The 288358-nt window shown below is 41.1% G+C and overlaps 1 protein-coding gene across 1 annotated transcript; it reads right to left on the bottom strand.

The window, feature by feature from the left end:
- Positions 1-72181: 72181 nt before the first annotated feature.
- NTRK2 (neurotrophic receptor tyrosine kinase 2) lies at positions 72182-275382 on the bottom strand (the record flags this gene model as incomplete). The annotated part of the gene is made up of 18 exons (XM_082013507.1): positions 273932-275382; positions 256926-257000; positions 256611-256682; positions 249544-249612; positions 245299-245453; positions 232103-232239; positions 228599-228731; positions 226756-227059; positions 221207-221235; positions 216086-216186; positions 214824-214923; positions 192241-192312; positions 154822-155010; positions 121580-121710; positions 115098-115270; positions 111237-111471; positions 73228-73386; positions 72182-72367 (listed from the first exon to the last, which is right to left on the bottom strand). Exons 1-18 carry the CDS (start codon positions 274138-274140, stop codon positions 72182-72184), a joined length of 2529 nt encoding a protein of 842 aa, XP_081869633.1. The 5' UTR covers positions 274141-275382.
- Positions 275383-288358: the final 12976 nt, after the last annotated feature.

Genomic DNA, 288358 nt, shown 5'->3' with positions numbered 1-288358 from the left:
AAGACTTTAGGCAGATGTGATTCACTCACTCTTGTAAGAATGTGACATTTTCTGGTAGTCCCTGTTAAAAACTTTCTGGGAGATGTAGCTGTGTTTTAGTGCCAGTGAAGTGATTTGCGTTAGCGTCAGTCTTGAGAAAGGTAGGACACACAACAGAAAATACAGGTGTTGTCTGCATGTCCTTATTCCCAACTAGAAAAAAAACGGGGCAGGACTACAACCTAGCTTTGGAGCAGACGTCATTTACGTAAGCCCCTGGATTGTGTTTCGCATAAACCCTTTCTCTTTTCCTACCTTTTCCCTTAAACGAACATGACCAAATTAACAAAATCTGTGTGGGAGCTTGCATTTCAGCCAGGATCCTCAGGCACTGCTCATCTTGGCTCTGCTTATGCAGGAGGCAGATGTGTTCCCCTTGTCTCTAAACTCTGTCCTAGAAAATGCAAATGAGACCCCAAATCAGGAGTCCGTGCCCATCTGCTCGGTTTTTGCCTCTGACTACTGCTTTTCTAAATTAAACTTTCAGTCCCGAGGCAGAAATGTTCTATCAAAGAAACAGCAGAGGGTCTGAGTGCAGGGAGTGGAGGGAGCAGTTGGGCCAAGGCCAGGGGACGAAGACCCTCCTCGGGGGACCACACTTCTTCCCACACACAGGGTTGCAGGCTCTGACCCTGCACAGTAGAACGGTAAGCAGAGGGACACCCTTACAAAATCATAGCCCTTGCTCAGCAGCAGAAGCAAAAGGCAAACTATGTGGGAGGCAGTTTGCAAAGGCCAGTTTCAGATATGACTGAAATGCTCAACCACTGAACCATGTTCTCTGGATCATGGTGCCTTCAGCTTAGCTCATCATCCTCACGCTGGTGATTAGGGCCAATGTCCTGACTGGTCATATTTTTCTCTCTATATTGCTGCAGAGAAGAGTTCAGATAAAGTTGCATTTTCCAGTGCAGGGCCTTCTGAACCTGTCGTTTCAGTCACTCTCCCAACCAGTATGTGGGAGAGCTGCTGCAATGGCCTTTATTCTGCCCCTATTGCATGAGTTACCCTATTCACTCAATCAAGAAAACACATGTAAATTGTGAGGGCATGACTACTAAATTACAAGGGCTGTGATGCCCCAGTTAAGACAATTTCTTGCTTTTCCTATCCCTCTGCCACATTGTGTTAATTACATACCCCCCATGCCATTTCCCACATACAAGTTCCTACCGCATTACTTCTGTTGCGACCACAGGAAGTTAACATATGCCAACAAAAAATACTAGCCAATTTTCTTCTTTCAGAAGCAACTCTTCTCTGGTCTGCTCAGCATTGCTCTCCACAGACAATGGGAGGTTACAAAGAAAAATGGAGCGAGTCTTCTCAAAGATGCATGGTGAAATGGCAAGAGGCGAAAGACTCAAGGTAGAAGATGGGATATTCTGCTTTGATATAAGGAAAACCTTATTCACCATACAGCTAGTCAAACACAGGACCAGGTGCCGAGAAAGGCTGTGGAGTCTCCATCCTTTGGAGCCAAGAAAGTCTAAACTCAGCTGGACATAGCTGTGAGCAACCTGCTCTAACTGGACTTGTTTCAAGGTGTAATGTTAGACTGGATCACCTCTGCAAGTCCCATTCAAACTAAATTATTCTACAATTCTACCATTCTGCCTTTTTTCGCAAGTTTCTTTGTCAGTCCGTGTACACCTCAACATGGATTTCAGACATGAGTTTCAGCAGATTTAGCTGTTATACTACAGTAAAGAATGTGCACAGATAATATTGTTCCCTTCTTAAAGGCGATTTATTTCCATTTCACTTAATCGGAAAAAGATAAGTGTTCAAATTAAATGAAATGTCTTTGAGCTGAAATGCACATACACACAAGGATTTGTAGTGGTTTAGTTTTATAAATACACAGACTTCCAGATACACATCCTGACTGAACTCGCAGCCATCGCTATTTTGGTGCATAATAATGAAAAAGTTTTGGTATCTCCTGTAATCTTCCTAGGGCATCCTGTAGGTTTTGTAACTTTTAATCTTTCAGCTTTTTTTACAGGGATGTGTTTCATGGCCTTGTCATTTGGACTTTATAGGAATGACCCTAGCTGTAGCTACAGAAAACAGCCAACTCTCCAATGTCTGTGAGGTGAATTGTATTTGCAGACCTGGTGTCTTCCAGGCCCAGGTTCCTATTCTGAAATAAAAAAAGACACCTGTTTTCAATTTTGCTTATATCTGTTACAAACTGCAAACAAATAACAGATTGACATAAAATGAATCAATAGAGGACGTTTTCAGCCCACAATGTGACCACACTTTTATAGTCTATTGTAAAGTAATTTTTTCTGGGCATGTTTGTGGTAGAACCTCTGGCTAAATTGCTGCAATGGGGCAAAATATTGCACTTTTTTAAAAGCCTCAGGTGAAACTGTATTGGGCAAGGAAGGTGGAGAAAGCTGTGGAATTACAAGAGCTTTCAAAAACCTGAAACCCTGGTATTCTCCTTTCATGCCTCAGAATAGGAACACTAAGATATATTACAGCTAAAAGAAGGATTTTTATGCAAACATGTCTAAGAAAACACAGAAAGAGGTCTGTGTCACTCAGTTGTATGTTACAGCAGCAACAAGAAAAATGGAAATAGTTCCAATTATTAGATGATTACCCATACACCTAACGTTTTATTGACTTATAACACTAATAAAGCACTGTGCAACATGGAACCTTCATTGCTTTAATAGCATGTTTAAGTTGTTCCACTCAGCTGATATTTGAGCAGCTGTGGTAATCAAGATGATTTTCGGAAGAATTTATTGACATTTGGGGATAACATTCCTGTTCAGATAATGGGGCATCTTAGGCAGCTGAAATTTAGCTAATAGAGATTTCAGAGTAAAAGTGTCCAGATCAAATGCCAAATAGTATCTGTATCTGAGGACTTAAACACTGACATTATTTTCAGGCTTGTTGTGTGTGTGTCTGTGTTTTCTGTTGCAGAAGCTCCTGTTTCCCAGTAAAGCTGAAAATCATATGTAGGTGGCTATATATGCCTTTAGGTATTAGATTTGAATAATTCTCGTTGAAAAGTAAGTGTCACAGAACTATAGTAAGGTATCTGAAAGTAGGCTTGCGATGTTACGTAATTCTTGGGGGACATTGTTGTAAATAAGTCCAATATTTTTATAAGAAGATGTTTGCCCATTGCAAAAAGCTTTTCTTAAGAACAAGCACTGGCTAAGAAGCCATTTAGATTGTGAAAGGCCTTCTCCTTTAGCAAATGCACAAAGTGACCTCCACTCGGAGGCCTGATTTAATGCAGCGGTTCAGTACATACCTTGCCCTAAACACAGCAATCCCACTTAAGTCAGAGTGACCAGACTATGTGCTTAAAAGTAGGTAGTACATTGTATGCACAAAAGTACATTGCGGGAGCCCGAAAGCCTTCAGCTGCTGGAGAATTACATTGGAGAGATGTAATCATTTAAGGCACAAGTCCCAGGGCACTGGGAGGCCATTTATAAATAAACTTCTCCTGACTATATTTTAAGTTATTTTGCTATTCCTCTTAAATCATTTGTACTATTAGAAAATAACTTCTACTTATTCAAAGCAGAGGTCAGCTGGAAAGGCTTTTTTTGGCATGAATATTCAGAGAGCAACTGTTTTCTTATCTTTTCATAAATATAGAGGAAATAGTTCAAAATATTGTTTTATAAATTTTTGCCTTGCAAGGTAATGAACCCTTGAAATAAATTTGCCAATAGATATCTCACACAGAAAATAATGAGTCCTGTCCTGGGAGGACAGAGTCAGGAATTAACGTCAGGGTTCAACTCTACTTCGTTAGTGGTCAGCCAGGCACTAGGGCAACGTTACGAAAAAAGCACAAATTGCAGAGTAAATGCAACAGGGTGTGGTTTGTAAAAGAGCTGCTGCTTCTGCTGAGTTTAAAAAGCAGTGGAGAGCTTTGTAGAACAGTGTGTGAATTTTTGTGGTATCACAAAAATCCTGATTCTTTACCAACTTCTCTGTTTCTCCTTCCACCTCCTCCTCCTCCTCCTAGCCTTTCAGCTCCGCTGCTGTGTAGGCTTTAGGTGAGTGATCTTTGAGGGAAATGAGACACCAGGCTGGAAACAAAAGGTCCATGGCAATCTGATGTGCTCTTGACCTTCTGTTAAGATTGTTTAAATAGGTGCCATAAATAAGCGAAGAGTTCAGGGTAAGGCTTTTCAGCCGAAAAAGGTTTTGAAATGGATCTGCAGGGAAACAAACGGTTCTCTCTGTACCCATTGCCTTTCCTTCTTTCTCATTCACTTGCATCTCATTTTCTTCCTTGCGCTTTTGGGACCGGCACCCGGTTGACACCCATGCCTGCCCGTGGGGCTGGCTGAAAGGACATGTTCCCGCGTCCGCCCGGCTCTTCCCCACTGGAGCTTTGCCACTCGTGACTTCAGGGGCTGTTCCCCACTCCAAAACTGCTGACCCTCTGCAGAGGATCCTCCTGGTTGGTTTGGATCAGTGTGTTAAAGAGAGACTGCGTCACAAGTGTAAATTAAAATGTTTTTGCTGCTGAAAGGAGCCACGTAAATCTTGCTTCCTTTCCCTGCTTTCCTCTATGCTGAATGAAATCTGACTTTACCGAGGAGGGATACAATTTTTCCTTGGAAGTCCTGCCTGCTACTCATACAGCCTTCACTGTACAGAGTGGGAATGATTGTAAAGTGAAAAAAAAACCCCAGAACAAAGCAATGGATGGCTAGAAATCTATCTGCTGCCACAGTGAGCGAGATTATAAACGCAGTTGCTTTAGAGATATCGTTGTGAAATGTGAGACCCTCCAAATGTGCTGATTATAATCTGTAATACATTACTATGCAGTTTCTATCATTTGTTCACTTTATGAACTGCTTGGCGTTTCAAGGATAGTTTGTCCTTGTGGTAGAAAGGCATAAACAATGTGATATATGATCAGCAATGCAAGAGGCAGTAACATTTGTTTCCTTTTTCATAGCTAAGAATACAACCTAAAAGTCAAATAGCTGTTGCCAATCTGGGTAGCTGTAGCAGCCCTTGCAGTTTTCTGAGGGCTGGGGAGGAGATGCGATTTTTAACTGGGGCTGTCTACCAGCTTCCAGAATCCTCCACATGCAGATTTCCAAATCTGGTCATCTGTCCCTGTGAGGGTTGGGATGGTGGCTGAGGGTGGATGTAGTTACTCTCACGGAGGGACACACACTCCAAAATTTTGCTCTTGGGTAATTTTTTGGTTGACAGTTCTTCTGGCAGAAGAACACAATTCCTAACTGCAGAAAACAACATTAAGCTAAGGTGAGGAATAAAATTGCACCTCCTCTGAAAGTTCTGTTATGACTTAAGAACACGGAAAACTTTCAAACAGACATGCTACAAGTGTGAGGTTTATAGAAGAGCAGAAGTGCCTTCTAGCACAATTCTGGTAGCTGGGACGACATAGCAGAAATATAAGTCCCTGTTTGCCATCACAAGCTCTTCAGGGAATACAGAAGTGGCTTTCACAGAATCCTTTACCCCGACAGCCAGGTCCAACCTCTCTGAGCACTGCTGACGTTCAGCTTCAACCTCCTTTATCAACCAAGACAACCCAGCACTTTTTGCTGAAGTCTGTGACTGATAATATCAACAGGAGCTCCTCGGGCTCCCTGATCTGGGAGCTACCTCTTTGCTCTTGGCCATGCCAGCAGGCAAGACTTTCACTGGTTCTCTCTAGCACCAGCTCATTCCAGAGAAAGTTGTAAGATTAACACCTCCCTGGTCATCCTCTTGTTACTGGCATTTCTGTAGTTCTTGCCTGAGGAGATGTCAAGATGTATAAATAGTAAAAGGTCTATCCAGTCTTACTGTGAATCACAGGATAATTTACTTCTTAGTGCTCAGAGGTCTGAGAGATGATGATAATAGCAGGGTCCCAGCTTTTCAAATTGTTTTGAGACCCAGCCAAGGTGTACAGAAAGAGCCACTGTTTATTTTTAAAATCTCACAGATTTTAAACAAATCTCATGATATTTAGAAGACTCTGGAGCTTCCTCATTTTTAAGTGCATTTGGTTGGCTGGGCTCTTCCACTTTATTTCTTCCTTCTAGCTTGGGTTTTTTCCCCTTCAATTTGTAATTGAAGTAATTTCACTCAAGGCTGTCTTTTTTTCTTTGTATAAGAAGCTCTAACGGAAAATACACACTTGCTAGTGGTGATCTTATTTTAATTTTGGAGGCAGATACTGCAATGGCTCGGTATACACACTGTACACATAGCAGTTAAGGAACAGCCCTTGTGGGAGACATATGCCTGGGAAACACACAGCTTATGGTGAAATGTACAGTTGACTGTTAACAAGTCAGTTAAAAGGTCCTCGACCTTCACATTTGTATCCTGAGCTGAAGGCTGACAAATATGGATTTATTTTCCATTGGAATTTCCATGATTGCAATTTGCTAGGGGAATGTAACTTAACAGAATGAACTTAATCAAATCCAGATTCATAGCGAACTTTTCCTCCTTCTGAAACTCCCCAGCCCTCCTCTGCCTGTGGGCTGAGTGCAGGTGAGGTGATGGGCTGCACAGCGCCGTGGCAAGCAGTCCTGTGCGTCATTGCAGGAGTCTCCAGGCGGGGATTTCAGACTGTCCTGCTGTGTGAAGGCCCCACCTGTGTGTACATGTGTGCTGGTTAACATCCTGGACGGCAGGATAGGCATTTCCCCCTGCAGAACTCACCAAACCACAAGTGATTTTAAGTAGTCAGTAGAACCTGGTTCTGCAGGTGCAGGAGCAGTCATGTAGGACAGTCTTTTGTTCATAATTAAGAGAATTAGGATATGCTTTTTATGTAGTTTAAGATAATCAACAACAAGGAACCCCTTGCTCAGGTGGGACTGGTGCTCAGCTGAAGTACAAAAATTCATAGCCCCGTCCAGGACCTTTGTAATGGAGACTCCTATCACCCTCCAGACACTGACTGACCACCCTGCTCAAGAGCTTCAATTCCTCGTGGGAGCATTATCCTATGCAACAGATCTGGGTTCCCAGTGTGTATACAGTTTTACCAAGGAAGCCAATGCTGTGTACGTAAAGAGACAAGTCCTTCTGTGCGGTATTTAATACTCTGTGTCTCAGTTATGATGGTCCCAAGTTATGTATTTTATGTTATATATGCCTATTATACAAGCACTTTTCTCATTATCTCATTATTGTGGATGGCATTAAATGTAATTTGTGTTTTTTTCCCCCTAGATTCACTTCACTGTACTAAGTGAAGCACTAGTGTTACAAAAAGAAAAGTTAAACAAGTTTACACAATCAGCAAGAATTTGTTTCTGCAAGACCTGCTAAAATGTTCATCTCAGTATTTCTGTAGCTCTGTAGATTACCTGCATCTCATAAAGTCTTCCAGACAAGACTGCAAAGATCAAATAAGTTCTGAGAGTCTATAGTCTTGTTCTGTCTGATGTTTCCCTCTTTCGTCTCCTCATGGAAGGACTCTGACTTCAATGTGCTAAAGAGCAGAGCCAGACCGTTTTCTGCCTGGCAGTACTTGAATTGCGTAGGCAATTTGCCTAAGTTGTTTACCCTTATGATAATGTATTTTCACACAGAGACTGAAATGAGAGGGCTTGAGAAGCATGCTACACATCCAATGCAGAAAGGCAAAGCCATTTTTCTCTGTGTGACAGAGTGTTCCCTGATTATGGGGAGTCTGTATTAAAAACACGTTAAAGAAATAACTTCTGTCTGGCTAGTGAACATTACAGAATTGTGAAACATTTCTAGGGATTTGTTTTATTAATTTTTATTGGCAGAAACATGAGAAAATTAAATTAGTTATATTGCTTTCAAACTTGCTTTCACAGACTTTACCCACTATTGGTTATTTTAGAGATACTCAAACCTAAATAAAATTAGAGTGTGAATTATGTCATGCTGTCAAAAACAGGGCATCTTTCCCTATTTTGAAAATGTCCCTATGAACCTGCCATGGCTTACAGATCTTTTAGTGGGCTAACATACAAGAATTACACTATATGGAAAAGTTAACCCAAATGTGTACATGGGGAATAAAAGTTATGCAATTAACTATTGATACGTATGTCAACCAAGAAGGTTCTTAGCTGTCAACCATTTTATTAGCCATGCTAAACACCTGCAACTTCAAATCTGGGATACTTGCTAGTTTAAATATTATCAGCTTGCTTTCATGGAGGTGCTTAAATGTATATATGGATGCTTAAAAATCAGGAGTCACATCTGAAAACATGACCCTGTTGAAGAGGGTAAAATAGAGCACAGTGACTTCTGCCCTCTGAGGAACAGCACATAAAAGAACCACAGCCTTGTTCCTCAGCCATAGCCTCTTGATTTTGCTTTTTCTTGAGATATTCTTGATAACACGGTAACTTTCCAAACCATATATACAGTCTAAGTCATTGTTTCAGAAAGTGTTGCCCATGGCCCACTTAAGTGAAGTGCAGTGTTAACTAGGCAGGGAGATGGATGCCTGACACTATGACTGATCAGAAAGACCAGGTGGAAATAGCCCTTCTCTAGGAGCTGGAGACCTAAATATCTCCAACTTTTGCTACTCTGTCCATCTGAAAGAGACGGGAATTGGAGAGTTACTGATAAAGTTAAATTAGGACTGTCCCAACTTTCTCCCTGCATTTGTCTATCCACAGCTTTCAAATACTAGTTTGGCTGCAAATTATTGCTGTTATTTTTAAAACATGTGAACAGCTAAAACATTTCCAAACCGGCATGCAATCTGTTCACCAGTGGCTGATGCGCTATAGAGGGCGATGTGGAAAGGACACTGTTCTGATTTTTAAAAATTATGTTTCAGCAAATAGTCCTTCATAAGACCCAGTCCTACATATCTAAGGGACAAAATAGGACTTCCAGTCTGGGAGGAGATGCCAGATCCATCTCTTGTCTCTGCGGGATTTCTGATATGCCTTTCAAGCTGCTCAGTCTAAGACTGGCTTTTATTTGCTGTCTATAGGTGGCAATGCCATGCTGTTGACAGTGTTATCACTAGTGATCAAGTCTTTGATACAAATAGTCTTGCAACTCTCCAATTGAGTGCAATGGGACTGAAATACAATATGTAACAGAGACTTTTTTTTTCTAAGTACTTGGCTCTTTTCTTAAAATCAAGGGCACATCCTTGGATACCCTTCTGTAATTCTGCACTACACAGCAGCAGTGATGCACAATCCTGTCCTACAAAAGTAGCTTGTACAATCACCTTTCCTGCTAGTAGAGAGATGCTTAACAGATTAGTGCTGCCTTGTGTTTCAGCTTTCCACACAAGGGCCAATTCTGGAGGATACAGAAAGCAGCCAGTATGCATCAGGCTTTTCTGTTGGCATGGCTCCTTGAAGCCACACTACTGTCACCACTGGAGACTTGAAGGACTGAAGAGCACGCAACCATCTTATGTACCTCCAAATGCCTTTGCGGGGAGCTTTGAAGAGCCTTCAAGCCAGATTTCATTACCCCGTCCCTGGGTTTTGTTCTAACACACAGAAACATGTTGCCCAAAAACATGTCACCATCCTTTCACATTTATATTTTCAAATTTCCAAGTTGGGCACAAAATGGAGAACAGCATAAACAGAACATGCATCATCTCCCATTTCCTACAGCATCGCAACACCGTATGGGATTACATACCATACACATTGCATACTGCAATTCTGTCTGCACCAAAGGGTCTCACTATACACTGAGATAGCCAGTGATATGACAGGCTGAGCAGGCTACCTCATTACAAGTCCTTAGATAAAAAAATGACACTAGGATAAGTTAAGTGGGCTGTTTAAGAGTGTTTGTCTAACATCACACTGATGTGTTTGCATGTTAGAATAAACTTCCTATGTGGTTGTGACTCTTGGTGACCCTGTTGCAGCTCAGGAGTCAAGTGTTTGCCCCTTAATTCTACAGCCCTCAGGTTGCACAAATATTTTAGAGTCTGAGTTATAGACAAATTGCACTCAAAATACCTGAGGAGTGACCTCAAAAACATTTTGACCAAAGTCAATGCCGTGGAAATTACTATGGGTTAAGATTATGAATTACCCAGCTTGTTCTAGCCTGTTGACCACAGTGAGATAGACCTTTCCGGTGCCAGCCTAAATTACAAAAGGGCCAAAACAGTTAAAACCAAGCAGTCACAGGGGGCTATCTGATGAAACTGATCTTGAAATGTAGTCATAGTTTGGAGTGGTTGCAGATTTCTTACTAATTTCTTCCCAGGCTGACATGTCACAATGTGAGCCTCCCAAGTCTGCTTTCTGAAAAGTTTTATTAGCAAGTGCACTGATTTTTTGTAGTACTGTGTTTCCTGTGCACTCTTTAGAGACTATTCAAACTTATAAATGAGAATGATCTCTTCCCTTTGAAAGGATTTGGAAGAACATTACATAACTGGCCATCAAAAGAGAACTCTGTATTCTTATTTTGAGGGAGCAGTAATAAATATTTCCATAGCAGAGCCTTTCCTCAATTTTGATTTGATGTCAATATATCAGAAATTATTTATCTAGTGGTTATCTCTCAAATAGATTGATGCTGTCCCCTAGAAAGCATGTAGATTTCTCCAGGGTATCATAGCATCATTTTACATATTATGTAACACTATGCACAAATCTCCTTTAAGGCAAATATTTATCCTAACCCCTACTCAGTTTCTTCTTGAAAGACTTAATTTTGTAGTCCACAAGAAAAAGCTCTATGTGTTGACTGACAAACAACAAAATGCATTTTGGGAAACTCTGCCATGAGTAACAAATGGAACCATTAGAAATGCACAGTCTCTAAAAAGAGAAACCTGTCTGACAGTATCAAAATTTTGTTTTTAAATTCTTCATGTCTCTCATGGGCAGAGAAGATGGAGCTCTAATGGCATTCCAGCACTGCTGAAAGCTTCTGTAATTCCAGTATGAATTCTTCATGTCATTCTGGACTGTGATCTTGGGTCATCGTGTCTGTTTTGTGTGGATAAGACAAGGCAAAAAATAATCTCTCTTGTACTCTCTTTCCTTAGGTTGTAGATCTCTAAATACAACTCTCAACCATCCACGGCCTGATGATGGTAGCTCTTTTCTGAAGTACACTGAGTACTTCTTGGGAGTGAAAGACCCCCTAAACAAACAAAAAAAACCCCCACAGAACATAAAAACTGAGGTGGCTGCGATCAATCTGAAATGGAATGAAAAGGAGACAGAGGAATCAACACTCCAAGTAACCTTAACCTGGGAAAAATACTGGCAGTTCAATGTGTTTTTTGACACAACTCTTTTTTTCTTCACAGAAGAAAAATGCAAGGAAGGAAATGAAATGGCCTGCTGTTTCTTTTGTCTCACTCTGCGCCTGCACCTTCCCTGGAGGACGTTTACCAGGGGGGACACAGTTTGGAAGTGGATGTGGAGGAGATGCTCTGAAGGAGGAAATGAGGTTCCTGGCAAATGTGAAGATGTCGCCCTGTTAACTGACAGCCGCCACTGAAACTGCTCTGTGCTGCGAGTCTGCGTCCCTGCGTCTGACATCGCTGACTCCCTTGCAGCGGAAAATTGCTGAGGCTGTAGTTTGTATCTTCAGCCCCTCTGAAGAATTGACAGAAAAGGTGTGTAGGGCGAGCCTGCATCCGTGCTGTACCACCAGCTGTGTGTGTTTACCCCATGCACTTATGTACTACAGTTCTCGCAAAAGGCGTAAATATAATGAAAGACCAAATAATGCACTCTGATTCACCATGCTTCATCCTGACTGAATCAGAGCAAGAATGTGCAGTTGCTTCTATCCTCAAGTTACATGTTTTGAGCTTTGACAGCAACCTTTACGAGGCCGAAACTGCCACTTAGACCTTCATTGAACAAATGTGCCTAATTAATGCCAGTATCAGTAGCAATGAGAACAAAGCTGAAGGAAATATGACTGAGAAGTCCATCTAGGAATGACGCCTGGCCACCACAGGCCCCGGAGCCATGGGAGTGGAACGAGACGGGACTCCGCGTTCCCCTTCTGCTCTCCCTGTGTGGGCGCAGAGATGGTTTTCTGCCTGAGAAAACCAGGCATTCTGCCTTGCAGCGTCCCTGTGCAGTCCTTCAAGCCCAAAGCTTGTAACGTACTGAACATTGCACTCGTTACTAAGTCTGGTCAAAGACTCGAGGCAGATCAGGAAGTTTTTTGTGTCTTAGATGGCTGTTTCAAAGTGGTATTTATCAATAGCAGATGCTGAACATTAACACTTGCATCTGCATTACAGAATAAGGAACCCCTTCAAAAGCTGTAAAAATGCTAAGTGAGTTTGAATTTTCACTGTCATTATCTAAAAAAATTTTGGTGTAGATATGTTACATATCGTTTAAGAAAACTTGTCTGTTTGGAGGACATGAGTACTGAGAGGACTTGTAGCCATGGTAAAGTTATTGCAAGTACTGACAAGTCAAAGAAAATAGTCTTGTACTTTGATTTATTTAAATCTTAAGTAATGTCTAAATGACAGTCGCAAATTATTTCCCCATTTCTTTTGTTTTTAAATCCCAAACTTAGCAGAGTGCCATTCACATAAGCAAACAATAAAATCTCTCTAGGATGAATACAAGCTGTGTGTTAAGAGACAGACAGCTGTTACCAGCGATTTATCATCAGTCTGTAAGGTTGCATTGAATGAGGTACCAGAGAGAATTTGCCCTAGATGATGGATTTGCAATTAATGACCAACGTGCCGGAACAGAAAGCATGTCTGCAAACAACCAATGTGAAAGCAAACTGGGAGGCACTGCCACCAACTGGGAGGACAGGATAAGAATAAAAAACAAACTGGAGAAATTAAAGAAATTAGTTCTGAAAAAAAGAGGGCATGGAGTATAGAAGAGTGCAAGGCAGCTTCACAAACACATGAGGAGGATGGAACAGCTACGTAGTGTAGCAGAAATGGTATGGGAGTTATGATGGATGGTAAAGCAAAACATGAGACAGTAGTGTTGTGCTATCGTGAATGAGGTAGACACCACAGAAAGGAGTTTTAGTAGAATTATGGCAAGACATGTGAAATAATGCTTCCACTCTGCACAGCCTTGATCAGGGTACTGTGTCTCATTTGCACATAGCACTTACAGAAAGCTGTGGACTAATTAGAGTGAGGCAAGAAGAGAACAACAAAAATGTTCAGAGCTTTAGAAAAAAAAGTGATATGCAATAACTTGTAGGAGAATTTTATCTTCAAAAGAGATAACATGAATGCAGGGTCATGACAAGTCTTAAAACATGCTAAACAGTCCCAGAAAGCAGAAGCAAATTGTTTTTCTCTGTTTGAGGACAGTAACAGAGTGGAATCAACTGTTTGAAAAGGTTGTGTTGCCTCTGCCCAATGGTGGTTTTAAGAATAGAGCAGACAAATACCTCTCACGAACAAGAAAAGAGTGCTGATCCTGCTTTGGGTCGAGTGTACGGACAAGATGACCTGTTGAGAGCTTCTTCAGGTCTATTTTCCAACATTCACAGTTTGTAGTGTGTAATTGTGATCTCATGGAAACAGAGAGAAGCTACTTGCTTGTCTTCTTTGCACTTGGAGCTGGGGGTACAGTTCTTTTGGATTCCTTTCACATTCCAGACTTTTTGTTTTGGTGATTTCAATTACCACTAGGCAAGAAAAAGGAATTATTTTTGTACCCTCGCTAGAATTTGTCAGATTGGAATGGGGGGAAAAAAGTACAATGTAGGTCATAGAAAACTTTCATTATTCTGTGAAAGAGCATGTTTTAAGGTTACCAGCATATGAGTTCAGGGCATTATAACAGGAGTACAGATTAGGCTTCTGCTGAGTGCTCTTTTTAGAATGGCTAGACTAAAAATCATTGATCCTAGAAAATAAAGGACTAACAGAGAAGAGGAAAAACTTGAGGAATGTTTTGTGATATTGTGCTTTATGTTAATTCTATGTAAATTTATATAAAAGAAGAGCATTAATACAGATACAGATTTACCAAGGCAAGGTAAGAAGACTAGCAAGGGTGTGTGCATTGAATGTAACCCTCTGTCCCATGACTCACTGAGATGTAATTCCCTGTTTTATTAAGAGCTTGTAGCTAGACATGTACCATACAACCTCAGTTACTCCTCTCCCTCACCTGCCATTTTTCTTCCTTCCTCTCAGTAAGCTGTTCTCATGTCTGTCTCACAGTCAATCTGGTATCCCCTTTAGACACAGGAGCTTGCCAAGGTAATGAGGAGAGAGGGTGAAGAAATGTTCTAGTGCTGCTTCTTTCCAGAGCCTGCCACATCCATGTTTTGTTTGTCTTCAGGTCAGAGGGTTGTTTGGAGCAGGGTGTCGTGAAGTCACCACAGCACAAGGATGAACCAGCTCCTTTGTGTTTCTGTTTCTGTGTTTCTGAGGTAGCAAGACCACCAAAAGGGAAAGCACACCACTCAAATTGCAGAGCCGCATAGTACAGCTCTGTTTTCCCTGCATTGTGTGTACTGAGCCATCCTTTTCCCTTGGAAAAGACAGGTACCTTTCCAGGGTCCTTTACTCTCTGAAATGAACCCACTGAAGGTGAATGAGCTATTGATGAAGCCAGGGCTCGTGTCACATAAGAACACCTCGAGGATAAAGGCTGTAGTGAACTAAGGTATGACAAGGTATGACAATTTACTTGTGGCTTTTGAAGCCTCTGCTTTCTGGAGTGGTCAGCCCAGACCACCTAATGTTCCTTAAACAATGCACTGTCTTTGCTGTATTTTTGCTAAAACTCTGTAACTCAATTAAAATTAATTATTTTTTTCAGATGTTCTCAAGTGGGGTCAGTGATGCCAAGGCAGTGCCATGTAAAAGATACTTGTTTGATGTGATTCAGTTAAAGGCAAGATGTGAGTAACATCCTTAGTGATACTTTACAGACACCATTGCCTTAATTGCTGTGAGAAGAGCTTTCGACAGCCTAGTCTATCAGGGAATACCACAAGCAAATCAATGGTATTTATGTTTTCTGTCTTGTAAATATAAGAACATCTCTGCATGTACCATCATAGTTTCCTAATGAAGGATGAGTATTGGGTCCCCATCCATTATGTAACTGTTGCTATTAATATTCTTGCTAACACGAGGTTGGAAATGTTTATAGTCATTTAGGGTATGTATACATGCTTCCAGTAGCATCACTGATGTCAGTGTTCATTATGTTTCATAGCTCTTTGCTCTGTCAATAGTTCCTGAATCAATGTTTCTATTGCACACAAAATCATGTGCTTGCCCTGGACCCACTGCACCAAAACCATGAAGGTTTCAGTAAGGAATCTCAGTGCTACATTGATTTAGGTTTGCTTGCTGCCTGGCTCCTTCAGGCTTTGGTGAGGTCCTCATCCCACAGGGAATGCCCAAGCTTCATCCCAAACTGCAGGAAGAAATCTTCCATGTGTGAGCAGCGGGCTGCTATCAAGGTCCACAGACTGTGCTGAGTTATACAACTCTTCAGGCTAAATGCAACCACTCTCATGTAGATGCAAATCCCTATCTGAAACCACAACTCTTAGCAAATTTCATTAGTAGGTCTTGTAGACTCTATCCTCCTCATCTGGCTTCTACTGGTTCCCCATCTCCAGCTAAACCTCAGCAGCTTCTACATGGCTCCTGTTTGCCTATTTTCCTGGTTTTTTCTACTTTTCCTATGAAGGCACCAACCAAATTCAACCATGAGATTAGAGCACTAGGAGGCATGATTTGATAGTTAAGACAAGCCCAAAATGTAGATCCAGGGTCCCTGGCAGATTTTTTCAGACCACAGTGTGTTGTGCAAAGCCAGGCCCATGGAAATAAGCAATTGCTCAGACCTGTGCTGCAAAGGTACTCTTGAATCACAGGGCGTATGTATGTCAAGACTACGAAGGGAGAGTGTGATATTCAGAAAGTGGTTCATCAGCTTGCTCTCCACAGTGGTATAGAGCAGAGCTCCCCTCCAAATCCATTGTGGCTCTTGCCTTTACTTACACGAGAAATGAACTGACCATCCCCCACACCGAGGACATTCCTAAAACACCTAGAACTCTTGAAAAGATCCCTTTTTTTCCAGACTTCCTTTCCTTGATTCGTCAACCATCCCTCCGTTCCCTCTGGGGACACACTTTTCACTCCAGTCTGTGCTTTAGAAAGAGATTTTATTTCCTGTGAGCCTTCATGCCATCCATCCACCACAGCCTGTATACACAGGCAAGGTAATTGCTAACAGAAGGCTACATCTGTGATGGGTGCTACATTGACAAAGGTGGGGCCTTGATTTCCATTCCCTTTCTTAATTATCAGTGTTTGGTAACTACAGAAATTAATGCTGCCATCCAAAAGGTGCTCTTGGGACTGCTCTGGGCAGACTCGGGCTGTCTTACCTCTCAAAGATCTTTCATTACTTAGCTTTGGAGCAGTTGTCTCCCAGCATTGATTTTTTCTTGTGCCCCACTAAATGTAATTTCAGCTAAATTACAGGATTTTAATGAAGGTATAATGGGACCTTGTTCTTTCATTCCTATGTCTGCATATATGTCCATGGAAGCAACAGAGAAAGATGGAATGGGAGAGAGCAACTGTGAAGCTTGTGTCAGCAAAAAAAATTACATAAAAATCACTGCTGCTACTTTCAGGAACCAAGTGCATGGATGAGGAAACACACAGCTCTCTGCCCTCCTCGTAGCTGCACCAGAACTCAGACTAGTATTCAGTTTGGCTCAGACCTTCAGCCCAGCAACATGGCAGGGACCAAAAGCAGCAATGGTACAGACAGCTATACCCCAAAAGGGTAAGGTGCTCTGGTTTTACTTTAGTCTTTTTCCAAGTCAGAAAATGGCTATATACTAGATACGCTCTTCTGAAACACCAGTCAGTGACACTCATGTGATAACCCACTGTATGGTGCAGGCATCTGCAGACTGTCCTCAGCCCTTAAACAAAGATGCAACAGCTGAAGTTTGATATCAGCTACTTCTACATAAAAAGAAAAAGCAAACACTTTTACATTCAGTCTGTCAGATTTTAGAACAAAGCAAGATGAAGGGTCTTAAATGCATCTTCCAGGCCAGATGGGACTCTTACCATCTCTTCCACCTGAAGCGGTGGGGAAGCCCTCAAGAGTTGTCTTGGGGAAAGACCTGGTGCTTGTAAATGCAGACTCCATCACTTGCTCTTGCCTATTGAGCAGTGGGCTGGAAGCATCTGCACTAGAAAGGAGAACACTACATCCTCACCCTTTGACACCTACACTCCATCCCATAAAAGCCTATTATTTAGGATTTATGTGAGTGAAGTGAAATTCACCCCATGTGGAACATTAGCCAAATCCTCATTGCTTTCTCTCCAAGTTTTACAAAAATCCAAATGTTCTGATGCGCTGAGAAGGATAGGCTCAATCTGTTTGTAGAGCACGTATGTGTCCCCTCTTTATCTCTTTGAAACTTCAGAGGTAAGACTGGATTTTAGACTAACATGATATGGATCTGTGCAGAGGTAAGGGCATGCAAGAAATGCTGCTTTCCTCTTCCATTTTGCTGTTGGCTTATCCGAGCAACCTGCCTCGCATTGTCAGAACACCCAGACTCCTCTTTGGAGGTCTGGCTCCTTGGGAAGCTCTACAGGCGCTGCAGCTCAACCATTGGACAGTCCTGAAACCATATTACAATGTGGCTTAGACTGCAGAGGAGAAGAGGAAATCTGTTTTTGACTTTTAGGTAAGCACATAGATTACATTCATTAAAGCCTGATGAGGCAACTTAGATGAAATGCCTCGGAGGTCAGTGCAGACTGCTCTCTCTGTCTGTTGTGTTGTGACTAAAAGTGGATTACACCATTTCCTACTGAGCCAAAAGGGACAGAAATAATGGTGGGATAATCAGAGCAATTCGGTTTTAGCAGAGTCAGAACCTTAGTCAGATGTGAAAGATTACAACAAGGCAAGAAAATGCCTCTATGGGAGTTCAGTCTCCCAGTGGTGTCTGTCAAAATCATGGCACTGACTGCCTGTCCTTCCGACCATGCTCCCTGTTTTAGATGCTGTGCCGCTGACCATGGAGGTCACACTGTACCTTCCAGGCAGCCCTGTAACGTGTCTGCACAGCTGAGGACACCTCACAAAGCTCGACTTCAAGGCTGGTCTCAGTCTACATGGACCAGAATGATAGGAGACCAAAGATAAATTTTTTTATCCCGATCCTTGAAAATTTGAAATTTGGAATGGGATCCAGACTGTAAAGTATGAGCCTTGTTGCCTATTTTCTGTGTGCCCTGTCAGAGTGAAACAGGGATGTGGTTGTGCAGAAGTAAATATAAGACTAAGGAATCATTTTAGGTTTTGCCTGTTCTTGCCTGTCACAAGTCTGTTCTTCCTAAGGGTTTGTGGATTTTTCACTATTCCCTTTCATCTCAAGTCAGTCCATCAAACTCCCTCACTATACTAAAACATTAATGATGAAAATATCATCAAACGTGCACAGGTTTTTTTGTGCTTCACAGGTAAAGGTTTCATAAAGGCATTTATGAAGACCCCGCCTGCAGTACTGTGTCCAGCTCTGGAGCCCTCAGCACAGGAAAGACATGGACCTGTTGGAGCGGAGCCAGAAGAGGGACACAAAAATGCTGAGAGGGCTGGAACACCTCTCCTGTGAGGACAGGCTGAGAGAGTTGGGGTTGTTCAGCCTGGAGAAGAGCAGGCTCTGGGGAGACCTTATTGCAGCCTTCCAGTACTTAAAGGGGGCCTATAAGAAAGATGGGGAGAGACCTTTTAGCAGGGCCTGTTGCGATAGGACAAGGGGCAATGGTTTTAAACTAAGAAAAGGCAGATTTCAACTAGATATAAGAAAGAAATTTTTGACAATGAGGGTGGTGAAACACTGGCACAGGTTGCCCAGCAAGGTGGCAGATGCCCCAACCCTGGAAACATTCCAGGTCAGGTTGGACGTTGCTCTGAGCAACTTGATCTAATTGAGGATGTCCCTGCTCATTGCAGGAGGTGTTGGACTAGACGACCTTTAAAGGTCCCTTCCAACCCAAACTATTCTATGATTCTGTGATTATAATCATGCCTCAAATGCAGACTACTGACTGAAGTACATCCAAGTGCTTTGGAAACATCCTAACCCTTGAACAAGGATGCTAGAAATCTCTGTAATCAAACCAAGACCTCTGGATTATATTCTCAGAATACATGGGAAAGAATATGATTTAGATTTGGATCCTATAGTTTCAGAGTGTCTTTCTCCAGGGGGTAAGTCATAGTCAGCAACATTTACACAGTAACACATTTATTCATAGGCTGAATGAAGTTCTTCGAATCACCTCTGTATAAGAATTACCTTTGGCAAATCACACTGTCTCTCAAAAGAAGGCCATTAATGAGTTCTTCCATGGTTACTCAGGGTTTGTCCTGATGAGTCTTAACGCAATTAAGCACAATTTAGCTGTTTTGTGTATGTGTATCTCAAACATTTTCATAACAATCTCCATCTAAGGAGTAGTTGCATGGGGATAATTGCCACATAATTTTCCCTGATCTGGATTTCTTTATTCTCTATTAAAAAACAAAATGTTGCTCTTGGCTGGTCCTCCTTTAATCTGTCCTCACTAACACCCCTACTCCAAAAGCATCACCGTGACTGCTGGGACTGCTGTACCCCAGGGGACAAGGCTTGGCCTCTTGGTCACAGCTGACAGCTCCAGTCTGCTTTAAGCCCACCGCTCAAGGACTGGACACTCTCAGCTGGGCTCAGGCATCCAGAAAGATGCAGCAGAGGTTTGTCACACAGGTTTCTTTATCCAGGGTGCCAACGTAGTTTCAGGCATGTACCAGCAACTGTGTCATCCACTCCCCCAAAAGGCTGAAGACAGAGAGTCCAAACTGCACTCTCCCTTAAAATGTAGTTAACTGGTTCCTTAGACATAATATTGCACGTTCTCCTATTACTTATAATCTCACATTAGGCATCTTTCATGAACTTTTAAACTGATTAGTTACTTTATTCCTATCCTAAGCTCACATTAAAATGTCAGCTATTATTGGCAGCAGGTGTCCAGTTCTTGCTGACACCTTAGTCTATGCACCCTCCTGCGGTATCACAAGCCTTGCATCACCCTGGTTAATCCTTTGATGGATTACAGACATCCTGTTCATTAGTCTATTCTCAGTTAAACTCTCACGCTACTCATGACTGTGGTTGCCCAGGTACAAGAATGAAATTTCATGTTTTTCAGGCTTTTGTAGCACTGCTTCAACTTACCATTGTAATGAAATTTGTGGAGCAGGGGACAAGAGACAGAGAGAAAATGAGCTGTTTTCTCTGTAAATGATACCGTTAGCTGCCCTCCTGGTAGTTGGAAGGAGTAGAGATAAGTGCTCCAATGCTTTTTAAAGCTTTTAGTGTCTTGGGCAGAACTTCATCTACCTTTAACACTGTCACATGGCTTACTAGAAAGTTTTGCTTTTTGTGATCTGTAAAGCAAAATAGCTTATGTGTTTGAAAGTTCAACTGCAATACCTCTGTTTTAACCACATTAATATCTGTATAATATAATAACAGTGGGAAAAATTTACCAACTATGCAAGAATAACAATAGTCTGTTTCTGAGCAATTTCAGATGCTGTTTGTGAATTGTTATGAAAGCCATAAGGACATGACAATGACAGCTTAAATGCTGAGCTCTTTATACCCTTTTCTGTCCCTTCAAAGTTAAATAAAAATTAAACTATACAAATAAATCTTGGAAATCAGCAACATAAAAGCTGATACTTCTCATCTCTTGGACTGACTTCTCAAATTAGTCCATTAGTCCCAGGCAGCAGATAATATGTTCTGCCTAAGTACATGTGAGTGAGCAAATATTTTGGTTTTAAAATAATTTTATTTTCAGACACATGATTTTTAGGAAAAAAAAAATCCTTGTTCCCACAAACTGTCTTTGACCAGCTCTGTTGAGGGAGAAGACAATGCAAGCAGTCAAACTATGTCTTGTCTCCAAGCAGAACCCAGGGACATGATTATTCTTAAGCAAGTCCATGATTGAAAGAGCTCTCCGGCCTAGCTGATGCAATTATGTAAGTTTAATTTCACCTCACTTGGTTGTGTGAAGTCCTTAAGTGACAATTGTGTATGAGAACTCCTCTCATTATATTCTGTACAGAGATTGGTGTTTCTGAACATGAAACAATGTTTGAGGATAAATCACTGCAAAAGATCCCATTACTCTTTGGAACAGTATGAACGAGAGGCTGATATCTGTGCTCTAATGTCATCAGTATAGATTTCTCACAGTTATATTATCATCAAGGGAGCAGTTTCGAGACTATTTTCCCAATCAAAAGGAAAATTTTAAATTGTGAAAATATTATAGCCCGTTAAATAAGGATGATAAGGATGTGAATGTCACTTTAACATAACCAAACTTGGTTCATTTTGAAGCCACAGTTGTCATTTGGTATACAATGCTCTCAAAATGTAATACTATATGACAAGAAGTAGTAAAAACATTTTGAAAGCCCCTTATCAATGCCTTTCATCTCTCAATCCTGCAAGTGAACCATTACAAGTACATGCCATGCTTATATATACGCAAATAAAGAAGGTACCAATAGATGGCACTTGATAAAAGTTGGCATCATTTTTGTGTTTTCTAAGACCAATGCATATAGCAGCTGTGCACAACAAATGGCATCTTCCAGCTGCTCTTTGCATTAACATTTAACAGTATACTCCAATTTTTGGCTCCAGTCCTGCAGATTGCTGCATATACGTGTAGAGTATGTGTGTGTGTTCCTTTGTGCTTACTTTTACACAAGTCCATCAGACCTAAACTGGAAGATGTCTATCCAGTGCTATCAAATTTAGAAAGTGAATGTGGTTGCACGGTTCTTACCTGAAACAAACAACAGCATAAATTTAAACCAAAGGACCTCTGCCACTAATATTGCTTTGCACCAGTCTATGTCTTTTTATTCAGAGGATCAAAATAATTTTTCAAATATAATAAATTAGTGGCTGTTTTGCATGGCGCCTTGTGTACGTAGCTATGACATACCAAAGAGACTCAAAAAAGAAAAGTGCCTCAATAACTTGCTGTATACATACAGAAAATCAGGCAATCTTAATAATTGTCTTGAACAGCCCTCTTCATTTGGGAATAAACCTCCATTTGCTAAGATGGGAAACTTATCATAGACAAGTCCTTTCCTACCACAAATCTTAGGGATTTTCTTGCGGTTTAATTATCCACCACCCCCATGCTAACTAGGTTTCTGCTAGTCGCTTGCCAATTGTTACTGTCTTGCTTTGTTATCCGGTGTTTCCTCTCATATATTCAACCCTTATTCTCCACAGAGCATGGGTTGTGGTATACATTCCAAGACGTGCAGTTATAGAGCATTCGCAGAAAAAAACCCAAACTCTTCAAATGGACATTTTAGCCCTTACCAGACTGCCTGGCACACCTACCTAATCAGAGCACTCTCCTTTTCTCAGTGGAGGTACTAATGTCTCACTGGTTGGAACTAGAAGTATAAACACACCTGTAGCCAAGTTATTCATGTCTATGATACACTATAACTATACATTTATATACTAAAAATACTTATGTTTAATCAATATGCATTTATTCTATATGTTTATATTTATTTCTGTTTTATGTTTGTCCTAAATATGCATATATTTGCAAGATATTTACACAAGATTTTTCTTTCTTCTCATGCAGTTAGATCTGCTCCCTTGATAAACACTTAGTATTGTTCCCAGTTTTGACCACTGGTAGTAAGGATTACTGGAACTGGCAGAACTATTTGGTCATAATATTTGATACAATGAGTAAGGAAGAAGCAGGGTCATTTCTTCTGGATTGTTAGAACAAGCTGCACCCTCAATTTCACAGCAATTTTTAACTTCAGCCTCTTTCCCTTCATTTTGCTGCCTTTAATTCCTGTTCCTCCCTGCTGCATGACTGGTAAGCCGACGCCTGCGATTCTGCCGCAGAGCCCATCCTATTGCATGCTTATCTTTCAGGAAGAGCAGATGTTCCCATATGTGCCCTATCTTTATCCTCTGGTGCTTTTGCTTTGCAAACAGAAGATTGTATTTCCATTGCCCTCTGTGTCTGGAGAAAAAGATACAGCACTGAGGAGTTTTTCTGTGTTGCTAATCAATGAGGTTTGCAGGCAACCAGGCTGATCCCTTTCCTACCTTGTCCCCATTACTACTATTCCCAGGTATTTTCCCTTAGCATTTTTTCTTTATCTCCTCTCCTCTTCATTCCCCCTGGTGTTTCCTTCCAGCTTCTCAGTCTGATGAAGTGACAAGAACTTGCAAAGGGGCACAAAGGATATGACCCCATTTTGTTGGGTTTTCCCCCACCTTTCCGGCACTGCCTCCTGCTAACGCATGCTGCTGCAGGAAAGCACCGGGCAGCACCTTGAGGATAAGCCACAGGTGCCATATGGGATTCACTCCCGCCTGATCTCCACACAGGCAGATTGTGGCTGGGTGTGTGTGGGAGGGCCTGCCACCATTTTTTGGAGATGACTACAAGCACGACTCCTTTGGGAGGCATCTGCAGTCAAGGTGTGAGTCTGCAGTCACTGCAGGCAGTGTTTGGTGGTCCAGTGCTCCCTGTACCCAAAAACAGTCCCTGTCCCCCTTTGCGTTCCCCAAAACCATTCCCAGCATTTCTCTGCACCAATGCCTTGTCGGCAGAAATACAGACTTTGTTCCTGAGCCAGCTCAGATTAAACCTTTACTTCCACATCCCAGGCATCTCTTCTCCTTCAGCACATGGGGGCTAAGCACTGGAACGTCTATCTCTGTGACAGCACATTTCGTCATCTGTCAGTAGGGACAGTGTTGAGAGACTTATTAATGTGAGTAAAGTTGATCATAATTGTACGGGGTGCTTTGGGCCTTTGGTTCAGCTACTTGAATGCACTGGCCAGCAGGCCATAGGAAGAAGTGCAGCACAACAGAACCTGCAGAGCAATCCGTGGGGTGCAGAGGACCTGAAGTCCACGCTACATACATTGCAGGGGCTTTATTTCATACTAGTTGTAGTCTGGGGTTGTGGGCTGGACACCCAGTACTGGTTGAGGTTGATCTTCTTGCTCTGTTTGCTTGGTAAGAGAGCCTTGCCCTGAGAATCAAACTGCGGTAAATAGGGGCAAACAGGAAACTTGCTTCAAAGTGCACACCCCAGCTGAAATATTGTAAGAATATAGATTCATTTACCAAACTATAGCAACCAAAGTTTTCTCTTGGACTATATGGGAGTTTGCAAATCTATCCTTAGCTGCTGTTTCTCACTGCCATTATTTACCACAGAATCCTTTTGTTCTGGTGTTTGTTCCAAGAAGCATTTCCAGATACAGCTGGCATCAGGAATGCTGCACAAAATGAAGTCATATTGGAGATTTATTTCATAAATACAACATAAACCCAATATTATTCCTGCCTAGGCTATTATGAAAAGTTAGGCCTTTTATGAAATTTCCATAACATAACAGCTTAAACTGACTTATGCTCTTTGTGTTGTGGTGGGGAACACGCATAGATGGCAGGGCCTCATCTGGTTTTCAACTACTGCACCCAGCACCTCTTCCCACAAAGGATATTGCAGAACTAGACAGGGGTCAGAGCAGGGCACTGAAAATTATTAAGTACATGAGAAAACTGTTTAGGAAGATAGACTAAAAAGACTGGGATTGTTTATTTGTGAAAGGCTGTGAATAAGATGAGACATGATAAGAGCACACAAAATAATGAATGTTACAGAGAAAGCAGAGCAGAAATTTCTATCCTTCCTGTCTCATAACACGCGTGACAATGAAGCATTCAAATAAATCAAAAGGTGGCAAATTCAGACCTCATAAAAGGAAATATTATCCCATACAAAACGTAATTAGACTGTGGAAGTCATTACCACTGACTGCCCTCCTGGACAAGAATGTAGTTCAAAGTTAAAGTTCAAAAAGAGAAGAGAATGTGTTCATTGTATAATAAGCTGTATAATAGTAATGCAAAAGGGGAAAAAAAAAGGTGTCGGAAAATCTCAAGTATTTCAGAGATGCAAACCACTCACTAACTAATAGGACTAGGATGAGACAGGCTACGCTGTTTCCTATCTGCTTTTCACTGGGTTTTGTTAACTCTCCTGAAAGCACATGGATTGGCCTCTCTGACAGTGCATCCATCTGGCATCACATATGGAAAACAAAGAGCAGGGCACCTGAAATGAATACGTCAGGCTGTGAACTTCAGTGCTAAGGAACCTGTGGTTACTACCGTCTTTCCCCGCTTAGCCACAGTGAGGGTAACTGCCAGCACGCCGAGTGCAGCGTCTTAAATTGCCTTGGCTTGATTTACCACAGCTTATCTGGATGCGCTCTGAGACAATATGAAGCAAAATGCTGTCATACTTAGCTGGTTGTTACTTCATGCATCTTTCATAGTCACAGAAGAGGTCTTTTTTGCTCTTCCTGCTGATATCAGTTGGAGGAGAAACAGATCTGTTTTTTACAGCTTGAGATCCTTCACTACAAGGATCCCTTGTAACAGCCCTCCAACATCAGGTCCGTAGCCTTCCACATCTTGTGGACATGCAACAGTGGTTACAAGTAAGAAAAAAAGGCCCTAAAGCTATAGCAGAAGATAAACATTGCAGTCATTTTGGCATGGAACTTAAAGATTTTTATCAATTCAGAATCCTAAAGGCAGGGTGTTAGAATTTAGCTATCCCCATAGTTTGCTTTGCACACAGGAATTTGCTCCATTACCAACTTAAATAAAACTTTTATTTAATAGCATGCAACACTGGTGCTCTTTCAACCCTTCCAAAGTTTCCCTGGTTCTGTTCTTCACTGGTTGCCTGATTTCTAGGCAAAGAAACAGCCTCAGTAGAAGATGGAGAAAGCAACAAATGCGCCTTGGGAGGAGGGAGGAAAACTTCCATGGTTTAGAAAAGAAAGAGTAAGAATGAGAGCAAGTGACATATGAGGTCAACTCATTTCTTTGGGAAGGTTGCCCATTGTTGAGATGAAGACTCCTGTTTGGGCAAGGTGAATATAGGCTTCTATACAAACAGGAATCACACATTTCTCATATGTATGAAAAAGGCATTTATGATCTGGACTGTGGGTTTTGGATGAGACAGAAATTCAATGGTGATCTCGATGCAGTGCTTTGGGAGAAGGTGGGGAGGTAAGAAATGACTTGCATCTGCACAATGTACATTAAAAGAAGAGTTAGACGGACTCTCTCTATCAAACAATTTTATTAATTAGCATGCAGATTTCCTGATGACCACAGTGCAATTAAATAGGAGTCTGAGAACAGAGAAGCAAAATAAGGTAAATAATCCTTTGTTTCTTCCAGCGTGGATGCGTGAAACAGCTTGAGACAACTCAAGCTACTTGAGACTACTGAGTCTTTCCCTCAGTCGTTGTTGAGGGATTATTCATTTTAGAAAAATACACTGGAAGCCCTTGACATATTTTAGATCATTCCATACATTGTATTTATGTACATGTTATGAATTAGTGATTACTTCAGTGCAACTTATTTTGATCTGCATCAGAATAACTAAGAGTTACTGAACTACTTAAAGTTTTTTCTAAATATGGTTCAGTTTTTTTAACCTGCTTCTCAATTTGGAGTGACTTTTTGGTGATTATTAAGTATAGGTTTTGTTAATGAAAACTACATGAAGTCATTTTGCTTTTATAATAGAAATCAGCATGTATTTTTAAAATCATGACATAAACAAAATGAACACTATTTGATTTACAATATTTAGGAATAGTTGTTTTCAACTCCAATTTTAACTGGAATTTTCTTTTTCATGCCAGAAACAAAAAAGCCACTTTAATCTTTTGACTGGCTCTGAATGAAAGACAAGTAGACCAGGGAAAATTGGTTTCAATCAACCATATGGTACAGTTGAAATAGAGTAATTTTCCAAATCAGCCTAAGGATCTTGGGCTGAAATTCAGGAGTTGTTGAAGTACAGGATCAAATGAGAATGAGAATTAACATGTTAGACAAATACTTCTTAAAATCCCAGCTCCTCCTTTTTAGTATAGAATAGAATACAATAGAATACAATAGAATACAATACAATACAGTATAGTATTTCAGATGGAAAGAGGACCTACAGTGATCATCTAATCCAACTGCCTGACCAGTTCAGTGCTGACCAAGTTAAACTATGGTATTAAGGCCATCATCCAAATGCCTCTTAAACCCTGACAGGCATGGAGCATTGACAACTATCTAGGAAGTCTGTTCCAGTGTCTCACCACACTATTGGTAAAGAAATGTTTCACAATGTCCAGTCTGAACCTCCCCTGGTGCAGCTTTGAATCATTCCCACGGGTCCTATCACTGGATCCCAGGGAGAAGAGCCCAGCACCTCCCTCTCCACCTCCCCTCCTCTGGAAGCTGTAGAGAGCAATGAGGTCATTCCTCAGCCACCTTCTCTCCAAACTAGACAAACCCAGAGTCCTCAGCCGCTCCTCACAGGACATGCCTTCCAGCCCTTCCACCGGCTTTGTTGCCCTCCTCTGGCAACTTCCTTCTTAATTTGTTGGGCCCTCACGTCTTTGGACCGGGTGTTATGCTGTTTTTGATGGTTACGCTGTGTTTGATGCACCTCAGGATGGGGTTTGCCCTCCTGGCTGCCAGGACACGCTGCGGACTCACACTGAGCCTGCTGTCACTCAGCACCCCCAGACCTCTTTCCGCACGGCTGCTCTCCAGACATTTGTCTCCCAATTTATACTTGTGCCTGGCGTTACTCCGTCCCAGGTGCAGAATTTGACATTTGTTCTTGTTAAATTTCATGCCATTGATGATTGCACAATGGTCCAATCTGTCTAGATCCCTGTGCAAGGCCTCTTGTCCCTCAAAAGGGTCAACAGCACTTCCCAGTTTGGTATCACCAGCAAATTTGCTAATGGTCCATTCAGTTCCTGAATTCAGATAGTTAATAAATGAATTGAGCTGAACTAGGCCTAGAATTGAACCCTCATGATCACAGCTGGTGACTGGTCACCAGCCAAATGTAGACCATTCACTACAACACTTTGAGCTCTGCCCTTCAGCCAGTTCTTCACCCATTGCACCATAAACCCACTCATCCCACAGTTGGACGGAAGGATGTTGTGAGGGGCAGTATCAAAAGCCTTACTAAAATCCAGAAAAACTACAACTGCTGCCCCCCCTTCATCCACTAGGCAGGTGACCTTACCATAGGAGGATATCAAATTAGTTAAATGGGACTTTCCCTTTGTGAGCCCATGCTGACTGTGCCAGGTGCTTGCACTATTCTTTAAACCATATTCTCCATAAATTTTCCAGGAACTGAGGTTAGAATAACAGGTAATAGTTTATTTTTTTAAAGTTCAAATAAGTGAGAATGTACTTACAGTCTGTCATTTATGATAAACAGATATCACAGGCTGTTTCCAAGAGTAGCATTGACATGTTTTCTTACCAGTGAATGATAAATTCTACAGGAGTGGAGTCCACGTAATGTTGCTGAAAAAAACCTAAACGGTGGTTGCTCATTTTAAACGAATCAGAGAAGGCTCCTGCATGTTGTGTGTCGGGTAATCGGCTCCGCCGTTCCACCTGAATGAAACTGTACTCCACCATCCCCATCCAGGTTATTAGTATTTGTCATAATTAATGAGTAGACATAGTATATGGGTTTATTTTTTCCCCTGATTCAGGGAAAGTCTCATTTTCCTAGAATACTATAGCTCGTATAAATGAACACAATGATATTCTGTTCTTCACGGACAATACTTTATCTCTTGAAAGAAGAGAGAGACTGAGAGAGGGAGAATTCTCACTCACAGCAGTTTTTCTCACACTCAGTTCTTTCTAAAACAAAATCAAATTGTTGATCTCAAGCCACCTGGTAATATCCTTTAAAGAAATCTTCCCAGTATATTTTCATACCCACCCAGAGAGATGGAGTTCCTGGAACATTTTATCAGTTCAGTGGGAACTGGGAGGCTAAGGAATATAAAAGACACAGTGTTCTTTCAGCCAAATTCTTCCTGTTTTGATAACACCATCTTTTATGAAAATAAAAGGTCTTCAGTTTCTGCTGATGCAGGGTCTTGGACTAGCTGTGTAATTCAGACTCTAGTTTGAAAGAGACTTCTCCATCTTTCTTGGGAAGAGAGTCTGCTTCTTATATATTGTGTAAACATTTTGATAACTTTAGGGAAAGTTAGTCTTGAATTAAGTCAGGAAGTGACATGAAAAGCAGCTCAGACTTTGTTATATTTCTCTGATTTAGTTATATATGTGGTTGCCAAAGCTATTAAAATAATGTCAAGTAATGATAAGCTTTAATGAGATATCTCTGACAATGGAATAGCACCTAAAACAATGAAATATCATGGTTAAGTGCATTATGTGCTATAATGCGCCGTTAAGAGCCGTTACATGCCAGCTACACAGAGAAGGAGATGCTATGGATTATCAATGAAACGCTTTCAAACACTCAAGGGACTGCTTCGCCTTAGACTTGTACCAGTCAGCCACTTCACAGACAGCCAGGCATTTTCATCAAACCAGACGATTACCTCTTGGGGCTATGGATAAGGGATGTGAGTAAACTCTTGTTATGTGAAAATTTCACCTGGAAATGTGGCTTTTTCCTTACAGATCTGGCTTGGGATTCTATTTATATATTTTTTTTCATGTAGCAAGCACTGAAGTTTTCTGAAGCAGCTGGAAACTTTCACTTTATTGCATAGTAAGATTTCAGTACCATTGAAACAAGAGTGCATATATCTTTACTGCATATCTGAAATCTGTGACTTACAAGTTTTTTTTTTAATATACTAGGTTTAGCACGCCATCAGAAAAAAGCACAAACCCAGAGTCCATTCTTATATGGCTCTCACTTCCAGCTTCCTGATGAAATGCTTCAATCTTTCACAGAGAAATGTACACGTATGTGTACACATACATATATAAAATATTAATTATCCCATGTCAGATCTATGCCTTAGGAAAAAAAAAAGAATTAAACCTTATTTTTAAGTCTTTAGATGCTTTTAAAATTACCTGAGATAGCAAAAAATACTGCAAATATGAATCCTACAATCAGAACATCACGTTTTCAATTTAGCTTAAGAAGGATTAAAAGTGTTGATAGAATCATAGAATGTTTTGTGTTGGGAGGGACCTTAAAGATCATCTAGTTCCAAACTCCATATAATTAATTCCTTATCACAAAATTCAAACGTGGGATTACAATGTTGAGGCACTATACACCTTTTGCTGATTGATTTGCATTTGGAAATTAAATGAAGCTGGGCATCCCCCACAGCAAGTTTCCTCCTCCTCCTCTCCAAAGCCTCCAGAAGTCTGCCCTTTCCACATGTGAGGTGTTGTCCCTGCCCAAATCCTTTCCCACGCCAGAGCTGACATCCCTATTTTGTCACCTGAAGGTTCCTGAGACCTGTCTGCTCTGGTGCCTCACATCCAGCACTGCTTCATCACCGAGGGGGTCCCTGATCTCAGCTCCTACATGGCGTTCCGTACGCCCCTTCTCCATCACTGGAGAGACCCACCTATGAGGGAAGAAGATTGCTGGCACTGTGCAATACTGAAAATTTTGCACACATACCTATAAGCAGAAACAGTCTGTATGCAGCGGATTGCAACCTTCCTTCCCTCCTGTGGCAGCATTTATTTCCCACAGCTTTGCAAAGTGCTTGGCACAGCAAGCTCCCATCCTTCGGGGTGGCTGTAAATTCAAAGGGAGTTTTGGGGTAAATTCTCATAAGAATTTAGCATTGGGTTCACTAGTCTGTAATGAAGATAAGGGCAAACTCTCATATTCATGTCTGATTTTACTGCACCATTTTTTCCTGCCCATGCCTGATCTCCGGTGAAGGCAGAGGCCATTTCCAGACCGCACAATGCTCTCTGGGTTCAGGGTGCTGCTGTAGCTCATGCGGGAGTAAGACCAACATTGGCAAGGAAGTGTACTCAAGAAAGCCATTGGGGTTCTTCTGTTACTTGCTTTGAAAGATCATTTGGCTGACTGACCTCCCAGCACTAGAGAGATTTAATTTGCTTCACATACAATTCCAGTATTTCTATTTCCCGTACACAGTGTGGTTCAAGTGCCAGTATAGTTAGTGCTATCTCCTAGAAGATGATGATATGCACAGGAGTAGGCAGATTAAATCCTTTGAGGGCAACTGTGGTAAACACAGCCAGGGTTTATGAATGAAACAAGTCTAGGGTTTAGCATAGTCTCATTAAAGGAGCAGTCACATCTGAGAAACATCTCTTGGAATGGGCTGCAGTCTCTAATCATGAAAGCCCAAGGGAAAGAATATTGAAAAAAACTGAAAGAATCAGAGAAATTGGGCAGTAGAAATTGCCCAGCATCTGGTCTCATTCTAGCTAGCTTTGTCAGTCCCTGACAACCCATAGAAGCAGCAAAGCTAAACTTAAATTTTGAACTAACAGTGTTTTGTAAGAGAAAAAAAAAAGCCATATAGGACTTAACAACTATTCAAATCAACAGTGTTAAGTACATTTTCTCCAAATGTGGCCAAATAGCAAAGCAGTGACATTTGCTAATAGAAACTAATCACTCTTTAAAACATGTTCGCTCTACAAAGAATATAAATAATCCCAAGGGCAAATCTACCACAAATTACATACTACAGTCACACAGTAAGCGAGCCTTTGAACAACAGGCTATTAACTTTTTGGTCTAAAGAAGTGTATCCCAGATTTGCTTGAAGGCAAGGTACGGGATATGTCATGTAATTTGTTTTTCTAAAGTCCTTGATCTTATCAAACAGGAGGCATTTTGCACTCCTATTGTCTTATAATGTGCTTTTGTGCTTTGGTAACCATCATGTGAAATATAAGAACATAAGCTTCAGAAACCAGCCTGTTTTAAATAAAGATCAAGGCAAGAACAGACAGTTGATCTGAAAGTTTTCATTTCATCCTAAATATGCAATCTGAAGAGTTCAAGCTTCATTTGATTACTTTTTTGTTTCACTGTAGCTCATTCAGTGCTGCTACATTAAGTAGTTCAATCTATCGTGACATAACACTAGCAATAAATGGCAGCTAAAAAGGAAAATTTGTGTTACTCTTCCCTTGTGGAAGCAAAGGTGCTCACAGAAGAAATGAGCATGAAAAATTATGTCTGCAGACATTCCTGTTTCTGAGGCCAGATTTGCAAAAGGTCTTCCCAGCACTTTAAAAAGCCTCAGCACTGTTTTTATGGCGAGGCATTGGATCATCCCAATGTAAAACAATAATGTCAGGGATTTGGCATAAAACTTACTGCAGTTCTTTCCCGCCTGCAGCTTCTATGTTATTGTCACAAAAACTGTCCAGATTTCCCCCCAGCTTTTCCTTAAGGCAATGAAAATTTCCCCAACTGCGTAACTCTGTGATTGTCAGGGGACCAGCTACCTGCCCATTGCCTGCAGGAGTAGCATCATGGAATTTAACTGGTATTTTAAGGAAAAAGGATTGTGAATTGAACAAGGAGTTTTCCTTGACCCAAAACAAGATGTTTATCTCAATTCTGGGTATTTGAACGCTTTTCAAGTATCATTGCTATATAAGTTTTGAAACAAAATGTTGTTCTAGAGTGAAAAAATGAAACGTCTCACTTTGAAAATGTCAAAACACTGTGTTCCAGGAAAGATCTCTTTTCTTTCAGCTTGAGCTACTTGACAAACTAGACACAAATTCAAGAATAATTTTGGACATTCCAAACCTTCATTTTTTGGCAGACCTAGTTCCAACCCTAATATTTCCCATAACCAGCGACAGAAGTATAAGCACAGTAACACTTGAGTTTACATTTTGTGAGCTCCCCTGAGTGCCCCTCAAATTTTGGGGCCAGCTTTTCTGATGCCAATAGACATATTTAAATTATCTTTTCTTTTTTTTTTTCCTCATTGGACAAGTGAAAGAATATAAGACAATGTAATTTGAATGTCGATTAATGTACGCAGGCTGGAAATTGCTTCATGTCTTCAACAATTAGATTAAATAGCTATTGCCAGCACTATGAAGGAAGCGCTTTCTTGTTCTAAATACAGCTCAGTGAAAACTGCTAGAAGTAAAAGTTCCCAGCCTAAACCTTTCGCTTTCCCTCGCCAAGCACACTTGCGTTTCTCCGAAGAGGAACAAAACCCCCCAATGAAACAGTCCCAAACAGCCGATATCCTGACGGTACCTTTGGATACAGCAGCTAACCGACCGCTGCAGTGCTCATATGGGCAGCAGGAACTTTTCACACTTGTTCACAGCACTGGCGGTTTCCTCAGGATGCCTCCAGCAGCACAACCTAATCACCTCCCTGCATGTGCAAGACAGTCAAAGAATACAGCGTGGATCCCACAAAGTCTAATGCATCTGATTGAATCCTTTCAGGAGAAAACTCCAATTCACCAGTAATTAACTTTTTGGAAGCCATCAGAAGCACTCTGAGGACATGTATTCTTAATGACTGTTTCAATAATTAATTTGCTAAAATCATCCATGAAATACCAAAGTTCTGCTACTTCCAGGCATGAGTTCTTGTTAGACACTTGTTTTAGGCTTGCAGAAGACTGATGTAAAAATCTTGCCTTCTATAAATCGTGTATTTCTTTAGAAATTATTCCTCTTCTAAGTTGTCAGAGCTGAAGGCTTATATGTGTTCTTGATTTTGCAATTCATCAAGCCCATTGAAACTGAGGGGCATAGAAGTAAACTCGGGCAACTCTTTGGAGGATGAAGGCATGCAGAAAGAAAACACAGTCCAGTAGCTCAGGTCTTAACTGAGATTCAGAAAGACCCATTTTCAACGTTCTGTTCCTTTGAGGACTTTCCCTTTGGCCAAGGAGAAGTCATTACAGCCCACACCCTGACAGTATTGGCCTGTGTCTTTTTTCTGGTAGCTATGTCTTTGAATGAAATGACAGCAATAATAACAATTTACAAGGATTTTTTGAAGGTGGGTAGATGAAAATTTGTAAAATGCTCCAACACTAAAACAGAGAGAATTACACAAAAACCTAAGATGGGTGGCTGTGCAGGTCTGGCAGATTTGCATGACTTCTACCAGCCGCAGCCTGCTTCAGCAGCTACACTTACTCCTATGACTTGTGTGAGTCTGGCAGATGTGCAAGTTTTTACAACCTCACTGGAACATGCAGAGAAATCTGAACAACGATGACGCTTACAGAGGCCCTTGCATATGTGTTTTGCTTCCCTCTGACATTAAGGACTGATTTAATAAATGTGAAATATTGCACTGATTTTAGTTTTCAGGTCTCCTAACGCCACAGAAGCTATCAAAACTATTTAGTGGGAATTTTATTCTTGGATCAGTTTACAAGGTGGTTTTGTGTTATTTCTGTCAATTCAGAAATACCTTCATGCCTTAGTTGTTTCTTACTCATAGCTGACATTAGTTAAGTGTAGAGTTACAATCCATTTAATGAATAATATCAAATAGGATATGAGAAATACACTCATTGATGCTGATATTATTCCAGATATGTGCACTGCAGCCAGGAGGCACAGCTTGCACTTAGTCTTCATGCTTCGCAGCGAGTGAAGAAACTCATTCTATATCTTTGTCTTTTGGAACAGAAATTTGTGTGAAAAGCCATTATTTTCCTTTCAGGGCACAGAGAAGTTATAGAGTTGGTGCGAGTGAAGCCGGGACTTTCAAAAATCACACAGAGGGAAGGTAGTTTCAGCCAATATGTCAGATAATTCTCTAGAAAGGACAGCAGCTTTTCTGCTGTCTTTTGTGTAAACCATTGAAGATATTTAACTACAAGCATATGGTCAATGCAGTTACATACATATATATATGTTCACACCACACACACCTAAATGCTTCTGCTTTTACATGTTGGAACATATCTACTTCACTTTACTAATAACTCTGCGATCACAACCTTAATATTTAATTTCTGAGAAGAGATTACGGGCCATTGCAATGATACTGGTCGCCTTCTGAAGTGCATTGTTGTGTCCCCTTCAAAATAATTAGGACTTTGACAAGCCTTTGCAGCAGTCGGCTAAAACCCCCGCAGCTTGTTAGGATGCCAAACACAGTTAGACACGGTTAGATTTTCTCTGGAGGTGATAGGGGTCTACCTAGTACTGGGGATAGGAAAAATATTAATTAAGCTCCATGAAGCCAATTGCTTTGCTTATAAGCAATGAGTTTTTATGCTGGGTGGGCAGGCTGATCTGCTTCATCACTTGTTGCTTTTATTGTAGTGATATGTCAGTATTTGCCTGACATGGTAATCCTTGTCAGGACCAATGCTCATATGGAAGTTGCGGCTTTGATTAGAGCAGAAGCCACGTAGTTCTGTCTACACTAATCCACATAATTGTGCATAATGCATTTTCCTATCACTCTCTGTCCTTTCTTCTCCTCCTGCCCCCCATTCCTGTCTTTTCCTTTGCTTCCCCTCCCCTCTCCATTATGTACACAAAATAACAATAATTCCTGTATACAGGAGAGTCCTGGATGCTCTATGTATAACATATATAGGTAGTGAAGTAAAAGCAAAATAGCTTATAAGCATTTTGCAGTTTCTTAGTACATGGGTGAATTTTCAGACTTTAGCGACTTCTTCCGTAGCTCAAGACCAGCCAAAAATAGTCACCCAGACTGTTTTTTATGACAGATATTTTCTCTGATCCTGGCACAGCTTCCTCCTCCTGCTACCACAATTCATGAAAATCCCCTTTTCCCTCGCTTCAGAGCCCAGTCCAAAGCCACACTGGGTCCTGACGCAGCAAATGTAGTTAATCACTGGTCAGACTTTGAACATGAGTAACCTCACTGAAATCAGTGAGACTGCTCACATACCAGAGGTGGGCACATAAATCAGTGCGATGCCTTGGGCCACTGCAACCATATTTTGTGTCAGGCAACTGAATACAGCAATGTACCACTCTAAGACAGTTCTGTGCTAACCACCTCAGAAATACAGGCTTCATGTCAGGGCGGTAAAGCTGGCAGTTTCAGGGAAGCCCTGTAATAGGTAATTTGTTCAAAATTTATTTTCAAGGTCTAGTTGATAACTGTACTTTAGAAGAAAACACAGATGGGTTTCTTTCCTGATTCAAAATACTATATACCTTTAATCCTAGAAATACAGTTGACTAGAACAGATAATATCAAGACTGAAATTAAATTGAATTCTCTCCTCCCATTTTGGTCCATTTGCTCAATATATCCCAGGTATGGGTTTCAGTGTAGCTGAAAGACATATTTTTCGAAGACAAAATGTACTCCTTCCTGCAATGACATGGAGTACTTTTTGACTAAAGTAAAGAAGTGGGAAGGAAGGTCTCATGCCACACTGTCCTTGTTTTATTTAGGAACTATTTACTGAATATTTGTTCACATTTTTAGAGAGGCAATCTTCCTCCCATGCTTATTATATAACATTGCTTTAGTAATACAGTGATAGAATGAGATAGATGCTAGGTTGCTATGCTCTTCGACACTGCGATCAACTGTGTAATGGCAATATCAGGGTACCCTTAGAACATTAACATTCACTGTTATATTCAGGTTATAACTTGAAGACCATTTGTTTTCCTCAAGCGGAAAATTTCTGGTAGAAAAACTGTTTTTAAATTGCTATCAATGTGGAAAAAAAAAAGAAATGGTTTCGCACTGGTTTAAGAATTGTCAGAAACTCACTAGGATAACATACAGGTGCTCTTTATAGTGTATTACATATGTGTGTGTATGTATGTTTATAAATATGTACATAAAATACATAACATGAAAATGTTAAAATATATAGATACATGCATATGTGTGTGTATAGATATATATACATAGAATAAATGAGAATGTCTACTGACAGATGTTGTATAAGGAGGTGCTGTACTGCAAGTTGTGCAGTACAGTTGGTACTGCAGTTGGCACTTAGGATTTGTTGGGTGTCTATGCATCCCAGCCCGAGATTTTCAAAAGTTCATCTAGGCTAGGACATTATAAACTTATACACAAGATGACTAGGTTTAATTTCCATACTGGACAGAAACACAACAAATTGGGACTTAAAATGGGTGGCATCACAATCTGAGGGTGACCTGCTTCTCTCTTGATAAAAGGAAGCCAGCTCAGAGAGACCAGTCTCTCTCCACAGGAATTTTTAGACTCACAGACCCATGGAATGAAGCTGATGGAAGGGACCGCAGGAGACTATCTGGACCCAAGTGGTTGAGGACCCAGGGTTTTGCTCATTCACTAATAAGAAGAAGGTCTTAAGGGATCTTATCAATGGGGATTTCACCCTCCAAAGTTGCGTGCCTCTTCCAATTCCCCTGAAGATGACAATGTTTCTGGAATGTATTTTAACATTTTCGGATACGGTTGCACACAGACATATGCATGCATATGTTAAGACAAAGTGTTCCTCTGGGGCTCATAACTTTGGTATTAGACATATAGAAAAAGGTCATGAACTAGCTAGAGATTGTGAATTTACCCAAAAAATTAGGTATGAAAGTGCCAGCATGTCATGCACCAAAATGATCTGGAAATGTCCCTGTCTTTGCTGATAAGTTACAATATTTGTCTCGGGAAACAAATAGCATGAGAAAGCACTTGAAATGGAAAGTATATCCTACATTACACAAAAAAACCCCATCTTTATAACACAGAGAGATGTAAAACTGGCAGTTCCCCAGAATATTCCTCTTTAAGCTAAAATAATTAACTGAATATTAATGTGCCATTTGAAAGATTCTTTGAAACGAGCAAACTATCAAATCAGTAAAACATATCTAATTTATTAACAGAAGTGGGAATCATTGTATTTAACAAACCTGAGTGATCTGAATGTATCCTGTTTGCTACTTTTCCACAGACAATGGAAAGCACTTAGCAAGGAGTCTCTTAACAACTCACCAGGTGTTGCATGCAAAAAGAGGAGGCAGTAGCTGCAATGTCTGACAACAAACTCTACTACTGTCTCCTCTGCTCAAAAGCCCTATGTCTGGGAGGAAAGCCTGAAGCTCAGTCTCTTAAGAGGTTTAGACACCTGGAGACCCAGTCAGGTGCCTAAGAATAGGTGCTGAATCCCATCTGAGATGCCTGTGGGAATCACATCTGACCTCCAGAACCCACCCCAGCAGGAAGGAGATCTGCTGTGCCTTTTACACTGATACACAATGTTTGGAGTACAGGCGAGAGCTGGATTCTGTCATTCTCCCAGGTACCATAGGATCCAAGTTCTTTATTTGGATTTTGCCCTACATATATCGGCACCATGCTGGTTCATGACCCAGGTTACCATTAATTTTTGTTTGCTTTATTGTTGGTAATTGGGCCAAATGTCATAGATTTGCTTTTACATGTTATAGGTGGCCAAAATTGTAATTTCTTATTATTGTTCCCTGTGTTACGTACATCAGAGATATTATCACATCTTGGTTGGACTACCGTATAACTTCTAGAAATTCATCTCAACACTACTTTAGCTTACCAGTAATCAAGAACCTACTGCAGCCTTTCACAGATTCTTTCAATGTTGTGAATAACATTCAGTGCTCTAATTTATGTTTTCATTTTTAATGTTGGTTTGGCCAGTTCTAGCTTCCAGGCATCAAGACATATATTTTTCTCCAAAAACCCAAACATATCAAATGTACATTCCCTGTGTAGGCAGTCAGAGGTTTTGTAGCCCATCAATCCTTACGTTTCTTTTCAATCCAGTAAACAGATGATAGTCCTCAAGGTATTTTTGCAAAGCATGTTTCTGCTGTCTTTGATCACACCCTTATCTCATCTCTGACCTTTTCCAGAGCTGGACATAGTATTCCAGGACTTTATGGGAGTCAAACACAAAGGCTGAACCATTTGTCTACTGTGGCTGCTGAAACCTTTCCACAGATTCCCCTGATCTGCCCCTATCTGTGGGCACAGGCTGAGTTTGGCTCTATGACTATGAATTTGGCTCTGTTAAAATGCTTTTGTTTGGACAGACAAGTTTACCGAGGGATTGAGGTCACTCCCTCTCAGTGACTTGTCTTCAACACTGTTTAGCTCTCCCCAATATTTGTGTCATCTGCTGCCTCTGGTGGTAAAGATTTTCATCCTTCTTCCAAGTCATTAGTAAATAGTATAGCCAGCTTTTAATTCACTTAATGTGGGCCATGTTGATTTTGTATTGTTTTAATTTCTTAATCAAAATGTCATGTGGTATTAGACCAAACGTTTTGCAGAAATCTAAATACATTACATTAACACTATTACCTTTAACAGCCAAACCTGTAACCCCAGCAGAAAAGATATTAAGCTAGTTTTACATGTATTATTTTAAATAAGCGTATGTTGATTGTACTACAGGCCCCTGCTCCTCTGGATACCCATACCAACGATTTCCACATGTATAAGTGACCCTGAACAATGTAATTGATTTTTTGCTAGCATACAAAAGGGAAACTGAGAAAAATGTATTTCCTACAGATATAATTCCACTCAGTGCATTTACCTCTTCCCCACATTAGTTGCTCTATTGCATAAGGTTTTAAGAAGCATATTTTTTAACGGACTGCAGTTTAGCCTGCAGGGATTTGGGGATGGGGAGTGGAGTGGGCTTATGGATAGAATAGCCAGAGATCTATGTGCTAACATTTATATTTACAAATTAATGTACTTTCAGTATTAGAGGTGTTTTAAAAATAAATAAAATCTAGAATTCAATCCTTTTTTTGAGCACAAGACAGGTTGGATAGATTTTTTGATATCTACATAAATTTGGAGGCTGATCTTTACATATTCACAAAGAAGATAAGTGTGGCAGGGTAACTTTGTCCCATTGTAGGACAGCAGAACATTCTCCACACAAGAAGAGGGTATTTTCATAGCAACATGATGCATAGGCTACCACAACCAGGGAACAATCAACTATTTGTAATCAAAGGAAGTTAAAGGTTTGTAGTTTTCCATACTATCTTTCCTGAAGGAATCATATTAAGAACGTAACACTTACAAACAAGGGCACAGTTAAGACATTCATTATAAGTTGTGAATAGGATTCATTTTAATGATAATTCCACTTGCCTACACAGTGTTCTTAGATGTGAAAAAAAGCCATGGGATTAGGCCAAATATTGTCATGGTAACAGAAAGAAAGGGAAATCAGTCTAAAAGGGTTTCCAATAAGCAAGAGCAGCTAGCATTCAGCAAGTAGCCTTCAATAGAAGTTGACATCTGTTATTCATTTGTTGTTTCTAGGTTTGAAGAAAAGCAGGATAATTGGAAATAGTACAGTGTTCTGGGAACATATTGAGTGAAAGGGCTCTCAGTGCTTTTTAAATATTGGTCTATTTATCCTTAAAAACATTTAGTATGTACCTTCTTTGTCCATTTATAAATTGGACAAACTAGTTGGACGGTTGTCTAGACTCAATTATGCTTAAGCAATGGAAGATCAAAGCAAGCTTCTTGCTTTTAATAAGAGGAACTACCATTTCAGCTGAGCAGGGAACACCTATTTTTGGAAATTGAGGAGAAAATGAGAATCACTAAATTGTATAAAGTTATGTGTTTATCTCGAATTGAGGATAGATTAGGAGACATATTAACTGCATAAGAAACATGCACCAGTACTGGTGCTTTCCAGTTTTCAAGTGGTCAAGCACACCACTCTTACATGCCAGTGTAAGACAATCCTCATGACTGGTAAGAAAGAAACAGATCAAAATCCAGTTGTGGAACTTGAAGGAAAAAACCACAAACCAAAAATCAGTCATGTTTTTAACACCGAGGGTGGTTACCAGTGAAACAGTGTACCATTGGGTTTTCCCACACATGGAGTTTTTAAGACACTCTTTGCAACATTCTAAGAGGTTGATTATGGGGTGTTGAACATGCTCTGCCCACTTTAGAAACCTTGTGTACTCACTCAGACTAGACAATGCACCAAAAAAAGCCCTTTTGACCTGTAAATCCATGAGACATTTTTACACCACCTTTCTAGGGAAGTGGTTAATTTGAAGCTTTTGCAGTAGGAGCTTGTTTATGGTTAAAAGCCTTGCAAGCGAGTTTATGGTTAAAAGCCTAGACATTTGGTAGTGAGTGAAAGATAGACAAGCAGCAATAATTTTACTTTATTTATCCTGAATACTATTTCCTTATCTCTTCAAAACAATGAAGAGGAAAAAAAATTAAGGAGAGAATAATATAAGCTTAAAGTTTACCTGGTGCTACCTAAATCAGAAGTCTGGAAGGATACTGCTGTACAAAATATTTGTTGACATGCTCTTAGAGAAATACGATCTAGCTGAATTTTGTATAGTTCTGTCTATATTAGAAGTATTTCTGAGCTTTAAATTCAAGTAAAAATACTTCTGTGGAACAAAGCAATTAATAAGCACTTTGGTAATGGCTTTGCAACCTGATATTTTAATAATTTGATGTTAAGATTACCTTTTCTGTCCTTAGGGGTAGATATTGTACAAACACAAAAGAAAACACATGGAGAGACCTGTAAAACGTACATAAGTGTCCATGGAAGCACCCTGGCACTCAGTGGAGTTGTCAGAAAGGCTTTTGGTACCCACCAGAATGGCTAATTTCTTAATTATCTTGACATTATGGCCAAAAGTTCCTTCTGTAAAGAACCTAAAAATCAGTACTGACAGAATGAACTTTTGTTATTTTGATTCTTTTTACAGCTTGCAAACAATCATAAATTTGCCTGGCAAAATGAAAATGTTCCTTACTGTCTCACAAACTAGTGCCACTAAATTAGCCCTGAAGGCAAACAATAAAAGGTGCCAATAAATGTATGTAACTACCTGACCAAACATCTATTATTCATCCTTTTTCATGCTTTCTACACAGTGTGCAGGGGGTCTCAGAGGTCCAAGGTCAATAAACATTCCAACACAAAAATATGCTCTGTCATATGATGGAGTGATGGATCTGTACAGAAGACATCAGATTGTTTGGATTTTTGTTTTTTAATTTGGCTGGCTTCGCTAATAAAATCAACAAGTGCCTGTGACAACCAATAAACCAGACAATGTGTGCTTGCAAAATAGCTCCAACAGATTGCTGTATGTGAGAGTGTGCATATACACACACAGAGTTGTACTCCCACACACCCCCTGAAAAGCCCCAAACCAGACAAGTAAGTGTATAGTGGCCATATAAAATAAGATGCAAACATAGAAAGGTAGTGAAGTTCTGCTTCAATGTTACATGTATTTTCTTCAATCTGTGTTCAGAGGAATAGGTCTCTGACTCAGGGGTGCAACATGCTGTTTGCCCTGAAGCTCTGATCATTTCTGCAACATCCTGACACATCGCATTTCAGGGTCTGTTAAGGATCAGTATGATGGGTGTCACTTCACTTGTTTGTAATTTTCCTTAAGAAGGCAACAGCATATAAAACACTCAAGTCAAGAACCAGCAAAAAGCCATAAATAAACAACTTTCAGTTTGTAAGGTTAAAACAAACCAAAACAAAAAACCTTAACCCTGCCCACTAACCAAGCACCAAGAAAAAAAACACACAGATAACTCCAGCATGGTCCCAGTTTCACCTGCAATGTGCCACTCATACCCTTTTTCTCTCCAGACTGGCAAAAATACGTCTATAAATTATTGTCTACATCAACTCTCCCAGTCCTACACGTTCAGGCAACCTCTGGGGCAACGCTAAGATGACCAATAACTATAGAAAATGTGCTAGATGCAATTTCCAATTTCAAAGCAGGCTGTTGGAGCACTTTTCCAAAAAGGGCCTGGGTTTCAAAGCCATTTCATTTCAAGCTGCACTCTGTATATGCAATTATATGTAGACATTGCCTTATGCACGCTTTGGCACTTGATCTCCGTGTTGCAGTAATGCACCCCGCTATCTTTGACCCAGCCTCTAGCGGGACTGTGCGCGACACGGCTCACGTCTTTTGCATTCCCTGCCCCAAGATCAGGCTACCTGCGTGTGTAATTCATGCTGTGCCCAGACCTGCTCCGGCCAGGGATGGTGGGGAAGCTCTGTGCGCTCAGCCCGGACTCACTGTCCTGCCCGGCTGCTGAGGAGCCTGCATGTTAACAGCTACATTTATCAGCTTTTCGGTAGCTGGGAAATTCTTAGTGTTAGGGCAGTTTGGGTACAGTCATATCATATTTGTGTGCACAAGAACAAAAACAAAACCCAAAACATAAAAATGATTGAGTGTGGGGGTCTTTGTTTATAGAGACATTTTGAAAATACGGCTCCTACTTATTCTTGTGACTATTTGTCACAGCAAGGCCAGCCTTCATTTTCTTTTTTTTTTTTTTTAATTTGATTTTGACTTGTCTGCCAGTTGTAGGCATTACCATCTTCTTCAGCATTTACCTGCGTAGCAACTTCATACACTGGAAAGACTGTTATCAAGCAGTGACTATCACTGATGAGGGGCAAGCCCTGACGAATTTCACTCTTGCTGATTATCTCTCAGGGACACAGTGGTTTTGCTGCCTCACGCTGATGTCAGAATCCATGAGTCTGACCCACCCGGCTGAGAGCAGGTGGGAATTAGTCGGGACGGGGCAGCCTGCATGTGGGCCAGGTTCCTGAGGGAATCCTCCCTCCGCCCCACTTGCCCTGTTGCAGCTCCCACCACCCATCACTGGAGCAACCACATTGGTACTCCAGGGGTCAAAAATGAGCATGGGAAAGGCAGATGGACTTTTCAAGCTTCAGCTCCCACGGCTGCTGGTGCTGGGTTTGCTGGGGAAAGGAGGGGCAGGGGTTCAGAGAGAAGAAGCCACTGTTGTTGCAGTAGTCTTTACTGCTGTGTTGAAGAGATTACCAACTTCAGTACGTAGCCAGGGGTAATCATCATATTCTGCCAGCTGTGGAAATCACTCCAGATAGCTGGAGATTATATAATAGGGCTGGAAATGAAATAGGAAACTGATTTATTCTCATTGTCCATTATTGCAATTCAGTGCAATTTATTTAAGGCCACTATCTCTCACTCTAAGGGAAAATGCAAACATTAATCTTCATAGACTGTATCTTGGATACCAGTGGTCTGGATAATTAGTTTGTTACCCTCTGTGCATGTACAGCCGTTTCATGTTCGGCAAGAAAGATAGAAGCCTAATCAGCTGCGGTGTACATGTGGGCTTGTGTACACATCACAGTTCAAGCAAACAGGAGAGGGTTGTTATCTTCAAATTAGTGATGCCCTCGGTTTTCTTTTAGAGCCAGTTTTTATTTCTTTTGAACAATACTTACCTTCTTACATCTAAAACCTCAATGGTTCTACAGAAACCTCATTTCTCTTGCTTGGGTTGTCCAGAAGTCTTTGTGGCAGGAGTAAGACGGTGTTCTTACTCCTTACTACTCATTCGCGACAGATGGACATGAGTACAGGCCATGGTTTGAGTGTTTGCCTTGGTTTTAGGACAGATTTTTCTGTCCCTGTTAACAGTGCATCCCTAGCTTACCTGTCCCATGCAGCTCCTTTCTGGTGCATTTCAAGGTACAGTTACATCTTGACTATGGTGTGCATGTACCATGATCCTGAAGACCTAACCATTGCTTTATGAAGATATATACATTCAACAAGCAGGAGCCCTTCCTACTTTACATGGAGCTGAAATAAACACCACCAGTGGGCAAATATTCAGAGACAGTGAGGTAAGCAAAAATCACTGACTTCTGATTTCCTTTTGTCCCTGTGAAAATATACATCCTCCTAAGTAATATTGGCAGGGAGTCAACCTATGCAAACTCTCCCACTGTCAAAGACAAAGCTATGAGAAGAGAAGACGTCCTGCAATACAGAGAAAGACGGAAAGCTTGGCTTTTGACAGTTCTGCTGAAACCAAAGGAAGTCACCAATATTTTCAACTGGTTGGACTGTGACTTTTTATCCACTTTACATTATTCACGGTTCCCTCCCTGACTGCGTTAGGCAGTTGCTTTTGGTCTGCTGGAGGTGGTGTAATGGGAAAGGGAAATCAAGCCACCGAAGCACAGAGACTTTACTCAGATAGGATAAGGACACCAGCATCTTAGTGATGTTACATGCTAACTCCTGCTTTCCCAGACAGCTGCCAAATGACCACATGATGCTTCAAGAGCATCAGTGAATAAAATTTAAGATAAACGAAAGAGAAAAATCAGATATAGGTGGTAGAAAAGTGCACCAGTTAACGGCACATTTGCTGAACAGGTCTTCATATGCTGCTCAAAAAGAGCCATACCCTGGAAAAATTCTTATTCCATGGTGAATTTCATATCAAAGACTAAAGTTAATTAATTTGCATCATATGCATCAGGAGCAGACCCTCTACAGTCTAATCAGGGCTGACCCAACAATGAAGTCACCAGTGAATCTTTCTGAAGGCCCCTTGCCCAAGCCTGGTCGGACTGATTCCTTGAGTCCCCCTGCAGCCAAGTGGGCTGGGGGGATTTGCAAGATCAGATCTTCCCTGCAGGTCACTTTTCACTTTCTAACCTTGGTCCTTCTGCTGAGCCGGGAGGGGTTGCAGGGATCACAGCTCACTGCTCTTCATTTGAGCCCTGCAGCCATGGTTTCACACTGAGATGTGACAGACAGACCCCCTTCTCAATGCTTCATCCCTCCCTGCTGGCTGTTACCGTGCGGTTTGTGGTTTATTCTCTAAATGTCTATGAGAAGATTAATAGTTTTACTGCTAATGGGCTCCTGATTACAACCAAAGATCCGCAAAGGCTCAGGGCCAGATTTTCTCATACCCACTTGCGCAATCCAGAGGTGCTGGAGAGGGGAGAGGGGGAGCTGGGGAGGCAGCCCCCTTCCCCGAGCTGCCTGTGTCCCTCCGCCTGCATCCACACGCTCACACACATGCACAAGTCATGGCTGCCCCAGGTCCTTCTACCAGCCTGTTTGTCTCCTTGCCTTTAAAGCTCTCCAGCCTTGTACAAAATGAGACCTGATCACACCAATGGTGTCAGAGGAGGGCCACCCGTGAGCAGCCGGCATTCGTAACAACACAGAGTAAACTACTCCCAGTCATTACAAGCAACATCTTTATGTGTATTCCTTACCCAAATATTTATAAAGGGATGAATTTTGAGGAAGCTTTTGTAAGTGTAAGTGAAACTGTCATGTAGACAGCGATGGCCCCAGACTTATATAGATTGGGACCGTTGGAGAATCCCAGGAGACCCTGACAGCTGCAGTAAGAAACATGCAGCTTGGATCAATTTGGGATTTAATCTCTGTCCTTTCTTAACATTTAAGTATAGCCAGGAAAAAGAGCTCACACTTTTGGACGACAGAAGTGAAAGTATGTGCCTGGTCTGCCTCTACATTTTCCCTACTACTCCCGTTACTCCCTCCAGAGCTACTACCCACAAAAAAAAGTAAATCTGGGACCATGTTTGTTTTGTCTCATGGTACCCACTCGGCATGTGCATATAGGACCAGGGAAATAGCAGGAACCACACCATAAAGCTGATGTCTACCTCCATTGGTTATTAACTTCAATGGAGGGTCAGTGATTGATACCAACTGGAGATCTGGCCACTGGTCTGCTTCATGTAGCACTGCATAGATTAAATTTTGGATCAGATAAATGACTTGTTAAGTTAGGTCTATTTTTTTGAGCAGTTCTGGCTGAAGAAAAAGAAAATAAAGAAACATTTCTGGAAGCTCTAACATGCTTTGTTTTGGGTTTGGACTTAAAAATCACAAGAACACACAGTGTCTGCATGTAGTGAGAATTTTATAGGCTTTACACTTGTCTCTAATCCAAGCTCTGAATGTTGTTAAGACAGGACTTCAGGCCAGGTCTCCTGCATCCAAGCATGCTATTTAATCCCTGGCTCAGCAGGAGGAGACCACCAGTGCTTTCTCCTCACCATCTTTGTGAGTGGAAGCTGAAAACACAAGAGAAATGTCATTCTGTGCTAGTTAACAGGACTTGCCTGCCCTTTTATGTTTTGGCTTTGGGGTTTTTTTTTGATAAATCAAAGAAGGCAAGCAGGATGATCCGGAAGGATAATTACTTATTCAGGTAGCATAGCATTTCATTTAAACTGGCACCGATAGGGAGGCACTGGGAGGTGCAAGAACAAGCTGCCAAGCAACAAACGCGGTGAAAGACTGCAGGGAACCAGGAGGAGGTCCGAGGGCAACACCGTTCCCTTGCACCCTGCTCCCGCACCCTTCCAGGTACTTCTCTGTGGCAGGGAATCAGATGGTATCAGCCCTCACGTGCACTGTCCAGATGTGGTTCCCTGTCACAGCACTTTTCTTAAGTTGTTCACCAAACATATCTTTGTTATGGGTGAGGGGCAGAGATTTCCTTCTTGCACATGTAAAGATTTTTTCAGCTTTCTTGGATGATAAAACCTTGAGAGAACAACCTGTCTGGAGTAGGTGTGCATAAGCATGGGGTATTCAGAGGAACGAACATTGGAAGTAGTGTTTTTGAACCCAAAGTACAAGGGTACATCTACTCAGCTGACAGCCTATGCCTCAATCACTCTTACTCCATCCCTTGGTCTGGCATCATGAGTTTCTCTGGTGATGTGTTCTGGGAGCAATACACTGAGGAACGCAACCATCGTCACAGAATAAAGCTGTTCTGCTGCTGCTGCTTCACCAAGGCAGATGGGGTAGAAAGCAGGCTGCCCCTGTACCTGCACCTCCATCCCAGGCCCATCACCTAGATAGGTGAGAGAAACGTGGTGGGAGAGGGGTAAAGATATGTCTCTTGAGCAGGAGGAGTGAAAGAACCCAGGAAATGCTACCTTGCTGTCTGTTAGCTAAACATCAAGATTTATTATGAAGTAAGTAGCCCTAAGAGAAACACTGAAGATTGTGAGGAGATGACAATTATTTGGGTGCGTGTCAATGAATTTGTTGCTTTGCAGACTGAAGGCTGGTGAGCCTACAACCTGGGAAGATATGTAAGGCACAGACTAATCTCTCCAACACCCACATTAGAAAGCAAAGCAAAACCATGACCTCTGTGAAGTCAATGGGAGTTTTTCCACTGACTTCAATGGAGCCAGGATTTCATCCTGTGTTTTCCATAGCGAAGGCCAGATTGTCCCCTTGATTTATGAAGCACCGGATTTTTCCAGCATCAATGCGCAGTCTCTTGTTTTCCAGCAAGGCACTCAAAAGCTGAAGTACACGTCTGTGAAACAAAGGGGGATACACAAATTTAGATAAAATAAGCTTTATAGCAATGGGGCATGACGTTAGTCGACTGAGTTTGCTAATTCCACTTTATGACCAATATAAATGCGAGCCACAACATCCCTTGTTTTCACGGGAGTGAAGTCTTAGAAAAGGAGGATCATGGCATTTCTCTTATTTTCACAGGAGAGTGGCGTAGTCTTAGAAAAGGAGGATCATGGCATTGACCTTATGTTCAGAATGAACAAACTGACATGAACAAAGAAATCCCATGGTGCCTATCTCCAGTTAACTGTTTGTTTACCATGTTGGCCTTGCTAAATTTACTTGAGAAAATAGTAGCCTTTAAGAGAAAGCATTTCAGTAACTTTTTGCAGTTTTGCTGATTTCTGCGAGTCCATCAAGGTCTCCAATTCAATAGGGTAGTAGTTTTTAAGATCTTACATTCCAATTTGAATAAGCAAGTGTCTTCTTCTTCTTCTTCACATGTCTTCAGATTTAATGGAGAGAGCATGGAAAATAGGATCTCAGAGATATGGAAGATTCAAAACTAAGAATGGTAATAACACACAAGATCTTAATTTTTGTCTTAAGCTGTTGAGCTGGAGATGCTTGAGGTCATCAAGACCAAGCACAAACAGGCCTTGAATTCAGAGACCTCAGAGATACTTTGCAGTGCATTAGCACTTTCATTTCTAATGTGATCATCAGGTGGCAGGAGGCATTCCATTTATGCGAGGGTCCTACAGTGTTTGATAACTTGCTCACCACAGAAAGGAGTGAAGTGATAAAAAAATAAAAATCCATACAGCAGGGCCCTGGGACTGTTAAGCAAAATGTATCCTAAGTGCTAGATTTTCTGCTTAGCAGAAAAGAAGGCAGGCAGTCCTGAGAGTAGTGGAAACATATCCTTGTGCTCAATGGCTCTGAATGGGCATTAGGGGACACAATGCAAAAAGCAATACCACATGAGAAATTCCACTGATGTGATAACAAAGTTAATAAGAGCACTGAGTGTATGAACAAGGAAGAAGTGAATAGGAGAGAAGATGAAGGTAATTTTACCTCTCTGTACAGTACAAAGCTGACTACTAGGAGAATCCTGCACAATTGTAAAATGATGCTGAAAGAAACACAAAACTGATACTAGGGCTGAAACAAGTAGAGCATTGTCCAGACAGAAACGTAATAAATTTGTCTTATCAGAAAACAAATGAAGTGAATAAACAAGAAATAATCTGATGATGGAAGGAAAATAGGCAATGCTCACAGGATCTTTAATTTACTGCAGAAAGGCACAACAAAACCAGCATGTGCAACAAGGTCTGATATATTTAGGTGAAAACTGAGGACACACCTTTCTTTACTTGATCCAAGAGGGACCAGCCGTTAGACACACTTCCAAGGGAAGTGACAAGTATCCACCTCTCCCTATCCCAACTTTAAGTCTAGCTGCCTTACAGGAAAGCACACATAAAACAAAGTTAATGGAGCACAATACAGCCATAACTAGATGAAATGCAATGGCTTGTGATGTACAGAAGGTCAAACTAGATGATCTAATGGTCCCTTCTGGCCTTAAACGTCATAAATCATTTCTCGCAAGACGCCCTAATGAGCTAGCTCCCTGTTTAGACTGGAGCTGGCTCTGAGTTTCCCACTCCAGTTTCACTGCGATGGCAGCATCCAGGACAATTTCAGGGCCAGGAGCACTGCAAGTGGCTGGGAAGAGGTTCATACCTGGCATCCCCCACATGTCAGGAGCTGCACAATGCAGCAATGCATAGGGCTTGGCTTGCAGGCTTTTTGTTTGTTTGCTTCTGGAGATAGTCTTTGAGATTTCAGTGTCCTGGCTAGCTCATCCCCTAAAAAGTGCAACTGTCAAAGAATCTTATTTTCCAAACTCATTGTTAGGAAAGCCCGTGAGCTGGTAACCACATCTGTGAGACCACACATGCACCTGAGCGTGGCATTGCTCCAGCTCCTTGCTGAATAGGCCACAAGTCCCTATTGAACCCCTATGGAACAACACCCTAAAAATTCCTTAGGTAGAATGACACTCTGCCTTAAGGCTGTTTGTCTCATTTGAAAAACAATCTCATTTTTTCGTTCATCAGGCAGCTACTCCTTGCTTCAGGGGCTTTGTGTACTGCAGAATATGCTGTTCTTCTTCATTCTGCCAAGCTCTGCTGTATATTAGCATTTCTGTGTAGAGTTGATTGACTTGTTAAGAGATTCAATTTCTGTAGGCATCACAACAAAGACAGACGTCCATCAAGCTTGTTAGAAATTAGCGATCCCCTTTCATTCAAATTTAATCACAAGTGAAGTTTAACTTGCATTTGTGAAGGATGAGGCATTCTGATATGGCTTTATGGTTACAAAGAACATATAATGATTTTGATACTGGAGCCAAAAGGACATCATCAGACAGGAAGAAAATTGTCTCCTTGGTAATATTTAAAATACTTTCAAAACCAAGTGCCTTGAATTGATGCTTTCCCAGCTCTTGAAGGGCATACTAAATTCTCTAATGTATTGGAAATTATATCTAAATGTAATCAGCAAAAGCACTAGTACAATTTATTTCCAGATGAGACCTTGAAATTCTGCCCTATTGTTCAGATATCTTTATTACACTTTCATCCTGTTAATTAATTATTTAACACAATTATCCCTTCATGCTCTCCATGTGAGTAAGTAGGTGACTTAGTTATATTCAAAATCACAGTCCGATGCAGTTTGCTGACCACAAAAGTCACTGCTAGCTTGTTCTGTTTATATGTGTAGAAATGCATACATGCTGACATATTTGCTTATATAACATAGTTGATAAATTATCTTTCACATAAAAAAAATTAACTGGGTACTTCATCCTTCACATGCCATTACACTACATGCATGCTGGATGCAACAAGGAGCAGAAAAATTTAAATAGTACATGTGAATTTACATATGTGTGTGTGTATACGTGTATGTGGTTTTGTGCTGGTATAAAATGTATTTTTTTTTTTTTAAATTGCCAAAATTTACTGCAATTAAAAATTTAAAGTATTAAAAGTAAACAAAAGTAAAATAATAGTTTTTTCCTCTCATAAATGGCTGGAAAAATATTTAGTTCTAAATTTACGCGACATAACATTTATACGTATAAAATATAAGGACAAAATCATCCTTAAATAACTTTTATTCTTATTTAAATTTCTTATTTGATTTGAGGCTTGACTTCAGGCCAGTCAGCTAATTGCAAATACTCCTACGGACTTCCCTGGTCTTTGGACAAATTAAGACACTTCCATGCAAGAAAGAAAGGTCTTGGGCTTTGGGACACACTCTGCACCTTACCAGAGTGGGACAACAGACCTGTCTAGTTTTGTTCTGTTTTCTTCTCTCTACAGTATGAAAGCATGTATGAAGGAAAATCAGACTGTGTTAGTTGTCTCCAAGTTTCTGGGAGCACTTTGAATGGTGTGCAGTAACAATTGAATTGCACCTGAAAATGTCAATGAGCTTTTCACTAAAACAGAATCTTCCTTAAATGTATTCTTGGCCATCAACAAAGTACAATTTTTTAAAATCTGATCAGGGAAATCATAGAATTATAGAATCTTAGGGTTGGAAGGGACCTTTAAAGGTCATCTAGTTCAACACCTCCTGCAATGAGCAGGGACATCCTCAATTAGATCAGGTTGCTCAGAGCCTCATCCAACCTGACCTTGAATGTTTCCAGGGATGGGGCATCTACCACCTCTCTGGGCAACCTGTGCCAGGGTTTCATCACCCTCATTGTAAAAAATTTCTTCCTTATATCTAGTCTAAATCTGCCCTCTTTTACTTGAAAACTGTTACCCCATGTCCTATCTCAACAGTCCCTGCTAAGAAGTCTGTCCCTGTCTTCTTAGAAATCCCCTTTAAGTACTGGAAGGCTGCAATAAGGTCTCCCCGGAGCCTTCTCTTCTCCAGGCTGAACAACCCCAACTCTCTCAGCCTGTCCTCACAGGAGAGGTGTTCCAGCCCTCTGGTCATTTCTGTGGCCTCCTCCGGACCTGCTCCAACAGGTCCATGTCTTTCCTGTGCTGAGGGCCCCAGAGCTGGACGCAGTACTCCAGGTGGGGTCTCACCAGGGTGGAGTAGAGGGGCAAAATGACCTCCCTTGACCTGCTGGCCACTCTGCTTTGGATGCAACTCAAGATACAGTTGGTCTGCTGGACTGTGAGCGTGCATTGTTGGCTCATGTGCAGCTTTTCATCCATCAGTACCCCCAAGTCCTTCTCGGCAGGGCTGCTCTCTGTCCCTTCATCCCCCAGCCTGTATTGATACCGGGGGTTGCCCCAACCCAGCTGCAGGACCCTGCACTTGGCCTTGTTGAACCTCATGGGGTTCATGTGGGCCCATTCCTCAAACTTGTCCAGGTCCCTCTGGATGGCATCCTGTCCCTCAAGCATGTCAGCTGCACCACTCAGCTTGGTGTCACCTGCAAACTTGCTGAGGGTGCACTCGATCCCACTGTCTGTGTCATTGATGAAGATATTAAACAGTACTGGTCCCGATACAGACCCCTAATGCACCACATTTTGCCATTTTTCTTAAGCCAGTATCTTCCATTAGCCATGTTCCTTTCCCTCTGCTCTGTACAGAGACATTTCTGACTGACATAAAGCAGATGAACTTAGCAGGCTGTTCCTACATACCTAGGAGCAAACAAAAACAAAAGGCCAAAGCAGAAAAAAAAAAAATTCAAGCTGTCTTAAAACAAAATGAAGCACTTGGGAAGAATTTATGCAGTGTGTCTAGTGAAGAACTCTCAAGATTACCAATCAAACCTTGCTGCTTCTGCTAATCTAGTATTAACCTTTGTCTTTTTCGTGAGATTTTTTTCAGATTCTGTGAACAAAGCATTGAGATTTTAATGAGGGCCACTGTCCTCTTGAAGGTGATTTCACAGACTGCTACAGCCTTTGTGTTAATTAGTTAAAGCTAACAGATAGAGACTGTAACAAAATTACTACTTGGGAAAATGCAGTTTTCTCAGTGTACCAGATTTTTGGTAGGAAATTTTCAATTGCTGCAGCTACAACTGATCACAGAATCACAGAATCATTAAGGTTGGAAAAGACCTTTAAGATCATCAAGTCCAACCATTAACCTAACACCACCATGCCCACTGAACCATGTCCTGAAAATGTTTTATTTTCAGTTCAGTTTTCATTTCATTTTCTTTTACAGTGTTCTAGACTATTATTTTCATGACAGTTACATGCTATCTAAGAAAAATTATTTAGCACTACAACATTTTAAAATGCACTTTATTTTTTCACCTCCATTCTCCCCATTTATTTGGCCAAAGCAATGTTTGAAACCCTAGGCCACTTCTGGGCTGAGAAAAAGACAAGACTGGCAGGAAAGGTTGTAGACAGCTTTGTGATCACTTTGACAAAAGATGCTCCAAAAGATGCAGTACTATTTGGGTGTCAATGTGCTGACTGGTTCCAGATGTTTGCATTGCATTGCTTTCTAAGAATGGGTGTGCAGCTCTGCATCATATCCCTGTTGCCCTGCTCCTACTGGTGTCATTCTGCCTCTACATCAAGTTGTCCTTATTTTCTGATGATAGCTAGGAGAGACGAATCAACGCATACAGCAGAACAAATGATAGTATACAAAACACAGGAATAGGTACATAAGGGTTTAAAGGAAGAGTTAGTTTAAATTAGTATGTGAAGGTAACGGTGAGCTGTCCTGCTCATAGCTTCAGAGGCGTGTCACCATTTTTTCTGTTTTAGATACTGTGGATACAGGCATTTAGAAAAGCTGTTAATTCCAGTTATTAAGTAATTTCTCTTTCACACCTTTGCCATTCAGTAAACAGGGTTATTGCTCAGTATGAATGACAAAGGCATCTGGATATGCTTGAATTTGTAATGTCAGTGCAGTCCTGAACTCTAGTACCATCTCACTGTACTAAAAAAAGCACAGTGCCTGTGTGAAAGTTTCTAGGGATGGACTCTGAAGGTTATCGGCTGGTTACTTCTTAGTGATTGCTATGGCCAATATCCTGTCCCACAGCATTTCTGCGTGGAGCTCTGCTTATGGGAAGCGGAGTCAATGCTCACGTGCTTGGGATGGATTATAGCTTCCCAGGCTCATGTGGGAATGAATTATTTGCCTGCCACATACGATGCAGGTGGCATCTAAAGTATATGTAGTGCAGAACATAAGGAAACTCTTAGCACAATTATCTCCCCATTCAGAGTATTATCACTGTACAAATAGCTTAACAGGGTGAACGGTGGCTTTTTTAAATAGGGAACACATGAGCTGCTTGTCTTACGCCTGTGTCAGACTGCGTCTGTTACTGCTCTCTGCAAACACTCCTGGTCCCTTGCTGCCTTGGACCCAAGTGAGCTGCACAGTGTGGAACATCCTGCAACTTCCCAGACACCAAAGACAACCAAGTGCTTCTTCGCAGAAACCCTATTTCTGGTATTACTGATAGTTTTTCCCAGGCTGCTAAGGTTTCTTACCCTTTCTGCCTGATTCACCCTTGTACATCCTGCTAAACCAGCCTGCACCATCTGCAATCCTCTGCATTTACATCCTCCGGTTCTTCTAAATCTTCGTGCGCTCTTGCACACGCTTTTTTGTTTATTTACCTCCCCAACCTCAGGGCTCAACACAAGTGAACAGAGAAGCAAAAGGGCAGATTAGAAGAACAGAAGACCACAAAAGCATCAAGAATAAGCAATGCTCTTGCTCAGCAGTGTTTCTGAAGAGAAATAAACGCCAGTCTACGTGAACATCAGACTCCATCTTCCATAGAAATATGCTACACGTTTTGCAGACAGAACTAGTGGGATTTACGTTTGTGTCAACCCAACCCTTTAAATGATTTCTTGTAAATAGGTGGTTTTAAAATGTAAAGGCTCACTTGCCCTCACTCTCTTCTGCTACTTATTAATTACATTATCCCAAATAATCATTCTAGGATCCACTACAGACTAAAATCTTTGCTCATTTATATGTTTGTTTCTGTCTGATGCAGAGGTGAACACCATTCCCATCAGAGGAGGAGCAATCCTCAATGTTAACCTCTGCTTGAAGCTCTCATCCAAAGAACATCTTCAGAAACATCAGTAAAGTGGCTGTTATTTATTATTTGGGGTTTTTTTAGTTTTATTTTCATTTTTAAAGATAATTATGAGTATTCTGTTTACTCACTGTGGCTTGTACTGCATGGCAGAAACACCCAGCCAAGACATAGCAGCAGGTTTTGTGGGTTTTTTTAGGTTTTGCTCCTTTCCTTACTTACGTCTATAAAACATTAATTATTTAATAATTTGGAAGATAATTTTACTTTGGAATTAACATCTTAAATATATTTCTTTCTACCCCAGACTTACCAGTTTTCAGGAAAAGACAGCATTTTTTTTGTTTTGGTTTAGAGATAAACATACAGTGGCATACAAAACATATGAATAAACACATTAAGAGTTTAAAAGAAGCCTTGGTTTTAGTTAAAATGTCAAAAGTGAAGATAATGGTGACCTGTCCTGCTCATTGCTTCAGAGGAATGTCACCGTCTTCCCATTTTTCATGCTATGGAGATGGGTATTTTATAAAAGCATATATGATTTATTAGGAACCAGCTCCCCACAGATCTACAGTTTTGAAAGCTCTGGGATGCGATCAGCTCACTGTAAAAGCAGCCTGGGATGGTACTGACAGTACCACCTGGAGCAGAGACTCCTGCTCCCTTCGGGGAACCACAGCCAAGCAGCACAGGGATCTGAACAGGGACCGTAAAATGTACAGCCTTTTTTTCCTGACTTTTAAGAGGGGAACTATTCACTTAATGCCACCTCCATCTGAGGGCTTTAACCTGTCATTGGTACAACAAAACACCTGGCAGAGATTTTTTTTAAGTCACCTAGGGGATAAGAGTTGAGCATCTGAGTAATCTCAGGGAAAATGGCTAGATGATAACGGAAAAGTGTATGAGCACAAATTTTTCTCTTCCACCACTTTGTTTCCTTTGTGTACACTTGTTGGTAATTTGCACGTTGCTACAGTCACTTTCAGTACAGATTCCCGTTACTCCTAAGCACCTTTCACATGAGAAAAACAAGAAAATAGGAAAACAGCTATATAAAAATCATTAAAAATGTAAAGAATGCTCATGAGTGAGAGAAAGAAGTAAAAATATGGACTCCATTTTAATGAAGTTGCAGACTTACCATGTCTGAGGACGTTTCAAGATTGAGTTTGCTTGAATACAGGGCCACTGTTTTCTAATTATTCAACCTGAAATTTCATTGTTTGTTCTCTTTGGTTCACCACCAAAAATACACCTTTAAAAGAAATAAAAAATCTAATTCCACTTCTGAAACAGTATTGTCAGATATCAATGATGTTAAAGAATATTGTTAGTATTGCAACTAATACTTCATAATTCATATGAAACTCCTGTTGTCAGAAATTGTACTGCTGAGAGCCACAGCTGCAGTCACCCCAAGCTCTCTTTCTTAGGAATAAACAGGTGAGAGTGGTTGCACCCTGACAGATTAAAGGTCTCCCCGTCCCAGGAGTCGCTTGTGGCAGGTGCCTGGAGAAGGATGCCAGGACAGGAGGAACACCCCATAACCAGAATGTTTTCCCAGCCTCATGTGGGCTGTAAACCCATCGCTGTGGGGCCTCCCCAGTCGGAGGTGATGTATTTATTTTTAAAATTTTTTCCTAGATTTTTCTTCCAATTAATATGTAGAGCAACCTTTGAACCCACTTTCATTCTTGGTGACCACAAGAAGTTTTGGCCATGTTACGCAACTAAACTGCAGATGTAGAGTATCTTCTCTTGTTGCCTCAGAACATCTCCTAATTCTTTTTGATGGCTCACAACACCTGTATCTGAAAAAATGATGAATAATCATGCTGTACTCACCTTCACCATTCCACTCAGGAGTTGACGATTCTTCACTGTAACCTCCTGAAGTCTGAAGACTTAGGACTGTATTTAGGATGCTACTGAGGCATTTCTTGCATGATAGCTGCTGCCATAACCTGGATTTTCTTTGTGGCCCTTCTTTGAATTGCCTCCAGTTCTACAGTCCTGTTTCAGATGTGTGCAGCATTTAAGAAGTAAAGAGTTACTTAGGGACACAAAGATATTTTCTGTTCCTTCTCCACTGCTTTCGTACTAATCCCTACCTACGTTGGTGTTAGCATGGCTGATGAACTGAGCAACAAAATGGTCATTATCTCAGATTTAGAGAGATACATACTTTTACGTCCAGAGTGTCTCAGTATTTCTCCTTGCTGGAAGCCTCCTGTCTATATATCTATATATCTTCTATCTATATATCTTATACCCTATATCTTTTCTTGAAGTCTAAGCACACACTATAAACCTTCGCTGTTAGAATAAACACAGCTATACCACAACTAAACAGCTATGCAGGCAGTTTTTCATTTTGAATAGCAAATTCTCTCTCATCCTGTGCTGTCTTCATCAAGTCAATGGCCAAAGTAGAGTGGAAAAGCCAGTCAAGTCCATGTGGTATTTTGTCTTTTATGAACATGATGAAACCAGTATCTCAAACTTTTTTTTTAAATTTATGAAAGTGTAAAGATTTCATGCAATTATACTTTTCTGTGTATTTCATTTTCCCACCTCCCTTCTTCTCTCTCCCATCCTTTCCTGGCCTTGCTTGGTTTTTTTTTCATAGAACTACTGGATGGCACCTATTGCAGCTCTATCTGTACTTCTCACAGTGTTCACTCAGCCCAAGTCCCCAGAAGTGTCTGCTGCTTGGAGCTTTCTACCATGCCTTTCCTATCTCCACTATCAAAGCTTTTCCAGAATTCAGGAAGATTTGAAAAAGTACAGAATGGAAGCTAGAAAAAATATGATTAAAAAAAATTTTTTTTAATGTATGCATGTGTATATACCCATATATACAGAAAGAGAGAGAAACTAAAGTAACAATTACACTTTTAAAAGAGATTTCTTGTAGAGATATACATATGTTTTTAGGAACATTAGTTCTGAAGGAAGTCTGTATCTCAACAGAGAAATGTTAATGAACAGCTAGCCAGCTTTGATTCTGGTCTATGACTGGTTTCTTGTATGTGGAATTTACCAGAAACATATTTTAGTTGTTAAAAAAAAATTAAATTACCCTTAAGAGCTGGACGGTCTGTAATAAAGAACGAGAAAGAGTCTGACATTAGTAAGTTCAAATCATGTTATGAAATGCTATAAATGCAACATGGTTTCTTCTATATCCACTTTTTTGTGCATACATTTGAAACAATTCACTTGTGTTTTGTTGAACCTTGTTTTGACTGTTCCTAGAGTATGCGTGTATTTTGCTATATTTCATAGAGCTTCTATTTTTTGCTGTTATACAACTGTGTGGAAGTGACTTAATTTTTCTCTGAAATAATGCATTTTTTAACACCAGCAAGAAAAAGGCAGTATTGTCTTGATGTTGAGATGCAGTTTAACAGCATCACTGATACTTTTTTTACATATTAATTGATTTAAAATAATCTTTATAATTCATTGGTTTTTTAACTGAATATCATTACTATGCTGCAGCAGGTGAAAAATGTAACTACCAGACTCCATTCCTAACTGCGTGAACTGTTATAATAATGGGAGCAATAAGCACACGAGAAGACAACCTTTTCCTGAGCGTACTGCTGTGGTAGGTATCGGTGCAGATGCAAGAGGCAGAGGTCCTTATGGTACGTCCTCGCAGACCTCATTCAGCAGCGCCGTATGCAACAGTAAATGTTATTCACTGCGAATGCAACAGTAAGAATTGAGTTCAAAAGTACTGCCAGGAAAACTGACCTGTCTTCAGCATGACAAGTTTATATGGGTGTGTTAGCATCAGTGTAACAGTTACTTAAGGAAAGAATGAGGAAATTTGTTGAACAACACCCCCACGCTCATTCAACAAAATCATTCATTCTGGCATCGGAGCGTCTGAACATAAATTCACCTCTTGCAAGTCTCACTCATTGCACCAAAGGAAGTTTTACCACTTATTTCTGCAGGAAGGGAAAAGGTTTCCTCATAGACAATCATTACAGACCTTCCACTGCTCACAGTCAACTAGAGCAGCAAACCACTGACGCAGAAAACCAGTTAGTTTATCAGGATTTCTAAAAGTACCGAAGCATGATATACAAAGTCTTCCTTAAAAAAAACCAAAAAATTTATAACAGTCAGGTAAGCAAAGTAATATAACAGCTTAGTCTAGACTGGCTTGGGAAGAACACTTTTAATGAGAACACCTTGGGGTGTCGGAGGCAATCGAATGGGGCACAAGGGCTTCCCAGCATGGAGCAACAAGGCTGGAAGATCCCACACTGGGTCATGTACTCCAGTCTGAGGCACCTGTGCAGAACAGTTATTCTCTTGCTCTATGAGATATCTGAAGATGGAAGTTTTCCATGAGCTTTTCCTGGTGGCCTGGCACAGCTGTGACATGAGCAGCTCAGACCAGGAAGACCCACACCTTGGTGGGAAATGCATCACATCACAGCCTTGGTCTCACACCTGCATAAGTATAGCTGCTTTTCTCATTGTCTTTGAAGGCCTCTCATCTCAGGGAAGGGAACCTGGCTGAACTCCCTCTGCCTGGCTTACGGCCATCTGTCCTGACCTGGGGAGATCTTTGCCCTGGCCTGCAGTGACCGGGAATACCAACCACGATCCCCTGCAAAATAAAACGCAGCCTTATTAAAACCCCTTAAAAGCCTGCGCTTCTCTGAGAGCATGGGCCTGATCCAGCACCCAGTATGGTAAGGGGGAGATATATCAGCCTTTCCGTGAAGAGCAACCTCGTTAGCAGCTCTAATTTAGCAAGCGGAGCTCTGTCTTTTTAATCTCTCGGTGGTTCTGCTCTGTTCCTTCCAAAGCACAGAACATTTCCGATTTGAAGAATTGCTTTCCCATAATTAAATGAAAAAAGAATTAGTTGCAGCCCTCTGCACAAATTACTACCCAGTGAATGCAGAATCATGCATTATAAGTAGTACTTTATTGTATTTATTGTACAGGTATTGATGTGTGTTGGATTCGTTCTATTTTAGAGGCACTGCCATGGTAACTCGCCCCTCTTGACAAAGGCTTTATGTCAGAGCAGAAGTGGAAGACGCAGAAACCGAACTTCGGGTAGCCAGTGAGACAAAGGCTGCTGGCATTAACCTCACCAAAGCATCACGAGAAAACGAGCTGGTGTGTCTGTCTGTCGTCGAGTGTCCCGCTCACCAGGGAATCGCTGACTGTGGGGTGAGGACGGAAGCAAAACAGCAGCCAGCAGTGTCTTTTTAAGGTAAAACGCAACAAATCTGTGCTGCCTTAATTTCTGAGATGCTGGCTGCCCACATAGATTTAATCACTGGCGTTTTTTAAAGACAAAATAACAGCATGGAAGGGTTACCTTGATCTGACAGTGTTATTCAGTGCCACCACTAATACAGCAGGTAACCAAACAGCCGGAAAGATGGATGTAACGCCAGGCACACTTGGCTGCCTGTCGCTAGTACTGTTCCCACTTTGCATGTAGTAACTGCTACCATTTCAAGGTAGTCCTTTCTCATCACACCCGCTCTCCTGGGCACCCCAGGATTTGACCTCTGAAAAGCAAAACAACAGGAGGGTTTGATCCCAGGAGACATCCCCCTCGCTCACGCCGCAGCCCACGCTCTCCGCTGGGTTGGGTTTTACAGTCCCCGCCACCACCAGCTCTGCAGTTGTACGCTGCTGATAGTGGTGAGACCTGGCTTGGGCAGGTTGGTGCCACAGACTTGAGATCAAGAACTTTCGTGTCCATTGGTTGTATTTCTGGCTTTCTAAAAAAATGCTGAGTTTGTCCAAAAAGAGCTGGCAGCTGAATTTGCCTCACGTACCGTTGTGGCTTGGGAGAGCCATCTTAGAACCCTGCCCTGAGTTACACTCGCAAGTAGATGTTTAGCAGCAAACCTAGTCTGAAAATAACTGCTGAGCAACATGTATGATGGTGCGATAGGATTTTGCACACCTTGGGAAAACAGTGTGACCTGCAACATCAGATTGATGTTGCAAACTTCACAAATCCCTGCCCAGTTACCTGGCATGGAAGTCAGTGAGGTTGTACAACACAAGGCGAGCCAAAAGAGCACCAGAACAGCTTGCAGAGCGCCTAGATCTTGCCAGAGTGATTAGTCCCCCATTGGTAAAAAAAACCCCAAGAACATTTATTGCCAGTAGGTGTTATTTTAACCAAGCAAAGTGCATATTTATTTAGTGGCCTCTGTGGTATCAGAGGCACCATGTTTGCTCTCCATCTGCTTTCCCTCATCCAAGCCTCTTTAGATTCTGTGTTGCTAAAAATGACTGGTGCCAATGACATTTGTCAACATAATTCCCCAAATCACAAAGCAGTGCAAAAAAACATAAGCGGCAAGAGGTGACCCGACTTTACAATGGATTGTTTGCAGAGACTTTCTTTCTTGTGTAACAGCTTGGGAGAACTGGAAGACAAACAGGCTCTGTGCCAAAACCCCCGTGTTCAGGGACGAGGAGGGAGAGAGGAGCAGGGGATATGAGATCCATATGTTCGTCTTATTTTGTCTCCTAAAGACTTGTTGTTGCCGGACGTAATTTTTCTTGAAACGTTAATTATAGGAGCTGGGGATGTCAGCAGTGCTGGGGGAAAAAAAAAAAAAAAAAAATCACCCAGTGGATAAAAAGGCAGCTTTAGGAATGGCGATCAGCGGCAGCAAAAAGCAAAATGCACCAGTGGTTTGCGAGAGGAGCGCAGGACCGTGCCTCTGCCCACCCCACGCTGCGCTGGCCGGGGCACCCACCAGTGGGTTTGTCCACGGGCCTGTGTGCTGGCTCCCAAAACTGACCTCAGCAAGAGCGGTGGGGCCGAGGAGGGTGCGCCAGAGCCAGCAGCGGCGAGGCACGTGGGTGTGAATTCGGCGTGTGCCATCCTGGGGGTGAGCTGGACAAGACAAACGAGTGAAAGGTGATGTGACGGTGTGCGCCTCCGAGGGCTGTTTACACAGCCTCTGGGACAAGGGATATTGGCTCTCCCTTTGTGAGCAGATTTAATTGGTGCAATAAAACCAGGACAGGTATTTTGGTGTTCCAATCTCAAGATCATTAAAGCTACAGAGCTACGCCACCGGTGATTTATCAGCTGCTGTGCCAGGGACAAGGTAGACAGTGCCTTGCGCGGAGAGAAGGTGAGGGGCTGGAACCCAGCCGGTTCTCTGCTACCAGACCCCTGGCTGGGGGCAAGGCAAGCAGCTGCACAAGGCACCCCGAAAATGCCCAACCCCAAGCTACAGGGCCAAGCCCAGTCGCCAGCCCTCTGCATGGCAAACGACACAGGGCTGCCCGGGTGGCAGTGGGTGGCAGGTCCACCCAGAACAGACGGCGTACGCCTGAGGAGAGGCGCCACGGTCACGGGCGCCAGCCCGGGCCAAGAGGGGCAGCTCTGCAGCCCTCGCAGCCACCCCACTTGCTGGCTGGGTGCTCTGAGGCCACAGCCACAGGTGAAGACGGGGGCGCAGCAGCTGTGTGCGGGGCGTTTGTGATGAACGTGATGACAGGTGATTCCCGTCGCAGTGATTAACAGCTTTTCCCACTCGCCCAAGCCCAAGATGGGCACACGCTCAGCCCTTGGCCTGCTTCAGTGAAAGCGTGCTCCCTCTCTCCTCCTCACTAGTGTCCGCCCTGGGGTGCTCCGAAGGCCGCAGGAGAGAGTCGAGGAGGATTACAGGCTGCGGGCTGCCCGCAGCCCCACGCACCCTGCTCACGCCGGCGACATGCCACGCCACCTCTGCGCGCATCCCGCGGGCCTGCACCGGCTCACCTGCAACAGCTGAACATGGCGGCTTGTTGTCAGCATTGGACCCAGCGTTTGCCAGCAAAGGGGAGCCGTGCCCGTCGCCGTTATCAGGATGTGGACGCGCAGAAACGCCGTCAGTAGCATTCGGCGACAGGGACTTCGCGGTTGCCAGGACTGTCCTCAAAAGCCACAAGAGCCTGAGGGCCAAGGCTGTGCTCTCCCCTGTGGGAACCACATGCTGCGGCTGCCCTATCCCTCCCGTACTGCAGGGTATGAGACATCTGTGCTGGGGGGTGAGACACGAGCACACTGAGAAGACACCTTCCCATGTTGCTCCTCAGTAGATACCACAGGCCTCTTGGCACTGCTTGGGGGCTGGAGACCACAAGTTCAGCTTCGCAGGCTGGAGTGGTTCCCACTCACATGTTTTTTTCTCCTGTCTATTTCCATGAACAATAAACACTGTTCGTCTCCCCTCACACGTATTGAGAGCATCTGCTGTCTCAGCGGTATCAGGGCACAGAAATTAAAGGACACTTAGAGGTGCAAAAACCAACTAGCAAGGAACCGTCTGCTTTGAGGATGAAGTTGATCCCCTCTGCCAAATCTGAAGGCTCTGCCCTGGTAAAGCATGCTGGGGGAGAAAAATAATTTCAATTTAAATGTTAGCCAGGAGCTAGGCTGGTAGCACTGGCTAGAAGGGCACACAGAACGGTGCTCTAGAGAAGAGATTTTTTTCCCTGTGATCACCTATCACAAACCAGTTGTAAATTGGTTTCAGACTGTGAACAAAGGTGCTAAAAGCCTTGCCATTCCTCTTGCAGCACCAACCTTCCAGACTTGGGTTACCCAGAGCAGGAGCCTGCCCTGGGAGTTACCTGTGTCAATATGCCCACTCTCTGGTAATCATCAATAAACTATGTATTCATTCCCAATAGTTTCTAACTGAGCTGGCTGGCAAACCCAGCTTAATCAACGCTGGAGCTAGCTCTGCCCATGCTGTGACCCACTGAACAGGAGTATCAATATTTACTTATTTAAATGAACTGTTTCAGAAAAAAAATATGCAGAAATCATGATGATAGTGTGGCAGATCTGCACCTTCCATGAGACTAGCAGTGATTGTATCATAACAAAGCACTGCTAGGCCTAGAAACATCTTCTTCTGTATTGGAAGTGCTCAAAATATGTGTAAATTTGTCAAGTGTCTGTTTTATTTGTCTTTAAGGCCAGACACTGGGACAGCAAAACTACAACTCTAATATTTACAACACATTTTCAACAAGGGCTTGCTCACTTACTCAGTGATCTTCACCCATCTGTCTCTACTTTCCTTGCATACTATAATATAGACCCCAGCCAGAAAGAGTACAAGCTCCTCTGTTCTGAGCATCCTTATTAATCCCTGGTTTAGGTTGAGTTTTAATTCAAATTGTGATAATTTGTGGTAGTACATATTTTTGCATGATGAGACTATCAGCTCAAGAAAGTGAAGCAATTGTTTTTCCACACCTCTCTTGTTCTGCTTGTGGTCTTTTTCAGTCTTATTCTTCATTGCATCACTGATAATAAAATAGACCCAAGCCTTAACATCTTCAGCTTTCAAAAGGTAGGAGTTGCTGAAGGAAACCTGTGCATGTTGTGCAGATCAAACCATCCTCAAGAAGTCGGAGAACAGGGCTCTTAGCATAGAAAAGAGTTGGATGATTCTTTAGGTGATTAATTCAAATATTTTTCTTTCTTGCATGAGTCCTGCCTGTCAGAACCTATGGTTTATGATAAATATTAATAAGCTGCTTTGGTAAGCTAACCTGTGAGCTGATTTCATAGAGTCTGCCTGAGCCTGTTCTAATGACATCCAAGATTATTTTGGTTTTGTCTTTTCTAAGGCCATTCTTCTTTGTAACACAAATCTTCTCACTGATTTAGAAATAAATTGTTATAGCCATTAAAAAATACTAATGGGAGTAATCAATAGGCACTGGGAGTCACTCTTAAAATAATACAGTGATCAAGATGATTGATTTTCCAGTTATATGAGGCATTTAGCACAAAGATGACTTCATCATGAAATCAATTGTGGAAGTTTGTTGAGCCTTAGCAGAAACAGGCGCAGGACTGGTGTTGCATATCCCCCTCCTGGCTTCTTAGGTATTTCACAGCGCTCTGTGGGGTTTATGCAGAAGGCAGGCCCAGGATGAGCTGACGGGTCTTTGGCTGCTGCGAGGCTGTGTAAGGCTGTCGCTGAGCAGCACAGGAGGGTGCTCGGCTGGTTGTGCACCTCGTGGCAGACACCAGGGACCTGAAACAAGCTACCGAGTCTGACAAGTTTTGGAGCATCGGGAAGCTCGTCAGCCTCATTAAAGGGTCTTCTGCAAGCCCCTTGGGCAGCCTGAACTAACACCTTCAGCCTTACAGCTGCAGCGAACAGAAGGCAATACAAATGGCACTTGTCATTACTTTTAAGTTGAGCCTCTGCTCTGCAACATGGTGCACGCTGCGGGGCCACGCGCACCTAGGCAGGAAAGCCAGGAAAACGCGCAGAACTCTTCCTCCCTCAACCAGAGCTGAGCAAGGGTACCGATGCATCAACACCTCCTGCCTGCCCATGGGCCCATCTGGGAAGGCTGGGGTGAGCTGGGAAGGAGCTACGGGGCACTGGGGGTAGGCGGGAGGGCTGCAAGGGAGAGCAAGCCCAGGCTGTAACCTCGAGGCGGCTGGGCTGTACAGGGAAGGAGCCGCCAACCTGCCCTGTTGCAACGCTGCAGAAACACGGGGCGTGCTGCTGAGGCTGCCCACGGGCACCGCTGGCTCACCGGGCTTCGCGTCTTGTGACGCAGAGCAGCCACGAGGAGCGGCAGCGCCCAGTCCCCACCGCTGCTACGTGCCCCGGGCCTTAAAGTTCACTGGGGAAAGGGAAGGGTGGGGAGGGTGTGCGGGCTGCCATGCCCCTTCTGCTGGGGCTGCAGGGCGATGCCTGCGCAGGCTCGGCGCTGGGAGTTTCTGCAGCTCTCGCTGCTGCCACACAGACTTCACTGCAACCAGTCTTCTGCAGCAAGGCTTTTCATTTCGGGATGGCAACATAGGAAAGCATCTGGATTTTACCATGAAAGCAGGTAAGGCAGTCCTAAGTCACTGAATGAACACAAATTGCCAACAAATATTTTCAGTGTGCTTCAAGAATAGCTTCACAGCTTTGGACAAACTTTATCCTGAGGCTTCTTCTCAGTGGATGATTCTCCTTTGACCTTGTGAATGCTTGTAGCCAGCTCGTCTAATCTGAGAGAGGTCTCTTGGCAGAGGGAAGGAGATGCAGCCATAAAGCGGCTTTCACATTGTTTTACTCTAACCTTGAAGGGCTTGGTTTAGATCAATAGCTTGTGGAGGGATCTTTAATCAAGTTGCTGAACCTTCCTTTGGATGTCTAAGCACTCTGCATTCTGAATCTTAATTACATTCTTCAAGGACTTGGATTTAATGCCATGTTTGTTCACAATATATTCATCCTAGACCAACATGAGTTAAAAAGAAAAAAATACATTTTTAACAGGGTGCGGCGTGAAGGACACTTTTACCAAAAAGCCAGAAAATATCTGAAGCCCTGTTTCTGCTAGAAGATAAACTAAAGCATTTGCTAAGCCATCTCCCCAAATGAACTAGCATTCAAATAAGATCTTCATTTGGAAAACAAAGAACAACAAAAAAGAGTCTGTCATCACATTCAGATTGGATATACCTTTGCCCTATTACTATGGGTCTCCTCTTTCATCAACTACGAGTTCAGTGACCTGTTTTTTATTCAGAGTTTTAGAGCGCAAATATGTCACGTTTGTAAACATACCAAACTGTTCCTTCATCTCATCATTTTCAAAAAGAATGGATGTAAACAAAGGCATTCAAACAAAAGAAAATAGCACACAACACTGAAATTTTTAGTTTTTTGAAAGTGATGATTTTATCTTTCTTTTGGATGATGTTGTTTATTGTAAGACATCATTTTTATTAAATACACTGTAATACAAGAGACTTTCCATGTCATGTTGAGAGAAGCTGGTCACATGATTCACAAACAAAACTTTTAACACTGATACCTAGGCATCACTTTGAAATCAGCCAAGATGCAATGAAAGTTTTAAAGCAATGACTTGTTATAACAAACTGCAAAACAAGAACCACTAAATATTTCCACGGAGACATCACATTAAAAAAAGGAAAGGAGAAAAGTAGCTCTACACACCAGGTCACAGTTTGGTGACAATATAGAGATTTATATTTATATGTAGATATCTTCCTCTTTACCTTAAGTGACAAAGAGAGCGATATCTAGAAATATATATATATACATAAAGTATAGGTGGAGAGCAGGGCTGGGACAAATATTTCATAATTAATTTATTCTCTCTCTATTGGTGATTCAATTAAACATCAATGTTGAATTAAATTACTTGTATATAAAACATTCTTAGCTGCTTTTCTTTAAGTTACAGAAAGATACATATAAGCTGCAAGATATAGGCCTCTGGAAAGATTTTATTTGATCTCTGTTTTCTTACATATTCCAATCAAATGGCCTCACTACTAGCAGCTTCTATTATCATTGCCCAAAGTATTCAGTGTTTATAAAATACCAGCTGGTCATCACTCAGAACCTTCTACAAGCAAACAAAAAAACCCCACAGACCTGGTCTAGAATGCATAGACGGAAAATAACACACCCATCATTTCCCATTTCTTCTCCTGAGACATATGTTTAAAAGATGGCAAAATAGTCACTTGGTTGCTATTGTCAAATTCACAGTGTTTTCCCTGCAACATGTAGACTTTTTTTTTTTTGCTTCATATTTGTGATGAATGTAGCACCCCCACCCCCCTACCCCCCAAATAAAGGTGTTTTAACTAAGGCTCTAAAGAACCTCTTGATTCAAAGCAGCAGTGGTTCATCCCAGCCCTCACAACAAGAAAATACAACTTCCTGTGCTTTCAAAACCTTTGTCTTTGATTAGAAACCCTGATCTGTTCCCCAGCCCCTCCCCACTCCCCTCCCTCACATTTTATAGCAGTATTTGAAATTCAGTTACAGGCTGCAACAACCCAGACACAGACTTGATCTAACACATTTACATTGTACCTTAGTCATCCAGTGACCTAATAATTTTATTGGGTTATTTAATTTCTTTTTGAAGTGTTTTGTAAAAGTCTACATCAACCACAATGAAAACGATCTCTCAGAAAGGTGGGGAGGGGTACAGAGAGAGAGAGAAAGAGAAGAGAGAAAAGAAAAGAAGGAGGAAAGAAGGAGAAAAGGAAAGAAAGGGAAAGAGAAAGAAGGAAAGTGATAAATAAATAGCAAGAAAAGATGAAAAAGAAAGAAAAAGAGAAAAAATGGGCAGTTACTTATTAAACTCTAGACAATATACAGATATATTGTTTTACAAATCAAAATGAACGCAGTCCTTTTGAAAAGGGTACACTCCATCATGCATCATGGGGTGCTGTTGCTTTACAAGTATCTGTTCTCCATGGCCAGTTCTGAGTTCTACGGATCTATTGAGAGTGAAGGACAGAGTGTGGCGAATGCTGCTATTATTACTGCTGAATTTTGGCATTCTCATTGTCCTACAAGTCGTGTTGCAGTCTGAATAGTCCAGCTCATTCTTGGAATTATTTCGTTACTGCAGACGAGTATAAAATGCTAATGGAGCCACACTGTTATTCTAGGACAATAAGACAACAATAGCACAAACCCAGAAATCACAGTAAAACAAACTCTGGTTTCCGAGCTTGGAAGCTTGTCTGTTCATTTCATTGTGAGAAATCAACAAGTGAGATGGGAATGGAAGAAATGTTTTCATGCAATCATCTGGGGAAGAAAAGTGCTTGTTGTTATACCTCTGGCATTCTAGCACTGCCTCTGCTGCACACCAGTTAAAAAGTTGAGTCTTACAAACATAGAAAAAGAAATATCAAAAGAAAAAAAAATTTGATTGCTCATCAGACTTCATCAATTTATTAATAGCATTCTAACCATCATTTATAATAATGTAGGTGTATGTAAATTTATACATATACACACAGCCCATACATAATGTGCATGCATGTCTGCACATAATATAAATAAAATACAACAGACATAGGCATACATGTATATGCTATGTGTGTGTATATATATATGCCATACGCAAACACACATATATAATATATATTATATATATGATCAGTTCGTAGCACAGTCCAGAAAGACTTTTTAAATGAGCCTGATTGTCATATTTATTCAGTGTACACGAGTTAGCTGACAGTGCAAGCATCATGAATATGCACATATACTCACCCTTCTTTATGATTTGAACATATTTCTTCCTCTTCTCTGCTCATTCTGCTACACTTACCCACCTTTTCATGAACAAACACAAACTATGTATAGCTACAGTTTATAGCTTGACTACTGTGATTATACATTTTATGCACTATCAAGAACATTAATGATATAGGTCAAGGTTATCCATACCAGTGGCTCTGTAGAACATTTGGTCCTTTAGAAGTTTAATGTACTGCTATGTTATTGCACAATGCATTGTAACACTATTTACTCTCAGAAATGACTCTAATGGTCTCACTAGTAAATCAAAAAGAAGATGCCACTAAGTACATTTTCAGGGTTTTGTGGTTATTTTTGGTATACATTCTATCAGTGCTTGCAAAACCCACCTGCTTGCTTTCAGGCTGGAGCCTGTTTTCCAATAGAAGCAGCATCTCAGATGCTTTTTTCTTCAGCTCATAAGAAACTAAGACAGAATACAGCAGGTAGAAACTTAGCACACCCCTCCACCAGCCGCAGCCTGCTCCCACTGCACAGCAAGAGCGGACTCTGACACCCTTCTTTGCCACCACTATTATTTTGAAAATCAATTCAAATTCCTTTAAAACACAACATTCAGATTCTCAAGAGATTGGGTTTCACTGGATGCTCAGTCTTTACCTAGCTTTCTGTGTGAACTTCCAAGACAGTCTAGATAAAATCTTAAGGCCCATCTTGTAGGAATCTTCCTCCAGCTTTTTGTGTGTTTCCAGTTCAATAGTGGTTAAGAAATAACATCTAGTTTATTAAAGAAATACTGAATATGGCTTTATAGTCACATTGTCATGTTTATTTGTAATGCTGCCTTTTCAATGACATTGAGAAGGGTGAAACTTCATCAGTGTCCAGTGAACTGTTTTCTTTTGAAAAAGTTCAGAATCTTTATGAGCTAACTCTAAAAGCTTCTGAAGGAAAAACCTAAAGTGCCTCAATAAATGATATATGCAAGCAAATTATATATTAAATGTGCTATGGGAACAGTTACAAAAATAAAACGCTTAATTTATTAAATAAAATATCCCCAACACAAATATGAAGGACTATTTTGATCTGGCTCATATCAAGAAGAAATAACAAAAAGAGAAAACAGAAAGAAAGATCTTTTTTTTGCAGTAACGCCCCCTCACAGAGGGAGGCAAAAGTCTTGAGGAACAGGTAAGGTAGGTTTTCATTTGTAAGAATTCATATTAAAAATAATCCTAACTCTAAATTTGAAATAGTCAACTTCCGGTTTGAAAAATAACAAGTATGCCCATGCAGCTGTCATCAACACAGTGGCCATGCAAATGTTGTACACATACAAAGCCAATCCAACAAAAAATAAATTATTTAAGAAAGAGTGGATGTTGGTAATGACAGCACTAGTAACAATACAAACATGGTGCTGAGCTCAGGGCCTTTGTACTCTGAATAGTAAGACATAACCTCAGAGTAATTTGTTTTCTCTAGAAATCTCTATCCCCTGCCATGGCTCAAACACAACCAGTGATCCCCATGCTTTAGATTATTCATGTTATATCAGCCTATTGTATCTGTAACATTGTAAAGGCATTTTAACACGGCTAATGTCCTCCATTAGCCCCTTCTAATGAAATATAAGTTATATCGCTATGAGTTTGCTATGCCTACTAGGATGTACTACAAGATGAGTGATAGTTTCTGCACAAAGGGCATTAATCGACAAAGACCATGCACAGTTTTGCTTGCACGGTTAAAAAAAAGAAAAAGGACTGAGGAAGGAAGGGATATGCTGCTGGACAAGCACAGTATAAGATACACCTGCCTCAGCATCTACAGCTTGTCCTATCTTATCAAAATCCTTAGTTTCAACATGTGATCCTGAAACTAATACTGTACATTAATAAGCCTAGCTTCATCCTTTATTAAAAAAGACTAGCTGGAGAACATTTTTATACCAGTGGCATGACAATACCCTACTAGAAGACAAAATAAGGGCATGTGTTTAGTTTATCATGTTGTAACATAATTGAGTGCAGTGCAGGCAGCTTCTTTTTCCCTTTTACTTGTATCTGGCAATGAAAGGTGCTGGCAGAGCACTTCCTTGAACAATTCCTTTAGTCCTCAGAAAGACTCTTCAGGGAAAGTGCTAAACGCCCTCTTGCCTTCCATCAAATCATTTCGGTGTTCTTTTTTGTGGGGTTGGATGCCATCTGATCCCCTAGTTCCTCCAGATAGTGTATCACACAAGACTGTCTTCTTTCCATCTGGCTTTATCTCTGCAAGGAACATGCTTCATGTAGCATTTTTTCCACCCACATGCCGAAGCAAAAAAAATTGAGGTGAATCCATAGAAACTCCCAGTAGCTGTACAGCAGAAATCACAAAGTTTGAGTCAAATATATTTTTCCCTTTTTTTCATCCACATCAAAGGCATGATTACAACAAGGCATTGTTAGTTGTGGTGGGCAAACTGAAGAGTCTGCTGATATAACAGAACAGGTTTTTAAGGCCTTTGTCTATGCAGAGTTACAGTAATGCAGAAGCCAAATCGATTAGAAAGACAGGAGAGAACAAAAAAATGATAGAAACTGAAGAGAGAGAGAGAGGAGATACACCTCAGTAATGTCTAAAAAGTCAATACTGTGTCTACAGATGGAGAAGTGCACATTGCTTGCCCTTTGAAAGCTTCTCCGCAACTTTGTCATTAATACTGTCAAAGTTAAGAACACATTTTAATGGAGTTCAGCGGCAGTTGAACACATTCATTCCCGCAGCCCATGAGAAGAAATGCTAGGAGACGTTAGCCTAAAATATCCAAGTAGACTGGAGATGCCTTGGCCAAGTTCTGGAGGAGGGAATGGATTTCTTTGATGTTGAGCCTCATGTGAGGTTCCCGTTGCCAACAGCCCAGCATCAAGTCATACACTTCCTTGGGGCACGTACGAGGTCGCTGCAGGACTCGGCCCTGAGTGATGCACTCAATCACCTACGAGAAATCACAGGGAAAGATTAGCACAGCTGTTGCAACTACATGGGGGTCATCCAAGGAAGAGTTAACTGCTCATCGCCACAGCAGTCTCACTGGTGCCAGTCACTCAGCCAACTCTGCCAAGGGCTGTGTTTCCAGGTAGACGCATGAGCAACAGGACGCGATCTGGAAAAATCACTGTAATGTAAGTTATCAAGGAGCAGTAACTTCACTGCCGTTAAGTTCACCCACGGTGGCCATTCTACACATGAGGAAATGATATCCAGGAAGTAATCTGATACCTCCTCCCTCTACCCATCTATCAACCTCACCTCATCTCAGAAGGAGGCTAAAATTTCACACTGCTCACACAGAGCATCCATGCCTCTCCCTCCCTTCCTCCCTGAACTTCTGAGTACCACTGTGGCTAATCTCTGGAAAAGGGTTACTCGTGACTGTTTGGAAATCAAGAGTTCTCCAAATTACTACAATTCAAGAATGGTTTGGACAACCACTCTGCAACAATGACATGTAGGATATGGAATTGAAATCACCCAAAGCCCATTCAGGAGACAGCTGAACTCTTTTTCATTGCCTCATGCTTCTTCTCAATACCCAGAGCAGACTCTATCCCATACAAAGGAAAAAGCTAAATTCCAATTGGTACAGTTCTGCTTGGGCAACTTCCATCCACCCTGGGGAGAAAAGGGTGAAAAGAAAGAAATTCAACCACAAAGTTCATGCAATACCATAAATATCTGGTATCAGGGGTTTTCCCTTTACTAAATAAATCTGTTGCTCTCCCTTCTCCAGAGAAGCTACACCAACAGTTAACGTGCCAGCCTTCCCAATGCAGTTTGAGAATATATTACACACACCTCGTTGTTTGAGAGCTGATACCATGGCTGTTTGCCATAGGTAAAGATTTCCCATAATACAACTCCCAGGCTCCAGACATCACTTTCTGTGGTGAACTTCCTGTACATGATACTCTCTGGAGGCATCCAGCGAATGGGCAGCATGGTGTGACCCCCAACCTGAGGAAAACAAATGAAACAGTCAGAAATAATTCCTCCAGATCCCCACAAGGAAGAGTATGAAGACGTTGAATAAGGAGAATCCATGGTTTCTTTTTTTCCCATCTGATACCATTCACTTCGAGGATCTTCTAGTAACTAGGGATTCATGGTCCAAACTGCTCTCCCCACCACCAACAATCACTACCACGATAGGTTTCTCAACCAAATCTTCAAAGACATTCTTTCTGAAGTGCAAACTCATCTTTAACATTTACTTGGCACACCCTACCTAAGCAACAGGAAGTTCTATAAAATTCTTAATTAATTCAGCCTACGAACCCACTTTAAATTAGGCCAGTTTTACTCCCAATTTTAACACTCAGGAAACTAAAAAAGATTCATGAAATGAAATATGCACTGATGATTATTCTAGAAACTCAGGGATATCAACTGAAATTCATGAAGACACAGTGGTCTGACTGCACGACACAGTAAGATCAGGATCTGTATGGTTTAATATCCTAATTTTGAGTGAATTAAAGCAATGCTATTTTCTATTGATAATTTCCAAAGTTAATGCATCAACTTACTTTGTTTCACATTAACTACCCAGTCCTACACAACTTTAAGAAAAAATTCAGTCCTTTGGATATATTTTCTTGATAATAAACAACTTATAAGACATGGACTCCTATCCCAAATTGACTCATGTTGAATGGGATCTTTCATAGAATGAATGCCATTCTGAAAATCTCTTAGAACATTTTTCATTTCCCCCAGAATCCTATACTTCCTTAAAAATAGGCTTCATAAGCTGAATTTAAATTTTTAAAAATCTCTTCTTTCCTGTTTCTAAACAATTTATTGTTCCTGATATGTCCCATTCTGATTGGATCACATCAATGAAGAAATCCACTCAAGTACTTTTAAAATAGTGTAACTGCTGAGATACTGTGATATAGGTATATAGATATTCTGATTACCTTTGCATCAAGACAGCTGCAAATATTTCCAAGTGAGTCAAAAAAAAAAAAGAAAGCTTTTTCAAAGACATCTAACTTTTGATTAACTGTCATTTTCCTGTCTGAAAATGTATTTAGCTATGAAACCCCAACTGCACTTTCAAGATTCTGTCAATTCGAAACATCATTTCTCCTTGTGAGACTTTACATTTGTTGTTATAAATAATGCCCTCCTTGTTCTCATGTTGAAACAGCAAATGGAAGGAAAACCCAACAGAAGTTCAGTCAGGGCTCACATTATTTCTAAATCACATAGAACATCCATTTCAAGCTATTTGCCAGTCATTCAGCATTAGCACAGCATACCAAAACCACAGCTACGGCTGTGAAAGCTCAACCCTGTTCCATGCAGTGCCGCAAGTCAACACTCGCTACTGACTCCATAAAAACAGAAAGTCATGCTAAGACTTTCATAGACTTGGTCTGTTAGTAGGCTCTTCTTCTCCTCCCCCTTCAAGAGATGCCACGCGAGTGATGGAGGAGTACTTTTTGTCAAGATGTGAATGAAAGGCAGGGCTCACAACTTCAGTTCCTGGCTAGCTTGTGGATCTGCTTCTGATTCAATGCAGATTGCTGTGCAGAGCAATTCACACAGAACTGCTGTGCACAGAGCCATTCAAAAGGGGACCCAATTCCTGCAGCTTTCCACCTAACTTAAACACATACACGTAAGCTCTCCACTGACAGAGAATGGATTCACATTTTTAAGCGCTTCACTGAATTCAGCCCATTCACTTCTGTGTTACAGTTTACCCCTCTGGCAGGCAGAATGGCTGTAAGGCTCTTGGGCATCAGTATTTTTAATCATCTTTGAAAAGTCACTCGATGTGGAGAGTTTGAAGTAACACACTAACACACTGAAATGCAAACATAGCTTCAGTTTCCTACCTTATCATAATCTAAACTGACAGGGCAACCAAACAGCTCCAAACCACCACTTTTACCCCCATCTTGAGAGGTATTTCATTAGAAAGTCAGAAAAGTTGCATCAAATATTAAAATGACTCTTAGATCTGCTCGTCATATAGCCTCTGCTACTTTTTTCAACAATTTCTTTGATTCTTTCCTTAAAAACTAATAAAACCTATCAACAATAAAATATGTGTATTTGTTTTTCCTTATTTGTCACATCTTTCATTGAGAGATTTTGAAAAAAACAATTAAAATAAAAACTACTCTCCAAATCTTCTTTTCCCATGGTTCCTTGCTACAGAACCAAGTGTATTTGTGGTAGGACTCTACACTTGGTTTCCAATGTCATTCAGTAAAATGAATGACACACCTCTAGAGTGATGATGATAAATTGCCACCAAATGACTGCTCTGCGATGAACTGATCTGTAACATCACAGACCTAGTTGTCTCTTTTTGCAGTCATAGCAAGACTGACTCATTAGTATTCACCTCACCATCTCACCAAGAATTTGATTTACAGATAAGCACGAGCCACAGGGCTCTTTGGTGTTCTTCCCACATCATCTTGCCTGAAGCTGTGTCCATTTCGGAAGACTTCACTGGGCAGAGTACTTGTCCAGAACTGAGAAGTCCTCTCTATCAGATCTCTATCTCCATCTCTATCATTGTCAGTATCAAGCATTTTAGGCAAAGTTACTTCCAATGCCTCAGCATCTTTGTGAAGATAATATTTAATGCCTTGTGCGTATGCTTTAATAACAAATGCAAGTATTACACAGCTCTCACATATCATCAGCATTCTGTAGGATAAAGACCCTGCTATGCACACTGTAATTGCAGTGCTGCTTGATACACATAATTTTAAAACGGTTGTGTGCTAAGCAGACTACAGTTGCAGGTAAATAACACTTTTATATTCAGTCTGACTAAGGTTATGACAGGTTTAAAAACATTACAGTTTTAACTCAATATGCTATCATTTTAAAATCCATACTGTAGCTGTAAAAATGACCATTTTATGTATACAAATTAGGGTATATTTTCTTGATGCTTACCTGAAAGCAGCTGCATTATGATGGTTCATTTTTATTTAGAATTGCACTTCTACAGGTCTTTTCTGGGACTTAAGTACGTGCTTCTGAATGTCAGTTTATGAGAGCAAGCACTCCCTAGCCCAGCTGTAGCCTTGTATTACGTTCACTAGCTGCTTTTACTAGCAATATTGGGCTAGAATCTAAACCAGAAAGCCTGATGAATTAGCTTCTGCAATGTGCAAAGTATCCACAAGGAGGAGACTGCTATGCCACGTCAGTGAACCATGATGTTCTCCAAAGCAGCAGTTCCAAGGGGAAACCGCCACACTGTTCCAGGTATGAAATGCTGCACTTTCAAAAATACAATGTCATTTCACTTATCGCCACTTTCAGCACTCATCTTTTACATGAATTTAGAACTTTGAAAGGTGCCAGATAAGCCAACCTTGAACATAGCTGTCATCTATTTGCAAACATCAAGCTTCAAGGATTGCTGTAGAAGACCATGTCTTAGCGTTCAAGCAGGGCATCTAGTTCTATGCTAAAGTTTGTTCACTTCTTGGCTTCATATGTTCCGTAACCTGCTTCACAGGTACTAGGAAATGGTGAGGCTTGTCTAATGAAGGAATCTCGGTTTTAAGAAGGAAACAAGGCCTATAGTATGAAATTCTATGGAAGTTGATTTCTGTTGCCCAAGTGCTGCACATATCCATCCATCCATCCATCCATCCATCCATCCATCCATCCATCCATCCATCCATCCAATGTAAACCCAGCTTTCCCGCACATTAATATTACTGCTACAGAGGAAAACCCTCAGCTGATTGACATACAGCTAAGGCATATAATCACTGCAATTTCCCTATGCCAATTAAAAATGCATCTGTTGATACCCTGCCCTCGCCACTGTTTCAATTTCTACTGGCCAACGGCCATGGGAACCCAAAGCCCTGTGCTCAAAGGTTGTGAGCAAATGGGTATGCTCTCTTACAAAAAACAAGCAAATGAAGCCTTGTGCTCCTGCTGGCAACAGGAGGCTGTGGGTGGAGGTGGGGGAAGCCAACCTACAGAGATATGGAAGAAACAGGATGTATGTGGGGCTGCACAGATAAGATGCAAGCCACGGGCTGGGGAAGGCAGAAGAGATAATGTTGCTAAGATGACCACTCAATCAATTCACACCAGGTTTACGCCTTACTCATTTCTACCATGAGAGGGAGGGCTGGATGGATTGGCCGCATTTTTGCAATGAATGCCAGCTGCAACCTGGTCGTACCACAGCAGCACTGGGGGCTGTGGTGCTGAGGGTACAATAGAGGGCTTTGGGGCTCCGGGGCCATGCAGTAGGGTGCAGCAGCGGCTGACCAAAGGACAGGACAGGGACTAGCCAGAACAGGGAATAGTCTCGCTTCCTGCTAAATGCTGGTGGTCTTATTTGGAGGGGCTCCAGCACTCCTGGAGAGGACGTCAAACCCAATCCCCAGCTTTTGCAGGCATTGTATTACATAACCCTTTCCCCATTTTTTTTTTTTTTCCAACTTCTGGCTTTAAGTAGTTTGATTACTCTGAATTCATGCAGTAAAAAGCACAGCAACCAACTGCATAGCCTTGGAAAACAGACTTCCTCATTTACGTTCAGCGTTCCCAGGTTCCCACGATTCCCAAAGAGTGACATTGCAATAATGTGTCACAGCGCTTTGTATATTCTCTAAAGACTAGTGATGCTTTTTCTGCCAACAGGATAAAAGTAATCTTTTTACTTTGTGAGCCCAATGAACCTGAATGACTAACCCATGGGTTTCAGCCCTGATCCTGCTCAATGCCCTGTTTGGCTTGACTGCTGCATCTCTCCAGAGCCTTGCCGATCTCAGACCTTTTCCAATTTCAAGGTAGTCTTGAAAGCAGCAACACAGTTCAGCATATGCTTAAATTTACTGTCATGTGACAAGCATATACTCAGTCTCCTTAATGCAACAGGATCTTAGTTTGTCAAACCAGAACCAAGCTGTATGTTTTGATTCATTTGTTCACCCTCTCCTAATAAAGCATCCTCTGTAGCTGTGGGATTACAGAATTGTAGGGTAGCTTTCGCTATTTATGTTTTGGTCTTCTGACTTGTTTCCCCATCTCAGAATGATATAACTGCAAAGAAATGTTCTCTGCAAAAATTATCATGTCTTATGGCTAAAACTGAAAAATGTCTCCTCTCTTAGTGAACATCTGCTCTTTCCCCCTCATAAAATGCTGGCAAATTTTTCTCTCAGCACAAGAAAAAAATCAATAGTTGTTATTTTCATTTCTGCCATGCCCTGGCCTTGCAGATGAAGTCAATGTCTCCTCTTAAAATATCATCAGTCCTGCCATGTCCACTTGCAGAAAAGCAATATATTATTTTCACAGTCATAACAAGCCATACTACTCCAGCACATGAGGTTTCTGAATTATGAAATAAAGCAGATTATTAGCCAATAGTTAAAGATGTGTCTTTTCCTTTTCACTTTTAACCCTACTTTAGTTCATCTGTATTCAAAAGGGGCTTATGTCTAAAGTTCTTAATTAATTCTACCAGTGTTCTTGTCAGAAAACTGAAACAATGTCTAGAACAACATTTATTACACTGTAAATTCTCTCTTCAGTTGTGCAACATCGGTTCAATACTGTGTGTCAACTTTGTGTTGCTGGAGATAAAAATCTTCTCACTAGCCTCTATGAAACCATGGGCAGTATGGAGAAGATGAAGAAACACTCAGAGTTTCAAATAATGCAAGAACCAGAAGACAACAAATTAAATTTTTAAATGGCAGGTTCATATCAAACAAAAAGAAGCATCCTGTCACATAACGTACGTTGCCTGTGGAACTCATTCCCACAAGATACTGCCAACCCCCAAGGCTTATCTGGGATCAAAAAGTGATTAAACATGCTCATGGAGGATAAAATCTGACAAGGGCTATGAAACACAAAGATAGCATCTCTGGCCCAGGAAACACCTGAGCTGCAGAGGGCTGGAGGCTAAGAGAGTATATGAAGGAAATATTAATATTAATATATGCTTAATCAGTTTGAAACAGTTTTCATACTGTTCTGCAGGCACTGGTTACTCACAGTGACAGGTTCCTGATGGATCTCGATCCTTGATGGATCGAGAACTGGATAAGCAATAGAGCTCAAAGGGTTGTGGTCAGCAGCACAGAGTCCAGTTGGAGGCCTGTGGCTAGTGGTGTTCCCCAGGGATCAGTACGGGGTCTGGTTTTGTTCAATATCTTCATCAATGACCTAGATGAAGGGTTGGAACGTTCCCTCAGCAAGTTTGCTGATGATACAGAACTGGGAGGAGTGGCTGATACACCAGGTGGCTGTGCTGCCATTCAGCGGGATCTGGACAGACTGGAGTGTTGGGCAGAGGGGAAGCTCATGACATTTAACAAGGACAAGTGTAGAGTTCTGCACCTGGGGAGGAACAACCCCATGCACCAGTATAGGTTAGGGGTTGAGCTGCTGGAAAGCAGCTCCATGGAGAAGGACCCTGGAGTCCTGGTAAACAATCAGTTATCCATGGGACACAAATGTGCCCTGGTGGCCAAGAGAGCCAATGGTGTCCTGGGGTGCATTAAGAAAAGTGTGAGCAGCAGGTCGAGCGAGGTTATCCTCCCCCTCTACTCTGTGCTGATGAGGCCTCATCTGGAGTATTGTGTCCAGTTCTGGGCTCCCCCATTCAAGAGAGAGAGGGAACTTTTGGAGAGAGTCCAACGGAGGACTACGAGGATGATTAAGGAACTGGAACATCTCATATCAGGAAAGGCTGAGAGACCTGGAGCTGTTTATTCTGGAGAAGAGAAGGCTGCGAGGGGACCTTATCAATGTCTATAAATATCTACAGGGTGGCTGTCAGGAGGAAGCAGCCAGCCTCTTTTCAGTAGTGCCCAGTGATGGGACAAGGGGCAATGGGCATAAACTGCAGCACAGGAAGTTCCACCTCAACATGAGGAAAAACTTCTTTACTGTGAGGGTGACGGAGCACTGGGACAGGCTGCCCAGAGAGGTTTTGGAGTCTCCTTCTCTGGAGACCTTCAAAACCCAACTGGGTTTATGTCAGCTATTTTGGCTTGTTCACAGACTGCCTGGATGATGCTGGGAAAGTCATGTCAAGTCAAATCTGGCATCTACTGACTGCCTGAAGAGAGTTAAGAGATGTACTCTCTCCAGCCAGAAGCATCAAGAAGGCAGAGCAAGGTTTCATGAATTCGAAGGAAGATCAATAATCTTACAAGTTCAGAGAATTAGCAATTGCTCTTTTCTGTGAAGACTTATCTCTACTTGCCTAAAGAGCAAGGGAGAAGTATGATCACAGCCACAATCCTGATCTGTCTTCAGTGCCCACACTGGGAATGTCTACACTGATAGTGTCAACATGCGGGAGAAAGATGGACTTCACAACTCTATGAGACTTATACTCTGAAGCCGTTTATCTTCTTATCTGACTCCAATATATATCATAATTTTTGTTTAGTCACCACACACACACTCATGATTGGTTACAGCTTGTTACACACATTATTGCAACTGGCTATATACAAAAGGTCACGCGCTGTCCACGTGCCTCTCACACAGTCGGGATTCGCTGCCTGCAGGTGTCCACGTGCTCCTTTGCTTCCTCTTAGTTGTTTACCACAGCTCCCTCTCCTCAAGGCTGAGCCCTGCAGGTGTCCAGCTGTTTACCAGCTTCTCAACGCCACAGCTCCTTCTCCTTAAGGTCAAGCCGTGCAGATGTCCCAACATCAACAGGCTAATCTAAGTCTATGCAGACACATACCCACATTGGCAGGAACCTGAGACAGGCTAAATTATAATGGTCCGCAGCCAGATGCTAATAAACAAGGCAAAGGAAAGGTCCTTATGCTCATTTTCCTTCTCTTCTGCAGCCTTGATGATGTTTTCTGCTTCTCACTTTCTCTGGGCCATAATTTGTTTACGTATACTTGAAAACAAAAGAGAAAAGTTTCACTAAAATAGAACAGAAAAATTCTCAGTTGTTTTCCATCCATGAATTCTAGTTTTTGTCTCCTCATTTGTACCATGACTTCACTCTGTGAGTTGAAACAGGCATTTGCTCTGAAATGAGGCATCCATCAAACAACACGCAACATGATCATTAAAAATACAAGTAACTGCTATTAAAAAAATAATTAAAAAAAATACTCTTTCCTATGGAGCTTGCAAAATTCTAAGTTGTTCTAAGTTGTTCTTATCAAATTCATATGTTGCGTTATTCCTCAAGCCATGCTTAAAATATTGTTCTTGGACACAAGAGCCAAAGTGTAGCCCAAGCAGTGATGAAATCTTTTTATAGCTCTTGGCTGAATTCCTACACTGGTGTAAAGGGAGAATTTACACCAGCAGAGGGCTTGGAACCACAAATTTAGTTTTTGGTTTTGTATTTGGTTTTGTTGTTGTTGGTTTTTTTTCCTTAATTCTTTTCAGTGCCTGTCTCTACCCTCAGCACTGTCATTTTCCATTTGGGAAACATTATACTGTATTGTGTACACAATGGCTCTCGGAATTCACATGATTACATTTGTTTAACACCAACACTGAGCTGTAAATTCTTCCTGTGATGCTGAACCATCTTTCTTTCTGCCTCTAAAACAAGACCAGATAATCTCCTGACATGTAAGCATTTGCAGAAGTCAGTCTAGTAAGAAATGCCCCCTAAAATTTCCCTGAGTGGTTCCATTCCCTGAATGGCATGTCATCAGGGTGGAAGTTTGGCTTTCTGACATAAAGCCTGTTGAACCTGCTCATTACTATGCAAACCTGGGGAACAGAGGAAGATCACAGAGACCTTTCAAAGGACTCTGCACCAGCATTGCTACATTTCAGGTAAGGGTTCCCTGAAGGTTTAATACATATGGATTTCCACACCATGGATTGTGCAACTCTCTGTACTCCTCACATCCTTCGCTAAATGCTAGTGGTGTGTGGACCAAGGAGAAGAGGTGGGTGGGAAAGAAAGCCACAACTATACCTACTCTTCCTGCTTTTTCCTCACACATTTTGCAGCTCCCAAGGGAGCTTTCTGGAAAATCTTCTACTTCCTCCTAGGATGTAGTTACTCCTTACTGTAATCGTGCAGTATTGAGGTGATTCCTTCCTCATGCATGCTCACCTTCCTCTCTGGATGAATAAGAATCCTACTAAACACTGAGTCCTCTGATCGCTGCAGTGCTGTAATACTGTGATTAATTAAAAATCAACACATAAACGTAATTTTAATTTCACTGCTTAAAGTAGGATTTGCAGTAAAACAGAGAGCTCAAGCATTAGATGCCCCATTTTTTTAAAAACAGATTTCAATTTTACACCAAAGTAGTTAGGACAGTCGTCTAATTTTTTCAGATCTCTATTGTTAAAAGTGCAGGTCAACTGTATGATCTTCAACATAAACCTTACATGCAGCACTCACAGACTCCAGAGTTGCCTATATTCAAGGAGGTCCCGGAGACATTCAAAATATGCCAAGTGGGAAATGAATGTCTCATATTGTTAAGACAACATATTTCAAATTGTTTTGGGTTTTTGGAGACTGTTTACAGCCCCAGGGTTTTGGACAGTTCAGGAATACTTCAGGCTAGGACTCCCAAATCAATCTCTGTGAAAATTTGGTACTAAGAAAAGTCATATTTAAATTAGGCTGGCACTAGTTTTTTGACCTATGCTTGTATAATGCCTAGGTCAATGAAGTCCTGATCTACACGAGGCTCCTACACACCCTTGCAGAACATGTCATACATAATAACAACATTTTTTCTAGCCACTTGTAAAAAATTACAAAAGGGATCACCACAGTGGCTGCACTTTAACTTGGTTATATGGTACTGGGTTACTATAGCCCTAAACACTGTTTGTGAGTCTTAGTACTTCAGAATATTATTTTTATCTTCTTCAGATGAAAACTTCTGAAATATTGTTCCATAAAGCCTGAATTTCCTTTTAAAGTCATGCTACTTTATAGTACTCTTTGGACATGTTTAGGATGATCCACACAGAATACTATCAAATGCACTCAATGATGTTCTTATTAAAATGTTATGTGCTTCAGGCCTTAGTGTATAGTTTTCTTTGTTTTCTTGCCAGACAAATCTATTATTGTTTCTGTGTATTAGGCTGTCACCTTCATCTAACCCTGCATCCTGACCTCTGTGGTTATTTCCATTGAAAACATCCCTGCACCTTGTATCCATCAGGGTATTTTCATTTTTTGGTTCACCGTGGCCTACAGGAAGGGAACGGTTCTGGGGTTCTCATTAGCCTTGACCCCATACTTCGGCTCCAATCCCATTTTATTTTCCTTTCCTCTCCGCCAGATAGAAGTTCTCCTTCAAGACACTTCAGTCATTGAGCTAGCTGAGAGGCTTTTGTTAACAAAAAGCAGATGCGATACTAAGTTATCTCCTGAAAGGATCTTCCTCCTACTGTAACAATTTTGAGTTTGGAAACCCACTGTACCATGCAAGATCCATTCTGTACAAATGCTCCAGCCTTCTATGACATCCACAATTAGTGTTATACAAGTCACATGTTCATTTTATCAGTTGGCTTATCACTGACTAGCTAACACTGACAAAGGAGGGTGCCTTGATAGCATGGCAATTCCATGGGAATACTGACATTTTATATGATTGTCCTCCAAGTTTCTGAACTGTGTATTTGATCTGTTTTAATTTGCTTTTCAATTCTTTTGAACACTAGTTATCCCTGTATCACTGATTGGGTGCTCTGCTGCTAAGAACCATAAACTAGGCTGTGAAGGAACGGGATTAATGCAAGATCATGAAGACTCCATCACAAAATGTATGCCACTTAATTTTGACATACTGCTTACATCTAATTACATAGGATAACATTTATAGCATGATAGTAAATGCACTGCAGTGTATTTGGTAAAGGTACTTAAGTCTCATTGTTATGGTCAGTATGACACCTTTCCTGGAAAGCGAGAGGCAGCTCTAGTCTTCTGTGAGAATTGCTGAGCTAGGATAATAGTCCAGTGGGAGTTAGTCATTTGAAACCCCAAATTAATGCTACGTGTACTTCCTTTGCCTCTTTTTAAGAGATAACAATGAGTATCATATGTAAGCCAACACAGACCATGCTTCTATCAGACAGGAATTAAATCTGACAATCCCTAAACAAAATTCAATCTGACTTCTTACTCTTTAAGGTCAGACAGCTTCCCAGTGTCCATGTCCTTCTGTGACAGGCCTGACACAGTAACAGAAGGAAGTTATTGTCTCCAAGACTGTCTTTGGCTCTAGAGAAAGTGGGGGAGAACTTTCCCTGTTAAACAAACCTAATATGGGTTACTCTCCCTGATGGGTACTTACTCAAATAAGGGCCTCTTTATGCTCAGAAGGAGCACTTTGGTGAAGAAGCATCTACTAAATGAAGAAACAACTCAACAGACTGGTGCCGGGGAATGGGGAAAGGAATCAAGATGAATATCAACACAAGAGAAAAGAGGGGATGGGGATGGGAGGGGATGGGAGCATAGAGGCTGAACAGGAGCTGGAAAAAAGCAAAATGGTCACAATCACAGACCAGGGCATGCAGGAACAGATGACCAGTCAGCCTTCTACCTATTGCAAAGCATCTCCAAAAAGCAAGCATACAAGCAGTCATTGGTGAGCACTACGTCCCACAGAACGCTGTTACTTCACTCAGTCCCCTTATGGATGGGCTGAAGCCTGGGAAGACTCTTCCAGCCCTAATTTTGCATGTGCCTGTCAGTTATTTCAGTAAGTATCCAGTAACATTAACAGCCTCCGGCATAAGGTGACCTACAGTCAAAACACAGCCAAGTTACAAGAAGCCTCAACCCTTTTCTGCTTCAGCGAGAGGAATGCAATATTCAGAACGAACACTGCTGAAAAGAACACAATATTCAGAATAAGAATAATAAATATCATTTCACTTCTCCAGCATGTAGGACACAAAAACTGCAGTGTCCTTGCTCATTTGTTTTTTCTCCGTGAGAGAAGGGTAGGGAATAAAAGAGAGTAAGGCAGAACCAGTTCTTTCTCTAAGAGAACACAGCGACAGCGGGGCCCCCACAGGCCCTTCCTGGCAAGAGACAAGGCAAGTTCCACTGGCTCCTGGGGGATTTCACCGGTTGTGAGTGGCTGTCAGAAAGCCCTGATGAAACTGTGCTTTTCAGCTGTCACCACCAGAAATAGGGCTTTCACCTGAGTCAGGGAGCACAGCATCTCAGGGCGAGCCTCTGGGCTCTCCCTAGGTAAACTCAAGCAGAAGTTTAGGGAAAGAACCACAGCACGCAGACTGACCTCAAATTTCTAGGAGTCTTGGGATTATGTCTGCCACCACAGGGAGTTGTTCCCTCCAAAACAGTTAATGCATTTGAATTCTGTCTCGCAGCAGAAGTACAGCTTTTGGTTATTCTGCATTTGCACCAGGAATTTCTTCTGCAGCGCCTGACACTGGGCCAATGATCCTTTATCATTACTAGCCATGTCCTTGTTCTCTGAGAAGCCTAAGTTGAAGTACACAAGCGGCAAGTTCAGCACCTGTAAATATCCTTATTATTTCTGTCCAAGGCTTATATTCTGTGATCATGCTTTAGCACAAAGGGTGAAATTAATCTCTATGGGGCCATGCCAAGGCTATGCTGCCCAAGTCGCTTATGATGCTCTCAGCTGGAGGGCAAGGGAAGAACTACTATACACTTTCTGCTGATTATTAGCACTGGGATGGATGCCAATCATTACAATGTATTTGCCACAAATTCCTCTCCAGAATAATTAATTTTAACATGATATAATAATGAAAAAATCTTTGTATCATTAATATTGTCAAGGTTGTTAATATTTAAATATATTTAAAATTTACTATTTGATGTTAAGATTATAGAGTACTATCACTGTTAATATTAATTATGAGAATAATAGGTATTATGTAGGCAAAGGAAGAGACAAATACACTAACTTAAATGAAAGACAGCACTGTATCTGTAAGCATGAGCTGGGATGCAGTTTCTAGAATTCAACCTTTTTCTACTATTCTAAAGAAATGGGTAATACTTCTATATTGTGAAAAGGTATCCAGAAGCAGTCCATGTGGGACTGCGCCCAAGTCCTTTTTGTTCTGTATTGCCAATGCAAAGAAGAAGAGAGAATTATGTTTGTGAAGGAAGAGATGGTTGTATTTAGTCTAAGGACTGATTGATAGCAGAATCACAATAACTTTTGACTACCATGTTAATACATTGTGATTCAGAAGTAGCAGAAGCAGCAGAGTGTGAGGATGGGATAAACAGAATAAGGCTCAACAAGACAGCAGAAAAGTTCACCTTTTGCTGCTTCTGGACTGAGAATGTCTCCCCTTAAATTTCTCTTTCCCAAGAAATCCAAACTGATTTATACGAACTTCTCCCTAGGCTACTTACAGTCGCCTTAAGAGTCTATTCAACAAAACCACAAGTGGCCAAAAAAAGAAGTTCTGCTCTTTGTGAGAATTATTGATGTTTTGAATGCATTTAATTCTGTATCAGGCCAAAGTACTGAACATTTTCACAAAATTAAATGTTTGGAACAACTTCAAGCAAGAAATTTTGAAATTAAAAATGTTGGTGTTTTCCAGCAGAACAAAACAGCCAGATGCTCCCAGAAGATTTCAGTTTGAATGGAAACTTAAAACAAAATGTACTCAGATAATTAAAAATAAAATGTGACTGATACTCAATTTAGGTCACACATTCTACAGCATGTTTTTTGATATTATGCATCCTCTAAATTGGTTCTGAAATGAAGCAAAGACCTACAGAGGTCTATTAAGAAAAATTTCACCAGTGTCTGCGGCTGGAGGGCTGGGAGGTGGAAGAGAACACTATGGTTTTGGAGGGCAGCTTCCTGCAGACGTGGCACCTCCTTTTGAGTACGAGGCTGCCCAATATCCAGAGGATTCCCACTGTGTTTCAGGCCCTGGGCAATTTGGCACAGTGAGAGGTTGGCCGGGCATGAGGAGCAGCTCAATGCAATACCACTAGTCTCTAAATTATTCCATTATCAGTTCCAGGAGGAATTCCTGGAGGGATTCTTCCCCTGCTCAGAACTGCTCCAAGAAGAACTCAGATACTCAAGATCCGCACTGAGGGAAGGCACGTATTACACAGATTCACAGGAATAAAACAAACAAACAAAGCTTCACACAAGATCAATAAACCATGTCTTAAAACAACTGGATCCCAGATAAAGTGTTAAAACATACTATAGGGAACAAACATATATTGGGAAGGGAATGGATAATCTCACAGACTAAACAAAACCAAGCAACAACAAAATGATTAATTGGTAGGCAAATCCTTCTGAAATTTCTCTCAGCAGATTTTTTCCATGGACAGTGAAACGATGGGAGAAAGTGATCTGCAGTTGTTAAAAAGAAAATAAAAATCTGAAATAGCACCAGTTAATGTCCTATTGAGATAGTTAGAATGCTTTCCTTTTAGCTATTAAATATTTTAACATGTCTATATCACAACAGAATTAATCCCTCTAACAATCTGCACTGTTTATTCAGAAACATTGCAAAACATTTATAGCTCCTGTACAGTTGTATAAAATATATGCAGCTCTGACTGAAATATTATTGACCCAGGACAAAATATTGCAACCATTTCACAGAACAGAGAAATCTAAAAAAAACCAACCTCAAAACCAGACTAGGCCAAAAAATGAAGAAAAAGGCCATATCGAGCTGAAACTGGATGTTCTACAGGAGGGGGCAGCATGTCGCTCGGCATCACAGCTGGAATCTAGCAGCGCCCTGTTGTCTGTTCCCGTGAAAATGCACCCTGGTCTCCAAGCTGCATCTTTTCTGAAAGTCACATCCTGCCACACGCTACAAGCTAAGTGGCAGCAGAGAAAATATTGTATCTCCTCTAAGTTCCCCTTCTCCGCAGTTTTCCAGCTGAATGTCACCATGGTATCTGACTGGTTATCAAATGCACAAATTTCAGAATGCGTAATTTTTGCCCCTGTTCCTGTCCAAGGGGAAATTAGGGGCTTCCCTATTTCTGGGGCATTTAGCTTGCGGGGTGTGAATGATGCCCGAGAGCTCATCTGTAAGAAAGCAGGTACGTGTCCTGCATGGTACCCTCCTTGCCGCCCAGCCAGAGGCAGCTGCCCTTCAGCTCCTGCCTGCTATAGCCAAAAGCCTGCGACTCCATCTCCCCCTGGTCCGCCCTACCGCCGCCCGCCTCTGCCAGCACTGCCTGCCACGGCAGCCCTGGCCCTGCACGCTAATTGGCACATCTAATGACTTTCTCTTGCCCTCCCTGCTGCCTCCTCCAGAGCTGCCGTCTGGGAGCAGAGGAGCCCGGCTGCCATGGAAACCAAGCCGCCAAACGCCCTGAACCTGCCGTACCAACCTTTAGAGAAGATTCCGGCGGTGAAGCTCAAAAAAGGGGATGCTCGAGGGGGCGTAAGGGCGGAGGAGGGGGAGGGGGTAATGCTGACAGTGGCGGGAGCGGGTCCGGGCTGTTCTGCCAAGGCACGGCACAAGGCTGAGTGTACACTGGGCATAAGAAAGCAGACGTTCAGGGGAAAAACAGATTAACCCTCTGCTACCTACATTTTTCTTCAAAATGTTTCAAATGCTTCTCAACCCCCTCCCTCCCATCCACTTACAGTCTGGATCAAATACCCCTAACGCATGCAGAGGCCATGTCATCAAAGGGGTTTTGACAATCCCAAATATGACTCACACATCTGAAGGACTGTTTGTAGCCAGAAAAAACACTGATTACGGTCAGTAAAAGGTTCAAGGGGGCCTGAGGCCCTCCACAGCACAAGCTGGCAGAGGACAAATCCCTGCCTGGGCAATAAGGCTGTGATCCCGTTCCCAGCCTTTCAGTCCTGCCTCCTTTTTCCCAGGCTAGCTGCCGGGCTGCAGTTGCATGGAAACGCTGCCTTTGTGGCACCGCCTGTGTGCGCTGGTGCCTCTTCTGGGCAGCCACCGAATTCAGCTCCAGCTCTGTGTCCAAAAACATTCTGGACCTTGCTTCTGGCCGTGTGGCAGTGGGAACTGCCGTTTTGTCCTCAGTTCTGCCTCCTGAGGATTTCTGGGCATATAAAGGGGGTAAGATGAGTGTATGCTTAAATCTAAATTAGCATCCAAATTTCAGCCTTCAAAGGACACCATTACTTGCACCCAGTCTCCTTGTAAGCTTTCAGGCCAGCAGTGGAGGATCTCCTTGGGTGTCTTTTTTCTAAGCAGAGTTCTCCATGATATGATTTATTCATGCAGGAAGCCCTCAGAAGGTCAATAAAACTGGCATGCTCCCAAAACCACACAACAAACAAACAAAACAAGGAATAAAAATTCCCCACTGTTCTTTTAGTGGAACATTCAGAAAATTTTAGACTGGGTCAGCACTTTTGTGAAGACTAGATGGAGCCGATTGTGTCCCAGGCAGCCCCTCTCATGTAAGGGACGTACCAAATGTTTCAACTTTCATTCTCTGTCCCAGGCACTTGAACAACCAGCTTGATGCTGAGATTTTACATCAGATCCAAGTCAGAATGTGCCATGCTGTGAAGCGGTGCAGGATTTTGGAGCTGAAGCCCCCAAGACACCCAACAGAGGTATTCCTGTGAGACAGGGGGATCTACTGCAGCACAGGCTGGGCAGCAGAGTGAGACAGGTCTTGGGCATGACAACTAAGGACAGCCCAACCTGCTTCCCGTAGGGATACTTACTCTTTAGCTAAGACCAGCAAAAGTCTTTTTTGAGGGTTTCTGCATAGATTTCTTCTGCTTCTTTCTTTTTCTTTTAGGGACTTTATGTTGCACCTGATCTTGCCATTAAGGAGACAGAATTCCCACTGACTTGAAGAGGACTGCCCCGTTATAAATTTCAATACACTAAGACTGTCACACGTGAGCTACTACTAGAGCACAAATTGATGCAGAAAAGATAAAGAAGTGCAGGAGTGTTTGCAAGTCACTGTCGTGGTTTAGACCCAGCCGGCAACTAAGCACCACACAGCTGCTCGCTCACTTCCCCCTCCCCCAGTGGGATGGGGGAGAGAATTGGGAAAAAACTCATGGGTTGAGATAGAAACAGTTTGATAGGACAGCAAGAGAGAAGGAAACAACAGTGATAACAACAATAATAATACCGACAAAGGAATGTACAAGAACAAGTGATGCCCAATACAGCGATTGCTCACCACCCGCCGACTGATAGCCTGTCCCTGAGCAGCAATTTCCGCCCCCCGGCCAACTCCAGTTTATGTACTGGGCATGATGTTGTATGGTAGGGAATATCTCTTTGGCCAGTCTGGGTCAGCTGTCCTGGCTGTGTCCCCTCCCAGCTTTCCGTGCACCCCGAGCCTGCTCGCTTGACTACTTACTAAGTAGTCCTTGACTACTTAGCAACAACTCAAAACATCAGCACGTTATCAACATTTTCTCATCCCAAATCCAAAACATAGCCTCACACTAGCTTCCATGAAGAAAACCAGCTCTATCCTGGCTGAAACCAGGACAGTCACCTACAAGAATGCCTAACCTAAGAGAGAAAACTGTTTTACAGGGTTTGCAGCATTTGTGTAAGCCTCCCTCTCATGTAACAGAAAATGGTAGAGGATTACAGGAAGGACAAAAGACTTTTTTTTCAAGCAAATAGAGAAGTTGGTTGTTAATGTTAACAGGACCAAATGGCATTCACCTGAGCCTGAGGTATACAGGTGCAAAACTGCAGGTGTATGACTATCATTAAAAACAGCAAGTGTGCCAGAGAGCTGATGCATGGGTAAAAAGTCTGTCTGTATCTTTCATAGCAGAGTGGTAAACAACAGCTTCTGTAGAAAGGGATCCCACCCTACCACCTTCGTGGTGGCCCACGAGAGAGTCAGGATGAATGTGAACAAAGGTGATCCAGCAGACAAAGCATATGTGGATTTTCAAAACAGCTTTGATAAGGCTCTCATCAAAGGTTATTAAAAAAATTAAGCTGCTTCAAGGTCTAGGAAAGGTCTTTTTATGGACTGAAGGCTGGTAAAAGGACAAGAAGCAGCAAGGAGGAATTCAAGGTCACTTCTCAAGATAGAGAGGAGGCAGTAGTGGAGTCTGCAGAGTCAGGACCAGATACATTCAACATCATCATCAATGGCCTAGAGATGGGAGGGCATTGTCAATTAGTCCAAGCGTGGGGGTAATACTAAGTCCTTGGAGAGGCTTTTGTGAGAAGGTTCTCACAAAACAGACAAAGCAGGTAGCAGATGAGCTTCAATGCAGGTAACTACATGCATGATAAAGAGGTGTAATAGCTTAGTAACCTATGTTTACCCCCAGCACTGGCAGCTACAACGCGGGAAGGAGATTTTGGAGCCACCTCTGACACCAACAGCTCAGTGAGAAGCAGCGGCCAGAAAAACTCAAGACGTTGAGTATCACTAGCACAGGTACCAGTGTACAACAACTAGTGTAACAACACGGCACAGGGCATAATTCTGCCACCTTACACAGCCATAGGCCCGCCCCATGCTGTTAGTGCTATGTGCAGTTCTGGTCTCCACGGCTCAAGGAGGATGTAATGTAATTGGAAGAGCACAGAAAAGGAGAACTAAAATGCTTAAGTTGAGGCTTTCAAAATCACTGAAGTGATAGATAAAGTGAGGTCAATCAGCAACAAGTGCAGAACTGTTATTAGCAAAGTCTGAAATACTGTAACAAGAGGGCATTCAGTGAAATTAGTAGGAGATAAGTTCAGAACAAAGTAAGTGTTTTTTTACATAACGGATATTAAAATTCTGGAACTTCCTGCCACAGTTATGAAGGTAGACAGTACCAGTAGGTGCAAACAAGGATTGGACGAACTCCTGAACAACTGGTTCATAAACAGATAGTAAAGGGAACTGGCAGGAATGCACCCTAACATCCGTCATCCACAGTTTATAGATCCTGGAAAAGCATAAGAAAATGCCCACAAAAAATGGCCAGAGGTAGGGCAGACAGATAGCTTACAAGCAAATGTGATTTACACTTAAGAACAGGCTCAGTCATTTCTTAGAAAGGGTGGAGAGTCACTTGCACATTGAGCTTGCTTGGGCAGGGAAGGGCTGGACAGACAGGACAGTATCTGCCTTGTCAGAGACAATTAGGCCAGAGTGGAGAGCCCCATGTATCTATGACATGTCCAGCTTTGAAGATGGGCCCAGTTTGCACCTCACTTCATTGCTTGTTGTTATGTACCATGTGCATTTCACATCAGGAGGACTGGATTAAACCTTCCATTTGGTAGGCAAATTAAAAATTTCCCTTGCATTTCAAATTAAAATGTAATGAGATGTTAGAAGATCTTTGGCATTTTACAACAAGTTCTGCGGAATTGGGTTTCTGAGAGGGCAAACATGCTTATGGTTAGTGGATAAAGGAAGAAGCATTTGTGAATGTATTTTTTCAGTGCAACTGATCACATGTTTACATCTGTATCATTTCTGTATAAATATTTTTTATATCACATATATGATATATACCAGCTCTTTTTGTTCTAGAGTGAAAGATTCCAGTGCCACTCGCAATCTAAATATGCATTACGGAAAACATTTTTAATTACTGAATCTAATAATGTTTTTCCACAGAACCTCTGTTTACTTCTGTACATTTGCTAGACTGTGCTCAGCATATGACAGAACTGTTAAAATTGTCTTCTTAATCTCATCATTCAGTGTGTGGCCACCTGCCTAACTCCTTCCACATCTAACTTTATCCAAACACAGCAGTTAGCCGCAAAGTATCAGCATCGGGATTTGACCATGGAAGGTTCAAACAGCAGCAGAGACACCTGGTCCCTCATCTACCAGACTAACTATGCTGTCTCTGAACTGCTATACTAAAAGAATGCAGAATGGGTCAGCACTGGGACCAAGCATCTCCAGATCCTGATGTGGGAGCTAAGCCCTTCTTAGCAGTGTGCTGGAGAGGATTGACAGTCATGCAAGCCCAACCTGAAGCAATGCAAGTGCCGAAGGCTATGAGGACCTTTTATGTTGGGAAGCCTTTAGCAACCCACCCCCATGAAAACAATAACAATGTACAGATTTGTGTATGCACACCCTCTTGCTCTTTAATGCATGTGAAAAAAACAATTTTAGCATTTACACATCAAAACCTATTGAAACCAAAATGCGTATCTCTGAATTTTAGGACCTTAGTCGGACATACTGGAGACTATAATGATTAGGTTTTTTCTACAAAGCAGAAGAAAGTGTTGAGGCGAAGGGCTGGAAATTGCAAGCTATGAGTTGAATGCCAGAGGAACTCTGGAAGGACAAGTAAACTTTTTGTTTTGTTTGTGTTTCATGGGGGTGGGGGATTTGCTATTCAGAGGGTAGTAATCTTGAAATAGCTGTCTGGTAATAACTATAATTTAACCTGCTTGTCCCCAGAAGTCTCCAGACTCCTTTTAAATTCTGAGTAGTGGCTCTGTAAAAGCAGAGGATCACCCTATACAATTAAAATTACAGCTGCAGAGACATACTCCCTGGGATTTCAACGTGGAGCAAAAGCTCCTCTGCCACCCTGGGACTTGTGTTTCCTGATACTCAAGGCTCCCAGTGGTTGCAAGGAAAAGCAAGATCAGAACAATGCACTCAGACACCTGCGGGAAATCAAGTAACTGATCTTGATGCTATTCAGCCTGGTCCCAGCCTCAGCAATAGAAGAAAGGGTGAACCATTAAGTGAGCTTTAAGGCAACTTCCTAATATTTAGGAAGTTGGAAATTTTGGAATATGTAGGAATATTTGAAAATTTGGAATATTTAGGAATTAGGAAAATGTCCCTTTCTAACAAAATACTCTTTTTTCTAGGTGTTATAGGGAAAGGTGGAATGAGACAAAAATGCCATTCACCGTTTGAGAATAACAGGTATAAGCTTGCTTTATTACATCTTCTGCTACTATGTCTGACAGGAAAATTAACCTTCGTCCATTTTCCTGTCTTCACCATGCAAGACTCAGGAATGCTGCCATATGGGTGTCCTGTTTGTCACATCAGTGTTCGACTGCTGCTCTCTTCATGATCATACAGGGGATCTCCAGAACTTGAACAGACTTCCAGCTCTAGACAGTGGCTAGGGTTGTAACAGCTTTATGCTCTCTGTGAAAGAAGTATGGAGGAGGGCATATAATAGGCAATAATGAACGTGAGGAATCTGCTATACACCAAAACTCCAGTGAGAACCTGGCATAATTCAGCATGGGAGCCAGCATGTATGCCGCTTTGCATACAAAGCTGTTGCTTTCTGACCAGCAAGGGTTGTAATAAACCTTGTCACAAACAGAAGCCACTCATGTTCTTCAGATGGGCATATGCTGAAAAGATAAGTTCAAACTGTCACCCTTCTTGAAAAAAATGAAAATGGAAAGAAAATAGAATGGAGATAGAGATGGAGCAGAAAAGGAACTATTTAGAAGTTTTCATCTTTTAAAATTTTCTGCTGACTTTACCTAATAACAAATGGAGGACACTGGGAAACAACAAGGTGAAAGCAGCATTTGCTCTGCCTACGGTCAAACAGAAAAGCATCTGTAAAACTAGAACCTAACCTGCCTGGAATGTAGGGGGTTAAAGTCTAATTAAACCTAATCAAAGTCAAGGGAGGAGAGGCTGCGTGCAGAAGTAAAGAAGATTTTCCCAAAGTCATAGAGAGGATACAAAGTCAGGCCTGATTTTCTGTTGTGTGTGTGGTTTTGTAAGCAGTGAGAGAAGCTAAGAAGTTGCAATTAAGAGCTGCAGAGCTACTGGCAAGTATTTTCATAAATAAGAAACATTTTACCTTCAAAAGATTTTCCTTGACATGAAAAATCAGCCACTTTAAGCTGTCTTTCACAAATGCTAGTAACTGTAACTTTGAATATTCTGTGAAAACTAAAGATGGGGTGAACTGACACAGACAAAATGAAGGATCTATGCTTCAAACTGCTACTTACGTTGACACTGATGAACCAAATAGTTCTGACACAATTAGTAGTTTTGGTTCTTTATGTACTTCAAGGTACCAGCTAAGAACTGTGAGGGGCACACTGAGTCCTTCGGTCCTCTTGCACTGTATCACATAGTTTGCCTACATCATTCCCTTCATAAATTGCACAGTACCAGCTTAAAATGTGACAGTTTTTTCCCTAGTTCACAAGCTGTCCAAAAAACCTCATTCCTCTGATGGTTATAAACCTTTTTCCAGTCTTCTGCTTAAATTCTTTCAAGACCATCTTGTACTCATTTGTTCTTATGCAAACATAAGAACACTTAGTTTAAACAGTATTTTTCCTTCCCTGATGTTTATTTACTCTTCTGATGCAATCATATAGAACAGTTCTTTTAGACTTGCCTTCAACGAAGACTTTAAGCAGGAATGCCCCAGTACTGTACTTCAGTTTGGAGAACTATTCTGTCCTCCTCACAACCAGGAAAAAAACCCGCTTGTTGTTCAGCTGCATTGTTTCATCAATACAGTTGGTTCAGTGGCTGCAGAAACACCAGTGCTGGTGCAGAAAAGCAAATAGTGCAGGAATTGAGACTAGAAGGAGAGCAGGACCTTGTTCTTGGGCAGGAGGGCTGGCTTGTGCTGCTTAAAGAGTCTGCTGAACAATTTGTCTCCTGTCATGAAACAGGCTGTCCATGTCCCACATTGCTTGACGATGTCTCTCTACCCCTGTTCCAGGTTTAGCCTTCATGTTCTCAGTCCCCTTTGCCTACATCTTCATATTCATCACTATCCTCTCATGACCTGATGTTAAAAATTAATTTTGCTTCCAGGCCAAACTAACTCTCCTTCCCATCATGTCTGTAGTGGCGACACTTTCCTCCTCATTCTCTTTACATTGAAACAGTCAAGGGACCTTCTGTCATTTATTTTAATATTCTTTTCAAAGTCAATCTCAAATGCTTTTTGGCACTTTTCACTGTACCCCTCTTTGTCCATTAGCCTTTCCCTCTTCTGTGTTTTTGCTTACTCCCAATGTCCTTTTATGAGGTGAAATCACAGCTAGTTCTGCAACCTATTGCTCCCCATCTTCTCCTGTGATTTAGGGACACAATTTCCAACTACATTCTGCACATTTATTTAAAGAAAATCCACATTTCCCCAATACTAAGCTGATCCTAACAACTAGTTCCCTTCATTTCTCAGAGCTGACCTGTGGAAACAGCAGTAGAAGGACAGTAAGAAAACAGGTACTGCCCAAATTTTGAGGTCACAATTATTCCAAAGCCAGGAGTTCTGAGAATCATAGAATCATAGAATAGTTTGGGTTGGAAGGGACGTTTAAAGGTCATCTAGTCCAACCCCCCTGCAGTGAGCAGGGACATCTTCAACTAGACCAGGTTGCTCAGAGCCTCGTCCAACCTGACCTGGAATGTTTCCAGGGATGGGGCATCTGCCACCTCTCTGGGCAACCTGTGCCAGGGTTTCAACACCCTCATTCTGAAAAATTTTTTCCTTGTATCTTGTCTAAATCTACCCTCTTTTTAGTTTAAAACCATTACCCCTTGAATTCCAGGCAGTTTTTAAATCCATCACTACCCCTGTGAGCTTTCCTTACAATAGGAAATTATTCATTTACAGGTGCAGAGTAATTGCCTACTTTATGTAACCTGAAGGCTAAACAGATCCAGATCTATTCCTTTTTTGTTTTCTATTTTTGCTGCCTTTTATCTTTAAAAAAACCTATTAAGATGTTGAAAAGACTAAGATGCTGCCAGATTAAAAGGAATAGCTAGGAAAGAAGCATTTCTTTTTCTGATTAATTGTGTTAATTAACATAATGCTGTTTTCCATATCCCTAATGACATGACTGAGAACATATAAACACAAGCTACCTTTAAATTAGCTAGCTTGGACTTTGTGAGTAGCACAGGCAGAGACGTGTATGCCCCAGAAAAGGCGCGTTCACCCTGCTTCTGAATAGCTCTTGCAGCCTGCATCAAGCTTATGTCACAGTTTAAGAGCTAGCAGTGCCTGCAGACTAGACATACCTTCAGCCTCATGTCGTACAGTGGAGCTGTATAAAGCTCTCTGTGAAACTCCTTTGCATTTCCTAGTGTATGCCACTTCAGCTGTGCTTAAAGCTGTATTTGAACGGCTTCTTATTGTGTGTAGTACAGCATAGCCTTCAGTTTCCTCCTTTTTTATTTAGTGTTTTATTCTACTAAGTAAAGCTGATCAGGACAGAAAACAAGAAGGTTAATATTGCATAATACGTAGGCATATACAAGCTGGCTCAGCTCCAAAGCCACCATTTAGTCCCTCTCCAAACTGCCATGGAAACATTTGTTGGTCAAAACTGTATGTTCCTCCCAGTATGATTGATGTAAAAAAATCACAACTGTGTTTGTCCATGCAAACAGGTAGGAGTTGTGTAAGATGGATCTTTCTATCACTTTCAACAGAATTCCCCTCTGCAGAAAATAGCAATATTGGGCCTGTATATCTTAAACAATATATAAACTTTATTTTGTAGATTCAAGTAGTATCTATCGGCTTTCTGCTGAAGGGCACATTCCACTCACTGTGGATTGGCACTGAGCTTTATTTTAATGCAGTTATGCTTCTCCCACACAAGTACTCCACACTGGATTCTTTTCTCTAAAAAATGGCTGATACGGCATGAGAGACCAGTCCTAGAATATGTGAGAATAGTCAAGGAGCATGGAAAAGTCACTTGACTGCAAACTGCAAAATCCCTTTTTTCATTGGTGCTTTCAATGTAGAAGACAAGACGAGACATGCTGCCAAAATTATGACATGAAATATTCAGCTCTATTTTGATCTCTCTTTTTTCTCTGTGTCTTGTTTTGCTAAAGATGATTTAAAACTCTGCTTGCTGAATCCAAAAAACAAACAGCTCATGCATATGACAGGCTGCCAAGAATGCAAGACCCTGCCCTTCGCTTAGCTCACAAGCAAGAAAAATCTCCTACAAGGATACTGCCAGCCAGCTATGCTGCACTAAATCTCACCATCAGAAAATAACATTGGCAGCATAATCAGCTGCAAAAGGACTCCATGCAGAGCAGTAACTTGCAAAGAGTCCAGCCTATCAGTTAGCCTTTCAAAGTGACTCGGTAGTGACAGGCATCTGGTAAATCAGTGTGGAAGGGATCTATATTCTCCAGATAACATCGCATTTTTATTTTGTGGGATTGGGCTGAGGCAGTATGAGGAAGGTACATGACAAAAACATTAGGACAAATGATTTGTAATCATTATGTCTGTCATTCATGTTGCCTCTATTTTTTCCCCTTTATATTTATACTGGCAGTGAAACAATTGCAACACTGATGTGTTATCAAAGAATATCTGGCAATATATTTAATGAACAGTTCTTTATCTTCCTAAAATTCTATCACCAAAAAATGAAAAAGAAAATTAAAAAGAGAAAGAAAATGAGAGTGATTTCTTTGCCCTGATAAGATTTCTCCCTTTCTGTGTACACCATCAAATCCAGATTTATAGAGACATAACCTTGCAGGTCATAAAAAAATTTGAAGGACTCCCTTCACACACACACCTTGGAATGGACTAAATGATGTTATAAAATAGTCTCCTAACGGAGGCTCAGGCTGCGCCACATTTTACATACCAGTTGAAAAAAAACCAACTTACATTTCCAGCAAAACATTTGTTTGCTTCATGGTGTGGCATGCAAGGACTGGATCACAGGCTGATGTGATTTTTTTTCACCCTTTAGATACGGCAGTCAACACAGAAGTGAAAACAGATGTAAAGCCATTAAAAATTTGAAATTAATAAGGATAAAGGTAAAAATCAGGTACTCAATGTCAGTTTGCTCACTGGTCTGGAAGGTAGACAAGTTTTCATTCGTTTAATATGTTCCAGTGTTCTTCTGTCTTCTACAAAAATTGTATAGGCTACAAAACTAGCTGTTTAGATAATACTTATTTTCAATAGCAACAGAAAAAAACAGTATTTTGTGCTTTGAAGTATTGCAATCTCAAGGTTGCTTTATCTCTAAATGGCTTTTAATCTATTTGATTTTCATTATGCAATCCTTTATTACAAAGGCTCATTATTTTTTGTAGATGTATATTTGCACCCTTTTACACATCAGAAGTCTCGCACTACAGCTCTTCCTTAAAGTCCTGGCTTCTAAGCATGTGATTATGTGAATAATTGAAATGACATTCATTTTAAAATGACTTCCAGGAGTCACAGTTGTGAAGAAAACTGTGAATACATGGAACAGAGGACTGAAGTAGGGTTTGATGAGACCCAGGTATCACAGGTGACTATCACTTAAGCTCTTTCCAAACTGTATCCATCTCTACCTTGAAAGTAGTTGTGCTTCTTTGTGCTCTGCATTGCTCCTGCTGAACGGGCTTTTCCAGACTTACTTCTTATACTTACTAAATTCTCGTTTACACTCTCAATCATGCCAGTGCATACGCATTTGTTTCTGAGACACTAATGACCTTTTGCTTGAATAGGTCTTTAGCCTCATAATTATACACATCTTACTCCATTATATTTCTTGTTCACAATTCTTGCCCTTAGCAAAATGACTCAGGAAGGGAAAGACACTACAGAATCCAGCATTTGTTTGCTTGTTTAAGTATAAGAATTTAAGCTGTTCTTCTGAGTTGGTGGGTAGGGAAGTAATTAAACTAATGATTTCTTTTAATAATTAGCGTTAGCAACGTTGTAGCCTTCCTGGTGTGGAAAAAATGGCAGCACATGTATTTTCTGTAATGATGCTGAAAATGGTATGGTCTCATCTACATCAGCAAGCATACAGATTCTTGAAAGTCCTTGCTGACCATTCATTAGTTGCCTCTCTAACCTGGGGCCTACCACATCACTGTTCCTCATGACTCAATTCTGAATAAGGTGGTTTAGGCAAACTCCTCAGAAGTACAGTTATCTCAAAAAGCATTCTGATTTCATATGCTTTGCTACCCATTTGGATCACTTTCAACCAATTTTGCAGAGTTCCTGGTCACATAATGCATATGGGAATGTAGCTCTATGAACAAAACCAAACTCAGTCTTCCCTCATAATTGTCACACAGGAAAAAAATTCTACAACAAATTAAAAGCATGATTATTCCAGGTCAATTTGACAGTTAAGATACAATTTAAAAGCTAACTACATTGATCAGCAAAGACAGAAGATGTAACCTGAGCAAAGTTATGCTTCTATGCTTCCATAGGCTTTAAACTAAGGCTCATCTATTCAACTTTTGACCAACATAAATATGCATTGGGGAATACCTTGAAAAGAGACAAGATAACTTTTCTGTCTCACTGGAGAACACAAAGATATAACACTAAATAAAGGAATAGTTTTGAAACTTCATTTGCATCACCTCTCTGGGTTGACATGTCTTTTTGAGCACTTCAATGGGTCTGACTCTGTTCCCAAACCAAAGACATGAGACATCACTGTTGTAGTATCAAGCCCTGGATGAGATGAACTGGAGAAGAGAGGTAGGAACTGATTGTACATCAAATTTAATGCAAGCCCTTCAAATCCTCAAGGGCTGGACAGCAGCTTCGCAAGGTTACTGTTAAGGGACAAATAAATAGTAAATTCTGGAAGTAAATTCAAGAGTATTAGGCTAGGTATGTTTCCTGAAAGCATTTCAGTACACTGGGAAGAACAAAGCTACTGCCCACTCATGTGGCTTTTCTTCTGCAGATTTGTTTACCTGCCTGAAGGAGACAGAAACATTTGAGTCACCATGATCTTGTCTAAATTTTTTTACCTGTCTTAGATATCACATGCGTATTCCTTCACTCATGTTAAACAAGGCCTTCATCTATTCCTAAAGTTAGGACACAGCTAAAAGCTTGACAGCATTTTGTAAGTGTTTTGACTCCATTTTATGTAAGACTAGATCAATGCCAAGTTATCTCTGAAGACTAGTTACAAAGTTCCTGAGTCTGCAAGATGCAAAATCACCTCGGTTCTGGGGTCCTCACCTTTTGGGAGGCTTGGAGAGCTGTTCCTGACAACTTCTCCAAAAATTCCATACCATTCATGATGTCTGACACTGAAAAGGCTTCACAAAGGCATATGCATTACAACTACATAGGCATCCTAAAGAATGTCCACGTTCTCTGTCACTGATGCCAAGAGGTTTGGATTGACACAAGTCTTTGCTAATAAATTCCCTTCCCCTCCATATTGGAGTGGACACATGCAACCTGCCTGGCTGGCCCAGAGCTCCATCAGACAGCTGAAGGACCCGGAAAGCAGTGAAGATCTAAATGACCTGCAGTATCGCACACTGCTTCCCTTGTTCCCCATTTCCACTCACCATCAGTAGCACTTTGCTATGCATGCACCAACCTACAGGGGCAGATTTGTAGGCTCTGCTCTATGACTAGCTGATGGTGTCCTCTCATCCTCTCAATCCATCCCATTACACATAGCACTTCATAGTCTAATTGTCTAGTTCTTCCTTTCTGTGCTTCCTGAGTTCCGTGAGCCAAAAGAGTGCCTATTGTTCTTTGGGCCCCGGAAAAAAAAGCATAGTTAGAAAAACTGCCTAGCAACTGCTTTCCTTATTGCAAGGAGAGAGATCATTTGCATAAAAAAACCTTCCAGCTGGAAGCCTGCAAAGACTGTGCTGGCAGCTGGTTCTGTGACCAGTCCTCAAAGGAGAACTCCTGTTTAGTCCTGCTCCCTCTGGGTGGCCTTTCCGTGCTGTCTCCACCATCAGTGGGGGCAATGGCACAGTGGCACAAGCTGCACCAGAGCTCTGCAGCAGCCAGGAGCTGCCGCTTCGGTTTCTGACAGTGCTCAGAGATCTTTTTCTCATTTTGTTCCCACATCATCTTTTCCTCACACTGCGCATCACACATCACAAAGTCAACAGCTTCAGCTGCTAACCTTTGGAGTTCTGTCATTTGCTTTGCAGGTTTCCTGCCAAAAGCGACAATCTGTGGCACTACCGTACAGTATCTCTCTCTCCAGATATTTACACATGGTTCCTCCCTACAATTATCAAATGGCATTAATGGTCTGCACAAAGACCTATCCCAGGAAGAAGAACTACAGAAATCACTTCACTATTTCTCTTGCCACTCTATGCCTGGTCTCTAGAAAATATTGCTTGTAAAACCTTCACTTTCTGAAGCCCCAGGTAAAACATTGGCTCTAGTAAAGTCAACAGAAAAAACCTACACCAATATTCCAACTACAGTCTTGCAAATTGTGAAGAAGGTGGGCTTGAGGACATGGCCCTCTTATGTGCTAAACATCTAAACAGCGGTCAAATATTTTCAGCACCTGCAAAAATCACTTTGTAGGGCTGTGCTGCTACTTAATGGAATGAGCCAATTTCGATCAGAGTTCTGCAAAGCTCTCCAAATTGCGGTTCGTAAAGCTAATTTCAATGTGTGAATCATTGCTTTCCTGCAATTTATATCCATATGGGTGGTTATTTTTGAGAATGATTCAGTTTTGTATATATAATTTTAAAAGGACTTTTTAAGTTAATGAACATCTGTGCTAAGAGCCCCTCAACAGAAAAGCTTGTGTCAGCCACCGGTGATGCTGACTGCGTAAACTTCCCACTATTCTACAGGCATGCATATGGATCCTAAGGCTCTTAATGACTGCGTACAGCAGGAGTAACCCTGCTGATAATGACACCATTAAAATGCTTTAAAAATGGGATGGGAAACTCAAGATGTCCATCCATTTGAAAACTGTAATATCTGTTTTACAACCAAAAGGGGACCAAAGAGTAAATTCTCAAAGCTTTCAACAGAAGCAAACAGAGGGGAAATTTCCATTTGAAAATTTTCAAACACTTTGATTAAGTTTTTGATTGATCTACATTCAGACCTTTTAGCTATGGTATGGTTCAACAGGATTTCTGCATTTTCTGGCATATATTTCTAGGTGCTGCTTCCTGGCTGAACTTATTTTCTCAAGATGAACTTATTTCTTGACATCCTACAGGAGAACCATGCCGGTGTAAATCTAGTGGGGGTGGACTTACACAGGAATAATTAGACACCTAGATTCAACGGGTAATCAAGTGACTGGTCACAGAAGCAAGGTCACTCTGTTCTAGTTTGTCTTTTAATCAGCTCCATTTTTCAACCTAGTCGTTATATTTTTCTGTTTCTGCCCTCTCTACACTCTTTGATGTCACAGACTGAGGAAAAATATGCTCCAGGAGCCGTGGAGCTGGCTTCCCACTTGCACATTTCATGTGAGAGGGTGCTTAAATCTGGCAAAACATAGTATGTCACAACCTCCTAGTTAATAATCTCATTTTCTATATTACCACCTTGTCGTTAACGCTGCAAGATGGAGTTTAGTTAGAACTCACTGTTAAATACAGCACACTACACATGCTGGACGTCTGATGTTCTTTTTCCTAGTGCTAATCTGGAAAACTTTCTTGGACTCCTCTTTCAGGATCTGTATCACTGAAAACAGATGGAAACAGAACTATAAGTAAGATCAATGACCCTGGTGTGAAGATGATGAGAAAAGTTCACTTGGGAAGTGACTACACCTATAGCCATGTTAAAAAAGATGGAACTACTTGCTTGAGACAAAGCTGAATTTGGCGTCTCTGTGTAGAACTGAGCAGGTTAGAAAATTGTAGTTCCAAGTAAAACACCAGCAGTCAGGGACGTGTAAGTAAAAGCTGCGGCAAGAGCATGCTTCCTGCACACAACAGAGTATACTCTGGCATGGGCAAGTAGTAACAGGCATCAAGCCATGCTGCTAATACTTTAGCATCAGGATAGAGCCATGTCCTGGTGCATACAAGTTTCTAAATGCTGACATTGTGGTGACCTTTAGGAAGCTCCTAAAAGCCCTCTGAAATCATTAGACATAATTCTGCTTGCGATTATGTTACTTTAAGTTCAGTTACTGCACTGACTTCAAGGCAGCTAGTTCGGATTGACATCTCTCTAGCTGGCCCATTATTTCCTGTATTGTTTCCAGTTGCATTAAATCATCTGTGCACGTCCTCCGGGGCTGCTGGAACCCTCCGTCCTCCCCAGCACTACACATGATGCAATGAGCCTCTGACGGAGGAGGAGAGCCGAGAAGTCCATATAGGGAAGCAGATAATTTCCTTTTGAGCAATGGATGCAAAAATAGCAGCTAATAAAAAGCCTTCGAACTGTGCCTTCAAACTGTGACAATTCAATACACACACCTACGAGGATGCCTTGACAAGCTGCTTGACTTCTCAGTAACTCTTTCTTGTTTTCTTTAGTGCAGCCTCCTCCAAACTCCCACACACAGGTATTCATCTCTGTAGTGGCAGCTGAGACCTGCAGGTGTTTGCTGCTATTGCCCTTTCAGAATAGACAGACACTTGTTCCTTACAGTAAACATTTGTATCATGGTGCTTGCCTGGCTAGTTACAGCCCAAATAATGATAAACCAGCCTTTTCTTTTTTTAGCCCCTTGCTGTCATGCATTAATTCTCTTTGCAAATAGGCATTTGGTACTGGAAATAGCTTAAGCGAGATCACTCTCTGGTGATTATTTTACTAGCACTATCTTTTAGCAAATGCTTCATATACAGAGTCACCAGAAAAGTGTATTATGCAGTTGCCAGAAATACAGCACTCTATAATATTAGGCTCACACATGAAGGAAGGACTGTGCCTAGCAGGCAAGATGCTCTTTGCCATTTCACTACTCTAATACTAATGCTATTTCACTGCCTTCAAACTGCTACTTTGGTTTGCTAAGCAAAGCAGAGATCAGAATTGGGCTGTTTGCTGAGGACTCTAATAAAGTATATCAAAGGGGTTTTGACTTTTTTATGCAGAGAGAAGGTCTGAAACCTGGTATTTTTAAAACTAGCCTGGAATAGTGAATTGTGTAATCCTTAGTTTTTCTGGAAGTTTTCCTGGGAGGCTAAGAAGTGTAATAATTTCTCACGTCTTAACTGAAAGCGCATGGGGACTCTATGTTTTAAAAAGACATCCTTTCCCAAAATACTCACTTAATGTTAACATTAAATAGAAGTGATCGAGAAGCAAAACATAAGAAACAAAGCCACAAAAATCTAGGAAAATTCCTTCCAAATCTTTCTCACTCCCTCAGCTGTTTACTTTCTGGTACCATGATTCTGTTTCTTTAGTTCTTTACTCACCACCAAATTAGACAAGACCTGAATTTTAATTTTTTAAAAAAGCAGCCCCCTAAGTAGCTAAAAATAAAAGAAAGACAACAGCCTTTCTCAACTGCTAAAGGTACAAAATGTGCCAGTATGAACTGCAAAGTCATTCACTGAGGGACTGAAACCAAAAACTTCAAAAAAAGGGGATGTTCTTCATTTGGAAGGCGTAGAAGATGAGAGTGGCCCAGGGCACTGTTTGACAATACAGTGACTGCGTGCCAGTAACACAGGCTATGCAAGTCTAGGATGTACCATGCAGCGTGTTTTCATTAAAGGCTGGGAAGTACCTCTGATCCAAGAATGGGCAAAATCTCATTTGGAAAATACTGCTCACTGTCCTAGTGATGTCTGTACCAGAAAGAGACACCGAAACTGCTGTTTCACACACTGGAAGTCATGGGAGAAGGCTACTATGAGGAGAAGAAAAACGAAGAACCTTTTTTCCTGACAGTATGCCTTCTTTAACCCTCCAAAACAGTCTGGGAGGGGACAGGAGCACTTTTTCTAAATACACTGGAGACATAAAGGCTAGGAAGGGAGGAGAATAATGTGATCAAGTGGCTGCACATTGGTTATGAGTTAATTCAGGTTGCTGACAAGAAAGAAAATTTGCAGCTGTTAGGACAGCAAGGTTGTGGAGCAGCCATATGGGGAAAGGCTTGGCAGCAGGATCCTATTTATTTGCAACAACCATTTTGATGGAAGGGGCTGTCTGACAGGACAGGAGTGATCCAGGAGTTAGAAATTCAAGCTTCAGAGACACAAGACTGCTGCTATCCAATTTTGTTGTATACGTGAGAGGCATTTGAGAAGAATCTTGTCAGCATTTTGCAGGCTGCTCTGTATTTATTTATTCAGGTAAAGTCTTTCTTCAGGACTTGTGTTGTTTGCCTGCAGTTTTGTTTCCCCTCTTGCTGTATGATCTTGCTTTGGGTCAACTTTGGTTCCCACACTGCTCTGAGGCTCGGAGGACAGGTGACCAGGCCAGATGTGCTCTGAGGGGTGTCACCAAACCCCAGTAATGCCCCAGGCGGCCGCAGCTGGCTCGTGCACTCATAGCGTTACACGGTTTGCCAGCTCAGAAGGTAATTCTCACTGAGACAGACTGATGGGGAATGCTGTCACCTCCTGTTGTGTGTCGGCTGTGACTGACTTCCTAAGATCCCTCCAGAATTTTTGCCAAACATAATTTTTCTTTAGGGCTCTAGGACACTGTTGACATCCTTACCATCGCCTCCTCTTCTTCCCTCGCAGACTAGAATTTTTATGGGGTTTGGTGCCTTATATAGAAGGGGCTACAGTGTTAGCGAGTGTGGGGGTTTTCCACGTGACTTGAGGAAGTCTGAGGTTCTTGTAGCTCCTCCTAGCCTTAACACCTACTGCATGGCTTCCTGCAAGGGAAGAAGGCTTGGGTTCTGTAACCTGTGTTGCTTCTTCCAATGCTACATGCTATGTTCTCTTTAAACAGCAAAACATGATACAAAATATGTAGAAGATTTTAAAGAGAAACCGGATCACTGGACTTTATACTGAAACACATCCTCTTGGGTTCTTCTGCCCCACCTGTGCCAGAAGTGGAGGAAACTAATTTGTGACTTATGAACCTCTCTGTCCCTTTGGGGTGAGCTGGGCCTAAAGGAAGACAGAAACCTCACTAATAGACCCAGTCTTTTGACAGATCCTTGCACAGTTTGTGCAAGCAGAGGAAAGGAGTCCTCATTTTCTCCACTGTTCCTTATGCCGTTGCATAAAGGCAACTAAGTTATACAATACCTAAATAGGGATTACACAACTGAGCTCCATAAATCTAAATCAGAAGCAGAGTCTCTATCCTGCACTGGACAAACATAAAAATGTGGAAGGGTGAAACTCTGGTCCTAATGAAGTTAATGGCAAAGCTCTTGCTTACTTCAGTGAGATCACAGTTTCATCCAAAACCTTGGCTCAAGCCAGTAGTTGGCTGACCAGGCTAGATATTTAACGCATATCCCTGTTAAGTTTTTCCAAGTACTGGGATAAGATGACCTTCCTTTTTTTTTTTTTTTTTCTTTTTCTTTTTTAAGCTTTTTGCCTATGATAAAGAAATGCTGAAAAGTACTGAGCAACCACTTGCAAACCTGAACTGGAAGCCTAAAAAGGGCGTGATATACTATCTCTGAATGCAAGAACAAATACTAGCGAAGTAGTTGTTCCCATGCTTCAGTGTCAATACTGAAAGCTGCTGCTGAGTCACACTACTTGGGTATCAGAGGGAAAGATAGGAAACCCTGACGTGTGGGGGTTGGGAGTCCAAACAACAAAAATCAGACAGCAACAAAACAAATAAAAGCCCCTAATGAACCTGAGACCTAAGCTCTGTAAGTAAATAACTTTGTGAAATGATCCCCTGTGCTACAACGGCTGCAGTGCAGGAGAGTGTCGATGGAGCTGTTTGGCGCACAGACCACGCTAATTACTTGACAGTTGTTTCAGTTTGGCCTGGGGTGGACAGCAATGCTGGGAAAGAAAAGTCACTGCAGTTTCTTCATGTCCCTGGGCTCATCTGGTCTGGAAATTGAAAACTATTGCTGTTCCACTGAATGCTAGCACGTACACCAGGCCTGCCCCCACCCACAAGATTCCTGCCTGATGAAAAAGAAAGGAAAAAAGAACGAAGGAGAAAACAGAAAACTTGTGCAATCAGGGCCACGCATCACATATATTCCCAGCCCAAGGGTTATTTCTCTCCCCCTCTTCCCTGAAGCATCTCTTAACAACTGAGCTGATTCAATGCAGAATGTCACTAACAATCTAACAGTGAACAAGGACTGAGGATCATCCTTATCTTACAGAGGCAAGCTATAAATAATTGTCTTGGGTAAATCTAACATCTTGACAGGGTGGTAGGATCCCAAAAAAATTATTCCAGTGTATTAATAAACACAAATGCTGAACCATTTCTTGCAGAGCTTTTTGGGGCAGTATAAATACTTCCAACAAGCATCAGATAAAGCTGTCAAGGTTGGGGAAGAATTGCTTCCATGTATGTGATTAAGCCCGAGCAATTAAAAAGACTTAGCCTGCTATAAACAATTAGGTATGATAGGTTGGTGCCATTCCAGTGTCATTACTGACAGTTTCTTTACTTAGTCCTGCTGTGGATATAATTCTCCAGGCAACCGTCTGGAAAGTCATCATAGCGTTGTCCGTTTCATGACCAGTTTCTGACTCACCCACATATGGCCCAAGCAGGGCAGGCCAAAACCTCTCAGGCTCAACTCTAACTTCCAACTTTTATCACTGTGAGATAGGGTGGCACAACAGGCCTTGGCTCTGTCTCTTCTCTGCACCAGCTAGAAGCCAGCTGGAACATGAAGGACCAGAGAAATGATCCTTCTTGTTTTCCTCACTGTGCAGAACAAGCGACTACCCAATTTTAAAGTTTCTTACCCATCCATCATACTGCAAGCTTACACCATCAAGGTGGATGGAGCCATGCTACTTTACACCTTCATTCGACCCATGTGACACTTCTCTACCTCCTTCTCCCTTCATTTGCACTTGTGACTTTTACTGACACCACTCTACACTCACCTCTCCTGCCTTATTTGTTCCCTCTCTCACATCCATGATTGTATCCTCTTCACACTACTCCCTCTTTCTTCTCCTTTGTTACACCCTGGACACCACAGATTCTCCCTTGGCCTCAAAAAAAGTGATGAAGAGGGAGACACGAAGGAGAGAAGAGAGTGATTCTGTGTAAGAGGCAGTGAGAAATGCAGTGTACCTCTTGGAGGTCCTTTGAGAGGTACCCAAGGACTATCCAGGTTACCCAGAATTTCCTTTGAAAAGAACCACTGATTTCTTCAGGTTATAGGTCTTGTTCTAAATTTGTGCTTCATTGGATAGAAGCTTTGCTTGAATGCTCACATGTAAGACTCAAGGATTAAACCCAGAGGTACATGAGCAGGTAAGATGACACCACAGTCAGTACGTTATCACATGTCTACACCAGGCCTCGGTCATGCCCAGGAAGCCCATACGATTACTTAGCCTCCATTCCTTTTACCAGGTAGTTTTTCTGCAGCAGGGAGTTACTAATTTTTTCCAAATATAAGTGGAACATCTATTGTTCCAAAATGCTGCCAAGGATTTGGCAAGGCCTTTGCAAACACTCACTGTTAAGCATGGACATTCATTCTTAAGTGTAATGACGAAACATGGTAAACAAATCCAGTCTCACTGAAGTTTCAGAACAGAGACACACCTCCAGTTCTAGCAAGTACTGCTCATATTTCATATGCAAAATTAAGAAACCCTGGCCTTTGGTGCTCACTGGTGTCCTTACACACATGAACAGAGGCAGTGACTGCCATTCTGTATATTGTTCCAAGTTCTGAAGTGCAGTCATGCTTGTTTTACATTGACCAAATAGCTTGAAGTGCCAAGTTTCCAAAATAACAAAATGTAAGAGGAATCTGCCTCATATGTTTACTAAATACTGGGTTTAGCTTTTGAAAGAAAAGACAAAAAACAAAGGAGACTGTTACTTCTCAGCTGTGAAGTGAAACAACAATCAACAATAATTCTTGTGTGTACTTTCCCCTGCCCTGTCCAGCCTCAGTCCGATGTTAAGACATCTCTTTTCGGGCATCCCACAAACACTGACACTGAGGTGACAGTCTCCTTTATGGACACAACAGCCCAAACTGGGTGGCTAAGGAAGAGGTTTTCATTTTATCTGTAAGGAATTCACTGGCAACAAGTCATGTGCGAGGCAGATACAGAAAATGTGATTAAAGGTGCCGAGTGGCTTATCTTACTGGATAAAATCTAAGGTTTATAAACTAACAGCTTGCCTATGGATTGCCTTCCCCAAGCCACAAGCTTCAGTTCCAGTCAGGAAATTACAAACGTGGTAGCAAATGCTGTCAACTACATGACTTGCCACATAGTACAAAGACAACATCAACAACAGTAACTGATGTACACAGTCCTGTTTATCCTAGCGATCCTGGAAGTCCTTTGCAAACCTCAGAGATGATTTTATGGCAACCAAGCTCAGGCAAAACGGCCTGGCATAGCATGAACAAGCATGATGTCTTACCCACCACAAAACAACTCTTCAATCATAAGTAATAGAACTAAGGACCTGGCTTACGGCAGGAAAAACTTACTGACAGATTTTCAGGTGCTGCGTATGTAACAATTTCTCACCCAGTCTCTTCCTGAGTAAAATAACTGGTCCAGTGCTGCTCTCCAGTACTTAAACCTCCTCTAATGAACTGAAACATTATACAATATCCGAAAGTTATAATTTCCACTTGTCTTAGGAATATATAAGAACATATTTTAAGAACTTCAAAGTATTGGGCCAAATTTGATTACCCATTCTTCCTTCTTTGCTGCTGCTTCTTCACTAAAGAGCAAGCAAAACATGCAAAATTTCTGCCCAGAGAAAAAGACCTTTCCATGATTTATTATTAGAAACAAAGCCAACATATATAAACAACAGGAGATGCCAATCTTACTCTGATTAATTCTCTTCAAATTTACCATAACTTTGTTAACTCAAAACCAGGTTCTCCATAAGCCAGCCTCTATATTACCTGGCAGACACATGGTTGAGTGTAAAAGAATCAGTCACATCAATGCGGTAAGATGACTGAACAATACCTAGGTTATTTACCAATTACAGCAGTTCACTTACCCTGTAGTAGTCCGTGCTGTACACATCTCTAGACATCCCAAAATCCCCAATCTTCACCAGTAGGTTCTCACCAACCAGGCAATTCCGAGTAGCAAGATCCCGATGCACAAAGTGCTGTGATGCCAAGTAAACCATACCAGCTGCTATCTGCTGGGCAATGTGAAGCATCTGGGATTGGGTCAGCTCAGCAGGACGGTTGCCTTCTGCCATCAGTACTGCATCTGGTCCATGAGCCCTGCACCAAAATACAAGCTGATTAAGTGATAGGCCACTTGTAAGCTGGAGAGGTGAAAGGCATTAGTGAGCCTAAAACCACACAACCGACTCGCTCAAATATAGTAAGAATAAAGGCTACAAATTAATTGGTGAAATAGTGGAAAATATGTATCTTGGCTATTTTCATTTACTGTTTTTTTTAATTGTGTGAAAGACAGGTGGTGTGAAGAGCATTACGCAACAGGTGATATATTACTCATGGAGACAAGGCACATGCATTCATAATAACACCCCTCCCTCTGAAACCACCACCCTTCTCTGTTCTGTCCTAGTAATCTTTTCTGCAGAAAGGCTGGCAAATATAGCTGTTTGGAAACTGCAGAAAACCTTATCACTCTGTAAGAGTGAAAGGCAATAGAGTGAAAGGCAATGAAGTGGTATGTATAGCATCACTTTTCCTCTGAACAGCATTCCTTGATTTCTACAGGGAGACAGACCATCGAGCCTTCCACCTTTTCTTAAAGAAAAAGCTAACTTCCTTCTGAGATGCCATCTGAGAAACAAGGGCAGCAATTTTAGATTTACACTTCTAATTTTCTATCCAAAAGCACAACAGGAAACCATTTTTGCTTATATCATCACAAAGGACGAGTCCTGCCTGAGACAGGAATTCTTGACAAGAGGAAGAGGACACAAAACATACACTATTTGGAACAACTAAACAGCTTCATAAATACGAGCTTTTCAAGACCTAGGAAGTCCCCAAGATGCAATAGTCAACTGATTCATGAGAAACATGTATACACTTCAGCAGAAGGAGAGCCTTTTTGCATTTGGGAAGCCCAGCAGAGTACTGGAACGCATGTGCTTCACCCATTTTAACTATGTTAGGTCTGGTATACATGTTTAACATCCTAGTAGTATTTGAAGATACAGACATAAACATTCCTACACACAACATTTAATAGTAAGCATTACTAGCTAAACCTTATCCAATTAATGAGATCATCTGGCATTCATTCCTCATTTGACACACCTTACAATATTCTGAATATTCCTCTCCATCCATTCCATTATTACGGGTTTTCAGATGCCTCTTTTATTCCATTCCTGCAGGCTATTCTTTCTAAGAAACGACCTCTCTCCTTCCCCCCTCAACTCTTCAACTCTTTTTTTTTTTTGAAAAATACTCCAGAACTGATTTTTGTTTTCTCTCAAAAGTCCTTCCTTCCTACAAAGAAGAGTTTCAGACATTCACGCCTTAATTCGTCCCTAGGGGAAGGGCACAGGAGTTTGGAAAAGAGTTGCAAATTAATCAAAATCTGTGAGATCAAATCTGACACTACCTATTAGAAGTATAATATTAAAATTGCCCCAAGGGAAAAACTTCATGAGCAAAGTGACAGATGTAAGAAAGAAATGAAGAAGGGTGTGTAGCATTGCTGGGACTGCATCTGGTACCAGGCAAAGAAACTCTCTGCCACACGGTATCTACAGGCAGCCATTCAACTAGTCTGGTTTGGGGGGGAATAAATGGGAGGATATGAATCTCCAACCAAGACTCACAGGCAAATTCCTATTGAAAAACATTGTACGTTTTCATTGCATGGATTTTTTTTAATGACTGCTCTCAGACATGAAGCTCTGAGTCACTAAATTAAAGAACTCTTCATCTTTTGCTAGCTTCCTTGAGGACATGGTCTGTATCCAATGAAACTTTTGGATTATTCTTAACAGTCCATCCACCTTGCTTATCCTCTTGGTGCTTGCTGTAAATGAGGTGCTCCTCGGTGTCTGCAACCGCCAGAAACGTTGACAGAGATTCCTTTGGATACACATCAGCCTCCACTAGCCAGAACAAGCACAGGGCAGGCATGACTGAGGCTTTAGTCCTAGATCTGAAACAGCCTTTGGTTGCATGCAGACCGTAAGGCTCTTTTGGGTTAAATTTTTGATTCATTTTTTCCCGACAGCCTTTGGTGGCGCTGCAGGGTAAGAAATACATGGTCTTACAGCCCACTTACAGCTAACGTCTGATCTGCAGCACAAGCTGCAGCAAATGTGAGAGGAATGACAAATTGGAGCTTAGGTTTAACAGCTTGTCCCAGCATAACCATTTTATGTCCTAAAGACAAGGGCTGATTAATAATTAAAAAAAAGAGAAGACCCAAACTAGGAAATATACTGTCTGCTAAACTACCTTTCTGTACAATAATTCAAAATCAGTGTTAGGAGGTAGGAAAAGGCCAACCAGAAAGAATCAAAGAATAAGTATTTTTTAACAAATAAGGAATTATTTGGTATCAGCTGCAAATCTGGCTTCTTCTAACAGAAATTCAATGTTCTGAAAAAATACTGGGATGGCATCTTCAGGAAACTGCAGTCCTCTCCTGATCCACAGCAAAGGTCCAAGCCGGCAAACGTAAATGCCCCGACATGGCTCTGACAATATACTTAAACCCTCTGCCAGAGAGACAATCAGTCTGGGAAAAGTAATAGTGTTTGCTCTGCATCCCCAGTTCAGGCCCCAGACTCCCTGCCAAACCTGGCAGCCTTGCCAATAAGGGAGGATGTTAATGCTGATGTAATTTGCTTTTATGGTGTGGCTATTTGTTCAGTGGAGATTAGAAAGACAGCAAACTAACTCATTTCACATAGGCTATCAAAAATGCATAAATGGCAACAGTAGCAGTCACTAGCCATTTCAGCCAGATAGAAAACCCGAACACATTTAAAGAAACATCATTTTTGATTGTTTTAAAGCTTTGTCACAGATATCTTTCCAAAATAGCGGTACCCCCAGTTATCTCTGGCAGGAGAGATCTCAGTACATTTGAAATGCTTTTGTGATATCCTTTGATGAAAATCACATAGAAGACCTTGAAAGAACAGTCCTTTATGCAAATGTGGGGTTTTTTTTTAACATAGGAGCAAAAGCTGTCTCTTAACTGCTTATTTTTATGTTCATGAGCGCAGGGTAGTGGAAATGGCACATACACAAGGCCACTGTTCATAACTTCCTGGTTCATGAGTTACCTATTATTGTGAACCTTAGGTATCATCTATTTATTTATGACTGCTTTATTGCCAAATTTCAATTTCAGATGCACATTCCTGAAGAGCTTTATGAAATAAAGCCCTAATCCAGACCCCAAGATGTAGCATTTTCCATTGCACTGAAGTTTCCATGGCTCAGTTTTCTTGCTTCAGATTAATGGCAGTCTTTCCAAAACACTGAGAGGAGGGAAGAGAAAAGGGGTTAGATTTCAAAAGCTCTTAGACGCCTACAGATAGCTATAGGTGTTGAGTGGGATCTTCCCGAGTGCTACCAGAAAGACTGCAAGAAAATGATTCCTACTGTAAGATTTATAACCAAACATTTCAAAATACACTGAAATATATTGAAAACAGTATTTCTTTGGTTCCCGTTCCTTTGGTGCAAGGCTTGACTTAATGGTTCTTCCAAATTGGCAAAGAAACAATGAGTGCCACATCCCAATACAGAAGACAAGAATTGCACAGATCTGCCCTCCTAAGTGTCGGCATTTTCCAGTGGTAGTCGTTAATTTGACATTAAGTACCAGCAACACCTACCTTCTCTGCCCACTTCTGGCTCTCCAGCACAGTATGTGTTCGTGGATTTACCTGAGGAATTTGTTAAGATCTCCGTGCTTCATATACTCAAAGACCATGATGAGTGGATCACCCTCAACACAGACGCCATAGAACTTGACGATGTGCTCGTGTTGCAGGTTAGTTAGCAGCTCTGCCTCACGGTGGAAGTCCTTGCGTGCATTGTCGCTGGCATCCTTCAGTGTCTGGTGGAGGAAATGAAAATGTAAGGAAGGAGAGATGTTCAGAGAAGGTAACGAACATGTGGGATGGCACCGTAAGGGTAAAATAAGGACTGTCTACTGCATAAAGGATGGAGGAAGCACTTTCTTGATAACTCTTTCAGAAATCCAGATGTGATGTAAGTGCAAATAAATAATGGCAGTATAACTTTCATTTTCCTGCCACTTGTCATCCCAAACAACGATTTTCTTGTAAGAGGATGTAGGAATACTCATGATCTTACTGTGCTCAGTGTTTTCCAAACACAGAACAAACAAACTAATCTTATCCAAAAAATGCACTAGTACATAGCTGGTTCATTCATAGCATTTAACTCAGGCAAACCCTAGTATCCTGCTGGTATTTACCTGTCTCGTATGTTCTTTAAAATAAAATTCTGCTTGCCTAAAATACTTAGTGGGAATGCAGTTACATTCTTTACGTATTACTAATGTCGCTGTTGCTGATGTTGGCCCCTATGGTGTGCTATACATTAGGTAGATTTATGCAAGGGTACGTCCCTGGACCAGAACTTACAACCTGAGACTTCAGCCAGAAACTCTTTTGAAACTCAGTAAATCTACTCACATGCCTAAGATTAAGCACATGTATAAGTAACTGGAGGATCAATCCTAAATTGATAGACAGAGTTGGAAGTAGATGCAGATCAGAATTCTGGGGTGCCAATTTTTCTCACCCTCTTTTATTTATACAGTTCTAAACTCTTGCATATTTTCATTTTGAAGGAAATATATTAACACGGGATCAAACAGGAGGCTTAAATATTGTATAATGAAATAATGTTAATTTACCTGCTACATATAGGCAGTTTTGGATCTCTTCTTTAAGAATTACATTTCCTGAGCAAGGAAACACTTTCATGCAACAAATAGAGCAGCTTCTGACACCAATTAAATGATAATTATTTATAATTGACAATAAACCACTATTAGGCTCTACCTTCAAAAAGTACAGTGGTTGTACTATACTAATTCAAACAATATTCTTAAAAGAAAAAGACAGCAGGTTACCAATGTTCACAAATTACTATTCACGGAAACTGATGTCTGGGCTCTGCACCTCTCTATTTTAACTATACCTAGACATAATACAAAGGAAGATGAGACACAAAAGTAGTGGCATTGCTTTAACTAAAGATGCTTTTTCCTGGCCATGTAGTCACTTTATTTTCTATGCTGAATTCATACACAGAGCATGGGACCAGCCACACTCATCAGAACAGACACAGAACAAGTTGATGCTGTGCAATCATTCTGCCAGCAAACGCAATTTTTAGTTGCAGTAGTCTGGGTTTGTTCAAGGCTTTTCTTTAACAGAACAGTTCTGTCCACTTTTCTGGTATTATATTGTATGCATATGTGAAGAAGGGAGTAAAAGATGACTGTCGGAGAAAACACTTGCTTTACATGTGAAACTGCTACCAGAGGTCTTGAAAAACAAACAGCTACCATAATGAGGTCCAGATGGGAGGACAAGGAGCAAGGCAGACCGGACAGCCATCTACCAAATTCAGGGGCTTTTCCCAGTGGATTTCAGGCTCTATGGATCCTAGAGGCAATAGAAATCACTCATGCCACATATGTCCCTTCTCTGAAGGACCTACTTACGAATCTCATGTGTCTTCATGCCCAGAACTCTTCTTCCACAAGTTTTACCAGTAATAATGCAACAAGAATATTGCATCATTAAAGTTTCACAGCTTTACAGTATGTACAGCTATATCATCTACGGTGGATATCAAATTGTTGCCCTAATATGGTCCCCGCACAATCACATCTGAACCAAGTGAGGACTGAAATTGAAATGTCTTCCAACTCTTCCCGGGTCTGGAATGATGCTTTAACATGATACAGGCACCAACCCATGGTACAATCTGTGCTACATAATGAAATCACTGGGAACGATCCTGATGTCACTTGAGTTTCCTCTGGTGGTTTCATGTATAAAGCAATTGAACTGTAATTCTTCTCAACAACAGAATTAGAAAAGCAATTCATATAAACCCCATTTTTAGTGACCTGGAAAAAAATTGACAGGGAGAAGCATAGGCTGAATCTCTTTCCAGCAGGCTCTTTCCCTGGAAAGACAGTAAAAATGCTGACAGCTCTACCCTGTGAGGATGGCATATTGTATATTTCAGAAGATGCTTTTTATCTCACAGAAACAGCAAAATTATCATATGACAGAGCAGTTGCCATGGCAATTACACATTTTATGTCAAACAGTAAAATGCAGAAAGGTCTAAAACTCAGGTAAAACTCAGGCACGGTTTCTACTACCAAGGGGTGACTTGAATTTCTGTCACCCACCACTGAAAAACCCCCTTTTCCTTATTTCATGTAGCACACAGAATAGACACAATGCATGAGAGATAGCTGACACAGTCAGGTAAAGAGGAAACTGGGAAGTAAAAAAATTAGTAAGTACGTGGAATTTACATAGAAATGACATTGACTAATGCATTTAGCTTGTTCTCAGTGCAAGAGAAAAAATAAAACCAAAATAAAACCGTAAGAGCACAAAGAGAGAAAAAGACATATTAATTATTATTATTATCATTACTGACAAGTACGCCAAAGCTCTACATACAAAGCATTCTCACCAGTCAATAAGGAGTTTTTCCCGAGTAGGAACTGAGATACAACCACATGTACCTTCCAACCACTCAGGCCAACAGCTAAGGAGGAGGGATCCCCTGCGTGTTACAGGAGCTCCGCATCTGCTGAGTTCACCCATGTGACAGTCAGACCACCACACCATGCTTATTCTCCTCCACAGAGTCCTTTCCCAGGTATCCATGTCCCATCTGGTCTCTGCAGACCTGTGCTCTGTAGCAAGTGCAAACTGCCAGCTCCTTACTCCACCCCTCCTTACTCCACCCCAACACCACAGAGCTGCATTCATGTGCAAGTCAGAGCGAAAGCAGGGGGATGACGTCGTAATGAGACTCTCGCAACAGCTGCCCCTTATGCTGTTTCAGCCTTCCCCTACGAAATCCTTACTACTGCTCCCCATCACCATACAAGAGCGGAGTGGTATATTTCCTCAAGAAATGTTTTGACCCCTCTCTGAACTGAAGACCCAAAGAGTTGGAAACCTTTGGTTTTCCTCTGCAGGTGCTGTGGAAATGTTCTTCACCTCATGCATGCAGCAGTCTGCTAGCTGAGCACAACCCTGGAGCAGCAGAGGGTGAATCGTCCTCCAAGCTCCCAGGAGAGCCAGAGGCAGCTGCTAACCCGTGCCCTCACAGCCATCTTCACCTCCAGCTCCGGACGGGTTAAACTAGTGCAAAACTATGCCTGCAGATCCAGCCATATGAGGAGACAATACTGACGCGGGTCTGAACAACCATAGGGGCATGGCAAAATGGCCTGCAAGGAACGATAACTTTTCCTTCCTCCACCCTCTGTTCTCTGAAAGTGCCAGCAGCAAATGCTGTACTGATGTGATGTACAAACTCACCCTGGGGGAAGGCTAGTACAGTGCCCGTGCAACCAGCTTAACCTGTGGTTAAGCTCTCTGCTCACAGGGTTTGACCCAGAGAAATATTTCCGAACACTCAGTCCTCCCCTCAAAAAGCCTGACAGTCGAAACAAATTTAAACAGATTGTCTTTCTCCTCTTCCAAGGAGCAAAAGCTCAAGCACTTTGGGTTGTTTATGCTAAGCCTGATTTTATAACTTCCCAGATTTTTCTGGGCCTCTTAGCTTCTAAATAATTTGTTGCAGCTACGTCAGCATTGCAGATACCGGCCAGCCAAAAAGGAGAAGTCAGTCAGTGATGCTCAGAGCCAGGGGTGAACCACGCCGGTGCCCAGCAACCAGCAGGCACAGGCAGCCGTCAGGGACCACCAGCCGTCCTGATCTGCCCCGTGCAGGTGAGACTGTGCCTCCTCACTGACGAAATCCCCCTGGCACTGCCTTACTCCTCACCAAATACATATTCCCACTGGGCTCACCAAGTCTGTTTCATGGAGACAGGTGTGTTGTGGTTTTGCTCAGCAGGGGGTAGGTCTCTAAAGCCTTTGCTGTGTGCCAGGAGGAGCTGCCCTCCACTGCTGGCATCCAGGTCTACTCCTCTAAGACAAAAAAAAAAAAAAAAATTTACACATTTTCACTGCCAGACCCTGTGTCCAGTGGTGGGGTCCAGACACAGTCCTCTGGATAGCTCTCCACACACTGGTGATGTCCCATCCCTTGACCTCCACTGTGACTGAAAGACACCTGTGAGTGTCCTTCTGTTGTACCACTGGTACTGTTGGTACCACAGTGAAGAGAGAAGCATCAAGCAATTAACCCTCAGTTATATGGGTATCAATCCAACAGCATAGTTTGCCAAAAAATTCGCTCTTTGACAGGCGCCAGAGCCACACCTTCAAGAGCCAATATGAGAAACATAAAGTGTGCATAACGTGTCCCCAGAGGTAATTATTCCCACAGCTGCCTGCAAGATCATTGTTAAGGACACTACAAAGAGTGGATTTGGTAAAAAAAAAACAAAACAAGACAGTGTGACAACTGGTCTAGAAAACTCATAGATTTGTCATCTAAACCCATGGAGACAGCTCTCCCTTTAAAGGCTGAATGCCGTTCCCTGTGAATTACACTGAGAAAGAGCGGCAGAGAGACAGTGTGGCGCAGCATTTAACAGCAGAAGTGCTAGGCTCTATTTGGTCAGGACTTTCAAAGGGAGCAAGTGAATGGGAAGACCTTTATTTTGCTATCAAGCAACTCCCTGAAGTGATAGAGGAAAGGCAATTTCTACTCTAGTTTCACCAAATACAATAGAAAATTCATTCAGATCTAGTTTTGTCATCTCCTACCTCTTGCTTTTGCCTGTCTATGATACATCCCTTCAGGGCTTAAATTTCTCACTAGTCAACGTGACTGAACAACTTCCAAGTATCAAAAAGCTTGTAACCTTGGCAAACCCCAAAAACTTGTTATTTTTGATGGAGCAAGAAAACACTCTACAAGTCCATCCTCCTTTCATGTTGTCTCACTGCCAAATCCAAAACTCTGTTTCTTGTTTCCAAATTCAAAAAGAGGAGCTACTTGATTCCTTTTGCTGTACGGTTTGATCCAAAATGCACACTTGGTTGCCTGATTGTGAATGGTCAGATGAAATTATTTTCTGATCCCCAGGCACAGCCCAAATTCTAAATATGTATTCCCCCTGCATTTAATGAGATACTTCAAATGCTGAACACCTTGTTCAGCTTTTGGCAGAACATAGATGGAGATAAGAGATTGTTGCCAGGGAGACTTTCCAAACTCTTAGAGTGTAGTTTCACTGATACTGTTTTCTAGCCTACATCCATAGCTGAGGTTGACAAACAACCTCAGCCCTTCCATTTTGGGGGACAAAAAGGCTTGGTACAGTGAAGCAGATTTGGTGTCCAAGCTCTGAGATCAAGATGGAAATACTACTCCTTGGTAGACTCCCAACGTACCATGTAGTCTGTGCCCATCAGGAGAACCAAACAAATGCCTTCCCCTCTCTCCCCACCTAAGTGTGAGAACTATTCTGTTGAATACTTCTCTTGAATACTTGAAACTGAATACTATATTGTATTATATGAATACTATACTATACTTGAATATTCAAGTTGAATACTTGAAACTCCAAGGTTATGGCTGTTTTCATGTAGTTTCCTCCTCCTCTGGACTGTATTTTGGGAGAGTTGACTGGAGCTGTATAATCAAGAATCACTGCTCCAGGTCTGACATATCATGACTACTGGATTTCCATACAGCCAGTGTTTAACAGCACATGACAATATTATCCACAAGTTTGTTATAATATTCCTGGCAGCTATCTTAATGACAATTACCCACAGATTTTCAGTGTCTGACTAAAAGAATGGCACAATCCTGAAAAAGAAAGGCCTTCTTTGACTAGCAATTATACACATAACCTAATCACTTAGCTAGTAATAGATTATTTTTTTAGACACACATATATGTCACATGTACTTTTAATGACCTAGACATTATTTTTCACTAATTATATTTTAGATAGATCATAAAAGATTTTGCCCCTTTGTGACACAGTCTGTTTCCCCCCTTTTCCTTATGAAATTAAGCTCTCATTTTATAATACACAGCAAGATCAAATATCGCATTCTCTTAACACTCCATTAGCCTTGTGAACCCTTCCACATATATCAGAACAGTTACATTGGGCTACAGAATAGGCAAACACAATCATTTACAAATAAAGTAGCATTAGTTGCAGCCATGAATTAATAATGGAAACCCTAGACTCTTTTACCTTCACTGCCACCAAGATCTTGTCCTGCTCGGGACAGAGGTTATAGCATTCCGCCAGAAAGACTTTCCCAAAGGCTCCTTCTCCCAGTTCTCTTTTGAGAACAATATTGTGGCGCTTGATGTGCTGCACAACTGTGAAAAGAAGACAAAACAGAGGTCAGAAGTGAGCTGGAAGGCAGGGATGGGATGGAGTTCATGCTTACAGCCACATGGAGACAGGTTTGCCTGTAGAGTGGGGCACACATCATGGAAGGAATTGAAGTGCCCTTGTGTTATTCATTAGTGCTTTGTCCAAAAAGACTGGGTTAATATATTTATATTTGGAGAGTAGTGCATTTGCCGGATAAGAAGATATGGAATTAAGATTCACCTGGGAAAAGGCCATTTATCATGTTAGGATGACTGCTGTAGAGCATACGTAACAGTCAATGCTGCTTTTTTTAAAACATGAAGACAAAGAATCAGAAAACAAACCAAACTTTTCTCACATCACTTCTATTTTTGTACCTCTAACGATACATTAACTCTCTCATCCAAAGACAAAAAGTTTTAAAATTATCCTAATCCAACAAAACAAAATGTGCCCTCTTCCAACTAAATCTGACTTATTCTCTGTTTTTCTTACCACTTGTTCAACTGCTTTCCCTCTTTGTGCTTTACTGCAGTTAAAATAAGATAGAAATTTCATTCTCGCAAACATGATTTACACTATTGCTCTGAAGTAAAAGAAATAAAAGATGGACAAAGGTTTTAGACAGCATCATGGACAGAGCCTTAGTTGAACTGCTGCCCAGAATCAATTGATTCAGACATTAAAGTCCTTGAGCATTTTTCTTCAACTCATTTTACATTTTCCTTTCAGCACAAACTTCCATTAAAAGATTTAATATTTAAAAGACTCTACCAAATTTCGTAGAATACATTATCAATTTGCAATGTTCAAGCTAAATAAAGCAGCTGTAAGGGCAGTTTAACTGGCCAAGTCAACCAGCTTGACAGCTTGTGTTGCTGAAATTGTACAAAACAGCCACCATCTACTGATGAATTTAACCTCAGTGCATTTAGCTGCTTTGCAAACACTGAAATTTAACCCTGCCTGGACAAAGCCTATTTGCAGCTTAAAACCTGAACAGAGTGAAGTAAATAGCAGTGCACAGGCATCAGGCTGGCTTCTGCAAAGGCATGAATCTCACTTCAGCTGCTTAACTGCAGGGACCAGGGGCTGAACCCTGCCAATAATTTAGGATATATTCAGGTGCAGACCAACCCATGCCTCCGTGCTTGGCCACATGCCTGCTCCAAACTGGGTGACCACTTATGCAGCACCTTTCCTCCATTACTAAAAGATGGTAAATGGTGTGCTGCTGGTAACAGCAGTGGGGAGAAGTAGCACAGCATGTGCCCATTGTCACCAGCATTTGGAGAAAGGGTCCATGGTCTACAAGAGAAAAATACGTGTCCCACACCCTGAGCCTACAGCGACGCAACCTGAGTGCACTGCATGTCCACATCTATATATGCAGTGGGTATGGGTATATATCCACTAGTGGATATATATATACATCCACTGCATACCCACTTCGTATCCATGTGCGTGCAGTCGGGGGGAGCTTCGTGCTGGAGCAAACCAGGGGAGCGAGAGATGTCCCCAGGTGCTTCCATCATGAGTCTACCAGGTGAGCAGCGCAGCCGAGGAAAGGACCTCCCAGACCCAGCTGGCACCTGCCAGAAACCCCCAGGCTGGCAGGCAAGCAGGACCACCGTGCCCTGGGAGCAGAGTGACGAAAGCCAGCTTCTCCCCATGCCATGCCAGACCCACCAGGGCTTGCTGCTGTCCCGGCAGCTGGCGGCTGCAGGGGGGACATTGCCTGCCCACTGCCCTTGACGCCAGGCCCCCAGCAGAGGCCACGCGACCCATTAATAGCCGACTGCACATAAAATGAGACTGAAAGGTACCAATGTTTTCCACTCTTGTCAAACTCTGTCCAAGCGCAAGGTTAAGTTTTATTGCGGTGATGCATTTATATGGGTATGCTTTGTTTGGCCAGCAACCCGACCAGCTCCCCTGCAGTCAGTAGGAATTCGCTTTTTATTTTCATTTCCTTCTCAGCACTGTCTTTTCAAGTAAAGCACAAAATGCAGTCAGCACAAGACAGGCCTGAACCAAAACACACCTCTTCCCCATGGAAGCCAGCTAACAGGCATCCCTGCCCCCGCTAATACTGGGCACAAGGCAGACAGGCGGGGAGGACCGCTGCCCCGGCACGCTGCCTAAGCTCGGGAGCCTGGCGCGCCTCGTGACCTGTGCTTTAAAAAGTGCTTACTAATAAATGAGTACTCCCTCCAACCCCTTGCCAAACCTGCCATTCAGCCCTGCCTCTTGGGGAACTCTTCTGTTTCTCTCTGTTTGACCAGTATCACCAGGAGGATGCCTCTCTTCCTTCCCTAGAGAGAGAAGTTCAGCTCCACATTGCCAGTATCACCATCTTAAAGTGTCCACAAAAGCCACAGACAGCGAGTAGGGTTGAGATCCTGTCCTACTGGCATCAGCAGCAAAACTCCAGCGAGGCACTTTTTCACTTGGTTCTCTCCACAGCTGCCAAAGACCTGGTGATGAACACTGGTGACTCTCTGAATTTTGTGAGTCCTCTCCATTTTGAACCCAGCACACCCCCAATGTTGGCCCTAGCAGTACTGAGTTTTTTTGTGAAGTTCCTGGAGGACTTCACAAACAATAGAGTAAAAATAAATAAGAAACGTATCTAGTACTTCTCTGTAGTACACTTGCAGCTGCTGCTGAATGCTCTTATATAAACCAAGCATTTGAATAAACAACCCATCCCATAAGCCAAGCTGTTAAAACTGAAAAACAGCAAACCACAGAAGAGATCTGCACAGAATATATTTGCAACTTGTCACGCTCTATGCATCCCTGCTACCTTTCTGAGCTGCACCGAGTTACTGAACAAATAAAAAATGACAGTGAATGTGACTAAATGGGCAGAGATTAAATAATCTAAGTAAATCAAACACATATGATGTGAAGGAAATATGAGCTAAGGAAAAAATCCGTTTAGCACGCTCAGGGCCCCAGCCATAATGACACCGTCTTCAGTGGGAGGAGATTCCAGCAGGAGATACACTGAAAAATTCAGGTCAAAATCTGCTTTCAGTTAATATCAGGATAAAGCCAATTATCTCTATTGAAGTCTAAGAGATTATCCTGGATTTACATTGAAGAAACAAAGCAGAATTTGGCCAAAGAGGTGGTATAACTGAATTACCAAAGAAGTGGTCTCATAACATTGTCTCACAGGCAAAGATACACAAACATTCAGAGGGTGGCTATGTACTTTTGTCCTTTTGACTCTAAATGGTGATTGCCTTTGAGCTGCCATTTGTCCTTTTAAAAGCACATCATCCCTGGTTTAAAAGATTTCGTTTGGTTACTGTAAAAAATACATTACATTAACCTAAAAGCTAAGTTAAGTTGAAACAAGAGAAAAATGAAACAAAATATGAAGTGAGATAGAGCAAACTAAACAAGGGCAAATGCTGAAAGAGGCTGTGGTGTTAAATAATAATCACACGGCCATGCCAACAGAAGCAGGGTCTTCCACGGATGACTGCAGGGAACTGGCTGGCAACAGGGAGCACAGCTGCAGGAAAGGGCCCCTTTTGTCATGTCGAGGTCTCAGAAACACCCCACCAACAGAGCTGGACTTCTAGGTATTTCACACACTAACAAACACGTTGGTACTGGAAATAAGGCATTAAAGCCTTATCCTGCAAACGCTATCTGCAGGCATGGGATGGCACTCCCCAGGTAACCTACCTTTGGTGGTGAGGCTGAACAGAGAGGGTCACACCATGTTCTGGAGTGGGTCTGAGCAAAACGGGCAACTCGGGATCACCTCACCACATTGAATTCACTGAGTTGGATGTGACTGATTCCAGCCACAGACAACAGGACATATATATATATATGTATAAGTTATAACAGTGTTTCTGCATGTAATTAAAAAGTGAAATCTGTGACAGGGTGAAAGTGTTTTGCCCTTGGTCACAAACAATAGGTCTGAACATTTTACTACCACGTGGCCACTACACCACCTAAGCTGATCTTCTACACAGCACTGAGCATAGTATTGAGTTAAATGACTTGGGCGTGGCAAGAGATTGCCTCCAGAAAGCAGCTGTGCTAGTCTTGATTTGAAAATCTGAGCTATTCACTTGCCCTAATGTGTAACTGTTTTCATTGCTAATAAAAATGCTTGCCTTTTTCTTTGTCTCTTAATTTTTAGTTTGTCTGGCTTGCATCTCCCTCCCTTGGGTTTTAGGAGAGTTGAAGTACTCTGCAAGCTTGAGCAGCCTTTTAATGTCTGGTATTAAACATACATAATCAACACTCTTCTTGCTCTTCTTGGTAAGGCAAAGAGATGGAAGCCCCTCCCAATAAAACATTTTCCCCAGTTTGCCAGCCATTTTCATGGCTCTTCTCTGGAAAAATTTTCAACAACCGTTTAAAAGAAGTTGTTTCCAGTTGTTTTTCCCAACTGGAAGCCATACTCTTGTATCATTCTCCACAAGGCTGTGATAAAAACATAGAATCAGCTCCCTGTATCTCTGCATGTCCAAAGATCACATAAGTCCTTTCAAGGCTGGGTTTCCTAAAGAGCACGAAAATTGCATAGTTATGTGGTATGCATGAGTATGTGTCATCTTGAACACTTCACACAATTACAATACCACAGGTGCTGTAAGTTTCAGATCTGAGAACAGAAGAGCAGAGGAGAGATCTGTCCTTACGGAGAGGCTGCAACATGGACTCACTGCTTGATGTACAGTAACAGCCACAGCAGACAGAGCCCATAGTCACTGCTCATTAAACTATCAATACCGGAAGATCCTGTTGCATTGCATGCCCACTTAAATAATCTGCTGAGTCTGTTTTCTAGGATAGTGTTCAAAATTTTACTAGCCATACACATGTGGAACACTGCTGATGAAATGTGTTGTGCCAGGACTCTGAGAGAAAATGAGGATCTTCAAGGTGCCAAGTAACCAGGCAAGGTAGTATTATAAACATATTTACAGTTGCATTAAGAAAAAAGCAGCAGCAAAAAAGACTCAGCTTGTGATGTGACATGAGGTGCCACAGAAAGACATTTTGCAAGTTTCTTCATTTCTTCTCCCACCATTTCTCTTGCAATTGTGAAGAGTCAACCATTTCTAAGATCTTGCTAGAAGAAACAGGTGTAAATGGTTAAGTGATTGTTCAGATAGTATTTCAAATTTGTACAGCATTTGTCATTCGCATAAAAGGAGGGGTGGAATTTCAGAGAGAATCCCAAAGCAGGAGGATACAAAATCACTATGAACAGCAGACACCAAGTCTAGACTGATGGACATTGGATTCTGCAGTAGCTGCATCTCTGCAACTCTGCAAGCTATTGACAGCGTAGAAATTTTGGCACATTGAGATAGCTACTCTCTAACATGGCAATAAAAGCCAACAACAACCATATTTCTTTTTTTAACTTTTTAACCTGTCAGCGTTGCCTGGATGCAGAAATAGGCCAGTTCAGTTCTGAGAGTATATTTCTGATTATTTGATGTATTTATCCCATACGACATTCTTTACTTATTATTCTCTATATATTTTTGTGTAGTGCCATTGTTTAATTTTTACCATACAGAAGCAACAAATTGTCATGCAAGTCCGGTGCCCAGCTGTTGTAGGTGCCAACAAATAAGCAGTATGTTTTCATATATATAGTCCACAGCTGAGATTCAACTCACACCTCTTTAACAGACGGAAAATAAGCCGACAGAAAACCTGCCCCTCAGGTACTCTGCTCTAAATGAAAGGGGCTGGTACAGGCTATAAAAAACTGAGTATGGAGGATCCACAGAACTAAGTCAGAAAGGCACTTGGGCCTTGTCACATTACCTGCACAAGTATGGTTTCTGAACCACCCTGAATTCTGTTTGATTTCTTTGAAAAAGAATGGTTTAATTCAACAGTTGTGAAACAGTTATCCCTGAGTGGCCATCAGTGATTTGCCAGATTTTTCACAGGGATCAGACCCTAAGTGGGCCTTGAGGAGGCATTTAATGGGCAAGTTGATTAGGCAGTGATCTTTCTGGAAGAACCTGAGACATTTAAGAGAAGCAAGCCTGTGAGCACTATAGGAATGGCATAATTCCCAGGGATTTCCTAGCTGTCAAGAGCTACATCTGATGATAAATTCCGTAAATTTATGATCGCTGCATCTTCACCTTTCAGTTGCTTCTTTTACAACTCACATCCTCACAGGCCTATACTTTAAACCCCGGAGCTTCCATTGTCTTCGCTGAGAATTAGGCTTCCCCTCGTGACATAGTTCTGCAGCTCCTGGGAGGGTGCCCAGTCCTCCTCCACCTGCCCGCAGCAGCAGGGGCACCACAGCTCTTGCCCACTGTAAACTCATTTTACTGTAGCTGGTGTGGCTCTTCTCTAGCTGAAACTCAAGTGTTTGCTGTCTTTTGGGGTTAACATTTGATTTCTGGTGAGATGTTTTATCTTATTCTTTTGTTAAGGTAATTGATTTGTTTTAGTTGTCCAAGATCTTCTCAGTTTGGCTACAGATAGGTATATTGCCATACTTGATTAGATAACTTACATAATCAAATAAGTACTATTATAGTAAGTTATAATAACAATGCTACGATTGTTTTAAATGCATGAGCCTTATGAGTTAAATTCACCATTCAGGAAAACAAGAATAGCGAAGTTGACAATTTTTCCAGGCATGAATTTGCCCTCGCATAAAAAAACTAAGGTAAACAAGGCCCTCAAGCCGTAGCAACCTGAAACTGTTTTTTATTTCAATAATAAATATGTATTAAATATGGATTTGATCTGTTACGTGCTGAAACAATTGGGATGTATCAGAATAACTGAAAGATAAATTTAGCAATCTATATTCAGCATAAACAGCAGACATTAATCGCCCTATGTTTCTCTTCCTATGTTGTTTCCAGCCTACTAACAACTTTTCAGCACAGTACGGTAAACCAGCTTTAAGCAGAAAACTGTGCTGGAATTTTGACCAAACATTGTCGTTACAGATGTGTATACAGTTAATTTGTAAATGTCAATCTCAATGCACTTCTTCCAAAAGACTAATGATTGTTCAACTTAAAGGCTATTGTGCGTGAGTTGCTGTATAAAATTTATATATTTCATTGTGGCAGATTTGGTCCATCTTCCATGTTTAAGTTAAGTGGAGACAATGATCTCACCACCACCACCCTTCTCTTAGCTCAGGCCAGGAAATCCCTTCCGTCAGCACAATACTAATCTTTAAGGGATCTTCTGTGCTGCACAAACAGAAGCACTTGGCAAAGGATGGGGAAGTACCATGTAGCATATCTCATATAATACACACTTTCAGGGGAGAAGGGCTGATAAACACACTGTCTTCAAAGTATTAACTCTTTTCTATCTGTTTTCAGAAACAGAGAGAATCTGAAAAGGATCCAAGGATGCCAGTCTGAGAAGCAGGACCTGAAAGAAACATCATACAATCAGAGACTGAGCCATATTCAAGCCTAACCTAAGTGGGTATAAAAGTGAAATTCAAAGGAGATTGCCCTATTTTTGATGTAGTTTTCCCTGCTTTGCTTTTTCTCTTCTCATTTTAAAAGGAGAAGGAGATAATTTTGTACCTCGATACAAGGGAGGACAGAAGGGCTTCACTCATGGCCTTTCAAAAGGGAATATGAAAAGTAAATGGAGCTTTCAAGCCTGTGAAGGGATAAACCATGTGCTTAGCTCACAGTACCAAATTCTATCCCCTTATATAAAAGTGAAGCGCATAGTTAATCTTTACCTTTTGCTGAACTATTTTACTAAAAGCTTCTGATCTGTCATGTTAGATGGGCAGGTCTGTCCTGTTGCAGCTAATTGCGCATGGAAAGAAAGGAAACAATAGAGAAAACATCGTAGAAGCCTGACAGAAACCAGTCTTTTGTATATCACTTTTAAGCATATTGTTTATGTTTTTTCTAATAATTTTTGTCCGGCTTCAGAGCACCTTTTACAGTACTATCAGGCTGCAGCACACTGTGTGTCTTTCCATGTGGAAAGCTGAATATTACACATACCCATGTTTTGCTTTCTTTGGGCCAGCTGCAGTAAACTCCTCCCCTAGAGGAAGGTTCAGTCTCTGCCTGCTTCCTTAACTGCACAGTTAAGGCTTTGTGGTTACTTGCTTTTATGATTCCGTAGGTACTGCCCACTTTCCTGGGTTTTGCCTATGTGGCCTTTAAACACAGAGAAAAATTACAGGTTTGGTTATCTCTGAGGAGGACCCACAAAAAACACATAAAGACATCAAGGCATTGCAAACAAACAAAAGAAGAAACCTTCCTTGCCCTTTGATCAGATCCCTATATTACTCACTGAGAAACAAAATCAGCAGGAAGGAGAGGAAGCAAGTCTTGAGTCTTCATATACACTGAAAAGGAAAGAACTTCAGTTTGCCTCTGTCCTCTGGGGATGCAGAAGGGGTTCACACTAACCGTTATAGTGCCCCAAAGCCCCATGCGACAGGAGAGATGAGCAGAACCATCATAAATGGTGAACAGACCTGAAAAAGGGGCTATTCCCTTTTACAGACGTGCTGTCCTTCGTAATTTCTCCATCCTTCCATGGTCAGGCATCTGTTGCTCTGCTTCTGTTTCACCAACAGGCTGGCACACCCCATTGCTAGGGCATGCCATCCACAGGGGCTTATGTTCTCACAGGGCATTTCCCCCTTGGCCCCTGTTACAGTTTCGGAATCCCAGTGCTTATGGGTAACAAAGGCAGTTGTAGCTGGTAGCACATGCATACACCCAGATAATTCATCTTTACTGCTAGGCTGTGCCAAATACCTCTACTGCAGCCACAAAGCAGTCAAAAGATTATTACATTGTACTAGCTTCAAACAAAAGTCCTACAAGTTCTTACTTATAGGTCATCCAAATGAAGTCACAAACGGTTTGCAAGACTGAACATGCTGAGGGTTTTTCAGGATCAGATTCTCAACAATTGCAAATAAAAGATGACTTTCCTTTCGCCTTGTTGCAGATGCACTGGAAAAAATTCTTCCTCTGTTTCCATATGAATGCAGCACATGCTAGCAAATTTCAAGCTTAAAAAGGTCTACTTATCATAGACCATGCATCTCCTCCTCTGCTGACTCGGTTCTTCAGTCCTTTGGAGGATGCAGGACGAAGACTGTAAAGTGCATGTTTGTTGTATGATAACAACACAAATTACTCGATGTGTAAATGTCATGAGGTTTCTACAGTCTGGGTGACTTCTCATGCTCTACAGTCTGACAATCTCCCCAAATCCTAGGGAAGGATGAGAACAAATCAGACTGTGTCATGCCCCTTCCATTGAGCTTTGCTTAAGCAAACAGTGTACTCCTGCTTGGAATTGCTCTGTAAATTACACTAAACTCTAGCCTAGCAGAACTTGAGAACACTTCAAAGCCTTTTTTGAACAGCAGCAGGATAGGTGCCTGTTCTAATTGTCCTGATAGAAAACCCAACCCGCTCCACAGATACAGCGAGAAAAGCAAAGCTGTGGCTTGACAATGGGAACAGCAGAACTTTCCCAGATCACTTCTCTTGCAAAAAAAAGTCATGTATTTTCTTTTCTCCCCTCTTGGACCTGCATGTTATTTTCATGTTACATGAAGACTAACACATCTAGCTAACAGATCTAGCAAAGAATATGAGAACTCTCCTTCTACTCACTTGAGCTCTGGACTGCGTTATCTGTCAGTTGAAATTATGTTTCTCTACATTTCAGACAAATAAGGAGGAGTCCTCATTCATTGCTAAAACAAGTTTGGTGAGGGAACAAAAGTCTCTTTTGTTTAACAAAAGAACAAAAGTCTCTACGAACAGCCCCTTGCAACAAGTCTGCCCAACATAAAGCCGAAGGCCTCTTGCCCTTTAGCAGATCAGAGGCAATGCCATGGTCTGTATGCTCCATGGCTGCAGACAGCTAAGCACCAGTTGCTGAGTCAGCATGCCAAACGGAGGCAGGCTTACAGTAGGAGCAAAGAGTGCCCCGGTTCCACTACAGACAACAAACCAACAGGTCTGTTTCTCAGCAAAGTTCCCTTTAGATATCTGTTTAAATAAGGGCCGTGTAATTTTCACTAACACATATAAATCCCCTCCCACATACCAATAAAACTTTGTTTTAGAGAAAGACAATGAACAGATACATTAATCAAAAGTTAACTACACAATATGTCAGCAGCTAATGAAAAACAAAGATCTGTACTCCTTTAGGGTAACAACAGCTTCCCACAGGGTCCACTGTGATAATCAACAGTCAGAGCCCCAGTACCAACAGTGACAACACAACCAACCAACCAACCACTGAATGGGATCTTTTAACGCTGTGGCCCATGACGAGGTTGAGGACAAGTTCATTCTCTGCCAATATGCTTTCAGCACCTAAAAGCATCTTGATTTTGAGTTGATAATTACAGTGTGCTGAGCCAAGCAGCTGTCACTAAGGAATAGAAGCTGCCCAAATGCAGCAAAACGCATAGAAGTTTACTGGCTGATTTATCACACAATAATGAACCCAGTTACAGCCTTTTGAGGCATGGAAGTGAAAGACAGAAAGAGGGAGGAAAAAAAAAAAGAGGAAAGGGAGGAAGAAAGAGCTTTGAACATTCTGTTCCAGTTAGTTTCCAAGAAAGAGGAAAACACCAGCAGTGATTCAATCGAAGGATGTCCTCCCACAGCTCCGCTGCTGCTGGAGAAGTGGCCACTGGGCAGATACCCGAGACACATATTTCCCAAAGCACACAGACCCAGTCTTTGCCAAGACATGAACTCTCGCTGATGGCAGCACAGACACGTAGCAGGGCAAACAAGAAGAAGAACAGCAGAAATGGCTGAATGAACTTTATTCAGGATCTGACATATGATGTCAGTATAATGAACATGACCTAAAGAAGAGTGTTACACTCATAAGTAGACTCAGTTGGCAGTTCTGACCAATTAGTACCAGTTAACTTCATGGTGATAGCTAGCACACACATATGATATTCTGTAAAAGCTTAATAGATGTCACCACAAATCATAGTCACCTCTCTCCCCTGTGTTCTTTATATTTGGAAAGTACTTACAGTTGGATCTTCTGTAATACTTGTTGTAGACTGAAGTGAATGCAAATGTAATTCTGGCAATCTCAGCAAGAAACCAAAAATGCATGGACCAGGGAAGTTTTATTCTCACCTAATGTCTATGTGACTGTTGCTTTAAAAAAAAAAACAAATTGTTTTGTTCCAATTACTGTACACCATGATATTTACAGCAATGGTAGCCTGCACAGAGCAAAGATAGGCAAAACGTAGTATTTTTCTCCCCTTCCTTCTGAAGTTCAAGTTCTCTCCCAGAGCAATAAATACCAGCTGCCTACATACTCATGTACTTGGAAAGCATTTTGAGCAGCAGTAACCAACACAAATGGCTGCTACATTTGTTGAACTGTAATGGTGGAATACCTCACATGCTTATCAGTAAAGGAAGTATTAAAAATTAATAATTTTTATTCTTATCAGTGAAACAGCTGGATTTTTGTCTCAAGTTGCTCAGAACTGGCACTTGCAGCTAAGGAAATGGGTGTCGTCGGTTGATACGCATGCTGCCTACACTTAAGTAAAACACTGAGGTACACAAAGCATTATTGACAGGATGTCACCAGCGTAGATTAACAGACCAGTTTACAAGCAGTGTTGATTAACTGCTGCCTCCTGTAAGACCACCACCAGCAGGAGGGCAAGTACAGACCTGCTTTTAGGAGGGACCAGTCTGAAGCCTGTTACGGAGCTGGAGGTCTACTTTGCCTTTTGGTAGTCCAACATCCACAAAATGGTCCTCAAGCAATTTCCAGGACTCTGTGTTTCTAGCCTACTCTTCTGGTGATAATTTTAAGAAAAGGAAGGATCTGAAGCTAACATAATTATTTATAAACCCATTTCAAGACTTATTGGGTAGTTTTTCCAATGTTTTCTCACATACAAATCTACTAACTTACAGGCTAGTGTGTTGCTGTCACCATTGCTTCTGTCACATTTATTTTTCCTTTGTTGTAACATTTTTTCTTTGATATGAGAATGGTAATTCAGTCACATGCTCCAAGAATATAACTGCAAAAATAACCATTACTGATTTGCATTTTTCCTTACAGACAAACTAGAGAGAGGCAACATTGTTTGCTTCTGAAACCTAGGCACACACACACACAGATGAAAAGGTATTTGTCATCAGCAATTTGGCAAACAACTCTCACAAGGCTTCTGCTGGGTGAATCGCTTTAGCATTGTTTCCCCCACCTAGAAAATAAGGCCAGAAATGCTTACCTAAGCTGTTTCATAATCGTGGGGGGTTTTTTAAAAATATTAATTACTTTCTATTTGGACAGTGTCACAAAGTTATGAAGTGTAAGTTTTGTGTTCATCAAAGTTCTTATTTGGTATATTTTGAAAACAATGGCCCAAGCTCCTCACTGTCATCACTTTCTTAATTTCAAAATCTCAAGTGGAAACTCTCCAGATATGGATTTGGCTGCAATGAATACTTTCTTTTATTTTTACAGATTCTGACCTTTAAGTGCATTATAACACAGTCAAAAATAGAAGCGACTGGAAAGAAAAAAACATATTTAGAAAAAAGATTTTAAAACAACACTGTTTCTCTTGCTTATCTTGTATGCCATGAAACTAATCCTGCTCTTACTCACAAAACGTAAACTGGAAAATGCCGTGGAGTCCTTCTAGATTAACAGTCACAAAGAGAAGCTGCTGAAGAAAGCAATTAAGAAACTCACATTATCCCCTAATTTAAGGAAAAAAAATAAAAAAAGACTTGCCATGAACAAAAGAAAATGTGAGGTCTGCTAACTGCCCTAATTCTTTGCTTACTCCAGTCTGTACATTGTTAGTTTACAGTCTTTTATGTACCATCCCGCATCAAAATAAACAGGCTCTCAGGGATTAACATATCACAACCAGCACTTCAAAACTACTTGCTGTAGCTCCCTTTCCACACCTTCAGAAATGTAAACAAGTAAAGATTTCTGAACAGGAGCTACTGGAATAATTTTCGTTAGTATTGTATCAAGCAGGCATCAGAAATGCCAATTGTTGTGGAAATTTGCGAAAATGGTAAATTGCATCCCAATGAAGGCTATTCTAAGCTTGCAAACAACGCCATTAGGAAAAATATCTTCTCAAGACTATTTTAAAGAGTATTTTTTCCCATAATTAGCCAAGTTGAAAGCTAGCTACAGTAGCTAGGAGCAAGTAGTTTGAGAACCTGCATTATCCCTGCTACTGCAGAAAAAGTACGGTGCTTTCACATATGGACCTTGCTGACAGACCTATTTAAGGACAGCCGTGACAACTCCTGCTGCAGTACAGCATTTTTAGTTCGAGCCCAGCTCTTCTGGAGTCTGATACAACTTTCCCAAATCAGTGACAGGCTTGTCACTGAAACAAGCAGTCTCACTGAAAAGAAGTACATCTTGCCTCAGAAATACCTCAGAAATTGGACAGGTTGTGAGTTTAAATGAAAAGACTACATACATAGAAAATGTGCTATATGCTGCAGCTTTCCACCCAGTAATGCATATCTGCAGATACATAGGAGAGGACAATGATCCACACTATGGAGTTTATTATCTCCAGTGAGAAATGCAAGACTGCACTGCTGATGGGCTTGAGAAGGGACACAAGGTAGAGATTAAATATAGGCAAGGCACAGTATGAACTCTGAAAAAAACAAAAGGAAGGTAACTAAACTGCTCCAGTTTAAAAGCAAAGGAATTTTCAGACCTCATTTGGTTAGTAGTGCTAATCTGATTTTCTGCTGTTTCCTCACTTAAGCATTTTAAGTCCTATTAATTTAGATTTCTTCATCCTGACAACCTGTTACAGCTGCTCGCGAACAAGCTAAACAGCTGCCCTGCAAAAACTTCTCTTAAAGATTTTATACAACATGTTAATTAAATGCTATCCCTAGCACAGCAAGAATTTGTCCATATCCAAACCAACGTCACAGCCACTTGTTTCTGCACAGTGATTTTTTTCTTCTGTTACACTAGACAACCATATTTGGGGTATACTTAGAAAAAAAGACAGAAACTTCTGCTAGCTTATTTATCACTACTTCTTAGTGACTCAACTTTATTTCGATGCCACATATTGCACAGCTGCCAGCCTGTTGGAAATATTTCTGCATCCCACTTGGTTATTTATCCTACAATTTCAAAAGCTTGTAATCTCTTATGGAAGTTTGCAGATGTAGTTCCCTCACCCTCCCCAGCTATAGCATGACAATGCACGCCAGAACACAGGCTCTGGCACAGACTTTGGAGACGGATGTGGAAAGGTTACACAATTTTGCAATAAATTCATTATGATCAAGCAGCACCAGTTAAAGCAATCACTATCCTGGCCAAAGAAGTAAGTGAGGGAAAGAAAGACAAAAAACTCAAATCTTCACTTTTCTGATGTCCTGTTGCATCAAAGCACAGGTTGCAACAAGCTGAGAAAATGTAATGTGCTTCAACGTCTTTTTCAGTTGCTATGGTACAGTTTCTTATGGAAAATTCCTTGTTCTGCGTGATGTTTTTCCTGCCTCATTTGGGATGGCAGAACCGTTCCTTGTGTCACCTGAGAAACCGGGCTGTCAGTTTCCACCTATTGGTGAGAAAGAAACTCATCAGCAGCAGAACTCAATGGAAAATTCCTTGGGTGGAAGTTTCTGCGCTGGAGGCCAACATGACACCAGGGAGGAAGGATGGATGGGTCAGGGGCTGATGGGGCCACACAGGAGATCTGGCTTCCACCACCTCAGGGTCAGCCACAGATGTCCTGTGTGAGCTGGGGCAAGGGATTTAATCCCTGGGACTCCCTGGGAGGACAACGAAGCATTCTTCCCCCATTCTTCACCCTGTGCATGAAGCCCCAGGTCTGTAACCTGCCAACCAACTAGCTCCAGGTTACAGGAACAGGCCATAGCCCAAAAGCTCTTCAGGCAGGGGTTATTTGCAGCTGCGGAGTTGAACAATGCTTTCCACAGTGAGGTCTTGTTTGGACCTTGGGGCTCTAAAGTAACACAAATAATAAAAAATAATTGCATTGTTCTCCGCTCTTAAGGAAAAATATCAACATAGGCAAAGAGGGAAAACTCCAGCTTTACTGTACAGCCAACCAGCAGCAGACAATTGGCTTTTAGAGGAGATCTGCAATCTATTTTCTGCATAGATAATACCAAAAATTGCCAGAAACACAGTATAAAAATGGTATTATAGCATCACACTAGTGATACAAAGCAATCAGGGATAGGGCGTTTTCACTAGGGGAATTTCTTTTATGGATTAGTTGGAAGTAATCCGATTTTAATGTGACATTTTTCCGGCTGGAATGTTTTTCTTTCCAATCAGAAATAATTAGATTCCACCACTTTTGACTCATGACAAAAGCAAAACATGGTTAAAAAAAAAAAAGGTGTTAACATTTTAATGCAGTTTGATACCTGCTGTACTTCAGAATGCCGAAATTCCCATGGGTTCCCTATGGTGATGAGAAGAGCTTTTGACCCCTCTGAGGAAATGGGTTTTGAAAATAATAAATGCATAAGTGCTTGAAAAGGGACTCCTTTAGCAATGTCTATCATGAGAATGAAGAGCATTCAAGATGTGACAATGTAGTTGCACTCCATGGGGCCAATTTTCTATTGGTGCCAATTATTCAAAGCTCCATTGACTTCAGTGGAGTTTCACCCGTTAATCCAAGAAGGTTTGGACTCGTTGGCTATTGCAGTTACATACAACCAATTTTGTCTTCAAGAGTCCCTCCCCTTCACAGATGAGTTGAGTTCAACAAGAAAATTAATGGAAACAGGTGTGGGAATGAAACAAAATGGGCCAAATATTAATTGAACGGAAGTCAGGACATTCAAAATTTTGATTCCCACAACACTGACTTCAGCATAAAGCCAGTTGAAAAATTTGACTGGAAAATGCTAATGATGTAAAATGAAGTTTCAAAGATTTGACAGCAGGAAAATGTTGATTTTCATTTGCTTTTTGGCTTTCTAAAACAAAGAATCAAATTCAACATTCCAATGTGGAAAAAGGTGCTTTTTTTCCTTTACTCACAAAACACCAAAAAAAAAAAATCTTACCCATAATTTTGAAATATTTGCCCAAATAAACTTTCCATTTTAAAATACCAAATTATTTACATTTTATTGAAGATGCACATTTTTCCATTTCAACATTTCAATTCCAAACTTGAGACAAAATTTAATCAATTGCCCTCTGCTTTAACTTACATTCTGATCTTAAAGCAGAAAGTAATTTTGAAATGCTGAAATCCCCCATGGGAGGAAAATTCTATTTTTGAACAGCTTTACTTCTGTGCGTTTAAAATCTCAGCTATTACCCTGAAACTTTGGAAGGGTAGAAGTTGTACTGCAGATGGAGTAATTCTGGAAAGGCTGCATTATTCTGGCTGTACAAAATGGTAAAGGCACTAGGACCTTCCTTTCTCACTTTGCATTATGCTGGAGGAAACACTCTTTCAAGGCTATCATCAGATGTAGAACTGGACGCTAATCTCATACAGAAGCCTATGCAGAATGCGTGCACATCAGCACATTGCTCATTATCCTCATTATTATACAGAGGCTACCAAATTTCACTCCCAAGAAACTTATCCCATAGAAATCGTGTGCAAGTGGAAACGATGCAAAGAATGGAAGTTAAAATTCAGCTTTAAGCATGGCAAAGTTGTAAGCAAGATCTAATGAAGTTATAGATGTTTGAACCAAAACCCAAGATTTGAATAACACTGACTCTTGACAAACTTTACGTCCTGATCTGAACACTGTGAGTTAAAAGTAATCGCTCAGAAAATCTCTCCTAGACTGACCAAAATTTTAATCATCAAAGAAGGATTCTGCGATTTAATTCCTATGCTGCTACAAATACTTGTCAGTGTACAAATCCTTTGGAAGAGTAAAGTTTTGCATACAGCAGTATTTTTGTGCTAGAACCCACCATTTGGATTATGATGGGCCATCTTATTTTCAGGAAGGTTGATGCTGTTATATTAATATTCCTAAGACAAAGAAAATCCACACAATGGCTCCTCTGCTTTTCAGCAACCAATGCAAATCACGGTATCTCTTAAATACCCAGTCCCTTTGATAATCACAAGTACTGCTGTTACATTTCCCTTATCTCAGCTCTCTAACAATCTTTCTGCTTGTATCTGCAGCGTCACAAGTACCAGCTGGGGTCTGGAGGTGGGTACACAAGAAATGGTGACCCAGAAGAGCTTTTTGTTCTTCAGCTGTCTTACACTATATTGATCCTTTCACACTCCCCAAAGATACAAGACATTTTATAATTATGACCATAATGAAATGTCATCAGGGATTCAAGAGGACTTCCCACCTGAGCATCTAGGGAAGCAATAAACATCAGTTTAAAAGTTATAAAACCAAATCAACAAACAGTTAAAGCCACAGATATAAGGCCCTGCCATGCCGATCTCCAGTTCTCTTCATTGAGGCCTCACAGAAGTATGGATAAAATTCCCTTCCCAACCCAACTCAGATATTCAATTAGTTGGCTGTCAGTATGAAATGCAGAAAAGAGAGGAAGCTCAATGAACACACTGGCCTAGTGAAAGGCAATTAAAAAGATCCTTAATCAAACGCTGCTGGTTTTAACAAGTCAGGTAATGTATCAAAAGCAAAGCCTTCTTGCCCAAGTCCTTTTGCTCCCTGAATCCAAATCCTGAAGTCAGGGAGGGCAAATGCTAGATAGTGACTTTAATTGCTTGAACTTTGGAGCAGTACAGCTGCAAAAGATTGGCTTAATTGGAGTAAATGATCAACAGGCCTACCCTTTTGTCTTTCTTATCTTTTATTTCCTTTTCCTCCCCCATCCTGTCCTTCCTTCTCCTTGTCTGGAAGAGGGAGATTTGTACACATCACTGTCTCACAGGGTGCCACTTCTCACTGGAGCCCTCTCTGTTATTGCTTGGATATGTGCAAGCTTTTGTATTTTTCCTGCAGTTTCCTTATTGTCTGAGCATTATTTATCTGCTTCATCCTTGTGATGTTGGTTCAGTTTTGTCCTGTCTAATGAGTTTTATTAGCAATTGTGTCTCAGAGTTTGAACTTATGTTCCCATGTGTTGAATAGTGTCACCCTTAAAAACATGCTTGCGGGCTTAAAAAACACCTAGAGAAAGAATATTTTCTTGATGTTTGCAACACTGGAGGTATTCACAGTAGCAAAGCCTGAGGACATACAGTGAATTCTGTCCATACAGGGCAGCTGCCTACTAAAGGTAACAAGCAAAATGTTAAAGAGGCTGCATTGCCTTTCCTTTGTTCTGTAACCTTGCTGTAAGACAGTACCATGTTAAGAGACTGAATACATTCATATACTTCACATTTTTTGCATTCATGGGCACAGCGTGCATTTCAAGTCTTTATACAACTCTTCCCTGGTGCTTTGCTCCACCACCTTTCTTTGGGTTAAAAAGGAGAGAAGAAACTTTTGTCTCTTATGAATCAAACCATCACCTTCTGTGGATCAGACTGAGTACCAGCTGCCCAAAAGTGCGATTTTATTTACAGTCATCCTATAGCTTGCACAACTTAACACCACACACAAAGAACCTCAATAATTCAAGCATATCAGGATGCAGAAATGCTTAGCTTGCACAGCTTGTTAGTTTACTTAAAAGCAACAACCCAAAAGTTAATTCCAAATACACTCTTGTCAGAGGCAATGAGGTGTGTCACAGATGAGGTTAGATAAAGCTTGTTCTGTCACAGAATCTGAGACACAAAGGAAACAGTGCTTGCTGGTTTTGGCTCAAATCTGTTCAAACAGGCTTTGATCTATGGACTTCGCAGACTGATTACCCAGAGAGTTAACATGCTGTGCAAATCTCCAAGTCCAGCTCAGCACTGGCACAGCTTCTTGGCATCTGCCAGCAGAAAGCAGTACAAGGAATGACAGGCAGCTTGCGACCTCAGAGGGTTTATACCCAAGCTTGTAAACTAATATTCCTTCTCTTATTATAAGAACATGGACATCTAGGAAAGATTTAAACCCAGGATTGCTGTCCTTCCTTAGACTGCATTTCCATTTAAATAATTGCCCTTCATTCTTAAAAATGAAATCTCCCAGCAACAAGGTATATTTTTGCAGTAGCTTCACTCTTAGCACTTCTTTGAATTCATCGTGTCTTTCTGAGGGGTATACCTTAAAAAGCCCTCTGTAAGAGGGGAGAAATTCAGGGGACTATTCTGACACAACTTTTCTGCAGCCTGCTGCCATTACCATAGGGCAGACGCTAGTCTTCCAGTCATTCACATGTCTCCCAGCACAGGCTTTGGCTGCAGTTGTGGAAGAATCAAAGTTTTGGGAAGACAGCTCCTGAGATGATTTAGCTAATGAATACTGTGGATTTTAACGTGTATGCTTGTATACAGTATATCCATAGAGAAAGGTCAGAAAAAACGTAACAAAATGTTTCTTAAAAGCTTTTATGGACATTCAGATGGGACGACTGGTCTGATGAGGCCAAGAACCCATTGTGGGGGGGCACAGCCTTTTATATATGATGAAAAATAAATACCACAGGCTCAGGCAGAGAGTCCATCCCAAGACTAGACCAAAACAAATAAAATGCGATGCTTTCTCTGTACGCTTTCTCTCTATTATTAAGAAAAACATCCAATGCTTTTCTGTGCTTTTCCCACAGAAAGTGCTCTACCTATTTCTGTATACATATTCTGTCAATAAACACAAGCTGCAAAGTTGAGATGGCAAAGCTGTCTTCTGCAGGAGCAATGAGGACCTGTGTGCTTTGCTCTATCTTGAAACCACCCTACCCTGCAGTCAAGAAAATTTACCAGTCCAAGATAAATCTCTTACCCATTTGTTTAATGCTGCTATTTACCACAGTCCTGTTTCAGATGTTGAGGCCAAATTCAAAACACACAGAGATCAACAGGCTGGAAAGACTCACATAGATTAAAATGGGAAATCAATTCTGGATTGGGCCCCTAGAGGAAATCTATCACTGCAAAGAAAAGTTGAAACTTCTCTCTTCCTCATTTCTGAAAGACATACGTTATTTTGCACTGTGTTTTTTCGTCAGTGTGGTACAATTTAAGGGTTCTCTAAAATGCTGCCATTAAAAGAGGTAAAAAATTGTAACCCTGAAGTGCAACACAACATTGTGATAAATGTGCAAAACTAATTCCAGTGAGGAAACTCGCTGCATCAGAACACACAACGCAAAAGACGTCAGTAAGTTGGGAAGTAGTCACTTAGTAACATAAGGATTGTTGCAAGCACCTGAATTCAGATTAACTTTCATAAGGATTCGCTGCATCTGCAAGGAAAGCAAAAGGCTCATGCCTTCCTCTCCAGACACAAAAGCTAAGACAAAAAGGAAATACGTTCTCCAAGAAGAACCATGTGAATTTGAGGTTTAAATCTGTGCTCCTACACCACATCTTCAGGATGAGAACTGTGATTTACTGCATCTGAAACCACACCTCATTCCCAGGGTCTTCTCCTCGCAGGGTTAGGCACAGGACTGAAAGGACCCTTCCCGCAAGGTTGAGTTGAGTGCAGAGTTTTTGGGCTTCACATCTGGTCCCTGCTGGGGCTGGCTGTGGCAGCTGAAGGGGTCCAGCCCATGAATCTAACCACCCCAGTGTCGGCCAGAGAATTCATGCGACTTGAAGTCAAAGGCAGCTTACATCTGTAGTCAGCCATGGGCTGCAGGAGCTAAAGGACAGCAAAGTTGCCTCAGCCCTTCCCTTGCTGCAGAGGAGTGGGCAGCAGTCCCTTCTCCAGGCACACTGTGAATGCAGTGGCGGTTCAGAGCCCTCGGGGCCATACCAAAGGCTTACCCCAGTCATTACACTGGGTGCAAGACATTAGTGCACCTCTGATGATGCTAAATGCTGTTTCACATCATTGCCTGCCTGGACAGACGAGTGTCTGCTCTTTGCTGGAATGGCTGGGGGTGTCAGTGAGGCCTTTTAGCTGCTTCTGATCCCTCTTCTCCTCTGCTCTCCTGGTCCTGAGGGTTTCAACCACAGGGGGATACAAATATGTTGCTCTTGATACCAGGGAAGCTGCTAGATACCATACAGGGAATATCTGCTTTATTAGAGAGGGTTAGTATTTAAAAAAGGACATTAATCTATGTCACAGAGTATAAGCCAATCTCTGTATGTTGGAAGACTTAGAAGAAATATACTCATTAAGATTTATTAGATACTTATTTGATGAAGGGTTTCTAATAGGTACGATATCAGCCATTTGTAGGTACCAGAAACGTTACTACTGAGATCCACTGTAGCAATTTGTCCATTCCCAAACTGAGCAGATACAATGTGCAAAATGAGGTGAGAACTTACCATCAACATCGACAGGAACAGCATTGCTGGAGAATGATAACACAAATCATTTTACTCTCACCTGATGATACAACACCTTTGTACACTCCCTATTGCACAAGTGAACTTCAAGGACCGAAGCATCACAAGCACATGACAACATGGACAGTCCTGGAAGGAGCAACCCTGTGTAACAGGGTGCTTCCACTTCTAAATCAGAGGATAAAGAATGAGTCCGTAAGCTTTTGCCTTGCACTTTACCACCCAAGAAGGAGCTTTTCAAGCTCTCCCACACAGTGCTGGTCAATGTATTTCTGTCTGGAGGCAATCCCATTGCTATTCCAGTCTCAACAGCCTCTTCAGTGGAGATTGAAAATACTGCAAAACAGTTGCTTTTCTTCTGATGAGAATAAAACAGGGACAAGAGAAATCATGTCCTCCTCCACAAGTGGTCAGAGCAAATCAGTCATGTATTGTTCGTTCTTTGCCAAAGGCTGAGACTGAGGTTCTTTTGTTTCTTTTCCATTTCTTTCTCCCTTTTTCTGTCCCCCGCTACTCTGTGTGGGACATGTTCCCCTTGATGGGCATTGTTTCAGCTTTTTTTTTTTTTTTTTGTTAAGGCAGCCACAGGCCTTCCAAGCTGTGGGCACCAAAAAAATGAGACCACATCCTTGAAAGACAGCCTAAGAAACCAAACCTAAACAAATCCTAAGCAACACTCAGAAACGAGAGGAGCTGTGTGGGAAAGGCTTCAGTTCAGAATGTTTCTAACTGAAACTGTAGCTCAAAGAAGTATTCGTAATGGCAGTTGCAAATTCTGTCAAATCTGTATTTCCCTCAAAAAGATATAAATTGGAGATTATTTGAAGTTAGATTTGGCTTCTCACTACCCAATTTTGGGAATAACCAACCACAAGATAGAGACAACCACCTCATGTTCCATTCTTTCTTTCCAGTGCTGTGAGAAACAAACCAAGGTAGGAGGAGGGAAGAGGGGAAGAAGTGCTGCTGTGCAGACAGCTTCACTTCCCATCTCCTTAACTCTGACTCCAACCCCCCAGTACAATTCAGTGTCACTCAAGGGATCCTCTTGGAAACTGAAAGCCTGTTCCTGCACCCTGTGACCTGTACAATTACTGATTTTCAACAGTTTCCAGCAACCAGTTTTTAAAGGCATTTAGGTAGCTAAAGGCAAAGCAATCATTTACTGGAATTGTCCAAAGTACTAAGCTGACTAACACTTTTATTTTTATTGACCAGACTTTACACTTCCAAGCTGTTCAGGGGCTTTTTGGAAGACCAGTTAGTCGTTGATTTAGCACCTGAATGCCTTTGAGATGCTCCTTTCATGTGCCTGGCTGACATCTGAGAATGGAATTTGGATTCCCCAAATGCAGAAATTAAAAAAATCCCTAGAGAGATTATTAGTTATACAAAGATATGCTCTAATTTAGAGAAACAGGCGATAATTGGTACGCATACACCACATATTTTTTCTAAATCCAAACAATACCCCCATGCAGTATGTTTTCCATTTAAATGTTTAATTGCCCCCAAAAGCTAATGAGCAAGTCACTAGCCAGAGGTACTCCACAACTTTTCATCAACAGAACTTTAACAATTTCAGACCTTGTTGCAAGGTCTTGACTTAGGTTATTTGACACTTTTTTCCCCCTGCAGGGTTTTTATACTTCAATGACAGTGATTCCCCTGCAATCTGCAAATAATAGTCTTCAATTATTATGGGCACTGATGGGCTAGAGATAAGACCAAGCAAGTGTTCACCTCATACCAGATCTGTATGCCTTGTGACTTAATCCACATACTGGCCTTTGAAGAGCGATAACCCATTCTCTGTGGAATGTCCTGCTTAACCACAGTCCGAGAAATTCATACCAACCCTCACAGTCTGGGAACTACTGAGCTCAAGGGCTGCCTGTCTCTCCTTGCACCTCTCAGTCGTAGTCCACTAAGCAGAGGTCCCTTTGGCATCCTTGGCAGAGACTGCAGTTGGTACTGAAAGGTGCTCTCTCTTCTGTCCAACAAACCAAAAGAAAACTAGCTTAAGTGAGAAAAGGAGGTCTCTAAAAGATAATCACAAAGATACATGTCAGCAGTCGGGTTTTTATTTGTCTTAATTAATGACAGAAGCGTGTTCCTGGAATTGTCTACCACGTAATCACATTTTTTAAATGAGTAAAAAATGCTGAGCTCAGGTATTTTATTATACAGAATATATGTCTAAACTAAAATGCATATATTAATTAAACACCTTCCAGTGAGAAAAAAAGAAACTTATCATTTTTCCCCAGGTGCTGTTGTGGAAAATGAGAAGCCTGTTGAGAGATTTAATTAACAAGTTAATGCTGAAAAAAAATATTTTAAGAATATTACAGAATATTTCAGAATATTACCAACTGTGTTACTTTTATGTCTGACAACATTTTAAATGGCTGTTAGGTTCCACTTGCTGCTGCCCTATCCCATGGCCATAACACATGCAGCTAAGCCTTAGACAATGAGGAGAATCCCAGCAAAACTCTGTCAAAACCAAACATACTTGGACCTTATGAACCTTGGTGAACATTTTTGCTGGGAAAAGTTTCTGAAGACAGAATACTAATCAAGCTGCACAGACCACAGAATAGAAAAGGTTTGGGAGATTAGCCACCCCAGAGCATCTGATAAGCACTCCTGCTTGCAGGGGGAGACAGGGCAGGGGCAGGAGCACCAGCTTTCCACATCCCAGCCGAGTGGATCCACCACTAGTGGGATGCAGTGGGGAAAGCACCTCTCTCACAGAAACTGATAGCCAGAGGACAAATGATGTAGGAAAGGGAGGGACAGAGCAGGCGAACTCCTGCTGGGCACGTGGGCTGCCATGCAGGCCACTACACCCTCATTCATACACAGAAACACATAAATAGGAGGGGCTTGCATATATTTGGAGTGGGCTGTGGACCCTTCTGCAGTTCTGATGGCTCCAGGCATAACGTAACCCATTGGTATCTGTGCCCTCCCTGCCATGGGCAGATCTGCAAACTTGCAAAACAAACCTCATGGTTTCCTCCAGGACACGAACTGCTAAACTGCTCTCAAAAGTCACAGTCTCAAAGCACTGACAAGCCTTAATTCCTCAGAGACAGCAGCCAGCAAGAGCTGTGAAGATGTTATACAGAGCTGAAAAACATGGCTCACATTGCAGCTGTGATAAATACTACCCTGTCTTAACCGATGCTTATTGTGGATAACTGTATTCCTGATCATTTTCTTCCAAAATTCATCTTTGGGTGAGTTTGTGCTCAGGACTAACTGCCTTTTACACACTCATGTTTCTTAATAATGATGCATTTGCTTGATGATGAACTCAAGAAAATTATAAGTAGGGTTTATGAAACGATTTTGGCTTCCAAGTTAATTGATTTACTTCTGACTTTCTTGTACTTTATTAGACTTAAAATTTCTTATTTTATTCTTACTTATATTATCTTGCTTCCCTGGGATCTGTATTTCTTATTTATCCAAAACTCTCACTGACATAAAGGAATAAATCCAAGGCCCAACCCTGCTCCCATGCTTAGACTCATGATAAGGAGGTTTTCACAACGGATTACTTTTTTTCCCCATTCAGCTTAAATATAAGTACTACCCATTTTGCCTCTGTCATACTATTTTCCCATTACGCTTTTACAGACATATGCACGTTTCTGTATATAAAATCAACATCCATAGAACTTTGTATGCAGCAAAGAGTCTGAAAGGCATAATTTAAACACTACAATATAAACTGTGCTGTTTGTCATTTACGTGTTACTGATTTAGCTACATATTTTGGTGCCAAAATAGAGTATGTATTTCTGATACAGATGTACTGTCAAATGACAAACTGAATGTTGCGATGCCACTGAGATTACACCTACTAAAAAAGCACCATGTTGGTTTTTTTGATCTTGACTAATACCCTAATTGCAAAGAATGCTTGCACATGTATTTAATTTCACTTCATCTTTCATAAAGTCCTTAAGTGTGCTCTTCACATGAAGCCCGTGGTTGGGCTTGATGCTGACAGTGCATTGCAGTGCTGTACTGAAGAACAACAGTGCGCTTATCTGAAGTTTACCTGAAATTTACACAAGAAGGTGCACACTCTACCTGGATTTAGACACTAGACACTTTCCTAAGAGCGCATGTTTCACGCTGTCTTGCCTCGTACTCTGCCCCTGTAGTTGAAACGCAAATGCATACTTTGGGTCTTCATTGCTCAGATCTCCTTATAATATCTAGTGTTTAGCCAGAAGTATGTTTCACGTGCTATATTTCCAGGTCATAAAACTTTTCATAAATTAAAGATCGGAGTCCAAGCTGTTCTTTCTTGCAGTTGCATTTCCAGCATTTGGACTCTCAAAGCAAGGAGTTTACCAAATAGTTCAGGTCACATAACAATATTCTGTGTGATGAAATGCAAATATTTCACTGCAAACATGATTTCTTGTTTTTTAATTATATGTAAATGGATTTCATGGACAGATCAAGACTACAACACAGTAACTTATGGGGGCAAAAGTGATTCTACAGGTTCACCTCTACGCAAAATGTGGAAATATTCCTTTCTTTCAAATTCTGAATTTTTAAGGAGGTAGAAACCCATGCTTTTCAACTTGAAGGCTTCTGCCTTTGGGAGAACCTTTCCATCTGGTTGGAAAACAAAAAAATGCAGATCCGCTGAGCCTGAGAATGAGCAGCAGGAGCTAAAAGTTCTGATTTCTCATTAATTTATTTATTCCCTGCTATATTTTATTTGTTGGGCAAAGGAAGTATGTGACCACATTATTGGGAAAAATATTTGAGAATCTGTATACTATGGTCTGGAAGAAAAACCTTTTGCCCAGTTAACGGAAGTCAAATGCAGCTAATGAAATATACCTCAGGTGTATATGGCTGACATTTCTGACATATGTATGACTTGATGAACAATTGCAAAGACACACATTTTAAATCATGACTGCAGTCAGGGATTAAAACATGCAATCAAATTACAAACGTATTTAGTCAAGATGATACAATACACCTTCATATATCTTTATAACTTTATTCAGCCAATATGTCTCTTACACATTTACCTTGCCAAGAAAATATCTCCAGAGTAAAGCACACAATGGGATTAAGACAAGCAGCAAGTAAAATGTGTCTACCTCTCCTTGCAATCTCAACCTCATTCATGTTTGGCTTGCAGCACCTAAAGCTTTTCATTTTCAGCATCTGAAGATCCTGAAGTGAGTGCCCTATTAAGCCTCCTGACCTCTGAATTCCAACTGTCAATGAATATCAAGACTGGCAAGTTCAACCTGGACAGCGAGGTTTTTCGTCCCAGCCTGGATTTCACCAAGATTGATCATTTTCCTTCTCTGTGTTCTGGCTGTTGAGGTCATGGTGTCTTTTATGGGAAACTGAGCTGCTTATAAATTTTCAGCTCTATGAACTTAGGGAGCTGACAGAAAATCCCCAGACTTAGGGCTTAGCTGGCTAAGAATCCACTACACCTGCCTTTCTTTTGTGGTCATTGAGATATAAAACCCTTTCAAAAGAGATGGAAATGCTGACAGAGTGTTTCTCTTGGGAGACCCTTCTCCTGTGCACAGGGACCAACTCAGTCTATTTTTGACCCTGTAATGTGTGTCAAAAATTACCCCTATTCCTCAAAACTTTAGGAGTGTGTAGGGTGACAGATACAACCTGGAACATGTCATGATTTATTACATGGGAAATAAAGTCTAATGGAGGTTGTCTGCTGCAGGCAGTCTGCTCGTTGCGCATTGCAGTTTTCTACAGGACACAGTGTGTGCAGGACGAGCAGCATGCAGAAATGAACAATTCTGCTGCTCTGGATCAGAGGCTTGGCAGACCCCTGCAGCGCAGAGGCTCTCAGCGAATCTTCCTTTTTGCCTGCAGCTTTTGTATCACCAGACTCTCATGTCCCCACTCTGCAGTGACAGCCGACGTACCCAGCGAGGTGTGGGACCCTGTGTGTCCCTCTGCTGTGGGACTCCTGGGGCAAGGATGCCTGAGAAATACACAGCGGGTGACCACATCTCTTCCTTCTGTTGAACCCACCCTGGAAATACCGACAGCTACTTCTTTTTTCATATCAAATGGCCCTTTGCTAGTGATCCAAGGGTTGGGGAGAAGGTTGTCAGCCTACTCCAAAGTGAAGAGAAACCGGTCTGCCTTGAGTGGGTGGTCAGAGCCACAGGAACAACTGGGTGTTGAACTACAAGCAGCTGCACCCTTCCACAAACCGGCTGGGAGAGGATATGCAACCCAGCAGGTCCTGGTATCTGGCTGCTCCCCTCTGTTCTCTGCGGCGGCCATGCCAGTGCTGTCTCCTGGGGGACAGCTCTGCATCCTGACATGATGCTGACATGCTCAAATGCTCCCAAATCATGAAAGTGAGTTTAAAAAGAATCACAATGTAATAAACAGAAGAGAAACAAATCCAGATCTTTTTTTTTTTTCCCCTGTTCCTCAGCCTTCTGGGGTCTGGCTCACATTCTCAAGCTTTTCTTCACATTTTTTTCATTCTAAAATGAAATGTGACATCACCACCAGACTCCAAGCCCTATGGCTTTAAAGAGAGAAGAGTACTGTGGGAGTCATGATAAAATGATAAGAATAACATTCCTATTTCTTTTCTCCTTTAAAAGTCATTCAAGAAGGTGGTGGACTGAAGCAGACCATTTCTGCAATGTTCCTGCCTAATGGGCACAACCAAAGTCTGGCTATGTACATGTTAAAAAGAAATTTGGATGTTCTTTAAATAGTTAAAGAACAAGGAAAGTCAGAAAAAGGCTGAGATCACCTTTAAACAAATGGTGTAACGATCCCTAAAATGTAAATGAAAATTCCTAAGCATAAATAGGAAAGTTCAGTGTTCAAAATGGGATAGAAGAGGGATGCTCTCAAAACTTCTGCCTTTAAAATTAGCATCATACATGCAATCAGCAATTTTACTGTGGAATTGGAGCTATAGACTGTAAATTCATTTTTTCAGATCGGCAAAATAAAACAGAATTAATTTACAAAAATTATTTCTACCAACTGGTAATCAGCTGCAGACTTTCCTTAACAGAGGCCAACTGGAAGTACAATAATTATTATCTAAACTGCACATTCACACTCCTGTACTTGAAGAAACACAATCCCAAACCACAGAAATATAGATGAAATAATAAGAAATATTAAGAAATATTCTCATAGCCAAATTTCTCATATGAAAGCCACAATCCATACCACATCGTCTGAAACACAATGGCTATATGTATAGCCAGCCACAGAAAACATCTTGCCACTAAACCACCCACTGACTAATCAATAAGCCTGCCCAGTACACTATTTTCCATCATTGATAATATCTTTAGGGATGAAATTGAGCGAGTTGCAAGTACGGATTAGCTGGGAAGTGCAAGCTGATGTCAGTGCAGCTGCTATTTATTCACCCTAGGGGGCCTCAAACCCGGAGCTTGCACACATCTCCGTGAAAGGGCAAAGCTCCAGCCTTCCTTCCAGTTGCACCCAAACAACCATCATGACTTCGTGGAGTCGGGGTGCAAGTTACTGGGGTGAGACATGGAAAACAATTTGATTTCCAAAATCTCAAAACTACTTACAAGCAGCTTCTTACCCAAGTTCTGCCCTGACAGTCTCAACCTGGGGACTTCCACTCATGTTTTATGCATGCTCCCTTGTCCAGTTTTGCTTTTCACATTACTATCAACACAGCTATGTTATTTACTGACTGCATTTCCACCACTAATCACAGAAATGTAATAGTAACAGGCTGATATATTCCAAGCCCTGGGTTGCAAGCTCAGTGATGAATGAAGAAAGTTTGTAGCTATTCACAGGGAAAATGGCTTTGTTTCTTCCACCCTCTTTCAACAAGTCTGGTAGACTCAACTGGCAACTTTAGCAACTACAATTTCTGTGCAGAGATGTGGAAGACTAATTTTTTAAATTATCATGGTATTAATGAAAATAACAAATACCTTAGGGGCTATGACAGCTCGTAAGATTAGAGAAGCTAACCATCTAGCAAGAGTTGGCATCTATGCCCGCAAGATATTATGTTGTCCAGTTGATTTCAGGGGCCAAAAATCTTTGCAAGTTTTGCCATCCATGCAAGGCTTCTGCACCTGGTGATGTTGCTTCACTACAAAATTATGGCCCAATTTTCAACAGCAACAAGTGAACACTCTTGGTAATTCCCAGGCAAGAGGTTTGCAGGATGACGCTAATAACAGCGCAACCTGGTTTATAATGACTTAAGTGCAAAGAGCATTTCACCATGTCCAGGCTGTGGACTTTCTCTCACACATCTGAAATCAGAGTTGTCACTGTTAGCCAAGTACTGCCAAAGAGGAAATACCTTTTGATTTCACACAAAAAGGAACCAAGAAGTCTGGTATGTGTCTGAAACATGTCTGTGCACTGCAGACTGTAAATTTCCAAGGTGGAAATGTTAAAGATATTGGAGTGGCAGGTGAGCCCACCAGCCAGCAGCAACTGAGGGCATATAGCAGGGAAAGGAAAAGCCAGGAGTGCTGGGATAGGGTATCAGACAGACAAGTGCTGAAGAAGCATCAGTGGGTTTGCTAGCAAGGAAAATGGGTAGTTAAGATGATGAGCAGCTGGAATGGGAAGTATCAGCCAATCCCAGTTGGAAAATAAAGAATAATTTTCTACCGTTATGTCAGTTAAAGGTAAATATGAGCATTTGCACTGAAACCTGCGACAATTCAGGACTGCAATTCAGTCCTTCTGAGTGATGACCCAAACCCAACCCCTCAAGTCAGCAGATCTTTGGTCTTCATCAGTTTGCTTTTCCCACCTTGAAAGCTGTCTCTCAAGAGAAGGCTGTAACTTTTAGCCTGAGACTGACTCTTTAGAAGACATCATTCTTCAGGATTTAGTTATTCAGTAGGGAAAGTGCCAATTTACTGATACAGTAACGGAATTTCAAACTAAATTGATCACAATCAATGTTTTAATTTTCTTTTGAACACATATACTTTCAATACTTTGCAATGGAGCTTGATACACTGTATTCAGAAATGGTTATCTGTAGACCAGTCAAAACATGGCTTAAGTAGACAACAAAGAAATCCTCCACTTGCTACTCACAGCACACTTACTCCTTCAACTTCTGTAAAACTGCAATACAACCTGAGCACATTTTCACCTAGCTTGAAGTCTCACCTCCTTCCACAGACCAGCTTATGCTAAATACATAAGAATCTTTTCCAGCATGACCACTAGTGATTCTGTGTTTAATGCTAGTGGACAATGGAACTTAGACCCGCTAGGAGATAAACATAAATGTTAATTATCTTGCTGGAGATGAGAAACCAGATGACATCTGGAGCTGGCATTATTGTAAACAGGAAAAAGGCATGAGAGCTACTTAGCTTAGAGGTTTAAAAATACCACATCAGGAGGAAGTTGGCAGGTTAAGAAAGGGCAAGTGCAGCTCTGTAATAATGAGTGAGTGAGAGAGTCAGAAAGAGAGCATATGTGAAATTATTTATGGGAAGATCATTTTTGCCTGAGACAATTTTAATTATGCCCTTTATTAGACAGTTCAGTGTGGTAAGAGAAATCTGCCTTGGTTTATACACTCCCATAGTTTACCTGGTTCTCTTTGCTAAGCAATAAAAACACAAAGACTGGGACCACCATGGCAATGTGGCAGAATGCAGAGCATCAGCCCCACAAAACTCCCCAGAGCACCATAGCAAAGTCTTGAGCCACATCCCGCAAGCATTTATGCACAAACTGAACTTCATGTACCGTGATTAATTTCCCTGACACCACGTGGGTTTCATTGCAGCACACAAAATCAAACACAGACTTACGTATTTGTAGGATCAGGATCTACTTTACACTAGTCAGCCGTGGTTTAATGCGGCTGTACTTAACGTGCAGCTTACTAAATGTGAGAGAATTCTGTGTTTTAGTAGAGTTTGAGTTTTTCCCCAGAACAGCATGTATGTTGTTTCAACGTTAATGCTGAAAGTTCAATACTCTGTAGTCACTGATGTTTGTTTAAACAATTATAACGCTGTCTAATGCAGCTGGGAACAGAGGTACAGTAGCCTCATATTTAAAAGCATTGCCTTTTATATAATATTAAAAAGTGCTAGTGGGCATGTTGCCCATTTCTTCACAGGAAGAAATGTTCTAATCAGAATGCATCTCTGTAACATCTTCCTTGTGTTGATCAAGTATCAGCAATTCAGTGATTACCTTACGCATCCCACTGCATACGCTAGGCCAGATTATTCAAATACGCTCTGGTAGAAGAGATAATGGGGCATTTCTAATCACAAAATAGTGCCACACAAAAAAGCTATGGTAACGGCAAACATCAGGGATGTACAATAAAAAGGTAGAAAAAGACCTTCTGTTGCATTGCAGGAACATCCTTCTGTGGCTTGTGCTTAGTGCAACAATCTAAATATAGATGAGCATTAATGTTCACAAGATAGTTAGTCCAGCATCAGTCTTCGCAGCCTTATGCATGCATGCCCTCATGCACAGGTCAAGAAAGATCCTATTATGTCATTTAAGCTTTGCAAAGCTGGAGGCAAAGGTTTCTGACCTTGGCAGTAAACCCTTAGACTACAGCTTGTGCTATGCAACGGTATCATTCAGGATAGGATACAGATAGGATGTAGCATCCCTTAGTTGCAAGCCCAATGCTCACCAGGTATACTGGGAATCTCTGGAGTGACTTTGCAGAGAAACAGTTCAGACTTCCAATGACACTTCAGAAATGTATGCACATTCACACACACAAAAAAAGAGGAAAAAACCAGGCAGGAACAACCTTCTCTGAAACACTTAAATACCTTAATGTACTGATGAAAAATAGTAAGCAATGCGGTTACTATTAATCACAATATTCTTTATGTACTTTTTCAGTTATCTGCTGCAATGCTAATCACTAGTTCATAAATTAACATTTCACATGTCTAATTCGAAAACTCTTACTAGGTTTGAAGGGTAGCAGCTGAAGTTAGCAATACTCTTTTTTAACTATTCATAGTTAATTATGTTTAACTCTTCATATTTTTTCACATTTCACCTGCCTCTAACCGAACATGAAAGGATTTGTATGTGACATTTATTGTCCATCATGCAACCTTCTGCTCTACTTTTAAATATTCAACATCTTTTCCGGCTGTAGAGGTTGAATTACACAATGAAATTAAAATAATTGAAGTTTTAACCCTTATCATTCTTCTAATACTCAGATTTCAAAGTTAGGTTATGTTCATCACCAATACGATCAATTTTAAAGCAGGACGTATGTAACAATACTGACTTCTGCTTCTGACCTCGGATTTGTTTTCTCCCAAGAACACATTCAGTGCACAGGACCGGCCAAAGACCACTGACATCAATGGAAAGGCTATCGGTGACTTTGATGGAATATGGATTGGGCTTTGAGCATAACACTGCTGACTTCCTTGACTTATCACAAAGGCTGAATTTGGCTTTGACAGATGTAAAGCGGTTCATCCCATGTACCTTTAACAAATTGCATACATTTTAATCCCACCCCTCCACTCCCAGGAATTTAGAGCATTTTGTTCTGCTAGCTCTGTTAAGGAGCCCCAGCACTTGCACAGGTAAAATGACTGAAACACATACAGTTTTTTGTACTTACAGGTGTCTGGCTTGAGCTGACTGTTGGTAATTCCAAAATACTGAGGATTTTCAATGACAGGAATCTTCGTCATCCCAATGATGACTGCATCAGGACCGCCCTCAGAAGAAGACGGAGTGTTACTGCCATTTGAGATGTGGTGGAGGGGACTGGCTGAATCGTCGTCATTGCTGATAACTGAAGAAGGACCTAGAGTTAGAAACAAAGATTTTCCTGTAACTCAGCACACAGTTTCCTACTCTCAGACAATTATTTTTGGGTTGGGTTTTTTTTTTGACCAGTTTGTCTTCCATCCCCATAGTCAAAAGCTCTCTTTGTGTGCCTTTTTGACCTTATCTCAGTAATTTTATGTGTCTGGGTGCAGATGGAGAACAGTGATTTTCTTCCATTAGGAGTTGGAAAGTGAAGCCAATTTTTGTGCTGGTAGATCACCTAGACTAAATACAACAGGGTGCAGCATAGTCTGTCACTGGCAAAGATCTCCAAACTCGCTGAACCCCTTCTGTCATTCTCAGAAATAAGCTATGAAATACATGCATTAACTTTTTTACCTCATGCCCTACTTGGATCACACAGCAGTAACTGCCACAAATCTGAGGAATGCCTGCCCTGCCTTTGAGGTGGCATTATAGCAAGACAAAAGACACATCACCCTGATGTGGGAAGCTTGTAACTTGAAAGACAATTTGAAAGACAACACAGCTGAGAGCCAAAATCCAGGGGACAATTTAAACAGTCACAGAAGGTGTGGAGCAGATGCTGAGGAGACCAGTGGCAAAGACATATCCCACCTCACTGCAAAATCTGGGGTGACTAAGAGGTACTTGTCCAGTCCGGGGGAACATCCCACTGGCTCCCCTGTCCACACCTGAGTCTAGTAACCTTCCAGAAAGAGGTTTATTTTGATCAGTAATTCAGTGACAGTTTTTGTTTTGTTTTCACTCTGTGCTTTGTATTTTTAACAAAAGTGCCATGGAGACAAAACCTTGTAAATGGGTAAAAAAAAATTCCTGCTTAACGCAGTGTCCCACTTCTGTGAGCTGCAGGGGCCTTTGATCTAACAGTGAGATCAGTGCAGGTAACATTTGAACTCTTACCATCTAACCCTGCCATTTAAATTCCACATTACATCTTCCAGTTTACATCAGTATTCAAAGAAAACAAGAGTCACCATTTAGCAGTGACAACATTTTGCCTAATCTGCCCACTGAAGAGCCACGAGGGATCACACATGCCACATTTCACTTCATTCTCCATCCATGTTAACCAGGGTTTTGAGGTGGCATTCACATCTTCTAATTGCAACAATCAAAAGATGGTGCTAGAAACAGCATGGGAAAATTCACCCTCTAGAAGTGCCTATGCTGGAATGGTATCATCAGACAACACCTGCGTCACTGAGGATGTGAAAGGAGACGGGCAGGATCCACCACAGAACACACACAATTAAGGCACAAGATGAGAACTAGGACAGTCCCAGACACAGCAGCCAAGAAAGGGTAGCTCTGAAGAAAAGAAACTCTTACCACTTTTGTGGCTCACCATATCATGAAAAAAAACACTTTATCATTACATAGCATGGCTCACAGGAATAAAACTTACATAATTTGGCATGTGGCTACTCAACCCTACCTTTGGAGACTCAAGTGTAGTCCCACACCCATCCTGCTTTCCTTTCTCCCCAGCTGGTTTAATGGTGCATGAGGGAAATATTCTCATAGTTTGCAAAAGTACTTGCCCCCCCAGCCTGAAACATTAGAGGTAATTTTTCAAATACCTTGGACTTCACTGGAAAGTCACTGTTGACAAATGTAAGTGAAACCTAGATCACTGCAATTTATCAAGTGAAATAATAATAATACTAAGGCTGGTTTTGTTGTTACTCATCACCCAGATCCTCAAAAGATTGATTCTACTAGGAAAGCTGTCAGGATTAAGAGTTTTTGGTGAAGCTTTCTCTAATGAAGTGCAGAGCCTAACAAACTGTGGGAAAGGGTCCTTCAGATGGCACACAAGTTACTTACATGAAGTCACAACACATTCTTCAGGTGCATGAGAGTTGTGTGCAGTGAGCACAAACCCATTTAAAATTGCATTCAATTTTTTCTAGGCATCATCCTTACATCTCTAGACTTTCTGAATGTCAAGCTAATGACTCCAAAAAGCAGGCCAACAAATACATGTTTTCTTGGGAAAATAAAGTCTTCTTATACTAATAAAGCTTTAGTATGAGGGTCAAATCCCTTCTCTTACAGTAAATGGGCAAATTGTCTTTGCTCTGTAATTTAATAGAGGCACGTCTCTAAGTCCTTTTCAGCCCTGCTGTTCACTGCTGCAGAGGAGGGGGCTCTTCTGTCATTGTTTGCTTCCACCACACATGCAGTGATAGTGAAGAAAAGTGACCATTATACATTTCTAGTTGCTGAAGTGGGATAATGAATAGAAAATCATTCTGTTCATCAAATCATTTCTGCACTACTCCAAGACACAATTTTTTTTCAATCAGTATAAACTGCAGAGTGCTGCAGGTGAAAAGTAGACAATTGTTCTATAAATCTATTTACTCAAGTAGGCTAACTAGCAAAAACTAGTCTTCTGTGTGGTATGAAGCAGGCTCCAAGTATATTCAGCTCTCTGATGTAAGTGAGGAAAACCTGGAAAATGAGGTGATTTCCAAAGCAATTCCTGGCAGAATGAAACAGTTTAAGAAAAAATCAACTCTGGGAACTCTGCGCTGTGTCACTTAGTGATCCCTCTCACTTATTACCAAGCAATCAGCTCATGTAATGGTCTTTGGAAGTAGTTGTTTGGGTTCAAAAATCCTATTTTCTGTATATTTCTTCTCTAGTTAAGACAATGAAAACTCAACAGATGGAAAGTTTTGTGTATCAGAGGCAGTTCAAATTTCCCCTCTACTGGAACCTTTTCATCAACGTGAGCAAACTGGTACACAAAATGTTTCCATGCTTGCTTATTTGCCAGACTATCCACTTACCATAAAGTTACATTTCATTTTTTGAATGCACTAAGCCACATTACAATTACAGCATTGCAGCTGGCTATGACTGATATTCTAGTAATGCAAAACCATTTTCCACGATCCAAGACGAGGCCATCACCTGTGCTGACAAGAAGCTAGAGCTGCCCTTTTCTGAATATGCACTGAGCTAAAATTGAAGGGTAATTTCTTGAAGCACCTTAAAGTGTGGTTTCATCCAGATGAAATAGGGTCACTGAATTACTTGTCAAAGGCAGAATAAGTATGATAATTACTCTGTCACCTATTACTGATTCTGGTTTTTATAAAATCTGCTGTTGGTTTCACACCTGAAATCTGAAAATTTTAGACAAAACGTCATTGGTGGGAGTGAAAATCATGGGTTGTCAATAGACATTAGCTATTGCTAATAGCTGACTCACAGTCAGGATAAGCTTTTAAAAATTCCAAAGGCCTTCTCCACCTTCAAATTGTTTTACTTTTCAGACCATATTTCTTATCTTAAGAATATAGGAGTCATACGAGAAATGGCAGCCTGCCCTGGAGAGGATACATGAGAGCTATACGTTGCAGGGCTGAATTTCTCCTCTCTTTGACGTTGAGCTAAAAACCTGTCCACCTAGGCCCAAGAAAAATCCTTTCTGTGTACAGCAGCTCTCTGAAAAAGTGGTGACATGTAAGAAAACCAATTATATTTGAAACTGAGAAGCTAAAATAAAACCAACATACCTCACACATCCCTGGGTTGTGCATGATCTTCAGCACATGGTATGGGGACAGACAGAAACAGCAAACTTCTCTGATTGCACATCCCAAGAAAACTGGGGACAATCAAACACTGCCAGGGTGGCGAATGTGCTAGTTTGGGCTGGGATAGAGTTAATTTTCGTCATAGTAGCTAATATGGGGCTATATTTTGGATTTGTGCTGAAAATAGTGTTGATAACACAGGGATGTTTTAGTTATTGCTGAGCAGTCCTAACACAGAGTCAAGGTCTTTTCTGCTCCTCACCCCACCCCATCAGCGAGGAGGCTGAGGGTGCACAAGAAGTTGGGAGGGGACACAGCTGGCACAGTTGACCCCAACTGACCAGAGGGATATTCCATACCATATGACATCACATTCAGCATATAAAGCTGGGGAAGAACAAGGGGGCAACATTCGAAGTGATGGGTTCATCTTCCCAAGTAACTGCTACGTGTGATGGAGCCCTGCTTTCCTGGAGATGGAATCTGCCTGCCCATGGGAAGTGGTGAATGAATTCCATATTTTGTTTTGTTTTTTTGCACGGCTTTTACTTTACCTATTAAACTGTTTTTATCTCAACCCATGAGTTTTCTCACTTTTACCCTTGTGATTACCCCATCCCACTGTGGGGAGTGAGCGAGCAGCTATTTGGTGGTTAGTTGCCGGCTGGAGTTAAACCACAACAGGTTGGGTCATGGATTACCTTCACTAATGCCAGCACCTCACCCTGAAATATAAACCACTTCTGTGCTACCTCTTGAACACTGCAATCTCTGCACTGTCCTTGACCTCGGTGGTGCCAACAAATGTAAGTTTCCCTAGGTTTAGAAATAAAATTTAATAAAACTATTTTCAAGGTGTGCTGCTATTTCTAGACAGGAGGAGGAGTTTAATGATTATAAAATACAGCCTTTCCTGCGGATATCACCATCAGAGTTAATGCAGTTTTAACACACATGCTACCAGGACATATCTACATTGCTATTTGTTGGGGCTACATTTTTCTTTGCATTATTTCAGACTTCTGCTATTACTTAGGTGGTTGGCTGTGGCAACACATCTGACTACCAGTTACCACTGGAATAATCCACATGACCTTCCTGTATCAAAGTACAGAAAGAGTCCCAAACTGAATAATAGCATGACTCAGCTAAACAGGCTCAGGCAAAAAATAAAAAGGAGAAGCTCTCAAATGCAGAATCAGAAAGAACATACTGGTTTTGTTTGCACCTGGCATGGCCTCACAAGGACATATAGTCAAACTTTAGATGGTCACAAATGAGCGCTGTGTCCATCTACTTCTCCCTCTACCTATTGTGCCAAAATGTAGGCAATCTACATGTTTGCTCTCCAAGCACTAACAAGATCTCTTGGAGGCTATAACATCCTGGATACTCCTCGCAACCCACTTCTGTGCGTCACACATCACTCTGATTGCACCTGAAGTCACTACTAATGGCTTGGGCATACTGGGAAACAATAGGAGCAATAATTATCAAAAAAACATTTAATTTTAGCTTTGTGGTTGGAGCTGTGTAGTTACAAGGGTGCATCTGCTTGGTCAAGTGTTACGAGGCAGCTCAGGTAAAGAGGATTGTTTATAGAGATGAGTTTGTGCTGTGATGCCTTAATAACCATGGCTCCTTCCATGAACAGTGATGTGGACTGCTAGGAAGACTTCTCATCTGACCCTGTACTAGCACTGGCTCTTCTTATTTCCTCTGGGAACAGGGACCGGTATGTGCTGGGACATGGTAATAGCACACCACCAAGTCAAAAGCAGGACAGTAAGTGCATGTCACATCAGTCAGCATCACCTCTGCTGAATTTCTAGGCCATACTGAATCTTCTCTCTTTTTTCTTTTGGGAGGGGTATATTTTTTCACTAGTTAAATACCTTGTTCTGAAAAAACAATTACACAAGATTTCTTTTCCCATGAGACTCCCATATTTGCTGTAGATTCTAAGTTCTTCTTTTCTGCATGATTAAAAGGTAACTTTTCTGCTTCAGCAAAAGCAGACATTCAGCTTTTCCTGTTATCAAGCTAGGATTCGACGTTCTTACCAGAACACACATCTTTTTAGCTTAACTCTTGAATCACTATATTCTCTTTCACTCCCTCTGGAAGACAACTGATCAATCACAGCTTGGCACACTTTTTTTCTGACTAAGGTGCTGTAAGCTTTACTTTGAATATTCCTTTGCATTCCTAAGTTCAACAACTGTATATAGAATCATGTTTATGCGATTCTATTAGACTGGATAAGAGAGCCCAGCATAATAGAAAGTAATGCAATTATAGAAACATTATTTTATATTATTGGTCTCTTAAAATGCTACATGCTGAATACAGGGAATTGAATTAAAAGGTATAAATAGAACCCAAGGAAAAAAATTCAAAGCTGGCTGAACAAGCTTCCCAAAGAGAAACCAGTTTAGTCTCACTTAGCTTGGTAGAGCTGTTCAAAGTAAAGTCAGATTCCTCTGCAAACCTAGAGTGGGCTTATTAAAATGATGGTCTTTGCTTTGCAGGTGCTGATGCTTTTAATGAAGGAAAGCTCAAGGCAAGGTGATCCTATGCTTTGTTGGCAGTTCAGCTCTATACAGCAACAGCATTTCTTGCCTGTCCCCACCTTCTAACTGGCCCTTCTTGCCTCATATCACCATCCCTGCCAGCTGCCCTGAAAACAGCCATTAGTCAGCCTCAGTGAAGTAATCTCAATAGTCACTGTCACACTCAGTTGCGAAACAAGTATTATGGCGTTAATCCTCCTTTGTTTGTGGCAGAGAAAACACAAGAATAAGATCATCCCAAGCAACATTACACTCAAGTTCACCCTGTTGAAGCACACTGCTCTTCCGAGCTCAAAGAGTGCATGTCCTTCTTATCCTGGTGCAACAAACTGAGACAAAAACCACATTGTAGACATTAAGCCTGTGACTCAGAAAACTGAGATTTGCCAGGCTTGGGTGTTTGGAGGATAAATAATTTCACATCTTCTGACAGGTATCATTAATCTGTTTAACTGATTTGCACCCACCAGTGCTTGTTTAAGCTTGTAAGTCAGTTGTTTCTTGATATATGTGATGAGAAAAACTTTCTGACACTGCCCAAGAAGTTCAGTTCCCATCCAAGAGCATGGTCCCAGGAAGTCAGGGGAACCAGAACGGAGAGCTGGAGAACTTCCCCACACTCAGTAGATAAATGCCTTTGTTCCCTGTCAGCATGCACTTTTAACAATCTCTGAATAACAGAAGGAAGGGGGCTCCTTGGAGGTCTCTTACAGGAGTAAGTGGCTGAAAATAAAGGTTTAAACACAAGAAACAGCACCTAGGAGTCTGTTCACATACAACCACTGCAAAACAAAATGGAGACATTTGTTTGAAAATCATGATGAAGCCACATCACTTTAACATAACATTTCATTTAGATAAGCAAGAATCCAAGGTGGTTTGCTTTTGTTTTCATGTGAAAAAATCAACGTTTTGTCTTTCCTCATTTGTTGCAGCTTCACAAAGAGACTAAATTGTGTTGTTATCACTGTATTGCTTCTATACAGAGCAAATAAGATACAGTGCAGGATTATTTTCTTTCCTACATAGAATAATTTAAGTAATGCATACGTTTGAGTCTAATGAAATAATAGGTATGTTATTCAGCTCTACAGTACCAAATTTTCAGTGTTGCTAGGTGTCAAAAGGTCAGTCACACTGACTTAAATGCCTTTCCCATTAAAACCCATGTTTCTTTTGCTTGAAAACTTATTTCAAATGTCTAACTCCTCTAGAGAGCAACAAACACACAATCTGGCTAATTTCCACTCAAATGACTGCATGCAGATTTCAGCCATTCAAGTATTTCATCAGGCCTTTTTGTTGTGGCTTTGAATCGAAGAGCCACAGCTGCATATTTGTTTGCTTCAGTTTTATTCTGGACGATGATTGTGAAAGAATCTCAGTCAGTTCCTTTCAGCTGCCTTTCTTCTCACAACCTCGTCTGTATTCCCCCGTACGCACGCATTCACACATCCCTTTACACACAAGCCTCCAACATTCCAGGGGTCATAGTTTCTGCAGGGGAGGTTTTGAAATAGCGAGGACTCCCTAGGACAGGCTGGGGGACCCTTTCATAACGCAAGTCACTCCCCGAAAGCCATGCGACCTACAGGACACAGGGACAAAGACACAGGTGTCTAGGTCTGGGACAGACTTGCAAGGCAGTTCATCCAAGAAACCTCCTTTGCAGCACTGGAAAAACCCTGTAGGAAAAAGGATCAGGTCTCTAATACATATTGCATTTGCTAGTCCTGCCTGTGCAGGACAGAAGGTGCATGACACCCCTCTGCCCCAGCCTCACTCCAGTGCCAGCTCTCCCCAGGAACGGTGTCAGCAAAGCCTCAGCCTGTGGCACAAAGGTTGCTCATTTCTTTCTCTTTTCATCCAGAATGGAAGGCATTTGTATAACAGATCTCACAACCGCTATCTGGTACGTGTCTTCAAACTCTTAAGCACCACAACCAATAAATCCTCACATTCAGTCCTCGGTAAGGTATGTGCTACTATTATTCCCAATTTGGAGGCAACAGGAGGTGTGGCTCGCTGCTTTGCCCAGCATTGCGGGTGAGATCTTTGTCAAAGTCATGACCAGGACCTAGGAGGGACTGCCAGCCCTGGCTGTTGAACCATGGAGCGCTTTGGGACTTATAGCCCACCTTCAGCTATAGAATAAACGGTAACTACCCAGCTGCCCATGGCTTTGTGGACACATTTGCAGTATCTGCAGCTCAGATGATGTGCCCTATCGTAAAGAATGATGAATTTATGGCCTCTCATTATTGGTAGTCAAATGAAACACAGACCTGTGACAAAAATCTAGCAGGGATGTAGTATATTAATCAATATGAATATGTGAGTCAGAGTAGTAAGGATACAAGGCAGTAGAAAATGTGAAAGAAGGAAAGAAAAAATGATTTATCTTTTTTAATATAGATCACCAAGACCATTCATTATAGCCACCTGCAGGTTTGGATACCTCGGAAACATGCGTAAAATTACAATCCTTCAAAAATACTACAATGAAAAATCACCGCAATAAGAAAAAAGATCAGCTGGAATGCACTTATTGGCATCAAGCAAAAAAGAATAATTCACCCAAAATTAAATCCTTGTTGCTTTTCATTTCATTTAAAAACTATTTAATTAACAATCTCTTCCCTCCACACTTCTCATAAATAATCTAAGTCAGCATTCCCATTCCAAGGGCTGGGAATGAGGTCCCCTGTTGTCTGGAAGATAAATACAACATGTACAGAAGGAACACAAGTTTCCCCATGCTGCTTTGGCAGTCAGTCTTTATCTGAAAGATAGCAAAGCTATTTGGAGTAGTCAACTTGAATAATTTTCCAAATTCTGTTTAGTTAGACATGGTTAGATAATATGGCAGACATGCCAGATTGTGGAGAAATGCTCCCTAATACTAAACTTGTATTTGTTGTTTGTGTCCTTTTTTTAAAAAAAAAAGCATTACTGATGAAACTATTTCCCTTCTTTAAACCCTCCCTGATTTATTTCTTGGGAGTACAGAGATGCTATCTACAGCCCTCTCATCCAAGCAAACCAGATGAAAACATGATATGGAAAAATCTAGAAACACTCAGGCACCTGAGGAAAAACTGCAGAATCTAAATTTCTTTTATCCTAAAGAGAGGGCTCAGGAGGTACAAGACTCGTAAATCTCCACTTCTGGAGCCATATCAGGAAAATATATCTGTTGGGAAAGATACAGGTATAGTTGATACAGTCTTAGGAAAGGGAAGAATCTCCCAGGTCCCCTTTCAGCCATAATCTTCCATAATGACAAAAAGGTAGACCTTGAGTAGTCTTATGGAAAACACTTTGGGTTCTTCAAATGCTGACTTATGTCTGTTCAGAACTGAAGGAGGTCTGTAGCTCAACAAAGACATACCATGTATCAGTAAAGTACCTACATTTCACTGCATGAGCAGGTTACTTTTCCAAGCTGCAGAATCAAGATAGGTTTAGTCAGGTGAGAAACACCCCAGTGATGTATGAATCCACAGTCTACAGTGGGTTATTCTACTACAACAAAAATTATTTAATTGCGTTATTTGTATACAATTTATTTCAGTGGGTTTTTCACCCTTAATTGTTTCTGTAGTTTTCATTAGCGGAAGTGTTAACTACATGACACTGTAACACTAAAAGTTAAGTACTTAAATGATACTTAAGTATCATTTTTCACTTTTTGTGAGTGGAGGATTCTTACAGGCCCCCAAAACTGTGAAAATTATGAAGTCAACACTATCCTACATTGAAATATATCTCTCAACTTGCCCTTAACAAGCATTCCAGCATAACAGCTTCCAATTCATTTTTCATTTACAACCCGACTAGCTAACCTTAAACGTGACAATCTGCAAAGAAGCAAAATTAAATGATTACACACAGTTGCAAACATCATGCTCAAATTATAAACAACATCTGCAGAAATCTGGTATTGCTGTTTACTCAGCTTCCACCAAGATGATCTTACAGCCTAATTAAAGCTTTCTTGGACTTGCATTGCCTTCCACTAGCTGCTTTTCATCTCCAAACACTCCCCATCCTTGAAAACAGTTTTTGAAAACAAAATTCAAAGACCCGTCTACACCTGAAGAGGAGGGCAGGGGAAGATAGTGAACTAACACTCCACTCTCTCTTTCTTGTCAAGTAGTTCGCCCTCTCCTTGGGTCAACAGACTTTGGGTCCCGATGGCCCAAATTTTGCATGTGCTCCGGAGGCAGTATCTGGCCTTTGGAAGAGGGATGCTGGAAGGGCAGGAGGCTTCAGCACAGAAGACAAGCTGTCCAAAACTGTCCCTCAGTGAGCACAAAGCAAGAGATAGCTTACTTTCCTTCCTGAGCATCAATGCCTAACATTTAATTCCAATTTATATTAGAAATAGTGAAACTGATTCCTTTTGTGTCTGTGCCACAGCAGCCATTTCAGTGGCTTTTTCTACAGTCCCTGTCCCTAGAGCACTCAGCAACTATTCACCTCCCTGGCCTTCAAACAGAGGTCACAGCCCCTGCTCAGAAAACCTTGCTGTCTGGCAAGAGACTGGCCAGAACCTCCTGGGAAGATTTTTGGTGCTCAGCAATCACATGTCACTAGAAATTCTTGTGATACCAGGTGAAGCATCTGCCACATTCTCCAACATGCAATAGCCTTAGCAACATACTCACTCCAGCATCTGGTGGTTTTGTTCACCTCTAAGAAATCATAAAGAAAAGCAATCACTTTCCATTGAACACTTTCCATTTCTATGGTTATGGCCTTCTGGTTTATGCTCAATTAGATCTTTTGGGACGTTGTTTAGAAAACAACTCAGCTTTGGAGATGGAAGGGGGCTGTGAACGGATTATTTGGAGGAAGACCCCTCCCTTCAGATCGAAGATGCAGAATTGCCTCCATACACCACCCTTCTTTCCTAAGGCAGTGAAGCCTTCCATACTCAAAACCCTCTTTAAACGCAGATATAAAAATTACTACAGTAGAGCAAGTGACACTCATGGATAGAAAGGCAACATGTCAAAATTTCTGTCCCAGCAGCACCACTCACAAGCTACTCACAGCTATCCTCTCTCCTGTCACCTCTCTCCTGCCAGCTTTCCTTGAAATTGCCTCTACGGCAAGCAGGAAAATGCCCCACACTCAATGCTATTTGCACCATACCAGCTAGCTCAGCCATGCCAGAGGTGGCCACACTACAAATGAAGCTTTGACAGTTTTGCTACAGCAAATTTGAAAATGGATGCATTAACTGTGAAGCTGGTCACAAAACTGGTCACGAAACCATAATGAGGTTTTGCTAAAATATTGAAAGCATCACTGTTTCTATTCTACAGGGCTCTAAATAAAGCAGTGTTGCTCTTTTTTCAGGATGCTGCACATATTTTTATAAATTGCTCTCTGCTTCTACTATTTCTGAATACTTTACCAAGTATTCTCCCCTAGTTTTCTTCTGATGTGCCTCCTCTGCTTATTTACTCCCTTGTTCCTTTATGAAGAGTTTTGCCTCTCTCTTCTTAACTGATTCTCTCTTGATGACCTGGCTCATCTACCCTCTCTTTTTCTAACACCTCCCTGCATTTCTTAACTCTGTAGCTTCGTATCACCTTGCAATATTCAGTTCCCACTGTCCACATGGCCCTCTGTGATGTCTGAATTTATATGTTAGCATTAAATAGCATTAATATGTTACACTCAAGTATTTTAGGGTGACACTCATTTACTCTGAGTGCAACTTCCTCTTTTATCAAAAATTCAGTCATGGCTGTTTCTTAGCAACAGATTTATCAGAACAGATTTGCATGGAAATCAAATACTCACAAAAAGGAACTGCTAAAGGAAGCTGATAGCATAGCCTTATTCCTGACCACCATTAGAAGCAAATACTACAAAGCAGAATAAAATGGTTTTGTAATTCTGGATGAATCTAATGAGCACATGTAGAACATTAGCACCAACTGAAGTAGAAGATAATATAAACTTCCCTAATTAGTATATCTCTGAGTTGATCTGCAAGAATAATTTTCTTGCCTTCAGAGACTGCAAAACAAAACAAATCATGCACAGCCACAATCCCCTCTTGGACTAGATTCAAAATTGAAGTCTGCAATGGTCACATACAAACAGGTCTCAAAGAACCAGACTGCAAAAGGCAGACACATGCACTTCCTGAGTGCACGAAAAATGCACGCCGTCACTTCAAGCCCAACAATACTAAATAACCAAGAATCCAACTTCAGTGCAGGAACATAATCACTTAGCATTTCACTCTCTGGAGTCCCCACATTTATATCATAATTTCAGTAAACTGAAAGTTTTTAATTTTCACTGTCTTTAGAAAGAATCCATTTCCCCCGAAGATTTTTCTACACCTTACTTGAGTTTGCCAGATGAGGTGTTTCTTTTTTTTTCCCCCCAAAAAACAACGTGCTAAGCTCCAACTAGATAGTTCATCAAAAATGTAGAGAAAAACAAATTTGGGGGTAGGGTGAAAGAGTGAAACCAAATATGAAGCATGAAATCCTATGAACAGAATGAAGTGAAATAGCAATATCAAGAGTCTAAATCCCTTCAGCTTAATATCAACCAAGAAGTAATTTATTAAATTGACAATAGTGCAAAATCCCTATGAATGACAGTGGAATCAGGACTGCTGTCTTTGTATTAAGAAGGATGACAACCTTTTTGGCAAATGAAGTTTTGTGCTGCTGTGGCACTTAATTGTGTCACTGAAAGGCAGCATCTAGAATATATGGCTGCACATGAATTATGTTAGAAATGGGTTAAACTAATAGATCTGTAGTATTCCCAAGAGGCAATGCCAAAAAGGTAATTGCCCATATTTGTACCACTACATTATAGAGAATGACAGTTTCATGTCTTCCTAATGTTTAACTGAAAATCTATAAAATCCATTTCTCTTTCTTGCTGAGAAATATAGGACCAAAACCTGAAATTCCAACGCTGGTCATGCTCAGACAAAACTCCCACTGAAATCAGTGGGAGTTTTGCCAGGGAGAGGATTAAAGACAGTACGATTTGCTGCATGCTACCAGAAATGTAAAAGCTATGGAGCTAGGTTTTCATTACAGTACTGCTGGGATTATTAAAATTAGCAAGATTTTGGTCTTTCACCTTTCAGTCATGCAGTCACGTGGACTTGCAGAGGATGGATAGATATAAGGCAGACAAGCCAGCTTGCTGGAGAGTGCCTGACGCTGGGCTGGGAGCCAGCAGAAGTGAATCCCTCCTATAGTATCTCCCTTCCCTCCTCCTCTTTAAAGCCCAACAAGAAGCAGGAAAGGGGCAAAGAAGCAAGCTTGGATCCTTAGCAAACGGCACTAGTTGGAGGAAGTGCAGCACACTCATCATCACAAAAACCTACTGAAGCCATCCACAGTATCTGTGCTGTTCCAGCACTGAGAGCACGCCTGGGCACACACCCCTTTTGGGAGGCTTTAAGCTGGGCTCTGTGCCACAAAGATAAGACACCTCAGGAAAGAGATGGCAGGAAGCAGCCAACATGTTAACAGCTTCACTGGGCTTCTGCCAAGGGCAGCTGGACCGCACCAATAACCAGAGGAGCCTGGTATCCCTAGTGGAGTACCTAGCTCCGCAGGGAGGGGACGTCACACTGCCGCAGGGTCCTCAGGTTTTGCTGGCTACTCCCTCCACTTGGTCACGTTACCTCAGATGGATGCAGAAACTCATTCAAAAAAAGTACACCGTTCATCAACTGAGTGGTTGGGATGGTTTTTTTCTCCAGTACAGTTTCCAGAGGCATTAGAATTTGTTTTGTTGAGACAGTACCAATTTTTCTTCCTTTAACAGCCATTTTCTCCATGTTTTCATGATGTGGTAGCAAAATCCAAGGAACATAGATATGACAACTTCAAACAGCTAACTTATCTAACCAGCCTGCAAAATGACGTGAAACTTAAGTTCTGAGCTACTGACCCATTTGAATTTTTATGAGAAAGCAAGAATAACATAGGACTTCACTACAGATATAATTTTTAAAATGAAACTTTTTCAGGAGTATGATTAGATCATAGATTTCTGACGTTTTGTATCACTAGCAATGCCATCTGGCACTGATGTAATTTCATACTGCCAAGCAATTATTGCTAAAAAATTAACTAATATTCACACTCAGGCATACTTCTTATATGCTTAATGAAAAACTAGATGTTTAGGGACCATCATCAGTTGTAAAATAAAGAGCAATACAGTACTAATGATTCAAACACCAGCATAAAGACATTGGGGTCCTGAATTTAAAATAAGCTAGCCCTGTTAAATTAAACTCACTAATATGGGTTCTAAAGTAAGTTTCAAAGTATATCTCATACATTCATATATAACTCATTCAATACTAGTAGTAAAAAATGAGATTACTTTATTCACTCTGTTAGTAACACATGACTAAAACCGTAATATATAGCACTATTTTACACCTACGTAATCTCCTAAGAAATCATTTTGTAGAAAAAATGAAACTACAGATAAGTACAGATCTTACATGGCATCTGGCTATTATGGATTAACAACCATGAAAACCTTACAGTTTTGGAATTAAAATTGCCTTGCTTCATTTTGTTGGCATTTCCTTTTTATGTAAAATGTCTGGCAAAACCTAATATGTTTACTCCTACAAATGTTCACAGACAGTGAATTTCAAGCTTTAAAATTTACGATTCCCAAATAGTAGGGAGTAGCAGTACCTACGAATGACAAATATTTAAGTTGGTCTTTTAGTTGATGTGAATTGCTTAAAGGATCAGACTCAGTGTCCGATCTCAGATCTCAGTGTCTACTGATTTTGAGTTCCTCATAGTTTTGCATCCCATGCAGACATATTCACTGCTGGACAGAGTGATCTGTTAGCATTTTACAGTCACATGGCATAAACATAAACGCAATGCAAGGAAAGACTTGTGAGAATCAGGCTGCACAAGCTGTGCACTTGCAATTGCTATGTGTAGGTAGCAATGACAAGAAGTTTCAGAACTGCTAATGAAAGCATTACTCAGGGACAATTTAATGTGGTACACTAACAGCCCTCCCTAGAATCCTGAAAAACTACTTGAGTAAGAGAAGGATGTTACTCCAGGCAGGACCACACACGCATGCATGACTTCTGTCCGTAACTGCAGTGATGACAAAAATCTCAGACAAATAAACATTCCTGGTTTATTTTATAGGGGAATACAGTGCTGTGCTCTATCTGGGGTCAGAACCAGGGCTCTGCTGAAACCAGGCAAGCATCTGCATAGACTCTTTGCATCCTGCAACATGCGGATGGAATTCCTTATGAATACAGTGAGTTAAAATTACATTTATATTCTGTATTAAACAAATAAATCTCACAGTAGCAAGATTTATGGCACCTGAAGCAAGACCTGCATGCTTCCAAATGGGTAAAAAAAGGTTTTTTTGGAATTTCCACTCTCCTCCTAGAGATGATCAAACCCTTTGTCATCAGACTGATGACAGGATAACTCAGTCTCTCTGACATCAGTCTTCAGCCTCTATGCTACATCTGCCAAAAGCTGCCCTTTCCTGGCATGTGTATCTGTCCCTTGACAACCACTGATCAAACTGCTATCATGTGGGCCATCTACAAATCACTAGTGGTTAACAGCCGCTCTCACCACAGGCAAAGCTCAGACCAGAAACCAGGAGCAAAAAATGTTAGAGCCCCACAGTTAGGAACAACTGCTCCCAGAGGCAACACTCTCACCTCCTAACGACAGGTAAAAACTTCACCTGGGTCCCAGCGTAGTTGAGTTCAATAGTAACAGAGCTATATACACATTCGGATTCCAACGAAGCAGCAGCAGAAAATGGAAACTTGGTGTCCTCTTCAGAAAGGAAAAGCAGTTATGATAAATCTTTGCCTTCCTCTTGTAACAGAGCTATATACACATTCAGATTCCAATGAAGTAGCAGCAGAAAATGGAAATTTGGTGTCCTCTTCAGAAAGGAAAAGCAGTTATGATAAATCTTTGCCTTCCTCTTGAAGAGGCACGTGGCCCTCCATGCTCTTTTTAACACAATGATGAAGTGATAAGTGTGACTATTTACCTGGAAAGAGATTATGCAAACTCCCAAGGGAAAAGCAATGCTGACATAAGGGAAAAGGTAACCTGTTATACCACAAAGCAAGTAGAAAGCTGGTCTCTGCGCATTCTGCTTCAAAAACCATACTTCAAATGCCTGGTGGTTACTGGAGAAAAGAAATACTCAGGCAATTTACAGTCAACTTACCTGATTTTGATTCATACTCTCATAGGCAAACAAATGCACAGCTGATGATTTCGGTCATATTTACATTACATGTATTGAAAAATGAGACATCTGAGCAATTAGTAATAGCACAGGGTTCCTGCTTGTGTGGCAGAAGCCTTCACAAGAGCCATCAGGGACTGAGATATCTACCACTGGGATACCTGGTACTCAGAAGACAGACTTTACCAAGGCAGGCCAACAGCTATATTACAACACAGAAGTAGTACCCTAAACTGCCAAAAAATTACTTTTGGCTTAGAAAAAATAAAACTAAGAGAGAAACTAACTTCCTAGGTCTTTCATATAATCACCTGACATTAACAGAGAAAATCAATGAGCAGGAATTACCATGAGAAAGCCAACACTGATATTCTTTCATACTTTAACTTTTGTCCCTCATATTTACAGCAGCATACAGTGTTTTGAATCTGAATGAAAATGGGAGCCTTATGTAAATGTTTTCTTCTACAAAGAATAGACTTATCAAGACTTCACATTTTAATCTAATTTTAATAGTTAAGCTCTACAGGTACATACAGCCCTTGGATTTTGTAGGAGTCTTAAGACATTTAACAGAAGTGAACCAACTCCTTATGACTATGCACTGATTAGGTACAAGTGCACCAGGAATCTCTGACATGGCTAGCCCTATTGACCTTCACTCCGGGACCACCTGGGGCCGAAAAGTGTGAGCTGACTTATAAGCTCTGACCTCAGCATCATGCTAGGTCTCACGAGGAAGCATTGAAATTGGTTACATGGCATACACCTTTAGAAAAAGAAAGAGGAATTCTGGTTTAGGCAGCAAGGTCTACGCTGAGATGTCTGCTGGACTAAAGACATTACAAAAACTCAGCATGGGCTGACAAAAACCTGAAAGAAATATTACCCAGCCCTCAGTCAAAGGTTTATATAGAACTCGCTGTTTTGTTTGATCATGTTCCCTGAGGCAGGATGACACTTCCATTCCTGAGGCATCAACTTCAATGCTGTAGATAGCAAAACTGTGCTAAAACCCTTGCAGGGGAAAATGTGGTGACTCTTCAGTGGGATCACACTAGTCATCAAGAAACTCTGTTCTCTAACTTCTACCCAATATTCGCTTTTACGAGTTATCGAGGAACTATGATCTGTGGTGTCATCTATACATGGTTCCCAAGACACACTTGCATATTTTCCCTTTGCATATAAGCTCTCTTGGGAAGATGTCATGGCTAGAACAGCCAGTTGAATACTCTACTTCTTCTGGATGTGTAAATAGCACAGCACTTCCATGTGGCATGAGTAAATGCAGATATGAAAGACACTGCCACGTTCATATTCTAACTTATTCCAAGACACTATTTGGGATTTTACTGATTACAGTTGCAATGTATTAAGGAACTATATAGTTTGCTATGATGGAAAATGAAGACGTAATAATGGCATCATAAGAACGGCATAATGGGAATAAATTATGAATTTAGAAACTACAGTAGAAAAGCAAATTCCATAAATAAAAAAAAGTGGTTTTTAAATTACTGTTTTTCAACTACCAGAGCAAGCCACTCATGTTAAACACAGTATCAACTTGTGCACCAAACACGAACTCTAATCTGAATTAATTTTCAGCTCTCTTTCAAATGCACCTTTCTATTCTCTTTACCCACATTCGTCTTTTATCACACACCATGAACTGCAGTTTTACATTTTGAGGGGATTATTTTAGTTGAAACTCCATTCTCTGTTTATAGACCTTAATGACATCTGGCTCCTTTATTGTTAACTCTGCTCTGATGATGAAAGTCCCAGAGCTATGCATAGTAACTCAGAAGCTAAACAAAACATTAAAATTTAAATCTAAAGTATCCGTCACCTCCAACAAACTAGCTAGAGAACACTTATTTTAGAAACCTGCACACTACATTTGCTTTTTATAGGTAAAAGATTGACAAAAAAGTCCTTCAATAGAATTATCTAAATATCAGAAACCAGAATTTTGCCTTTTTGCAACCATTCTCATGAAACTACAAAGAATTGCTTATTATGTGCTCTGTACTTTTGCTTTAGAGTCTGATTACTAACATAATATAGGAAGAAAGATCAATTACTCAACCTAAAAGGTGATCTTTAAATTCATTTTACTTTTAAAATAGTAACAGAATTACAAACTAACCTATGAAATCAACTTTTTATTCTTGCAGTATGTTAATGGAGAAATTAGACTGAAATAACAATTTCTCAAGATACAAATATCCAATACATGCTGTTTGGTTGGGGTTTTTTCTCATTTAAAAGAACAAAATAAAGACTTTACTTCTACAAGTATACTGCTGTTACAATTCATGTTCATTTAAAAATGAACACTTGTTTGCATTTTTACACTAATTTGGATTATCAAGAACATTAAGACTTTATGTTACTTCTTATCCTGTTGACCTCCTAATTTCCTGGGCGGTGTAAATGGCTATTTTCACTTTTGCCTTTAGTCAGCTTCAGTTTTTGATTGTCCTCCCTAGACAATAATTTCTTGCTCTGCAGGGGCTGGAAACCCTGTATTAGAGTATTTCAAAGGCTACCGCTCAAAAAAATATCCAATACATAACAATTTCAATATGTTCTTTTACTTGGTAAAGCATTTTCATGAACTTAATATTTTATATTGTTTGAATACTTTCTTTAAAATAACTGCATCTACCAGCTTAATCAATAGCACAATTTACCTGTAATAGCAAGTCTTACTGAAAGCTTCTCTTAGAAAAAGAATGGACCTTTATATTGAGCCTCTTTCTTCTAGATAGTGAGGATACATCAAATTAGTTCTGAAAGCATATTTTACATGGATGATGATAAAAAAGCATCTATGTAAAATACACTACATCACAGTTGTGTCAATAGGTGAAAAATTCAAAATTCCCTACGGGCATAAAAACCAATTTGGTACAATGATCAGAGATGTGCAAAGCTCCCAGAGAGAAAAATGTGACCAAACATTTCAGAAGCAAGAAAATGAACATGTAAAGCAATATCCACATCTGCTATAGTCCAAATACAGTAGTCAAATTTATGGGAAAATATGACATGCCCTAGTAAAAAGCAAAAAAGAGAAAAACTTGGGCTTAAGCTGTGATATAACCATTTCAATATTCTTGTGTACTCTGTTTCCTTAGCTCTGTCAAGAAATCCAGATGGTCCAGCCCAACAAACAAAAGTCTTGAAACAAAACACACCCTTCAAATCACAACACTGATGTTTCCTCAAAATAGCTTGGAAAATCAGCACAGATCACTTGAGTATTCAAACAACCAACTTTTTCTACCTTAAGGTCTAAGTAGATAAAGAAGCATGGTCTGACACGTAAAACTTGCTGTCTTATGGCCAACAGCCAAATATGTGGTCATTTGATCTAAATACACATTTACACATGAATCAATCCCTGATTGAGTGTACATGTTAAACACACACACATTTAAATTAAATTAAATAGAAATAAAACTATTGCAAGCAGTTGGGGGCTGCAGAGAATGTTTTTTAAATAGGATAACTGTTCAAGATACTATAAAAATGTAATTACAGAGTTGAATCTCACTGTTTATCAGAAAACAAAAGCAACAATAAGCACATTTATAACAACAGATAACAGGTGAGGAACTTCCAAGATTCACATCTTTTCCAATACACCGCACAATTACTAATGAAATACTAGATGCTATCAATTTACATAGAGTGAAAGACACAATGATAATGAATTATAAAACTTTATTGGCCTGTTAAAAATAAGTTTGTCAAGTACATTTTTCTAAGTATAGATCGTCTAAACTGTTATGGTAGTACTTGGAATAAAAACAGTGATCGTCTGTTATTTACAAGAAATATAAAACAGTTTCAACATGAGAATTGGAGGGGAGAGAGACAAAAGACTCACAGCTTGCTGATGAATTACAGCAAACTATTTTTTATGATGTGATCTTATGGTAGAAGGCATTTCTGTGCTACCATTTAGAATGTTACTTTTTTCAACATGTGAAAAATAGATTTTAGTAAAGAATGCTTAAGCTCTATACTTTGATACCAACACAATGAGTCTCTTCCTATTTTTAAATTGAACCTGAAATCTAAGAAAGAGCAAGGAACACAGGGCTCTGCATGGCAGTGGAAGACATTTCAAATGTATTTGCCAAAGACTCAGCTTTGTGCAGTGGCATAGCAACCCAATTCCATTCTTACACTAGTAAAGCCAGCAATATCAATGAAAGAGCTGTGTTAAAAAAAAAAAATCTCAGGAAAAAAATCAGAATTTCCTTTCCTGTTTTGTGGACATACCTGAGGAGTAAGCCCTACACTGCCTACATCAAGGAAAAATCAAAGCCATCACAAGAAGGCCATGACTTCACTCTCTGCTTGCTGCATATCAGATAGTTCCCTGAAATCCTATATGGTTGCTCTTTTCATTCCAGGCGAGGAGCAAAGTTACAGTGAAAATGTGCATGTGATGAGGGGAGTTTCCTCCTATATTAAGACATAATCTGTTTAGTGACACTAGTGTGAATTGCTGCCTCTAGGGACTGTGGGGGAATTGCTCTCTTCAAATTGAAAGCAGTTTGGCTCTACACTGCCTGCAACTCTGCTCCAGGCCAGGACACAAAGTGCTTACCCACCACACTCCTTGCAGCTGCAATAATATAGCTAATCATGGAAGGGTGCTACTAAAATTAGAAGGATATGGCATATGCATATCAAAACAATACACACTCTATTGTGGGGTCTTTCAACCTATTTTTTTTGATGAAAGTAAGTTAAACAGTTAATCTTGAGGTTTGATTAAAAGACAGTAGCATCTTCTACAAGTTCAATCACACAGTCTACATGCTTGTGGAACTAAAGAGCTATTCCCATTAATGCATGATTTTCTATTTTCACAGCAGATTTAATATTTATGTACAAAACAAAAAAAGAACAAAGGAAGCCAGCTTCAAATGTTGGGGATACACGTTCCCATTGAAGTGGGACAATGAAATGGGCTGTGAAACATGTGAAATACACAGTACCAATGTTCTCTGTGCTCCCTACAATGCTGTATTTATAGTTCTTAATACTTCCAACCATCCATGAACTCTTGCTGTGGAGCTCAGATGACAAAATCTGGTACAATGTGAGCCTACATTATAATCTGGAATACTTTACACCATTGCATAATGACAGCAAAGCTCTTCAAAAGTATATTCAAAGACCCTGCACATTTGTACCCTATGGAGAAGAAAGTTTACCGCAGCTCACAAATGAGGATGTTGAGCTATCTCAAGAATAGAAGAGAAGAAAAGAGAGAACTAATGAAAATTGGAAGGAAGAGAAAAAGTCGGAAAGAATGAGGAGAAAGAAGAAGAAGAAAAAAATACTATAACTCTTCAGGTAAGCTTCTGGAGTTTTCATTTGAAATGAACATAAAAAAATTACTTAGCTGCCTAATCCATTAATAACTTTCAAATTATTTCAAATGTTAAATATGCAACTGGAAAAGGAGGTATGAGTTAAAAAGATGTCAGAAAGGATGCATTTTTTATCTGTTTGATGATGGCTTCCAACTTTACAAACCATTTGCAAGGTTTTAAGCATTCAAACAGCTGCAAATAAAGTGCTGGTCTTCATGCTGATGATTAATTGTCAACTTATCATGGATGGCTGGGTGATGGGACTGAGAAACTGGACCTTTGTATGAATGCTGTTGTGTAAAGAGCCAGCAGGAAATGTACCAGTCATTCCTACAAGGTGAACTTTCATAAGTTATTTAATCTTTGAAAAAACGTGCTTCGGGATTCGCTGCACCTGAGGAAAGAAAGAGATTTCTAGTGCTTCTGCCAGCAGTCAAAAAAGAAAGAGCAATTCCTGCGAGAACTATTTTAAGTACAATTGTTTCCAACTAGATGTCCACAGGCTTTCTTGGCACTGTCTGTTGCCCCCAAGGATCTTGTTCCCACTGAAATGAATGGTTTTCTTCACTGTTGTATGGCAGAGATCCAGCTGGTAATAAAAGGCATTGGAAAGCTTGGGGGCTGCCTTCCACAGGTTAGGGTACTCACAAAAATATTGACATGCAAATGTGTCACAACAGTCTCCATCTGCCCTGGCAGTGAGCTCCCACAACTCCCATCAAAAAAAGACATGGTCCTCAAACACCTTTCAGCAGGAACAGCCTTTGTGAGGGCCCCCACCTCGCCTGTCATGGCAAGCAGCTGCAGCAAGCACAACACAGACCCCAGGCTCTGCCTGGGAACAATGTGTCTCGTTTGCAATGTAGACCTGGCCACTGGTCAAACTTCCACCAAATTCAACACAAACAGGTTTATTTAACAGACCAGATGATACACCTTGCCTCACACCAGAACAACTGCAGTAGTGTTTCCTGCCCAGTCCCCCAATTAATCTGCCCATCAAACTGCTCAACAGCTTGTCTCAGTACTTCTCTGACTATATTAAATGTCAATTTAAAAGTAAATTCTAGTATAAATAAACCCCTTCTAGCAGAACATAGAAATATGCTTTTATTGTAGTTTTATGTCTGGCACAGTGAAAAAAATAGCAACTCTGCCTTTAGAAATTTCATAGCCTTTTTTATTGCTCAGTGAAATAATATAAGAGCTTTTTAATGTCAAATCCTGGATGTTCAGAAACTTTTACCATGTTAATGGCTCCTGCAAGATTCTCAGTTTCAGTCTCACTTTATTTTAAGGAGGTCAGAGAATCTGTAATTAACCGAGCCCTTTGTAAACCAACACCGTTTGGGCAGATCAGAATCTTTACAGTTACAAGCAATGTCACTTACAATCAACCTGAAAGACAGGAGCTAGTGGATACTATAATTTCCACATTAAAAGTTTAGCTCCCTTAGCTTTAAGAGGCTTTGTCCACATACTGAAAAGAAACCACTTTAGGAACACATAGTCTTTTTCCATCAAGCATTAAACATCTGCGTTAAGACATTATTAGTAACAAATCACGTGCTGTAATCCATAAGGTTCTGTGAATATCTGCATCAAGTAATAGAGCACTGATTGGCTAATATAAAAGATATAGTACAAAATATGTAAGAAGGATATTCTACAATATATATAAATATATATATTTCACTGGTGCATAAATCAGTTGTTGTTTATTAAAGTTACCTCCATGATTACATAAAATCCAAAATACTGTGTCAGTACATGCTGAAATATTTGAAGGTCAAACCTACTCCTACACCATAAAGATGAACTGCAAAGTGCTACAAAATAAATTACAAAAAAATTATGTAAAATCCCCAAGCAATAACTGTGCACGTTTATGCATATAAATATAATGAATCAGAGAGAACTACCTTTTAAAATTAAATATTTCAAAAATCAACTGCCAAATTCCAGCTCTGCGAGTTTGCCTTTTCCTTGCCAAAATGAAAGGGTTCAGATTCTCACCTCATTTGTTTGGCAATAAATTGTGAATACATAACTGAAATATGTTGATTTTGTCCCAGCAAAACTTAAGACTGGAATGTGGGCTACTTGGTCAAGTTCTGCTCATGATACAACTTACATTTGATGTAACTCCACTGACTTTAGTTCAAAGATCACTGACCTAAATGATTCTCCATTGATTTAGAATCAGCTCAATGGCAACAGATATTATTTCAACAGGAGGAGAGATTCACGTGTAAGCAAGAAGTCTGAGAAGAAAATAATTAAATGGAAGTTAAAAGAGAATCAGTAAGCAGAGAAAAGAGAAAGCTAGTATCTCTCTAAAATAAGACCACGTCCACACAGACTTAGGGAGGAAAAAAGGCAGACATTCTTAATATTATTTCTGAGGAACGGCAGAACACTTGTTGACATCTAACTTCAAACAGTAACTATGACGGATATCCTTAATTGCACCCATCCCTCCCCAAATGACCACAGTATGTGCAGGGTGACAAGGACACCACAATTCCTAGGTCATCAGCAGACTTCCAGCTCTGCCCTCTTCTTTAATGTGGGGAGAACACATCTTTGGGACAGACTTTGGAGAAGTGAAGAAAGCACTTAAGCAACTGCCACTCCTCTTCCCTAGCCAGTGGCAAGAGAAAGGAAATATCTCACTACATAAGCCTGGAAGAACGCAAATGTGGACATATTTCTTGACTAATAAGGATATTTCCAAAACTTGAGCACCGCAGGAATAAGGAACTTGGATGCAAGAGGCTGAAGAGAACACAAGAAAAAAGTTGAAGGACTAAGGCAAAAAGTGAGTAAGTATATGGAGATAGAACAAAAGTCACAACAGTATTGTAGAAAGAGAGGGATGGTGTATGCTGTAAAAGACCACAGCAAAAGAAAAAACAACAGTGTTTCAATGGATGAGTGAAAATGGTTGAAATTAAAAAGCAAAACCAATGAAAACCAAATACAGGAGCAACAAAACAATACCATCTCTTCTTTTTTACTAAACACAATTGTAAGGAATTAAAATCAAACCATAGCTCAGAAATGTAATCAAAATGCATAGAAATGTAAGCATCTATCTCAGTCATTTGCTGCTAGTCTTGTAGCTAAGTCTTGGTGAAAAAAACAGAAACTTCATCTTTCTTATAATGATTCCCTAACCTGAAAAGATCAAATTATAAATTCAAGATTTGATAGGTAAATAGCATGAAAATCAATGTCTAACACTATATCTAAATGAAGTCCCTGCTCTTGTAAAATGCTTTTGCCTTTGCTTAGCTTTTTAGAGTAAACTTTTCTCAGAAGAGAGTAGGCTCTCCTCTGAAGTATACTGAAGCATACTCTGAAGCATACTTCACAGTTAAATATGAACAATTCAATAGGCCTGTAAGTATACAGTCTGAAGGAACAACCGTATAGTGTTGTTGTTCTTGCTCTTGGCTCAGAATCTGCATTCCAGCCTACTAAAGATTAGTACACTTACCCAAACTTACAGACTATATTGAATAAGCACGATCTAACTGAATGTGTAAGTGATGGCACTGGTTCAATACCCAAACGCACTAATGGACGGTATTGCCACCTTTCTGTATACAGCTCATACTCTCCATCTTCCTGGTAAAGTCAGTGGAACCACATACAGAAATAAGATCTGCATGGCCAGCTCTGCAATTTACTGCTTTAGGATTTAAGGCCATATCCTGAAAAAATATAAGAACTTAACTTTAAGGATGTGAGCATTCCCATTGAAATCAATGAGTTTACACACACACACTCAAATTAAGCATTTGTAGAAGTTTTGCAGAGCCACTAATGCAATAAAATAAAAGCAACTTTGCAGTTCACCTTTGATAAATATTATTTATAAAAACAACATCTTTCCAGTTAAGTTCAAACAGCAAAAAATTGACAGAGGAAACAATATAATGTAATTTCATCTCAATGTCATCTTGGAAGACACAGTGAGAATAAGGCAATAGGAAAAAGTGTGATAGCTTATTTCTGGACTTTCTTGAGTTTTACAGCTGCCTCAGGGCTTGGCTTCGCCCTGCTCTTGCAAAAACAGCTACTGATTTGAATGTACTTCTACAGTTCTCCAAACACAACCAATGTCTAAAAGAGAAGTCCAAGGGAGGTGACACTTCACTGGGCAAGAACACTGTCCACTCCCTAGTGTGCAGCATACAGCTTCCACAAGCTCAACAGCCCCTCTCTCATCTTTTCTTTATTTCATTTACCCATCCAGTGGGATCTTATGAAATAAAACAAAACCTAAAAGAAACAAAATAAAATATGAGAAATCATGCTTTAAAAAAAAGTCAAAAGAAAAATTAATACAAAAGTCCAAACACAGAAGAATACTTGACAATCAAACACATAAACATAAAACGCATTTAAAGCATACATAAAATGTTAAATAAAAACAGTACATGAATTTATGAAAATGACAACATTAGCTCTATCTTGTGGCCAATGATTTTATTTGTTAATTAAAAACATATAAGGCGTGTTACTCATTTGTCTTTAACATATCAAAACACTTATATTGAGCTGTAATCCAATAAATCTAGAATCCTCCAACCAGGGACTGTACTATGCATGGGTCAGAAAAACCTCAGTCATGTGTCCTGTCTTGCGCAAAGGCCTATGGTGAACAAGCCTGGGTGTCTTTGGTCTGGTCCATCAGCTAGGTGAAAGGAAACCTACTATACCACAGAGTTACTGTAAGTACAACACAAGGGTCTTCTGCAACCTTTGTTTCACGCCTTAGCACTGTGCACATCATCCTTTCTGCCTGTTCCAAACAGGCTCCTGCCCTTAATGTCATTAAATGACTTCATAACGGCAGAAAAAAAAAAGTGGAGCTGGGGGAAATATTAGTTAATTATCCTAACATTTATTGTTTCTAAATATCAACAGGAACTTAAAAATCAACAACTAAACAAGATGGCACATTGAAACACAAGTAAAAAGCCCTGGGTCATGTTCTGTTCTGAGATGGAGAAACCGTGTACACCACCTGTCCCCCAAACATTACCTGACCATCTAAGGCTAATAACTTTAAAGAAGGCTATGTTTGGCCCTGTGTGAAATCCAAGTATCTGACTCTATAGCATAAATACTTCCTAGAAGAGCATTGTCTTACCCAGTCTGTTGTTATCTGATGCAGTTGAGTTATTATGTACATCACTGTTGACAGTCACCATTACTTGTTCTAATGACATTTGAAAAAAAACATGTGAGAATTGTACTATTATCCTGCAAATGTAAACTTCATCAGTAGTTTTGGGGTTTTTTTACCTTGCTTTAGTAAATTCTCAATGTTTATAAAGAGTGAAAGCTTATCTATATTCCACAGCACTTTAAATGACAATTCAGAGGCAAATCTTGATTTGCCTTAAATGAATGGAACTTACACTATCAGTTTCAAGAGGAGTTGAATTTGACTGTTAGTAATTAAGTAACAATGACTAATTCATTTACATTGCATTTTCTTACTTGTTCTAACCTTGAGGCACTCTTAGTACTTCTACACTGCAAGTAGGTAACGGCACACTCAGAAGCTGAACATGCTAGCTTTGAGCCACTGCACATTTCCAAAAGGGTGTGGCAAAATTCCTCTTCTCTGAAACAATTGATAAAGTTTAGTGTAAGGCATCAAATAAAAAACAAAGGGACCTTGCTAATTCACAGACAAAAATATAGTATCAGTTGAAGTGAGCACCATTTCAGAACATCTAGACTTCTGCACAGGTACTGTTTTACCTGGAGAGGACAGCTCTGGGCTAGACTGAGATTGAGAAGATGAGTTTCTCACAGTCATATCCACACGTACTGATGAGTATCTTAAGAACTTGTAAGGAACACTACATTATTGTTGGAATCTGTGCTCTTCCTGAAGCTTAAATCATTTGGGTCCTTGCTACTTCTAATGCCTCCTCTTACATAAAATATCTTGAAATGAATTAAAATAGTTTTGCTTTACCATTAAATTCCCAACGATAATTCAAAATCAAAACTGTATCATTCACTGAAAATTCACTACATCACACAGTGATTAACACCACAGCCCTAAAAGCCTACCGTAACGTCAAGAAAAATGCACAGCTATAAAATATGTTGACCTTCCTGACTGTATACGCATGTTGCAAACTCCATTTAACAGGGTTTGAGGGAGACTGAGGATCCGTTTCTGCACGTGGTACAAAGGTGGCAGGCTTTTCCAGGCCTTTCTGCAGTATTTTTACTGAGACACTGTAGTTAATCATTATTGCCTAAGTAATTTTCTGAAGGATGTTTGGAAGTCACAGGTTAGATGGAAAAAGAGAAATATCATTAGGGTTTTGGTAGTCTAGAATTGGAAGTTACATTCCCTTCAAATTTCCTAGGCCATTCAGACCTCCTCTGTGGAATTTTGTTTTCTTAAGTATTTGAGATTCCATGAGTTCTTGGACACTAAGTCAAAGGACAGATACATGTATTTACATAAAAACACACATCTACACCACACTTTTAACACTAAAGCAAAACATGGCAAGTGAAAGCTTTCTGGCCTTTTAGTTTGTACCTTACCTCGTCTGCTGCAATCACAATGAATCACATTGCTGTATTTGAAGTCCTCTCTGAATTTTCATTTGAGAATTTGTTAACTGATAAACTATTAAGTGCACAGTACTATGCGAAACACAGGCAGACAATACATCTGCTTACATTTTTAGTTGCATCAGCATGTATATTAGTAACTCTAGTAGTCAGCAGTGATGTCTAAAACAACCAATAAGGAAGAAGACTCAGGCGTAAGACCTGAGCAGTCTACAGGAGTCAAGAAGTCCACAAAGGAGCCATGCAAGTCCTATCAAAGGCAGAAGAATTAATCACAATAAATACAACTTTCTTCTTTAAGGAAAGAATGGTTAATAGAAGGGATCCCATGAAAAAAAAAAGAAAGAAACAAAGAAAGAAAGAAAAGAAAAAGGTTAAAAAAAAAAGGAGTCTACTGACTTTATTCACTGAAACATGAAAAGCAGCCAGGGGAAGTATGTAGACAAGAAAAGGACACGGAAATACAGAATTTGGGGGGGCAGGGAGGATAGCAAGGCTCTGACAGGGCACAGGTAAATGGATGAAGGAAAAAGGATTGAAATACAAAAGACTGAGAAATTGAACAGAAGTGCTTTAAAAAAATCATTCCAGGAAAGGTAGAAAAATTTACAAACTCATTAAGCAGCAGACGATCTGGACTTAATTTGTACACTAGCTCTCTGTTTGGAGGCATTGAGCTAATAGAGGCAAAATACTATGGGCAGTGGGTATTTAGAAGATGATTTCTCATGTCCTAACTGCCAACCTCTCATCTCGCTTCTCAGCATTCAAAAGGACTCAGTTAGGCACGTTGAGGCAAAGCCTGATTTTGGCTTGAGTTGCTGCCGGGGCACTGTATTCCGAGTTTAGTATTAGTTTTAAAGAAAAATTGCTGTTATGTAAGCTGCCACTCAGACTTGCAGAGGAAAGTACACTGAAGAATGAAAATAAAAAACTCAAAATAAAAGTAGAAGAGAGAAAAAAAGATATCCAACTTCCCTGTAGAAGGAATGACAGAACTTCATTAATCCTTTAAGGATTAATGTCTCTCTCAGATGCATATGTGTCCAAGACAATAAAGAAAATAATAAGTAGTTTCAAATGTAACCTCCTGATATTTTATTTCCAACATCAGCTCTTCATTCAGAGAGTTTTCAAGTGAGCACTGTATTCGTTATTAATCTTAAAGCAAACATTATAATGATTTTGCAATACACTATTTTGGGGACATCAGATTTAAGTCTAACTGATCTCCCCCAAAGAGATTGTTCTACAGAATGTGTAGTTTGAATTATGTTATCAATATGGATCCTGTTGAGCCAACAGTGAGGATTTTTTTTAATCCTACAGTTGGCTTTCTGGAAGTACCACAGCTGACTATCTCATGAGCTTTGCAAATCTTTATCTCAGATACTGGATGATCCATAACTTCCTAAAAGTTTACTCTCATTGGGAGCTGGATAAAATACCCAATTGTTTTCAGCTCTTCTATTCATTAGAGAAGAAAGCATAAAAAGAAAAGTATAATAGTAAAAAAGCCATATGTTTATACATACTGAACTCATTCTGAAAAAAGAACCTTTCATAAACACGATCCTTTTTATTTGTGAAAAAGCCGATTTTTTCCTCCTTGAACCAGCACACAACACAGAATTGAGCAGTTAAAGGCATCATAACTTTTAATGCATTGCTGTATTTGGGAACATCACTGTTATGGGGATAGCCACACATCCATGGGCTCAATTTCTACCTGTCCCATACAATCTCGATCACGCCCCTTCTCACTGGCTATGTTCCCTTACAAGCCTCCTCCTAAGTCATTCAGGAATGAAAATGTTCTGACATAGTCATCTTCTGAACTTCTTTCCACAAAGCGAGAGGATAAATTATAGTTGTCTGAAATCCTTTATGCTCCAACAGGATTTGAAATAATATATTCTGATGAACTGGAATAAATTTGAGGTCTGCAGGCAAACTTTTTCGGTCACTACAAACAGGTCCTAAACTCTGCCAAAGTAAATAAAAGTCTCCTGTAACGATGACTTAACTGAATTCAAAACTAAGTTTCATATACTCACATCCCACTCTCCAAATAGGTCTCTACATATGAGCTGCATAGATTTGGAGATCATGCAAGTAAACTCAAGCATTCAAGGGAAAGCACAATCTGAGAAACTGGAAGTTTGTATGATGTTAAGTCTAGTTACACCTTCTCTTTTCACCAAGTACATATGGTTTATCCTAAGCAGAATGTTACTTGGAACCTTGATCAAACAGAGTATTTTGAAACAAAAATCAGTCTACATTTTTACTTTTTCCAGCTTGGAGGAAATGGAGCATAACATGACATGTATCTCTGGTCTTTTTCAATGAGCAGTGATTTATATGGAGAAAGCTCAAATTGCTGATTAGAAGGGAGGACAGCGAAGAGAAGAGGTAGCTGCATTACTTATAAAGGTATTCCTATCAAATTTGTCAGTTTCTGATTTCAAGTAGAAAATTAAATTAAACCATTCATTCCTACTTTTGTTTGCTTCTCAGATCTGAGCCACTGCTTCAAAGAGCAGTGCTGGATAATCCTGTGGAAAACTGAGGACAAAATGTCAGCTAGTTTTTATTGGAATGCAAGGAGAAACTCCTGGATAGGTTTCTGGAGAATGTTTATTGCACAAAGAAGAATAACGCCTTGACTCATTAGAGCAATACCTACACAGCAGGAGAAGATAAAATTGTCTGAAGAAATCTATACTTTTTCTTAGGATTCTGCAGGATTTGCATGCACCAGGCTAAATACTGCCTTGTGCTTCAGAGCACAGTGACATAAACATTTACTACAACTTTTTCTTTATTTCTAAACGTTGCTTTTACCTCATGAGGCACTAAGACAGTATTTTTCATTCATGTCATTAAGAGCTCTAATGACACACATAAATATTACTTTTTTTACCTAAAGATAAAAGCATGGATAAGAGACAAACAAGTGAAAATCAGAGATCTAAAACCACGAAGACTTGGACATGCTCTTAATTTATTAGAGGCCAGGGATTCACAGAAAATTCTGGATCCAAATTTCACATTAGTCTCACTTGCGATAGAATCTTTGGGTTGGAAGAGACCTTTAAAGGTCATGTAGTCCTGCAATGAGCAGGGACATCTTCAACTAGGTCAGGTTGCTCAGAGCCCCGTCCAACCTGACCTTGATGTTTCCAGGGACGGGGCATCTACCACCTCTCTGAGTGACCTGTGCCAGTGCTTTATCATCCTCATTGTGAAAAATTTCTTCCTTAGTTGAAATCTGCCCTCTTTTAGTTTAAAACCATTACCCCTTGTCCTATCACTGCAGGCCCTGCTAAAAAGTCTGTCCCCATCTTTCTTATAGGCCCCCTTTAAGTACTGGAAGGCTGCAAGATAGGTGTCCCCAGAGCCTTCCCTTCTCCAGGCTGAACAATCCCAACTCTCTCAGCCTGTCCTCACAGGAGAGGTGTTCCATCCCCCGATCACTTTTGTGGCTAACTGAACTTCTTAGTAATCAGCAAAACTAGAACCATAATTAAACAGTCTATCAGTTGTACATCAAGACAAAATGTCTTCACCCTCTTATGCATTCCAGTTGCTTACAACAACAGGAAGGCAGTGCACGATACAATATCTTATTAACTTCAGGACTATTTATAGTAACCCAAAACTTAAGATTTTTTGCTCTCCTTTACAATTCTTCAAAATACTGCAATATCTTAGAAAGTTCTCCTCTAATGCTTATATTTATGATCCACAGATAAGGATACATAGTTTGTCATTTTATGGGTGTTGCCACCTGTATGCCATTTCCAAATGAGCTTAATAAAATTGGAGCCATTAACGTTACTGTTGCAGGCAGCATTCAATCTATTTAATGGTTTGTTTCACTGATCTACAAGTTCATAAAATGAGAAAGGGGGTCAAACAGAATTATATGTACTTTAGTATAGAACCCTATAAAGCTGTTCTCACTGTGAAATGAGTTAGAACCAAGAGATAGTAAAACTTGACCTGTCTACTCAGCATTTTAGAGGCCAAAAGTATTTTGGACTAACAGTCCTCTACATTTCTAACAAGGATCACTTAATATCCTAATCTGTTTTTCCTTAGTCTGATTTGGAGTTTTTATTTTATTTCCTGGTATGATACATTGGAAGATGTGCTAATTTTCCACAGCAGGCAGCAGAAAACTAAAGATTTGTACTCAGCACTCTTAAGGAGAAAATACTGCATCTTTCTCAAGAAGAGTCATTACGCTCATGTCTTCCAGCACAATATCCAACAGACACTTCCTTTTACAGTACTGATGCTGATGCTGTAGTTATTTTGCTTGCTATTGACTAGTGAGAGTCAAGGACATTAAAAGCTGAAGCTCAAACCACCAGTGCTCAGAGCTAGTCAGGAGAGTGAAGAAGAGAAAGTGTGAATAAGCAACTGTTCAGACTCAGAAACAGAATTGCAGTAACAGCAGCTTGCCACAGGACCACTGAAAACACACATTAAGAGAAACCCAGTTCATAGGAAAGGGCACAGCAATTACTATCTGCATACACATTTTAAAACATGGACGTCTGCATGTTATTATACATTTCATTTGCATGAAACACCATATGCCTGAGAGATCAATCAATACATCAAGGAACGCCTTCTCAAAGCTTTCTGCAAGCACTTGAAAAGTCAAAGCTGTTAAGAAAAAAGGCTGTTTACCTTATGAAATCCCTAGCATTTGTGTTTAATACACTAATGGGTATGCATGTAAAATATAGAAATGCTACTACACAGGTACACTTTTGACAAGTGTCAGTTTACAGCCACAAGAAAGAAGATCAGAGCACATGAAGGACACAGCATAATTATGTCTTACTCCTTTGAAAAAGAGAATAACTGTCAACTTCAAAACCATTGTGTCTCTACCTGAATATTGAAGCCAACTCTACCATCAGGTTAGCTTGCATAATTCCAAGGATCAATAGATGTTCCACATTTTTGATATGAAAAATAAGATTCAAATTTGAACTGGCAATACAGTTTTTTATATGCAAATTAGGGAAATAATGTTTCTAATTCCAGTCCAGTAAGAGTTATGGAACTATATCATATATATTCATTTATAATGCGATTATTTTGCTTACTGTTGTCTTAGAACAATATTAACTCCTTTGATCATTACAGACCTTGTAGCTGTTACTGAGCAATACTCCAGCTTCCTTTCTATGACATTTCACCTTGAGTCTGTGAAGTTTGTGAAGTCTGAATACAAGATGCATATCCTAATCACTGAGTGCCTCTAGTAAAACAATTTTTTTTTTTTTTTACTTCATTAATCTCAACTGCCTTCCTTTACAGTCAAGCACTTCCCTATGGCAATTAATGATCTTTCTTAAAAAAACTGATCTGTGTGTGGTCAATGATCAGGATAATGGACTGACAGCAAGCAACCAAGAGCCAAGTCCAGCTAGTCCAGTTACTTGTTTTGCTCCATGAACACTACTATATCATTTCTGTGCATCTTTTCTTTCTCCATCCTGTGCAGACTTTAAGGTCTCAGGGCCACAGATTATTTTGAAAAAAATCTTGGCTCAAGTATTTCACCCCACTAATTCTCTGTTGATAGGAAATTAAGACATAGTTCCCCTAGGGAAAAAACAAAAATACCCCAAAAGCTCTGCTAGTTATCTCTTACAACAAACCCTAACGTCACAGCACGTGGAAGAGACAATCTTACAGTTGCCTTCCACTGAACGTTATCTACATCAGTCCTCCTCCACAGCAACACATGGGCTCTGACGTAAGAGAAGGATGAGGCATGGGATGTTTCCTCATGAACCTTGTGGTCTGGATTTACACTCCTGACAAGCCAACTCAAAGTCTGGCACATATTTTGTAGGCAGCTTGAACTATATACCTTCAAAAGCTCCAGGGACTTTTTCTCCCCAGATACTGCAGTAAGCTGGAATCACACCAAAGACACTGCTGGAGAATCCTTTTAAGGAAAAATACTGCACAACACAGTACTAAATGTAGAAGTTTGAGTCTTCTGAATCACAGCTACTTGGAGCCAAAGTGAAAAAAATATGCACTTACTCCAGTCTGAAACTCTGTTCTCAGTTTTACATGGGCATAAAATGGATCTCCATTCAAAGGAGCACTCTTCACAGGATACACCAAGGAATGAAAAAAGAAAATGGTCTTGGGAAAAGGGGAAAATCCCACTCTTTGTATTTATGAATGCTACCTCTTACAGCACCTTTTTGACAGAACAAAACACATACTATATTTAAAAGGCTAATTGCACCTAAATTACAGCCAAAAAGCCCCATCTGAAGACTCAGCAACTTTACAGGAGAAAGTAAACAATTTTACTAAATGATACCATGTAATTATAAATTTAATTAATATGAAATAAATTAGACATGAGCCTATAATGGATACCATGTTTAATCGTTTATTGCCATAACTGCCAGGGGAGGCTATTAGCAAGTAAGTGAATAAGACTGTTCTCTTACTTGAAACTTTTTTCCTGCAACTGGAGCTGCTAGGTTTCTCATCCACGTCTGGCACACAGTATGCTTTATGTCCTGTTCAAATCCTATTTGTCTGCTACCACTGAAACCCTAGGAACACAACTTTCCAAGATGTGTGAACAGCAACAGAAATATCCTTTCCCTCTCTGTGCATGTGGAACAAGCTCCTGTCCTGTTACCCAACCAAAGAAAACCACTCCCAAACATATTACCATCATATAACTTTGTAGGGACAGAACCAGGAAAATAATGGTGCTATTGCTCAGTTACTTCTGTGGCATTGTCAAGGTGTGCCTTCTGAATTTCTCTCTTTCTACAGAAAGAATGGTCTTGTAGCCATATTAAGGTTAACAAAAAGCTTGAAATGCATTTGAAATAAGAGATATTTCTTCTGAAAGAAGAGATTGATTCTTCACTTGGTGACAATTCCCCCTAAAGGCACTGTTAAGAAATCCAGAGTCCTCAGTCTTCATAGTCAAATCCCCTTGCTTTCAATGACTAAATAGCCAAACCAAGATGCCTGTCTCTTCTTTGGTCACACAAACAGAATGATTGCCTGCCTTTGGGCTCCAGAAACTAAACATGTCCCAGCCTGCAACAATTGCAGGTCAGGAACCCCTGGAACCTGGCAATGCTTTGGCCACAATGCTGCCAGCATTGGCCCAAGTGGTGTTCTCCATTTGTGCTACTGCCAGTGCAGAAAGTATCAGCAATAGGGCTTACAACTGCCTTCCTTTCATGAGATGGGATTCCCATCTCACCCCCACCTCCCCAAACTCAGACTTACTTGGAGCAAGGCTGCTGCAAACTAGAGCTTGAATGACTCTATCCTACCAGAGTAACAGTGCAAATTCAGATGTGGAACAGCCACACAACAGGATCCAAACAGTAGTTAAGAAGCCAAAACCTCTTTAGTGTAAATGGGATGCTCAAGACTAGTTGCTTCCAGGCCCATCTACTAAGCTAAAGACTTCAAAGACAAAGAGGCTTAGGGCACATTTGTGTCAGTAAATAAAAAAAGTCCAGAACACAGGCTTGAGCAAGGGTGTATCTTTTTTTTTTTATCCACAGTTATTTAATCTATAGAAGATAAATAGCACACTCCCAATGTCCCAGTACAGTTCAAAGGAGCGCATGGGTCAGGAATTATTTGCAATACACAGCATGTATGAGGTCACCTTATTTGAGGGATGAGGGAGAATAGTTTTAAACATATGGACATGATCTATGCCTTTTCCTAAGGGCCAGAGAATGTACCCTAGCCCCATTTGCTTTGATGGCATACTGGTAGCCTCAAACACTGCTGTGCTTTGCCCCAGAACTGAGTGAAATTACGTCGTACATGCAAACCACACACTGTGCCTACTCTCCAGGGAGACCACTTAACAGATAATACAAAATTGAGTTATTGCTGATTACTTCAAGTACAATGGAAGAGGTGAGTCAGTTATGTGAAATGCATGCTAGTATTTCAACTGGTTAAATAATTTTCAAAATAATTGCACCAGTTTTGTTAACGTAGGATACAAAAGCTTGGTATTTGGCCAGATCTAATTATTTAGGCTTGGTGCCATGAATCAATATTGATGCAACAGAAAGCAATTTTTGACATTCGTCTGAAAAATGTATTAACAGGTACTTGAGAGCTCTTGTGATTTTACTCTTGTCTGGACTGGAAAATAAGATGATGATTTAAAACATGTTAGCAAACTTAAAAAAAAAAAAAAAAAAACAAACCCAAAACCCACTCATGTAAAGACATTAGTCTAAACATGATACCTGGGACTTTTCCATATACAGCTGGGTTTGCTTACACCAAGCGGATTCTTACCAATTGTTTCACAATCTATTTGTAATGAGCAAAACAAGACAGCAAGTTACATTCTCAGACTGTTATTTAGTCCATCCCAATTTATCAAATATTTCAATAGAATAAAATCCCTTTCAAGCCCTATTCAAAGCCCTGACATTTATACAGAAAGAATTTCCCAGATTCATAAGGGAATTTAATATGCATCATTAATTATTCACAATTTTGACTGCACATATATTTAAAAAAAAAAAAAGTATGTATACATGTACACACACATACACATAATAGGACAGATAAATCCCATAAATGGAACTGAAAACAAACGTAGTATTTTATAATGACAACTGTCCTAAGAATAAATAATTCTGTAAGTTCACCAGGTATATTTAAAAACAGTATAGTCTTTGCTCTTTATAGGTTAGGAGTCTTAATAGCTTTATCATCTCACTTTCATTGTCGCAGTCTTGCAATGAAAGCCGTATTTGATCTACCAGACAAACTCCTTTTACTTCACCATGAACTGGAATGGAATGCATTACCATTAATGCAATTTTCAAGGATTTGGTTTGCAACTGCCAATTGTACTCTTTTTTTATATTTATATTTCTTCACCAATTGCTTTATTTTGCATCTTAACTCTGCAGGAGAGAAAACATCCATTGTGATTCTTCTAGATTATTCCCAGTTTACATTTTTCACAGTTAACAGTCTATACCACGAGGAGGGCTGTCACTATTAACTGGTATTTTCTGGACTGGACTTTACCAGACACAGCTTGTACATATGTTTTAGAGCTACAGAAATATGCATGACTTGACTTAAAAATATTTATGAAAAAATTGTAATACCATGGTTTATGATAAGCAGTGAGGAGATACTCTTCAGTCACTGGCAAAATTCTTCTTGGTATATATCCTTGGCCTGCAGAGACAAACTTAAGGTACAGACAGCCCCCGCTGAAGTCAAGGGTCAATAGTTAGTCACCCTGCATGAAACACTTTTTTGCTCAGGGTTTATGGTTTTTGTCTGGGGCTTTTGCTTTTCTTGGGGATCATATACAGACAAAAAACCCAATTCATTAACAGCCGAGTCAGTAATTCACTGCATTAAGGAACCTTCAGAAGACCTAACATCAAAATAGCTTGTTCAGCATCTGGCCCTACTCCTCAGTTCCAGTATCAAAACTAACTTCTAACCAATTTGCATTGACTAAAGCTTCTGCAAGTTGCTGTCTGTTGTGCCAGAGACCCTGGTGTTCCCTTGCTGCTTCCTGTAAAGCTGGAGGTACCAAGGTAGTAAAACCACAGGTTTCCATGTCTCCTCCTGTTCTAGTCCAGGTAGTTCAGCATGTAGCACCACAATGAACATAAACAAAATATTTGCAAATTCAAGCCTCTCTGTCCTGAGTTTTCAGATATTAGTGCTACGTATTCTTTGCAACATGAAAAAATAAACTTCACATGGAAAAGCAATGGATCTCTGGTCAGCAGACCCAGACATACATTATGAATTAATGCAGGGACTAAAAAAAACATATAAAAGCAAACCCCAGCCAAATGGCACGGCTCAATTTAATTAATCTACTCAAATTATACCACTTGAAAATTTGTGTAGCTGCACATTTGTATACAGGTATATACAAATTCCCTCCAACATATTTCATATGAGTCACTGAACAGCTTTTTCCTTGGAAATTATATTAACGTTAAGGTACTAGTCCCATACAAAAAAGCAACAGAAATAGATTTTCTATTACTAGCATTTTATGAACAGCATAAAATCAATAGAATATATATATAAAACTGATTTGAGCTACGTTAAATATGATGTCAGTAGAATGAGCAAAGTGAACTGTGGACATTCTTTGACTGACTAGGGATTACGACCCACAGCAAGTTTGGATCCATCATGTTCAACAAGCGTGATTAACTGTGTTCATATATTCTACAATAAAGCTGACCTCCAGGAGCTTGCTCCTGAAATTGTTATGATAACTCCAAATTCTGTCATGACTTCAGACCTTTACCCTGTCTAGTTTTTCCTAAAAAGCAGCAGAAGGAAGAGATAATGCCCTAAATTTTGTTATTTTTTAGCCAACATAAACATTATACTGGATCAACTTCTTTAGCTCCTACAAATACATCCAGCTCATTCTACTCAAGTTAACATCTTAAATATCACTTTAAAACTATAGAATTTAAATTTCAAAAAGAAGATCCTGTTCAGCAACATGGTATCTATGTGAAAACTGAAGCATGTAAGCCTCTTGACAAAGCATCAAACCTGTATTTTAGCAGCCTATTCAGAAAGCTTGGCTGAGAGAATACTCTAACAGGATTCCAAAAAAAAGATAGCAAGCTATTAAGATATTCTTCTGTATTTTTGAGTGACTGCTTATGGTATTTCTCAAAACAGGAAAGCTATTTTACAGTGACAAAGGTTTCCACCCCCATTAGAAGAACATTGTTTCCTTTCCTGCAATTAAAATACTGAATCTGGTACTCCCCTTCGGATTGTCAATGTAAATTCAGGAAGTGAGGTTAGTTATTGAATATGTAACAAGTTTACTTATTCTACACTGAACCGATTTCTAAATAAAGGAAAAAAATGTACCCAAAAAATACACCAAAAAAACATATAAATTTTTTTTTAAATAGATCTTTCACTAGCAGTTCTGGAAAACAAATTGCCAAAACACATTAAGACGTATCATCGCCCATGCAGTAGAAACATCCTGTCCTTCACAAAGACAGAAACTTAATTTTCTCACCCTCAACTCTGTTTTACAAATCTTGCAAAATCAAATATGAGATACATTATGCCACTGTTTCACAGCTTTCCTATCCATAATGCAACCACAGGATTACTGGGGTAAGGAAGGGAGGGGAAAAGCCCCTTTCATGACTGACAGGAAGCCGTTCACGAGCACAGCACCCCTGTATTTGCATCAGGGAAGAGTCTTCTCTTGTAGTAATATCACTTTCTGTCCGAGCCTGATTATGTTAAGAGTTATTGATGACAACCTCGATAAAACTAGTAATTAAATCCTCCAAAACACTCATATGGTTGGACAAGGGTTGTGAGAAGGACAGAGACCAAGCAGCAGTTGTGACCTTGAAAGAAAAGTATCGATCAGATTTTGCCTTGTGAAAGGAAGGAGGGGAAACTGAAACCAACCATCCTGAATCATTAATAAGCTCCCACAGCATGCTCCTAACTCCAGGTTTTTTACATATCCAAGTGGATCTTTCTTCAGGCTTCCTCAAACAGCAGCCAGGCTAGAGAAAATAGGTTTGCTCTTACTGATGGCTGAACCCTGCAGCACCCATCACCGTGACACAACTATCCATCCTTACTGGTGGAGGTCTCGCATTCGCTGGCCCTTGTTCTTGTGGGGGACTTCAACCTACCGGACATCTGCTGGAAGTATAACACGGCAGAGAGGAAACAGTCTAGGAGGTTCCTGGAGTGTGTGGAGGATAACTTCCTGATGCAGCTGGTGAGTGAGCCCACCAGGGGAGGTGCCTTGCTGGACCTGCTGTTTACAAACAGAGAAGGACTGGTGAGAGATGTGGTGGTCGGAGGCCGTCTTGGGCTTAGCGACCATGACATGATAGAATTCTCAGTTGTGAGTGAAGTAAGGAGAGAGGTCAGCAAAACTGCTATCATGGACTTCCGGAGGGCAGACTTTGGCCTGTTCAGGTCACTGGTTGAGAGAGTCCCTTGGGAGACAGTCCTGAAGGACAAAGGGGTCCAGGAAGGCTGGACAGTCTTCAAGAAGGAAATCTTAAAGGCGCAGGAGCAGGCGGTCCCCATGTGCCGTAAGAAGAGCTGGCGGGGAAGGCGACCGGCCTGGCTGAACAGGGAGATTTTGCTGGGACTCAGGGAAAAGAGGAGAGTTTATCACCTCTGGAAGAAGGGGAAGGCAACTCATGAAGAGTACAAGGATCTCGTTAGGTCAAGCAGGGACAAAATTAGAAAGGCAAAAGCCCAGCTAGAGCTCAGTCTGGCCACAGTCGTAAAGGATAATAAAAAGTGTTTTTACAAATATATTAACAACAAAAAGAGAGGCAAGGAGAATCTCCATCCCCTATTGGATATGGCGGGGAACATTGTCTCCAAGGACGAGGACAAGGCTGAGGTACTTAATGCCTTCTTCGCCTCAGTCTTTAATAGCCACTCCAGGTATCCACAGGATATTCAGCCCCCTGAGCTGGAAGACGGGGATGGAGAGCACAATGTACTCCTCATAATCCAGGAGGAAGCAGTCAAGGACATGTAAAGCCACCTGGACGCCCACAAGTCTATGGGGCCTGATGGGATCCACCCAAGAGTACTGAGAGAGCTGGCGGAGGAGCTTGCCAAGCCACTCTCCATCGTTTATCAGCAGTCCTGGTTAACAGGGGAGGTCCCAGAAGACTGGAGGCTTGCCAATGTGACGCCCGTCTACAAGAAAGGCCGGAAGGAGGATCCTGGGAACTACAGGCCTGTCAGCCTGACCTCTGTTCCAGGGAAGATTATGGAGCGGTTGGTTTTGAGAGTGCTCACAGGGCATCTGCAGAACAGCCAAAGGATCAGGCCCAGCCAGCATGGGTTCATGAAAGGAAGGTCCTGCTTGACCAACCTGATCTCCTTCTATGACCAGGTGACCCGCCTAGTGGATGAGGGAAAGGCAGTGGATGTTGTCTACCTGGACTTTAGTAAAGCCTTTGACAGCGTCTCCCACAGCATTCTCCTGGAGAAACTGGCGGCTCGTGGCTTAGACGGGTTTACTCTTCGCTGGGTGAGGAACTGGCTGGATGGCCGAGCCCAGAGAGTTGTGGTGAATGGCGTTAAATCCGGCTGGCGGCCGGTCACGAGTGGTGTTCCCCAGGGCTCGGTTCTGGGGCTGGTCTTGTTCAATATCTTTATAGATGATCTGGATGAGGGAACTGAGTGCTCCCTCAGTAAGTTTGCAGATGACACCAAGCTGAGTGGGAGTGTTGATCTGCTGGAGGGTAGGAGGGCTCTGCAGAGGGATCTGGACAGGCTGGATCGATGGGCAGAGGCCAACTGTATGAGGTTTAATAAGGCCAAGTGCCGGGTCCTGCACTTTGGCCACAACAACCCCATGCAATGCTACAGGCTTGGGGAGGAGTGGCTGGAGAGCAGCCTGGCGGAAAGGGACCTGGGGGTGCTGGTTGACAGCCGGCTGAATATGAGCCAACAGTGTGCCCAGGTGGCCAAGAAGGCCAACAGCGTCCTGGCCTGTATCAGGAATAGTGTGGCCAGCAGGAGTAGGGAAGTGATTGTGCCCCTGTACTCGGCACTGGTGAGGCCGCACCTTGAATACTGTGTTCAGTTTTGGGCCCCTCACTACAAGAAGGATGTTGAGGTGCTGGAGCGTGTCCAGAGAAGGGCAACGAAGCTGGTGAGGGGTCTGGAGCACAAGTCTTATGAGGAGCGGCTGAGGGAACTGGGGTTGTTTAGTATGGAGAAGAGGAGGCTGAGAGGAGACCTTATCGCTCTCTACAACTACCTGAAAGGGGGTTGTGGCGATGAGGGTGTTGGTCTCTTCTCCCAAGTAACTAGTGATAGGACAAGAGGAAATGGCCTCAAGTTGCGCCAGGGGCGGTTTAGATTGGATATTAGGAAAAATTTCTTCACTGAGAGGGTGGTCAGGCATTGGAACAGGCTGCCCAGGAAGGTGGTGGAGTCGCCATCCCTGGAAGTGTTCAAAAAACGTGTGGATGTGGCGCTTCAGGACATGGTTTAGGGGACATGGTGGTTCTGGATTAACGGTTGGACTTGATGATCTTGAAGGTCCTTTCCAACCTAGTGATTCTGTGATTCTGTGATTCTGTGATCCTTCTGATTTAACAGAGCTGATCCACAGTTCTAATCAGCTGCTTCTGTGTACACAATTATTTGCCGGTGGTGGGTGGGAGAGGCCTCATTTTTTTTTTGTATTCATTATTTTAATTGTACATATCACACACACTGAAATTCACTGTATTCCTTGAAATATCCAGAGAAAGTCCACCTGCTGTTTGCATTTGTTACTGTATTCTTCGATGTGTTCACATCAAATCTTGTGACCACACGTGAATAGCACAGGTCAGATTAAGTAAGCCTTTGCCAACAGAAGTGTCCTGGCTAGGGTCCAGGCTAGAGTGCCATCTACGGAGCTTTGCAAAATAAGCCTTCTCATCTTCCTACCTTTTTGATCCGGTAGTGGCTGTGGCACAAGAGGCACATTTCTTGGCCCTGGCTACCTGATTTTCTCTGTCACTGGTCTGGCCTTGGTTTACCCCAAGTTGACATTTAGATATTTTGATTTTTTCTTTTTTTGTTTTGTTTTCTTAAAAAGGTATGCTGGAATTCATGACTACACAGACTCAGTGAGAGGCACCACAAAAGACATAGTGACTGTAGGACACTATTATTAGCTAAGGAGCAGGACATCTCTCACAACAGAAGCTCAGCTTTCTTCCCCTGGTCCCATGATGTTATTTTGAAACATAAATACATTCTGGTATCAAATTCCACACTAACAAACCAGCCTCACAACCACAGAGTGCCACTGACTGCAAGAGCTTGATTTCAGGTTGGCAGCAGTTAGAAAGGAGAGAAAAGCCAGCTTCCCAAGCTTTCACTCTGCTCTTACAGAGCTCAGACTGGTACTAGGTCTGGCAACATTTGCAAAATACCTGCAAAGGATGCATTCCTGAACCTGGCCTGACCTAGAACAAATTCTTGCACTGTTCTTCTGGGACACATCATCTGGCCTTTCTCTCACTTCATCAGAGTTTGTCAGAGCTGATACTCTCCACAGCTCTCAATCCTGCCCTCTCATTGCCTCTTCTCTTACTTTCATCTGATAGGGTTACCAATTCATTCCTTTCTTCATTCACTTTCCCACTGATTTTTCTGCTCCTTTCCATGACATCAGGGGCCACCCTTTCAAAGCCAGGTTGGGACCAACCCCAGATGGACAAGAAATCACACTACCCCTGTTTCTGTCATCCTTCCAGCTGACAAAGTTAGTCCCACATTCCTCATCATAATTAACTATTGCGTCTTCAATTCCAGCAACTCCTCCACAATTTTGGGCTCCTATCTTAATCCCTTCCCTCTCTTTTCTTTCTACTCCAAATATAGTCAATCCTTCCAGTACAAAACTGGAAAAAGGTGTGATTTTTGCCTTCTTTGGCTTGCTTTCCCTTAGTTATACAATGTTTTCCTTAACTATACTACAACCTTTTCCTTTTTCCCCATCACAGTTTAAGAAATTCCCTACCTACTCACCTATTCTAGTCTTCTCACTTGGACCCAAAGATATCCCCTCCTAGTTTCTCTACTACTTTCTCTTACTCTTTTTTCACCCATCCCTTGCTCTTCTTTATCATTTCTCACTTAGCCCAACTTCTCCCACAATGAAGGCAGGCTTTGATCTTGCCTTGTTTTTAAAAAAAAAAAAGTAATCCCATCTGTCTCTCAAACTATTACCCGTATTTTTTATTGAGCTCAGTGAATGAATTGCAAGAGGTTTACCTGATCTTATTCTTGGCTTATCAGCCCTCTGGATACGATCTCTCCAGTCTGCATCCAAGACCTTATTCAGTGTAGTCCTGACCCATGACTACATTTCCTATCGCCCTTACATAACATATCATTCACCTTCTGTGCTAAGAGTTTTGCATGACTCATGGTTCAGAGCTGTTTTTTCAATACAAACTGCCACATGCTACGCTTCTTTACAAAACAGTCTTCAAATTCCTTACAGTCAGTCTCAGAAAGAAGAAAAGAAAACATAATTTTCTTCACAAAGTAGCAGCCAAAGTGATGCTAGTACAAGGACTCTCCAACCACCTGTACTACTGCTGAAGACAGATGAAAGTCTACACAAAGAGCTACAAAACATTATTTTGCAGAAAAGGAAAAGTGAATCCGTTCAGTCTGGCTACAGGAATCATGCAAAATCATGCAAAATTAACTTTTCTTATTTTTCCATCTTTAATATTTTAGACCTATTTTGCATGATTAGCAACGCCTCTTAGTGAAATTAAACAACAGAAATGTGTCAGTGCTACAATCACTTTTCAAAAGGTGACTCATAAGCAGTGAAGCCATGAAGTATTTAAAAAATTGACACATTTGTTTTTTAAGCGACTAAACTATGACTATACTGGACAAATAAAAATATTCAAACACCATAAAGTTCTGTTAAACAAAGCAGAAAACTATTTTGAGTCACATTTAGGAAGATACTTATCTGCCTATAGCTGACAAGCTACCCACCAAACCAGGAATGTGTAAGCACATGTGAACACGAACATGAATGTACATTAACCCCTCAGTCTGTGTGAAAAGGATTCATCATTTCAGGCTACAACCTGTGTTTGTATCTAACACTAGGCACATGCCATTTTCCTACTTGGATCAGCAAAATAGTTCTTGCTGTACCTTCTGTGCTTTCCACACACACCAGCCAATGCAGTCAGGTACATGTGAAATGCAGCTAAGGGCACCCTCTGAAATTTCAGTTCCTTAAACTACCTCTTCCATAAACTTTTGTAGCTAAGACTCACCTAGGAGAACTGGTCCTGGTCCATATCTTGTCCAGAGCAGGTTCAACCAGAGACCTTATTAGCTGGAGCTTTTTCTGTTACCTTTTTTAAGTCCTGACACGTTGGCTGGAAGCAGTATTCCAGCAAAACACTGATATTTCATCCCCTATTCAAGAAGCTATTTAAGAACCACTCTAAGATGCCTCCCTCATCCAGAGTCCAGTGTGTTGCAGTGCCAAGGTTAATTGAGGAGCTAAAGGCCAGGATTAGGTTCCACCTATTCTCTGGGAGGATTTAGTTTCCCATGTCACTATACTTTCCTAGATGCTCATGGAAGCTGACACAGCCAACCGCAGGACCTCTGCCTGCTGCACCTCTCTCCCCAAAGAAATGCTAACCCCCATCAATCTAAACAAGTCCAATTCCCATCTACACTCATTTACTGGCAGGGTAGTATAAAAGGGCCATTGTGTGAAAAGAGTCAGGCTCGCTGACCTTTTTTTTTTTTTTTAAAGGATGCCATCAGCATACCAACATTTTTAGGTACCAACGATCCGTTCTATGCAGCCCACTTCCTCCTCCCCTTTTGAAAATCCCCCCATTTAGTAAGGACACTACTTCAGTTTTAAACATTAAGACAGCTCTTTGACTAGGTAACAGTAATAAACACTGAATTCTGAAGTCTCTACTGTAGCTGTTTTTTCTTCCCCTCTCACACTGAAGCATAACAAACTGGTGACTGAGTTGTTGAACTGAAGGAAAACATTTCAATAAAAGCATTTCTATACTATTGCTCATTGTCCTGAATGCATTTTCAGAACTGTAACAGAGGAGAAAGGTTATCAGTAGTCAGCTGCAATGGACTGAGTTCGAAAAAGACAGGGTATCTAACTAGCTAACTCTGAAATACCTAATTAAAATTTAAGTTAACTTGGGAGTTAAAAGAGCTGGAAGAGGCACTGGGAAACTCTCAGAAGCTCCGTGCCTTGTACATAAAAGGCAAGTAATAAATGGCAGGAATTAATTTAGTGCGCACAAAATATGGGAGCTCAGTGGCAAAGAGATCACTGTTCCAAGGCCAGCTGGTGTACGCAACAATGCATATGAACATCCTTTTTGTACAAGTAGTGGTCAGTGAGAACAGTGCTCAGCTTTACACTTCATGCAATCAAAGCACCTGTTTGTAGAAGCATAGCTTGTACTTAGCAAACATGTTGTCCTGGCTGCTGGGAACAAGTCAAAGTTTGCAAAAGTTACCAGCACTGCAGTACCTAAGCACTTAAATGCTAGGTGATGTCATTGTGATTAATACTGAATGTCTATTGTGACATGAACATTTTTCAAAGTACACAGATGCATAAAGACTGCAAACACACAGTAAGAATTCCTCTCCCACGAGGGTACAACTGTCAGCCCAGAGCTGCCACAGGCAACACCAGCACTATGCTGGACTGCTGACATAGAAGGAAGATACAGGAAGGCAGAATAAGACAGTCTCACCCTTCTCTCAGGAATATCAACTCCTCACAATTCAAATTTGGCACATTTGGGCCTGAACCACACAACCGGACAGATGCTTCCAATCCCTGCAGAAACACACAGACTTTGACCTGAGCTCAGGAACTGTCCAAACACACCAAAGGGAGAAGCAGGTGTTCAAACTATCCAAGTCTCTCTGTGGCCTCAGAACAGTATGGTCCAACAGCCTGAAAGCATAAAAGCTCCTCAGATTCTCTGTTGTCATGCTCCTCTTGTGCATATCGCATGGCCTGTAGCATATGCCATGTGCAAGACCCAGGTATAAGCTACTTTGCCAAGGAGGAAAAGGAAGGATATTTCCTCTGGCTCCTCTGCACTCATGCTAGATCATCTAGCGAATTGGTGAATTGCACCTTAAATCAACTATAAGAAATTACAAACTATTACTTTGCTGAAATAAAGCCATGTGTACTTTACTCTACACTCTTCTTTACCAAAGTAACAGGGTGCTGAAGAGACAGAGAGAAGGAAATTTTCCCTTGCCAGCCTTCCTGTGTGCAGCAGGTGTAGAATGCAAGAACAGCCATGACACTCCAACTGGATGGACATCTATTGCCCTGCCTCTGACAGGGGCCAAAAGTATCTGCTTAAGGGATCGTGTCAGCACAGAGCAAGTGCATAGTCACACTTACCCCAAATACTTTTGCAGCCCAAAGATTTCATGTGCCAGAGGTGATGCCTTCATGCTTAACAGCTGTATCACTCAAACTCACAGCCTCTAGGCAGGGAACAGGCCCTGTGCCACTCACCTGGCTCACAACCTGCACCCATAGGGCACCTGGGGTTTACTGTGCCACTGGCAGGTTGCACTTCTTCTGATGGCAGCAGAATAGCCTGCATTAATGTTTGCAGGGAGCATGCAGGGAGAGGCCATTGCAAGAGCAACCACAATGCACAAGCTTCAGGCACTATGAGAAGCAGTTACAATAGCTGCCTAGCCAGCGAGCTGGCACTCAGGAGCACAGAAAAAGAGAAATTTAGCAGGAGAGGCTACCTACTGCTCTCCAAAGTGACTGAGGGCTGTGAGAGCTCACAGGAAACCTCCAAGAGGAATGCAATGGGCAGAAATATTTAGCTGATGGCAGCCACAAACACGGAATTTGACTGCCATTTTTAACTTGACCCTTAAGCAGCCAGAGTGAGAGACATTCAACAAATGAGCAACTGCATCAGAGCCAGCTGAAGACCTAAAACATGGGCTGCTCTTACTACTATCCCCACGTGCCATAGGAAGAGGACAGATAACAGTGCAGCTCTAGAAGTCGTGGAGGAAACACTGCAATGGCCTCCTCCAAAAAAGTTAAGAGATGTCAAGAAATTCTGGTTCCAACACTATTGTGGAAAAAGGAATATTTCTGTGAGGTATTTTTCTGCTGCTGCCAATTCCTACAAATCACAGAAATGCAACTTTTTGAAAGGACACAGAGAGAGATTAGGCCACAAACTTTTCTTGGAAGCCCTTTGGTAACAAACGTTTCAGCCATGGCCACCAGCTCCTCTGCCTGAGTGCTCCCAGGTGAAACAAAGGGTTCTTGTAACTCAATTCACTGATTTTTAAGGAGTTTTTCCTCTCCAAGTTTGAATTACAGTGTCTTCCAACCAGAACAAAGTTAAAATTTCTCCTACTTTACAAGGCCGTATAGGGCATGTCTCCTTGTTGGAGCTGGCCCTGTTGAATGTGGAGGCAAATCCATGAACACAGGCACTCCTCGCAAGGGTTACAAATGAACTCCTCCAGCTGCGGATGCTTCCATGTACTCTCTGCAGGGGAGCTGTGGTAGTGCAGAGCAATGTGCAATGACCACAGGCTATCTTCTTCCCTTCTTCCGCTCATACCCATGAGGATGATACATTTAAAATCCAAACCAGATCTGAGGGAAAAGGTCCGAGTTCTCAGACTGTATTATCAGATCTGTATTATCATACCATCAATGGTCAGAGCAGGCAAGAAGAAAAGGGGCTGGTAGAGGGAGGAGGAACACAGTCAGACTGGCTGGCCAAACTGCCAGGAAGAAATGAAGCTTCACTACAAATATTTTGTCATCTATCAGGGACACATGAAGGTCTTTTTAGAATACTTCTTGCACATTTGCATTACTCCATTTTGTGCTCCAGGGCATTCACCTACATCAGGCAGTTGAAGAAAAAGTGGCATTAACACTAAGAATAAAACTGACCTAGAATAAATAATAGTTACTAAATAGTTTGTCCATTTTACTTTATTATAAAGGACCCTGTTAGATAGCTCCCACCCCAGTACCTTTCTTAAGAAGCTCAAAAAAATCAAACAGAACAAAACAGAAAGATTCTTAACCACACTTTAATATTTTTTTTAAATCTCAGAGAAATGAGACTGATCTCATTTTGCTAGATCTGGTTTCTCATTTCCATACTGGAAGGGCCACCAATTCTTCCTGGTTTCTGGTACTGGCAAAGTGAACAGCATTAAATGGGACAAAACAGGGCAGAGGACAAAAAAGAGAGAATGAGAGACTCTTGTCTAGTAAGACAATTCTGATTTTTATGTAGGATAACTCAACAGGTGTTAGGAGACAATGGGCTTTGAGGGCAGCACAAAAAACTACTTCAAAACAAAGAAGATCATTCCCATTTCACTTCATCAATCATTTATGGGGAAAAAAGGCATTATTTATAAATATTATTCTGATCCTTACACTGGATTATCATCCAGGCTGAGGACTGAATATAGCCCTAACGTTTTAAAGTAAAAAAATGTGAAAAGCTAAAACAGTGTCCACTGTGAGACAGAGAGGCACACTTACATCACACCAGTGAGGAAGCACTGAGGAGGTACAGTATCTCCAGGAAGAGAACAACTGAAAACAGCTATGAGTCACTTGGAAAAGGTATGCTCAGCTACCCATAACAAAAACACCTTGGGGAATTCACAAGCTGCAGTAGTGGGGCTGCATCAATGGCTAATATACAAAGCTGCCTCCCAGGTTACAGATATTCTGGGAGATGATAAACATGCATTGGGGGGGGCGGGTGGGGGGTGTGTGTGAGAAAAAGAGATATAAAAAGGACCCATTCATTCAAATAAAACATTCTTATTTGAACTTTGGCCTAGAATTGAAATAAAACCTAAAGTATTTCTTTTACTAGATATTCAAGCAGCTTGGCTACCTTTTGTCTTAATTTTTCTTAAATCCTGTGAACTTTTGTACTTCCTCATTTCCTCCTATGCAGCAACAGCATTGCTAGAACAATGGCTTTACAGCACTTCTCGTTCATTCTGAAAGAAGAAATGCCATGAACCTGACCAAAAAAAAAAAATCTATTCTTGATGCTTTTTCCAAATATTAGGATCCAAAGAGTGTAACGCCATGAGACTACACAAACAAAACAAAGATATCTTCACATGCATTCAAGGAAGCTGTAGATAAAAGGCTAATCCTGTGTGCTTTTGCAAAATCGGGCAAGAAAGAACAAGCAGTTTGCCTGATTTGGGGAAAGTTCAAATACGCATCAGAGAACTTTAAAAATCTTATTCAATCTCTGAGCAGTTTTTGTTTGTGGGGCTTTTTTAGACACACACATTTGCCTGGAACACACAAGTTTATTTTTTGTGATTCTGTCCACGCTGCTTTAAAAGGCATGGGTCCACTGCAGGAAGTAGAATGACAAGAGCTATGAGTTCTCTGTGCCAGCAAGGCTCTGAGCCCATAGTGAATCTTCCCCTGCTGTACAAAATTCAATACTGAATGCTTTTACAGGAACGAAACAAAGAAGGGCAATCCAACTGTACTAAGATCTCAGCGTCTGCTAACAGAATTGATAAGTAGCTAATGTAGCCAGGCATTTAAATTCAGAACTTTATGAAACAGTGTAATTGTATTATCTATTATACAGGACAAACATAGGGTTTGTCCCAAGCTCAGGAAAAAGAAAAAAAAAGGTTCAAACTTCAAAGCCGTTAACAGAAATTAATGCAACTCAATCAGAGGATGAATCCCACATCACTCTTTGAAAGCTGAAGCACGCAAATAGAAGGAAACGCACATAAAATCCAACAGATATTGTAAAAGGAGTGCAGTAAAGTCCTAAGTAACATATATGCGTAATCCCCAGTGGTGTTATTCAGCTGACACTCACATACCAGAGCCAAATAATTTCCCTGAAAAAGATGTTGCTCTACTGTAAACAGCATGCAATCTACTGCAACCTTTCAGTATTTCTCTGTCTTCACAATTAAGCCAGTATTCAAAAGCAACACAGAACAGCTCAGAAAGTGTCTTCTTTCACGCGTCACCTTTATGCACCCCTTTTTTGTTGCTCTGCAGTGTGACTCAACATGTCGAGTTCACAGGACAAGCAGAAATGGGCACAAACTGAAATAGAGGAAATGTAATTTAAATGTAAGGAAAAAAAATTGTACTGTAAGGGTGATTGAACACTGGCATACATTGCCCAGAAAGGTTGTGGAGTCTCCATCCTTGGAGATATTCAATCTTAGGTGGCCACAGCCCTGAGCAACCTGCAGTAGCTCACCCTGCTTTGAGCAGGGGGTTGGACTAGACACTCTCAGAATGCCTGTCAGCCTCAGCTGTTCTGTGGCAAGGGAGTACAAGGGGGACCAGCCTCCAGGAGCAACCTGTAACCACCTCTGCTGGCAGTCCTTTCCATATTAGCCTTTTTCCTAGCTGGAGATGATACAATGGACCTCCTCTCTACCAGCAATACCTCCTATTTATCTACTATTCATGTTCCCACCTACGTTGTTTAAGAACTGCTTGCTTTTTAGTGTCTAGTTTTCTAGCACCATCTAGCCTCAACATTTCCTCAAAATGGTGATGACAACCAAGCACATACATTGTAGTAAATGTGCTTAAAGCATTGAAAAACGGGGGCTACTCATAAATAAATAAATAAATAACATAGGCTGGCTTTGCTACTCCTTGCTCTTTTTCTCATTCACTCCCCACATCTGAATACTTCTTCCAATCTATCTTTGTGCCTGATCTCACTCTGATTACAGGTAAACATTTAATTATTATGACCCACCTTCTCTTCCACCTCCCATTCCTCTCGTCCTCGGATTTCCTCCTGCATCCAGTCTCATTTCTCCCTATAATTCTCCATGGGCTAAACCACAATTTGCTCTCTAAAAACTAATGCATTCCCAAAACAGCATGACCTGCAAATAGGCAAAAGTTCATATAAAAGCAGGTTAGTGTTCCCCCTTTGCACATATGAAACTAGAAGAGGAACTCTGGGCCCTGTAAAATGAAGACTTGTGAAGCAAATGTGGATGTAGACTGAACACAGGGTTGGGTGTCTGCAGTTAACACCTATAAGACTGACTCTTCTGCCACTACCTTGATCTAGGAGCTGTGTTATTCCTGTGATCCTCGGCCCATATCAAGGTAAAGCCCTGGCAACTATGATCTTCAGCTCTCCTCATTTCCACTGCATCCATTATTAGCCTCATTTCTCTTTAGTCTCTTTCCATTTTGTCTCTAAGCTGTCCTCTACTCAGCATCTCCCTAGCTCTCCAGTTCATCTCACTTCACACACACCACATATATGTGCACTCCTTCATCCCATCACCTGCTTGTATACTTCTTTTTAGGGGAGGAGGAGCGCAATGCAACAGGTACTTGTTTACAGTTGATTTCCATATAGTTTTACTAGTAACAGCCACGAGGCCTCAGATAATGTTCCTGTGTTAATCGCATCCATCAGTATAGTAATCTGAATCATACAAATCTCTCAATAACTCCTTTTCTGCCTCAATCATTACAACTGAGTTTGAACTTTGCAACCAAAGGAGATCATAGTCAAATGCACCATCTTATCATTAAAGATTATCATTATCATTATAAAGATAAAGATATCATTATCATTATCCCCAGCTTCAGATTTGAGATGTCTCCTTAAATCCTTTGTTATATACAGGGCATGGTGTCCACAGTTCCTACTACAGAACCAGAGCTATGTTGCTCTCTTCTATCCTGCACTTTACGATCAGACTCAGGAAAAGTAGTCCCAGACAGAAACAGAAAGCCAAGACCTAGAAACCAAATTTCATATAAATAATAAAAATGGAAAGCTAGAAATGCCTAAAAATATGTTCTGATAGGGTGACATGGCCCCAAAACAATGCTTTAAGAGACACCTCTTTTCTTTATTGGAACACAAGAGAATGGTGGATTAAATATTTTAAGATCTTTATAAAATCCTTTACACAGAAAGACTTTCACCAATCACTTCATAAGAACTCTCATTCTTTGAAATACTTATAGCAATTTGCTTCTTCAGGCTAAGGTACTTAGAAGCATTAACAACTCTATCTTCCAAACGTTCATGTGGTAAGTAAATATTACTGCCCTCATTATACAAGTGAAGCACCTGAGACAATTTGTATGATCTGCCCATGACTGGAATGCCAATGTCAAGCAATAAAAATAGCTTCTTGTGTGTGGTTCAGATGAGCAATATCATCATTGCCTTTACATGTCTACTCACTAAAAATACTGCATATTTGAGCACACTCATTTTTTTCTATATCTTCTCTTACGACACTGACTCACATGAATTAATCCTTCTTTTATATTCTGCTCATTGACTAAATAATGAAATGTTCTAAAGACATTAAAGGATCAACACCCACAGAATCGGCATTTGGGTAGGTACAACACAGCACAAAATCACTTCTATAGGTACAAAATGGGAAACCCAAAAAGTTCAGGATTTCAGTGACTTGATAAACGTCAAGCATTAAGCATGCTCCCAAGCTACAAACTGATCTTAATTATTTGGCAAACACTGCAAAATCGTCCAGGAAGCCCTCACTGCATATTTATCACAGACCAATTTGAACATTAGATCGTATTTGTCAAACTGCAGGTCTTCGCTGAAGATGCAAAGCTTTTATTTTGTATTTGGTTTAGAATTAAAAGGAGTAAAAAGCTCTTCTGTTCTAACTGCATTTCCTTCTTCTCCTACGACCCAATTGCTTAAGCAAAACATGTGATAACATGAGTTAATAATAAGGAGAACAGCTCTCCCTTTTCAAGTATCAGTACTTCAAACCTCTCACTTAGGAGTCGTCTGAACTCTCCAAAATCTGATCTCCTCCACCACCAATGTGAATGAAGCAGGGTTTGTTTTGAAGTCCCTTTCAATCACCCCCTCTCCCACAACAACATGGAGTCAAGTAAAATGTACTGAAGCAGAGAATACAATGACCGTTTGCTACATGCTTACAGACAAATATGACAGAAAAGATTTTTTCTGTTTGCCCTAAATTTACATCCAAAAGACTATACAAAAGCCTCAATAAATAGTCACATTGAGACAGAACGGTAAAGCACTCTGCTCTTACCTGGACAGCACTGTATTTAAAGTCATGTAAAAATGATTACTTGTGTAAATGAGGGTTAAAGACTTTAAGTCATTGTGGATGTGTTGTGTCAGAATGATAACACTGCTTTGTAAGGAGGCCTTTATCATGCAGCTGTACAGTGTTTCTTACCCAAACTAAAATACTATAAGACAAGTGAGAAATATGCTGCAACTGAAGACAAGTTCCAAGCTGCCCCCTCCTGTACCATCTTTTGGACCAAAGCTCAAACTGTAACATGACTTTACAAGCAAAAACAATATAGTGAATGACACATAGAGAAGAAAAATATTCCTCGAGCATCTACGTGTTCCTGTTGGAATAACCAATATTTTTAATCAAAAAGTTTTCAAGGAAGTTCATGGCCCAGCACAAAAGTTACAGAAATCACATGAGAGAAAAAGCGATCAAGAGGTAGGAGAAAATACTCTGGTTTGACTTTGGCAGGCAAAATCCATGGGTGTGTTCATAACTTCAGCTTGGTGAAAGAGCACAGCATCCTGACTGATAGTCCAAATTGTAAACTTACACGCAAAAATGATGACAAGCAGCTAGCAAGGGCTTGAAGGAAAGGCAGTATTTTGGGGTGTTTGTCCTAAGAGGGACACTGCTTTCTTTCTTAAATCAACCCACATGATCTCATTACCTGATCAGAGAAAGACATATTTCTGTACCCTGAACTGCACAGCCTTGAAAGACCACAAAAGGGGCAAAGCCTTCATAGTCAGAACTTACATCCAGACACGGTAGGTAGTTCAGGGAGCACTCAAGGAAGAAGCACCTTTCAAAGCATGACACCCAAGCCCACAGACAGCAGAAGATAGGTAGCACTGCCTAAGTACGATAGTAATTTCAGACTCAGTTTGCTCCCTTACCTTTGCACTGCTGCATACAGCTCAAAGCACTGACAGAAACTTCATAAAAACATTGAAAAAAAACCTCTCACCCCAGAGGGATTAAGTGCACATATGTTTCCCTCTACTTCTGTCAGAGTCTATTTGTTACCTTCTTCAAAAACAGAAGGGGCTGCTTGGGGGAGGAGTGGGTTCTCTCTCCTTTCTGGTTTTGGTAAAACCTACAGAAACTCCGTTTATCTCTACAGTAAAACAGCTGTGATAACAGTCTTGTCCATAACCATCCACTTCCAGCTTTCCTAGCAAGCAAGGAGCACTAAGGACATTGCCTTGTTGCTGGAATAGGGACACCCTGTGCTAAAATTTACTATGGTTCAAATCTGCAAGAACTTTTTCATCCTTTTAACTGAACTATGCTTTTTCAAACTTTATCCACCGATATATCTTCCATCAGTTTCCTCCATACTTTCATTCACGCTTAGTGGCATGCTGCTATATTAACATATGCAAACTGTGTATCAGGTTGGTTATGCTGCAATTAGTTGTTTATTTACAGTTATTTTTCCACATAGGAGGTAGAATAAAACAGGACTAGAATTATTCTTCCGTAAATCCTCTTGGGGAGTTCACAAACCTTCCCCTGCCTGCTCTATTCCAGCTCTCTTGTTATATTTCAGTTTCATAAGCTGGTTAGATGGAGCCAGAAATGCACACAAAATGATAAGAGTTGTTCTTGGCAGCCTTCAGTGAATTCCCACCATAAGCACTTTCACATCCTCCAGCAAGCAAGCAAGTCAAGGTGTTTCATAAAAGCAACCCGCAAATCTTAATGAATACATTTAAGAAATTAACTGAAGCTTTCATCATTTATGCTGCAGCATCTTGCAAGGGTCTAAAAACCTCACCTCCAGATTCAAGCAACCAAAAGCAGCTTTTCACACATGGCTGTTACCAACAGACCCTGTATAAGAAGGTGTTTAAAATATACACAAGCAGAGAAATTATATATCACCAATTACTGATGAGTTTTGCAATGGAAGTCTGGAAGTCTAGCACAATATGAGAGTTTATCCCTGGAATAGAAAGAACAGTACTTTTTTTTTTTGTACTGACCCTGTTTTAAGTCTCTTCTGTCACAGACCACAAACCAGTTCTGTACTAATACTGTTCCTGAAGTTAATCATCAGAATCTGCTATTTCTCCTAGTTCTAAAAGACAGAGTGAAAAGAAGCAAGGCAAGGATTAAAACAATTGACTCATATGGTGCAACCCAACTTCAACCAGGATCCAGAACATCACAAATAAAATGTTTTTGTTTTGTTACTGGCAGTGAACAAGTGCTTTGCTTGTCCTCCTTAGCTGCAAAAACACTCTATTTACTACAATTTGGAAAGGTAACGGAGTGAAATGAACATATCCCAGATTATCCCCTCACCTTAGATATACAAAATTAAGAGAGAAGTCAAAAGATAGGGTAAGGTTTTTTTATACAGATCTTGATAAGAGATTGATCAGTACTGACAAAGTAGTGGAAGCTCCCAGAAGACTCAATGCTCCCTATGACATAAACTGGAGTCTTTTCTGCTCAGTACAGTAATGGAAAGAAGACAACAGGGGCACGTGAGCTCTGTGGCAGTCTCTGCGGCTCTTCAGCATGTGGAATGCTTCCAGGTACAGGCAGCTCTCATGCAGAGCTCAGACACAACCACCTGCTCCATGTGTCTTTCTGGGGATGTTATCACTGTCAGTCCCACACTCCAACCATGCTCAAGCTCTTTAAGCACAGAAGCACTCAGCAAGGACACAGTCTAAGAAGTGGGAAAATGATGCCCATGCAAAATATGGGACAAACTGCCGTTTAAAACTAATGTCTTCAAGAAGCTGCAAATGCCTGCTATGAACCCAAACAGGGTGAAAATTTCATCCCTTACATAAAGACATTTCCTATGGGACACATAGTGCTGATTGCCTATTTATACATTTCTTTTTCTGATTTTCAGTGGAACATTTTTTCCATGTACACAGTTACATGAAAAATACCATTGAGTGCTAGATTGACTGCTCCAGTTACTGAGTGACTATTTTTGTTTTTCCAAACTGCCTGCTGAAGATGGGTAGGGAAACATTTAATGACAAGGTGTCTGAGGTGACTGTGTTGTGTTCTCAAAACTAACAGAAAAATGAAGCACAGCCTTTTGTGCATTTCTGCCTGATGTAATTCAGGAAGTTTGTTCTTATGAATGCAAAACATCCATTAATATTTAATGTTTTTATCTTGTTTCATAAATATTTTCAATTGCAATCTGGATATTTTACTCCTTCCCACTTCCTTACTACAACTGTTTATTAAACCACCAACTATAACACAATGTCTGTACGCTAAGTTGGGACTAATTTTGCTGTTGCTGAATTCAATGGCAAATGAGTCAAGGAGTTCACCGGTAGCTGGCTCGACCCTTTTATTCAAAATTTCCAAGATACACATTTTAAATGTATTGTACTGATCAATACTTACTGCAAAAAACTTGTCTTCACCTTTGCCTTATTTTCCTCATGCTCAAATACCCCAGGGTGTCTATCTTCAATTACAAATTCTCAATATATAGTTATGCTGCAGGATTTTCAGAGCAGGTAATGTTTTATTATTAGTCTGGGTATTACCTATGAGTTTGGTGTTCTAATCTCAGGTCGTTAAATATTGCTTAAATGTAAATTCAATAATACTGATGATGATAAATGGAGTGTTTCCAGGACTTTGGACTGTGGAGAGATCCATACTGTGAAGCTCAGGTGTGAATGCAAACTTTGAAGAAGTTTGAGGTTCACTTCAGGGACAACTGAAAGTCACTCCTTTCTAATGAAACATTCAAGAGTTATTTGTAGCTCACAGTGACATTTCACCATTACCATACATACCATGCCCGTGACTAGGTTTGAAGGAGTGTACCTGAACTGTGAACTCATTTTACTGATCCTCCTAACCACCATTGGTCAAATTTAAAGAAAAAAATAAACACCATATATGAGGTTGCTGCCTTTTCATAATTGCATATAGTCATTTCCCAAAAAGTGTATCCTTACCAAAATATGATCTACATGGACAGCTCTTCAACAAAAAACTACTGAGGTCAAACTTACTGATCAGGCAAGAGCATTATTTTTGTGAGAATAGTTGTACCTGAAGATACTAAAAACAAACCACCATGTAAGAAGCTTCCTGGAAGGTAACTTAACATGTTATCACACAAAATGCAACTTTGTGCATTCTCCCTCAGGGTAGAGTTTACTTCCTAGTTCCTCCAATAATGTCATGTTGAAATATTTAATGCAAATTTTGAAAAACCTAGCAAGCATTCAGCTTTAAAGAGTTAACATCAGACATTTCTCATCATTGCTCTCATTTACCTTCCACCTACTTCAGCTCTCTAAATGCGATTCAGAAAGCTTCAGACACAAATAAAATTTACAGTGAACTGTTATTCAGTTACAGAAAGTGTTTTCTAGTCTCTGGCCAAAACTGTGCAGCTGTCTCCTGCTGGCTCCATGTTGCTCTTCAGGATATTTCACAATGACTGTCTTTAATGCTACCCCAAAGAGCAGGGACCATGTCATATCAGAAAGAGGTGAGAGAAAATGTTACCATCCCAGCAAGATAATCTGCAACGACTACGCTTCTGCTCTGTTCATATCTCATTTGTTCCAGAAACTCTTCTCTAAACAGAATATAGAAACACAAAATACACAGTAGGCATCTCTGAAAAGAGCACTTGTCAGGAGCAAGTAAGGGTTACCAAAACATACCTCCATGTGGTACTATGTCATAAGCACAGCTGAGAGGAAGGACATGCGGTTAACAGAAGACTACCAAAAGATTACTTACCACTTTCTCCACAGACCCTCATCTACATATCTTAAGAACAAAAGCTCATCTCCTTTAAGATACAGCAAAGCACCTTCTAGTCCTCACAACAAGACATCAAGTGGGGTTTTTTTTCTTTTTTTTAAATATAATTTCACCCACATTGCCAGACATAGACTGATGATATCAGTAGAATAATACAGTAATGGTGTTATTGCTGGTATCTCTGTCTTACACATACCTCCATCTGGCTGTAAAATAAATAAATGAATAAATGGAAGGGTTGAGATGTCCCCCTTGCACAGGGACATGAGCACTTGCCACTCTCTCCAGTTGCTACTTCCCAAGATACAAACAGAAGCTCAAGAAAATGCATCTGCCAGAAAGCACCAGTATGACAGGATCCACTGTAAATTCACCTTTCGCTCTTGCCATTGTTTCCCCGTGAATCTATCATCTTAACGTGACATTCTAGTATGGTCTGAAGTAATTCTCACATACAGCATAGAGTGTCATCAAATTGCTGTAATCAAACTCGTATCAGAATAAATTTCATTTCCTATCTTCTTTCTACCTACACTGACTCAAGTAATATTGACTCCAGGAAGTGTCCCAGGGGCTTTGCAGCAGAAGGGAGAGAAATGGGATTTGTCATAAGGAAAAAGGAGAGGTAGAAGAGTTTGATCCAAAATTCTACACTCTGTCTACATCTGCCTCTGCCCTTACTTACCTGATAATAAACAAAACACTAAAGATGATGGCACTTAGTCTAGTTATTTTACCTGCTCCCAGCACAGAAGCCTAGAGTATCAGCTCATACAACCCACAACAATTCTGGAAGGTATAGAAAATAACCCTGCTTACCTTTCATCCCAAACTTAGAGTGTCTTCCAAACTTCAGAATAATGAGCATTATTACTAAGCCAGTGCACACCAGCGCTGCAATTCCCACCACAACATACACCTAAAAAAAAGAGGACACAAATATCTGCTTGTTTTGTTCTCATGAACTACCTTCAAAAGACATTCAGCACACATGCAGATTAACGCAGTTAGGTAAAGAGATTCATTTCAACTGGGAAACATTTGTGCTCAGATCAAAGAGCACAGAAAACAGCCACTTGTTGAGGTTTCTTCTGTCTTTCAGAGAACAGAGATTCAGAGACCTCTGAGAACTTTTTCAACATCCTACACATTCAAGGCAGGTGGGATGGAGTGCACATCACCCCTTTCCCTTCCAACAGATTGCCCAGAGTGGCTGCTGAGTTTCCATCCCTGGAGATACCAAAACCAGAGTGGACACAAGCCTGAGCAACGATGCTGGCCTCACTTTAAGCAGGTGGGATTGGACCAGAGGATTTCCAGAGGTCCCTTCCAACCGCAGTGATTCAATGATTCTGTTACTAGACAAGACAAGACTGTCTGGGATCATCCCAAATTTTTAGCACAGTGTCCCAACTCAGAGCTGGCTCCCTGATTCATGAATGCACATGCTCTCCAGTGCCTGCTGCTTTACAGAGTCACTTGATGCAAAGAGGCTGCAATATCAGCCAGGATGGCCACCCACTACCACTTTCCAACAATTCAGTTCAGGAGAGCATGAAGAGGCAAGGCAGCAAAGGAGGAGGCCCACCAGTTCAGATACTTATACTAAAACCTACTGCAAATTATTAGATAAAAAACCTACAGGAAATCATGATTCAAAACCATACAATTAGAAGTTGAAAGTTCATTGCAGCATATCTTCTCTTTAAGGAGGAGCTGACTCCAGGACTGGAATTCAAACAACAATCTTCAAACTACCTTGGAAGTCTTTGTTTTGCAGATAAAGAGTTGCTCTCCTAAAGCACAGGCTTAGGCTAAAAAATTACAGCTAGTTGTTCAGAAAAGCATAAAAGAAAATAAGTAGCAATTTTACTTGGACTGAAAAGTGATTCACTTTCAAAAAATGGGGGGAGCATTGATTTTCTTTTTTTTCCTTTTTTTTCTGAGTTTTGATGACAACACAGTAACAGCTCCGGTGTTCTGGTAGGTCAGGGTCCTATTACAACCTCAGCAGTTTTGTGAGTTGTGTAGCCAGAAAAGTCCGCCAAGATTACAGATCAGGAAACAATGTATGTACTTACAGTGATGCTATCTTCATTCTCTTTGTTGGAAACATCCGTAGAAGTGATTTGATTACTGTTATTTGTGGTGTCTCCAAGATCATTAGGCGTGGTTTCATACTCTTAGGAAAGGAAAAAAGGTTGCTTTTATAATTTTATAACCTTAGAGTGGAAAGAGTTGTCTTTATTATTTCTACTCTGTAAAACAGCAAGGCCACTAACAGCTCTCAGGACTCCGAGCTCTTTGGAAACAATATATAATTGCTAGTTTAGCTGGAACATTTTGGGGGGGATCCCTGTGGCAGATCATCCAACACATGTGTTATGACTGATAAACTCGAAAAGAGAAGTGATCTACACCGTAATGTGTATTGCTACTGGAAAGACTAGCGTTAAATAAGAACTCCATCCATAAAGCTATTTTTATCTGCTTCTGACTTCCCATTAAAAATGAAAGACTGCCCTCTACACTGAACTTTTCCAGACTGGTATTGAGCCGAATATAGGACAGTCTTAGAAATTAGCTTGGGGACTTTTGTTTAGCTGAGAAGAACCTGGCAGATGGGTTTTTAGACAGTTTATTACTATAACAGGTGAAATAGCTGTATCTATTAATTTAAAAAATAATAAAAAATACAATTGTGTGCACAGAGGTTACAGTCTAGCTGTCATACAGGTAAATCTTTAAAAAATTAAGTGCCTGAGATGGTATGAAGAAATTTGATTTCTCAAAATAATTCCACTGACAGGTCTGCAGGGGTGAATCCAGAACCATCAGAAAGAATGAACATGGCTTAATTATTTATAATCATTTAAAAATGAAACACCAATATTTACAGTCCATTACTTCCTGTCAAATTATTCAAATGAGATAAAAAGAATTAAATAATATATATATATGAACGTGGAGAAATGTGCATTAAAATAAAACTAAAAATACATGTATTTTATGATTACATTTGGGAACATACATAACGTTTCAATTTTATGACTGCAATGCATGCAGATGAAAGAAAGAAACAAGGGTAGTAACTGCATCTATTACAAAATGCACCTTCAGCATTGTAATTTAGATTTGTAATTAACTGCTTATTTCTTTACTAGTCTCGACTGAAATCGAGAGTGCCGTAATTTTAACTGTGAATCTGAAAAAGCAGAGCGCAGAGGCACAGCTCTCACCAGCTACAGAGGCTGGGACTCTTCCAACCACAGAGCTGCTGCTGAGTAAGGGCTGGGAGGGCCTGCGCCTCAGTAGAGTTTATGTTCTTTAGCTCCCAGGGACATTCTGGAGAGCTCAGCTAGCAATGCTAGCCACAGGCTGCACGGGGCTTTTGATGTTCATGCCTGCACATTTGCTTTCTGCAAAGCACTCGCAGGGTGCAGATTTTTTGGTACCTGAAGCTACGCAGTTACCTCTGGCACCAGTGCTACAGCCAGTACAGCCAGACAGTGCCATCAGCTCATGGTGTCTGTTTTGGCTCTACACCGTGCATGCCGAAGGATAGGGGTCTTTCAAGCCAAAATACATATTAAGTATACACAGCTTCCTTGAGAAACAAAATTTAATTTCCTGGTCTTTTACTGTTTGAATTCTGTGACTCGGCACTGCACCTCTACGCCCACAGCTTCCTATGCAGGAAGATTAACAGCAGCAAGAGGCAAAAAGCGAGCGCTCCTCACCCTGGGCAGCACACACCCTGCCCAAACGGCTCCCCTGCGCCGGCAGCCAGACACTCGGACACAGTGCTGGCCCATCTGCCACCATGACTACGCACTTTGCCACAGCAAAGGAGGAGACTTCTGCTTCATTCCTTTGCAGGCAGAGCCCACTTTATAACAAGCATGTCAGCCTACAAGACTGGGCTTCCTTTACAATTAGCTGAGAAAATCTTCACAAAGATAAGTTTTGACCAACCCTGTATTCATGGTCGCTTTATGAGACCAATATATAAAAGAAATACTTACAGCCTTTGCTGCTCTGTCTCTGTAATACAAGCTTTAAAGAGGGAAAAATTCTTGCTCTTAATTTTACCTGTAAATAGCTGTGGGCAAAAGCTGATGCTATTTACAGTTCTGTTTATGCTCATGTCTGTACTAAGCTACTGGAAATCACACCCTGAAGGACTAATGAGAACTCTGCAGAGAGTTTCAGGTCTGGTCTGTGAATCCTCTGCATGCACTTCTGTATTATAATGGGCAAGCGCTGAAGCAGGCCACGTCAGCATGCTGGGGTCGCGTTCCCATTCCCTGCTGTAGAACTGTGAAGCGCTGGTATCTGAACTAGTGCCAGAACTTCAAAGACTCTTGAAATGGGTGAGCCAGGCAAGGAAAAAACGTGCAACAACTACCCAAAACCAGGTGATTCCAAGTTAAACGAATTCCTGCTCATTTCGGTATGAAGTCCTAACATAGACACCGAGCACTCCAACACAGACAGGGTCACGCCTCTTGACTCACGCTGCGTGGGACTCGTTTCGCTGCAGGGCCAGGTTCCTCGGTGCCGCGTGCCTCATGCAGCCACCTGCGGCTATGCCAACTGCGGTGAACCGCAACGGAGGCTGGGCAGTATTTCGCAGCTGTTTTACAAACAAGGTGCATGGCGGCTGGGATACAGACAAGACTACAGCCCCACCAGCGCCGCCAGGGGGGTCACCCCGCACAGTCCTCTGCAGGGTTGGGCGATACGGGGCATGTTGCCTCTCTCGTGTTCACAACCACGTCAGAAGCAGCAGCGTGGCACAACGACATGAAGTTGGAGCCAAAGCAGCTGGCTTGGCATTCAATTGCCTGCTCAGCCCTGGGTGAGTCGCTTGCTTTCTCTCAGTTACTTCCCAGGCGGGACCAGGACAGCCGTTCCTCTCTGCCTTTTCCGAGCGGCGCCGCAGAGGTGAGCCGCCGGCACGAGCGACTGCCACGCGCTTGCTGCAGCCGGGATTCCCCCCGGCAGACACAACGGCACGCAGCCTGCTGTGACCTGATCCGCTCTTCTGTTTCCTGTTGTATGCTCAGAACACTGAACGGAAAACATTTAGAAATCACCTCACATGGAGCGCAGGACGCAGAAGTCAGTCCCCAAGGGACAGACCAAACCCAGCTACAAAGAGCTTTGCTTGCACAGGGCGCTACTTGGGCCTGGGGTCCTCTGCCCTCCATCGCCTCCGTCTCCTCACAGCTGGGCCCACCGGCAGGCCCACGGCCCGGCCTCAGCCCCAGGGCAGTGCCCAATGCCTAGGGCTGTGGCTGCCCATGGAACCCCAGCTGCCCCACTCCTGGCTGGGGTGGTGGGAAGGGCCTGGCTGCCAGGCCCTGCCATGATGGACCCCCACAGGGAGCCATTAGCCCTGCGGTGCCCCGACACTTGCAGGGAAGTACCCTGCAGCTCCCATTAACTTCATGCATAGCCACCAGGCTGACAGACACACAGCTAGTCCCAGTGCCCGGCAGGATCAAATCCTCTGGGCTGCCTCTACCTTTACATTAGGCACATCTGCAACACGATTACCACTGGGATCTGAAAAATGCATTTTAAAGAGAAGCCTACGGGGGGTGGAGGGTGGCACAGGGCCAGTGGTGCTTTAAATCTTCCTTCCAACATAATCTAAGTTGTAGGTAAACAGTGTAGCACAGAGATAGAGGGGTCTGAAAAAAAGTCATGAAAACCACTCAGTCTCTGAGGGGAGCGCATCCCAGGGGACCCACTGTCAGCCATGCAAGCAGTGGTTCTCTGAAGAAGTGTAGCAGTTCCTAGACTTTCCTGCCAGCCTCATTTATTCACCTCGCTAACTGGACTTGTGAATTTGGAATAATTAGGGAACACTCTGGACTACAAAGTGTTTCTCAAAGCAAGCACTGAGTCACTGAAACAAAGATCAAAGACAGCAGTTTCAAACAGCAGAAAGAAAAGCCAGGAAAGTCTGTCCTGAGGAAGGCTGCATTCATCAGGACTAGGTCTTGCAGGCTGTGATCTTCTAGCACAACTCGAAGCACACCTCTCAGCAGAAACCCACCCAAGTCAATTGAAGCACAGCACTCGCATGATTAAAGCCATACACAGGCATCAGGACCTTGATAAACAGCCCAGAACCAAAAGCTTCATGCATACAGCTTATAGAATACAACACTTAAAAGAAATTGTGCAAACCATCGCCACCTTCCCACCCTCCACCCGTCCCAACAAAAAAGAATTTGGAAAGAGAGGGAGGGGGAGCTATCTTTTAGTAAGAAGTACTTAAAGCCAAATTGATGCTTCAATTGCACATTTGCTAAAGTTTAATGACATGGAATGGAATCAAAGCAATAACATTTAAATCAGCTTAAGGAAACCTGAGTCATGGGCCATTTCATCCAAACCAAAAGTACTCCAAACAGGATCCAGCTTCTGCTGGAAGCTAAAGGGTGTTTGGGTATGTTGCTTAGGATGGACTTTCCTACTCACCAGAAGTATTATGTAAAACTAGCCAGTTGCTTTTCATTCTGCAGCTTCTATTCTAGTGCACACTGGCTTTCACTAGGTACAGACCAAACCATTTCACCTAACTAAAAACACTAATGTGAACACTGTGTCATCAAATCTTCTGGCACACATTCAGATACCACTGAGTTGATGGTCTGCTTATGCAAGAGAGATTAAGGGAAGGTACAAATGAGCAGACAGAGCAAAATAAACTGCCTACAGGAAACCTTACTTGTGCCAATTTCATTTTTAACTGAGATTTAGGGGGTACATTTTTGGAGGCAGAACAAGTATGGAATCATCCCTGAAAAAATAAATTAAGTTATATAAGAAGAAATCACAAACTCTCCTCCAAGAAATGACTCCAAAAAGTTCACACAATCTCATGCCTGTGAGCTACATCAGACAGTTGTCATCCTAGAGGATCAACTGCAACCATTTGTAGCAGTGGATTTATGCTTCTCCTAACGTGAATCAAAAAGCAGCACAGTAAGTAAAAGGTTACATTGCCCTCATGTATCTTAAATAACATAAGGCAGGAGATGAACCAAAAATATAAAGTACATTTAAGAACTGTGTTATAATATGTGCCATTTCAATTTAACTGAGCCTGACATTCAATCTTTTAATGGTTTCAGTTCCTTCATTTCTATCATTACACAAAAAGAAAAAGAAAATCAAATATATACCATAAACGTCTGGATCCACAATTGGGCCACTACCTGTACAAGGAGAAGAGAAAAAAAAAAAGAAAAAGCCTTTGTAAATAGATTGAAAATGCTGGAAGAATACGAGTTTCTTCAGGAATTTTTTTTAGAGTTGACATGCTATTTGCAATAGCAATGATCAGTACCTACACAAATGCAAAGCAACGTCAATATATTGCAGTACCTGTTTACCAGATTACATTTACAACCATTTTAGAGCTATCCCAAATGTTAATATTTTGCTATATGTGAAATAGCCAATGCACAGGGCACTAGCTGTAGCAAAGGCGGGCATATTTCCCAACTGGGCAAAATTGCTTTCCGCCGTTAATGTGTATCTGGTGGAAGTGCAACAATAACTATTCCTGTTGAAAAATCAATAGTAAAATTCTCCCTGACCTTATGTGGAAGCAGACTTCAACCACTGACTTTTACCTGGTCAAAAAATTTTGCTATTAAATCACTGTGAGAGGAAACTGTTTTAGCTGTGAGCTGGCAAGTTAAGGACTAGAGGTAGCAATGACCTAAGCAGCACCACACTATTGCCTGTATCAGGAATAGTGTGGCCAGCAGGAGTAGGGAAGTGATCATGCCCCTGTACTCGGCACTGGTGAGGCCGCACCTTGAATACTGTGTTCAGTTTTGGGCCCCTCACTACAAGAAGGATGTTGAGGTGCTGGAGCGTGTCCAGAGAAGGGCAACGAAGCTGGTGAGGGGTCTGGAGCACAAGTCTTATGAGGAGCGGCTGAGGGAACTGGGGTTGTTTAGTCTGGAGAAGAGGAGGCTGAGAGGAGACCTTACCACTCTCTACAACTACCTGAAAGGGGGTTGTGGCGACGAGGGTGTTGGTCTATTCTCTCAAGTAACTAGTGATAGGACAAGAGGAAATGGCCTCAAGTTGCGCCAGGGGAGGTTTAGATTGGATATTAGGAAAAATTTCTTCACTGAGAGGGTGGTCAGGCATTGGAACAGGCTGCCCAGGGAGGTGGTGGAGTCGACATCTCTGGAAGTGTTCAAAAAACGTGTGGATGTGGCGCTTCAGGACATGGTTTAGGGGACATGGTGGCACTGGATTAATGGTTGGACCTGATGATCTTGAAGGTCCTTTCCAACCTAGTGATTCTGTGATTCTGTGTGATCTCATTCACTCTGTAAAAGGATGCTTCCAAGAAGCCAGCTCCACAGCTGATACACAGACAGAACTCTTACCAAAAGAGTCAGATGTCTCAGAAGCCAGCCTTCACACAAGCAAATGGATACTCGCCTAGTCTACACTTTTCTAAGTTTTACTAGTTCCAGTTCACAGCTTTTTCTAATTACTGCACATATGTAAGGCTGAGCACATACGTGAGTATATTGCACAGAACGCCAACTGAAATTAGTGTACTGTTAGACTATTCATGCTTTGAAAGATATTTGTGTTGTATTTCAACATACCCACTCATTCTGGTCTATAATGTATTTATAGCATCACTTACGTAGTAGGCTCCTAATAATCTCTTCCATATCGTTACTTTTTCTTTTTGTTGGTTTGAAAATAAAATTAAGAGATAGTTAAAATCTCTAAAGTTGAATAAACTTCAAAAAGCATAAGTCTGTTTAAAGTACTATACAGTAAATCCATAGCAGTGGCATCAGATTGGCATAAAGGCACTGTGAAGTACGACCAGAACACCATTGTTTCTGCTTATGTCAACAGCATCAGAATCTGTGCTGAAAATACTAAATAGAGTTGCAACCTATTTTCAGAATGGCAGCAAATAATTAGGCTTATTTTTAAATGCATTTGAGGATATACTAGTATCCAGAGATTTGGGTTAATAGACCCCATGAGAACTGTCATGTCAATCTGCAGAAATAAATAACAAATGAAGAAAGCTTGTACTATCTGTCCTCAAGCAACTTCTGACCAGGGTTTTCTGTCCATAAAAGTTCACGGATTCAGTTTTTCCAGTATAAAACATCCATCTGCTGAAAGACAGTATTCTAATTTACCTTCTGTAATCTGAAGGGAAAAAAAAAAAATCAAAAAAATTCCAAGGTCTTTATTCCTGAGTTAAATGGCAACATTTTTGTTATTGTTTATTGAAATTGGGATAAAGAAATCAGATTTATTCAACCCCTAACTCCAGCCAGGGACAAACTACAAAGTCATCAACCCATTCAAATATCTTTTACGTAACTAAACACTTCAAATAAAGTTGCAAATATCAAGATGCTGCACAAAACCACCATACGAAATTTCTATTTAGTATTCCCTACATAAAAACATATCTAGTCAATCATCAAAACATCAGTTAAAGATATTTTAACATTAAACTTCACCACGGTAACTTTGCACATCTAAACACAATTACTTTTAAGGCAAACACAGAACAGCATTGTTGTTTTGGTCCTTGTTAGAACAGGTTGTTGTGTAAATAAACTGTTAAGAGACACTCCTATTCACTCGTCCTTACAAACTACATCAACTACACTTGGTTTGCTTGCTGCTTTCTTTATAAAGTTGACATTTTCAAAATAAAGCAGCAGCAAAAGACTCAATCCAAAAACATACTTCTGCAAAACAGCCCCATGTTGTTATGTCGCACATGCAAGATGCGGTTTCTAAGGCATATTTAACATACTCTTTTACTTTGACAAGATACTATGTGACCTGGATTCCTTGAGCTGAATTTTAGAGTGGAGAGCTGGTAGATGAATAAGCTTAATTAAATACACTTAGTAGTAGTAAAAATCTCCCCCACTTTCATTAGGTGTTTTGGATCAACTATGACAACAGCCTGCAGAATAAAATATGAACATTTCTTGCTTCCTGTTTGCTGCGGTGTAGACTCAAATAATCAAGCCATCCTCCAAAAGAACAGCTTCACAGGAATCCAGGAACTTCAGCAGATTAAAGCCAGTTAAACATCTAGTTAACAGAATATGAAATTTATTCTTCCACACTTTCATATTGAAAACAAAGTCTTAATTTATAACATTAATTGTGTTATCATTAACTCAATCCAAATCCCACTGTAGTTACATGCTTTCCTCTCCTTCATGCCTGCATCCTCAAACCAGTGAGAAATGTTCTGCAAGTAGCATGCTGGAAGTTGACAGCATCTTAGCACAAATCATGTCTTCATCATGTTTGATGCAACTTTGAAAGTGGAGTATTACACTGTTGATCACAGAACATGCTTCAGACTTATTCGTATTTAATTTAGATAGACATATGGATTAGAGGTGAGGGGATTTTTTAAATTGTCTTTTGTTTTTACGTTCAGAGCATTTGCCCGTGAGTGATGCAATAACCAGAGAATCAGTTTAAAGCTCATGAGTATACCCCACCCCATGAAACATCAGGGCTGGTATTTAATTCAGTCGTGAAGGCATGGAAATGAACATAATACCAGGGCGTGGGCCTTAGTCTTTATGCTTCATTGTACAATATGTGGGCCAAAAGAAGAAACTACACAGTAACGACAGCACTGAAAAAGCCTTTTAAGGGTTTGAAAAAGCCTGACAGTGCTTTAAATAGTAATAGTTTAAAACAAAAATTGTAATAATTGCACAGAGGATTCTAATTTTTTTAACATTTGCTTTTATGCCAGCTTCAGTGGAGGAGACAACAATGTTGTGATGTTTTCTAAAGCTCAATGCCATGATTCTTATAGGAAAAAAATAAAAACAATATTGAGGAGGCTAAGTAAATAAGCAATTTCCCCTGTTCTTAATTTTTAAGACTGGTTTGGTACCATCCACTATGTATGAACTGATTTCTAATGTAGCTACATTCTGTCTATACATAGTACAGTTTCCTCTGTAGTCTTTTTTTCTGAAGCTTAATCCACCACTGAGCTTGGGAAACTCTTAAAGAAGACAGCGAGATTATGTTGGGAGACATATTCTTTATGAGTATAAAGAGGATAGAACAAATAAATGGTGCTGTCTTTCTAATTTGGAGAATACCTACAGTTCTATTTACTGATTTAAAAGGCCAATAACTGGGAAATTTTCAGTGTACAGGGGAGAAGCATAAAAGGAAAAACAGAATAGTGAAAGGGATTTGGATCAAAGACAAAAAATGATAAATTCACCTGAATGTATTAGAGGAACTGTTACTCTGTTAAGAAAATTAAGCCAGGTTCTTATTAAATAATCAGGGTGTAAGAGAACTTCCATTGTACACAGAACATCTATTAGATGAACTGTTTTACTGAACCGTTATAATGCAGTATTAGAGGATGCCAGTGGCTGAAACCATGGCATGTTTCTGTAACGAGTCTATTTAAGGAAGAACTCCAGAGGAAAAAGAGGAGAGGATGACTAAGGACAGCAGGAGTAAATAAAGCCTGGTTGTACCGTTGTACCAGCTCTTCACCTTCTTCTTCTAAGGGTGGGAAAGCAAAAGATCTGCCATCTCTCTCCCTATAGCAGACAGAGCTGGTAGGGAAAAACACTAAATACAGACCATATTTTTACTGCTTGTAGCTTGCAATGTAGGAGAGAGAATTTAAATATTCACTTTTTTTTTTTTCCTGCGAGATAACATTAGCACTGCACATGGCCGTTTCAAAAAAGAAGGCCTCTATTTATATCCCATGACTAAAAAGCCAAAGGTACACACATGCTCATATTTTCAGATATGACTGTGCAATTATTTGCACAAAAACATGCCTTTATTTCCATTCCAGCTGTGCGAGGTCCACTCAGAGTTTTTTCCACATACAGCAATATGCTTACATGTATGCCTTCTTCCTCTTACAGTCACTTCACATATGGGTTTGAAGATGTGTGAAAATATCAAACCACGGTGAACATCAATCACTTACAGTAGTCCTGCAGTTCAGTAAGTTAGTCCACTTTCAGCCTGTTCACATAGGAGGGCTGAGGTGGAGCCTTTAGAGCAACTGAAGATGCATATATTTAAACAGCAACCATCTTGAGCACAGCTAGTCCTAGGCACGTAAATGCCCAACCTCCACTGAAGCAAATGAGACTTGGACATTGAAATGCCAGTGAGACCCTGGGACCTTGTCCATCCTGCCTCTGTGTTGCTTGTTTCCTCTCCAGCTCCCTCTGGTGTCCTAAACAACATACTATCATCAACTCACTGGACTGCACTATTGATTTTGCAACAAGGTACTAGATGCTACATAGGCATCCCCCCATGACCTTGGCTACACTGACTGGCTGCATTCATACGCAGTGCAGAAAATCTACAGAGTGGCTGAATTGGCACTCAGTGCTTTCCAGGATCAGAACTGAGGCTTGAGAAAACACTTCAGAAACAGCAGTGCCTTAGCTGGCACTGAGGACGGTTACTTAAAATTTATAGAGCACTAGCATGGCCTCCCTTAAGAAGCAATAAACAAGAAAATGCTCAAGAAAAACATTATTTTACAACTAATCTTGAAGACATTCATTCAGAGAGGGGAAAAAAAAAGCATATAAAAAGCTTCCTCCAAAATAGTTAAACTGGCCAGGAGTACTGTCTCCAGAGTCTCATCAATTTGCAATTGCTAACATTAAAAAAATTATACTCACCATCTCCAGGCACTGACATGAAATGAGCATCAACCCGTTTTTCATCTTCTCCATACTCATTCTTTGCCAGTAAGGTATAAGCACCATTATTCAGGTGGGTAGGATTGTCCAGCTGAAGGCAGCCATGGTATTCACTTTGATTGATAACATGTATTTTAGTACAGATGTATTCAGATTCATTCAGTATAGCCCCTTCATAGAACCACTGCAATGTGGGCTTAGGATTCCCTTTCACAGTGAATGGAATACACCAGTGGTGGTCCGGGGTTGGAGATTCAATAAATGTGATATTTGGTGCAACTATATTGGAAAAAAAGAGTGAAGAACATCAGAATATTCCGAACCTGTCTTTCCTCCCTTCCCCCAAAGTTATCAGGCAAGTATTTTTCATTCATCAGTACAAAAGTATGGTATTAGTAGGAATGATACCTATTTGGAGGATACTCACACAGGAACCCACCTGCTCTGCCTAGGGTACTATGCTCACAACTGAAATGAAGCCATTCTTTAGAAAGAAACAAAACCAACTAGTTTCAGACAAGGACTGAACACCTGTTAAATCACTTAAACCCTGTAAGGTGTGGGATGTTCAGTTACTGGATCACTGAGAAGAGGGGGAGAGACATTTTAGCTTTAGTCTGCTGAAAAAATGGTGCAGAGGAGTGCTGAAGGAACACAACAGTATTGAAAATATTTAAAAGTTGGCCAAAAGCAAATAGTACTGGAAATATATTCAGCTAGGAATCCAAACTTTCGGATTATTTTCTTCACAGAATCAAAGCCAGAACAGATGACTTAATTCCCTGGATTATTCTGTCAGGGAAAGATGATTTTCTACTATGTATTTTCTCATTCTTTGTTCAAACCTGCTAAATGCCTCAAGTTTACAGACTTGTTCTGTTTCCCTCAGGAGATTATTCCAACACCTTGTCCATTATTTCAGTATTGGGAAATTTTCCTTGATATTTATTCTTAAGTGCATCCAATTTAATCTAGTTATACTCCCTTTTATCACTCATAACAGTGCCAAGCTCAGAATCTCATTTACACTGTTGAAACATTCCTAGTTTATGTCCCTTCCTATGGCTATTACATATCCAATTTCAACCTACAAATCTACATCTAGAGTGATTTTTCTAGTTTACTCTGTCATGAGCACATGCTGAACAAAGTTTGCCATCTACAAAGCGTTCCATTCCCACCTTCAATTAAAAGAGGATTGCAACTTGTGAAAACATGCTGTCTAGTTCACATAAAATGAATTCAGGCTGGAGCTTAGATCTAAGAAGCCAGTGCCTCTACTCTACATGTCCCTTCCCCCTTCCTTGGCCCTGACAAATAAGTATATTATTCAAAGCTATGACAAATAAATTTACATCTGGCAGTATGAATGTTGCAAGTGCATTATTTTTTGAACAAAGTAGTTGTTGCTTTGGACAAGAATAAACATTTGTAGTCTCTTATAATTAATTCTACGAGTCTTTTGATGCATTCACACTTCTTAATTCCTAAGACAGTGTGTACGTACATGCACACCATTATAAACCTTCCCACACTGACAGTGCCATTGAGTACTTTGGGTTTCAGAACTTTACTTGCAGATTGTTCTAACTGGAAGACAAAGCATTTAGAAATACATTTTTGCAGAACACAAGGCTGAAAAAGATAAATACAACAACTGCTGGTTGGGCTACTCCCAGCATTAACTGCAGTAGATAGTTCATATGCCTTAAGGGTTTTTGTTTCAACAACCTGTGTGCCCAAAAAATATTTATACCCAAAACAGTTGCTGCCAATGCAGTTTGGCCTCAGAAGCTGTATGGAGGCCCGCGTACGTACAGAATACCGTGAGCTCAGCAGAGGCTTGGTCCTCTCCCACAATGTTCTCTGCTACGCAGGAAATCCACAGTCCACTGTCCATGGATGAAACGTTCTTTATGGTTAGCGAGGCAGGGTTCTTACTTGTGTCACTCTACAAGCGATCAGAAAAACACGTGTCAACTGCAGCACAAAGAACGAGGGAATCACTGGCCACAGCTGAACGGCATTTTACATTTTCCCTTCCTTTTAGGTGTATCAGTCCACAATTCAAAGCCTTACTTTAGTGTCTTAACCAAACAGACACAAAACACCTACAGAATCAATTGTAAATGTCAGTGGCAGTGAATTCAAAGCTCCAAAAGCCCTGCTACAAACACTGCACTCAACCATTTTTCTGTCCTGTCACTTTCAGTTTCTGCCTTTTTTTAAGCACTTCCTCTCTACACAAAGGGTTTTTTTCTACCCATACCCTTGCTCATTCCTCTTTTCCGCTTTATGACTGGTTTCTATGGCCTATCTCTGCTTCCCTTGAACTTCTTCTTCCCTCCTATATTCTGTTCAATCCTTCCTTTACTCTTCCTTTTGTCTCCTTCCTTTATACTTACGCTTGACCACTCTTCCACTGCTGCCTTCTGAGCACTACTGTACCTTGACAACGTGTCTTCTCCCCCCTCCTTAGCCAAATTCCTCTTGAAAGCTTCTTCTTCTCATTAAAATCTTCCACAAGAGATTACATACTTTCTACTACCTAAGCTACTGCCCAAGTTCTGTTTTATGTGTTTAAGTGTGGGCTAATTAAGGTAATGCCATGGTTTAGGCCCAGCCAGCAACTAAGCACCACGCAGCCTCTTGCTCACTCACTCGTAATGTCCACCCTGAGGTGGGGTGTGGGAGAGAATTGGAAAAAAACTCACAGGCTGAGAAAAAAACAGTTTAATAGGAGAGCAAAGGAAGATAAAATTAAAAAAAAAACAACAAAACAAAAGTAGAGTAATACACAAGAACAAGTGGTGCCCAATGCAATAACTGCTCACCACCCGGCTATCAATAGCCTGTCCCCGAGCACTGATTCCCACCCGCTGGCCAACTCCAGTTTATGTGCTGAGCACGACATTACGTGATATGCAATATCCCTTGGGCCAGCCTGGGTCAGCTGTCCTGGCTGCGCCCCCTCCCAGCTTCTTGTGCATCTCCCCGCTGGCAGAGCATGGGGACCTGAAAAGCCCTTGGCTTAGTATAAGCACTACAACTACTTAGCAACAAATCAAAACATCAGTGCGTTATCAACATTATGCTCATACTAAATCCAAAACAGAGCACTATAGCAACTATTCGGAAGAAAATAGGGCCAAATTAAAAAAAAAAAAAAAAAAGCTTGCAAAGCTAGTTGTTGAAGACTCTGGTTTTCTTAAATCAGGCCCTTCATATGATCTCCAAATAATTACTATTTCCATACCTGAATTTTTCACAAAATGCGAGACTATTTTCTTAAAAAGGAATGGAACCAAAACACACTCAGAAAATAAGCAATAATTACGATCATTGTTAAAAGCTACTTTTGGGGTATTTTTCTTAGTGTACACATACACTTCAGTGCTGCACAGAAGACAGGCAAGTAACACACTGCATCTGTAAAACCACCACGACTTTCAGTGGCAGTCAGTGGGGACACAAGGGAACACTCCTGCATGCAGTCCTGCAGGACCAGAATTTTGAACCTCGAGATGACACCTGAACTCCACTTAAGCTTAACACCCCTTCGATTTTAGTGTGACAGTAGGGGAAAGGAGCGGAAAAGCAAACACCCCCTGACACATTTCTCTATGCGCAACTCTCAGAAGTGAGCAGTGCTCAAAGCCGGACTGAAAGCAGAAGGGCTCAATCACAGGCTCAAGGCCGAAATCTAGGGCAGGAAAAAATCTAACCAACATCAATCAGATTATACAATAGCATAGAAACTGAGAGCATACAGTTAGCTTTGCAGGACTAGAGTTTAGTTTTAACTTTTGTTAGCATCTCTCTTTGTAAAACAGGAAAGAGAGAGAAAACAGGCAAAAGCAGCATAGGAGGTGAAGAAAACGGAGGCAGAAACTGAGATATATAAGTGAGAGAAAGGAAACCAAAAACAACACTCACAGAAAAGGGAAGGACAGTTGTGAATGGCAAATGAGGTTTAAAAGGCACTCATTCTTCTGCTACTGAAAAGACTACTGTGCTCCATGGTTAAGGTTGTAGCAGGCCTATATTATGAGCCCCTCTGAAATCTCAAGATGAAGTTACGCCAGGACAGAATATTTCTGGAAAGCTTGAAGCAAACTGACCATGGCATTTCAAAGATAGGAGGGTTAAAAAATGAGGTGATCTCACTTTCTGAACAGCATCCCACATTTGTTTTGGCTCCTAACTCAAAAAAAAAAAAAAAAAAAAAAAAAAAAAAAAAAGAGCACAACTTGGCATAGGTTCCCCAAACCATTTTAATTTCTTGTTCTTGATGACAACTGATGCCTTTGGGTAGTTTTACAGATTAGAGAAAACTTTAAAAATAAAACTAGAGCTCTGCAGAGCTTTTACTTATGAGAGCTGAAAGTCAGGCTCGTCAAATTCTATACAGGCCTGATATAATGACCTCAAGGAAATACAAAGATTACGAGACCCCAGAGGTCCTGTCTCTTCCACACTGCAGGAACAGTTTTGGAAGTACACAACCCACACTTTGTACAGACTAGGAGGCTTTAAGTAGTCTGCATCATGATGAATGCAGGAAAGCCAATGTCATAAAATTGTAAATAACAGAGGGTTTTGCCCACTGTGTAAATAACAGCAATTTAAGAGATCAGCAGCTGCATGTTGAAGATCGGCTTATATGCTTCTCCTTATCAACACTTCCATCAGAAAGAACTTAATTATTCTATCTCCAGTGTGCACACAGTCTGAGTTAGAGACACAGAATACAAAGGTGTCAGAAAACAAAATTTCCCCTGCCTAGATGATTCTATTGAGGAAACATCCTCACACTTCATTTAAAAAAACTGCCATTCCTTATAGTAAATTCCTTCACTTCAATTTCCAAGGCTTCCTGTTGTTGCTTTGTTTGTTGAAGAAAAATGAAACAAGCCCCTAAATAAGTTTTGCAACCAAATTCCAACACACCAAGCTTTTGGCATGAAAATAAAGTAAAATTAGAAACACAAAACTTTTTTCATTATTAGGGTAGATTAGATTTATTCTCTGTATGCAGGTATCAGTGATAATAAGAAAGCCCTTGTGTTTCAGTATCCCAATGCACCAGATCACTTCCAGAAAACTGCAGTACTCTCATTTACAAGTGAACATCCAGAAACCAGAGTGCAAATCAGGGTCTTGAGGAAAGAATGTCTGCCATTCTCCAAAAGCACTGCAGCAGTCACCCTGGATTGAAAGTAACTGGAAAACAAATGTAATCCCAAGACATGAACCTTCATTCCATCCTTCAGCAGGTGTCTCCTCTCTCTGAATTGTCACGTCTTTGAATGTGAAACTTACCTCATGGTTTGAAACAAGATTAGTGAGCACCCAGGACACATTAGGGGGTGGCCCGCCAGTAGTATCACAGTACAATGTGATGCTTTTTCCTTCCACCACGGTGATGTTGTAATTACTTAAATTTGCTGAGGGCAAGTCTATGATAGAAACAACAAAAAAAACACATGCATTTGTATTTGACAGAAATAGACACCACTCAATTCTAAGCAAGGTGTGTAAGTGCAAGCAAAACACCACTAAATCAAATATTCACCATGGTCAGTTACTATTCAGTCAGGGAGTACAAACAGCATCTTTAGAAACATATAAACATACAACCTTTAATGCTAAGCCTAAATGCTGTTTAACATTTTTCTGCGCCTCCTCCACTTCACGTCCTAAGAAAACATTACTGCATGTGGAAATACATTCAGCTAATTACATAGGGAAATGTTTCCGGTCGGATAGGATAACTTCAGTTTTTAACTTCAAAATGAAAAAAACACCAACTTCCCTTATTTATTAAAACAGGAAATTTAATCCATCTCTTTCTAACAGCTGCAAAGAAACCTCTATTTTCCACAAACTGACATTGTGGTATTCCCACTGTTCTCCACAATACTAACAGGAAAACCCCATTAGCTCCCAGTATCACACAAGAGAATGCAGCCTTCCCTCTCATACAGAGACACAGCTCACAGAAAGCAGGGCAAAACCTAGATCTTAAGTACAAAGTGAGGGAAACAGAGGGCTGAACAAATCAAACCAGCGGAGAGAGGACAAAAGTGAGGATTAGCAGTTGCACAGAGCTGCTATCCAAGTCACCTCAGCAGACTTCGCTACTGCCCTCAGGAAAGCAGAAAAGCAGTGAGATGGTACTATTCACCAGAAAACAAGCCCAGATTTTGCAAGAATCAGGACTCCCCTTCCATCTCACAGAGCTATAAATCACTCTGTATCTCATTCTTCAGCACCCAATGCAATGAGACTTCCCTAAGAGTGCTGAACGCTTACAAAAACCCAAGAAATTATAGACTGACCCTCTTCAAAATTAATGCCAGCAACATCAATAGACTTAGGGCACAGAGGACCTCACATTTCATATAGCAAATAATTATGCAACATGCTAGAAATATCATATCTTTCTTAAAAGATACTGTGCCATCATTTGGAGCTGCTACACTCTGTAAAAAGCTTTAGCCTCCTTTATGAGGCATTTCTCATCAACTGTTCCAGGCAAGTTTTACTTGCAATTTATTATCTCAAATAACCAAGTTTATCTGCTGTGCTGGATATGTATGCATGATCTTGCAATGATTTTTTTTCTGAAACAACGGTTCTCTTTCTTTTCTTGGTTCTTTTTGTTCTTCAGTTCGGAGTACAGTAGTCCCATCATGGACTTGCAGGTAGAGAGGTTTAGCAGAGACTTCTTTGCTTATGTAAAAAGTCACATACAAACAATTGACTATTAAATCACTGTGAACACATGAACATCTTTGCTAGAACTTCAATAGAAGGTATATGTATTGGAAATCTCCCTTTAAGTTTAAGTAGTTCAGTAAAAATTAAATGAGAGGAAGTAATACCAAAGACGACAAATAATTTTCCAGGCAATGCTTTCTTGCCTAATAAGATTTGAAAATTGGCACAAGTATATAATAACTGCCTAGGCAATTCTCCCAGTGCTTTAAGTAGTGCTGTAATATGATTCCTGTTATAGGCTTCATGGATTTCTTCTATTATGTTCACTTTATAAATCATATGTTGAAGTTTATTGAGACAGAGCTGGACAGTTTGTACGCTTTGATGCAGTAATCTGTTAGCGAAGGTAGCCATCTGCTCTCGCCTGCTGTGAACTCACATCTCAGCAGTGTCTGTCAACTAGCTGGGCAGGAAATAAAACTAATCTTAGAGAACATTTGGATATTAATTGTGCTGGTTAGGGAACAAGGAGAGAAGTAATGAGATCATTTGCTTTATAAAGTTACACTTCCACACCACCTCTGAAAACCATTCCAGCTACTCTTGCCAGACCCGAACGTGCAAAGAGATTAAAGCTTCCCACTTCTTCCTGGCCTAGCACTTGGGACCAGGTCTACATGACAGATTAGCGTTTCACTGTGAAAGCCTGCACAGTTCCTACTAACACATTATTTCACATGAAACTCCTCATGTAAGCAAAAACAAAAACAACTTTGGTCTCTTAGAGCCCTTTAAGTTCTAAGACAACTTCTTCCTGCAGTGTGTTTATTTACGGGATAGGCAATTGAAGCTTAATTCCTCTGGTATTGGTTCTGGTTCCCACTCAGAATTAGATCTAGTCCTGTTTATTTGCAAAAGTCTACACATGTCATGTTGGTGTCATATCTCTGAGGGAAAGAGCTACATCATGCTTGTATCCTGCCAGAAGGTTATAAAATAATAGTGCTTACTATTCTATAGATTCCTAAAGTTACACTAAAAACCAGTTGCAAGATCTGGCAGAAAACATCACAGTGAAAAAGTGTAAGTAGAATGGAATGGAATAATGACATTATTGTGTGTGTTTTCTTTTACTCCCTTTCCCAGTCACAAGAGGTGGGTGCGAAACACATACAAGAATTGCCTTCAGATTCATTTTTTCTGGTTGGATTATCTTGGGTTAGTGAACTTTAACTGCAAGGTCATTTTGCCTTTTATTTCCATTTTGGCACTCAGACTGCTCCACAGCAGAATACACACCAGGTGAGAAGTGACTCTGGAAAAAGCAGACAGTAGCATAAGACCTCATATCTAGAAAATGTGATACACTGCACTTACCAATAAAGGAATGAGACTAAGCAGCATAATTTGTAGGGAAAAATAACTGTATTTATGCACCCTAACAGACACATATGCTTGGTATGTATGCTCAGTGTAGCGTGAGACCATTCATACGAGTCAACAGCATTTTGACACCTACACGGTTACAGAGATACCCAACCATGCTGTATTTACTCCTGACTTAATTTGGTTAAATGCAGTGTTTTAGATGACTATCACTTCTGCTGATACAGAAGTTCATTTTAAAGGATTTTGTCTACAGTAATTGATACAAGCAATCAGACAACAGGTTCAAATACTTTTGTACACTGACAGCATAGTAAGTTTAGACTGTAGCATAAAAGCACCAGCAAGGTAGACATGACATCATCTTTCCACAAGGCTCATCTTGATATCTGTCAGACAGAGATCACCCTGTGCCCCAAAGCTTGAAACACATTAGCTCTTTCAAACTTTCATAGCATTAATTATTATAATTCTGGATATCAGTAATAACTCTGCTGGTATCCAATTTCTTTTTAAAATTTGCTATATTCTTGGCCTTAATAGCCTTCTGCAGCAATGAGTTTCACAGGCGTACCGCCTAGGCCATATTCAAGAGTCATTCCCTTTTAACAGTTCTTAAAGTTGTCTGTGACGTTCAAATTCAATGAGTGGTGTCCTGTTCTGATGGGACAGAGAAAAGAGAGTGTTTGAATGATCTTCTTAAGACCACTCTGGTTTATTTTGTTTTATCAAGCCTCCTTTCGTAATAATCTATGCAAAGATCTTTGATCTCTACAAAAAAGGGAGGACAGAACCTGCTACTGAGAATTGTAAACTGTAACATAAAGAGTTATGCAGTTCAATAGCTGAAAGCATACACTGAAATCCACGTGTTTCATTATGTATGGGTGTATAACAGCTATGTTATTTCACCACAGACAGAATATCTGTTCTCATATTTGAATTGATAACACTTTATTCCCAGGAATAGGCAGTTCTGCATTAGAATAAGCAGTCACTTCCCTCACCCCAGCACAACTGGACACAACAAAGACAAGCAGGACAAAGTAATTTATGACAACTGAGTCTCTCCAAGTATCATCTCATGCTTTAGAAGGAAAAAACCCTCCTTTAAGTAGGGGGATGCTATTTACCTTCACAGACCATCATTAGTGCAGACTGCTGGCCTGGGGCCTGAGGCCAACAGACAGTGGGACAGTCAAGCATCACTAGGCAATGACTCATTTCTTCACTGTGCACAGCTGGGACTTCAGCAATCACAACACCAAATACTTTCGACGAAATTTTCAAAGGTTACTACAGCATTTGGCTACACAACTGTCAATGGAAATTAATAAAAAGAATGTGCCTAAACTCCTAGAGGGCTTTCAAAGACTTCATGCTGCTACTTACTGCTTTCTACAGAAAACTTACACTGGCCTTGGTAGAGTTAGAGTGTCACTATCTGTGAAATGAAGGATATGACCTAATTCAGAAATAACTGAGTATTAATACAAACTCTGTAGACTGTAACTCAACTTTCAGCACCAAGCTAACACCCTAGCCAGTACACTACAGCAACTTTTAGAAGAAGGTGGCCTTAAGCAAGGAGAAAAGAATCCACCATTACACCCAAGATGTTGTTTCACTGGTTAACTATCTTCACAGTTACAAAAATGCTTACAAAATTATTTCCAGGTTTACTTGCTCAGCTTTAACTTTCATCTGTTCAGTTCTGGGATTTGTTCAGCTGCTCAAAAACCTTCACCAAAAAATTCTCTCAATATGGTCAATTAGCCTCACTAATATCTAAGAAATGACATGATGGAGAAATAAGCATCTGAGACAATACCATAAATCCAACATTGCATTCATTTATGCCATCCTTTGCACACTAAGCCCCTGTCGACAAACTCCCAGGAGTCTAGCCACAATACAATGTCACTAAATGGTTTTCAAATGTGGCCCATGATATCTCTTTTTTGCTTGACACATTTTTGCATGGTCAACCTGTTCTGTGATAATAACAAGCAGTCACCAAGAAAAAATTTACAATTTTTTTTCCCCAAAACTAGCCAACTGCATCTGAATTTTAATAAGGTCATTTTAATTCTTACCTGAAATCTTTAACCATCTTTTTAATAAATATATCAGATCCAGAATGATTAAATTAATATTGAGCCAGCAACCATCTATCAAACTGAACTATGTAAAGGCAGACTACCAAACCCACTGATATATAACATATCCCCTGTAATTTGTAAGATACAGAGGCCCAAATCCAGTCTGCTTGCCACACATAAGGATTCAATACAGTCCAAGGTTCTTGGCTCCCCTACTTTTGCTTTTTCTCTCTAGGGAGAAAACATAAAACTAATTACAGCACTACAGTACAGCTTGGTAACATCCACTACTTGTACTGTCTGGAGCCTGAAAACAGGACAGTTGACGATGCAATTTGTTAAGAACTGCGCACATGGATCTGCAAACTTCAGAGGTGTTACTGGCTCCGAATAGGTTCTATCAATGTAAGAAAAACAGAGTTTTCTTGTATCATTCTATTAAAATTCTGCCTTGTTTGAAAATACAGGAATGTTTACAAATGTCAAAGGTCATCTCCTATGGGCTTTTATGGGTTAAAAAAAACAAAGCAAAAAACTTTCTAGTAATTCTAGCTATAAAGCTAGGAGCTGTTGGATATGTGATACACCTCCTACATTTCACTTAGCAACTGTCCACAGCCAACAAGCTCCGAGCCAAATTTCAGCCATGGACTAAGTGGACATGTTTCCACCAAAGTCTGTAGAACAACAGGACCAAAAATCAGCCTGGCTGCATCTTTAGAGCACTATAAACAGGATACCCCAAAAGTTTACATGCAAAACATGAATTAAAGAAACATAAATCATTGTTTCCATTTCCTGTTGTATTGCAACCACAAAATCAAAATGCTCAATACATAGAGATAATTGCAAAAATCGCACAGAAGTTATTCCAAGATGACAACACAACCATATTCAATACAAAAATAAAAAAAAAATGTTTGGCAAATAAAATACAGAATTAGCAGAGATCAGGAACATTTTTAAAAATTATCACCTCTCATGTATCTTTTTTTTTTCTTGAGCCCAAATATCACCTTCCTCTCCAGCTACAGGGGACAGAAAGCCGCCATTTCTCATTTCACTGCTCTAACCACCGGGCACCACTCTTCATTTCTCCACTGTACCTTTGCCATCACAAAACTTGAAATTTCCCAACAAAACTTGAAATTTCCCTTGGTTCAAAATGAAAAGTAAAGGCACTAATTTGAAAGGTATGAGGGGGAAAGAGGAAAAGGAATCCTGGTTTATGACCCTTTTCCCCAGCATATTTCCATATTCTGCCTACTGAGTGCTAATGTAAATTAAAGAAACTGTCCCACATCAAAACCTCTTCAACTTGTTTAGGAGAATATATAGCTATTGAATAGAGCACTGAATAACCACTGAGTAGAGATATGCCCACCATATGGCACAGCAAATCTTGATGGGTGTTTTCCACAATGACCATGGTATTTTGCACAGGTCTGTCAGGGTTAAGCTAGAATAGTCTCAAACATTCTGCAGGTTGGTGGTGAGGACATTATCCCCAAAGTTGTAGGTCAGGTTCCTGAACTGAACCTGAAGCAGGATGACAAAATCTCCTCCTGAAGCCACTACTTTTTTTTTAAGCTGAACCAAAAAAAAAAAAGAGCGAGCAGGTCTTCCTATGCCCTTTTGAAAAGAAAAGCACAGATTCCTACCGTTGGGAGAGACTGGGTCCAAATGTAGAGACTCCATGCCAAAGCCCTGAGGAGAGTCATTCAGACCAGAGTTTAGGACTTCCCCATGCCTTCAGCATTTCCTAATGAGCAGTTGGAAGGCATATGCACAGTGAACAAGCTCATTTCAGACCTCTTCTTGCTAGATGTGCTTGCTGCTTCAGCATACCTTCTTAGAAGTCCAACTCTCATTTTCTTACCGCGCCAGATCTGACACAACACCCACCTCGTTAGTCTATGGAAGAACGTCTTTCTGTTGGGAAGCAAAATGAGTGATGTGGCAGCTCACTCCACCCAAATATTTTAAAATACTAAAAGAAATCTGCCTCCAATCGTGACATGCCTGATTGTCACATTCAGCTGGGAACCTTTACAGAAAATAATTAAACAAGAACAGCCTCTACTGGAAGATGATGAATCTTTAAAGTATGCGTTCCCAGAGCCCATACACCCTTACTTTGCCTTTAAGCACTCCATCATTCCCTGCTTAACTGAAATTATCACTAGAAGCAAACTTTTGTAAGTAGAGTCAGTCTGTGCTGCAGCGAAGACCACAAAACTTGCTAACTCATTTTCACAACTACAGCAACAAACGCAACCTCGGCAGAACAGTCATCCCACCCAGGGCTTCAAATGCCGTCATGAATGCCATGCAGGCAAGACCCACCAACAGCCATGCACAAATGCATTTGGACAGTTAGCCACCTTCAGCAGTCAACCTCTACAGAAGCTTTGAAGGTTGCTGCTGACATTTCAAACCAGATGAAGGGCTTGTTTCCAAGGTTTACATCAGCTCTTAACTTCTGCCCAGGACCTTTCTCTTAAGGTCCCTAGGCCAGACCTGGGCTCTATCTGGAAGGTGCTGAATAAGAAGGGATCTTGCAGCACCTGAATCATTTAATTTACCTCATCCCCATGAAATACAAAACAGTTTGTGTGCAAGAATTTTCAGATTACATATTTCTATAGAGGCTATCAACCTTATCAATACTTCTCTTGCTAGCAGTATCCTGAAGGTATCCAGCCATGTTCTCTCTCAAATTTCCCGAATGATTAAGGAAATTAAATTACATCTGGGGAAATTGCTCTTAACTGGTATTTAAGCTTCAGTTTATCCACAACAACTTTCAAAAGAAAACCAAATACATTCAGTGCAGTTGGGCTGAATACAACAGCCACAAGCTTAACAGATGAACCAAAAGCTAAACAGCCTTTGTAATGCAAGTTAATGAGGCTTAAACTAGCTTATGCAAACCTCTAACAAATGGCTTCCTATTCACAAAATGCATGTAATGCAGCTGCAATTCCCGTATCCTTACCTGGGGAATTTCATGTGTGTCCAGGAAATACTGAAAATAATGCCAATCTGCCAAATATTGCAATGCTATAAACATGATCCTGAAACAGGAACATTTTCAGAGAACTACATAAACTAGTAAAATGATGAGTTTCTCTCTTGATATCAAATATCCTGTATACCAAGTATACGCCTGAAGGGATGCCTTCATGAAAGGTCTCCCCTTTTAAAGTGTAAAAAGTACTTTCTTTAGACTTCAGAATACAGTTACGTAGTTGCCAGTCTTCACCTAGTTACATCCTAAGAGCAAAGTAAGAGTATCTCCAGCCAATAGTGAGATAGCCATTCTCCCTCAGCAGATCAGTACTCCACACTTACGCAGGTGCGTCAAGTCAGGCGTAGAGAGTCCCTCTGCAAACCTACACAATGCACTGAGTTCAGGAACAACACTTGAATGATCAAGACTTGTTTCACTCCCTTAGATGGTGCCTTACTTCTATTTCTAACCTGCTTTGTATTATAAACCTGCTTCATTCAAGTTAAAGCAGAAATTGAATCAGAATTGCAAAACAAAATTCTTTTTTTTTAAATGAGACTTTCACTTACATCACATACACTCAGCTATCATCATTCACAAGCCCTGATTTACCTATCGTATGTCTAGACATCTGTATGAAAGTTACTGGTTGCTTCATGAACAGATGAAAGTGTTATTGGTTATTTTCACTTAAAAGTTGGAATAATTGAAATTGTTTTAATTAACTTTGGAAAATTCTAACTCAATTTTGGAGTGACAATGAAACGCCATTACTGTCAAATGTCTCATAAAAAACATTTTTCATGCAGCCCATGATCACAGATAAGAATTAAAACTCTTACGGAGAAAATAAGAACAGTTTGCCACCATACAACATACATAACATCTAATTCCTGAGCCAAAATAAACAACACAGGCTAGAGAGCCCATGAATATTCTGAAAGGTAAACACAGAAAATGTTTAAGGCTTTTTTTAAACTCACTTCATTCTGCCTGTAATATTCTCCTTCTGATAGTCTTATCTGTGAAGTCGGGTTGATAATGGAAAAAAATGTCAACACCCACTGGATTATGCCTTTTTGCTTGTGGTTTTAAACTGCATTGAGCTGTGATTGCCTAAGATCTAATGCTTATTTTATTGACTCAGTAATATGACAAAACTTTTCTGTAAACTCAAAGAAATAAACGTGTCAATCCTTCAGTTTGCCTTCCCCGCCCCTAGAATTTATAACCACCTGCCTCCAGCCTGATATTGCTATTTACTTATTCACCTCTAGAACAAAATTCTGAAACCAGAACGAGGCTGAAATGAAGCCAGATCCAGCCCAGTCCATTTGTAGTCGTCTGAACAATTGCCTGTAAAAAACGATTGCTTTCTCAACTAAGCAAGAAATGGGCAACCCGTCTCTTAGATTGTAATTCTACATTACGTCGACTTCTAAATTTTGTCAGTCGTACACAAGAAGCAGGACTAAGTGCAACACCATCGTACTTCATGTGCAAGGGAAGTAACAAATAAAAAACGTTAGCATTCATAAAATCCCATAGTTCTCACGTCAGACAACATTTCCGCTGACTGGCAGCATATGTAAACAAACCGCCTGTCTGCACATAAATTTGTTGTATGTACAACAAATTAGTACATGAGACTAATTTGCCAGTTTGTTCAGCAGACTTTAGCTAGCATGCATGACCAATGACAAGAAAGAAAACATCTGCAAAAACAATGTATAATAATAAGTAAGCATACAAAGCTGGGACAGAAAGCAAAATTGAGAGCTAGATCAAGCACCACACCAGTATATATAAAACAATCTGATTAACTAAATTAGCCAGGTAAAGCAAAATGCCATTACCAGACTGAGATCCAGATCTACAAAGAATCCCAAAAAACATGGGACTCCAAGGGCAGCTGTAGAAGCCAGGTCTCTCACAAAAATACCACAAGAAACGATGACTTCTGTCGGTATCAGTGAGTTCAATGATAGCAGCTGAGTAGTTGAATGTCTACCAGCGGGAGGAACCAACACCTTAATAAGTGGTCCCAAAGAGATGGTATTGCCTCTTTGGCATTCACTGAGCTTCAGGTGATCTGCAGACTGAGGGACTTTGTAGTGACCTTAAAGCAGGCATAGGACATGCCTCACTTCCAAGAACTTAACACACCAGTGGCAATTGCTGCCAGAGCTTGCAGAAGTAGTAATAAGAACAAAGTGTTTACTTATTTAGTTCTCTTTCTTGATTTTCTAATGCTGTTCATCAGGTGGAAACAAAAAAAAAAAAAGAGGATGACCTAGGTGGTGAAGCTGTCCATGTCGTACAGACAACCAGCAAATGCCGTGAAAATGTGAAAACTAAACACCATCATTCCTCAACACAGAAGGCTCTACTAATATTACTACAGCAGATGCAACTTGAAAACCTCTGACAAGGTAATTAAGTGTGAATTTAAAACTTAAAAGAATCTGACAATTTTCATCATACATAAATACATTTCGAATGCAGTTGAAAAAAATAATCCTCCAAACACTGTAATGATTTATTGACACTTTGCATACTGCAGCTGGAAAGGATCTTCTAGATCATGAGCATAACTCACTTTAAACCTCAAGAAAAGGAATCACAAAGCTGATGGCATCTAAATTGCAACCAGCCTTTAATCAGGACATTAATGAACACTTCCACCTTATAAACAATAAGTAAAGTACCACAGAACTTTGCTAATTTTCACATCAATTATTTACAAACCAAAGCCTTATGATCAAGAAACCACAGTGGCCTCTTCCAACTTCCCAGCAAGAGATTTATTAACAGCACACAGTAGCAAGACATCCTATTACCAAGACTTTTACCACATACTGTACAGGCCACTTACTATAATATTATGAAGTAATTAATAACACCTGCACACAAAGAAGAGAGCATGTTTGCTTAGTTTCTAAATCAAAACAATTTAACAAACCAGAGAGATGGGATTAAACCATTTCATTAGCAGAGAAAATTAGAATAGGTTTTATTAACAAAATTCAAAGGCCTGCATTCCCAAAAATTTCTCTTGACATCAAAAGGAGCTAAAAAGGCCACGTAGTTCACAGGAAAAAAAGTTCACATATGTCAAAAGTCGAATTATTCTTCTGTTTCAGTTCTACCTATTCGTTTCTCAGAAAGTTCTGGAAATGAAATAAACTGGTTTCATCAGTGGGTTTTTTTGAAATTAAGTTTTATCCTTTTAAGCACAGAAAATATCTGCAGAAACACAGAAAGCAAGAGCTGTTCTTCCAGAACACAGTCCACGCTCACCAAGGCTGTCATTCCTCTTCACCTGGGATTGTCTATTCTGTGCCTAGGAAAAGGTTGTGTTGTCATCTTTATTAAAAACCTATGTCCTGCATGGCTTCGTTTTGAAAAATGTAAAAGGAAACAAAAAAAAGGAAAACCCAATTAAGTAAAGTTTAGTCATATTTGGACCCTGTAAACTAATACAAATAATTTGCAGGCGTGTGCTGACATCCACACAGGTCTTCAGGCAAATGCACATTTCCTATATGCAAATTCTTCATCCTGCAAATTCCAGCCTGAATGTTGTATATACTCTCTTCCTCCTCTTCCTCCTCTAATTGGAAGTACTACCTTACCTTGTCATGGCAAGTATTTTAGTTGTTATACCCACAGGATGCGCACATGTGTACACACACACAGATCTACACAGCATCAAGAGGTCAGAGGCAAGTCTGTTGTGACTGCAGATGGTCAAGAACTCAGGGGAAAGAAATAATGTCTCATAGGTTTAATTCTGAGTATTTAACAACAGAAGTTTTCAAAGGAAAACCTTAGCTACCTGGTAGCTCTAGATGTGCCAGCCAAGAATGTTACAAAATACTGTGCTGGAGTTCCTGGTTTGTACTAATTGGTCCACTGGTCCACCAGGAGACCTTTCTACACACAGCAGGTTAATCTACCTTCTAGTCCATCCAGCTGGAGCAGATGGTTGGGTCTGTTCAGCTCAGCTCAGTATCACCTCCCACTCCAGGTACATCAGATCCTGCAGCACACAAGACCAACTGTGCAGCTCACAAGACTCCCTAAACAGGTTGCTTTTTTTTTTTTTGACCACATCAGACACCAGCATCATTTTTGTCATAAATACACCTGGCCCCAGCAGGAAGCTGGGCACAAGGCCAACAGAATGATACGTGGCCATAAAATGCGTTACTGCCATTAAACGCTGCACGTATTGGATCTGCAGCAGCTGCCCTCCATGCCCCTTACTCGCTGGGAGCAGCTATCATAGGGTGTCACACCCTCCGTATAGGCAGTGGAGAAAAGGACGTTCAACGGGTAAAGGTGGAAGGAGAAAAGGTACCATTTTTGTGCTTCTCCTGCTATTCACTTTCACTTACAGCTTTCCCAATCCAAATCAGCCCTCCATGAGGATACGCTTGCTCCCTTTGCTTCTTGCCCGCCTGCTGCTGGGCACGCCAGCTCCCTGCTCTGCTCCAGACTCCACCAGGTCTCACGTCATGTCAGAAACACCCAGACTCTCCCCCTCATACACAGAGGCGGAGAAATCTCTTCAACTAGTAGGTGTGACCTTTCTCCAGCTGTCCCTGGTCCATATACAGGCAGCAAAGTTGTATATAAAAAAAAGCCTTAATGTTTTATCATTTTTCCACTATCTCCAGAACCATATAAACTAACTGAAAACAATATGCTGCAAAAACAAAACTGCTGCAAAATGTTACAGACCTAAGCTCGTTAGGACTCTTGCAATAGCCTTTAGAATTGAACTCAGTAGAGTTTTATCTGTATGAAGAACAGAACTATTGCTAATTTGGCTCTATTAGCTGAAAACTCTTCTGAATTTTCTTCCTAAGGTTCTAGCACTAGAGTTTGTATTTTTGAAGGAAAATAAAGACTTCATTAACCATAAATACCCCAAAAAAATTCAAGGAGGTAAAATTTTGTGTCTATTGAGCTTGGAAGCACTACTATTTAGTTTAATAACAGCACATGCATTTTATATAATTCTTGTGTGTTATCTATAATCAGTGTTCTGTTTTCCTGCACTTGAATAATGGTACATTCTTAAAGGATGAAGGAGGAAAAAAAGGCTTTATGTAAAGCTCCCAGAATTATTCATGTGGGCTGAAAGACCACTAAGTGGTTAATATCTCCACTGAAACCTTTTCCTTTTGCAGCACTGTTGTCATCCTGATATGTAACTTGTAAAAAAGCATGTTTGTTTTTCCTGTCTCACAAAAATTTAGCATAATTATACATTAAAAGAGTATTACCGCAGTTTGGGACCTTCATATCCAGTAAGGCTGTCCTCTTGTTGTTGTCATCTATGCAATATAAATCCTGAGTTTCTGTGTAAAACTTAGTTTCTTGAAACTTCTTGATCCACATAATTTCACAGGAACACTTGAATGGATTGTCCACCAGTATCCTATAACAAAAAAACCCAATTTATTTAGAATGCAGAACGTGTCGTGCATATAGAAAAAAATGGGGGGCAGTGGGACTCCAAGCATGCAGCTGCGTGAAAGTAGAAGTTGAACCCTTTAGTTAAGAAGGATAAGGAATGCAACCTTAGAAACCTCAGTGCAAGCTGCAAGTGGATAATGCTTTCCATGTAGAGAATGAAGCTCTCTTTGCACCAAGAATCCAGACTGTCATGGATTGGAGAGATTACATGGGGCTCGACTACTATCTCCAGTTCACTGGTGTAAATCAGGAGCACATGGAGAACTGGGTTTTCCGTCAAGCTCCATTCTATTTTGTAAGAGTCAAGCAGAGATCAGAATTCTTCTCTTCTACACTTGACTCTCTGCTCAGCTACCTCAGACAGATCATGCCAGAAAGTTTACTGCTATGAGGTGGTAAATTCTTTATAGAGTCAAACAGTCATGGATCATAGGCAAGCTCTAACAAAGACTAATCATAAAGAAGGATTTTACCTAACCTTCAAATTTCATCCACTACCACAATCTAGAAAATCTCACAGTAAAACCCTAAGCAATGTCATGAAGAAACACTAACTGAAAAAGTGGCCCTGAAACAGAAGTATATCATCTAGTTATACAGTGTGCTGCATGAAATTTAAATCGCAGGCTAGCAAACTTACCAAATTCTAGTTCTAAAATTTGATAAAACTACACAGCAATGTAACACCCAAGTCAATGCAATAATGCCCAAATAAAACATGAACAGAAACATCCCAGTATCTACGTAAAAAGTGGCCCAGTGTTATTTTTCTCCTACAGTCATAGATGAGATCAAACAAAGCATGTGCAAATGACTGTTTAAGGCATCTCATTACAAGAAGAACAATTTCTCTTAACAAAATTTCACCGGTATTTTCAATATTCAGAAACCAAACTCAAGTTGCTCAAGGCTCATAAATGCCTCCTGAGGACATGAAGTGTGCAAATCATGAAAAACTCAGCTTATCAGAGGTAACCTGTTCCCCCAGAAGCCATCTGCAGCTCTTTGAGGATTAACAGCTGCAGGGATCATTCTCGCAAGTCTCTGAAGTCATCTGCTGGACTTCAACACCACCACAGCATGGACAAGAATTACTTGTGCAAGACAGAATATGAACGTTAGGATCTCCTGGGTCAAAACCTACAAAAAGCATTTTCAAAACAACAAGATTTACTTCCCATCTTCTGTTCCATTGTATAATGTCCCTGTAAAAGAGAAATTTCCCTTGACCAGTGCCTGAGCAGTCGTTTTCTTCCACTGTTTTATTTCATGTAAAATCCACCAAGGGAGTTAGGCATATCATAGGCAGGATGCTGGATAGAGGTACAATGGCCCTTCACATTCACTTGTGTGAAAGAATCAAACCTAGTAAAAGCAAATTACGCTGTCTTTATCTTGTTTGCTGTAAGTTTACAGCTGCAGCTACAGTTTGTTCTAAAAGAAGAAGCCTTTCAAAATGGCATCTCCTTCTCTGTAATACCTGGTGAGTATCTCCTACTTCACCCTATTCTGAACTTTTCACCCCTTTATGTTGTGATTTACAAGAGTGCTAACAACAGGACACTTGTTTGTCAGATTTAGAGGAAGGTCCTCAGAAGTTATTTATGGCATCATTCTCCTCTCGGATTCCCCTTCCCCTGCTCTTCTTTCTTTCCTTTTTCTGATTTTTCACCTATGTATTAGCCACTTATCAACCGAATTGTTCAACTGATACTAATTTTATCACTGGTTTTCCTCCTTTCAGGCTCTGCTTTTTTCCCCCCACTTTCCTTCCCTCGCTTCCCCCACATCTGTTTATCTCACTTCATCGCAATTTCATATTTGCATAACCTTAGTTTTTCTATCCCTACATTCCAACTCTTTCCCAAGCCCACAACACCCTACCTCAGTTTTATATCCTCTCTCTCTCCCAACTTGCCCCCCATCACACATTGCCTCTATACCTCAAATACTACTCACTTTAACCTTCACACCATTCATTCTTGCCATGTCTAGCTCACTCCGAGTACCCTTCCCCTGCTTCTACTACCATGACACTGAATGGCCGTTGTTTAACTATGGTATTAACAACACAAATATATCCACTCCTAATTCACATCAGCCAGTTGTTTTGCCTCGAAGTGCTATTTCCCTGCCTCATAAAACTTCATTTCCGTAATTACCATCACATATTTGTAACATTTGATTCTCTCACTCTTTGTCCCAAATCTTTTTTTACTTCTTTCTGCCCAGGACCACATCAACTTCTTCAGAAAGATGAGCAACACTGACAATGCTCTCCCTCAAAATCTTTGTAAGCACTCACTCCACCCACAGCCTAAATGAAGCTGAGATGCAGAGACTCAACAGTGGCTTGATTTGTGCTTTGGAACAAACCTGTTACTGGCAGCAGACAAAATCCAAGAAACTGGGAGCTGGGTCCGACTTCAAAATTGCAGTCATTTCCTTTTTTTTGCATGCTTCCTAAGCTAGAGCATACCCACTCTTACATTTCTGCAACCTAGGGAGAGGGCCAAAGATGACTCCATTTCTCCACTAACTGCTTAGAAAAATTAGGAGAAGCCGAAGCTTCACACTGTGCATTGGTCTGAGTTCCGTATCTATTTTTTTCAGGTCATGACAACCACAAAACATAGAACCTATGGCCAAATACACACTAACAGTGGCTTTTTGGCAGGGACTAGATATAGCACATGAAGAAACAGGGACTTCAGAACCAACAGACCTATGCAGGGCATACAGCAACAGGAGTGCTCTGCAACTAGCTAGTCTCCTTATCAGAGTGCTCAGCAACTGCCACGTTATGAAAGAAAATTCCAGTGAGCAATGTTCCCTGGGCTGTAAAGAAAGTGATTATACCAACTTAATTATCAGCAAAACATACCTAAGGGGCATAACCTCTTTTTGTGGCACTGCGATTTGCTCATTTCATTTCTCACATGCTGAAGTTCACCAGACGAGGTCGAGGACTGCAGGGCTGCAGTTGCAATTCTTGGACTGGCATTTTGGACAACTTCTGACTTTGCTCTGAGCTCTGGGAGAGCAATCTCCCTCTCCTCTGCAGCCTCAGCCCTCCCAAAGCTCCTGCAGGCTCTCAGCAGTCCCACATATTAGCAAAGAATGCACAAGATGACCAAAATTTTGGAATTTGTATACCGATACAGAAATTCTTCTTGATGGAACAGAGGATAAAAATGTAATATTGAAACAATCAAGAAATAGATGTTTACCAGTGCTTCATTACCAAATGATTATATAAAGCAACTCAAAGAATTTGAGAAAATAAAAATATACTTCAATAGCCCGCCATAAGCATAGCAGCTGTGGGGTCAATATAAGAACATGAGAGAGAGGCTTCATTTGAAAATCTGTAAAAGGCTGTATTTTCACTAGTTCAAATATTTAAAACCAACACCTGTAGTTTTGTATGAAGTAATCTCACAATAAAATATTTGAAAGTTGAAGGGAAGAGGCTATTTTGACCTCTACACTGTTCTAAAAGATACATCTTATGACCTTATTGCAGCCTTTCAGTACTTAAATGGGGCTTATGAGAAAGATGGGGACAGACTTTTTAGCAGGGCCTGTTGTGATAGGACAAGGGGTAACAGTTTTAAACTAAAAGAGGACAGATGTCAACTAGATAATAAGCTAGAAATTTTTCACAATGAAGGTGGTGAAATACTGGCACGGGTTTCCCAGGGAGGTGGCGGATGCCCCACCCCTGGAAACATTCAAGGTCAGGTTGGACGGGGCTCTGAGCAACCTGATCTAGTTGAAGATGTCCCTGCTCATTGCAGGGGGGTTGGACTAGATGACCTTTAAAGGTCCCTTCCAGCACAAACTACTCTATGACTCTATGATACACTTGACCTTCCTGAAGCCCTAGAATGTATCTCTCTGTATTTAAGTGCCTAGCATTGTTGGGTTCTTTGGATCAGAATTTCATTCCTAATCATTGATGGACCTCTACCTTCAATAGAACAAGCTTCAAAGTCTTGTTCTTTCATTCCAGCCAAAAATAAACTGTATTTTAAGAAATGACAACTTACAGATCAGACAATCCCAGATGGCGAAAAGGCTTCTTGGACAAACTGGAGAGCTTGTTTCTGGATAAATTGCTATGGGAAAAGAGAAAGATTGCATTAATTAGAATTGCTTCTTCTTATGCTGAAAATACAGTTTGTCTCTCTTAAAAAAAAAAATTAAGAATTCAAACCAGTTCTAAAAAGCCCTTATTCCTTTGACTTCAGTTGTAAAGAAATGGTGCTCAGTCTCATTCTATGGTTTGATGGGTTTCAAGGGTTTGAATCCAATTGGTATCTAAAGTCAAATACGTTCAAAATCAAACTCATCAGGAGTCAATATTTTCACTTTCAGCACTTCCGTTCATTGCAGAAAAGCAGTAGATTTGATTGTGTTTCAAAAGTATTTTGTAAAGTCCAGGTGTTAATTACATGCTCAATTTATTCATAAGTGAAATGGGTGTATCCCTTTCTTTGATGCTGCACCAAACTCTGTACTCACATAAGCTGTTCTCACATGCTAGCACACATCCACATCAGACCCTTTTAGTTATTCTTTTCGAACTGCATGTACAATATGCACCCACATGGAAGATCAAAAGGAAAACTGTAAAATGCCTATATTGGGCTTTTTTATGTCAATTAAGCATTTACGGTTTCCAGTGGTAATTAAGTGAAAGGTCCTCTCCCATTATGCAGAGCAAAGAAATGTTCATCTGAATCAGAAATACTCCTCCCCTCCCAGGCTTACAAAATTGCTTTCTCCACCCCAAAGCAAAATAATGCTGTTTTCCTACAGTCTTATCAGGCCACCAATTAAAGATAGTGAAAGCAGTAAACTGTGTAACTGACAGCAGTACAGTGCAAATCAGTGTTACAAGCCAATACCACGTGAGTTTTATGTGGTATTATAAAGGCGCCATAGGGACTCCATAATCAAAGTTGCATTGCATTTAAAACCAGGGATTAAGCCTTTTTTTTTTTTTCTCTGACTTCCAAAACTTTCAGCCCTTGATCTCTAAGTACAAGATAATTTTCAGAAAAATTACAAGCTGTGTCTTCTACAAATGTTTGTAACAGAAAAGATTTTATTTACTATACTGCCTTGTTGATTCCTTCTGACAAACAACAGCCTGATGTTTACAAATTGACTAGTCCTAATGTGTGTGAACAAAACAGATGAGCTATTATTTCATGAGCCAGGTGAACTGGACAGCCCTATGGCAGATGCTGGTAGAAACATCTCATGGAGCCTGACTGCATATATAAAAATTAAAGTACAGTTTGCAAATAGGACAAAAGTCGTGTTTAAGTAAAAACTGGAACTACGATCTTTTCCATACTATGTATAAGACATATGTTGGGAGGTTGAAAGAAAGAAGTTGAATCCTTGTCTGGACTTGGACGTTTCTCTCCAGCACGGAGGCAACGTGAAGCACAGCAAACTCCATCCCTCCACGGGCAACTCTTCACTCGCCATGCAGGAAAACTGATACCGCCAAGCAGCACATGCAGATGCCCCTGCGGTATTACCAAATGAGGCACACACCTGCTTCTCTTACCTGCGCAGCAACTAAATCCTACCTTTCCCGAAAGACCACCAGATACACAGTGGGCTTTACCTGCAGACAGATGCCCATGCCACTCACTGCTCTAGTGGGAGGCAACAGATTCTAGGTCGTGTGATGATCAGGTTTGACCCCTGGTTTCCACACAGCAGAGGACCCTCCTCTTCCAGATCAAGAGGATTTCCTAACCATTAGATGAAGGGTTCCTCAAGGAAATCTCTGTCCACCTGAAGCCCTTTTATTTTGTGTGATCATCCCTGGCACCCTAATGGGAGGGCTAGGCTCAAGCTCTGATTCGAGATCAAAGGAAACCAAAGGGGAATTGAAACCCTCTACCATCAACACCTAAATACAAAAGTATCAAAATACAAATCTGAAAATGGGCCACAAACATCTTATGTAAGAGCCCCAGCCATCCCCTGAGATAGTATTTCTCTCTTCTTTTCTTCTAAGGAAATAACACCTTAAAAATAAAATCTTCAAAAATATCTTAAAAACATAAAGATTTACCCTGGGAAAGGGTTTGCTGTTAGTTAACTCAGCATGGACATAATTGCCCATCTACTTCATGGGCAGAACTGAAGTCCATTTTTTCTAAAGATTTCCTCCTGGCTTCTTACATGTTTCCTTGCTCAACTTACTCACGGTCATCTAACTCATCCCATCTCTTCGTGAGGTGCTGATCTGCCTGCTTCAGCTATGAGCTCTACCAGACACCAGACTGTGAGAATTACATGCTGCCATAGCTGTATCTTCCTGTCACTTAGCCTCAGGCCAGTCATTGCTTTTGGAGGATTTTTGCCAACCTTTAGGCAGAAGAATAGCCCTTGCTTGTTTAGATTCATGAGCCAGACTTACCGCCCAAATGTTACCAGGTATGTTATTTTCTGAACCCTTTGTGCAGGCATCAATGACTCCATGTGAACCAGTGAAAAAATGGGACTGATAATTTAAGTAAAACTATCAAAGAATAAAGAGTCGTTATTTTGTTTTTAACAACTCCAGTTTTGAAAAACCAAAAGCACCTTGATAGCTTTAATTGTCTTTTCAGATGTTTACAAGTTGTGCTTGATACGCACGAGGAAAAGGAAGTAAGAACAGTATGAAAAGTAATTAAAATTCCTGTGCCTATATTCTTGATCATGGGTTGAAACATTTCGTGCCTGCAAGACTGTAACCTTTTCTTCCACGTAGATTAGCACTTTAAGGTTTTTCAGGTTGACAAGTAGTTCAATAGAGATTTTTCAGACCACTGTTACAGACTTATCACCTTAAACAATACTTTGACAGTAAATTCAGTATGTTTTCATAACCTAAGCACTTTATATTGATTATAGTGATGCATGCTGTGGTCTCTTTAATTCATGTTAAGTGAAAAAATCACTACCAGGCTTATTATGGAGTAGTTAAGGACCACACTTCCATTTCCATGGAAAGAGAATATAAATCAGTTCCCCAATTCAACTACACACAAAAAGATCATGGTGAGCAGCTCAAAGAAGATCCATCTGGGGTTCTAAAGCCTTTTTTTCTTGGGGTGGGGCGGGGGGAGTCTGGAGTACAGAGCCCAGCTCCAAAAGTATAACTAAGGAGAGGACCCAAATTCAGTCAAAAGTGTGGCCTTATTTCACATATGTATATCAAGCTCACTTTAAACTTGCTAGCCCGAGTTTAGCTAAAAGCATACTTGTGGCAGTGTGAGGAGCGCAAAAGCAGCCTGAGAAGCTGCATAAATATTCACACAGCTAGCAACACACCTCTACTGCCTATAGTGCTCCTGGCAAGGGACGGCAAAAAAGAAGAGGAGGGAAAAGATCTAAGGAGAACAGGGGGAAAGAAATGACCATTTCGCTACGCTCAGTCTCCCTCCACAGGCAACTGCCTGCTCTGCCTATGGCTGGAGCCAGCCCTGTGTGCAAGCAAGGCAAAATCTGCTGCAAGGTCTCAAATGGTTTCATTTGGTTGCCTTACCTAAACCTGAACAGTGTAGAGATACGAACACATCTTAATTCCTAGAGCTGTATATATACTACACTCGCAAATCTATGATTCAGCAATGCAGTTATACACAGCCTGGCATGTAACAATAGCTATTTTTAATGTTTTTGGAAATACATGCTTGCTGTGAAATGTATTTTTTATATTTAAAGGTATTGACAGTACACCATGCACGTGTATTACACAGGTCCATTAAAATTACTCTTAGCAGCAGATAAGCTTATAAATTACTGCACTACTAAACTAGGACTGTTTAATAGCTTGTTAAACGTGACTGTTGACTAATTTGAGTCTGAGGTCAATGAGAATACCAGAATTAGATGAGCAAGGCTATTAATTACATTTAAGTAATACCTATTAGAGCATTTGTTTTCCTGTTGTTTATATTATGACTCAAAACTTTTCATCATTCATAACTCTAGAAAGATACCTGGGCTACAAAAGTTTGGCAAAGAAAATAAGGTAATGACAAAAAAAGGCTTAAGGAAATGTGTGTTAAGAAGTTCCTTATATTCTTATATGATTCATAAAATAAATACTACATTCATATAATAAAGCTCCTTAAGTACATAAAAAGATTTTTCATAGAAGAAAAAGAAAACTGTGATAGTACCACTAGCAAAATTAAAGCTTATCCAGTTACATCAATCTTCAGAAAAGTGTTTGGAGTTTTTTTTTTCTTTATGGCATAGTAACAAACTGTTGTTTCAAAATGAAATGCAAGACTTCTCAAAGACCTGTACTCGGAGGCTAGTCTTGCAAAGCGAAATGTTTTCAGCTCTTAATAGTTTTCACTGTCCCAACCACAACAGGGGCTGCACTTCATTCCCAGTGCAGTCAACAGCAGTTTTATTGCTGATGACAACAAGCAGTGATTCACTGGGGCTTTCAGAAACATTTTAGTGTGCATCAAGACTTCCCAGAGAATACAAACAAATGCATTTTTTGCAGGGATAATAGATCGGCCTCGGCAAAAAATGTCTCCATACTACTGCTTTGTCACATGCATATAGAGCAGGTGGTGCCACTTAATATTTTCCATCTTATCTGGGCTTATCCTGTGTCAGCTAACATTACTAAATCCCAACCAAACGAAAGCACAGTATGAGACTGGATAAGCTCCTGGTTCATAACATAAGTATTCTGGATCAGGATTCCATGTACATCAACTGAACAGATGTCAGTCAGCCTAATTTGTTTCTAACAAGCAGCTTCATGAACTACAGATCTAGTAAAGCCTGCTTATCAACAGATATTCCACATTTCCCACATTTGGCTGCATGCTCCAGCTGAAGCTCCTCCTGTGGCTGAAGTATTTTTAAAGACAACTCGTCCATGTGGATTCTGTAGTGCCTAGCAGGTCATATGCACAATGACACTCTTCCCTTAAGTGGGAACTCTAATAGGATCTCCCTGTTCTGTCCAATGGTCAGTTTTCAGAAAATGGGTTCACCTGTATAAGTTTTGGTTAGAAGCAACCACTGGGGACAGACACACTCTGTGACTGCATGAACTTCATTTTCCCTAAGAAAATAGGCAAAAAAGTTACCTTTTTCAGCATCTACTTGCCCATACAGCTCGGAAGGTCTTCCAAACATCTATTTACCTTGCTCCAAATTAAATGCATTGTTTCTCACTCTGTACTCATGTTCATGGAGAGAACTGATTGCTCTCCTCATCATAATTGCTCTTCTTTTAAAGACAAGAAGATGTATGTTCCTTTTCAGTCTTCTCTTTATTGGATCAAACATACACAGCCTCTGAGTCTCCTCAAATTATTGGCTTTACAAGCTCCTTACAGCTCTGTAGTTCTTCTCTGTAATATCTTTCAATATGGGTAGATTTAGTGTCCTAATCTATATACAATGTTCCAATAGATGCCTTCCCAGCAGCTAAGGAAACAGGGAAAAGACATAAAAATCTAACACAAAATTCCTTTTGATCCCAGACTGAATTTGCTTTGTGCTGCTGCATTACGCTGTGATTCTGTCCCAGCACAGCCACTAAATCTTTCTCTGCAAATGTGCCTCTCAGCCATTAGAACTTAGGACTCAGCTAAGTTCTTACTGCACATTTCCATAGCCAGTGCACATGCACTTGGCTTCATGGAATTTCATCTTTTAAGACCATAATTCACTGAACAACTGTTACACAGGTAAACACACAAATTCAGTCTAGAAGATACTTCCCTTATATTATGATTATTGTAAAAGCTATTTACTTTATTAATGACTATATGAAGTAATATGTAAGCCTCACAGGCTGACAAGATCTGGTTCACACTTCTTCAGTGACTGTTCTACATTAAGGACAGCAGTTGCTCTTTAGGCAGGTGTGGACATTCTGGCCCACTGCCCTACATGAATTAATTGCCATTCTTTGGAAAACAGAGGTGCAGAAAGTGATTCCATTTCATTAGCAAAGCAATCGGCCCTGTGCTCAATTCAACAGTTCTTCCATACTACAAGGAAGTATCTTAGAAGCCCGACGCTTGGCCTTATGTCTTCCCGATCTCATTAGGACTTTAACTTTTGTTGAAGTCCTAACTAGAGTGCTAAACAGATCTAACAAAAACGGATAGATTGAAACACACACTTGAATGGTTGGCTAAAAGAGGGTACCTGTGAGGAACTGAACCCCTTACATGATCTCAATGTTTTGTAGGAATAGATCCACAGTTTTCCATGAAAGTAGCAAAGCGAGCTACTCCATGTCTGTCCCACCAAAAGGAACTACAGTCCTTCAGGGACATGTACTTAAACTAAAAAGAAACAAAGTCTTTTCTTTTATCTGATCATGTTTCTCTGTAGTTTTATAACAAACTTTGATCAGCTCAGCCTTTGCTAAATCTACAAAAACATAGTCAAAAAGCTGCACAGGCAGCAACTCTGCTTCCTGAAGTTCATGAACCACAAATTGCATTTGGGTGTGAAAGTAACCTCATTCTTATATTCTGCTTTGGGTGCCTTAGCTCAGATCTTGAGTGAGCTTCCAAAGTGAATCTTGCGATCATCCCCACTTACGGGACTTAAGTTCACAGTTGTGCCACAGTCCCTGGGCACACACACACTGGCCAAATTACATTAGATGCGCTCCATGAGTGCACCTACTGCACTGCAGCTGCTAAAACATGTTCAGCCCATTGAATCAGACTAGAGCTAGTCAAACCCATGTCACTGAGTGTGATGCATAGTGTGGATATCATAGCCTCAGCGCCAACTCACTCAGCCGAGAGGCACTCTGTGCCATACTACTTACCACAAAAGACACAGCCAGAGTCCATTGTTAGAGACAGGATAATGAACTGAACTGTCTTTTTACCATCCCTTGTTATGTTCTTATGATCTGCCAGTTCCTTAACATACATACCTTACTTAGGGTTAATTAATGACAAAAGACCATTATAAGTCTGTCTTGTTAAAACATTTTATAGGAAGGAAATGGTAAAAGAGAGAAATACATTACTAATTAAATAAATTAACATGAGCTGGGCAGTTTTGGCTTAGAAGGCAGACACTCCTTACTCACATGTATTGTAGGTTGACATTTTTCACAAATGCCTGACGGGACACAAATCTTAATCCTGAATCCACCACGGTCCTGTGAAAACACATGAAACTGTTAGACTATTTCATTTAAAATATAATGGAAAGCATAATGATAATAATGGTTAAAGTAAGAGTGTGGATGCAATCTCAACAAGGCCGAACTGCAAGAGCAAGACCGCCAACTGTCCTCTAGAACACAGAAAGTTAGGCCTACACTCTGATGAGATGTCTATATGCTTTTATAAAAGCAATAAAGAAAAAATAGCTTTATGGAAGATGCATCCCATATACTCACAGATTTTTCAGTCCAACATAAAACCCAACTTCATTGTCATTGATACTTTCCAATTTTCGCTGGTTTGCGATGTAACTATTGAAAAAGCAAGACAGAAAAAAGTATGAAAGTGGATCCTTCCATGGCTTTGACTGTTCAGCACTGATGTCTGAAAGTCAGCAGTGATTGCTGACCTACTGCAATTATCACTAAGATCTAGTTAGTGCATCTGCAGAGCGCAAGTGCTCCTTAAAATCTTCCTCATCATTTAAACAGTACTTTGCAGGACAGGGCTGGAAGAGAAACAGTTGAGTTTTACACAGAGGAAATGAAGCCTTGTTCATCAAGGAAGCAAGTCACCCTGAAGGCACAGCAAATAAAGCTGCATTACCACGTCACTGTTTTCCAGGACATACTTCCCTACCTCATCGATTTCACAACAGCAAAAGGTCCAACTTTAATGGTGGCACTGGAGTTACTCCCACTTACACTGAGGGGAGATAAGACTGCCCTAGTCTTTTCTCTCATGTTGTTAACTTAATTACTCACTCAATTGATTTTTCTCCCTGCCACAAAGTAGTTGCAGTTCTGCCACAAGGTCTGGCAACAAGAAAACTGAGGAAAGGGAAGCTGCACTTCATGATGTTACACACACAAGCGTAAACTAAGAGAAGAGAAACTGTTATAGTAGACCAAAGCACTGAGTCCACTCACATACGACCAATATCTGCCTTGAACCCCAAAAGGATGTGGGCATGCAAGCTGCCAGTCCTCTGGTATTATCATCATGTGAGATCTATAAATAACCATTGACTTCCCACAGACTGGAAGTTAAAATGTTTTACAGCTAATGCATGGGATGATATATAATCTGTTACCTCTTCTGCAGCAAGAAAAAAAGTTTCACAGTGCAAATCAGTCTAGGAAGAAGAAATCAGTGGAAACTGCAATTCAGCTGACATTATGGGCAGAAAGGTAAGCCTGGTGTAAGAGGTGCCTTGCTAAAGAGTTCATGCATTTCAAAAGATAACCCCAGCCCCAGAAAAACATAAACAGCGATTGACCTGTATTTTCATAAGCATCCCAAACTCACATTTTCCTAAAAAGAAGGAATATCTCTTCACTAGAATTAAACTTGTCTTCATTTTAAACATTTTTTTTAATTTAATGGGAATTCTGGTGAATTGGAATGAAGGTGTATTGCTTTCCCAAAGGCAACCCATCTACCTCAACTGCTGTGTTAGAGAAATTCACTGTGTGCCCACATCCCAAGAGAAGCATGAGAATCCCAAAAGCTGGGTTGGGCTCGCCTCCAAAGCTGCAAAGCTGACTTTGGCTATGCTCTTGCCAAGTACCAGGAAAAGCAAAGTTTCCCCTAATGGGATTCATTGTCCCTTGGGAAAAAGCAGGGCAGTAAAAAGACAAGGCATGAGACTAGACAAAACACATTACTACAGCATCATATGACACTGGCCACTCTGCAGGACTTCTTAGGATAGGATTAACATGGTGTACCCATTACATGATAATATAGTCCTCCATATTTTGTGTTTCCTTCCTTGGATTTTTTAAGGCAATCCAATTTACTCTACTGGGTTTTATTAATGTATTTTTTTGTTTGTTGGTTGGTAAATTTACATATTTTGCCAAGTAAAAGCAATGAAGTAGCTTATAAAAGACTACTAGTTCTTCCACTTGAGAGTCCTTCAAGTGAATGATCATACTTCCTCTGAACCTGCCCTGATGAAGAAATTATGATTTAATTATCACCTTCTCTGTCACTTGGACCTCATCATGCTAAAGTAAAGTTATGCAAGAGGTGTTGAAGATGCCTTCCTCATCCTGCCTCAGTGTTCAAGCAAAAAGAACCCCGTCAAGACCAGACAGAGATAGGGAAAACACCGAAGAACAGGAATTGAGTAAAAAGGACAGATAAATACAGAGGGTGAAGAGACTCAAACTAGTAAAAGAAAAGAAACTGAGCAACCGGTTGCACTAGCTGAAGATTAAGCCATCAAAAAACCTCTGACAAACATCGCCAGAACGCAGATCCATCACTTAAATGCACTTATCACCCATCCAAATCTGACATTGCAATTTTAATCATAAAAGCGTTTAACCAGAACCTCCCACTACGAGAAGCTCCAGAACTTGACATAACTTAAAAGTGTCGCACAGAAGTATATTAGTGTATTACATCCTGTGGTAAGCCTCAGCCGGCGTAAAATAGTGCAGCTCTGCTGAAGTCAATGGAGCTACCACAATTTATATCAGACAAAGATCTGAGTGCACAACTTATATAAAAAGATCAGTGTTGGTCTGTTAGGGAACAAACCAAAAGGATATTTGTGAAGGAGCAGCAGCAGCATGAATTTATCATCTTTTCTTTCCTTCTCTTATTGCATCCCTTAAAAAAGAAGGCGGGGGGGGGCACACTTTACTCTGAGCTAGTACTAGTCTCTTTATGGTGAATGATTTATGATTCCAGTTCCTAACTGAGAGAACCAAAAGAAACCACTGATCTTCCATAACTATATTTCAAGTAGGGACGCAGAAGAAATTCTGGCTAAGTGCAACTAACTCAAAACAATAACTGCTCTGCAATACATTTGTAAAATCACTCTTAGTACAGAACATGACAGTAAAGCAAATTTCACACAGTTGGAAATCCTTGAAAAAAAAGTGGACAGATGTAATTTACCATAAGCAGGTCACGTCCTCTTACGCTTCCTTACTTCCTTAACAAGTCTGTTTTAAGTTAAGCCTTTGCAGCTATTTCATGGCAGTGAGAAAGAAAGGAGTACGATGACTGTAGCTGTACACTGTAAGGGGAAGTTGTTCTTCTGCTTAATTTAGAGGGAGGTTTGAAATAAAACCTCTACCTAACTGAAGTCTATTTTTACCTTCTTCAGAACTACCCTAACCTTGATGTTACTTATCATCAAACATTAATACTCTAAAAGCTCCGACTTGCTGTGGGTGACGCCGAAAAATGTAATTTGCCTGCCTGCCCTTAAGAATATCCACTCCGTTCTTTAACTGAATGTCTTTATTGTAGCAGAGAAGAAAAACATCCTGACTCACGGCCGGCTGAAGCCACGTGCGGAGCCTGGAAGCACCCCACAGCAACGCGCAGCACCCCCAAAACCTGGCTGGACAGCACCCAGTCGGATCACATCTCCCGGCTGGCAAATACCAACCGCTGCCGCTAAGCCTCAGCTGCCTACAAATACTCTTTGCTTGATTATACTACAGCATTCTGCCTCTCCTTCAATGAGTCCTCAGTAAATGGCATTTGTTTTCAGATCCTTAACTTCATCTCCCCTTTGTAAGCTACTGATTAATTCTAATAAAGGCATTCAGGATCACACACATACCAACCGCACGTTGCAACCTACGAGAACACGTTCACCTCAGCACACTTCAGCAGCTACTGAACAATGTCACACACTCATACTTCGCCACTTCTGCAACGTCCTGGAGAGCATATTTTAAAATCCTGTCGTAAAAGAGCTAACTCCTCCAAAAAAGTTCTCCTTTAAGAGGGTGGTCTTCACTCCCGCTCATTACACATGTGAAAGACTACAGATACTGTCTGCATAACATCAGCAAAGCAACCTCTGAACCACAACAGCATGAAGAGAAAGCAGGTTCTGCTCTTTAAAGCAGTCTAGATCATTTTGTGCCTCAATAGCTCAAAAAAGGATTTCACTCTAACTTTCAAATCTTTTCCTTAATCTGAAAATAGCGGGTCAGTAGAATTACGCCTTCCTAACTTATTTGATTTACTCTATTTCCTCTGGATTAATGTATGTGAAGGTATACTGCTCCATTTGGAGCTATAAGGACATGCTGGAAAACTAGTGCACGCTAGTCTTAACGACATAGATGCAAGCAAACAACACTGTAGTTCAGCTCCAGAAGTACTTCTGTTGCCAGAAAACTCTCTTTATGGGAAACATATTTTCTTAACACTCCAAAAAATAAATCAATTATATGTTTAGCTCTGGTTCATACAGCTGGGAAAAAAGTTTTTAAAATTAATAAACATTCCCTGGTGAAGTGTTTCTGAACTTTGGGAAAACTTTATACTCCAAATTATTTTTTCCCAAAATCTTTAGGGAAAAAGGCAGCACACTCCAGACATTGAACTGTTAGTAGATCAATTACCATTTAATGACAGGTCACATATGTCCCAAGTCTACACTGGGAGAGATGTACGGTAACATCGACAATTAAACACTGCAAAGTTCCTTAGTGCTGTATTTTCTTACAAACTCAAATGTCAGACCAAGTTCATCAAAAGGTATGCTAAAACTTATGGACATTTTCAGCACACCTGGGCTGATTTATGGTTATGCATCAAAATCATGCAAAATTTGTAAGCATCACACAATACTTGATGAAACTTGGCAGATTCAAATGGGTTTCATTTGCAGCCTCTCTGAAACCAAATTGAAAATAATGATCGAGGGGTGTGAACTCACGTAGTTTGAAAATGAAGCATAGAGCTACACAATGCTGCATATCAGGAATGCCAGGTTTCAGACAGATGTAGGGACCAATGATATAATCTCTGTTCAACCAAGAAATCTTTCTACAAAGGACCAAGCTCTCCCTAGGAAGGGAACTCTAAGAGCAAGCAATGAGCATGATATAGACACTTACAAGCGACAAGTTCTCAACAGATATACAGGCTTATTCCGACTACTTTATTCTATTTTGCTGTCTCCATCTGGTACCATCAGTGCCAGATTTCACATGGCCAACCTTAAGAAACAGAACTTCTACTGCTAAAAAGAGCATGCCGTAACTGAGGAAAGAGGCCGTGTGTCGAGTTAGTCCACCGTAGGCTTAACCTAGCATTCAGCAATTTTACAAACAGGCGCCCAACTCCTTGGCTGTCTGGTGTCTCCTGACAAATTCTGAGCAAGTTCAGTGGTGGTATTTTTAAACTGTGAGTCACTCTGTATTTCACAAAGAGTGAAAAACTGATTGCACTATCACAGGCTCCTCATCCTTTAGGGTTTTCTTTCCTCCCATTTAGAGTATTTAACCATGACTCACAGAAGACTACAGGAGGTATGTCTCCACGTGCCAGTACCGCAGCTCTGGAGCTGACATATCACACTGGGATCTTTCTTTACAGCCACAGGCACGCCCATTCTTTGAGCAAATCCCTCACTACACATATCCCACAGCCAGATAACATGCTGTTCAGGGAGACCTGGAACTCAGCATCTCACGGCCAAGGTCACGAATCACAGTCACCTTCAAGAATTCCCTGTTCTTGATGTGTGGCTGCCTCAACTGCCAGGAGGCGGTGGGACTCTGACATTCTGCTCTGTGCCAACATACTATGATCATCCAATTAGTAGTACACAGTTGCCATTGGGAATTGCTTCTCCAAAGCCGTCATCCTGAACAATTAGTGCCAACCCACCAGCTTTAAAGCAGGAGAAAGCAGGAATTCAGTGGAGATCCCAATCTTGCTTTGGCACTGCAGGAGCAGATCCATACTCTTGCTTATGACTACAACTCCCTGGGAAACGGAAAGCCCACGGTATGCAAACATGAAGGCAAGAGTAAAAATAAATGAATATGTCTGCAATGCAGAGTTTAAGGAAACAGTTACTATATTTAGAAGCAGGGAAAATGAAACGTAATGCACCCTTGGGCTTACTTACGTTTCTGGTTTGGCTTCAAGGTGTTTGTTCTGTTCTCTTCAAATTGCAGACTACCACATCAAGCAAACTCTCTAGACATTTCATGCAGCCTTCCAGATTTAAGATTCATGCCCTTGACGAGCTCCACCTTCAGAATTACTTTCCCCAAAATGCATGCAGTGCTTAGTTAACTATTTTCTCTGTTCAGAGACCTGTCCTCCCCCTTGAGCTCCATGAAGTTCATACATTTGATATTGCACCAAGACATCAATTTTTTGACATTTCTCCAGAGGATAATTCACAGCTACAGTCTAGCTTTTCCTTAGAAAAGTTGTTTTGGAAATGTTTATATTCCTTGATATAGTCAGAAAAAAGTATCAGCTGGCCAGACAATAACCTATTTATTCAAAAAGATGTGTCTTAATCGCTGACCTTATATGCATAACACATTTCATTGAAATCATCTCTGCAGACTGTTAGGAAGAGGCTTAAACTCCTGTACGCTCCCTTTATAATAAATACACCAAAAATCACACATTAGATAACATACAAAAGGAGAGTAGTGAATGTGGCTTTTCATCAGTTCTCAACAGAAAGCAGACACAAGACTAACCTTTTTTTTATTATTATTTGGCTTGCAAGGAAGAAAGGGCATCTCAAAAGAATGAATACATATAAACAAATATACGTGACATTGATTTCCCCTACAGAACCACCTAGTGCAGTGACTCTTCAAAAACTAGTAACAACCACTCTCTTTTTCAGCACTTGTATACACCACCTATGCAGCTGTCACTGGCCTTGATTCAAATGAGAATGGCAAAAAATCAGTTCCATAACAGCACAGTGAGATTGCTCCTAACCATCCTTTATACGCATCTTTCCAGGTCCCCCAGTGAATCAAAAGATTAAGCATCCTGGCTGATGGCAAAACCTTTGAATTCTCTTCTTTCCAGATGCCCATGCTCAGGCAGTGACTTTGTGGAAGGGATGTCTTAAGTGAGTTGCATGTCCTTCAAAATTAGATAAGCACTTGTGGACATAAATCACTATGCTTCACAACATTTTAAGGCTTTTTCCTTTCTCCAGGTTTTGACATGTTCATTACTCCCTGACTCTTTGATTCAATGTAAGAAACTCCCTCTGAGGTCAGTCATCCCCCCACATACATTATTTGCACTGTTTGGTATTAACACTTGGCTTTATTCAGTTTAAAATTACTCGCTCTTGGAATGTCAAGTACTCTATTCAACCTGTCCTGATATTCACTGGATCACTGAGACATATGTCCATACCTGCCACACTGTCCACGGTCTCACTCACTGCATGCAATACACCTCACGACAAATACAGAACAAAAGATAGTACTTCCAAAAAATGGAGTGAAGCTGCAAAACTTGAAGCCATCTACCCAGGAAAATCCATCTATATCCTGTTAATGCATTAAATTTGCTGAATAATTTGACTCCTGACATCTCAAACAATATTCCCCTTCCCATAAGCCAGCAAAAATTTTCCTGCTTCTGTTTTTGTTTAAGTCTTGAGAGTCTACATATGGTCGTAATCTCTACCCTTTTTCTCTGCAATTATTACATAGAGAACTCAACTGGTAGATGTTTTTCCATTCTTCAAATGATACCATCTGCCACCATGGTTCACAAGTGGTTTCCCAGCCTCTTTCCCAAGACTTGTGAAACATTATGTGTAGTCCTGATCACAGATCTGTGCCTTCTCCAAGCGTATCTTGTCTTTTAATGGAAGATACACATGAATACATCTTCACATTATGTTCTAAAGCATTACAAAAGGGCTATGGGTTGCCTTTTTGACTTTCCATGATATTGACTCTCTTGATTTTTACCTCACTCTTCTAGGCCCAGAACAGGTTGCCACCTTCTGTATGTCAACAAAAACCTTACTGTTTATATTTAACCAATGCATTTTTCAGAGACCATTTCAACAGCATTAAAATTGCTTCTTTGCTAATGCCTTTCAGAGACACTCTTCACTCTTCCACATTTGTGTCCTCTTCACAGTTCCCTGTTTCACTTTCTTTTGTCACGTTTATTTCCACTCTGTTCTCTGTCCTGTACACTCCATTTCTGCTCATTTTAATTGGCCAATCTTTTGAATTTATAGCTTCTTCCATTAGTATTCCTAAAAAAAGCACTTTCTCTTCACTTGAGGAATCGTGTTCTTCACTTAACAGAAGTAGGTTCTTACTTGCACTTCATATATTAATGATGTGTTTGTTACACTTTCTGCACATTTATCCATATATATTTCTGCACATTTAACCCAGAGTATTTCCAATACTCCTGCTGGCTGCCACACTGCTGCCACGGTTTCCATAACTTTCCATGTGCCTGTAATTGGCCAGTTTGACTTTTGGGAAGTTCTCTCTTGCAATGGCACACTCAGACAAGCGTCCTATGTCTGTCCTTTAGGTTTCTCTTTGTATTTCTGTTCGTTCTTGCTGCCTGACATATACGTATTGCCTCTTCCAGAGCGAGATCAACTTTACTTAAAAACACACTCATGTATGTCTTTCCTGTTACACTTTAGGAAAATCTACTCTTCTGTAAGCTTCATTTTCCATTTTAACACCATTTTAAGTCTTAGTTCATCTTCTGTACCATTTTCTCTTCAAATTAAGGTAGGTACTAACTTCAAACTAAGGTAGGTAACTAACAAGCAGGTACCCTACACATACCTCTTTCAGAAGGTGACATCTTTTGCTACAATAGCCTTCAAACTTCTTCACTGTTTCTGAAAAGCTGCCTTGTCCTTATCCACCACTACTTTCACAGGACTCTTCATTTACCTTTACCGCCTTTGCCCCTGCCACTGCTTATGAGAGCCATATTCTTCCCATCCACCAGCCTGTTCCTCCTTATGGTTCTCAAGACCACACCACACTGCTGCACAGGCCCGTCCGCACTCCTCCAACCTACACACCTTTGCAGCACTCCCCCCGTCTCAGGACGTGTGTGGTGAAGTGTTCACCTGCAATTATACAAGATTGAGCAGACATTTTGATGACACCCCCAACTGTTAGGACTCTCATCTCCTAAACTTTTCACTTCAGATACCCACTATGAAGAGCAAAACTGCGTCAAGTTAAACTGTTCATTGAAAGTCATGAGAACAGGCAGAAGCGCTCCGCAGCAGGCGAGCGCCATGCATCCAGCCAGACCAAGCAAACAGAAGGAACAACTGCCCTGTCTCCACGCAGACAGGAATGCCATGAAGGGCTGGGAGAAACACTCAGAGCAGGGAACACTTTCAGGGTCGTTCTTTCACCCGCACCCACCTCCAGGACCAGTGGTATCTATTCCTGCAGCTGTGCCACTTAGGTCCACATCCCCCAAATGACACAGGCAACAAGACAGTCGCTGCATACAAACATGGTCCAGGATCTGCAGCGATGTCTAGTGCAGAAGCAGTGCCCTGTGTTAGTATTTTTCTTGTTGGGTGCCTTGATGTCACATGTGGATTTGTGCCAATTCAAAGTGTTTGTAAATCTATTTGAATCTAACAAACACAAAAAGTCTTAAAATTCGTGTGTATGTATAAACGTGTGAAATACACAGTCTTCAAAAGATACTTACATTGCAACCACACTAAACTGTTAAACACTTCAGCGTACGCTTAAGTACAGTCCCATGCAGTCAACAGAACTGCTCCCAGCAGGTGAGTACAGTGTATGTGTTTACCAGGTGAGTATCACAGAACGCATAAAGTGTTCAAAAACCTGTTTCTAAAAATTAGGAAGAGGCAAGACTGGAGGGGAGAGTAGGAGATGAATATGCAACAGACTATTCACCCACCTAGCAGAAAAAAAAAAAAAAAAAGAAAAAAAAAAAAGGAATTTCACCTTCCTGGACTAGACCCATATTCACCAAATAGATTCACATGTTTAGAAAAAAAAAAAAAAAGACATGTCTGTGTGAGGTAGAGGACCACAGATTTGGAAGAAATGCTGGAAATAATGCTCCAGTAGTGTCCAGGAGTACCAGGTTCAACCCCTTCCTCTCCCTAAAGGAATGTGCTCCCAGCCTCTCAGAAGATACCCTACGATAAAGCAACCTCAGAGAGGGCAGTCTCAACATTACCTGTTCTAATTTTTGCTGTACTTGCACACTCGGCGGAGCAGGACCCAGCTGCCTCGCCGCACAAATGAGCGTCACAGTCGCTTAGCTGAACAGGCGGTCCTGCTCTCTGACCCAGACGCACGTTCAAACGCTCCACGCCAAGTGAGGCAGCTCAGACAGGAAGAACCGAGGCGAGCCCACATCTGTACACCATACAGGACAGCAGTTAAGACGCTGACATGCAAGACCTTGGTTCAGACCCATGCTCTGCTTCAGGCAGAGCGGGCTCCCCGCACGCGCTGCTGGAATGGCTCATTGAGGACCACACAAACGTCTTACTCCGCTGCGTGACCCTGCAGCCGAAAAGGAAGCTCTTGCTTTTTCCACTCACCCCAGCGAAGTAAGTCCCCAAGGTTTTCTTATACTCAGTGGAGAGGGAAGGGGAAGACGCCTCCATCGGGCAATTTGCCGCAGGAACCTGATTTAGCCTCCCGAATCGCCTCCTGGAGGAAGCGGGCTCTCCGTTGCTGGCAGGAGAGTAGCCGGCTGAGTTCGGTGCCTTCGCTACAGCATTCATAGGGAGTTGCCAGATTTTAAATGCTGGGGCCTGGGACAGTCCCAGGCATGATTAGCAAGCCCAGCGCATGACACCCGCAGCACATGCTGTGAAAAGTCTCCCGGTCCGAACCCAGTACGTCTGACATGGCCACTATGTGCACATGATTTATCCGCATATGCTCGTTCTGCCGTCTGGCATTCAGAAAATCAGACAGTTGTTACAAAAGAATGGGAAAAGTCACGTCCTATGCACTCTTCGTATGGAATACAGCATCTGATGGTGCGATGTGGGACATCCGTGCTTCACAGGGTATCTGCTGAATACGGCCTTAGTTATTTTTAAATGTATAGTTAAGAAACAAAAAAATGTAAAAATAATTTCATTTAAATCTGAAACTGGAAGATTTCTTTTGGCTCAACTGTCAAGCTAAGAGGAAAAATAGGTAACTTGCCCAGCTCCAACTTAGAGCTCTATCAAGAGACTCCTCCATAAGAAGCTCAGAAGAGTTGCCACTTCACTGCTTTTCTGCTTCAGCAATGGACTTTGATTAATGTGTTGCCCTTCTTTTATTTATACATCAGACAACTGCATACAGTAAACCATACATTCTCTATGGATCTGGCACAAGCTCCTGTAGTGACAACGGCTGCTACTGTTTTGCACATGGAGGTGCAGGTTCATTTCAATAGAGAATTATTTGAAATTTTGTAAAAGACCCCTCTAAAATACTCAATCTCAGCTTCATCTTGCCTCAACACATGTTGTCTTCACACAATAGGAAAACGCTTGAGATCCAAGGAAAGCCGCAAGTCAAAAACACATCAAATAATGGAGCAACAGGCCCCTTCTCTTCCAAGCTTAAAACAGGCAGGAAAATGCTTGAAGCAAAGTTCTTTTCATCCTTCGCATGCGTCCTCAAAACTACACTACCCTGGTGCAATGCTAATTCCACCCAGTTTTGCCACTGACCTTAACAAGACCTGAATCTCAGCCTCAGCTTCTTCCTGAAATAAAAGGCACCTAAGTACGTTGCTGGATCAGGACCAGCGCGCTTAGCAAAAGGATGATTCAAGTCACACCATTCAGAGATTATGACCTCTTAAACTGCCTCTGAAAATGCCTTGGGCCTGCCTTGTTCCACTTTCTCTTATTTGTGCAAAAAAAAAAAAATCTCATTTCTTCAGGTTTTGTCTAGGAACCAAAGAACATTGACGTGAAATCTGATCTTCAACAATTTATTCTACCAATGACAACACACACCAAAAACAGGAATAGCTGAATTGGTATTAAATATATTTAAGTTTCAACTATAACTTCGGTTGATGACCAACACTCAAAGCAGGTCATTTGCTTCCAGGAAAATAAAAAAACCTGCGTATTCACAACATAATTTCCATGGCATGGCTCCTTTCCCATAAGTCCATTATGACTGTGCAATGTTACGGTTAATAGTAGCTATGTAACAAACAGGATCTCCATATGCATATTTCAGGAGCGGGAGTAGTTTGGTATGCTTTATGAAGTTTCCAAAAATATAGGCTCACTATCGAACAGGAATTAAGGGTCATCCTGATTATATTTGATTTTAATAGCAGCTATGTTCCAAAATACATTCGGATGAAGAGATCTTAGCAAACAGCTAAGATCAACGTCCAGTGAAAGAGCATACTCATATCCCAGGCAGTACAGATATGTGGCCATCAAAACCTCTAAGAATTTGTTCCTTCATTTGAAATGCACAAAACTTAATGAATTTATACCAGTGCTTCACTTTTTAAAGGAAAGTTTTCAAAGAGAGGTTTTTCAAATGTAACAAGATAAATATATATTTAACATCAATAAAGCACTTGTGACAGTTTTAGAGTTCTCTGCTCTATTTCTCTTCCTTGATTACTCTTCATTACCTGCTACACTCATCCAGCTTGGGCAAGGATATTTGGATGGCCATCTTCATTGACATAGTTAGACATTCTTGCCATGACAGATGACAGGGAGAGAGAGAACTACAATCCAAAAAGAAGGGGGCCGGGGCGTGTCCTTCTCACTTTAAAACAAAATCCAAAATGGAGAAATAAGGCCCTTTTTTAGTTATGTAAAAGTTTTTGCTTTACAATGATTTGGATCTAGAATCTTGCTAAGCTACTTTCTCCCTTACACTGTCAGCTTAAAAATAATAAGGAAAAAACAGAACCTGAGAAATCTGGAAAATGCCATCCTAAAGATATCTCAGGCTGGACTGTTGAGCCCTCTGTCTTCTCATCAGTATGGAAAGAAGTGGAAGTTTCTTGAAAACAATGTATTCAAGACCAAATCTTTGAATTCATAAAAATTGCTTTCATTTTCGTATATAAATCCCAAACGTCTCTTAAAACCCTTGAGTGACCAGAGACATAGAAAGAGAGGCAGTGTTCTGCCAGCTCAATGCTGCCCAATGCGGAGCGTCTCCATGAAGGATGCTGCCCTCCTCCAGCACGGGCTGTTCGTCTTAGTCTGCTGGAGACAGCCCCTGTGGAGACCCCGAGGAGCCCCATCAGTCCTTATCAACCAAAAGGACAAGGACTAAAACAAGCCATACAAAAGGTTTCCTAGGAGGAAAAAAAAAAAAGGAACCTCAGTATATATAAAACCCAATGCTTTGTGACATTTAGAATATTTTTAGAGTCTAGGAATTACAAAACTGATTTTCCTAACACTTGCTTTCAACTCACCTTAACTAATTACCCAGACCTTTAAAAGAAGATTAAAAATAAAAAAAAGACAAATTCTTAAAAGCAGCTATTATATCACCACTGTCCAAAACCCCTTTAATAATTTGTAGCCTGATGCCTTGTCTTTTATTGTACAATTCCAAGTCACCAGAAATAACCTTTCAATCCAGCCAAGCCATGCAATGCTGCGCAGCCAAAAGTTGTTTTGAGAAGGAAGGGGTTGGGGGTTGAGAAGCCTTGTAGACAGTTTTATATTATATGAAATCTACAACAGCCCTGAAATCTAAAATGAAGAAGACCCAAAATACCAACAGCTCTGAGCTTCATATGAATTTAAACATGCCCTTTTTTTAGCACAAGCTCACATGACTTGTTAAATAATTTACTCTATAAATTACTTATCCTGTCTTATTTATTAACAATTCTAGAGTGCTTTATATAACTGCATTAGAAATTTATTTTGTGGTTTTGAAATGTACGCAATACACAATCACCTCTCTTAATAGGCAAGCGCTTAAAAGTCACCTACTATTTTGTTGGCAAGCAGTTCTTCCTGAAACACACCAATTAATTTCAAACCCCATTCACCTGAATAATTGTAAGTCAACATATTAATGACTTGATACCAGAACTGTGAAACTAGGCCAGGAATAGACTTGCACTGCAAGGAGATACTTTGAAATCAAAGTCTTTGAAGAGTCATATACACTGAGATATACTAACAATACCTTTTTACTTAATGAGAAAATATTACACCGGTCCTTTTGCAAAAACCCCTCAACACATTAAAAAGTACTCATTTGACTAGCCTATTAGTATTCTTGCTCAAGTGATCTCGCCAAGGACTACTTATTTGCTACTGTGCCTACGATGCACAGATTTAACAAGACTTACATACTCATTTTGCTCTCACCACTCTTGGTCCTTGGCTCTTCAATGACTGATATCATGATTTTAATGCAGGACCTCTCTCCAGAGTTCAATTTATCTCTAAAAATATCAAAACTACCAAACAATCATTATGATTAAGCTCTGTTACAATAAGCGATTTCAGCACTGGCACATGCTTTCCAGAAAAAGACCAGCCCACGTCAGCACCCTAGCCAACTGGACAAGTCTAAAATCTTGCTAGAGACAGAGAATTTTCAAAATCTGTCTTCTAGTCACCTTAATAGAAAACTATGCAAAAAATAACTAGGAAGGGAAAGAGTGAGAAAGATGGCTAAGAAAAGCACCAGGCATAAATACTCTTATGCCCTCCCACACCAAGCTTCAGCAGCTGGCCCTCACAGGGCTGATGCAGAAGTGCTCTGGGTTGTCTTTCTGCTGCTCTCAGTAGCTTCGGATGGGCGATCCAACCAGGAGTCAAGTAACAGCTGGACCAGGAGGAGAGTGCTTCCAGTTCACCTAACGGGCCAAAACAGAGCTGAAGCACCCGGCTGTCAAGTGATGGGACCGCAGCTCTGTTATTGCCACCCAGCACCACTCCAGCTTTCTCTCCCACCGCCGGCAGCCAACGGGAAGCCCTCACTGCCCACTCACAACATCCTGCCTGCTTGCTGCCATCCACCTGGCCCGCGGCCAACCCTCTGCATCACGGAGGGTTTCACATGCCCACCCTGGCCATGCAGTTATCCCAGCGCTCCCAGTCCACATGGCCCCAGTGAGGAGGACCTTGACTCAGCCCCAGTGCCCCCAGCGCCCGTGGACTGCGGGATCCACTCCCGTCAAGAACAGGTCTCAAGCAACAAATGAAGGACTGGTTTCAACAGACACTCAGGAAATACACAGGAATGAATTACTAGAAATTAATTGTCTTACGCTCTCCTCACTGTTACTTATACCAAGAGTAATTTCACCAGAGACGAATGGAATTTTGCTCCTCTATCTACAGAGCACCTACGTGAAAAATCAGGCCTGAAGCTTCCCAAGTAAAATGCAATGCCCCAGCCTCTTAAACACGTTTCTTAGATAGAATAAAGCAAGATGTGCAGCCTTAAAAAAATGTTTCCACAATCTGTATCTACCATATTAGAACCGCTTCCCTACATATTTACTGTTTACTGAGCTCCCACAACGAAATAACGTGACAGCTACTGCAGTCCAATTTTTAATTTATGCCTATAAACTAATTAAAAGGCCTCTGTGTTTTATGTTAGAAGTACGCATGAAAAGACCATCTAAAATACATGCAACAGCATCTCCTGAGAAATCCATGATTCAAAATTATTTTTAGATCACCAAACACGACAACATGCAATGTCACAGAATGATACAGTAAAAACTGAAAAGAACTGTAAAGACAGTGGTGCACAAAAAACACAGGAAAATCAAAAACCAAAAGCATCAATGCAAAATGACTACACATGTTTTCAGTTGATCATGGCTGGAATACATATTTACACATGTGTTTTCTCCTCCGGCCTTTTAAACACAGTTTAAATTCTAGGGGGAAATTGCTGTTACCTCCAAATTGCAACTACTGGATAATCAGGCTAGCAAAGCCTATGAAAATGAGCAGAGGTGCATAGCTCAAAGCAATTTTTTTTTAATGAAGCAATCCAGAGAATATTAAACAAACATCCAAAACAATAACTGCTGTAACAACTCAGAAAGACTGTTTCTTTACCATAGGTTCTAAAAATCTCCCAAAGGTAGGCCTTATATGAGTAGTGGAAATTAATGTCTCCAGCTTTTTCCCCAAACACACGCGGGGAAATGCTGCAAATTGAGTTCAGCAAACTGCAGAATGGTAGCCCACAGGCTAGAATTTAATCTAAAATCTAAAACACAGTATTTCAGGGTTATTTTTACATTGTTTCTAAAGGCAACTGGAAAAAGAGAAGAAGGATGAAGAACACATACGGTGAGAAATCTGTACAGATTTGGGGGGAAATATTCTGGTATCTTTTACATTAAAAATGCCATGGAAAACAACGCACAAACAACAGGGACTGGAAGATACGGAGATAGACAAAACAGCTTTAGGAGGGGGTTTTTTCCCAAATGCAACTACCCAAATTTTTGGTACCCAAATTTTTTTGCACAGCAAGAGCCTTTGCAGCTTTTCTCAGGCAACGTACGTGGTGGATGCCAGAGAGCTGTGAAACGATGCAGGATTGAACACGAAAAGCTACGGAACTCCCTCACCGAACATCGTCTGCAGGCAAATGAGAATGGAAGAAATGCATGGGTAACAGAGAGGAAAAAAAAAAATCCACCAACTTTTTGCACCTTCCTCACTATTAATGACGGTTTCCTAATCCTCCAGCACTTATAGAGAGGCAGCAGAATGCTCATTCCTCTGCAGGCTCAGTATTTTCTCCTTCCAGCCACCTTGCTGAGAAGGGCAAAGCAGACTCGCATGCCTGTGGCCAGGGCAGGGAAGATATTTTGGGGTGCCTTCCACCAGAATCTGCCGCATCCCCCCCCCCCTTTTTTTACTTCCTTTTTGGTTTTTTGGGTTTGTTTTTTTTTTCTTTTTGAAAAGAAAAAGAGTATATGAGAGATCGGGGGCGGCGGGGGAGAGTGGGAGTGAAGCCACCCACCGAACCTCTCGGTTCGCAGGAATAAACTGGGGGAGGGAAAATAAAAAAAAAATAAATAAAAACAGAATAACACACACACCCTCCCAGATACGCTGCCGGCGCAGGGGGGCCCGGGGCGGTGGGCGATCCCGGCAGAGGCAGGGGCTGGAGCCGGCACCCCCGGGGCCGCCCGCGGTTCCCCTGCGGCCGGCGGCGACCCCCGCCCCGCTCCCCGGGAACCGCATCGCGAGCCATTAGGATTCACCAGCTGAATGGGCTCGCAGCGGTGTCTCTGGGAAGTCGCGTCCAAATTAAATCACACCGGGCTTCCGGGCTTCCAGCCACCCCATCTGCCCGCGGAGCAAGTGCCTTTCGGCGCGGGGAAGTGCCCCGCCGCCCGCCGCCCCCTCCCGCAGCCTGCTCCGGCCGCTCCGTCCCGCCGCGCCCCCGCGCCGGGCCCGGGCCGTACTCACATCTCGGTGACATTGTCGCCCTCGGCGCTCCGCTGCGGCACGGGGAAGGAGGCGATGCCCGGCACCGGCTCCGCGCACCAGATCCGCCAGGAGCTGCAGCGGCAGGACGCGGGGCAGCCCAGCGCGCCCCGCCAGCAGCCCAGCACCAGGCAGCACAAACCCCACAGCCGCGCCAGGCCGGGCCCCGGCCTCCGCCGCCAGGACACCATGCCGGCCCCGCTCACTCCAGCGCTGCCCCGACGGCCTCCGCCTGCTCCCGCCGCCGCTGCCGGGGCGCACGCCCGGAGGCTGCGCAGCCTTCCGCGCCGCGGGCGGGCACCCCGCGGCCGGGGCTCACATGGGCGCGCCGCAGCCGCCAGCCGCGGCCGCCCCGCAGGGCGGCGGGAGCCGGAGCCGGGCGCTGCGGCGGCACCGGGGCGGAGAGGGGCGAGCGGGGCCGCCGGCGCGGCACGGCACCTGCCCCCGGCCCGGCGGGCGGACGGGCGGGCGGGGAGCGGTGCCGCCTGCCTCCGCGGCGGCTCCCGATGATGCTGCAAAACGCGCGGAGCGGCGGGGGCAGGTGGCGGAGGCTGCGCTCCCACCTGCGGGGGCTCGGGCGGCCGCTGCCCGCCGGCGGGAGGGGAGGGAGGGCGGGCGGCGGGGAGGGAGGCGCAGCCCGCGGCGGCGGGGCTCGGTGAGCCGCACTCGCCGCTTTACGCACCGTCTCCTCCTCCCTCCAGCTGATAATAAAGCAGCCCCAGCTCCTTGCTCCAGCCCAAGCCGGGGAGCTGCCGGCGAAGTGACGTGGGGCTGACGCAGAGAGGGGCAGAAACTCCACAAAATGAGCCTGAAATCCGAAAAAAAAAAAAAAAGACAAAAGGGACAAGAGCGGGAGGAGGGGGGAGAGAAGGGAGGGTGCCGAAGAGGAGGTACCAGGAGGCAGCCTGCGCCGGAGCCTCCAGGCGCACACGCACACACGCTTACACACACGCGCTTACACGCGCGCGCGCCCGCCCCGCGGGGTAGGGGGCGCCCCGTCGCCGGTGCGGGCTGCCCGGGGACGCCTGGCCGAGGGCCACCGGGCATCCCCGCCGGGGCGGGGTCTCGCCGTCGCGTGGCACGCGGGGAGCTGGTACGAGCCCCCGAAGGCGACGGATGAGCCACCCAAAAACGCGTCAACCCTCCCTTGGCGGCCCCGCGGCCGGGGGGGGCGCTCCGCGTTCTCCCCGCTACCCCCGGGCGCGGTGCCGGCGCGCGGGCGCCCGCCGCTGCCCGCGCCACCGGGCCTTCCACCGCCGCCGTGCGCCGCGCCCCGCGGGGGGGGGAGGCGGGGGCGGGAGAGGGACCCAGGGGACCGCCTGCAATTAGCGTGGGGGGGTTAATTAACCCCCGACCGCCCTAGGGACAGTGCCCGCGGGGGGGTGGGGGGAGCCAAGGAGTTACCGTTTCCGTGCACGGAGGCTGAGGCACGTCTGACGTGTGTTGGATACTCCGCAGGTGCAAAGAGCGGCCGCCCTGGGAAGTTGGGCCTAATAGTGGGGTTCTTCCTCGCCATTTCCGAGGCTGCGTGCCTCTTCTCCTGGCAAATGACAGGCAGTGCTTGCTCCCTGTTGGCCGGCTCTTCACTTACCTCCCTACCGTTGTGGCCAGAGATGGTGACGGCCCCTTCCTGATTACCTGAGCTGAGTATTTGGATGTGAGTAAATCTGGGTGAGTCAAAGAACGAAAGGTTACAGAATTTTTGTTACAAAGGTACAGAACAAGTAGTCAGTGCGCTGTTAGAAAGTGCCCAGGAATCAATTTGACGTGGCACTCATTAATTGAAAGCACATTCCGTTCTTTTTGCATTTGCTCAGGCTACAGAAAAATCCAGTTTTTCTGGGTACTGGGCACATTCATAGGCCTGGCATCATCACAGGCAGGGTTGCTTTTGCTTTCAAAGAGCATCCTGCTAAGAAAGTCATAGCCATACCTAGCTGAAACAGTGATTTATACCCCCCTGTAAGGCAAGGAGCAAAGGCTAGGTAAAGAGAGATAAAACTGAGGATATTGCCAATCATGTTATCACATTTAAACCAAGTTCTGAAATTTAAGTAATTGTCGTGGTTTAGCCCCAGCCAGCAACTAAGGCCCACGCAGCCACTCGCTCACTCCCCCACGGTGGGACAGGGGAGAGAATCAGAAGAGTAAAAGTGAGGAAACTCATGGTTTGAGATAAAGACAGTTTAATAGGTAAAGCAAAAGCCACGCACACAAGCAAAGCAAAACAAGGAATTCATTCACTGCTCCCCATGGGCAGGCAGGTGTTCAGCCATCTCCAGGGAAGCAGGGCTCCATCATGCGTAACGGTTACTTGGGAAGACAGATGCCATCACTCCGAACATCCCTCCACCCCTTCCTTCTTCTTCATCCCACCTTTGTATACTGAGCATGACATTATATGGTATAGAATATCCCTTTGGCCAGCCTGGGTCAGCTGTCCTGGCTGTGTCCTCTCCCAGCTTCCCATGCACCCCCAGCCTGCTCGCTGGCAGGCCAGCACGAGAAGCTGGACTGTCCTCGACTACGTAGCAACAGCTCAAAACATCAGCACATTATCAACATTTTCTCATCCCAAATACAAAACGTAGCCTCACACTAGCTTCTATGAACAAAATTAACTCTACCCTGGCTGAAACCAGGACAGTTATATAGATACATTTCTTCTACTCAGAATATATCTCCTCCTTACCAAGTTCACCACTTTGTCCTTTCTAAATAAAACGCAAGGAAAATCAAGAGAGGCCCAAGGAATAACAAAGCCACATGATGCAGCACAACAACATGGAAGGACCATAAAAGGACTTTATTACCTCACAGACATCTCACGTCTCTATTTTCTGTGATTCTGGGAAACTGAGAAATTGTCAAAGAAGTTCCATAAAGCCATGCAACTTGGATAAAACCATGCAGTTGGATCAAACTGGCTAATTAGGTAAATCAGTAGTGTTGGAAGAGTAAAGTTCCATAGGTAGGACCTTTATCTCGTAAGGCTGCCGCTAAGTGTTAAGTAACACTAGAGCACACACTCTGGAAAGGGGTATCATCAACTGTTGTGGTAAATATCAGTTTGTATTTTCTGCAACTCAAAGATATTTCTCGCAAGATCATTGTTGAGTTGTACCGTAATAATTTCTTAGAAGGGTTGGGACTTAGCCACATAAATTTCTGCATGACAATGCCAAAAATGGCCAGGTGTGAAAACATGTTGGTAAAAGACCAAATTCTGTTAAAAATATAGTTCCCCTAAAATTAGTATGATGAAAATAGGCTGGGGGGAGAATGTCGGAGGATAACAAACTGGAAGTGCAGTATGCTAGGGCCACCAAAGTTGCCAAAATGAAAGCAAGGGAATGCTCCACCAAGAAATACCATTGCTGGCCTACCAGGGGAAAGAGCAGCTCTTTCAATAGGCACAGCTAGATGCTTTGAGTCTTTTAATTCCAGATTTACAAAATAATAACTGTACAAAGAATTGCTGTGATAAGTTGTGACTTTATTTCTATGGAGATAAATTTTATTTATAAAGGTAACACCATTCTTCAATGGTTTTTCACACAGATTAAAGAAAGCGGGAAAGAACTGCTCAAGTACTTCCTATGAACCATTACTTAAAGAAGAGCCGCAACTAAATCCCTAGAGACATTCTGGTAACGCTCTGAGAGCAGACATCACCTTGAAGGTGGTAAAACTAGAACAAAGACTTGAAAATGCAATAAAGCTATAGAGTGTGATCAGAGGGCTAGAAAACATGAACTCTGAATCAAGATCGAAGGAACTGGCTTTCTTCAGTGCAGAAGACTAAAGGGAAGTGCAGTAACACCCCTGAAATATGTCAAAGGGTGTGCAAAGGGATAGGCAATAATTTTTTCCCTTGTCTGTCGGACAGGAGAAGAAGTAATGCACTTGATTTACAGCAAGGAAGATTGATGTTCGAGGCTATGAAAATTTTTGTGTGGAAAGGACAGGTAAGCAACGACAAATAGTTCACCTTGGAGAACACTGGCACCTTGAGCAATAGAGCCTTCTCAGAGCAGGCGAGGTGAGCCTCTCCAGGGCAGGTAAAGTAGAGTCAGATTTGCCTTAGGTAGGTGAAAACAAATTAACTACCTCCCAGAGATTCTGTTCCCTTGCAATACACAGTTCTTTGCCCAATTTTTTATGGCTATAGATCAAGCTATGAGAGCACATTCATCTGAATATATTCAGATAGAAGCAAAACCTGAAGATGCTGAAATACGCAAAGTGTTTTCTTGAAATTACTGTCCTGAAATTAGTCACTCTGAAACTTTAACTCCATACATAAAGTATCCTTGTATCATAGCACAGAAATTATAGGAAATACCTGAAATGGTGTGAACACGAATTTCTGGAGAAGGGGCAGGCACTGCAAACTCAAAGAATCCCTGTAAGAGTACTGTTATTTAGGTGGTGGAATAAGAAGTTATACCACAGTGTCTGGGAAAAGGTAAAGGCCACATGATTTGAGTGTGTACTAGGGTATCCTGTCCTGTCCAAAGGAGTGCCTAGGGAAAGACCAGTGTTACAGAAACTGTGTAGAAATAAACTGCTTATATTTTGCTTTGTGGATTTTTAGCTGTTGCAAGAGAGAGCTTGTACATCTCACGGGAACTCCTTATTTTATCAGAAACCTTTTGTTTTCCAGAGAAATATCCCGATTCCTATGAAACTTTCCACATGAAAGTTTTCTTGCATTCAGGCTAGAACTCTGGTCAGAGACACACGGCTGCATCATGACCCAGAGCAAACATATGAACTCAAAACGGCAGCATCTGTTAATAACTATTCCAACATGCACTTGCCTCTCTGCCCTGAGCTCCCACATCTTTCCCCTCAGTGAGAAAAATCGGCTTCCACACAGCACTTTTCTGAATTTCCTCCAAACACGAGGCACTCTCTGAGCATTCTAGCCTGGATTTTCTTGTGTTCCAGCGTTCCACCTATTTGCACATTTGTCTAGTTACTTGGTCATAGCTGAATTTGCACTCCTGAATAATGTAAGCATTTTCACCTTAGCTGTTTCAAGTGCTGTTCAGCTCTCATTGGCTTTAAAGTGAAGCTGAATCCTGCCACCTTGTGCTCAAGAAAATTAGCACACCTCTGTTTTGGGAAGAAGGGAAGAAAGCAGAAGGGGGAAGGAAAAGTTAACTGCAACTACCATGTTTCTAATAAGCACGGAATTAAATGAGGGCCTGAGGGTCTAATGGTTGGGTCCAATTCGATGTTGCCTGAGATGCCTACCTGAGACCTCTTACGAGGGCAGTCACTCTTCTGGCGTCACTGTTCACACCACAGAGTGTCACTTTTCATATCCCCACAGGGGTTCAAATCCGTGGCCTCCCCCGTGACCTGATGACAGCAAGACACCTAACCCAGCCTCTCGGCTCAGGGTCCGTGTCTGTCTGATGGCCGGAGATACTCAGCACAGAGTTCCCAGTAGCCCTCGGTCACATTTGTTTGCTACAACTGCAGCGCTACTTTCTTTTCATCAGTAAGCAACCACAAGATAGAGTGTTGGGAAGGACCCTCCTCATTTATAAAAAAAGTTAGTATTTTTTGAGAGGGCAGTAAAAGTAATGGTTGTAAGGAGCACGGATCTCCCTTTTCTGCTGAAGTCCAAGGCAGAACTCTTCTTTTTTTTTTTCTGGATGACAGGACTCCACAACTAGCTTTCTGGTAATGCTATGACAGCAAACATCATCCTGAAGGTGGTAAAACTAGAACAAAGACTTGAAAAGGATGGCTTCCTCCACCCCATGCTTGATTGCCTCCTCTCTGTGTCTCTGCAAGCTCCTACCCCTACTTCAGTCAATTTTATCCATCATTCTTCTGAGTCTCTTTGCAGCCAGCCAAACGGGGCAGCTTGTTGATTCTGGAACTACCCATTTACTGCCTTCTGTATACCTTCTGACAGCAAACATAAATGATGTGTTTACCAGTAAGACATCAGCAACATGAATCCCAAAGCAGCCGATCAGTTCTAACATTCTGTTTCGCTGGTTTTGTCAAAAGGTTTTTGTTCAGGTTAAGGTTGTATCAGTTGCGTGGACTTGCTCGGTTCACAGAAATCATTTTTTCCTCATATAACCCAGCTGACTGTCTGTATGCCTGTTTGCACACACATATTTTGTTGTGGAAGATATGCTTGTCTTTCTGATAACAAAGGTTCAACAGGTGGAAAATGCCGACATAATAAAAATCTGACAGCCAGTTGACAGTTTTTTGCTGGTTTAAATGCAGTCCAAACAGTAAGGATCTTTTGGCCATCGTGAGCTGCTGATATCCTGAATCCTCCTTTACAGTAATCAGTGAAAAAAAAAAAAAAAAAAGACTACCCAAAACCCCATCTCCAGTACACTAATTAAAAGGATCAGAAATCATCTGAAAACTTAGCTATTGGAACACTGCAGGCCAACTTCAGTTGGCATCACAAGTTACTGAGTTACTGCTACTCTCGTCATTTATTGTTCCCCATTCACATTGACTACATAACGTGAATGTGCACTGCTCATGATTATGGGGTTAAGATCATTTCAAGTGAGAGGGGAACATGACTTTTGACTCCTTGTTCCTCTAGGCCATACAAAATACACTGACCTGGAGAAAGAATTCTTTGTAGTGTATTCCTTAGGATAGAAATCATTTAATTTATGATGCAGATATGCTTGTTGTGGCCGTGCTAGTGTCTCATTCAAACGGAGGTCAAATCTCGTTATATGGCCTGTTTCTCTGAGGGAGAATATTGCTTATATAGTTGTGCTTGTTGTTGATGGCACAGGCAGGACACAGTAATTCTGTTCCAAAACTACTGATGATGTCTGAGCATGCCTCTTCTCACAATGGCATAGATAACAGCCTTCAGCGGAGATAAGCAGTCAAACTAGTAGAGACCTAGAAGGCCAGAAATCAATCGCTTCCGACTGATCAATTTAGGACGGAGAGATCCTGGTGGTCAGTACTGCAGCTGTAAGTGGAGGTAATTCTTCCACTTATCTCACGGATAATATACTGTGAATGGCTTGGTAAATCTAATCTCCTCCTATCTGAAAATCATGTATATGGGAGCATTCTTCCTTTTTTTTCTTTTGTTAAATGAAAAATATTTGTACTAGAGATGATACTATGTAAATGTAGTACTTGTTTGCAGTTTCTGTTTCCTTCTGTTTCCTTTTTGTCTACCTGTGTCTACTGACAGGCATGTGTCTACTGATGTTGTACAGGTGCTTGGACAGCTTCTATACAATAGAAGACATTACATGATATTAACTATTTTAAAGACTGAGCAAGAGGAGAACAGGAGAATTCTTATAAACTACCTGCTAACTTCTTTACAGAACAGTAAAGTACTCTCAGAAAATATCTGTCTTGTCCCCTGTTTATGAAATCATCTCTCGATGATGACAAAATTCCTTGCCACCCTCTGGCCTGACTTGAGAAAACATATTGACAAGTTTGCTGCTAAGCCACTCTGCTATCATCTGGAGGCTTTCCTGTTCAAGTTTAATTTCAGGATTTAGTCTAGGGTGGAAGCTATGCAGATCCCTTTGTTTAATGCTTTTTCCCTGCTCTCTCTCTCCCCCTAAACTATGGATAAAATCACTCCCTTCATCTGGCCAGCAAGATGTTGTGATCTTTTCCCCATCTCCTCCACAGCCTTTTCCTCCCAACAACACCCAGATTTGGTCACAGGGCACGAGGGATTCTCTTACATAATATTCTGCAGGTTTCTATGGTACTTCCAGTCGGTTTCCCACAGCAACCACACGGAGCAGGAGACATTTTAAGCTGTACCATCATCATCAGTTCTTAATCCTTTTCACAAGATTCAGATAACATCGGTTCTTCATGTTGTCATGTCCAACTAAGACAGAGGCACCATTTGGTATCAGTTTTCTGAAGTTCAAACAAGCAACCTTGCCTCGTGGCTTGGCAACATCTGGATCAAAGAGAGAGCTGATAGTTACATTTCTGTTCACAATGTCATAAAAATTCACAATCAGAACATTTGGGTTTTGAAAGTGTTAGTATAAACTAATCTCAGTATTTTTGGTATCTTCTCCAGATCTCTAGCTAAGGCACTGTCCAGCTGCCTCCCCCAAGCAGCTGAGCTTATTCTGTGAAGCACATCACGTACAATTCAGCGCAGGAAGCAGCATCTGTTGACTCTTAACAGTATTCACTTCAGCTGAATTCACCTTACAGCTTAGGTCCTGAAGCTGAAGTCAGTGGAAGATTCCTGTTGCCTTAACTGAAGCTTATCTAACCTGCACAGCTTAGTCCTCAGCAGTTAAATGCTGCTTAACATGTACTTTTTTGCCTTGGCCTTATATTCCATCTGTTAGCCTAAACTGATAATGCAGCAAAAGTTTATACCTGCTTTCAGTGGAATTTGCTTGAGGTTTTTGTAGGGATTATCTTTTTTAGATGTATGAAAATTCTCATTAGCATACTCTATCCATGCCCAAAATACTTGATTATGTTCTCTTCCCGTGTTGCTTTTTTTTCTCCACGTTGCATGTTGATGACTGAACTTTCACTAAATATATTTTTCACTTGAACATTTCATCCAAGAATTATAGAGCAAAAAAGGAGAGAGGGAAGGAAAGTGATGATTCCTCCTTACTCACCTCTGTCAATGCATATTGAAGATTAAGGTTTGCTTTCTTTTGCCATAGTTTATTCTAACATTTTCAAAACCTAAAATCAAAGTCTGCATTCCAGTTAAACGCATTACTTTTTTTAAGGACATGATCCAAAGGTCCATCTGTCCATCATTAATGTCTCCTTGATTTCACTGTGCTTTGGGTTCGACTGTAATTTTACATAAGCCAAGAGTGATGTCTCAGTCTTTCTCTGCCCGCTAGCAGATTTAACTCAGCAGATTTCTGAGAACCTGCCACAAGCCAGCCCCAATTGCCCTTCCAAGCACTGTTTTCCACTTAGTCACTCAGCTGCTCCAGCTCTTTGGCTGGATCCCTACATCTTAGGATGTTTCACTCATTCCAAATGGTCTCGGCAGACTTTAGTAACATTTCTGCTGGTGGCAAGTGGCAGAGGAAATTCAGGACCTTCTGTTGAGGGTGCCAATAGAAAGCATTTAAACTTGTTTTTCCTCCATCATTTGCAGTTTCATTACTTGTCCGACTTGAAGAGCACCTTCTCTCTTCAGACGCTGGTGCTTTTACTTGTCATTTACATAGGCAATGCAATTTGGGATCTGTTCCTGTCAGAAGTACCTCCTAATGGTTTCTCTTTCTTCCTGGGCCTCTACTGTCAGGCACCACACCTCACCACACCACTTCCCCTAAAATTTTTTGGGTAAATATGAATTTTTATTTTTGTATTGGGTAGAGTAACTGCCAACACCAGTGGCACATCATCAGCATCTCTCAGGTGTTTGACAGATCTTTTATCTCTCCAGCTATTTCAGGGCTTTCAGTCCATCCCAGCTGAAGAAACAAGCAGATGAAATAGCAGGAGATGAAGTCACCCTGTGACAGGGAAAGGGGAACACCTACTGTGGCTGCATGGCTCCCCACACCTGAGGTGAAGTCTGCATTACACAGGTTTAACTTATTCCTCACAACTACCCCTGGGTACTCCTCTTTGCCTTGCCTCTGCAGCAAGAATTCTCTGATTTTGTTAGAAATTTGGTCCTGCACCTAGAAAAGATGGTGAATGAAAGCCAGAAGTTTTAAACCTGCTGATATCAAACACACACAGCCTTTCTTAGCTGTGCCCATTTTAATCTGGTTTTGAAGACCTCACTTGAAGAATGATCATCTTCTGAAGGAGATACATTTTCCTTAGCAACAGAGGCAGGCTTTAGTGGCAGGATTCATCTGAGTACATGTAGACATTCGCAGTATAACTCTATGTTCCTTTTCTATATAATAGGGAGAAATGGACGCCTGACATATCTCATCCTACACTAATGTCTGAATAGATCAGATGGATCATGTCCTGAAAATGCCTGTTTCTCTACTGACTGCAAGGTGACTATCTAGATGTTTTATTCCTATTCTAGATGTTTATGGAAGGTTTTACTCCAGATATATATATTTAAGTGGACACTGATCCTGGAGGGATTTCTGCGTTTGAATGATCCATTGGGGAAATCTGTTGATGTTCCTGTAAATATTTAGAGACTACAAGCACTACAGACAAAAATACCTTGACTCCTTGATCATACTGTCCTGCAAAAAGACATTTCTGGATTATAAGCCTTGGCCATCTTTTATTTCTGTCAATGAAGTATAAAAGACTTGGAAAAGCATTCTCCAGAAAAACAGTGAGCAAAACCCCCTGCAATTTCAAGTGTATCATATTCCAATAGAGTTTGCATATTCACAAGGTTAATTTCATTGACTAATAGCCAGTTACACTTAGTTTTCATCTTGATTCAAGCAGACGATTGTTTCTTCAGCATGTCTACATGTAGTGGAACTACTTTGCCAACTGTGTAGATGTTCAACAGCAACACGAAGTGTCTGTTTCCCAAGACACACCCCCTGCTTTCATTCAGCCCAGTTTTTGCCTTTGGTATCTGCCCTTGGGGGGCTCTGATGCTTTTGGAGTAATTGATTGGATTTTCCCAGCTGAATCCCAGCTACTCAAAACCTTCACCCTCCCCTGATCATGGCTGAAGACATTACATACTCTCAGAAAGCAAAGTCTGTTCTGAAATCCATGTCCAGCATCTAGCCCCTTGTAGCCCACTCCTGTTTGATTCATTTACCTACCGCAGTAATCCTTTCTTCCCCCGTACTGACCTTATCAGCATTCAAAATCCCACAATTCTGGCGGTGCAGCATTTTCTTATAGCTCCCACAGTCAGGGCGAGACAGCTCCTGTGCAGCATTCTTCTTCCTGGTGCACCACTGTGCCTTGTCAGAGTTTTGTGCAGTCACGTCAGCCAGAGATTCCCCAGGTATTTTGTAGCGAAAAATAACTTTCTATAGTCATGGTTCACACATGGCCAAACCCAATTTATGTCCTGGTTTTGCCCTTTAATGCAGATACATGTTACTCACAGTTGGATGTACTATCCCTTTCACTTTTGGCATCCCCAGTTGCTGAGTCAGTCTAGATCCTGCTGCAGCTACAGGGCTTCCACCAAGCTTGGGACAGATGTCCCTGGCTTTGCTGCTGATGCTGATGTGACTAGGCTTGGAGGCTAAGGTGCTTATGTTCAAAAACAGCAGTGTTTTTTTTTCCATCTCTTCTTTAACAAAAAAGGTCTCACGTCCTACTTCATGTTGCATATATTCCCACGTTAGCTCTCCTGGGGAGGCTCAGGAGGAGTCACTGAGACCCAGTTTAGTCTTCCTGCCATCACCATTTACTGTGTCTTGACTGGATTTGTTTTACGGGTGGCTTTTGCATAGTAGTCCCTACAGTGTACTTTTACTTGAGAGGGGATGGGCTAGTTGAAGAGATTCCCAGGGCTTCAGTCACCCACGGGTTCCAGTCATAAAAGCCTATAGGATGCATACAATCCCTTGCATTGCTGTTTGAACCAAGAGCGATATTTCTTGAAAGGCAGATGGCCTGATGGTTAAAAGGTTAAAAGCTTTGTTAAACATGTGTGTGCGTTGCCATTGATTGTGGATTTGATGGTATTTAAGTGTACTTTGAAAGGAAACCACTGATGTAGGGCCCTCTCCTTGTCATCCTTACTCAACTGCAGTGTGAAACAGCCTAACAAATTGTCAATTTATTAATTGACCACAGAGTATGGGTCAAAGGACTGAAGTACATGGGTGGTAATTACTGTGGTTTGATAAATCTGGGCACGTGAAAGTTCACTGCAGCTTCAGTGTAATTTTCTATGTGGTGAGAGAACTAACAAAAATCTGAGGCTGAGTTTGCACAACACATTTGGTATAGATGAATGCCAAACATCTTTTCAGGTTATTATCGTTAAAACTGATCTTCAGATATTGCTTCAGGAGCTCCTGTTGGCAGGCCAACACAGACTTAGCCATGTGTAGAAAAAAGTGTCATCATTCTGAAAAACAAGAAAGGAAATACTAAGAGTATGATCAGTAAGATGATAGGCAAAGATTATATTATCATTAAGATGATATGTAAATTGCATGAGGGTTTAAAATCTTGTAGGACTGCTGGCTGTTTACTGGTTTTTTTGACCTACTGTTAAAAGAAGTTGTTTGCCTTGCTTCCCCAGTTGTACCTGGATTTCTAAAACGTGTATTTAATTTTAATGGTAAGGTAGGTAAGAAGTAAATGTAAATAGTGGTAGCACAGCTGACATATAAATGGTGGTATAACAAAATGAGTTTGTGATTCAATTCTTAGTAGATTATTGTTATGATAAATATGTAAAACACATTTGTTTACAACAAGATATACCCATTAGTTTATCCTTCCCAAGCATATAAACCTTTATAGTCTAAGAAGCCTTTGTAATACGTTTATGACATTAAGAGAATTAGTGTGGCAGCACTATTCCAGAAGACACTGGTTCAGCTAGTATTTTGTAAAAATTATCTAAGATCAACTCCCTAACACTAAGTGTGTTATTTCTGTTGACCTAGAAATGCAGAGCATAAGCACAAGAATGCCAACACTTTAAAGCTGACAAAACAGAAATCACATGCTTCTGCAAGCAAAGCAGCATCCATGAAAATATGTTCTGACTGTTCTTGCTTTTGAATTAAGTTCCTGTTCTTAAATATCTGGGATGGTTCCTGAGAATTCACGAAGCATATGAAGACAATGTCTTGATTAAAAACTTGAGTGTAAAAAGCAGGCTGTCCCTTATTAAAATGGATGGGATTTCTTCCACTTTTTAAGATACAATGATTTTGTGGAGTCACCACCTGCATTAACACAATTGTCTGCACATCCTGAGCATTATCTGTGCTGGTGACTCAGTTAAGCTGAGCAGGATGTTCAATTGCCACTCGAGAGGACTTGGAAAATGGTGAGTAGAGCATATTCTAGGGGGGGGAATAAAAAAAATAAATATTGGAAATGCCTCCTATGTGAGCCTAAACACAAGGGGACTTCACAAAATCAAGAGCATCTTTGAGGACTTACAAAGAGTCCTGAATACAGAACACAGAGCTGGCTCAAGCGCATTACTAGATAGCATTCAGTTGGCAAGGGCAGGGAAGAGCAAAGAGACCGTTTGCCTCAGAGTGATAACTATTAGGCCATAGAATGGTCTCCCAAGAGAAAATTGCTGGAAGCACCAATACTTGGCACATCTAAAATCACATTAAATAAAGCACTAGAAACTCTACTGTAAGGAATGGACTTTCACTGGCATGATAATATTCTAATCTTCTACCCTACTGATGCCCAAAACCATAACAACCGATGTCCTGATTTCCTAACCTGTGACCTAACACTTCTTTTTCAAGTCATTTCCATGTTAACATAAATACAGGTTTGGTCCAGGGTTGCCTGCCATTTTGCTAAATGAGAATTTTTCACATTTTTTCCTGAATTTAAAAAAATTACCGTCTTTCTGGAATACAGGGGAAAAAATGAAGGAGCAGTTCATATCTCAGTAAAGTCCATGCCCTTTTCTGTGACATTTCTTGAGTATCTTCCCTTTATAGAAGACAAATTCTTATCTTCCAGAGTATCCCTTAGCTTTTCCTTTATGTGGCCTACATTGTATTTCAGACACTGTGAAAATGGACGTAGCTAACTGGAAAATTACCCAATGGCTTGTTGCAGGCACATAATTGACCATTTGACCTTTAAGCTCAATCTCAGTCCGAGGAGGTGGATTCTTTCGAGGTTTTGCATGCTCTTTGACTGCGGGGAGTGACAACATTGAGAAACGCAAAGTAATAAGGAAACACAGCAGCGTTTTGACCCCTGCTTAAAGGATAACAAAGCAAATAATAATAGTATGCCAGCTGTAAACACAAGAGTAACACTGGAGTGTTCTTAATAGAGGCCTGGGGCACCTGGGTAAGTCAGGCTGTGCTGAGCCTGCAAAGCTATCTTTATCGACAGTGTCAGTATCTCTTTGTCCAGCAATAATGGAGCTAAAAACTGTTGCTCATCACAAAAGATGCAGTAAGACAAAAGTCCTGACTCAACAGCAAATTACCCTGCATTTTGTGTCATGGTAATTCCTCTAAAAACAAGCGGAGGCAATAAGGTGTAACTAGGGAAGCAGAGGTGCTAATCTAGCTCATCTCAAGGCCAAGATTTCCGCTTGCCAGTTTTGTTTAGTAAGAACATCTTACTTTACTGAAATAGAACACCAGACAATATTCTATAGTATATTTTCTAAACTACATTGTATTATAAATGTTGTAGCAAACTACAGGAATTATATCCTACCCATCCTAATTATGTTTCTATGGCAGTTGTCATCAGGGACCACCAATACACACAATCTTA

Source organism: Phaethon aethereus, assembly GCF_964289735.1.
Source record: "Phaethon aethereus genome assembly, chromosome: Z".
In the NCBI taxonomy this organism is placed as follows: Eukaryota; Metazoa; Chordata; class Aves; order Phaethontiformes; family Phaethontidae; genus Phaethon; species Phaethon aethereus.
Note: the sequence above shows the minus strand (reverse complement) of the source record. Positions and strands in the feature narration are given on the sequence as shown.